This window comes from Lampetra fluviatilis, chromosome 9 (genome assembly GCF_964198595.1).
Source record: "Lampetra fluviatilis chromosome 9, kcLamFluv1.1, whole genome shotgun sequence".
Lineage (NCBI taxonomy): Eukaryota > Metazoa > Chordata > Hyperoartia > Petromyzontiformes > Petromyzontidae > Lampetra > Lampetra fluviatilis.
The window spans coordinates 4,244,775-4,451,292 of NC_136283.1; the positions used below are offsets into that span (position 1 = coordinate 4,244,775).

At 46.2% G+C, this 206,518-nt stretch overlaps 3 protein-coding genes across 5 annotated transcripts; 1 reads left to right on the top strand and 2 right to left on the bottom strand.

Annotated features, from left to right (window-relative positions):
* Positions 1–11,036: 11,036 nt before the first annotated feature.
* Positions 11,037–58,795, top strand: LOC144934139 (mitogen-activated protein kinase 8-like). The gene is made up of 13 exons (XM_078859610.1): positions 11,037–11,338; positions 37,401–37,571; positions 41,869–41,998; positions 43,350–43,408; positions 44,294–44,432; positions 45,082–45,247; positions 47,216–47,287; positions 48,906–49,088; positions 49,983–50,107; positions 51,168–51,231; positions 51,778–51,855; positions 53,941–54,112; positions 56,574–58,795. Exons 2-13 carry the CDS (start codon positions 37,450–37,452, stop codon positions 56,596–56,598), a joined length of 1,335 nt encoding a protein of 444 aa, XP_078715736.1. The 5' UTR covers positions 11,037–11,338; positions 37,401–37,449; the 3' UTR covers positions 56,599–58,795.
* A 49-nt stretch (positions 58,796–58,844) lies between these two features.
* Positions 58,845–133,990, bottom strand: LOC144934138 (rho GTPase-activating protein 24-like). Of its 2 annotated transcripts, XM_078859609.1 has the most exons (10): positions 133,517–133,990; positions 128,143–128,336; positions 125,798–125,885; positions 97,334–97,459; positions 75,345–75,558; positions 70,523–70,655; positions 65,034–65,107; positions 64,237–64,358; positions 62,804–63,734; positions 58,845–61,652 (listed from the first exon to the last, which is right to left on the bottom strand). In XM_078859609.1, the coding sequence occupies exons 1-10, from the start codon at positions 133,548–133,550 to the stop codon at positions 61,445–61,447; spliced, it is 2,124 nt and encodes a 707-aa protein (XP_078715735.1). In that variant the 5' UTR covers positions 133,551–133,990; the 3' UTR covers positions 58,845–61,444. The 2 variants fall into 2 exon arrangements, with proteins under 2 accessions (XP_078715735.1, XP_078715734.1); XM_078859608.1 differs by lacking the exons at positions 97,334–97,459; positions 125,798–125,885; positions 128,143–128,336; positions 133,517–133,990 and adding an exon at positions 87,891–88,301 and having other exon boundaries at positions 58,850–61,652.
* A 34,114-nt stretch (positions 133,991–168,104) lies between these two features.
* On the bottom strand, positions 168,105–194,955 carry LOC144934137 (uncharacterized). 2 transcript variants are annotated; one of them, XM_078859606.1, is made up of 11 exons: positions 194,885–194,908; positions 193,721–193,859; positions 189,223–189,358; positions 187,747–187,857; positions 186,467–186,599; positions 183,905–184,083; positions 182,456–182,529; positions 178,269–178,431; positions 177,274–177,356; positions 176,436–176,632; positions 168,105–169,579 (listed from the first exon to the last, which is right to left on the bottom strand). In XM_078859606.1, the coding sequence occupies exons 2-11, from the start codon at positions 193,836–193,838 to the stop codon at positions 168,998–169,000; spliced, it is 1,776 nt and encodes a 591-aa protein (XP_078715732.1). In that variant the 5' UTR covers positions 193,839–193,859; positions 194,885–194,908; the 3' UTR covers positions 168,105–168,997. The 2 variants fall into 2 exon arrangements, with proteins under 2 accessions (XP_078715732.1, XP_078715731.1); XM_078859605.1 differs by having other exon boundaries at positions 193,721–194,955.
* Between the last annotated feature and the right edge of the window lie 11,563 nt (positions 194,956–206,518).

Genomic DNA, 206,518 nt, shown 5'->3' on the forward strand with positions numbered 1-206,518 from the left:
GGCTCGCGAGAGGACGCGGCCGGTTGTTATGGGCGCACACGCGGTGGCCTGGGCCCTTTCGACACACAACAACACCACCACCACCACCACCTTATTTAAATTATATTTCTTTTTCTTCCTCCTCTTCCTCCTCCCCTCTTCGTCTACATCGTCCTTCTCTTTCGAAATCTTCGCTTTGATTTTTTAAAGTTATTTTTGTTGTTGTTGTCCTTTTAAACGTTCACTTTTCTTCCACCGTTCTCTTTCGCCATCGCTGACAATTGGCGACACATTCGTCTTCTGCGACACCAACCACCCCACCACCACCGATTCGCCGCTCTTCCACGTGCGTTCTTGCACTCTTCTTCTCGAAACGACGATGTTGTTTTAACCCCCCGCCCTCTTGATTTCTTTCACTCCTCTCCGTCTCTCTCTCTGCTCGCTTCTCAATTGACACGGCGGACAGGCAAAGGAGACAAGCCAGAACGCAACGCCCACAGCCAGCAAGCAACAGGTCCAAGCGACAGGCGGGCTTGCCCCCTTGGGGGGTGGAGTCAACGACGGTGGAGGTGTGGTCATTGGCGTGCGTGCGTGTGTGTCAAACAGCACTTGCCCTAACAGTCCGTGACAGGCTATACGGGGGAGCTTTGTCTTGTGTGTCAAACAGCACTTGCCCTAACAGTCCGTGACAGGCTATACGGGGGAGCTTTGTCTTTGTGTGTCAAACAGCACTTGCCCCAACAGTATGATAAGGCTATTCGGGGGAGCTTTGTCTTTGTGTGTCAAACAGCACTTGCCCGAACAGTCTGTGACAGGCTATACGGGGGGAGCTTTGTCTTTGTGTGTCAAACAGCACTTGCCCCAACAGTATGTTAAGGCTATTCGGGGGAGCTTTGTCTTTGTGTGTCAAACAGCACTTGCCCCAACAGTCTGTGACAGGCTATACGGTGGAGCTTTGTCTTTGTGTGTCAAACAGCACTTGCCCCAACAGTCTGTGACAGGCTATACGAGGGAGCTTTGTCTTTGGGTGTCAAACAGCACTTGCCCCAACAGTCTGTGACAGGCTATACGGGGGAGCTTTGTCTTTGTGTGTCAAACAGCACTTGCCCTGACAGTCTGTGACAGGCTATACGGGGGAGCTTTGTCTTTGTGTGTCAAACAGCACTTGACCCAACAGTCTGTGACAGGCTATAAGGGGGAGCTTTGTCTTTGTGTGTCAAACAGCATTTGCCCCAACGGTCTGTGACAGGCTATACGGGGGAGCTTTGTCTTAGCTTCTGTAGGGGGGAGCGGTGGCGTAGTGGTTAGCGCTACGCTTGCGCTACGAACCCGGCGTCCCGAGTTCGATTCCCACTCACGGCCACCAACACCGGTGGCGATTATCTGAACCCGGTCCTGGGCCTCCTCCCCTAGGTCGACTCAGCCTCAAATGAGTACCTGGCGCGGTGTGTCAAAACATCGCCGTTGGGGGGGGGATACAAAGGCGGTCGGGCGTGGTGCTTGGCCACCCACCCCTTCGTGTGCCGTGCCGGACTTCGAAAGGTGGTCGCTAAACAGCACTTGCCCCGACAGTCTGTTACAAGCTATACGGGGGATCTTTATCTTTTGTTGACATGTACAGCCCATGTGGTGGAGACATGCACAGACCGCCTGTCGATCCACATTGCTGGGTGGATGGAGTCCTCTTTCTCCCCCACGCCGTGATGCAGGCGGGGAGAGTCGTTTGACCATACTTCACCGCGCTGGTCACAGAGCGTTGGGAGGGCGGGGAGCACTTGGAGGCGCAATTGGGTTTTGTTTGGCTGCCCTCTGCTGGCCCCAAACGTGCTTCCTCCTCACAACAACCCCCACTCTTTGGTTCTTTCGGTAAAAGTCGCGTAGGTATAAAATAAATTAAATCACTTCAAATCTAGATTAAACTTTAACAACCCGTTAGGTGGTGGCCTCAACACAATCCAGGCTCAAGCTCCCTGATGGGATTTCTGACGTCTGACCCCCAATAGGGCCCAGACTGGGTCGATTTCTGTGTGGGTGAGAGATGCATTGAAGAATAATGTTCAATCTTGATTTGAAGCTTTCGTGACTGCAGGAATCCATACTCTTTGGTTCTTTCGGTAAAAGTCACGTAGGTAGAAAATAAAAAATAAATCACGACGTTTCGGGCGCAACACAAGTGTCCGTCATCAGGTGGGAAAGCACAGGTGCTTGTGTTGCGCCCGAAACGTCGTGATTTATTTTTATTTTATACCAACGTGACTTTACCGAAAGAACCAAAGAGTTAGAATAGGTTCGGTTCGGTACACGTGTGTACATGGACAGCCCTCGGTGAATCCCCACGCCAGGTGGATCTATGTGCGCGTTGGTGAAGGCGGGGTTGCTGCAAGCGTAGCGCCAACCACTACGCCACCGCTCCCCCCCCCCCATACAAAGACAAAGCTCCCCCGTATAGCCTGAAAAAGACTATTGGGGCAAGTGCTGTTAGCGAGCACCTTTTCAGGCCGGCACGGCACACGAGGTGGTGGGTGGCCAACATCACGCCCGGCCGCCTTTGTGTCCCTAGTGGCGATGTTTACACATTGCACCAAGTACTCATTTGAGGCTGAGTCGACCTAGGGGAGGCCCGGGACCGGATTTTTGCTGCACTCTTGCTGCCCAACACGTATCCCCCGGAGCCAAAAACAACCCGCAGTGCATGGCAGTCGCCAATAGAAACACTTTGTAGGTGAGCAGGCATCACACGATCGTTGTTTTTTTACTCGACCCCAACTAACCCCTGTGAAGAAACAATACAACTCACCACGTCTGCCCGATAACTTAAATATGCGTTAATGATTTTGAAAGGGCCATTACCAGAAACGTTAGCCTATCACAATATTTATGTTCTGTTCTAAGACAGTACATCCTTGAAAACAAGATGTTCTCTCTCAAGAGATTTTAAATGTAAAATAAAACTACATGTACGTGACAATGTGATTGTTTTTTTTTCATGTGTAAACCACTACCAACGATATCCCGTTATTCTCGCTGTCAAAAAAGTGTCTGTGCTCATGTTTAAATATATGTAGGAAGATGTCAAATTAAAAATACTTTTGATATTTTTTTTCGATTCAGCAATTCCCGAATTATAAAGTTGCGTGCCTCTAGCCCATGATCAGCGTTTGAGGATTGGCGTTGTTCATCTTAGCAAGGTAACCAAGTGAGAGCCCACTGAGATTGCACTTTTAAAAAACACTCAGACGAAACGCAGACACAGGCTGTACAAGATACAAACTAGACTATAACCAAATTATAAAAAAACAAGCGTTTTAATATAAAGATACACGATTGATAGCTTAGAGAATTACATAGCATATAGTCAATTAGAATTGGCAAACACACGTTCAAGTTAAATACTGTACTTACAGCGACGTGTATGGCTTTGACGAATATCAAGGACATATTTGACAAAATTACACGCACACGGAATAAAAGCACTACTTAATTAACACGTGATGTTTTTATATGATTTAATTCTGACAGTATAGAACTATTTTATTATCCTATTATGATTACCCTTGGTCCTTCTGCCCTTGTAATAGATTTTTTTCAAGGTCTGCCCTTCAAAAATATATTTTCTCTCGCCTGGGATAACCATGTGTTGCCGTATAAAGCAAATCTCACTAAAAGCAGCGGGTGGTGTAATTTAACATTGAAGGATAAGACGAATAATTATAAACCAGACATAGACAAAAGCCGCGTATATTCGTAATACATGTCGGAGATCACTGCGAAAAGTAGGAAGATAGCAAGTAATTTGACAGAGAAGTGAAACGCATTGTTTGAATATTGTACTTTAGTTTAAAGGTTTGCGTCTCGATGATTGCAAAACACACTTGCGTGGTACGCTGATGCCATGCCACGTCAGCGTTTTTCTGATAACAGATACAACCCCACACTAATCGTGTTTACTTTAACCAATTAGTTTATAAGTGTGCGATTACCCATGCCTTTGCTAATGCTTATTATATTTAGCCTGTTATATTTCAACAACAAACAGCATGTATTACTGTTCAATACAAAAAGTGTTTATTTAAACTTGAGAATAACAATCTCTAAATAAAATTTCGATTTAAAGCTTTCGTGACTGCAGGGATTCATCTTCTTGGTTTTTTATTATGTTTTATTTTTATTATTTCCCTTCTACGTGACTTTACCGAAAGAACCAAGAAGATGAATCTCTAAATTGTGAACACCAACTCACAGGAGTCTGCAATGCAATAGGAAATTATTGGCACTGCCCCTTAGGACGTTCTTGGTTTATAATATTAGACAAAGAGCATGTACGACTGGTTGTGAAACAAATGTGAACGGTCTTCTTGGTTCTTTCGGTAAAGTCACGTAGAATGGAAATAATAAAATAATGAAAATAAAACATAATAAAATAATTCTCACGACGTTTCGGCCACAACGCTGTCTCCTCGACAGACCTGTTCTCCACCTGAGGACGGCTACTTGCGTTGTGGCCGAAACGTCGTGAGAATTATTTTATTATGTTTTATTTTTATTATTTTATTATTTTCATTCTACGTGACTTTACCGAAAGAACCAAGAAGATGAATCCCTGCAGTCACGAAAGCTTTAAATCGAAAAATGTAAACGGTTTAATTTGTGCATACTGTAGTCTTGAGAAGTACTGCCTATATAATCCACGAAATGTATAACACTCCATCACAATACTGAGAGGGGAGAATGGTATGGCATGTGTTGCTATATTTAACTACACAGTGTATGGTTTATTTCGTCACCACGTTTTTCTCATCGCAACAAATATCAAGTCGCGGGGGGAAGAGCCAGAAGTGGTCAGTCAACGACACTGCCCCCCTAGGACAAAGATCCCCCGTGACATAGCCATAAGATTCTAGATTTGAAGCTTTCATGACTGCAAGGATTCATACTCTTAGGTTTTTTCGGTAAAGTCACGTAGGTAAAAAATAAAATTAAAATTAATTAAAGTAAAATAAATTTCGAGTTAAAGCTTTCGTGACTGCAGGGATTCATCTTCTTGGTTCTTTCGGTAAAGTCACGTAGAAGGAAAACAATAAAATAATTAAAATACAACATAATCTTTTTTTATTATGTAATAATTATATTATTTTATTATGTTTGATTTTTATTATTTTATTGTTTTCCTTCTACGTGACTTTACTGAAAGAACCAAGAAGAAGTAAAATAAAATTTTAATTTTATTTTTTACCTACGTGACTTTACCGAAAAACCTAAGAGTATATATAGCCATAACAGACTGTTGTGGCCAGAGCTGCAAGCGAGCACCTATGGAGAAGGCCGGCACGACACTCGGCACGGTGGTGTGGCCAGCACCACGCCCGGCCACAATTCGCCTCCAAAGCGGCGATGTTTTACACGCCGCACGATGTTGTTGTTGTTTGACTTGCATCCCACTGGGATTTTTGCCCAGCGTTGGTGTACAGTGTTTTTTTCGGCAATACTTTCTTGATCACTTGCATCCCACTGGGATTTTTGCCCAGCGTTGGTGTACAGTGTTTTTTTCGGCAATACTTTCTTGATCACTTGCATCCCACTGGGATTTTTGCCCAGCGTTGGTGTACGGTGTTTTTTTCTGCAAGACTTTCTTGATCACTTGCATCCCACTGGGATTTTTGCACAGCGTTGGTGTATGGTGTTTTTTTTCTGCAAGATTTTCTTCTTCACTTGCATCCCACTGGGATTTTTGAAACAGCGTTGGTGTGCGGTGTTTTTTTTCTGCAAGACTTTCTTGTTAACTTGCATCCCACTGGGATTTTTACACAGCGTTGGTGTACGGTGCTTTTTTTCTGCAAGACTTTCTAGTTCATGTTTTTGTTTTGTTTGTTGCGGTTGCACCCAATTCAAGAGCCGAATGGCTCACAGGACTATACCAAATACATGAAACTGAAATGTCCTCGTCTGACACGGAATCGACCTCGGGGAGAGGTCAAGCACCGGAGGTCAAGCACCGGTTCTGGATAACCGCCGTCACCGGAACTCGTCCGGCCGGGGTTCGGTAGGTTAACCGCCGCGCTACCGCTTCCCACGAACGCAGTAAAAACAAACAAACCAAAAACACCACAAATCGTGCGGACTGAAGGCGCGGGTTTAGTAGCGGAGGAAACAAAATGGTAACGCGCAAGGAGCGAGGTGGGTTGGGCGGACAGTGACGTCAATGGCGACGCGTTTCCGGTGGGGGAGGGTGAGGGCTTGCGTGGGCCCCCTATGAGCGCATCACTCCGAATACCAAAATCCCAACACAAAAACACACAGTTCAGTTCATGTATTAGGTATAAATAGCCCTGTGAGCCATTCGGCTCTTGAATCGGGTGCAACCGCAACAAACACAAACATGAACAAGAAACATCTTAAAGTGACTAGGCGCAACAGAAAAAATCCGGGAAAAAACAGCAAAGTCTTGCAGAAAAAGCACCGAATATCAATGCTGTGTGCAAAAATCTCAGTGGGATGCAAGTCAAACAATAACAACCATAAGACAATTTAGATTAAAGTTATCAGTCTAACTCTGTGCTACAACAAACAAACATGGCTAAACCAAAAGTTTTCAAAATCACCAAAATAAAGCTATAAAAACAATGTAACAGTGATCATAGGATCTGTGATTGAAATTTTACAATAAACGATATACATAACTATGATATTAAACAATAAAATACATTAAATTAAATCACGACGTTTCGATCGCAACACAAGCGATCGTCATCGGGTGGAACAGATACAGCAGGAGAACTACGTGACTTTACCGAAAGAACCAAAGAGTATGGATCCCTGCAGTCACGAAAACTTCAGATCTAGATGGCACACACACAATTTAAATGTAGGGCCCTCAAACACAAAAAAGGAAACACGACTGGGACGATGATGCGATCCCGCAATGTGACTCGCAGAATGGTTAAAACTACGACTTGCACGTGGGGGCATACTGACTTTAGAGGTGATTCATACATTTGGGATTTAAGTAGTAGGGTTAAATGAAACCCGATGTACGCTGGCGGAAGATAGGCTCGTGAAATCGTGGGGAATAATTTATTACAGGATATTTTATTACTTGCTATCTACGTGACTTTACCGAAAGAACCAAAGAATACGAATAGGATATTCGTGTTGGATTTTTCGGTTGAGATGATGATTTGAAATTCGAAATGAAAGAGACGGACTGAGACAGAGCATTACGAGATATGTCAATTTAAAAATAACACGTGAGGATGTAGACACAGTACACACACGGTCGTGACAGTACAAATGAGACCACACAGGCAGGCGGTACAACATTTACAGACGAAAGCCACATACACAGTATGTGCATCAAACATTCGCGTAAGAATCGGTATTTTTTTCGATTTAAAGCTTTCGTGACTGCAGGGATTCATCTTCTTGGTTCTTTCGATAAAGTCACGTAGAAGGGAAGTAATAAAATAATAAAAATAAAACATAATAAAATAATTCTCACGACGTTTCGGCCACAACGCAAGCAGCCGTCCTCAGGTTCACCCTCCTCATGTTCACCTGAGGACGGCTGCCTGCATTGTGGCCGAAACGTCGTGAGAATTTTTTATTATGTTTATTTTTATTATTTTATTACTTTCCTTCTACGTGACTTTACCGAAAGAACCAAGAAGACGGTATTTTTTTGTTTCACATGTGTTGTTCATCGAGTTCATTTGATCCCCTACAGCCACTAGAGGCCGCTATATTTACCACTATAATGTTTAATTCTTGAAACGTGCCAACAACCGAGGTTTTTTTTGTGGCGGTAATATGTATAGCCCTCTTGTCAATCCACGACAGGATCAGAAATGGTCTCGTGACACAATGAGGGTCGCAGAAGCTATATGACTATGCCTCACCACGCTGGGAGCATGGAAAGTGCAGTATAACAATTTATTTGCTGCGCTGACCTCTGCTGGCCACTGCGCATTGCCCTGACCTTTTGGAAAACCATGCAAGTTTGTAAAAGGATTGCTCAAGATGTGGAGAGACAAAACATGAGCATAAAGGACCTGTCAAATATTCAATCGGTTTTACCCTGACAGCTTACCCGTTTACAGGCGTTCCAACAATTACACTTTACCATTAAGCGACGCTACGGGCAATGGTCTTTTATCACAAGACTACCCGTAACGTATACTGTATTATAGTTTAATTTTAGGGCAATGCTACTGACACATGTGTTGAGTATTGTGTTGTTTTTGTTATGTGTGCTTATGCACAACTGCCAATGCAGTATAATTATTGAGGTAATTGCTGTCAATTCTCAAGACACATAAGAGTTATGTAACCCATGCATCATTTCCCTCCTCCCCTGACGTTGTCAATGGAACAGAAACTACTGTAAGTGCGTTGCCGTGGGGCATAATGGATTAGAAGCAAATATAAGCACAACTCGATTTTGCCTTCCACAAGATAGATTAAAATGTGTTAGCCAATCCGTTTATTAGCTTTCCAGAACCAGTGTTATCAAGCAGCATGTGTATACATCTGGTAGCCCAGCAGCATTTGTTTAACAATGTCTAAACCGGTCCAGTTTGTTTGCTTAAACAGATGGCAGTAAGATGGTGGAAGAAAACATTTTTTTTTACAATGTGGAGAAAGAAAAGAATTATGCTTATACTATACTGTATATTGTGATGGTTAGTAAAGGATTACCGTATCCGGAGTATAAGACGCTCCCGAAAGTGAAACGTACCCACAAAAACGTATCCACAGCGTCAATCGTTTTAAAACGTGGTCACACATCTATCAGAAAATGTTAACATGCAGGTTTCTTCTGGGTTAGATCGCGTAAATATATAAATGTGTCGTTAAACCCGCCACAGCCAACTAGTAAGGGTTGTCACGTAAACAGAACGTGCCAATTCTTCACTAGTACAGCACATCGGTGTGTTGGAGAGCCAAGCCACAACATTTACAATCTGAGTACGACGCTTCGCCAGTAATTACAACCAGCTTCATCAAGCGACAGCCAGATTTGTGGAGTCCTGTTTCGATCTAACCCCCAAAAAAACCTGTATTATGGATATTGGTCGCGAAAGTCTACGTGTTAAACAGAATATGCTATGAATCTTGATTTGAAGCTTTTCGTGACTGCAGGAATCCATACTCTTTGGTTCTTTCTGTAAAATCACGTAGGTATAAAATTAAAAAAAATTATTTCATTGTATACCTACGTAACTTTTTATTTTAAAAAATATTTTCGTATTTTATACCTACGTGACTTTACCGAAAAAACCAAAGAGTAAGAATATTCTCTTCTTGCGTGTGGTCTATAGTTTGGGTTTACATGGTCACAATCGCACCGTGGCTCTCCTTTAATTTGCAATTCCCTAGGGAGATGTTACCCATCGGCGTCTTGTTGACGTTTCTAATGCGGTCGACGGTTCCAACAAGCGACTTTTTCCGAGGAGGAATGTCAACTCCACGAGGTCTGCCACGTTACTAGAAGGACCTACGACACATTTTGATAAATACCACAAAGTTACCCCCACCCCACCCGGGTACGGCCTGTTGGGGCCAGTGCTGTAAGCGAGCACCTGCGAAGGCCGGTAAGGGGACATGGATGGGATGGGGTGGTGATCGCCATCACGGTGTTTTTTCTGGACGACTTTGCTGTTTTTTTTCCAGGATTTTTCTGTTGCGTGGAGTCACTTTAAGATGTCCCTTGTTCATGATTTTGTGTTGTTGCGGTTGCACCCGAGTCAAGAGCCACATGGCTCACAGGGTTAGACCTAACAACCCTCCGCGTAGGCCGTGTATTAATCCAAGACAAGAATCCCAGTCCCGGGCGAAACCGGGTAGGGAAGCTGGTACCCAATAAATGAAAATGAAATTCAAAAAAATCACGATCCCCAGCCGCCTTTGTCTCCATAGCTGCGATGTTTATACACCACAACCAGATTGGGTACTGCACAAGAATCCATTTGAAGCTGAGTCGACCCAGGTTCACACTGTAGCGCTTCGGATAACCGTGGCCGTGCCCGGGAATCGAACTTCTGGTCGCCGTGGAATTTCGCGCAGCGCGCATAAGGGGCCGTCCATAAATGACGTCACGTGCCAGGGTGGGGGGGGGGGTCAGACATTTGTGACGAGGGGGGTTTGAGAAATGTGACGTCACATCAAAATGCGCAACTTTAAATACATATAGACAACACGTCCTACTTAATTAAATAGACTTGTTAATGTTTTCTCCTACAACATCAGAGTGCAGCGCCACATTAAATACGCACTACAATGACAATAGTTTAAAGCGATTTGAAGCATGTTTTATTTGGGGGGGGGGCAGAGCTTTGTGACGTCATATTTTAGGGGGGGGGTCTGACTTTTTGTGACGCCGTGTAACGAGGGGGGGGGGGTCAAAAATCGTCCAAAATCGCGTGACGTCATTTATGGACGACCCCTAACCGCGACACTACCGCTCTCCACAGGAGGGGGGTGTGGAGGTTAGGGGCTGGGGGCGGAGCACCATACGGAACGTGCGTCTTATAATCCGGTATACTGGGGTGAGTGGGTGGGGGGAGAAGGGAGAGGGTGGCGGGGAGAAGGGAAGGGTGGGAGGGAAAAGGGAGAGGGGGGAGGGAAAGGGGGGGGATGGTGAGGGGGGAGCAAAAGGGGGGAGGGGCTGAGGGAGAGGGTGGGGGGGAAAGGGGGGAGGGAGAGGGGGGAGGGAAAGGGGGGGGATGGTGAGGGGGGAGCAAAAGGGGGGAGGGGCGGAGGGAGAGGGTGGGGGGGAAAGGGGGGAGGGAGAGGGGGGAGGGAAAGGGGGGGGGGTGAGGGGGGGAGTTAAAGGGGGGAGGGAAAAGGGGGAGAGAGAGCGGGGGGAGAGAAAGGGGGCAGGGAAAGGGGGGAGGGAAAGGGGTGGGATTAAAAAGGGGCGTGAACGAGGGTTGTAGGAGGGGCGGAGAGAGTGAGTGGGGGGGTGGTCAGCTCAACGTTGACGTCGCCCGCGCGTCACGATCCCGCGGCCCGCGCGTCATCTTCCCGTGGCGCGCGCCGCCCGCCCCCCCCCGCCGCGTCACGATCCCGCGGCCCGCGCGTCATCGTCCCGTGGCGCGCGCCGTGCTGCGTCGTGACGACACCGCCGAGCCCCGACACGACGACGACGACGCAGGAAGGTGGTGGCCGCAACCGAACAACGACTGACAACCACCCACCACCACCACCAGCAGCAACAACAACAGCAGCAGCAACAGCAGCAGCAGCAGCAAGCGAGTGATCGGTGGTAGCAGCAGCAGCAGGAGGCGACTGTAACGGAGCCGACGCGTTGACGCGCTCGCCGACAAGTCCGTAAGGAGAGCGGCGGAGGCGGGCAGCGAGAGAGGTTCGTGTGGTGGTGGTGGTGGTGGTCGTGGTGGGTGCTCGTGTGGTCATCGTTGGTTGTTGTGCGTCCGGGAAGAAGGCGGTGGGGGAGGGTGTTAGAGAGGAGGCGGCGAGCGAGCTGCCGTCGATGTCTGTAATCGCCTACGTGAAGCGGTGGTGGTGAAGGAGGAGACATCGTTTTATATTTAGTGTGTGTTTTGAGTACGTGCTTTCACCATTTACCGACTCCTATTGTGGCTACGGGCAGTTAAGAGGTAGAGAGAGTGGAAGGAGTTGGGTCGACGGCCGTGTTAAAAGATCCCCACCTGTGGGGGAGAGGTGGTGATTTGGTGATTCCTGCTGTGGCAAAGGTGGGAAATAAAGAACACAAATTGTCGGCGGCCGTAAGCTCATGATTTTTGTTTCTTCCAACATCACGGCATCCAAGGTCATCATCGTCAACATCCCCCATCATCACCGACATCCATCCATCATCATCCCCATCATCATCATCATCACCGTCCATCGCGTTGGTAATTGACAATGGAAAGCCCCATTGTTGGTATGCCACTTTGCGGCATCATCAGCCATAAGTCGTCGCTTTTGCCGAAGGCGTCCCCCTTGAGCCGTCGCCATCCCTCGCGATCCCACGATGTGATAACGCCAATAATCCACTCGTCTACCCACCACGAGTCCCGATTTCATCGTTCCATCTCCTCGGTTTGCTGAGATATCCTCGGAATGCCGTCCCCCATTCCCTTGGCTTTGCGGCATCGTCCACACGCATCCATCCCGTACGTGCCCGCGGCTTGATGTTCGTTCCGTTTCTAAGATATTATTGTGTTTGTGTTGTACGATATTACTGTAACGATATGTACTTGAGGTTGTGTGTGTGTGCTCTGTGTGTACGAGCGGTAACGCGTGTCTCTTCCTTATTTCTTAAAATAAAATAAAAAATATCTCGGGGTGTAAATCCTGCGCAGTGACGTCGGCAAGTAACAAAAATAAAAAATAATAACGATGATGTAAAAAAAATGCACAACAGCGGCGCTTCCCGTTTTTCCTTTGTGCCTGCATCCCCATTGATGTCATTTAATCCAGGTGAGAGTCATTGATAACACATTATTGTGCGACGAAGACCTGGCTAAGGGACATCCTAGGGAGATATCTCAAGGACAAGGAAGGGGGGGGGGCAGGGCGAACAGGATACTAAAGTGCTGCAGAATAATATTACATTTACAACCCCTTTGTCAATCCACTGCTGGATGAGGCCTACACCTCACCGTGACGGTCAACGGGGGTTGTTAAAAAATTTTCACCACATTGCCAGTGCAGGTTGGTTTGAAGGGGATTGCAATGGACCGCTTGACGCTGGTGGTGGGAATTGAACTTATATCTTTGGGATCATTGCGTCGTGTGCTAACCAAATACTATAGAATGGTACTTCCGATGTCTTTTACCCAGGAAAAAAACTCTACCGAGCGAGTCCCAGTACACATTATTTTCGTGGAGGACCTGCATTAGGATTGTTGGCCAGTTCCATAAATGAGTAGCAGTTGGTAAGAAACCCGGTGAAAACCCACCACGCTTACAAGGGCAATACTCAAAAGCGTCACACAGATTCAAGAATCAATTTCTTGACTGCTCTCTAAATAACATTGGCAATTATTTACTTACCAAAGCCTGACCAAGGCCCAAGCTTCGTATTTAGGGAGGCTCCTGCGTTCTGATGTTTTGACAATTTTCATTAACGAGTGGCTTGTCGGAGAAATGTTGGTTTTACCAGAGAAAAGCCATGCGTACAAGGGGGTGATACTTAAAGCTCCACATAGATTTTTGTAAAGCCTATAATACCCGATATTCCCAGGCATTCTTCCAAGTACTCCACTAACCAGGCTCAAGCCTTTTTAGCTTCCAACTTCTGATGAAATCTTGCACATTAAGGGTGATTCAGCTGTAATTCTACAGTGTTTACTTTGTTTGTGCCCAGCAGACAATGTACCTTACTAATTTAATTTACTTTTGTAATGTCCCACTATGATTTGATGTGGTATGCCCATATCCCTGGTGTCAATTTCATGAGTGATTAATGCACCAATAGATTCAGATTTTGTGGTATATATGTTATTGTGGGTGAATCAGTTTTATATAGTGCATTGTGTTGTGAACCTGGTGGCCTGAGTTCTATTCCCAGCCATGGCTGACATCAGAATCAGAATTTTTATCAGTGGTGAGTGATATCTAAAACGGTCCTCCCACCCTCCTTCACCTACCCATAATGACCAGCATGGTAAAGTGTGGAAAGATAACCCCGATGACCAACGTGGCATGAAGAGGCCTTACCCTAGGAGTGTGATTTGCAAAGTTGCTGTACTTTATAATTATTGTTACATATAAGTATAATGTACAGTACATAATCACCATGACCCCGCGTGCAAGGATAAGGCGATACAGTCTGCGATGAGCTGTTTAAATATGCTCTTAATGGTCTCATAAGCCCTTTAGAAGATGCCTTGGGAATTTGTGAAATTATTTATGGCTCAGGATTTTCATTTATGTGTAATATTCACAGGTAAAGGTAGCTTTTGTTTTTGTTGTGTTGAAATCAGGTGACTCAAGTGTTTTGCAAGAACAATGGGTACACACCATATTACTCGCAGTGTCACGGAAACCGTGTTTTTTTCCAGATGCCCACGCAATTCAGTTAGACCTATCCATTGTGAAATGTCTTACTTGCAGTAATAGTGCAAGATATAGTATAACTTTTACGCTGACTTCCTTAATTAAAGCACCTGTCCAGTGGCTGACTTGCTGTGTGAAAATTGATAACAGGGCAAATTCGTTAAATGAAGAGTTAATTTACTTGAGCGCAAAGCAGGCATCAATAAATAAATGGTGATTGGATGGAAAAAGGCAATTACGTTTAGGCACAATTTAACTATAATCTCAGTGGTCTGCATTTTCATAGCACTGTTTGCATTTTGGTAATGCAAAGGTCAGCTTTAGCCCCCGGTTTATAAGTGTCAATGTGACCTGGTGCCTAAACTCAGGCGAGATTCCAAGCTGATCAGTCATGCTTCTTGTTGAGTTGTACTTCAAGTGAATGACGCAAATGTCCCACTTCATTGATCGGCAGCCTTTTCCACCCACTCACATTGGCCAGCAAAGGTGTATACTACTCATTAAATGCAGTCCTGTGGGGGCACATTTATTTTTCAGGAACACCAAATATTGGCTTCAGATGTGAGGACACTCACTAAATGAGATAAAGGATGGCAATGGCAACATCGGAAAACAGGCTGCTGCTGTTATACTTATATGTTCCTTGGGATATTTGAAAGGTATAACCAGTTATTTTCAGTACATTAGTGACTCATTCTAGATTTGAAGCTTTCGTGACTGCAAGTATTCATATTCTTAGGTTTTTAATAACATTAGTGACTGCTTGACATTTCTGCAGTACACTGATGAGCAAAATAATTTGCGTACATTTTTTATGTTTTAGATTTGAATATTATTACTAATTACTATTTACATGAACGGGCCTGTTTTGTCAATCCAGTGCTGGATGGGTGCTTTCTCATAGCCTTGCAGGCCTTGAGGGATATTTGCCCATACAGTAATTACAAACGCTGGTCAGTGGGGGGTGGGGAGTTCTGAACAATAATTGATTTTCCTGCACGGATTTTTCCAATCTCTAGTACACCTGACTTTTGTGTATGATAACACCCAATCCAGTCATTATCCAGGCTGTGAGCTGCTTATCTTCTGATATATAATGAGATCTGGCGCATTCAGGCTGCTTTTCTGCTAGGCAGTTTCCATAAACATATAGCATTCAGAAAAAGTTGTGAATCAGAATTTAAATAAAATGTGGCAAATCTAAGTGCAAATGCACTTTAACTGCACAAACGTATGAATGTTAACAACACTCCATTCTGTAATTATAATATTAAGCGATTAAAATCTATATCATACATACATTGTACTTTAATTGTTACTTGAATGACACCTGGTATTTGATTTGGTACACATACCTGAATTAAAATTATATTATTAGGGCACGACAGGATGGCTTTGGCAAGCCAACATTCCAAAGCCTTGCTGCCCACAATGTGCTCAGTTTGAATGATCGCACGGGAGTTGGTTCCTTTTGCTGCAATGGCTAATGAAGGCAGCTGCGGACAGTGGTTTTGACAGTCCGGGCTCATTCTCCCTGGAACATTGGTCCATGGCACAAACTCTGCACCCAAACCGAAACGTGGACAGCTGATGTGACAACGCAAATTGACGTGCTGATCGACAAACACATCATTTTTCAGGAGCACATTCTATGGCTCATTCAATCATGCTGTTTCCTCCATTTGTGTACAGCATGTTGAAATGCAGCCACATTTAGATGCTTTAGAACATCCAAGTTGTGTTGAATTTTACGCATAGCTATAGAGATTTTTTGGTGGTAGTAATTCACAATGGTATTCCAGATTACTCGCTTAAGATATTATTGACGTCTTTGATTGAATTCCACAACAGTTATATTTAATTTAATTGAGTCGGTTATAAAAAAGTTCTTTAGGTAATCTGGTTTGGTCATTTGCTCATTCAAGTGAACTCTGCTTGTATACCGCTTGTGCGATGTGCCAGTTGTCCTGCATTTTGTTAGATTGTGTGTACGCGTGATGCCACAAACCTGGCGACCTGTGCAAGTGATATCTGAATTCATCCTAGGCCTACCCAAGGTCGACCTAGGCTGATGCGAGTAGCGGTGTGTGGCAATGGCGAGATGAAGGATTGGGCATGGTGTTGGCTACCTTGCCCCCTTGTGCTCTGTGATGGTGTTCATCGGCACATGCTTGGAGCACTTACCGCAACAGCTTATGTAGGTTACACAGAGGATCTTGGTACTAGGTCTCTCGTGTCTGTGCTGCTGGTGTGATAAGCGTTTACGTGTATGTCTGTCATGTTTGTGTGCGAGTCAGGCCTATATGGTTACCCCTAGGCCAAGAGGATTGGCTACCTAATTATAAAGTCTATTAATTTGTGGAAGTGAAAAATAGCAAAACAACAGGTAATGTACTTATTGTGTTCCAAAAGTACATGTTGTACAGTGCTTTATTGTCACTTAATATCATGAAATAAATGCCATGACTTAATGAACCAAAATGTATAATTGCTGAAATTTGTAGAATAAATCTCATCAATTTGGAGCATCATTTACATGTAATTATTTCATCACACCATGTGTGCTGTATAATGAATTAGAAGCGTTTCATATCAAACATAATTTGTTTTCAGTGAACCATATATTTGCAATATATGGAGATTTTTTTTTACTATCGGCACATCAGATACGACTACAGTACTGTATATTATTTTATAATATTACGTCCTCGTTTCAATGGACACCAATACAATCGTTAAGCCAGTATGTTCTCGTGTTTAACCAGCAAATTACTGCAAATATTTTTTTTCTTGATCACTGTATACTGTATCCAAATAATGTATTCATTGTAGCGTTATAACCAATAACCAACCATTGAGCTGAACTAGGGAAACATTTATAAATAGGTATTTTAGTGGCAAAGGGAAAACTATTGATTTTAGTGCACATTGATGTCATATGTAGGCGAAAATTGTGCCATGGAAATCCATGAAATCGGCTCTGAGCCAAAAAGCAAAAAAACGAACTTAAAGCGAGTGGACTTAAATTATTTCCATTTTCCTTTGATAATAGCATGGATCAGTCTGAAAGGTTCATCAGATGTGGTTTTGGCCCTCTTCGGGCCTCAATATTGAACTTTGACCTTAATGAAAGCCCCTTGCGTAGTACAATTGAATCTCCAGTGTCTCTTTGAGTAGAGCAGGCCAGAGGTCACCGAATTTTACTTTTATTTTTGGTAAGGTTGATTTATCATCGTGAAAGCATAGCTGAATGTCGAAAGCGCAGGTTTGAATTCTCCATTACTTAATTGTAAACATAACGAGCGTAGGTGATTGGTAATACGCAACCTCGTCAGATTCCACTGCATTTTGAAGCGTTCCGTTTTCATGGGTTTACAGTTCAATAATGCATGCCACGCATCACCTCCTAGAGCCACTAATAAAAATGCATTGCATGTAGTTGCACACTGAAGTCAACCGACTGCCGCACAGCCCATCTGACTCATAATGCATGTCAGCTGTGATCTGCGTCTGTGTATTTAATAAAGACCCTGCGATTGCTATGCCACATGCCATCCAATAAAAAATCCTGCCATTGTTAATTTGATGATAATTTTTACAGTGAACAAAATATATATATATTGTACTGCAAAACTGCACAATTATTTTGGATCAATATTTTTACAAAGGAAATGTAGTGGACTTGGGCAGGAGACACATCGCTCAAAGGAATGACGGCTCATGGTCAAGAATAATGATGGAGAGGCTGCCAAAGAATGGAATGTGCTCGAGAGGATGTCCAACGAGAAGATTGAGTGATGGAATCTGCTTATGTCCAAGTGCTAGGTGGATAATTACATTGCAGGATGGCCATCATACAGCAGTGGATTGATCATGCCTGATGATGATGAGCATTTGGAAAGCGATTGGTCTAAATTACTTGGTTCCCTGTGGTGTAGCAGTCGTTAAGGTTCATTCGTCATGTTCAATATTTTTAACCAATTACACCAAAAGTGCCCATTTTGTATGTAATTAAACGGAGTGCGGTTTAGTTATATCAGTGAACGGGGATGAGAAATAAAACAAATCAAATTAATAATTTTCAGACATTTTAATACTCCATCTCGCCACAGTTAAACGGTGAACGCTATCTGACTGAACCACTGTATAAAATGCATTTTGCTATTCTGCTTAATTGTTTTGTTGACTGCACAGTATTGGTATTGATGATATAAAATACTACTTGTCCAAAAGTGCCATTTAATGACTCACAGAATGAAATAAAAAATAATTTACCACGTAGATTCATTATAATAGGAGAAATATACAATCTTTACCGGCAGTGAATATATATCATGAACCCCCATGTTCTATTTTTAATAATTGCCGTTTTTTTAATACCTTTTTTTAGTATGCAACATTGTTTCAGTGCTATGCTGTACAAAGTTCAAAGGTTGGAGCGGTGCTACAATGCTTCGTGAACTGTGCTATGAACCCCAAAAAACTGGATTTAATTCCTAAATAGGGATAAAATTGGTCTCAGGCCCCTCTTCACCGACCTGTAATTACCTGCATAGGGAGAAAAAAATGGTCGTACATTTTTTATCGTGTTAACTTTCCTGGACCCATGTTTTGTATTGTTTGTTTAAAACTTTACACGTTTAACTTTTGGCTAAAGTAAATTCTGACGTAATCAAGACTTTTCATATTAACTAGGAGTTTCTCCTGATTGAGATGTGGTTTAGAGACCCAGGGTGTCTGGCCACTGTCCTTAAGGACAAACGGAAAATCTGAGTAAAGCAGATATCCAATAAACCACGTTGATATAGGGGGGGGGGACCATTTCGCAGATCCTGTAGTCCGCGGTGCACCATGGGAATTAAACCAAATAATCCATGAAATGTTTTGTCTCACGGATGCAGCGTGCTGCAGGGTTATCGGAGGAAAGAGCCATGCTGTTCCAGTAATCCACTAAAACTTTACGGATTACAGGAAAGTGCGGAATGAGACATGAGGCTAAATTAATCGGGGATACAGTCGTGGGTTCGTAGGTTACGTGTTGTTCAGACGCCCACGTGGAGCAAATCTGCCACAATATCAAAGTAAAAGAAAAGGGAAAATCTTCTTCTACTTAACAAATCAAGTCAGCACCGCTAGTCTGTGTAGGTGCAAAACAAATACAATTGTCAAATAAAACATCAAAAAATATTTGCCGCTGCGTTTCCCTGCAGCTCTGTGTTGGCCTTGTTCACTTGTATGGCTTGCCGTGCCAAAGCGTTTTTCAGTCTGCCATACATTACGGGAGCAGTCGCAAGCCACCAATAATCCGCAAATTACATGGATTTGCGAACTTTTGGATTGTGGATTTCCAGATTTTGGCTGTAATGCTCATAATGTTGAACTGGTTCACCTTATATAACTCTTGATTTACTTGTGTGATGCTTCACCTCGTGGCCTCCTGGGCACTATGCTCAGCTTGCAGGCCACCTGAGCATTATGCCTCGACTTGACATGAATGATATATCTTTCCATTTCAAGGTGCATTTCTCTTCTTTGAGTCACCGTCACCTCTTCAAAGTGAGCAGACAATTCCCCACGTAGAACTTTGTTCCCATTTATATCACTCCGGCGTGTTTTCGGTATGCACCGTGTTGTTCGGCATGATGTCCAATGTTTCCCTCCCTGTGCTAGGAGCTTATTCAGGAAGTGAAGCAAAACATAGAATATCATGCTTGAACAGCCTATGGTACAACCAGACATCAGACATCAAATAGCCATATAGCACAACCTCGAAAACCTACACATTTCTAGAAATATAATTAGGGTTAGCAGTTGGTAGATCACCAACGAGAAAATTATCTATCAATGTTCTTGTGGTGACGAGAATTTCATTGTGGCACACTTTACTTTGTTTTACTACGTGGAGTCGCGTTCACTTGCCTAATTTTCAATCACTTAATCCACTTGCTCTGACGCGTTGTCTTTATAACCTAAGTTTAACGGGCACAATATTTAACACATTATTTATTGCAGTACTAGTCACGAGAATGGTGAACTTTGGCCATATGTTCCTGAATAATAGTAAGTTGGACAGATGTTATGATTGAGCACTTTGGGTATGTGTATTTCGACTGTTAATCACACTTGCTAATTAAAGGGCGATGCTGACTATAGGCCACTCGATTTTATTCTCACATTTGATATTGCGGTTAGTCTTTAGAGAAGACAGATGCAACTCAAAAGGGAAAATAGTTTCATAAATGTTATGAACAGAAACTTAGCTTTTGTAAGTGTCCTTTAAATGCAGCTGTATATTTAGTATTCAATCTTGTGAGCATAATATAATTGTTTATCAGTGAACATTCTAACATAAAGCGAACATTTTAACATAAAGCGAAGCTTTACAATCCTGTGATTTCTAAAGCACACAAAATAAAATACAAAATACCATTCATCACAGTTCCTCAAGTGTCAGTGGATAATTACCATGCCCACTACCACTGAACGCACCAGCGTAGAGCTGGAATATTGGATTATTCAACTAATTGATTACTGAATCGATCAGCTTCATTACTTGATTATTCAAATAACATGAAAAGAGTTGGAATTCAGTCTTTCCCCTGTTTTCTTTACCGTGCTGATAGATGGGAGATTATGAGCAAGGCTTGAGGTTATTGCATCATCATCCTCGTCACGCTGTACGTGGCTTAGGGGGTTTCCCCTGCCGTTGGGAGAGTAGGCGATTACAATTGTTTTAGTTGATTAATCGACTAATCGTGATAGCTCTGCACCAGTGGCATGAATATCGTCAAAACGCTTTGGCCACTTGGAGGGGTTCCTCCACGGGTGGCAAAGGGCCCGTGGTTACTGGGCAATGAGGATGGGGATCCAGCATTGGTTGACCGCGACCTAAAACCAAGATTGTGTATCCCGATTGGACACATTCTAAGTATGCGGCTGTTACAATGTAACAGTGTTTGCGTGAAGAGGTGATTGGCGATGCGTCGCGACAGAACACGGGCAAGACCAGGACAGAGCCACACAGTAGGGGTGTAGAGTATGTTTATGGATATACGACGGCTTCCTTACACCACACACACACCCACGTATCTCTCTGGACGCCCCTGCTCTCTATGTGAGAATGCAGTGGGCCCCAGTCCTTTCCTGAGCACTCCTTCCAGGCCCTCGGCGCTATCACAAACCATGTTGCAGCACATGTGCAAGTCCTCTAAATGTTGCAGGTGGTGTTGCGTGTATTATGTTGCCCCCTCGAGCAATTACAGTCACAGGCTGTGTCGTGTGCATGTTGTTACCCTGCAAGCCCCAAACCAGTTGCAGACGGCAGCTTGGTGGGGCTTGGGCATTGCTGCTCGCTCACGCCCGCTCTTCTGTGCCGAGGTCCGTCTTCGGCATGGTGAACAAAATGAACGCAACATGGGGTGGGAATATATAAAAGCACCTAGCCTGAGATTTGAACCCCCAACCCAAGGGCATTAATTTCCTTGCCCCAGGCTAAAACCATTATGCCACCGACTCATGAGCTTTACCATGGTGCCCTGTGTTTGCGTTGTAAAAAAGGCGCCAAATATTTCCCTCTATAAATATTGAGCGCTTTCAAAGTTGTCAGTCGAAAATGTCGGGCGTGTTCATTTGCACTTGCTTCGGACACGCATGGCCCTTGAATGTGCCGCAGGTTGTGCACGCCCATCTGGCACGGTCCCCCTGGCTCGCGAAAAATTAAGCAAATATTTTTTCCGACCGCTGTTTACGTTTTTCAAATGTAATGGGTTATTGTTCTCGCCATGGCGTTGTCAGGCAGGTTCAGGGTATGATTGTTGTCACGTGGGATATTGGCATTGGTGGTGGTGTTATTATACTTGTGCTCAAGTGAGGCGTTGAGTATAGTGTGGGATGAGGGCACTCGGGGAGGGGGATTGGTACATTTCCAATTTTGTTTAACTTTATACTGGGGAATTGTTAGTTGTTGTTTAATGATGAAGTTGTAGTGCAGTGGCTCGTGCTATGAGCCTGGTCGACCTGAGCTTGGTTCCTGGTCAAGTCTTAACATCAGTTGACCACTTTGGGGAAGTACGGTCAAACAACCCCCAAAGGAGTGGGAAAACCTTCATCTATTGATGGATTATTATTCATCTCTATTATTTATGGTTTTTTCTGTATTGCTTAATTATTCTGACCCTGTATGATGTTGCTTTATCATTTGAACTTCATTGCTTTTGAGCACATATCTCCTATTTTGGCTCAAAGGACTCTCACATGATTATAAATAATGGATATTGATTGATGTAAAAAGAAACATGACTCGTGGAGAAATGCTTTTGAAATACCTACATTTGAAAGGCATCTCCATGTATAATTGTGTTAACTTCAGAAGTGTATTGCTTAAATTGTATTCACGTTAAACTTGATAATGTCAAATATGCCTGAATACAGATTTTTTTTTTAGTGGTCGTTTTAAGAAAAATAATTGCTCATAATATACTCTGAAGGACTATCTTTCCTACTATACATTCTAAGACTGAGGGATGGCGATGGCATGGGGGGAGGCCTTCATCCAGGAGTGGACAGACAATGGCTGATAATCATCACAATAATGATGAATATAAGAAAATACTGACACTTAATTATTTCAACAAAACACTTATCAGAATTAATAATTACTGCCATGTAATGTGACAGATATGTTCATGCACGGTGAACAAAAATGGAATACATGACTGTAAACAATTTAAAGCCAAGCTTCAATGATATGTAACTTTTCTTCATCAGCCTTTCAGGTGATGGGTTATACGAGAGTAAACATACAAGAGGCACAGATGCTTGTTTTCATGCTAGGCTTAGTGTTCTGTGGCAGTACATAAGCTGAATTGCAAAGGACATGTCTCTCAATGCAAGGTTAACTATAGCCCATGGCCTTCAACATAAATAATTAACTCTTTGAAAGAGTGTAGCTTCGCGAATGTGTAATAACCACACACGGGAAAGTGCTGCGAATTAAACTTGTTTTACTTATACAGCACCTGAGTGCTTTTGCGGTGTAATATTTAGCACTGTGGCCTAACAATCCAGAGGTCGCTGGTTCATTCTCCTGGCGTGGCAGTTGAAGCGACGGTGCAACTTTCTTAAATCCCTCACCCCAGCCTCTGTCCACCCAGTGGTATAATACATGGGTACATCACAGCCTATCATGCTGGGGTTAAAGTTGTCGGTATTAACCCATCTCTTCCAAGACGTCTAACCGGTGTGAAAAATTGGGCCGAGATATAATCTCGGGGGGGGGGGGAGGCTTTTGACCTCACGAGTAGAAGCACCTTCTGCCGGCTGTGGCTTGATCAATAAATCTCATGGCTGCAGCGTTACCTTACTCATTATAACTACCTTATGGGAATATATCCAGTGTTTTGCTACCTGTGAAGTGACCAATTAAATTCAGCTTGTATGTGTGTACAGTCCAATGGACCTGTCATCTACCAGGTGATGGCATAGCAGAATGTACAGTTTTGTACATGTACAGGCTTCTTCCAATACACTGGATGAGAGCCTCCCCACGCCGCAGGGGTTCGTCGGAGTTATTTGACCATACTTCACCGTGTTTGGTTAGTGCGGCTTGGATGGCAGCAGCAGTATTGTATTGTGCAATGATTTTTGTTTTCTCCTGCTTATCATGCAGCCTCCAAGGTGGTCAGGGAAGAAGCCGTTAAATCGGCAGTAATGTCCTCAGTTTACGGTCAAGACCACCGCCGTACAGTGCAGAGAAATTTGACACGTGCTGTAGATCATTGCTATCCGCATGTCGGTATTTTTAACATTTATTGTCTTGCCGGTGTCACTCCCGTGTAACAGCCGCACAATCGGTAACATACAGATGAAGCCTCTTCATGATTTAGAGCACGTGAGCACCGTTTAAGATTTAGACAGATCTACAGTGCTTGAAAGTTATGGGCTGTTGGATTTTTCAATAAAATGTTCCCCCATAAAATGGTAGCCCCACGGTAAATCATCACGCAGTGGGAGATCGCTCCTTCTTCTCTGCTGCCCGTGTCTGAAATGGCCTTCCTTACAGCCATGCTTTCTGTCAACTCCCAGCCTAAAATCAGGTTCTGCATGTCTTCTGCCCGTTGCTGTCTCTTCTCTAAGGAGAAAAAAATATATACATTGAGAAAATACCCTGGGGGGAGCAGTAATACATGTGGTAAATGCACTGTGCTATGAACCTGGAAATCTTGAGTACAATTCCTGGCCACTGTTAACATCAGCAAAGAGTGATATCTGAACCGGCCCTTTGGGCCTTCCTTTGACCAACCTATATTAACCAGCGTGGCAAAGTATGGACAAACAACCCCCATGACTGACGTGGCATGATAGGCCTTTTTATCCAGCTGTGGATTGCCCAAGGGCTGTAAAAAATTGCATATACTATATATACACACACACCTCGGTTTTGTCCTATGAATCATGTCCAACTATTCTGTACAGCATTGTGAGATGTACATTCACATGCTCTGTAATGTAACTGTTTTGTGTACTTACATTTTAACAGAACAAGGTTTTATTAAATTAATAAGGCACATCGAGATCAACTCTCAGTTATCCGGATTGTGGATTAATTATGGTTATGAAAACACTTTTACGCTGTTTTCATTCTTTCGTTTATTTGTACTTATTCCACAGATGGATGCCCTTTTTTTAGCCTGTTTGCCCGACTTTTTGAAAGGGAGAGATGCGTGCTGCGCGAGCAGAGCAGCAACGGAAACAAAAGACAACATCAACATTACAGAGAACGAGTACAGGGTTCTTATGGAATATTGCACAACTGACAAAAGGGCTATTTAACAGTCGCAAAACGAGGACGCACGCTTGGCAAAAACCAGTGCAAATATAACATGAGAGCAAGAGGTACAAGAGAGAAAGTAAGGTGTATGTGCGAGTAAGCTCTCTATATTTTAGTCTAACAGTGACATGAACACGCGCGAATTGAAATAGACCGTTGCAAACATTTGGGTACATGTGCGGGTAAGCTCTCTCTATTTCAGTCTTAACAATGGCATGAACAACACGCGAATTGAAGAAGACGGTGCAACCGATTTGGGTTGCAAGAGGTGCCAGAAATAAAATGAAGTTAGGTGCAGGTACAAGTAAGTGCTGTGTGTTTGGGCCGAATCGAGAAATAAAGAGAAGGGGGATCAAAGCTTGGAGATGAGCGACAGGATTGAGAGAAACGTTGAGACAGCAACAACGCGCAGACTTAAAATCGAACCGTTTTTAACAAATGCATTTTTGAGTAGGAATAAGGAGGCACTTTTTGAGTGGTGCTTTTGTCGGTAAATGGCGAATTTGTTAAAGGAGAGGACCATTTTAGAATGAAAACAGCCCAGTGGTGGTGACCCGTGATTCAATGCCCACTGGTGGGCAACCCAAAACAAGTCGCCTAAGTAAATCGATTGCTTTAAAAAGCAAACAAAACGGGCCACACATCTTCCGCCCATATTCCACGTAGGTAAACAATACCGTACATACTTTCTCAAGTTTTATTTACTTAAGTGTTGCATTTGTCCATGTTTTTGTTCTATCCGGACTACCCGTCGCAACCCATATCATTACCCCAGCTAATCAAGATTCGACTAAAACTTTGGCGGTTTTTCAAAACACTTTTACCTTTTTTAATCTTTAGGTTATAAGGTAGAGGTTGTCCAGTGAGCGAGAGTGAGAGAGCATTGCTTGAAAGTCACACGCACGTTTCCGTGGAGTTGGGGGGATGGTGTGGATTGTTTGTGAATTGGGTGTGTTGTGGTGGTAGTGGTGGGGGGGGGTTGGAAAAATCCGAGTTTGCTCAAGCGTTGGGGCAGCAGAGCGTGGGAAAAAAAACCCTTGTGTGTGCTGCAATGCAGCAAGGAGGAAAAACAGTGCACAATTGTTCCTTAACTTTTTTTTCTATTTACATACAGTAGGCCTCTGCTTGCAAGCACTTTCTCTCTGGATGCAGCAGCGTAGCCACACCGCTCCTCCCGAGCTTTCAGATTAAACTCAAACTATTAAAATAAACTTGAACAAGATAATTGTTTTTTTACCCTTCTATCTGGCAACAAAACTGACACCTTTGGCGCATTTTGGCGTCGTCTGGTCTAACCCATGTGAGACTAGGCTCTAAGGAAAGCTGTCTCGGGTGTGGACCAATCAACTTCAAGGACAGTGCACATTATCAGAGTTCTGTTTTTTTTTGCATTATGACCGCAGGTATTGTGGTCTATGTAAACATGACTCCTTGTAAAAAAGGTGTCAGTTTTGTTGCCATATAGAAGGGTAAAAAACCAATTATCATATTTTTTACTGGCAAATGAGGTTCCAATGGTGTAAACTTGAACAATTTTTATTTTATTTTACAAGGTAAGGTAAGGGCCCACTGAGCTATCTCGCTTTTTTCAGAAGCAACCCGGCTGTCACAAATGATAGCCGAACGAAGTGGCTTATCACGTGGAGATGTATATCAGCCAAATACTCTTAAACTCATGTTGATTCTTAATGTGGAGGGAAAACCCGTAGGACCCGGATAAAAAAATCCACGCGTCCACGGGGAGAGTATGCAAACTCTAAATATACAGGCCGGAATGGAACCCACGAGTTCCTGTATACTAGGCGAAGTAGTTAACATCTCACCACCATCGCGCCCCTTGAACACGGGTCAACTAAAGGTGTTAATGATGCATCACTTTATCATTAATATTGAGGATTCTAAGTCATGATTAATTCATGCGATCACGTGTGTGAGAATCGATGTGTTATATGTGTAGTGGTGATACGCGCTGGGGGTATATGTCGTGTGCCAGCGCGTATGTACGGGTGTGTGTGTGGTGACGCGCGCTGACGTGGAGGAGCAGGCGTCAGTGCGCGGGTGGGGGTAGTGCTGCTGATTGGCTGTGTGCCGGTGACGCGCCCAGAGGGAGTGATCGGGTAGCAGCGCGGTGTGATTGGTCGGAGAGTGGAAACACGCGCTGAGCGGAACCGGATCGTGGGGATAGCGCGTGGGGATTGGGTAACGGAGGAGCGGTGCCGACGTTGAGGTCCGCATCCGCTCCGTCTCCCGGGAAGAAGGGGTATATAAGGTGATGCACAGAGGAGCAAGGGGCAGAAGTGGAACCATCTAAGAATGAAGACGAAGGTGTAGAGATAGAGCCCGGAGAGGAGAGAAATGGAGAGTAGAGCTGAGTAATGTATAGTGTGTAGCCAGCGAGATAGAAAGGTCTACACGAGCTGAGTAATGTATAGTGTGTAGCCAGCGAGATAGAAAGGTCTACACGAGCTGAGTAATGTATAGTGTGTAGCCAGCGAGATAGAAAGGTCTACACGAGCTGAGTAATGTATAGTGTGTAGCCAGCGAGATAGAAAGGTCTACACGAGCTGAGTAATGTATAGTGTGTAGCCAGCGAGATAGAACGGTCTGCACGAGCCGAGTATGCATACGGTGTAGCCAGCGAGAGAGAACGGTCTGCACGAGCCGAGTATGCATACGGTGTAGCCAGCGAGAGAGAACGGTCTGCACGAGCCGAGTATGCATACGGTGTAGCCAGCGAGAGAGAACGGTCTGCACGAGCCGAGTATGCATACGGTGTAGCCAGCGAGAGAGAGGCAAAGTCTACACGAGGAAAGAGAGAAGAGTGTAGCAGAGGCGCAGAGTCTACACGAGGCGAGAGAAGAGTGTAGCCGAGGCGCGGAGTCTACACGAGGCACAGAGAGCCGGCAGCACAGAATCCTGAGTCAAGAGAAGTGCGGTGTGAAGAAGAGAGGCCACGCGTTGTATTGTTACAAGTCAAGATTTAATAAAAGAAGTGTGTTCCCGTCAAGGAGTTTCCTGCCGTCATTTTCCAATACTTCATCTGGCGTCAGAAGTGAAACGGGCTTCCAAGTATGGAGACGAGGAAGACCCGTAGGACCCACGGGATTGACCGCGAGGAAGACCTGGACGACTCGGAGCCGCTGGTGGCGGGGGGTGAGGAAGAGGACTTGCCCACGCTGCAGGGTCCGTCGACGGCGCCGGCCGAGCGACCGGGGACAGACGCCGGGCTTCGTGAGGCGCACTCCCGACTGGCGGAGCTGCTGCTCGCCGCCGCGTCCATCTTGGCGGAGATCAGCTCGTCGGGAGGAGCGGGGACGGTGGGGGACATTTTACAAGGTCGCCCCGCAGATTCCCGCCAAAACGAATGGGGGATTCCCGCCATTGCGCCTGGGCCTACTTTTGGCGGGAACGGCGAGCGCCACGTGGTGGTGGGTTCCCAAGCGCGCGCATCGACTTCATCAGCGCGCGAGGGGGTCCGCCATCTTACGTCTGCTGCTGGAGCCGCCATCTTAGACACCGACGGACAGGCGGAGAGGAACCACGAGGCGGATGACTTCATTTTTCAGCAGCGCCTGCCCACGTTGTCAGCCTTCAAGGCGGAAGGCGGAGACTGGGGCCAATTTCAGCGAAGGTTTTTGGCGCATCAAGAGATGTCAGCGTGGTCCGATGCTACGGCGCTGCGGGCATTGCCCGCCATGCTGGACGACGATGCGCTCGCGGCCTTCAGGGCTGCACGGAAGTCGGACCGCTCCACGCTGAAGGATGCGCTGGGTTTGTTGGCCAGGGTCTACGGGCCTCCCTCTACATGCCGCCATCAGTTGTACGCAAGACGGAAAGCGGCCACGGAGACCGCGCTGGCCTATCGCACGGCGTTGCTGGCTCTTGCTGATGCTGCGTTCCCTCGGATGAACGAGGAGGGCCAAGACGCGATGGTTTTGGAGCAGCTGCTCAAGTTGGCGCAGGACCTGGGGGTCCCTATCAACACAGCTGACGACATTGATATTTCTTCTTTGAGAGTCGCCACGAGTATTCAAGCGCACGAGGCCCTACAACGGAAGCAAGGCGTTGGTTGCAACGCTGCTGTCGTCGCAGCCCCGGGGTTGGTGGTCGCCGAACCCCAAGTCGTCAGCCCACGAGAGGAGGCGTTCGCCACGGGACGACCAGGGGACTGGAGGCCGGGGGCCCGGTCGCCTCTGCGATCGGGCCGAAAGTCGGAGCAACCAAGATCTACTCCGACCCTCGTCACGTGCTATAACTGCGGCCTCCGGGGCCACGTGGCGTCCGGGTGCCGCGCTCCGCGGCAGCGCGCCATGGGAGCTCGGCTGGACGACGACCGAGAGCCCAAGTCATCTCTACAATCCCCGGCAAGTCGCGGCACCTCACACGCTCGGCCTGTTTATTCGGCACACATGGGACGCCGCGTTGCGGCGGAGGAGGGCCGGTTAAGGTTCGGGGATTCGGTTCGGCGAGGGGGGTTCGGCCGGGACCAGGGAGACATTGAATGGGCGGAATTGGGGCATAGAATTGTGGCTGCTTCGGCGGGTTCGTCCGTTGTTACGGGATCTATTGATGGGGTTGAGATTAGGGTGTTAGTGGACACGGGGGCATCGGCAACTATTATATCGGACCTCATTTATAATATTCTTCCAGTCCAATGTCGTCCGCTGCTTCCAGTGGATGTGCCATTTTACGCCGCTAATGGGGGATCGTTGGGCATTATCGGTCAGGTTAGGGCGTCCATTTGCATTGGAGATATCAAATTATCGGGACCCGTTTTCGTTTCGTCTTCCTTGGCAGTTCCGTGTCTTTTGGGCACTGACTTTTTGGCTAAAATGCCCATTAAAATTCTTATCGATCAACGATGCATTGAACTGCCATCGGGTCGCCGGATTTCATTTTTGACGGGCCCTACTGACATTCGGACGGCGTGCGCTACGATACAAGCGGTGGCGACGCAGACAGTGCAAGTGCCCCCGGGTTCACAGATGTTGATTCCCCTCCGGTTGCGAAAACCATGGGTGAGGGAGGCTTCGGGACAGAGTATGCTTTTGGGTCCTTCTAACAAGGCTGTCGGGGGTCTTGATTTATCGGTGGCTCACACTTTGGTGCGGGCTGACAGGGATCCGTTTGTGATGGTTTTGAACGCGGGGTCGCGACCAGCTGTCATCCCGCAGGGCACCGTGCTGGCTCACGCGGCGCAGGTTCCTGGGGATGATGGGTTGGTTGCGCAGGTGGGCTCGAGCCCCGCGCGGAACGTTGAGCCAAGGGAAGACCTTGAGTGGGTCCATTCGTTATGTGCCGCCTCGGACGATTTGTCGGCGGCGCAGTTGGGTGCGCTGCGCGAGTTGCTCATTGAATTCTCTGATGTATTCAGTAAACATAAGTATGACATTGGGTGCACGGATTTGTTGCACCATCACATTGAAACTGGCGATGCGGCGCCGGTCAGGCTAAATCCCTTCCGACTGAGTCCCGTGGAGAAGGAACATGTTCAGTCGGCTGTTAACGATATGCTAGAAGCCGATATTATTTCACCCTCCTCTAGCCCGTGGGGAGCGCCTATTGTGCTGGTTAAGAAGCAGGACGGGTCCCTGCGATTCTGCGTTGATTTCCGTCGCCTGAATAAGATCTCTGTGGCTGACGCGTATCCGCTCCCCAGGATGGATGAGTCCCTCGATGCATTGTCTGGTGCGCGATATTTTTCGACTCTTGATTTGTTATCGGGGTTTTGGCAGTTGCCGCTCGACGAAGAGTCGAAACCTAAGACAGCATTTCGGACTCCAGGGGGGCTGTTCCAGTTTAACCGGTTACCCATGGGACTTCACTCCTCTCCAGCGACGTTTCAGCGACTTATGGAGCTGGTTTTGTCGGGCTTGCAGTGGGATACATGCTTGATTTATATGGACGATGTCATTGTTTTCAGTAAAACGTTTGAGGAACACCTCCGGCGATTGAGAGGGGTGTTCTTGCGAATGCGATCGGCTAAGTTGAAATTTAAACCGGCCAAATGTCACCTCCTTCGTAGGTCCGTTAGATACTTGGGTCACATTGTCGATTCTTCGGGGATCTCCACCGATCCCGCGAAGACGGATTGTGTCGGTTCGTGGCCGACACTGTCGTCCGTTTCCGACGTGCGTAGTTTCATCGGGTTTGCTTCTTATTATCGGCGGTTCGTTGAGCACTTCGCCACTATTGCAAAACCCTTGCACGCTCTAACGGCGAAGGGAGTGAAGTTCAAATGGGGACCGGAGGAGGAGGCCGCGTTTCGCTCCCTCCGGGACGCCTTGGTGGGTGCCCCACCCTTGTGTTATCCCGATTTTGCCAGTCCCTTTTTGCTGGACACGGATGCTAGCAACACGGGCATTGGGGGGGTGCTATCCCAAGTCGTTGGGGGTGTCGAAAGAGTTGTCGCCTACGGTAGTAGGGTGTTGTCTCCGGCGGAGCAGCGCTACTGTGTCACCCGTCGCGAGCTGCTTGCCATTGTTTTTTTTGTGCAGCAGTTTAGGCCATATCTGTATGGTCGTCACTTTACAGTCCGAACGGACCACGCGGCGCTACAGTATTCATTGAGGGTCGCCCAGCCCTCGGGCCAGTTGTCGCGTTGGTTGGAAGTCCTCCAGGACTATCAGTTTACGACTACGTACCGTAAGGGGTTGCGACACACGAATGCCGATTGCTTGTCGCGGTTGTTGCCTTGTGATGAATGCGCGTGTTTGTCGGGATCGGCGCGCTGTAAACCGACGCTTGCGGGGGAGATGGGGGCACTGGCTGCGACAGCGGGCGCACCGAGTGGGGATGATTCCACTGCCTCTCAGGGTCGGGACTCGCTGCTCTCGCTGTCGCTCAGCGAATGGGGCCGCCTCCAGATGGCGGACAGCTCGCTGCTAGCATTGCGCCGCAAGGTTGGGGGTCCCGAGGGGGACCAGGAGCGTACCGGCTCCTATGTACTTGAGCGGGGCGTGTTATTGAAATGGGACAGTTTGTCCCGGCGGAACGCACTCGTGGTGCCTTCCGCTGTGAGGGGGAGGGTTGTCTTGGCGGCACACGAACGCCTCTTGCACTTGGGAGTTAACAAGACGCTTGCCCTGCTTCAGCGTGACTATTACTGGCCGGGAATGGGAAGTGATGTGGTGCATATTCTGAAGGGGTGCGTTGAGTGCGCCAGGCGTAAACCACCGGCCGTGGCAGCTAATCCACCGCTGCAATCTATTCAGGTCTCGCGTACCAACGAGCTCGTTGCACTCGATATTTTGGGGCCCTTCCCAGTCACGCCGAGAGGGAATAAATATTTGTTAGTGGGGGTCGAATACTTTACCCGATGGCCTATGGCGTGGCCTCTCGCTAACCAGTCGGCAGCGGCTGTGACGGATGCCTTCGTCCAGGGCTATGTCCTGGACAAGGGGGCTCCCGAACGCCTGCTGACCGACCAAGGTAAAAATTTTTCGAGTAAATTGTTGCAAGAGGTGTGCGATCTGTTGGGTACCAAGAAGGTGCGTACCTCCCCGTACCACCCGCAGACTGACGGGATGGTGGAGAGACTCCACAAAACCTTGACTTCCATGCTGTGCCAGCAGGTGTGCGAGGCACATGTAGATTGGGACCTGCAGGTCCCGGGAGTCCTTGCCGCGTATAGAATGGCCCCCCATGCAGCTACGGGGTTTTCTCCATTCTATTTGATGTACGGTCGGGAAGCTGACCCGCCAATAGAAACGCAACTTGGCCTGTCCGCTCCACGAACTAATTCTAATTTGGCAGAACATATTAAGTTTAATATTCATAAGCTGACAGAGGCGAGGGAGGCCGCACGGCTTAATTCGCGGGCTCGCCAAATTGCCAATGAACGGTTGCGGGCACGGAAGGTGTCCATGCATGAATGGAAACCAGGTGACAGGGCCTGGCTGCATTGCCCTCAGGCACCCTTGGCTACGTCGCCTAAATTGTTGAGACCGTGGAGGGGACCCGTGGAGGTCGTGCGCGTTGCACGGCCCCAGTGCGTTCAGATAAAGTGGGGAAAGCGCCGGTGGTACGTTCACCCCTCCCGACTGAAACCGTTCTCGCCTCCATATGGCCTCCCCTTGTGTCGTGATGGCCGGGCGTGTGACGTGACCGGCGACCCAGAGGGGGAAATGTCTCTGCCTGATCCACACGTATTGTCGCCTGATCTGCTCCCAGGTGTCTCGGAACTGACAGCTGCCGATCACCGGCGGCCGGATCTCCGCGGCGGGGCCGGCCCTTTCAGGCCCGTTCCGCGCCGTCTGGAGCGGCCGGAACCGCCGGACGGTCGTCAGTGTCCCGCCCCATACGATGGACCAGCCAGACGGACTCGCGCCAGGTCGTGCTACTTTGCATGACCTGCCTCGTGAGGAGTCGGGGCAGTTGGAGCGCCTCGTCACTGCGTGTAGTCGCAGGGACGTGGGGCGCGTTCGTTTCGAATTTGCTCGTATCGTGTTATTGTTGACTTTTCGCGTTCATTGTCAATCTGTACATAGTTATTCTTGTTGTTGTTGTTGTTGTGTTATGTTACGGGGCACACTCGGGGGGTTATGGGGTTTTTTTTGTTGGTTGTCGTTTTATCGTCGTGGTTGGTTGTTGTTAGCAGCCGGGCCGGCTGCGAGCTATGTGGGAGGGGGTGATGTAGTGGTGATACGCGCTGGGGGTATATGTCGTGTGCCAGCGCGTATGTACGGGTGTGTGTGTGGTGACGCGCGCTGACGGGGAGGAGCAGGCGTCAGTGCGCGGGTGGGGGTAGTGCTGCTGATTGGCTGTGTGCCGGTGACGCGCCCAGAGGGAGTGATCGGGTAGCAGCGCGGTGTGATTGGTCGGAGAGTGGAAACACGCGCTGAGCGGAACCGGATCGTGGGGATAGCGCGTGGGGATTGGGTAACGGAGGAGCGGTGCCGACGTTGAGGTCCGCATCCGCTCCGTCTCCCGGGAAGAAGGGGTATATAAGGTGATGCACAGAGGAGCAAGGGGCAGAAGTGGAACCATCTAAGAATGAAGACGAAGGTGTAGAGATAGAGCCCGGAGAGGAGAGAAATGGAGAGTAGAGCTGAGTAATGTATAGTGTGTAGCCAGCGAGATAGAAAGGTCTACACGAGCTGAGTAATGTATAGTGTGTAGCCAGCGAGATAGAAAGGTCTACACGAGCTGAGTAATGTATAGTGTGTAGCCAGCGAGATAGAAAGGTCTACACGAGCTGAGTAATGTATAGTGTGTAGCCAGCGAGATAGAAAGGTCTACACGAGCTGAGTAATGTATAGTGTGTAGCCAGCGAGATAGAACGGTCTGCACGAGCCGAGTATGCATACGGTGTAGCCAGCGAGAGAGAACGGTCTGCACGAGCCGAGTATGCATACGGTGTAGCCAGCGAGAGAGAACGGTCTGCACGAGCCGAGTATGCATACGGTGTAGCCAGCGAGAGAGAACGGTCTGCACGAGCCGAGTATGCATACGGTGTAGCCAGCGAGAGAGAGGCAAAGTCTACACGAGGAAAGAGAGAAGAGTGTAGCAGAGGCGCAGAGTCTACACGAGGCGAGAGAAGAGTGTAGCCGAGGCGCGGAGTCTACACGAGGCACAGAGAGCCGGCAGCACAGAATCCTGAGTCAAGAGAAGTGCGGTGTGAAGAAGAGAGGCCACGCGTTGTATTGTTACAAGTCAAGATTTAATAAAAGAAGTGTGTTCCCGTCAAGGAGTTTCCTGCCGTCATTTTCCAATACTTCATATGTAATAGGTTCAGTTTATCCCTGGAGACAGTCGATTATTTACCACGGTGTAAAAAAAAGATAACTTTCATTCTTGAATCAAACCGTGACCCTCAATTTTGAAGATTAATTAGTAAATCGCCATGGGGTGGGGAGTAACTTATTCTACATCTACAGGATATACCACATTTATATTTTGCAGTATCATTTGTTGGAAATCGATTGAACATCATTTGTATGAAATACATTGCTTGTTATGTTTTTATTATTGAACGATTCCAATTTTGAATGCTTCTATTAATTTCCATGTTTTGATATACAGTACTTTTGTAAATACTATGCTTGCAAATACCAAATGTGTAAATCGTGAGATTCGTGTTTTCCAACAGTGCTTTATAAGATTAAATACCGTTGAGGTCATGATGAGTTCACTGTCATTCACCAAGTTTGCACTCACGTTAACTCTAAGATCTTTAGCCCCACATCTTCCACATTCCTTTCATGGATTGAGGCATAGCTTTTCAACTCCAGCCATCTTGATCCCTCAGTCTGGCCATTCAAATCCAACTTGTCGTTACACACTACTGTATGCACCTGATGATTACTAAACAATAGCTGTGTGTGTGCGTGAGATAGAGCATTGATTAAAATTCAAATAGATATCTTCATGTAATGTGGGAGATGTATGTATACGCACACATACAATGGCTTTATCTTAATTTAAATTACCACTCTTTGTCACGTGGGGCTGTTTAGTAATTATCAAGTGAATGGAGTGCATAACAACTTGATTTGTATATGAATGGGGAGAAGATTGGTAAACATCAAAATGCCTATTTGGGTGGATCGGGAGGACTGAAATTATGGAACGCCTGGATAAATAGAAGCGTGGAATACGCAATTATTTCTGCAGCTTCTTACATCAGTTGTGATATTCAAATCCACAAGCTGACCAAATGAAATCATTTTGTTTCCTATATTGTGTGTCTGTGTGTATCTGTACGGATTTTGTACAATGACATAAAAGCTAAATTTGGAAAGATGGCAAATTAAAGATTCTGTGTGGGCATGACTGACATGGATTTTAAAACATTTGACATGTTTCTCGCTGTTAGGTTTAATGCGTAGAGGCAATTGTGAAAGCCAGCAACTTTGATGAAAATATACTCTCTGCCAAACAGAGTTCCTGCTTAAATGCACTGTTTACAACCCTGTGTCTGTTGTGGAAATTCCCATTCCTATGGTGGAGGCAAGTCTAACCATAGGGCACTCACTATTGACTACCCCCTTAGAAAGTGGTACGTATTTGATCAACCCCGGCAAGGATGATTCCAAGCCGCTTGCTCTTCCACTGAACTCCAGGATATGCATCTTGCCTATAAATTGTTTCCTACGTTAACATTGTGGCATTTTTACCTACAGTATTTTATTTTAGACTTTAATGGAATGCACAACAGAGTGGCCGTACGGTATTTTGTTCAAAGCGATAGAGGAGAGTTTATTTTCGGCGAGGTCATGTATCATCATTATTATTACTATGCTTGATTACTCAGGAAAGCCTCACCGAGTCTCAAGACTCTTTTTCGGGAGGGTCCTGCCCAGTTTCTCGCAGTTTGGGGGGGGTGTTGCTATCTGTGATCCAAATTGAGTCATTTGCAAATAACATTTTCCAGAGATGTTTGTACCAGTTATGGTTTATAACTTCAGCTGTGGAAGGAAATGGGAGAACCCGGAGAACGCCATGCAGAAAAGAGAGAGAGCAAACAAAATGCCACACAGAAAGGTATCCTGGTCAGGAATCGAACCCAAGGACCTTTTTTTTACGTGAGGCACAAGTGTCACCACTGCCACCACCCTGCCGTCTATTAATGTAACAACTAGTGGAGATTGTTAGCCACTTACCAATCATCATTAAACCGTGCTTTTGCATCATACCAGATGGATGTTTTCCATATTAAACAACCAGAACAGATATTATTGAGATGCCCTTTCTGGAGTGTTTACATTGGAAATATAACACGTGTATATTCATTTAATTTTTTGCATATGTTGGTAAGTGTAAACCTCTAGCTGAAATGATTGAATTATTGTCCAATTATGTGGGTTGTAATATTGATGCCAATTTTAATCATTGTAATTTTGCCTTGCATTTATAACAGTCATTAAAGACATTGCTGCTAAATGTATAATCAAATTGATAAAAAGACAACTGAAAAATAGAAGCATAGTTTCCATTCCTAATTCATAATTGAAATTCCGAATTTGTATAATGTGTTGTACATGTCTTGTCCTTATGTTAGTCCCCCATGCTGCAAGGGATATTTGACCATACTTCATCACCCTGGTCCATTTGGGTTGGTTATGGAGGGCAAAGTAGATGTGTTAGCATAGTACAGTACAACAATGTATTTTTCGGCACTTCCCTTTTGCTGCCTACCACATAGCCCTGGATGCAGAAGCATGTGTTTTAAAAGGCAGCTGAAATCATTTACCAAAAATTCACCACTCAAGTTGGTCAGTAATTCAGTGCTTAACATATAATGTACTTTGGCAGGGCCTGTTTTAGTGAGGAAATATTAGGTTCCTTTTTGAGGGTCATTGACTCAAAACCTACTGAAATAACTCGGACCTAAGCACAGCCCGCAAATTAGTCTTTTTTCCCCCATTAAACTAAAATAGGAGTCATTTGTGCACTTAAAGTACCATGGGTTTCGTGAACATTTCAAATGATTTGTTTTTGATTATCTCAATTGATACCACTCAATTTCATTGTGGTGCCCAAGTAGGGGCCTGAATCTGAACCCCCCCAGTCTCCCATCACAAAGTTTCCCTCCACACTTACCATTGAACCCTTTCCTCCCTCTGCGCCACAGATAGCCGCTGTGGAAACCGTGTGGACGTCCACGGACCCAATCTGCCATCATGAGTAAATGCAAGTTGGAGACGCAGTTCTACAGCGTGGAGGTTGGAGATTCCACCTTCACTGTCCTCAAGCGCTACCAGAACCTCAAACCCATCGGCTCGGGCGCTCAGGGCATCGTCTGGTGAGTAGTCGTTTGCCATAAACGGCCTGCTCGCCCGCGGCGCAGTTTATAACTGCGATATGAATCCACATTGTATTGTTAATGTCCTGTTGTGTCGCACAGATAAGATCCTCTTACCCGAGGAGATATGGGATGCCCTTCAAGCGAAACCTGTCGCCCATGCAAATGACTCCCTTTGTCCGTGCAAGGAAAGCCCTGGTTAACGGTGGATGTTCGGATGAACTTTGCATTACTTATTCTTGGTTCTTTCGGTAAAGTCACGTAGAAGGGACATAATAAAATAAAATAAATAAAAAACAATATAGCAATTGTTTTATATATTTTTATTTTATTATTTCCCTTCTACGTGACTTTACCGAAAGAACCAAGAATATGAATCCCTGCAGTCACGAAAGCTTTAAATCAAAATGTTGCATTACTTCTGGATGACTCTTGTTATAACTGTATTTGAAAGTGGATAATACAATGAGTTAGGTAGCGGTAGCATGACCACGATGATCATCAGCATCATGTGGCTGCCACTGATATCAACATTACTGATCAGCATCAGCAACATGGTACGAGGTCTTCATCTTTTCCACGGTTAAATGTGGATTAATGCGAATATTAGGATGAAGGGGTGGGTGAATTTACCGCTCGACTCCCCCTCTCATCTGCATTTTACCACCGATAATAGGAGTGTGTGGGGATCGATCCGGGAGTGCGGACGATAAGAATATTGATGAGGCACTTTTACTGCAGGTGGTGATTATACAACAGTGTGAGCCCGACTCTTGCGTGCTAACTTAAAACAGATGGTCTCTGGAAATGTGACCCCTTAAACGTAATTGTTTCGGTTAAAGCGCCGCATTGGATTTCCCACTCGTTATAACTAATGGTATTTGATTGGTGTTATAGTGGTGAAGTAATTATAGTGGTAATGACTGGTGATATTTACTGTAACATTAATATCGCGGAGGCAACATTGAGGTTTATAATAATAGTTACTCTGATTAAACTTGCTCGATTATGATGAGTGCAGTAGTGGTTATGGTTGAAAATTACTACATTCATTTCACGTTTGGTAATATACATTTCCATAGCTTGGGGTCCTGGCTATGTAGTGATCAAGCAATTTCAATTCCAGGCAATTACACAACAAATAAAAAAATAATACCACAGACAGTTTAGTAATACACTGCAAGTGGAATTTTACACTTTGGATTTTTAAACTGTACAAATTATGAACGGGGATAATTTATTTAAAGCGGTTTATGCAAGCATCCACAATTCCTCATGGGCAGTTCTATGATTTTGAAGGAATCTTTCAGAAACTTTAATCATTCTCGAGCAGTGATATTTTACTTGGCCATTGTAGTTCAGCTATTTAGGACTGTAATTCAGGGATCTTACCACCTTGATAGAAATACCACAGTGTCAGATGTTGTCAGATGAACTACCCTTTCCATCTTTGCCAGGGTGGTGATGGTACATCGGGCTTGATGTATGGGTCAAACCATGAATAATAATAATAACCTCTATTTTATAAAGCGCCTTGTCATATTGAAGTATCTCAAAGCGCTGTACATGAAACAATTAAGCTACACTCAAAAACCATTAACCTTTTCCTTACATAAGCCATATTTGCTAAAACTGTACATAATTAACCAATAGGTTAATTGTGAAATTTGTATTCTTGGGCTTGCCAAATTTGTCCAACCACCCTATTCCGAAAATATTTGTTTGAAAATTTGACGGCGATTTTGCTGTGTTTTTTGACAGCAACGACTGCAATGGAATGACGCGGGTGTTGTTCAAAGTCGCTTTGTAAATTAAAGCGATGCCCGGTGTGCCCCCCCCCCCCCCCAGTATACTTTTTAATGGGTCGTTAGGTTCCTTTGTTTCGCTGCCTGTAGGGGAGGTCTCGGGGAAATGCCCTTTACTGCAAAAAAAAACCTCCCAAAGATATGACCTACAGAATTTGACGGTGACATGGGAAGCTAGGAATTTCATGAAATGCTCAACTATTTTGACAAGTGACATAAGCGTATTGCTTATGTTTTATTTTTACTCAGCGTTAATTTATAGTATCTGCTTAAAAGTACAATTTTGTCTTACTGTGCAGTATTATTAAAAAAATCTTTTATTTAAGATTTGGGCCCATTTTGTGTGGAAATGTTTTGCCAAGAAAGCAGATGCTGTACACAAAGCACTTTTGCTCATATTTCAATTGACAATGCGCTGTCGTTTCTCTCTCTCAGCCGAGCGTGTAATATGAAATGCTGAATGTATTGATTATCTACTATTAACAAAGCAGCTGTGATGTTTCCGTTTTATAGAGGCCGAGTGCACGACCGTTCAGCCCCGTTCTCATGTCTATTACATTGTACCGTGTTGCAAGGGCAAACTACAAGGGCACTCTTGTTTTTACACAACATCTCAGTGCCACGCAGTTCAGGGAAGGCTAAATACAAACCAGGCCTAAGAATTGGCAATGCGTGTCCTTTCAGTTAACAGGGGGGGGGGGGGGGGAGGAGACGATAAAACATGATTAGGAAGAACCCTGGGAAAGCAAGCTACAGGGGGAATTAATTTACTAATTACAGCAACCGTTTCCTGTAAATTGACTTATATTTTACAGCTCTTTGTCAAATCACTGCTGCGTATGCCTCTCCCTGCACCATTGTAGGCATGGGGAGGGTTGTTTTACAGCAGACTCCTCGATGGCGGTCAGTGTGGTGTTGGTGAAGGCTGGAGTGGGGCAGCCAGGACCGGTTCGGTTATTCACTTGCTGCAGAAATGTTTCTGTGGTCAGGAATTAGGCTAAGGTTGATGGGTTTATAGCGCAGTGCACCAAACGCTGCACGACCACTGCACTCTATAGGACGGGGGTGATTTAAATTATTAAAATCCTGTTTGCGTTCAATTACGGTAGTAGAGATACCTGCGTGTACATCTCTTTGTCTGCACGTGCTATGACTGGATTCCATTTAAACACAAAAATCTGCACGTGTACTGTATTTTGCATTCACTAATGTGTTATCCTCAAAATACAAGCAACAAATTGTGCGTATGAGAATAAATAATTGTCAATTTATGTAAATGATATGCGAATGTGACATTCACCCGAACGCAATAAGCGAGGGACCGTACAAACTAATCGGAATAAACGAGAAACAATGCAAGCGACGCAGGAAACGGGGAGAAAAATAATAATCAACATCTTTTTTATTGAATCACGATCCTAAATTGTGATTTATTATCCCTTTGGCCGGTGAATTAATTGTTACATGTTTGATATCCACTGCAGGGTGTCTATGCCAGCACATTTTATAATGAGCAAGTGGACCTTTCTAAGAGCGTGCTTGCAAATGAGATTTCTCAAATAAATGTTCTCATCTGAGACTTCTCACATCAGAGGAGACTTCTCAGATCAGAATATTTATTTATGCTGAAGAAATCCCATGAGCTATAAAGCTATTTCACAATGGATGGCTACAACTTACGCTTGCCGGTTTGCTCTCACCGTTCTGTTGACGACAAAAAAAAACAAAGTATATTGACAACCAGTTAATGGATTACGATGGCCAGCACTGTTGGAGGAATCCTGCTTCTTCGTCAGCACAGCTTGGCTGCATTGATTGGTCAGGCCAAGTCAGCGAATTGCACATTACGTCTTTGTTTTTTCACTCTTCCATGGTTGAAAAAAAAACTACAAATCACGGGGCAGTGCTCAGAGGGCAAATTGCATTTTTAAAGATCAGGATCTAATCGGGATTTAGCCTTGCCCATAGACCCTGTGTTACAAGTACAAGAGTGTTTTTACGTAGAAAAAAAGCGTTGTTGGCTGCTGCGTTCACTGTATTGTTGGTGACAGCTTCTAGATGATAGGCTTTTGGCAATGGAGGTAATTTTCCACAGCTTGCTTGGCCGTTAGTAGAAATCTGTCATTGTCACATAGGTTAAGGTTAGAAGGTGTAGTCTCGTGGTGGAATGGCCTTCGATGACAAATAATGTCAATTTGTTCTGTGACCGAAAGTTGTCTTGATTAATAATGAGTTTAGAAAGTTGAGTTACTTTTAAAATGTAATTTGCACACATTAAAATACGTGAGTTTTCAAAAAAGATGTGTTTTTTTTACAATTCCCTGCGGTACTCTCATACCTGCCACCGTTTGAATAAACAAATAACAACGTGTGCTTTTGAGTGCCGCTCGAGCAGGCTTGTGTTGTGCATCCACGTACCCCATCACGTTTGTTTTCTAACATTGCTCCGCTGCCTCCTCCCCCGTGCCCCCAATCCCCCGCGCTCACCCCAGTGCGGCGTATGACATCATGCAGAATCGGAACGTCGCCATAAAGAAGCTGAGCCGCCCTTTCCAAAACCAGACGCATGCCAAGCGCGCCTACCGGGAGCTGGTGCTCATGAAATGTGTCAATCACAAAAACGTGCGTATGACACCACACGCCCGGCCGCTGTTGCTCATGGAGAGTTCCAGCGAAAGGGTGGGCAGGTGGCAGAGGTGTGGACTCGAGTCATGTGACTTGGACTCGAGTCAGACTCGAGTCATGAATTTGATGACTTGCGACTCGACTTGGACTTGCATAACAATGACTTTGTCCCACCTCTGGCAGGTGGGGAACAGGACCCTGCGGGGTGGGCTGGTAGGAACGAATAACCAAAGAATATAAACATAATGTATTATTACACTTGTTAAGCCAGGAAAGCCCCACTGAGTCAAAAGGTTTTTGTAGGGGGCGATGTTGATACACGGACGGACGGACGGACGATATAATCTATTGGTGGTCTGGTCCACTTCGTTCCTACCAGTATAAAATTCCGCCCTGCAGGGTTCTGCCAGCTACGCGGGGAGGGTGGGAGCGTCCACTGGGCCTGACACGACACCGCAGGGTTCTGGGGGGGGCGGGGGAGGTGGGGTGGGTACCAGAGTCGGGGGCTTGGCCAAGCAGGGAGGGGGGGTAACAGCTGTGCTCTTTGGCTGCCTACTCGCATTTTAACCATCGTCATTAGAGCTGTAGTAGTCATTAAAAAAAAATAGACATGTTGATTTCATTAGTGGGACTAATTCTCATTACGTTTACTGTAGAGACCAAAAACATAAACACTCAATTATGATCCGCCAAATACGATTGCATTTTCTTTTACTGTATTAAAATACGTGCAATTCTGTTTTTTCTGGTTAATAATATGAGGTACTGGCAATATCCAACCAAACTCAGTTTTGCATTGTAGACAGATTACGTGAGATTATCCATCGTTTAAACTCCCGGTGTAAAATAATACGTTACATGTTGCAGTGCAATTTTCTTGCTGTGGTTTTCACATCTGATGATGATTGCTTGTGTTGCAATCGAAACGTCGTGATAATTTTATTGATTTATTTTTATTATTTTATTATTTCCCTTCTACATGACTTTACCGAAAGAACCAAGAATATGTTGCAGTGTGTTACAGATGTTTGACTGCACCTTGATGCTAGCAATATAAACCCCATTTTAAAACAGCAGATGCATCAAGATAAACGCAATTCCATTATTGCTTTGACTTCAAAACATGAAGCCATATGTATATAAGCCATTAACTTTTAGAATCCTGCCCATCCAAGTGTTTCTCGGTTTACACACACCACTGTCTGTGTGATAGGCTAACTGCTGTTGCGGCATTATTTGAGCTTGGGATAGCAGAGGAAAACTATGTCCCTAAGCGGTACATCGTTTTGTTGAATTGCGATCACGACTGCACCCTTGTAAATTGCCTTGCGTGCGTTATCTCTTGCAGATCATCTGCCTTTTTAATGTATTCACGCCACAAAAATCACTGGAGGAGTTTCAAGACGTGTAAGTTATTCGCATGAATGCCTTGTTAAAAAACACATCCCATCACATTTATCACAGCAGCACAGATTATTGTAGAAAGTACATCTGGCTTGTGTTTTATATAATCCAGTACAATTGTGCAAGTACATTGCTATTTATTTTTGTATATACACGACTTGTATTGAAAACCTGATAAGAACCCGTGATTAATCATACTGCACGTGAACATGATTGAAGCAAGCATTGGCACTTGGTTGCACTCGGCATGCGAGCACCGCACAGACGCAACGGTGCACTTTGATCTATTTTAAAATAGCAAATCATGTTTAGCTCAACAAACCACCTCAATGACAACGTGAACTTATTGCATTATCAGAAAATTAACCACCACCCACCTACTTTGGCGACTATGAACGAGTCGGTGTTTTCCAGAGTGTTCACATATAAGCAAGGTTCTTTGTAAACCTCACGCAAGCTTTGCCAAATTAGTGGTGTACACGGAAACACACGCGCCTTGTGCCTGCAGTCTGGAACACCTGTGCTGGCTTATGGGACGTGGATTCTGGATTGATGTCTGGTGTGTGTGTGTGCTCGCACGCGTGTGCGGGGCGTGTGTTGCAGAGGAGCGACGCTCACAATAACGAGCGGAGCGCCGAGCGGCTTAAACACAAAGTTTGGCATAGTAGGGGGCAGAAATGGTGTATCGGCCACATTCATCTCGGTCGGGCAACCCATGGCACCTTGGTCTGTCCCGTGACCTCCTTCCAGCAGGCGTGCAACACTTCACGTGGCCTTAAAGTGCACCTAGCATGGCACAAGCGCGGTGGTGACGTCACCGACACTTAGTGGCAAATGGCAGTTGTTTTGTTGTTGTGGCATGTGTTGTGACTCCGGACTTGTCTGCAGGTACCTCGTGATGGAACTGATGGACGCGAACCTCTGCCAGGTGATTCAGATGGAGCTGGATCACGAGAGGATGTCCTATCTCATCTACCAAATGTTGTGTGGAATCAAGCATCTACATTCAGCTGGCATCATCCACCGTGTAAGCGGAGAGTTTGAGGAGTAGATCCATTGAGCTGAGTTGGCACGTAGTGGGCAGATATTTGAAATTATTCCAGTAATTGTCTCGGGTATGGAAAGAAAATAATGCATCACGATGATGACGATTGTTTATTGCATTTCTAACTTTTCTATTTATATAAATCTGAACGATATCCAATTGTGTGTGCTTTGTTAACGCCATCTTGTGTATCTCTGTTCATGAGCAAGCCTTTATGAGTTTTAAAGAATAAAAATAAATTCCAGCCATTCTCACTCCACTAATGGATTGATGGCCGCCTCACGCCACGTCTATCATGGGGGATTTTTATGGCCGTAACTTCATGCTGGTCAGCACACGGCTTCGATCAAGTGGAGGCCCAGGACCAGCTGAGATCTCACACGCCGGTGATAGCCATTCCTGGGAATCAGATTTGTGTAACCAGGCTCAAAGCGCACCACTGTGGCATCGCTGCAGCCATGACAAGCATGCGGGAATGATATTTCTGAATGGGACGTTTAAAACGGATTGTTGCCATTTTGCACTGAATGTGGCCGATTGGCCTCACCCCATGGGTTTTTCACTCGTTGGATTACCAGCAAAATCCACTCGCGTCAAAGGGGGTTTTTTTTGTGTTTACGTTTCTTCTCAGGACTTAAAGCCGAGTAACATTGTGGTGAAGTCCGACTGCACTCTGAAGATCCTGGACTTTGGGCTCGCCCGCACGGCTGGCAACAGCTTCATGATGACCCCCTATGTTGTGACACGTTACTACAGAGCCCCCGAAGTCATTCTGGGCATGGGCTACACGGAGAACGGTAACTTGGCGACCTGAGGCTCGCGCGTGCATTCACTCGCTCGGCATGTTACAGGCGTGGCACTGTGTGACACGTGTTATATATATTTATATATAAACACGCATGCATCGCACGCAATTAACATTGGGCGTGCATTTGCAAAAGCACATTGGTTGCCACAGTCATCGTCGTCAGTCACACTTTGTGCCATTTTTGCACTTGGCATGTGTTAAGGCGTTTCACTGGAGTAGGCTTTCTCAAACTCAAGTCCTTGTGACCCACCACTATGCGCCATTCCATGTTTACCAATCTCCTCCATTCCTTTACAAGCCAAGTCGCGTTATGCCCTCCATTTGTGGCTTCGATCCTGACCTTGACGCCTGCTGTATATTTGGAGTTTGCATGTCTCTCCCCATGGTCGCGTGGATTTTTCTCCAGGTCCTCCGGTTTTTTCCTCCACGTTTTCGAAAAATGCGTTTAGAGAATGTGGCTGCTATAAATGTCCACACGATAAGCCACTTTGTTGAGCTCTCATTGTGGCCAGGTCACTTCCGAAAAAGAGCTATAGAGCTCAATGGGCCTTTACCTGGTGAAATAAAATTTGTTGAGTTTTAAATAGCCCCATGTGACAAAAAGAGTGTTAATTAAATTTCAAAGTGTTCTTGTGTGCGTGTGTGAATGTGTGTATGTCCCACATGCCGTATAAAGTCGTTCCATGCTGCATGCACCTTATTATTGCCAAACAATAGCCCCCACGTGAAGTAGAGAACACTTATTAATCTGAGCGCTCTACGTCACCTAGGACACGCGCACACACGCACAAGAATTCTGTCTACATTTGAATGAGCTGTCTGCATGTCAACTGCGGCAAACACGTACGCACACACTCAGGTGCTCTCTAAGTTACATGGAATGCGTTTTGCAATGATCAGGTGTTGCGCAGCTTGTAATCACTTGCGCTGTATTGAAACCGAGGTTTGTTGGTTAAATTTGAAAAGATGATGTGCCGTGGTGGATCGTGAGGACTAGAGTTTTATAAACCCTGCACTCAACTTGGTACGAGGTGAGCATCTGGCAGGGTCAATACATGCAAACCTGTGCATCTTTCATAAGTAATGTTTCCTTGTTTTAACAGTTACAAAAATAAGCACTCTTAAGTAATTTTTTATAATTCGGAAACTTAGCCCACGATGCCGACAGATGACTCATTTCGGTAACACCCCACAGAGCCGATTGTGTATTTACCAAACGTATCCCAAACAGCCACCATAACCCAGCAACTACGCAAGCAAACCAGAAGTAAACTGCCATGCACATTGACACGTGGGTGCACTTGAGGTTTAAACGTCTCCCACCCATCACACATCGCAACCTGGCTGTGTTGTCTAATAATACTGCTGCTCTTGCTTCAACACCATACGCGTGTTGCTTATTTATAACGAGTCTATTACATGCTCTCTGGTTTGCTGTCTGCCCTGCGCAATCATGCTGGGTAGTGGATATCTGGTCTGTGGGCTGTGTGCTTGGGGAAATGATTCGTCATCGCATCCTCTTCCCAGGCAAAGACTGTATCCTTGCTAGAAGCCTAGGTGGTTGGGAAATTGACACATTGAGCTTTTAGAGCACACGTAAAAACAGCCTAGGGACCACGAGTAAAATGCTGAGCTCATTTTTAAAGTTGACTCAATCGCATCCCTGTTTTTTTATCTCCACCATCATCGGATGTGTGTACACATTGTCACCGAGCTGTAACGGCAATGATAAATAATATATATGGTGAAGATAAACATGAGTGTCATCAGAGTCTGCAGATTAATCTTGTCACAGGGTTGTGCCATTTTTTTATTTAAATTATGTCATCCTATATCATTTGTGCCCATTTGTTTGTGGCTGTTTTATGTTTGCGTTTTTTTTATTTACCCGTACAGTTACGCCAACCGCATGCTGGTAAACTGTTCCCACCAATTCCTCTCCCATGTCCTGTTGCAGTTGATATCTGGTCAGTAGGGTGCATCATGGGAGAAATGATCAGAGGTGCCGTCCTATTCCCTGGCACTGACCGTATCCTTGCACACGCTGCGCCCAGTATGCCGACGAGAAAATTGGTCCTCGCTAACAACATCAAGGGGCTCTGCTTCTCTTGAGAGTTCGTTTTTGATCTTCACCCGACATTCAAAACATAAACAGCCGTTGTGAATCGCTCGTTTTAATGTGAGCCACACACATTCAAATGTGTTATCATTGAATCTTTGCTCTTCACAGGGAAACAAACACTTACACTGATTGTAACAAGGTGGCAGGGTAAAAGGCAGCAGTTCCAGCTCGTATTTGTTCAATTTAACAAATTGTGAGCAAAATGTTTGGCGTATTGTTATGTACGCTACGGAATAAAATTTGCTCCTATTGGTGACTTACAGTAAAGTAATTTTGTTTGAAGTGCAGCATTTAAATGTTTCATTTTTTAATAGTTACAGAAATAAACCCTTAAATCAATTTGCTCATTTGTCAATCACACATTTAAGTGCTCAACATTATTGGCACAATCATAGCTGTAAAAGTCTCTGTTCTACTACAGTTTAGACAATGTTGAATTTTTGTTTTCACTTATTTCATGGCTTATTTCTTTTTACTGCTGACTTTTAAAAAGAAAAGCATTTTTATTTTACATTTTTATTTGCACGCGTTTGTGTTTTTATGCACGTGTGCGTGCACATTTGCATATTAGTTTCGTAACCAAGCACACTGCTTGTTTTAAACCATTATTTTGAATAACAAGGAGCATTGCCGGTGCCAGAGTTTGAGGAAGACAGATTAAAAAAGGTACAATTTGTTGTATGCTGCATACCACCGCTGCTAAATTGTTAGCAGAGGGCCCTTTTTTTACGGGGCTGTGCTGCACTGCAGCCTGAGTTTTTTCCCTTCCGCTTGACTCGGCAATTCTAACCACACTTGCAGCCCAATGACAGTGGATTTCTATTGCTCGCAACCTCTGCGGTGGCATGACCGGAGATTAATATTGTGGTTGGGGCACTTGTTGAGGCCAGGCCTAACATTTTAGGAATGGACATTATTACATTTCCAGGGATAACATCTGCCCCTATATCTGACATGCCTCCGCGCACCGCTACCTTTCCTTCCCTAACCATGACCTCCCACTTCCTTTGCTCTCGTTGATATCGTTTATTTGTTACATTTTACGTTATCACGATTTTGCTTACATATGCTTTGGCTGTTCATTTTGTTTTTAAAGTGCGTTTGTGTTTTTTTTACTTTCTGTTTATATACGTTATATATTTGGTATATTTTTCGCCTGGGCCAATTGAGATTTAATTTGGCACAGTTTAGGCTAAATAGAGTGCGTGCACTGTCAGCGATTAATGCACTACGATGCCAAAGCTCTGTGCTTGGTTAAAGTTGAACATACGCCGAACAATAACGTGATCAATGGCCAAAGCAGTGTCGGCAGCGCGGCGCGTTTTTCTTTAAAGCTCCCCGCCGCCCGACAAGAGTACGTGCACACGGTGATTAACGCAGTACGATGCCAAAGCTCCTCCGCGGGGTCAAAGTTTAACGTTGGGCTACACGGTAATGGCACGGTAGAGCTGCACCGGCGAGATAATAATACGGTTCCATCAAGCACACGCTGCGTTTTCCTAAGCTCGCCGCCGCCGCCACCCAGACATCGACCAGTGGAACAAAATCATCGAGCAGCTGGGCACGCCCATGGCGGAGTTCATGAAGAAGCTGCAGCCCACCGTGCGCAACTACGTGGAAAACCGGCCCAAGTACGCCGGCTACAGCTTCGAGAAGCTTTTCCCCGACGTGCTCTTCCCGGCAGACTCCGAGAACAATCGTCTCAAAGGTGACCCGCGGCGCAACGCTCTAGCTCTCCGATGCGTTTTTGGGGGTTGCTCCAGCACGTGTTTGTTTGGCGCCGTGTCCCCGACATTTTGCTTTGCGTACCCGGGAGCTTCTCCAGGAACGATGCGATTGTTTCCAGAAAGGTTTTCTTCGGTTCCTGAAAAAGTTCCAGCACGTGGAGCGGAACGTCTGGCGTCGCGCGGGACAGCCCGTAAACTCGCCAGAGAGCCATGCAGCACAACGGCGGGAAACCCCTACACAGCAGTCGCACAGCAGCAACATTAACTCCCATCGTGACACGGAGTCTTATGGAGAATGAAACCACAAATTGTTCTATACAGAGGAGGCAATAAAAGGAGTCTTACATATGAATAATAATAACGTTTACCATTGTTCATCCACAAAAACCTAACTTGAGTCTGAAGACTCTTTTTCAGGATGGTCCTGCATGGGGATGTTTGTCCCGATCATTGCTAGCGTGTGATCGGAAATGTGGTTTCGGAAACCCAGAGCAGCATGCAAGGGGACAGAACTCAAAAGCTGCACTCAAATGCCATGGATCCATTATCTGTGCTGCCACCTGCTGATTTCCTTGCAGGCCCAGTGGGTTTGAGGAGTCTCGCAGCACACGTTGAAACCTGTTGTGCGATTCCCCAAATCATCGGAAGCGATGAGTTACCGATACGTGCCACCGTGCCTTTGATATTCACACAAGCCACCGATGCCTACAACCAAACCAACCTGAATGTGCCTGATCTCATCAGATCATGCAAGCTTCAGGAGCGCTGATCAAGATATGGTTTTCATTTGCCTTTTGCAGAGTTTTTGGGAAATTGTTGCCAAAAAATAAAAAATATATCAATTACACTGTCACTAACACAGCGCTGTGTTGCAGCAAGCCAAGCCAGGGATCTACTGTCCAAGATGCTTGTGATCGACCCAGCCAAGCGGATAAATGTCGATCAGGCACTGGCACACCCCTACATCAACATCTGGTATGACCCCAGCGAGGTAGAAGCGGTGAGTCGATGTTTCCTTCAGCCTCCATTCAATCGGAGGTCACTCATTCTCATCTGCTGCCCCCCCCCCTCACCATAGGAGATCCACTCCCCCTGGCATTACGCACTGCTACAACCCTCTTCGCTAAGTGCTAATTCTTCTCCACCAACATATTTTCTCTCTCGACCCTGAACCGGGCCAGGTGGCTCGGTGGCAGAGCGAGCGGCGGGCAATCGACAGGATCTGCGAGTTCAAATCCTGTTTGGGGTTTGACTCAACCCCCCGTCGTTCCTTCTGGGATCAAAACTTGAGTGGCACTTTTGCGCGGGACGTCAACAACGGTCATATACCATGGGTCGATATTCCGCCGCCGTGGAGATGTGAAGCGTCCACCGCTGGCTCAGGGCTGTAAACGGGAGATGAACACCGCCCCCGATGCTCAAGGCTCATGTGAGCAGGAGATCACTTTGACTTGACCCTGAAACCCCCGAGTCCATCTTCATTGTCTCGCAAATTCTATTCTCCAGCCGGCCTAAATTACACGTTGCATTTTCATTTTGTTTCTGTGCATTTATATATGATGTGTTTTTCCCCTTTTTTCTGGCAACAAAACAGGCATTAAGATGTTAAAACACCAAACTGAAACCTTTTACAAGGCATCATGTCTGCATTAACCACAATGCTTGTGGTCAGAATGCAAACAAAAAACATTCTCTGATAATATATGCATTGTCCTTGAAACTGATTGGTCCACACCAGAGACGGCTTTCTTTTGAGCCTCGTCTCAAACAGTGTTAGACCTATTATCATATTTTGGTACTGACAAAGGAGGTCCCATGATGCATTTATGTATTTAACAACCTCGGTAATCATATATGAATTTGTGAACATTGTATTTCACACCGCGCGACAGTAAATTGTTCAGGCTGTGGCCGCGTGTAATGGGGTTTACGCTGCCATTGAGGACGTTCGTGGGCTGAGGAAATGTAATTCGTTTTGTTTGCTCAAATGTCAGCCAGTCATTCTCTTGAAGTATAGTTAACCATTGCTTGTGTTTTTCTTCCGTCACTTTCTCGTTCAGCCTCCACCAAAGATTTATGACAAGCAGCTGGATGAGAGAGAGCATAGCATAGATGAATGGAAAGGTAAGATGCACTGCATGAAATGATAACCATTTGTGCTGCCTGCATGTGATTGGTATAAACCATTCTCACGTTGATTTTGCAGTCATCCTGATAAAATGCTTCATTTTCTTTCAACAATACCATATTACGATAAGGGTACATTCTTGATGCTCCAAATTGCAACAGCAATTTCAAGTAATCACTGTGATTATATCATAAGTTTCCAGGCCTTTGTGAAACCACAGCAGTCTCCGCATGCCATGTTGTGCCTTTGGTTTTTAGTTCACCACACTGCTTAGTATTGGCTGGAGAAGAGGAGTATCAGTTCAGATACCGTTCGCCACTGATGTTAGCCGTGACCGGTAATCGAACTCATGTTGCCGGGTTCACGGCACACTTGAGCAAACCGCTGTGCCGCCACTCTCTGCTGATCTGCAATATGGGGGTGTAAAACTCTGATGTTGACGGACGAATCAAAAAAGGGTCAGCAGAACACTCTGCCTTCCGGTTCTTTTCCTCGAAATAGTAAATGCCTCATTTGTAATGCCACCCATTCCTTCATTTCAGAGCTAATCTACAAAGAAGTGCTGGACTGGGAGGAGAGGAATCGGAATGGAGTGGTGAAGGGACAGCCCTCCCCCTCGGGTCAGTCACAAGAAGCTGTCACAAGAAGAATTCTTTAAGCAAGCATAACGCCGAGCATCGTTCGTTTTTATTTTAACCCGGCATCATTTCATACATCCTGTAGCCGTTTTCACGTTGGATTTTGGACCAAACAAAGCGAAGCACGTGATTGTAAACATTTAAGGTGACATAATTCAAAATACCCACCGGCTTCAGCTTATATGATATCAATATCATAGTCTCGTTTTTTTATGTTTTCCTTACACAAAGTAAGATGCTGCGTGTACCTTCTTTTTGCACCAATGCATTTGTGTAAAGAAGTTAGTGTCATGTTTATTTTATGGTGCCGATTCCACAAAACTGTTGGTGCGACAGTCGCAAGCGCATAAATTGGCTGGCGTACGGACACGCAGAACTGCAAGTGGCTCAATCCGTCACTTTTTTAATAGGAGAAACAAACAAAAAAAACCCTACGTCTTTTAAGGTTCAAGGCCACATCCGAAAGCCAATAACAAGGAAATATCGTGCGTTTACAGCAGCCTGAAGCATCAGCAATTTGATCTGCGTCAACGTGTGAGACAAGACGCCACGGCCCGATTTTAAACCCGTGGGGTACGTCACTGCTACTTGCTCAAGTAATTTGTGACGTCGTCGTCCTTAAGGTTGTGTTTGTCATCAGCCTATGAGTTATTGCAACCACTTATGGCAGTGTTGCCACACTCGTGAATATAAATGCTGACCTTGTTTCTTTCTGCAGGGTGGGGGGGATGTTGGCTACATTGTAGTTAACAATTAACACATTTGGGGGGGGGGGGGAATATACTTTTTTATTTTCGGCCACCAATCAAGAGCTTCGGTGGTCAGTAAAATAGTTGAGTACACGTCTCAACTGAACAGTGCTTCATTGATTTCACCGCCTTAGATTCCTGATCAGGTCATCGTTACCCTGTGTAAATCGTTCGAATCCACGCAAGAGCCCTTGCTCTTACATGTTTAGTCTCAGTTATCTGCCAAAAAAAAAACAAGTGTCAATAAAAACACGTTCTCCAGTTTAGTTTTATATTTGAAGTTTGTTAGATGTGTTTTTTCTTTTATTCTGGAGGCGCAAGGTCTTACATCACTCGTTGGAAGGATTATCTTTTATTTATTTATAACCTGTATATTATTTTAACGCGCCAAGAAAACTGTATTGCATTTTGACAACCTGGAACACCCTGACCAATCAAATTGTCAACTTTGAATGCTAGATGGTGGCCTGTTGAGATGCAATATGTCTTTCGCAAGCAAGACCTGGGAGCAGCCGACAAAGTGTAAATCTATTTGATGCAAATGAGCCATAAGAAACACTGGAAGAGCGAATGATGCAGTAAAGACTGTTAATTGCAAATACACAGTAAATAAGGTTGCCGGTGGAGGGTTCAGCTCCAATGTGGAAATTTCGTTTTTTTTTTATTGGAGGCTGGAGAGCCTAAAGTTCAGAGCACCAGCCACCCGAGACATGTTGGTGAGAGTGGACAATTCAACTTCTGCAGGCATGCTGCAATTTCTGGGGAGAATGACCAAAGCGAGCCACATCATTTAAAGTGCACATTACACGCACTTCTGGACAAGGGTCTCCCCCCACACCGTGCAGGCTATATTTGCCCATGCTTTCACCACGCTGGTCAGTGCAGGTTGGTGAAGGTGGGGAACGTAGACGAGGGGTAGCGTACAAGTGCAAACTGTAAAGTGGACTTTATATATTGACATTGTTCGCAAGAGTAGTAAGGCCTCATGGTTTTTATGTGCCAACATTATTGTCCCAATACATAAAAATTGCCCATAATTAGTTACACAAAACATATTCACCACTATACATAACCAAGGCCGTCCTTTACTTAATTAGTTCATTGGGTAAAGCATACAACAATGCTTTCTACTGGCATCAATTTGTAAAAAAAACCAGGGCTTTTGTGTGAGGCTTGTGCTATACGAATGGCACAACCATCAAAATGTACTAAATTATCGCAATTTAATTATTACTGCCAATCTCAACGGCCTCACCCGGCCGAACAAGGGACGTTGATCTGTACCAAATGGCGGGCGTTCTCTGCACTGCCGTGGCAGTCGGCACAGTGAGCGCGGCGGCGGCGGCGGCAGCGCCCAGCGACGCGCCAAGCCTTCCGCCGTCGTCCTGCTCGCCCATCAACGACGTGTCGTCCATGTCGACGGACCAGACGCTCGCCTCCGACACGGACAGCAGCCTGGAGACGTCCGCAGGGCCCCTCGGCTGCTGCAGGTGACTAGCCGACTGCCTGCGCCACCCTTGCCACCCGTGCCCTTAGCAGTGCACGCGCTGTGCAGTGGGTGCCACCAAACCAAAATCTCGCCCCTCCCCCCCCATTCCCCCGCAAAGGCCAGTCACGGTGCGACGGCGCTCAGGGTAGCCTGCTTAGAAATCACTGGAAGCGCCGACAAGATAGTTACGCCTTAAAGTCAACGTCGATAGCAAACTAGGGTCATCTCGGTTGCATGACGTTTACACGGTGGCGTGTAGGCCACTGCATGCTGTAGGTAGTTGTGACTGATCTAAATATTTTTCGCTCGAGATTCGCCAAGTTTCCGAGTGGCCCCTCATGAAGGCTCGCCCCAGGCTAAAGACGTAGCTGTGCTGAAGCTGGATGGGACAGAGGATATCGTCGGGTCTAAACTGCTGCAAGGCAATGCTCGTCATAAACAGTGATTTGGATGTGTAAAAAGAACGGCGTGCTTAAATTGTACGCCTTCACTCGGGTAAAAAAAATGTTGCACAACAACGGGGGCAGGTGTTTTTCCGAAATAGATAAAATTGCTTCCAGTGATTTCAATTGGCCCTTGCCGTAATGTACAAACACATTAAATACAAACTGCTTTAATCATTTTCCTTATGGTTACCTGGTCACTTAAGCCCTTTGCATCAGGCTTTCTGCTCATTTAGCTTCTACCCATGCAAGCCGAGCAACTCCTATTTATTTGTGTTCAAATATGTTTGGCCTGAAATATGTGCCAAAATAAGTAATTTTAGACGCACAAAAAATCCCACAAAGTGATCTCATATCGATATGTAAAGCGCAACAGCGCTTGCTATTTGCAGATGGTGGCTTGGTTTAATTAAGTCTGGGCTGGCTAGGAACGTTCACTATAAAATAAGTTTAGTTAATTCTCTTAACTAAATCAAGTGGTGGTGGCTGTGAGCGATACGAATGGTGCTCGAGCCTCTCCAGGATTTACAATGATGCATTTATGAATGGCCTTTTTGTAATTCGATGGGCTCGGCATTTTTGACGGTGTTGCTATTTAATCCGTGCGTTTTCATTACGACGCGACGTTGCCGGCAGTGACGTTACGGCCGCTGCATGATGCTCGTTTGCAATGGGTTTTTTTTAAAGACCCATCGCTGTCGACGTTACCAGGGCTGCATGCGACTATATACCAATGAGACGCGAGCTGTCGGGGCAGAGCGGCAAACTGTGCGAAACCTCAAGATGCTGCCGTTTGTCTTTTGTGTGTGCGCGTGTGCGCGTGTCTTTATTTGTCTCTTTGTTTTTAGCGATGATTAAGGGTTCGGTGAGCAAGTTAATTTATGAGCGCTGGTCAGGTTGCGATGTATTTATTTATCTATTGCTTACTTTGTTTTGTACTCGACGAAAAGTGCATTTGACGATGGCGTTCAAGTGTTAGTTGAATGTGGGGGGACGGGTTTGTCGGTGGGTGGATGGATTTGGCATGTGCGAAGATGGTTGAGGCGAAAGTGAATCGGCAAAGCGTGGGGAGTTTGGTTAAGTGGAAACAAGGCTTGGTAGGTGAAAATACTTCGGGATATCGGAATGGCGTACGAAAGAGACCAATTATATTTTGAGATTTGAGAATACTTTAAGGTGAATATTAATAGATTAAAAAAGTAATTACTTTCAGCAGAGCTGACTATCGAGTGATTTTATTTTAAGATGTAAACTGCATTAGGGTTATATACTTCAAATGTAAAAAAAAAACTAACACATTGATACCACATTATGGCTCACAGTATACAACAGCCTATAAAATAGCACCCAGAATGCTCATGCATGTTTAAATTATATTGTTACTACTGTTGTCATGTAATAAACTAAAGCTTAATCAAAAAACATTAAATCATGTTTTCTTTTTTAAAAGCCATTGTCTTTAAATGTTACGTTGAAGTACTTTGTTATAGTTTACAAAGCTTGTATTCATTTATTGCCTTTAAAATAACCCCTTTATACTGCGTTTATTAATCACTCCCACATCAGCACCTGGCTCAATAGAAACCTGTGTTGGCACCATTTCAATTCAGAACGAGTTGAGTAATTTGGTTAAAAAAATATATATATAATCTAAAATATAATACACTATACAAAGCAAACAACATCTGTAGCTCGGCGAAATAAAATGGCGTTTTTTTTACGGAACGAATGTCGTCATCAAGTAAATATTGTATTTGGCCTACGAATTAATATTTTAACTTCCCCAATGAGGAAAAAAAACCCATTACCCTACTCTTCAATTTCTGCCACACCGTTTCTATTGACCGTGACCCACTTGTCTTGTGCACCGCAAACAAATGCGTTCATTGTGCTGGCGCTTGAGCCGCGGCAGTGCATGCGGATTGGCGGCGGCTTTTGCAACCGAGCCGCGTCGTCGACGACTAACCGCCCGGCGTGCCGCACCGTTTTTCACCTCGCTCTCCTCTGCTTGTGTTGTAGGTGTTCCATTACCAATGGGAAGTGAGAGGGGCAGTGGGAAGATGTTGCATACTGTGTTGCCGTGACTCGCCGGCCCGTTGTGAGCAGGTCGGCATGTCTCGGTTTGAAACCGCCGCACCTGTGCACACCTTCGCTGCTCTCGTGGCGTGTCCCCCCCCACGTTCCGTCCTGTCACGGCCGGCCACTTTGCAAGACACCGTTGCGCCACGACAAAAAACCCGCAGCTGCCCAAGTAGAATTGCGCAGGATTCGCTTGTGTCGTTAAACCAGAACGAACTTTCTTTTTTTTTACCTTTCAATTTTTGTTTTATATATTCGCCTGTATAATACGTTGTAAATCAAATTTGGATTCTGCCTAGGAATATAGTTGATCGTGTATTGTGGCCTCATTAAATACATTGGTTTATATTTTACCGCCCATTTAACTGTGGCCAACAATCAAAATGTTTGTGGCCACGCGTAGCAGACATGTAATCCACTTGTCTGGTTTAAAAATGTATAATTTAAATCTACATTTTGGTACAACCGTAGTTTGCAGAGGGATGGGGAATAAAACATTTTTTAAATACATGTTATACTTCCAATATTGAAAACGGCGTTAAATGCAACACATATGCCAATGATTTACTGCATGTAAATTGTCCAATGTAACATTGCGATGCTTAACAATTATTTCGCCGTGCGACTTTGCAGAGTATGCTTTGAGTGTTGCGTTTTGATTACGAGCAAAATAGCGCGAAATAAGCTGCATGAACGCCCTATTACAAGAATAATAGAATAATTAGCTACGACATATTCTTAAACTGTAGTGACACAACAGGTCAGTTGTGTTCAGACAGAACACTTTACATTCTCATGGGCCTTGGCCATATAAAACACAATCCTTTGACATACATGCTCTGTAAGACACAAACTGGGTTTTTGGAATTTTCTGTTCAGACAAATGTATACCAGTTAACTCTATAAACATTGAGGGTGTTATTATTCCAAGACGCCTTGACAGAGTGGAAGTCACTGATTTTGCCACGGCAGTACTTTTTTTTTTAAACCAAAATTTCAATGAGCAATGGCCCAGGACCATGGGGTACTGCAATACTTACCACGTATCCTATCTTTCTCATTGCTATACAAGTCCAGATGTTTGGTCCAATCCCATAATGAAAACCCACAGAAACGCATCTTATTCATGCCATCTAATATTTACCTGGGAAGGACTCGCTGAGCCTCAAGACTCTTTGCCGAACCTTCCCTACATTGAGATTTTTTTGGGCAGTTCCAATAATTGGCGTTTGGCTAAACCCACCGCCCATGAGACGGATGCCACTCGGGCATTAACATCTCCGGGACACATCGAGCAAACCCTGGAGTTCACCCGTCCTCGTGATAAGCAGGTGTTAGCCTGCTTAGCTTTCCATGGTCTGATGAAATTGGGCGCATTTAGGGTGAATAACTTGCATTTTTATTTCTTCTAACAAAATCGGGCTTTTTTCTCGCCTTTATTGCAAATGAGGCACTATAAATCTATTCCTGTAAAAGCCTTTACATAAAATGTACTTCAGTGCACACTACCTTTTTCACGTCATTCATTGGTAGCAGTAAATATTGTGCTTCCATTTTACTCTGTTTTGTATATTTTTTAAACATTATTTATTGTCTGTTGGGTTATCATTTGCCGCGTATTGCTTAGACATTGTCTTGACAAACGTTGGTTCATTGCTGCTGCTTTGTTTGACAGTCGCATTACATTTTTTTTCAAGTTGTCTTCATTCTGGCAAAGGGTTTATCTTGGTATAATTCACATGCACCGATATCATTTGGCGCTTCGCTCTGTGTTTTTGGAAATAGCAAATAGGAGAATATATGTGGCTGGATGAGAATCTACAAAAATGGAGTTTTAATATCCTCGCAACTAATTTAATCTACCATCGTGTAGCAAAGCACTTTGCATTATCACCTTAAAAAAGCTTGCCTGTACCAAAATAATGATTTCACATTTAAGAATCCACTACTCCACACGGCTGTGGCTTCCAAACCCATTTTTTTAGATCACGATCTGTAATCCAGCCCCCATATACTAACTTCTGCTGCTATATTTGGCTGTGATGTAACACAAAATAGAAGTTTGTAACTAATCATGCATTAACTGATAGTAAATGTACTGTACAACTCAGTGCTGTCTCAGACAAGAGAATGCTAAATAAAAAAAATACTAAAAAAAACAATGCTTTATAACCTTGCATGTTTATTTGCTTCAATTAAATTTATTACAGCCTGCTTGGAACGATATAAAAGTAACAGTCGTACCGAATGCTACACAGTCATCTGCATTCATGATAAATACATTTTGGTAAAGGAAATACTGTTAATGGATAACATGGCAGTGTGAATATTTGACGATTTATGCAGTTAAGTGAACAGTTTGCCGACAAAAGCGATACCTTGTGGCTAAACGTTTAGATGCAAGCAGGACACACTTCGTTATCGCACAGAATCCAGCCACCGTTGTTAACTTAGAGACGCAACCCACACCCTTGTCTGTACACGTTCCCATTGACGCATTGCCAAAATTTGCGATATTTACATACCTGTCAACCCCTTATTATAGACCAATTCAGACCTTATTGGTCACCCCGCGCTCCTATAAATCTCAAGATTCATCCGACAAAGTCCCGTCACAAGGGAAAAACAAACAGACAAAAAAGTTATTTTTGCCAGTATCTAAATGGCTGTACGCCGTATGGACATGAACTCAATTTCCCTGTACAGGAATAGGGGTAAACCGTATGGGTTGACAGGTATGCATTTACGACTTGCATACGAAATAACCCCTGACGAACACTGAAACTTAAACAACGTGTGATCGACTTCCCACTCGTGGGAAATTAACCGTACGTTTGTAACAAATTTAATTTACAAGCACAGACACAATCATAAGTACATTAGTTGGAAATAAACGAAAATATTGTGTTGCGTACAACGCAGCTAAAATCTTAAAGCACTTTTATTACAGTATCGCATTGCAGCGGCCTTTGAACTGAAGGCGTAGACACATACCATGTGCAATGGAGCGATAAATACGAAAGGCAACGCAAGTTGATTTTTAAAGCTTATAAATTACAATGCATTGTTTTTATCACCAAGCTCTGAGGGTGCGGTGTCGGACCTGCATGAAGTCGCCCGCTACCATCGGACGAGATTGTGCACTCTGTAATCAAATTCCTTTTCAACACCAACGTACCTGGAAATTTACTTTTAGGCTTCAAGGCTTCAAGATGTACGTGACTCGGAACTAAATATTGTCCAGCGCATGAAAAGGTTACACCACGAGACGTACATTCTTAAGTAAAATGGAACCCTTAATGTCCGTAAGGCCCCACGGTAATATGCATCTTGACTTTGCACACATCGTCGCGTCAATCTATGCAGACGGAGATAGTTTATTCTCTCTGGGCTCGGCGACTCGGGTGGTCACCAAATAAGATCGTTCAATGCCCCACGAGGGCTCGTGATCTCATTGTGGACGCGGTTTTGGTCTTGAGGAAGTTTACGATTTATGAGTTTGAGCAGAATCGTCATTGTAGAGGTAAACATACACTCGCTTGCAAAGCTTTTCGTGGTTCTGCCCTGCACAGCTTACATAATTCCTTAACCACCTCTGGGAGTTCCGGCCTTAATGATTAATTTACAACAAAAGTTAGGAGAGAAAAAAACTACGTACTGTACTCTACTTTCCCTCATTTGATTATTCATTGTGTTAGGTCTCTGTCAAATAAAAGACAAGTAAATTGCTGTGACAAATACTGTTGTTAGCCTCGCACCTTTATCTGTATTCTGGGGAGACTGAAATTAGAATCACTATCACTCTGGTCAGACACTCCTAGTTCGATATATCAATAGTTTGTATTTCATATACATACTAGTAAAATACAATACATAATTAAATGTATTTGACCTCGTTATAAAACATATAGGGGTCCCACATCCTAGATTTGGTAGTTTCTTATATTAAATCAAGGGGTCACTGGTTTATATAGATGCCGTATACATTTACTTTTTAAAAGTTAGTTTCCCATATTCCTAAAGGAGCTTATGGAAATATATTTACTGGATCGGTGGTGGAAATCACACTATCCTGTGTGGGGGCCAGTTCATTCATAAAACAATGTTGCTTTGTCGCTGAATACAATTCATCAGGCACTGCCCTTTTTCCTGGACCCTGGGAGGAATGATCTGCTGGGTCATCTCTTGACTGGAATTTGAAGTTGGGTATCTTCTGATCCGGAGCCTGTTGCTCTATCGAGCTACGCTGGGCTGGTCCCGTGCAATTTGTATGCAAGCACAGACGTGTTTATGATATATGTATGTGTCTGCATGCATACCTGTAAATACTAGGCATGTAACGATGCATGGATTCACCGATTACAATTATGGTTTTGGTACATGCATTGAATCGTGGCGACCTAAGAGTCAATATTCAATTTGTTGTATGCAATTGGGTCTCGGCACTACATTCACAACAATATTATAACATCGATTCTTGAATCGAATCGTGAGGGTAGGCGAGTCATTACATGCCTAATAAATACGTGAACACAAGAAATCTGACATGCGACGCCCTGATCGTCGCTACAACCGCAATAACCACCCTCCAATGGAGGGCACAAACCTTTAAAAATAAACTCATCACATGAAATACTTTGCACGTTCCAGTTAGGTTATCAGCATTTACAGGGATCAACAACAATAAAACGACAACGTGTAGGGTGGGGGAAAAAAAGGTGCAACGAGCAAAACTTTTTCTGTTATCACAATAAAACAACCACGCGCAAGACACAACTCCCGTGACGGGGGGGGGGGTGGAGGGGACGCGGTCATTGCTGCGGCTGCAAGCTTCCAAACGTGGTGAAGAAGCCCTCCATCTCGCGCTGCAGCGCCGCGTTGCGCTGCTCGGCGTCCGCCTGGGCCCTCTCGGCGTTCCTCATGCGGATCTCCAGCATGGTCGTCTTCTTCCTCTCCTGCTCCAGCTCGTCGCTCAGCGCCGTCACCCGGCCCTGCAGCTCCTGCTTGCACGTCTCCAGGCTGGTTGTGGGAGGCGTGGAGGTGGCAGAAAAAGATTAAATGGAACGTTCCTCAATCAAAGCCAGCTCCCGGTTTTATTCGTTCCGACAAAAGTGTTGCCTGCCTGCCTGCCCGCCCGCCCGCTACCCTGAATGTATCTTAAGTGCACGAGCAGATCGCCATGCATGCGTCAGATCTCGTTATAAAAGCTCGGAAGCGGAGCAGGCTTGATCCTGCTCAACGTTTTGTATGGGAGTACTTCGTGGCAATTCCAAGTGTCGGGGAGGCTATCAAGGCAGTGGATTCTTGGATCTAACTGTGCATTGCTTTGAGTTGTTAGCCGCGCCTCGTGTGTGGGTATCTCTGGGTGCTCCGGTTTCCACCCACGTGGCACAGTCACGAACAGAATGAGCCAAACATCCGATGTAGCTGTGGACCCTCCTTAAAAATTATTATTGAGACTTGGTGTGACTTTCCTAAGTAAATAAGGAGCATTATTATCGTTAGTATATTAATAGATTACCCAGGAAAGTCGTAAGGTTCATGAGCATTTGGTCATTCCCCTTTTGAATTGAGTGTGGGAGGAAGCCAGAGGTACGTAAGAACAATAAACCCACACTCATGGGAGTAAGGCACTCGAGCGCTGCACAGATGGCAGAAATCTAATTGTTGTACTGCCTCAAACACCACATTTCCCTGGAATTGCTCTTCTCGTTCAGGCACCATTCGCATGAATCCACCAACCATGCCTTGCGCAGTTTTCCCAAAGCTTACCATCTTAGTGGCACGTGCAAATGCTGTACTGTTTTGGGAGGGTGATGTATATGACGACGGATGTGTACAGTACGTAGATAAATGACACCAACAACAAAAAGCACCAATAGACTAAAATGGAAATATAAATAACTCGGAGGTATTTAAATGAGGTCAATCATGAACGTTTAGATTTTGCCATCGCATTCCAAACGATTCCTTTTAGATGCGTGCAATCGTTATCGTGGCCGCTTTGAGAACTGCAGCGCGATTCGGAAGACAGAGTCCAACACACCAAGAGCAAAGACGATGAAACCTCAGCCTGCAGCGCGCGTTTGACAATGCCGCTTTCGTAAGCTCACAAGGAGCCGCAAGACAGACGGGAGAGCATTTAGACGCCCTCGCGTAACCACACTCACCTCCGTATCTTGCCCTCGTAATCGAGCTTCTGCTTGGACAACTCCATCTGCATCTTCGCCATCAAGTTGCTCAGCACTTGCGTGTTGATCGAACTGGCCGAGTCCGTCGGCGAGAGCATAGGATCCCAGTCGCTGCCGCTGGACTTGAGCCGGTCCCTCTGCGCTGCCGCGCTTTGACCCCTCGCGTCGTCCAGCCAAAACCTGGCGGCGGCGGCGTCGTCACTCGTGCCGGGCGGCTCGTCGCCACAGGACGACGCGTGGTTGCGCGTGCGTGGGGGCTTTGAGACGGAGCTGCACCACATGGCCCCCTCGCACGCGCCCGGCGATCCGTCCGCGTTGCCTGGAGGTGCCACGTTGTCATAGGTCGACTGGCGGTTGGCGGCCATGCCGGCGCCGGGACTGTCCCTGTTTGGCCTCCGCTGGACGGGGGAGTGAGATTCGTCTCTGGGGTCGTCGGCCGAGCCGGCCCACCCGCTCGGCGTCCTGTCGTCGCGGCCCTGCTCGCTCGCTCCCTCGTCGCCGTTGGCGATGGCCGCGTTTTGTGACGGCCTCATCTGCTTCCCCACCGAAATCCTCATCGACGAGTACTTCCTGGCCTTGAACGGTTTGTCCCTGAACAGCTCGGAGGCTATGCCGCCCTGAGCCAAACTCTGCAACACGTCCTGTGACAATGACCCGCTTTGGAAGCCCAGTCCGTTCTTTTCGTAGCAACCCGGCTGCTCCGCGCACAGGCTCAGGGGCGATGACAAAGCGCCCCCGTCGGTCTGGGCAGGGGAGCTCGACTCGTCCCACGACACTCCGCTCTCCCTCCGCCGGAAGCCGGTCCCATTTGTTCTGCTCAGAGACGACTTGGAAGCCTCCGGGCCGCGTGCGAAGAGCACGACATGCTGCTCGATCAAGGTGGACATCAGGTGTTGCACCGTCGTCGCTCCTGCAAATCGGAAATACGTGTTTAGACCGGAGGAATCCGATGAGCTGTGAAGCTAGATTTTAAGCTTTCGTGACTGCAAGGACTCATACTCTAATGTCTTTTCGGTAAAGTCACGTAGGTTAAAAAATAAAATTAAAATTAATAAAAGTAATAATATAAATAAAATAATAAATCACGACGTTTCGGAGGCAACACAAGTCTCCGTCATCAGGTGGGACCGTCACAGCCAGATTTCTATCCACCAAGATTTACTGATACAGTAAATTTAGCTGCGACGGTCCCACCTGATGACGGAGACTTGTGTTTATTATTTTATTAATATTATTACTTTTATTAATTTTCTTTTTTACCTACGTGACTTTACCGGAAAAAAACCTGAGAGTGTAGCTCATGAAGCGCTTCTACACATGTCCAGTAGCGATCGATTCAAATGCAGACGAGGCCGCGATGTCAACCGTTGCCGATCCATCGTCGTGGATCGACCCGGTAAAGCCGCCCGCACCTTCCATGATGGTTGCTGGGTCCTCCACTTTAGGCCTCAGGATGTTTGGTCCGAAGACGGTGGCCAGATTCTGTATACTCATCTTGTTGATGCTGGCGTGCGACTGCACCTCGTACAGGAAGCTGGTGGCAAAGATGTCATATGTCGGTACACTGGTTAGAACACCAGCCTGTCTTCTTGAACTGTGGTGTATTTGCGAGCACTCTGTTTTGAGCTAAAAGGGATTTAGCTTGTTTTTTGACAGAAAGAGCACCAATGCATTTCGACCACCCGTAGTGTTGTTCAAGGCAAATTTTGAACTGTACGAATTAGAGGTGCTGCAAACCTGTTTCCATCTTATTTCGGCATCTTTAATATTCACAAAAGTTATTCCCTCAGAAGCTGTGGCAACATGAACAAATGCACAATGACTCTGATGAAAGCCAAAGAACTTGAGAAAAACGGCTCCTCAACAAGAACCATTTTGGTTCGTGTGGTGTTAGTGGTGCTTGCCACTGGCCCTGTTTGTACCGAGTCATTGCTTAAATTACTACAAAAATAGATCGATATATAAACCATTCTCTATCCACCAATGGATGAAGGCCCCCCCTTGCCCCCCCCATGTAATATCAGTAATTTGGGTTTTTTGGCCATCCTTTTTAAAAAAAAATTTATGGACCTCAATTGCCACTCGGTAATTTCTCCAAAAGAGGCCCTTAACATCTCCACGTCTCTCTGGCCACAGAATTATCCACCTCAATGGGCTGCCTTGTTAAATTAATGACGGCGAATTACATTTTAGTGGGGAAGAGACTTACCTGCAAATGTACTTGAGGAGGTTGAAGTTTGCGAGTGGTAGGCTGTTCGCAAGTTGTGTCAGTTCCTTTACTCCCTGCCACCGGACAGAAACACACCACACACACGCGCGCAAGACTTTTAAAAAGCACAATCAATTAATGAGACTTTAATATCTAAATACGTTAACGTGTATTAAAATGCTATAAATAAATAAAAATCGGTGGGCGGGTGGCTAAGAGGCCAAAGTAATGAGCTGACAGCGCTGAGCTTCTGCGTTCTAATCCGAGAAGCTGGCCATGATTAAGCCAGGGGCTCTGGAGTGCTTTGAGTTGATCGTCTCGGCCCACTCTCCAATGTTTCACTGCCACGTGATGAATAGTTCTACACAGCACGGGTGTGTAGAAAATGCTGCCCCCTCCCCTAGGGTGGATTCTAGTAGGTAACTTGCAGGAAACTAAGTAGTAGTTCTGTGATGTCTTCTTCCATGAGCCATTCTGTATTACCTAGACCCCGGGGGTGATAGCTGATCTGTGAGTGTTCTAAATGGGTTCTTTGTCTAATGACACAGTACGGATAGCATAATTGGAATTAGTTCATTCAGAGCTCAGCGTTTATCACTTAAGACATTTTCAAAATGCTTCCCGTTCCATAATTCTAATACGTTTCTCTTTCAGCTCTGCTCCGACACCATTAATTAGCAGTTACATTTTAATAAATACTAAATCGGGGAAACGCATTTACCGTAGTGTGACAGCTTCTCTGCAATAACAATTATTAGCAGCAAAGAGGTGTTTTGTTTTAGAGAAAATAAATCTGTTGACAAAGTGTAATTACACTCGATGTCAGCGTGTAACAATGTGTTTGCCGATGCTCAAGGGTGAAAGAGATTACCCATTTTTATCGGAGGAAAAATGTATCGTATTTTTACAGATACTCTCAGCAGAATTCACAGTGCAAACATGCATTCTGGCTTTGTGTGTGCAATCGAACGATGCTAGGCGGCAACTCTTCGCTTTTCATCAACAGCAGATTTTGATCGTCAATTACAATTCCCACTCGTTATCAATATAGCGGCTTGTCATAAAGCATACTAATAAAGTCCTGCATTCGTCAAGGAAAATCCTCACTGCTTTAAGATATTTCGGTCAATACCTTTGAAGTGTCTTCACGTGGCAGGACACCAGAATAACCCAAGGGAAAAAAAAACCCCCACGCAGACAAGGGGATAGCAATCAAAGCTCTGCACAGACGGATTGAAGAATCCATTGCCGTACTGGTCACTTGGCAGCCCAAGCCTCTAAACAACCTGGTATTCAAACTTGATTTGGACCTGGTATTCCCAATCAGACCTCGCGTTCAATATCGGCTCGTTGTTGTCACTTTCTCACCCGCCCCTACTGAACATATGTGGGGGAAAAAAGGAGCGTCAGTGCTCATCGCATCCTGCCGGTCTAAAAGATTAGATTTCAATAACCCGAGGTGCTTCAACCCTGCCCAGTGTCCGACATCTGACAAGATGCTATCGTAGGCGGCGTGTCGCTCTTCCCCTTCTTCAAGTGTCAAGTTTCATTGATTAGGTGTAGCCCTGTGAGCCATTCGGCTCTTGAATCGGGTGCAACCGCAACAAACAAAAAAACCAAAACATGAACAAGAAAACATCTTAAAGTGACTATGTGCAAACAGAAAATCCAAGAAAAGACAGCAAAATATTGCAGAAAAAGCACCGTACACCAACACTGTGCAAAAATCCCAGTGGGATGCAAGTCAAACAACAACAACCACAAGACAACTTAGATTAAGGCCACCAGTCTAACTCTGTACTACAACAAACAAACATGGCCAAACCGAAAAACTTTTCAAAAATCACCAAAATAAAGCAATAGAAGCAATGAAACAGTGCAGGTCATAGGAACTGTGACCGAATTTTCACAATAAACGACGTAAACAACATGTACCACCAAACTCTGCAGCCATAGCTGGCTGCATGAGTCACTCCACAACAGCAGGAGCATCGGTCGGAGTGTCAACATTTTTCAATGCACCTTTAAGATCAGCGCACTAAATCAAAAACACAGGTCATACTTCTTCCGTACGACCGGTGCAGATGCGGCTCAACGACTGCAATTTCACAACTCCGGTGGACGGGAGGGAGGCGGGGGGGGGACCGACCACCAGAAAAATCGGCGTCATTCGCTCGCGATGCGTTGTCCGTGAGAGCAAACGACCGCCAGGGGGAGGAATCGCCCCACGTCCAGAGTTGAGAGAGCGGATCGGCGGCCCTCCTCCGTCGGCCGAAATCCGGAGGAATCTTTCCCCCCCCCCCCCCAATTTCTGGATGCGGCGCCTCCGCTCTTGGCAGCCGAAGAGAACGACGTCGCAAAATAAATAAATATCCTCATCGCCGAGGAGCCGAGTGTGGAAGCGCCGGGCTCATTGTGACCTCTCTCTCTCTCGCACGGCAACTGTGGCTCGCGCTGAGCGTGGTCAAGACGCGCGTTCTACCGTCCCACAAATGGGAAGGGGTCACGAACTCCTGCTGGGTGGTGGTGGTGGTGGTGGAAGTCCGAACCATCGAAAAACACATCCTGGCCGTGTTGCTGCCATCCACACAGCGTCACGCAGCCTCATTGTATTGGTTGAAACAACTTCGCGTTGAACCGATAACGCGTTTCAAAACGATTGCTTTTCCACCCCGCCGTACGAGAAAGAGGAAAACGGCATGCGGAATGTAGTGCGCTAACCACTGCGCCACCGCTCTCCTCCCCCTCCCCCACATACGTGAAGGAATCTCTGGAGCACCCCAACTATCAACGCTCTTCACTCGTGGAGCCTAACACAAACTCCTCCCGCGGGTCAATATTTAACCATGGTCTGTTTAAACATGGCATTTAGTGCTTGGGAGTGATAACACCGATTAGACATTCTGCGAGCAGAATGTCCACTATTTACGGTTTCTCGTTTTACGGCTTCTTCATTGATATACATTGCTGCCGACTACTGTGTTGTTCAGGATAGAGGTGGCAATTTAAAAGGGGAACTCGCGTTAGAACGATGGGAAAAATAAGCAACAAAATGCAGCCAATGAAAACGTAGCTCTGAGGTTGCTGAAAACTTGTTCATTTTGTCTTTTTCACCATCTTCAACCCATAATGGTAGGTTTTTACCCTTTTAACTGGTACAAAACTGACACCTTTATTCAAGGCATCATGTTTGCAATGACCACAACACAAGTAGTCAATAAAGCAAACAAAAAGAAGCAACTCTGATAAGGATAATAATATGCACTGTCCTTGAAGTTGATTGGCCCACACCCGAGACGGCTTTCTTTAGAGCCTAGTCCCCATTGGTGTAGGGCCAGATGACACCAGAAGGCGTACAACTACTTGTGTTGTGGTCATTGCAAACATGATGCCTTGAATAAAGGTGTCAGTTTTGTACCAGTTAAAAGGGTAAAAACCTACCATTATATTTTGCCACTGGTAAAAGAGATCTCATAGCGTAAATGTTCACCCCGAACTCTCAATACTCTGATATTGCACTGTTTTTGAGTTGTACGCCTTCTGGTGTCATCTGGCCCTACACCAATGGGGACTAGGCTCTAAAGAAAGCCGTCTCGGGTGTGGGCCAATCAACTTCAAGGACAGTGCATATTATTATCCTTATCAGAGTTGCTTCTTTTTGTTTGCTTTATTGACTACTTGTGTTGTGGTCATTGCAAACATGATGCCTTGAATAAAGGTGTCAGCTTTGTACCAGTTAAAAGGGTAAAAACCTACCATTATATTTTGCCACTGGTAAAAGAGATCTCATAGCATTTTCAACCCGGTTGTTGTATCGGCATCACGGCACGTGAGCAATGAGAATGGCCCACGGAATGTGACAACACAGAACTGCTTCTGTGACCGCTTCACGTGACCTCATTTGTCGCCACTAGAACATGAAATCCACATTCCCACCCATCCTGCCCCAGATAAATGTTTGTCATGTAGCAGTCAAACCAATTATTTTTTAAATCTTTGTTTCTTTCGGTACAGTCACGTAGAAAGAAAATAAATTAAATTATAGAGTACGACGTTTCGATTGCAACACAAGCAGCCGTCATCAGGTACAACTAAATTTGAGAGAGAGACAAAACACAGACGCGGAGACACATAGACAGACACACAAGCAGAGAGAGACACAACACAGAGACACCCAGAGAGAGAGACACAACATAGACACGCAGACAGACACACAAGCAGAGAGAGACAACACAAAGACACAGTGTGTCTATGTTGTGTGTCTCTCTGTGTGTGTCTATGTTGTGTGTCTCTCTGTGTCTCTGTGTTGTCTCTCTCTGCTTGTGTGACTGCGTGTCTATGTTGTGTGTCTCTCTCTTTGTGTCTCTGTGTTGTCTCTCTCTGCTTGTTTGTCTGTCTGTGTGTCTATGTTGTGTGTCTCTCTCTGTGTGTCTCTGTGTTGTCTCTCTCTGCTTGTGTGTCTGTCTGTGCGTCTATGTTGTGTGTCTCTCTCTATGTGTCTCTGTGTTGTCTCTCTCTGCTTGTGTGTATGTCTGTGTGTCTCCGTGTCTGTGTTCTATCTCTCTCTCAAATATAGTTCTACCTGATGATGGTTGCTTGTGTTGCAATCGAAACGTCGTGTTCTATTATTTAATACATTTTCTTTCTATGTGACTTTACCAAAAGAAGCTAAGAGTAATTCCTGCAGTCACGAACGCTTCAATTCAAGTTTAAATTATTTTGTAATTCTGAGAGCGGAAATGTTGCCAAATTAAGTGGAAACCAACATCGATTTTGACTTTGTATGTAGTCATTGATGACCGCATTGAGGACTCCAAGTTTAACTATGGCGGCTATCAGGATAAAAACTAAAATTCAGGATCTCAGCAATGTTGTTGTAAATTAATATTGATTCCTCAGAATATTTGTTTCCACAAGAACCAACATGCAACCACATTGGGTCAGGGACCACATTGGGTCAGGACAAAGTTGGAACCAAAAAGATAGTGTGTAAAAATGTATACTCTACTAAAACGAAAATCGAGCCACTGTTTCACAAAAAGGGCGAGAAAGTGATCTTACATATCAGGTTTTAGTCGATATACGTGGACACAGACTCGCATGCAAAGATTGCATTGCTATTAAAACCAAGCAGGAACCAATCTTCGAAAGGAGAAGCAACACATCCAACTATTGCCGACTACCTAGTGGGGAACAAATATTCGTTCATGGCACAACAAATATTCGGGGAGGGGAATATTTATTCGCCAGTTTGACGGCTTTATTTCTTAAAACAAATGTGAGTGCTCTGGGACGGTCCTAGCCCTCTCATATGATAACCCCCCCCCCGCCCCCCACCTTCTTAGACCTCCCCTCGCGTGTTCATTTTAATAAAAGTTCAGCCGCACGTCGGAAAATGAGAGTGAAGAAAGAGAATCTACGAGCAGGAGAAAGAAAAAATGTAGGACGTCGGTGCTCGCTTGTTTGCGCTCGACAGTGGTGCCACTAACCTCGCTCTGGTTCTTGGCCAGGAGAGAAGCACAAGAGAGGAACTCGCTGTACAGGGAGAACGGCACCACGGGCTCGGGCAGCTCCCGCAGGTAGAGCTTCACGAGGGAGGCCACCGTGTGGACGTCCGTGTCCCTGCGGAGCCGCACGCCCGGTAAAAAAATGACAGCGCTCGCGACACACGATCACGACATGCTCGCGACACGCTCGCGACACGCACACACACACGTGTGACGACGCTTGCGGCACGCGCGCGACACACACATGCGCTCGGGAGACACAACACGCGCGACACACACACACACACGTGTGACAACGCTCGCGACACGCTTGCGACACACGTGTGACAACGCTTGCGGCACGCGCGCGACACACACACGCGTGACACACACACACGCGCTCGGGAGACACAACAAACACCGCGGGCACGTGGGCGCTCGGCTTTGGCCCTGCGACGGGGAAGGGGGCCTTCGGATTCAGAACGGAAAAATAAACCCAAATTTATTGTTATTGTCGTGTACTGCGGTCACGTGGGGGTTGTCTGATGACGTGGTGGGAAGGCCTTCGGCTAGCAGTGCATTGAGAAGGTCTCAACGTTATTTGCTGAACTGTGGGGCAATGCTGTGGGGAAGGGCTTTGTAGCTGAAAGAGCCAACATTGTGTACGCGGAAATGCTTTTTGTATTGAGGCAAAACTTTGCTCAGTGTCTCCACACGTAAATAAAATGTGTTTTGGTCCATCGGACTATTCGCTTTCCAGAACCAATATCACCAAACAGCATTTGTTTAACCAAGCAAACTCTCGACCGGTTTCAATCTTCTGGGTCTCATCAGCAGAGCCAGCCTTGTGAAACAAATGCTGCCTGGTTGGTTACCAGATGCCCTCAGCTCAACAACCATTATTATAAACTTCTCCCCTTCACCAGCCCGCAATGACCAGTATGGTGAAGTACGGTCAAACAACCCTGACGACTGGCATGGGCAGTGAATTGACAAGGCCTGTGAATAAATTATTACTATTTACAACGATTCTAGATTTGAAGCTACCGTGACTGCAAGTATTCATATTCTTAGGTTTTTTCGGTAAAGTCACGTAGGTAAAAAATCAAAATTAACTTTTATTAATTTTGATTTTTTACCTACGTGACTTTACCGAAAAAACCTAAGAATATTTACGAGTGCGACGTGGCTTTGACAGATCACGTGAGCTGACATCGCAATACTTTGGCCGGGTCACGATGCCTCATCCCAGCGGTGTCTTCATTGCCCCATCCGCCCGCCAGACGGTGGTGGTGGTGGGGGGGGGGGGCTTCCCTGCTCTCTCCTTTGGCCCGTTTCATTGCATCCGGAGAGAAGCGCGATCCATGGCCAAGTGAAAGTGCAATGGGAAAACTTTTTTTCATAAATGAGATTTTTTATGCAATCGTCCGAGAACTGGGCGGAGAAACGACTCCCCATATTCACAAGCAACCCCCTCCGGTTTAATCCCGAGTGGTAGACAAAAGCTTAAACCCAGAGAATGGCAGTGCCGATTCAGCGCTCTTTAATACGTGTCAAAGCCACCCACCTCTTGACAGCGCAACAGCGCACGTGTGGCTGCAGGCGGCTCTCTCGCGCCTCAACAGCAAAAAAACGAACGCTTGTTTATTTCACTGCGTAATTTGCCCTGAAATAGGCAGAAGGAAATTCGTTGCTCCCCGCGACTGAAACCGTTCGTTTTGTATGTGGGTACGTACGTTGGAACTTCTTTCGCGCCGTACGTAGCCGACCTTGCCAAATCGGAGGTGCGGTTTTTAGTGCCAAGTCAGCTCCTCGCCAACGAGGCCGCCCCGCCCCCCCCCGTCACAATTCTCGTTTTATTGTTTTTCCCCATTATAGCCGCAGCATGGGCTTTTCTTTTTGTCGTCCTCACGATTCCTTTCATTGCTTTTTGTGTGAACGAAACTCTGCCGCACCGCCCACACTTTCTTCACACATGCATTGCCCGAGGGCTAACTTTGCTTGGCCCTGGCCATCAGCAACCGATCGCTCGTCCGCACGCGTTTCTTGCGCGCATCCGACGCCTTGGGTACAAAGGTCGATACAAATATAACGGCGTCTGTTTAAGTCCTATCCCTGGTAAAAAAAAATTAAAAAAACACCTCGATGTTTTGGCCGGCTGGCATTCTTCAGGAAATACTGAGGGTTTACAATATTTACAAAAAAAAAACACGGGGCCATATCACTGCAGCACTCCGCATACAAATGGGCACTAAAAAAAGCAGACAATGCACACAGCTTTACAATGCGTATAAAATAATACGGTGCCGTTGATTGCTTTTCAGGACAAAATGAAAGACCTTGAAGAAAGGACGTGGTCTTGCATGCCTCTCAAATCCATCATCCTTTGAACCACTCACTCGCACATCACTCTTATTCGCCGATTCGAGCAAAACCCGTGCCGTCCATTGCTTTCGAGCGCTTTAGCCACGCCGATAATAGATCCGTCAAACGTGTTGCATGTTCTCGCCGGTATTATGGGGACTGAAGGGAGTTGTGTTCTGTCGAAATTAAAAGACGTTATTATATATATTAAATAAGAAATGCAGCGTGCTGCGGTTGAGCATCGGCTGGCGTCGCGACTCTCGTCGGAGCGAGTGGCACGCGCCGAGAGCCGGTGCAGTTCACGGTCGAACGTTCCGCGTCGTTGTCACCATCAGCGCTCTCGCGCAAGCCAACGAGCGCGCGCGATCTCTAAAGGCCGCGAATATCGTTCCCGCTGGCGATGAATGAAGAAAGATGGTGAAGATGTTGAAGAAGAAGGAGAGAAAAAACGACGCATGCGCGGATACTGACGTTGAAACGAAAGACAGTGGTCGAGGATGATGATGACGACAACGACGACGACGATGATTACGATTTTACGACGTTATTAAAGAGTCGACAGTTACACGCCGATGTTTGTTATTGACAATGATCGTGATGATGATGATGATGATTATTATAGTACTACAGTGCGTCGTGTTATTTTTCAAAGATGTCTTTGGGTTATTTTTGGGTTGAAGTAAAGGTATGTTCCAGCGTACTCAAATAAAGTCTATTGTACATTTCCGCGCGCCTGCCCTCTGGATTGTTTTAATTGTTTTTACTTGGCGAGGGCAAATTCCAGCAGGGATGTTCTCTGCAAGGGGCAAGCAAAAAGAAAGGCGATTGACTGCAGTTATTTCCTGTGTTGCTACAAGGTCGTAAGCGTGCCAAGCCACACGGGGATTAGTAGGAGCCCTGAACGCGTTCAGCAGCGTCCACAGCGAGCGGTGTACCTACCACACGGGTGCTGCTGGGATTAAACGAAAACATTTGCGTTTTCTTGGGTCTACTGGAGGTTCCTTTTATCACGGTTGCTGAGCACAGGCCCAAATCAAAAGCAAATTACAAGGGCATTCGGCGTCCTTGCCATTCCCAAAGTGCAAGGCTGTCTGCCATGTACTCCAATACGCTCATACGATCTGCCTTGTTACATTTATACTGCTGGGTGGATGGAGGCCCGGGGGGGGGTGGGGAATTTAAGAAACGTTCCCATTTTTTCATCTGCCACGCCAGGAGGTGAACATCTGGATTGTAAGTCCAGCGTCCTATCCGTTAGGCCACGGCAGTATTTCTTATGCCTGTAACAGCCGCGAACTGAAGACTGCTGCTTGCAGCACAGATGTTTTAACATGCAAGTATCTACTGCAGCTTGTTTATGAGAAGGAAATCAATCGCTCCACCCACCACTGCGGAGGCTGGGTCTGGCATCAATTCAGGCATGCGGTGTGCGACATCCCCACGCGGTGTGGTCAAGCGACTTAAACCTGAGCGGCCAGGATCCCCCGCTAAATTGCTGCTCCTGGACACGTTGTCGAGGGAGCTGTGATGAGGCACTGGAGTTAGGAACTCTGGACCAGAGGTAAGAATTTGGCAACAAAAAAAGTCTCTTGACAGTTATGGGAGATTAAATGCATCTGCTGAGACCTTGAAGAATGTTAAGATCATGCAATCTTTTGGGAGTTTTTTAGTCCTAGAGGATTTGTTTTGATGTAAAATTTTCCCAAAAAATATTATTTTTTTTAAACAGTTTTGGGTTGATCTTATGCTTCTTGCTCTGTTCAGCATGTCGGTTTGCTACGGTCTCCGTGAAAAATAACGGGACTACAAAGATCGATGCCCAACTTAGTCAGGCAGTATCTGGGTTGAGTCTGGATATCGCTTGGATGGGCGACCACCACACCAGAACAGGCGTTGTAGACTTCCACAGCGCTGCATTGTCAGTGGTCAGCAATGCAGCGATATACGCCGTGATACTGCACTCAGCTCCCAAAATCTGTGCTCCCTGCCTTCGTCAACCCTCACTGTCCAGCATGGAGAAGTTAATCGGGCGCCGTGGTGGTGGCTTGTTGGAAGTGGACACGGGGCTTCATTTGGGGCACTGTGGTATTATCTCCCTCGCCTGGGATGCAGCAGGAGGTCGTGGGTTCCACTCCGACCCTGACGCCTGCTGTATATTCGGAGTTTGCGTGTCTCTTTCCTCGTGGTGGCGTGGATTTTTCTCCGGGTCCTCCGGTCTTTCCCCTCCATGTTTAGAATCAACATCACTCGTTTAGAGTATTTGGCTGCTATAAATGTCCACGTGATAAGCCACTTCGTTGAGCTATCATTTGTGAAAAAAGCTATATTATAGCTCAGCAGGCCTTCACTGGTAAAATTAAAAATAGTTTTTTTCTGGTCAGACAACTCCCAAGACCTGCACGGGGCATGGGAAGATCCTCACCGCAGCAGCGGTTTGACAAAAAAATGTGTAAACACGAACCCGTCAAAGATGGGGCGTTCGCCGCAGTCGAAGGCCTCTTGCAGCTCGCGCACCAGGTTCGTCTGGCCCGGCAGACGGAAGAGGCCCTCCTCGGCCAGGCCCTGGCAGCGGATGAAGTTGACGCACTGAGTGACGAGCAGCGGGGCTGGTGCCGTCACCCCGTCCGACCCCGTCTCGCTCCGCACCGTCTCCTCCAGCCGCTGGCCAAACACTCCTGTGGGCAAACGAGCAGGCGAGTGGGTAGGGCGAGTGAATAAATGAGCGAGTGGGTGAGTGAGCGAGTTATTGAGTGTAGGGATGAGAAGGTAAGATGGTGAATGTGTGAGTGAGTGAGTGAGTGGATGAGCGAGTGTGTGAATGAGTGAGTTATTGAGTGGGTGGATGAGAAGGTGAGTTGTGAGTGGGCATGTGAGTGGATGAGCGAATGAGTGTGTGAGTGAGTAAGCGGATAAGTGGGTGAGCGAGAGGGTAAGTGGGTGAGTAGGTGAAAGGGTGGGTGACTGAGTGAATGAATCCGTCAGCATGAGTGAGTGCACAGCTCCGAGACTTATAACACAGTTCACTTTGGATTATTACAGTCCTGTTTCTAAATCCAACCACATCTCAAGATGCTATGCAGACGTGCGGCAGGTGGGCATCCTGGGAAAAGGAAATTTAATTAAGAAAGATATAGTAACAGTCGGTCAACGGCGGTGAAAAGAGTAAGGTCTTGAGCCTGGACTTGAACAGGGGCAGGGAGTCAATATCACACACGGCCGGGGGAAGCGAGTTCCAGACGATCGGGCAGCACAGGTGAAGTAGCAACCTCCCCCTCCGAGCCAAGGTTGACTGGAGGCTTTGATATGAATCCTCAGTTGCCCGAGCGGAGAGTGCACGGAGGGCCGGGGAGTAAAATGAGAGGGGAAGAGGTAGGTGGACACCGGAGAACCCGGTTTAATGACGGGTGGCTGAAACCCGGATTCTAACTAGGATCTCAACGGTGGCAGCTCAGTGCTCTGACCCATGACCAACCCCTGGGCCACCTCTCCCGTTAATCCATCTTAATTGATCCCTGCAACCGGGCGGCGTTCTCCGGTATGGGCAGCCCAGGGAGGCAGCCGCGGGCTCTCAGGGGTGGGCAGAGCCCACGGCCCGCAGCGTCCGGGGACGAGTGCCGTGGCCGAAAGCGCCACGGTCCCTTCGAGGAGGGCCTTAGCTGAGTCCCGTCCGCTCGCCTGCGGCCGTCACAAGGTCCAACCGGGCGTTTGTCGGGGGCATATTCCACGCCCACGTTGTGGCGGTCTCGGCAAAATCAAGCAGTTATGGAGTAAATACATAAACGAATGGGCAAATAAATATATGAATAAATAGATTATGGTCGGCATGTAGATTCGATATAGTTTCCGTGAACATAAAACCCATGAATACTTTCCCAAACCGCCATACCACAAGTAGATGACAAGTTAATGCAATGCAATGTAGGTGTATATTATGCATCCCGTGATAGTCCCAATAAAAACATCTAGGAAATCCAAAACACTCCACTCGCTCTCAATCCAATCGCGAGTGAATGTCTAGATCACACTTCACAGCGGCGTTCTTCATCGCAAGGCCCACGGGGCCACTAGCGGCCCTCTGGTGGCCTTGAGTGCGGCACCCGACAACACTGGTCAACACACTTTTTCTGGCACAAGGTATTCCAACGGTTTTATATCACTGGTCAACACACTTTTTCTGGCACAAGGTATTCCAACGGTTTTATATCACTGGTCAACACACTTTTTCTGGCACAAGGTATTCCAACGGTTTTATATCACTGGTCAACACACTTTTTCTGGCACAAGGTATTCCAACGGTTTTATATCACTGGTCAACACACTTTTTCTGGCACAAGGTATTCCAACGGTTTTATAACACTGGTCAACACACTTTTTCTGGCACAAGGTATTCCAACGGTTTTATATCACTGGTCAACACACTTTTTCTGGCACAAGGTATTCCAACGGTTTTATATCACTGGTCAACACACTTTTTCTGGCATAAGGTATTCCAACGGTTTTATAACACTGATCAACACACTTTTTCTGGCATAAGGTATTCCAACGGTTTTATAACACTGGTCAACACACTTTTTCTGGCACAAGGTATTCCAACGGTTTTATAACACTGGTCAACACACTTTTTCTGGCATAAGGTATTCCAACGGTTTTATATCACTGGTCAACACACTTTTTCTGGCACAAGGTATTCCAACGGTTTTATAACACTGGTCAACACACTTTTTCTGGCACAAGGTATTCCAACGGTTTTATAACACTGGTCAACACACTTTTTCTGGCACAAGGTATTCCAACGGTTTTATAACACTGGTCAACACACTTTTTCTGGCATAAGGTATTCCAACGGTTTTATAACACTGGTCAACACACTTTTTCTGGCATAAGGTATTCCAACGGTTTTATAACACTGGTCAACACACTTTTTCTGGCACAAGGTATTCCAACGGTTTTATAACACTGGTCAACACACTTTTTCTGGCATAAGGTATTCCAACGGTTTTATAACACTGGTCAACACACTTTTTCTGGCATAAGGTATTCCAACGGTTTTATAACACTGGTCAACACACTTTTTCTGGCACAAGGTATTCCAACGGTTTTATAACACTGGTCAACACACTTTTTCTGGCACAAGGTATTCCAACGGTTTTATAACACTGGTCAACACACTTTTTCTGGCACAAGGTATTCCAACGGTTTTATAACACTGGTCAACACACTTTTTCTGGCATAAGGTATTCCAACGCTTTTAATGTAATTTTGGGGTGCCGATTCCAAATCTGGCATCAGTTTTTGTCTATCACATCAGGTTTTTGAGATATCACATATTGCATTTTCAATAAAAACTGCCGAAGAAAAATATTTAATAAATGTGGATATCTACATAAAATTATATTATAAAACACACTATCATAAAAATACAGCACCATATTTTAACACTAAAGCAGTCACTGACTCGCAACAACTTGCAATCATAAGTGACAGAGTTAATTTCGGGTAAAATCAATGAAAATGGTGTATGCCGATAGCATAAGAATGAGATGTGATAGAGCAAATCTGAGATCAGATTTGGAATCAGCACCCTGAAATTAGTCTAAAACAGCTGCAAAAGTCCAGGCCAGAATTTTTTTTGTTGACCAGTGCAATATACAAATGGTGAAAACACCCCCATCATCGTCGTCATCGTGCTGTTGTCAAACCCCCAATGGTTTCAAATGTGTGGCGGCCCTCAAATTGATGATGTCTTATCGGTGACAGTGCCCCCCCCCCCACCCCCTCAGTGACGAACACTGCTTTCACAGTCTTCAAGCTCCTCCACACGACCGCCCCCTGCCCGATCTCTCCCCTCTCCCATCCACGGTTCCAATCATGTGCCATTGCAGGTCATTTGTACTTATTTTTGTTTACGAGGCACATTGGTAAGTTGCCTTTTTTTTCAATGAAATTTTTGTTTAGAAAAATCACTCAATCCCGTTGCCCTCGCTCGCATCTGTATCGCATCGCTCTGATCTCGGCACGCCGTCAATAATGTCCCTACGTACATGCACGGTACATACTCTGCAGTGGTTTCCAGTTGTGTCCCTCTTCACAATAATGTCCTTTCATGTCGTGAAATTCTCGCAAGCGACGTTTGCTTTGCTCGTATTTATCTTTAGTCCCCTCTCTACAGCATTCTTTGTTAAATTCTTCAAATAATTTCCCTGCCTCTAGCTCGTTTGCATTATTAAATTGGTCGGTGTAATGACTCAATCATGAGTGCATCTGACATTGTTATTACTTTCCCCATTAATATTCATGCAAACCCTAAAAGCCACACACAATACAACGCTAAGGGCAAATTATGGCGCTATTTCCTTCGCACACAAAAGATACCAATAAATCAATGCCCCACGGTATAATACACTTACAGGTAATAGAACAAGTACACTTTGACGTGCCGCCAAAGGCCCATGAACCAGAATGAATCCCACCTTACATCCAGCTGTTAACGCCGCAAAATTCATGACATTAAGCACAACTGACGCTAAGAGGACTGAAATCAGTGCGGTTCAATGCTTCGCCATTCATCCTATAACCTAAGGGAGATACAACATCAAGCGGTGCGTAGCGTTCTGGCTAACAGATTATAAAAAAAAAAGAACACATTCAACAACGGTATTAGCCTGGCTGTGGTGGCTACGCACGCGGATGTCTGTAATCCAGCGCTGTGTGGAGGCAACGAGGGTAGGTGGATCACCGCACACGTGTTACGAAACTCCGTTCCTGTGTCCATCAAGGAGCCATAAACCTGGCTCACCAAGGAGAATGTGGACCCCACCTGTTACATCTGTACGGGGATAGAGCGTTGCCCCCTCGCACGCGCAGGCTTTCTCCGGGTGATCCGGTTTCCTCCCACGTGTGAACGCTCATGAATTGGCCGATAACACCTCAATATGTATAGGACTGCAGAGCTTGCGAGCGGGCGAAATTCGGCACTGGATAACCGCCTCGCTGCCTTTCCCGATCGTCTGCGGGTTTTTCCTCGCACCTCTGAGCCGTTCTCTCTTTCTGGGAGTGAGCGAATACTGTGCAGGAGCTTTACAAGTTGAAACTGTTACCTCGGCCTTGGTAATTCTAAACGCACGCCCCTCCCCCCACCGGACCTGACGTTATCACACGGAGATTTCTGAAACTACTCTACTGCTAACGGAACAAGGCAGCTCAGTGAACACTGTACAGGATGGGCAGCCACGGTTATTCCCTTAATGGTATTTTCAGGCAGCGTACAACTGGCACACAAAGTGACATACCGTAGAAGGTGCAGATAATCGGGGCAACATTCGGCACATGGCAGTGGGATGCCACGGTGGCGAGATGTTAACTACCTCGCCTGGTATACAGGACGTCGTGGGTTCAATCCCGACCCCAGTGCATGTATATTTGGAGTTTGCATGTCCTCTCTCCCTGTGGTCGTGTGGATTTTTCTCCGGGACCACCGGTTTTTCCCTCCACATTTATAATCAACATCACGCGTTTAGAGTATTCGGCTGCTAGACATTTCCACATGATAAGCCGCTTTGCTGAGTTATCATTTGCGGCCAGGTCGCTAGATGGCTGACTGGGCCTTACCTGGTAAAATAAAGTTTGGTTTTAGTTTGGATGTTATGTATTTTTCATAGTTTTTTTCCTGCTAAAAATACATAACTGAGGCTCCACAATAGTATTATAGGTGGGGTCAATCAAAACTTTGCCAACTCAAAAAGAGTGCTTGCTATAAATGAGGCTGTATATATGGTTTATTTATATACGTATGTGACATAATTTTTGACACTTTTGATTGTTTTTTTAAGCGCTATTCATTGTTTATCCTGTTTGCAATAGGTTCTGGCCTGGGTTTCGTATAAATAAGATATTGGTTTTGCTCTGGTTAGATTTGCACATTCCCTCCAGCCTGCAATGCCCTGTAACTGCCATCACGGTATTGGCCTGTGGTCTTCGAGTCTCTATGTAACTCTATGGATCCCTATGTATTGTTTGTTGCTGTAACGTTCTGACCCGCCCCTACTGGACATGTGTGTAAAAAGAGCTCATCGGATACCCCCAGTGTAAATAAAGTCTTGAGTCTGAGCATGAAAAATATTTCACGGAGTGTTATTTATTTTCGTGTTAAATTTAGCAATAGGAGCGGCACGAATGAAAATACGTATTATTCACTAAACTCAAAAACAAAGCAGCTAACCTTGCAGCCAGGGAGGGCTCAGCAAGGGTTCACAGCAGTTGAAGAATGCTCCTTCCTGTACTCCATGAACTCCGCATGTCCACAAGGATGTAAACCCACTCAGCGGACCCAGTGGCAATTGCAAGGGAGAAAAAACAAAACCTTATGACGGAACATGGCTCGCATTTGCACTTTATTCAGAAGCACTCGAGCCCGAAGACACGTCTGAAATTTATTGTGGGCCAAATGTGCGATCGCAATTGCACCCAGTAGCAGGGCTATCGGGTGTGCGGGCAGTGTCACTGCACTGGGATTCACAGGATTGGACACGGGCCTTCATTTGGGGCACTGTGGTGCCAAGATGTTAACTACCTCGCCTGGTATGCAGGAGGTCGTGGGTTCGATCCCGATCCCGACCCTGACACCTGTTGTATGTTTGGAGTTTGCATGTCCTCTCCCCGTGGTCGCGTGGATTTTCTCCCGGTCCTCCGAGTTTTCCCCTCCACATTTAGAATGAACACGTTTTTTGGTATTTGGCTACTGCTATACATTTTCACTTACGTCACTTTGTTTAGCTATCATTTGTGGCCAGGTTGCTTCTGAAAAAGAGCTCAGTGGGCCTTACCTGGTAAAATAAAAATTGTTAGTTTTCTTTTCATTTCATTCCTTACACCAGGACCCATGCCAACCACACTAAGCAACTCACTGCACCACTGCGGCTAACAGGGTTCATAAAATACGATGCTAAGTTTTTTCCCCAACGTATATTTAGGACCTAAACGCAATTGCATCTCAAGGCGACTGCTCGCGCACGAGATGTACATTTCTCCCTTGCAAAGGTCACGCAGTGAAACTGCAGAAAAATGGAGATTGTTTGGGGATCTCTTGTGCGCGCTCACGCACGCACGCAACGCAACCACGTACGCACGCAACCACGCAAGGCAACCACGCAAGGCAACCACGTGCGCGTGCGTGTGAGACCTCTCAGCTGTTTGCGGATGTGGCACCGACCCACGCCTGGCCCTCGTGAACAGCGTGGGGGATTCAGCATGAGAGCTCGGGCTCGAAGCCAAACGAATAAATCACGCTAATGAGACAAATTAGCAAGATCTTTATTCAATCTCCGACGAGCTGCTGCTGGCTGATGGTTCTGCTGGATCGTGTGAGAGTGCACACAAATATTCTGGCCACCCCCAATAATCTGATCACAATTGCATCGAAGGGGAGGTACAATTTCAAGTGATGTAGGGGCAAGTGCTGTTAGCGAGCACCTACGAAGGCCGGCACGGCACACGAGGGGGTGGGTGGCCAGCACCACGCCCGGCCGCCTTTGTCTCCCCAGTGCTGATGTTTACACACCACCCCAGGTACTCATTTAATGCCGAGTTGATCTAGAGGAGGCCGAGGACCGATTCAGATATTTTTCACCGATGTTTGCCTTGAATGGGAATCTTACTCAGGTGTCCGGGTTCGTAGCGCACTTGGCACACAAAGACAAGGATCCCCTGTACAGCCTTAACAGACTGTTGGGGCAAGTGCTTTTAGCAAGTAGCACTTATGAAGGCCAGAACAGCACGCAGAAGGGTGGGTGGCCAACACCACGCTCGCCCGCCTTTGTCTCCCCAGTGGCGATTTTTTTATACATCGCGCAAGGTACTCATTTGAGACCGAGTCGACCGAGGGGAAGCCCAGGGCCGGTTCAGCTAATCCCCACCGGTGTTGACCGTGAGCGGGGAAACGAACCCGGGTCACCGGGTTCGTAGCGCTAACCACTCCTCACGAATCTACACGCGGCCTCTGACAAGGTGAAGCGACCAGGTGAATGCGGACGAGATGCTGGGGGACCCGAGCCACGAGGGACCCTCCAGAGAGGTGTGGTGGTGGTGGGGGTGGTGGTAGTGGTGGTGGTAGTGGTGGGGGTGGTGGGGGTGGTGGTGGTAATGGTGGTGGTAGTGGTGGGGGTGGTAGTGGTGGTGGTGGTAGTGGTGTGGGTGGTAGTGGTGGTGGTGGTAGTGGTGGTGGTAGTGGTGGGGGTGGTGGTGGTAGTGGTAGTGGTGGTGGGGGTGGTGGTGGTAGTGGTGGTGGTAGTGGTGGTGGTGGTGGTGGTGGGGGTGGTGGTAGTGGTGGTGGTGGTGGTGGTAGTGGTAGTGGTGGTGGTAGTGGTGGTGGTGGTAGTGGTTGTGGGGGTGGTGGTGGTAGTGGTGGTGGTGGTAGTGGTGGTGGTGGGGGTGGTGGTGGTAATGGTGGTGGTGGTAGTGGTGGTGGTAGTGGTGGGGGTGGTAGTGGTGGTGATGGTAGTGGTGTGGGTGGTAGTGGTGGTGGTGGTAGTGGTGGTGGTAATGGTGGGGGTGGTGGTGGTAGTGGTGGTGGTAGTGGTGGGGGTGGTGGTAGTGGTGGGGGTGGTCGTGGGGGTGGTAGTGGTGGTGGTGGGGGTGGTAGTGGTGGTGGTGGTAGTGGTGGTAGTGGTGGTAGTGGTGGTGGTAGTGGTGGTGGTGGGGGTGGTGGGTTACAAAGGGTTCATTGAGCAGGCATTCATTGAGCAGGCGAGCAGTCTTGCCGTGTGTCCAGTCGCAGAGCTTTATCTGGCTTACGAGTGGTACTTAGCTTCGTGCTCGGAGGGGAAGGGGGTGGGGGCTCAGCTGCCGAAGCGAAAGTGGTCACGCTTTTAACTTTTGTCGCTCAATAACTGGCACTATTTTGTTTTATGTGGCGGATTTATCGTTAAGCCGTACTCCTGCGTCAGCGAATTCAGAGTTTCTCATTCGCGTGCAGTACAGAAAGTCGCTCGTTTGGTGATCCAGTAACCCAGGGCAAAGCCGCCAGGATAATGTACGTCTCATAACATTGGTGAGTTTCATATTGCGTCGTTCTTGCAAAGTGCATCTCGCATTCGCTCAGGAAACGTAGACAAGCTGGAAGACAGCCAGGCCACGAACTGGCGCCAACAATTGTCCAAGCTCTGCGGCGCTCTATGTATTAAGATGTTTTCAAGCAATTAACGAGTGTTCATGCGTATGAAAGGTAAACCTCAATCATTTGCTACGATCCGTGCGTGTGACGGCAATGATTTTTACTTCAACTTGTGAAAATACGCCGAGGCATTTAACCACTTGAAAATGCTCGCAGACTCTATAAATAAGTAGAACACAACTTGAAACTAGCCGAGTCAAGCATTTCCTTTCGGGCCGCTGAAGCCGCAGATAATTTCTCCACACGCTCATGGCGGAGGCACTTAAAGAATGCTGAGAGAGGGCTGAGAGCAAGTCATGGGTCCTCTCTCGTGCGCTTCACAAGAGCTGTCCAAACACGGCAGGGAAAATATCCGCCCGGCTTTCAACAAATGCCAGTTCCACAGATATGAAATAGGCGGAGGGCGTTCATTATTTTCTTATCAAAACAAAGGGCCTGGCACAAACCATGCAACAACAACAAAAAACCCGCTCATCCCAAATGTCAACACACTCCTGTCTCTCCCCACCCACCACGTCCATCTCCCCCCTCCCTCCCCCCGAAAAAAAATCCCTATGCAAACATTTGCAACAAAAAAAATGCTGTTGTCCTAAGAGTACAGCCTCCAAAGCACCGTGCAAACATTTGTGGAGTGCAATGTCTAGAATTCGCCAAGAACGAGACCAAAACAGCCCGGTCCCGAGGCGCGCAGAAGGTGCTGCGAGCCGTGACGAAAACAGACGACGCAACGAGTCGGGCAGCCGCAAGAAGGCACAGATCACGGGACGCCTGGGGAAATCGTCTCATTGTTCACAACTTACCACCCGGGGAGCCTCGGCGTTTATCTTTTGCAGTCTAAAGCAAACGGACACACACACTCTTAGGTTTTTTCGGTAAAATCACGTAGGTAAAAAATAAAATTAAAATTAATAAAAGTAATAATATAAATAAAATAATAAATTAATAATAAAAATCACGACGTTTCGGAGGCAACACAAGTCTCCGTCATCAGGTGGGACCGTCACAGCTAAATTTGCTGTATCAAGTGAGGCAGAGATTCCGAGATACAAGTTCTTAAATACAAGTTAAGGGGGAGGAGGAGGAGGGGGGGAGCTTATCAGAATGTGGTAGCCAATGAATGGAACGTATTGCATGAGTATGAATCCTTGCAGTCACGAAAGCTTCAAATCTAGAACAAACGGACACTCCCGATGGATGGACCGCATTTCGGCTTATTTTGCGTGCACATCACAGTCAGTGCCGAGCATGAGTCACTGTGTCAGCTATTATTCGCTATCATCATCATCATCATCAGCAGCCGTGGTGAATCCACTGCTGGTTGAAGGCTTCCCCCCCAAGGTCGCTGCCATTTCTCCTGAGACGCAATGCGGCCATTGTTACTCTTTGTTAATGTACCCCTGTCCACGAGTCTTACTCGAAACACACGAGTGCAAAAATGACTGCAGTGGTATGTTCATGCATGTCAGAGTAACGTTTAGCATTAAGGTAATTTAGTTAGTACTCTTAGGTTTTTTCGGTAAAGTCACGTAGGTAAAAAAAAAAAAGATAAAAATCAAGAATAAAAAATAATAGAAAAAATAATAGAAATAAAATAATAAATCACGACGTTTCGGAGGCAACACGAGCTTCCGTCTTCAGGTGGAACCGTCACAGCAGAATTGCTGTATCAAGTACAGCAGTCACGAAAGCTTCAAATCAAGAAGTAATTTAGTTCATTCAGATTCTATGGAACGTTACATAAAATACAAATGTCTCTCTAATTGTTTATGCTCCGATTTATATTTGCCTTTTTTTCTATCCTCTATTTCGATTGTTTTGCTTTATCATTTTGGTGACATGAGGTCACTCTTGCAAATAAGGCCCCATCCTGGTCTCGTGAGTTCACGGCTGGTGAAACAAACACATTTAACTTGAATCTTGATTGAAAGCTTTCGTGACTGCAGGAATCCATACTCTTTGGTTCTTTCGGTAAAGTCACGTGGGTAGAAAATAAAATAGATCACGACGTTTCGGGCGCAACACAAGCGTCCATCATCAGCTGTGTTGCGCCCGAAACGTCGTGATTTATTTTATTTACTACCTACGTGACTTTGCCGAAAGAACCAAATTTAACTTGACTTGCGTACACTCCTGGTACAACAAACAAACCCTAACCTGACTTGCGTACACTCCTGGTGAAGCATTAAGTGCGGGGTACGATCCCCTGACTGTTTGATTCTCTGCACGGCTCTAGGTAATTGCTCTCAGGTCACAATGTAGACCACAATGTTGTTGCTGTTGTTGTACGTGCAAAGCATTCACGTGGGAAATGAAAGCATTCGCCAATAGCCGTCAGTAATCCTTTTGTGACAGTGGAATACTATATAATACTACGACACCGCACGAATGTTTTGTGAAAGGACAAAGGATCTCTCCATTTAGCCTTACCGACTCAGAGGCAATACATATCCACGCACACACGAGATGCAAACGTGCACGAACCCACGCATGCAGACATGTACATGAAGCCACGTGTACATGTGGGCATACATTTGAAGCAAAGACGCAAACAGAGAGACAGAGTTTAGAGACACATGCCTATGCGTTAGGGGGGTGGTGGTGCGGTTGTCAGGGTTACACTCACACACACACTCACACACACTCACACACTCACACACTCAGACACACTCTCACACACACACTCACACACACTCACTCACACAGACACTCACACACACACTCACACACACACATACACACTCTCACACACACTCACACACTCACACAGACACTCACACACACACTCACACACTCACTCACACACACTCACACACACACTCACACACACTCACACACACTCACAAACACTCTCCCACACACACCCTCACACACTCACACTCTCACACACTCACTCTTACAGGCATATAAAGCCACGCACACAATGCACAGTAACACTGCAGGCTAAAAAGACGAAGATCCCCCGCCGCGTAGCCCTGCACGGGCTGCTGGGGCAAGTGCCGTGAGCGAGCACCTGTGAACACCAGCACGACCCCGGCCGCCTTTGTCTCCCCACTGCCTCCCCCTGTTAGGCCAAGTGCTATTGGCGAGCACCTATGAAGGCCGGCACGGCACACGAGGGGGCGGGGTGGCCAGCAAACACGCCCGGCCGCCTTTGTCTCCCCCAGCGGCGATGTTTACGCATTGTATCAGTTACTCATTTGAGGCTGAGTCGACCTAGGGGGAGGAGAACCCAGTACCGGGTTCAAATAACCGCCACCGTTGTCGGTGGCCGTGAGATGGGGGAATCGAACTCGGGTCGCCGGGTTCGTAGCGCAAGCGTAGCGCTAACCACTACGCCACCGCTCCCCGCACGCATTGACACGAGGCCAGAGGTCGCAAACGGGTTTTGATTCCTTACCCGTACCCGGCCGCACCAGGGTCGCAAATGGGTACCCGTACCCGAACCCGGCCGGGTACGGGTACCCGTTCCCTACCCGTACCCGTACCCTACCCGAAATGAGTGACAAACGGTTACTCACCAGTGACTCACGGCCTACCCGTACCCGTACACGGCCGCACCAGGGTCGCAAACGGCTACCCGTACCCGACCGGGTACGGGTAGCCGGGTATCGGGTAGGGTACGGGTATCGGGTACCCGGTTGCGACCTCTGCACGAGGCCGAGCTGCCCCGAGGCGTTCTCGAGACGCGCGGCGTGCTTAGCAGAGCGAGCAAACAGAAGACTCGAGACACCGGCTGGGGTGCGCGCACGTGCGCACGTGCGCGCGCGTGCGCACGTGCGCGTGCGTGCGTGCGCGTGCGTTGTCGTCGTTGTTGTTGTTGCGACGCCGATATACAAATACCTTTCTTCAAGGAGAGGCATCTCTTGAGGCGGCGGTAGGCGGCCTTTGGGCAGAGAGCCTGGTAAGCCAGCACACCGGCCGAGCAGAGGAGCAGACCCCCGGCTTCAGGCATCGAGACTCGTCGAACAACGCAGCGCAGCGGCGAACCCAGCGCCCTCCACCCTCGAAGCGAGCGACGGAGATTCCCAGGCGAAGCGAGGAGCCTCCAGCCACCCCGGCGGCACACGAGCGCAGCACCGCCGCAGCCGTTCTGCAATGCCTCTCTCCAGCTCACAGCTTCTCTCTCTCTCTCGCTCGGACTCCTCTGCCTGCCACTTGGAAAACGCTGCAACTGCTGTTGACGCTTTGCAGCGCAGAGACGGCAATGCTTGCACTCAACGCGCTCCGCTGATGATCGTTGTTGGGTTGTTGTTTTTTTTACCGCTGCTGCTACTACTGCACGTGTTGTGCTGCGATAGAGGATGTGGGGGGTGGGGGAGTTCTTTACCTAAGCCGCAGACTTCTCAAAGCGACCTGTCATTCTTCTCATCTGTAATTGCGTGCACGGTATCAGCGTATTGACGCGTGCGCGTGAACCAAACCCAAAAACGCGCGTCTCAAAATTCGCGCGCACGATCCGGAGGGAGGGGGCCGCTGGAGACAAGGAGCCGGCAACCCACCCACCCACCAGGCAACCCACTCACCCACCCACCAGGCAACCCACTCACCCACCCACCAGGCAACCCACCCACCCACCAGGCAACCCACCCACCCACCAGGCAACCCACCCACCCACCCGGCAACCCACCCACCCACCCAGCCGGCAACCCACCCACCCAGCCACCCACCCACCCAGCCACCCGGCAACCCACCCACCCGGCAACCCACCCACCCAGCCACCCGGCAACCTACCCACCCACCCGGCAACTCACTCACCCACCCACCCGGCAACCCACCCACCCAGCCACCCGGCAACCCACCCACCCAGCCACCCGGCAACCCACGCGCCCGCCTGCTCGGCCGCCCGGCTGCTTCGGTAGACGTCGTCAGCTGAGCGAGCACCCGAGCAGCTGCTGCTGCTGCTGGCCCCCAAAAACGGAGCGCGACGTTGCGAATTCCCCCCCAAACCGCGCCGGCAGCTCTCTCCGCTGTAAAAAAATGTTTTGGGAAAAAAACAGCTCAACGTCTGAAGCAGCTAGGGGTGGGGCGGGGAAGGTGGAAAGACGACAAAAAAATCCATCCCGGAACGACGGCGGCCAGGCTTGCCAGCGGCTGCGAAACCCCCCAAGCCGACCCGGCCCAGCAGAGGATTGCACCGGCAACTGATTAATCCGACACTGTGTGAACCCCTCCCCCTCCTCCTCCTCCTTACAACACACACACACGCGCGCTACGCTTGCACATCACCTGAGCATCCCCCCCCCCTCCCCCACTTTGCGGGAGGAATGGGGTGGGAGGTTGGAAAATATATAAATAGAATTCCAGCTGATCCAGGCAGCTCGACTCACGGACGCGAAAGGAGCTGTGGGTGGTGCCAGTGCAGGCAGGCAGACAGGAGTGAAGATTCCAAGAACACAGGATGAGATGTTACTATCCTTTGTGCAAGCACTTCCAAGAGTTCATGAACAGTGAGCCTGGTGAAATTTGGGGAGCGCATCGTCAGTAGTGAACCTTTGGTTCCTAGGGTGTTTCGGCCTTTCATACTATACACCCTCCCCAAAGGCGGCCAGCGACAGGGTGATCAATCCTACGCTTGCGTCCCATTCCCACGAGTGAAGGAATCTGTAATCGAAGCGACCGTACGGATCACAAGCTCCCGCTAAACGTTACCCCCTAATTCCCGTTACCCCCTATTCCCGTTAGCCCCTTGCCTTTCAATTTTTTTTTCACCAGGGTTACCTTCGGTTAACAAATTCTGGCTTACATCCAAATAGATAAGACCGGCAATAATTAAGCGTGACATTTAAGATGTATTTTCTTGGTTCTTTCGGTAAAGTCACGTAGAATGGAAATAATTAAATGATTAGATTTTCACATAATAAAATAATTCCCACGACGTTTCGGCCACAACGCAAGCAGCCGTCCTCAGGTGGAGAGCAGGTCTGTCGAGTAGACAGAGTCAGTGGCCGAAACGTCGTGAGAATTATTTTATGATGTTTTATTTTTATTATTTTATTATTTCCATTCTACGTGACTTTACCGAAAGAACCAAGAATATGACTCCCTGCAGTCACGAAAGCTTTAAATCGAAATTTAAGATGTATTGTTGTCGCTATCTTGTGTCTTTAAAGCAAACCGGGGGAAAAAAATCATAGCTCATGTTTGCGATTGTTAGTTCGTGTGTACGGTTACCCATATTAATACACCCGTGCACAAAGACAAAATATCATTATGTCAAATGAAGACAAAAAGGAATTTTTGAGAGTGCCCATGAACACAAATATTGACCTACATAATCACGAGGCAAGATCCCACGGGAGCCCTATACCTCTCACGTTTGGTGAAGATTGATATGTTTGTAGTTTCTGTGTGATGAGCATGCACTGACGTGTACATATATACCGTACGTACGGTGCCACACAATATACGCACACAGTACGTGCGTGTGTATATATTTTAATCTATGATTTTACAATAGACTTCTTTGTGCATCTCTTCACACGATGACAATAGCTGTGACTCAGTCCATGGGCTCGATCTAAGATTGTATTGAAAGAACCATTGTGCAAAACCAGTCCCGAACGCAGTTAATAATGCATGCCCCATTTCTAAGAAATAGATAACGATAAAAGCTTATCCTTATTTTTAATCCACAAGAGCTGGAGTAAGTAAGTAAAAACAAATATATGCTGACAAAAAAATGGTTTACAAACAATATTAGTCCTGGGCCTAGGGCAGCCATTGTCCATTTATCAAACAGCACTGATGCTAAAAGGTTCGCAGATCCAACCATTAAATGTAGAACGGCCACTTTCCCATTTTATGAAACAGCAATTACAACACTGGCCCGTGGCCAGTGGGGCCTACGCACCACGTGGACGTCTCCGAGTAATCTAATTCACTCTGGAAATATTTACCAGCAGTCACACAAATCCCTGCCAACTCTAATGGGGGGCGAAACCTAATCAAATCGCGCCCCCCTCCCCCCCACTCTAACATTGGTCATGATTAAATGGCAGAGCATCCACTCTGTCCGTTTTTATTAATTCCCAGTAAACAATTCTGTTGGGAAGAAATACATGCTTTGGAGAGAAAAAAATCCCAATACGATATATATTAATATTGAATCCATGGGGGACTTTCACAAGTAAATTAATTAATGTTTAAACTGTGATTTAGTTAGTTTCGGTACGATATTTTCAAAAGAGCGGTATTTGCGATATGTTTTTTGGAGGAAGAACTATTACATGTCTGGGTTTTTCATCACGAACTCAATGTATGCATTCCTCTAATCACGTGTATTAGAAAAATGGCAAAGTCTCCGGTTACATTATTTTGTTTTAATACTCAACAGATGTGGGTCTCTTGTTGCAAATATAGACTTTTTAAAATCGTGTGTGTGCGTGTGTTCCCGGAGGCAGGCAGGCAGTCTTTAAAAAATTGCCATTTTATTGTGCACACAATTTAGGTCCTCCCCCCACCACCCCGCTTACTTAAGCCGCCAATACAAAGAAAGTCTGATTACTGGAATTTAAAAGAGACCAAAGATTCGGAGTTTGCTGAGACTTTTCACACAAACAGAATTGCATATAGAGAGGGGCGCATTTAGCAGAACGGGATTAGGTTTACACTTCGAACACAGCCTCCCCAGTCTTACGCTCTGAGCAGGACGTAGTAAATGACATCGAGTTCCAGATGTCCAAATGTAATCATCAGGGACTTTACAGTGTCACGCAGTGACAATGAAGGTCATGCACGAACCCACCCACCCAACCGCGGATGTTAAGTTGGTCAACATAAACAAAAATGGGAAAAAGTCCATATCTCTCCTTGACATTGTTGTAGATTATTCTAGTACATCAGCCTGCAGAGAAACAGACATTCGTGTCTGTTTTTGTCATCCACAATGTCATGCAACAGGACTATGAGATGTGTGGACGATAAGGTTATGCTAATGTAACCTCTGAACAGACATGCATACGCATGTGAAAATGCAACCACAAGGGCGACCTTCCATTTAGCCGTACAGTCAGAAAAATAGATGTTTAGTGAGCACCTATTAAGACACCAAATACAAAAAAAACTGTGCAGTCGGCACGAAGTGCACAGAACGAGAGTGAGGAGGCCCTCGTTCAGCAGCAGATTGAAAAAGGGTCTGTAACATTTTTGTTGCAATCATTATTATTATTTTTATCTTATTGCCACTGATGTGCACAACCAATAATTGAACTCAAGTTCCTAGGTCCTGTCATTGGTCCCCTCGGGCAACAATTTTATGTAAGTATTTACTTATTTGTGATGTGCAGTGCCTTGAAACCCTTGTACTAAGTTGCTTAATACATCCAAATTATGACTATTGCTTCTGTGAGATATTAAAACATGATTTGTAGAAGGTATATGACCGTGTTAACTGTGGTCGTTTGGGCACCTGGTAAGGATGCCCCCCGATAGACGCCCCCTGAACTCTACCGGGCAGCAGCACGTCCCACTGGGCGAAGACCAGAGGTCGCAATCGGGTACCCGTACCCTACCCGATACCCGGCTACCCGTACCCGGCTGGGTACGGGTACCCGTTTGCGACCCTGGTGCGGCCGGGTACGGGTACGGGTAGGGCGTGAGTCACTGGTGAGTCACCGTTTGTCACTCATTTCCCAACGTCTTGTCTCTTCTCACAATTCAAGTTCCTAGAATCAACCCACCCGCGCCTGCAACATGGCTTCATCCCAGAGGTCACAATCGGGTACCCATACCCTACCCGATACCTGGCCGGGTACGGGTAGCCGGGTATCGGGTAGGGTATGGGTACGGGTACCCGATTGCGACCCTGGTGCGGCCGGGTACGGGTACGGGTAAAAAATCAAAACCCGTTTGCGACCTCTGGCGAAGACCTCGGGGCCGGCCCAGCACACGCTGGCAGGAGGACTATGTCGCTCGGCTGGCCTGGGAACGCCTGGGAATTCCCCAGGAAGAGTTCGAGTCTGTCGCCAGGGAAAGGGAGGGAGGTCTGGACCGCCCGACTCAGCACGCTGCCGCCACGACCCTCACCAGGACAAGCGGATTGAGAAACGAACGAACGAACGAACAAATGGTGGTCCATCTTCTTGGTTCTTTCGGTAAAGTCACATGGAAGGGAAATAATAAAATAATAAAAATAATACATTCTTAAATAATTCTCACGACGTTTCGGCCACAACGCAAGCAGCCGTCCTCGGGTGAAGAACAGGTCTTTCGGAAAGACAGCGTCTGAATGAAACACCACCAGGCTTGGCAGCGTATATTTAAGCTGGGTTGGAGGGGGAAGAGCGCCTTGACAAAATAATTTGCATATCAAGAGGAAAAAATGGTAGTTCACTTTACTCCAGTGACCCGGGTGCTGCTGCGGGGTCCACTTTCTGCCCCGCCTCCTTCCCCCCCCCCCCCAATTATCTCCCCCCCCCCTACAGCCGAGCCCTACTACACACTACACTATACACTACACTATACACTACACTATACACTACACTACACACTACACTATACACTACACTATACAATACTATACACTACACTATACACTACACTATACACTACACTATACACTACACTATACACTACACTACACACTACACTATACACTACACTACTACACACTACACTATACACTACACTATACACTACACTATACACTACACTACACTATACACTACACTATACACTACACTATACACTACACTATACACTACACTACTACACTATACACTACACTATACACTACACTATACACTACACTATACACTACACTATACACTACACTATATAACCTCGTGCCACGGCAGATCTCTCGCCTACTTCAGCAGTTTTGTCTTGCTGTGGTTGACCCACCTGATGACGATTGCCTGTGTTGCGATCGAAACGTCGTGATCTATTATTTTTCTACCGACGTGACTTTACCGAAAGAACCAAAGAGTATGAATGTTCAATGTATATCGCACCAGATGTTGGATTTGCCAGCTATTGCCAGCAACTACAGGCATGGCAAAATAGATGACGGTGCAAAGCCTGCAAGTACTTACTGGCAAAAGGGCCCCGACTGGAAGGAACTCTACATAGTCCCCTCCAGAGGGTTTCTGGCCTCCTCTTCCATGCTGGTCACACGTCCTTGGCAGAGGTGTGAGGACCCACACTTTACACGACCGCACGTGACCTGGCAATCAACGAATAGCGGCCCTTGTTTGAAACGAGATTCAATTGCGTTCGGAAGCTTTTTAAATCCTTTATATTAAGTTCACTTGCTTGCGCGCTTACGACCGTGCAAATCTTTCGGTCGTTTTTTAACCCACTTCCCGTGATCCAATCAAGCTGACATTTTGCACACAGACTCGTTGTGCGTGACAATTTATTTTCGTGAAAATTTTTTCCAAAAATTTTACACTTTTTAGGATTTTTTTTTCATGTTTAATTTCAAATACCAATGTGATAAAAATGAAACTCTTACTCAAGAAAAACAGAAATGAATAATAAAATAAACTAATGCATTTGCATGCGGATTATAACATTCCAATTAGTCAAATAGTGTGTTCAAGAAGTCACACACAATAAGACATTACAACTGGGAGTCATAAAATATCTAATTTCAAGTCCATCTTAAGACGCTGTACAAAAACTAAGACGTGCACATCGCAGGGAACGAATAAAGCAGAGCGATATTCGTCGTTAAACACCAACATCGGCATGCATTTTATATTTGTTATAAATGCGTACACAGTAGCACAGCGAATACTGCCTAACAGCATATAATCAGGTCCTAGGATCTGCACTCAATCTGTAAATGCATACGCTGCACTGTCACAAAAAAAATCATGAAATATAAATCATGAAATTAAAATGACGTCAAAATGTGATTGCTGCGCAGATTAATCTAATTAAAATCAGGCGTGCATGCGGCAGCCGATAATGCAGCCGTATCTGCCTGTTGTCTTCTGTTGCTTCAGAGTGCTTCGTCCAGACATTTAGGGACACAGCGAGGCAGGGGAGTGAAGGAGGAGGATGAGGCAGTAACTTAATTTGAGGGTGGAGGGGGGGTAGGCTTGCTGAAACAGATCCAGAAGCTGCCTGCCTTCCCAGCCCACTCGCAACCATTATCCATGGCAACAAATGGTCAGTGGTACACGGTTTGTTTGTTACCCCCCCCCCCCCCCATGTTTGAGATGATGTTTGCCTTCAGTTTGCTGTGACTTCTTTCGCTTGTGAACACAGGGCCAGTGGCAGCCGAGGGCTTTTCGTCGTCATTCGGTGGATCTGCGAGTTCACGCGACAAGCGGCGGCGTGTGCACACGCGATGGGTCCACGTGCAGGCCTCGCTGTGCACGCCACACACGAAGCACCAAGCCGGCAATACAAGCGAGAGCCGCTCTCGATCGCCACGAACCACACACGCACACAGTCCGGTCATCCACGCAGCAGCAACAGCAGCAACAGCAGTGGATGTTGGCTAACCATCGAATTCCAGATGGTCACTGGCATGCTGCGCTTTCAGATGCGCTTCTGCGGCCGTCCCGGACTCTCTTCATTCCGATCTTTGGAAGCCACCGGAGCTTTGCACTTTTCGTATGGTTGGATACGTACGGTGCAAATGAAGTTCAACGTACATGCATACATCATCAGTCGCCCCACACTGGCGGATGAACGCGACTAATAGCCTCAACAAACCAAAACCACGTCTCTGTTCACGCTGCTACGTCTGCCCACCGGCAGTGCACGCCAGCGGATATCATTAAACATTTACGTAGCTTAATGCGTATTAACAAAAAAAAGTAACGACAATAATGCAGCATGTGCAAAACAGATTAGGATTAGCAACAATAATGATATTGCCAACTGTTTACCCGAGAGAGCCCTCTCTGAGTTTCAAGACTGAGTCTTTGCAGGATTTCTGCATTTGGGTGTTTGGCAAAGGCCCATCCATAAATGTTTGGCATGTGAGAGGTGACCGGTGCAATCACAGCAAGCCCACACACACACAGCAGTTACACTCTTCTACTCTGAGTGATAAACGACCAAAATTTAGACTCACTGCTTCCTGCATTTCTCATTCTCCCCCGACCCCCCCCCCCTCCCATGGCTTCCCTTGCAATAGCAACACATCACCTTGATGGGCGCTCACCTGGGTTGCATAAAGGACGTCGGCATTCCCAGACGGGTGAATAAAACTGGTGCTCAAAACGAACGCATGGGCGGATGCTTGCTGAGGAACAGAGGACGTGCTTGCACGAGGGCAGACAGGTGAGCGGAGCATGTACGCGAGTGGGCACGTGGTGGAGGCAGGCTTTGACTGTGCATGTGCGTGCGAGTCGGTCAACCCACGGCACCTGAGTGCGTCTGTCCCGTCAGCTCCTGTCAGCGGAGCCTTCCGACACTTCACGTCGCCTCTAAATGCACCTAGCCTGGCACAAGCGAAGTGGAGACGTTAACCGCCACTTAGCGGCGATTGGAGGGCCGCGATAGTTTGGCGCTATGAACCGGAGTTCGTTTCGCTTCAGCGGCTAACGCATATTGGCGATCACCTGAACCGATCCTGGGCCTTCCTTAGGTTTATTCAGCCTGAAGTTATTACCTGCTGCGTGCGTAAACGTCTTCACTGGAAAGGCAAAGGCGGCCGGCCGTAGCGCTCACCGCACCACCCCTCTGCGCACCGTGCCGACCTTGACAGGTGCTTCCAAACAGCAATTGGCCCAACAATTTGCATGGCTGTAAGGCTGTAAGGGGAGTGGGGGGAAGGTGAATCTTTGTCTTGTGTGTGTTGGTGCATACAACAAATTATCCTTATGGCGGTACCCCGGGGTACCAAATAATACAAAATGGCCGAGGCAATTAAATATTTTATTTCTGGGACACTTTTTTTCTCCAGGGGTGTTACTTAACTCCACGATTGGGGTACCAATCAATCCAAAATCGGTGCCACTCCGCGATGTCGAAACGCAGCGAGGACGATTGCGCCGAAACCCTGAACGCTCGCGGTACGCACCGTAGTGGTGCATCGTGCACAGCTCGTCGAGAAGAGTCGATTGCCGCATCGCCGACCATCAACAGACTAAAAACGACTGCATCACGGACATTGTGCGAGAGCCGGGGTACTGCGGTACCCCGGGGCACCGCCATAAAGTTCATATAACGACGCAAGGCCCGATCCACAAACACGAATGAGACATCACAACGATGCACGACTCCGCGGTTATCCGGCTCGAACACCCGAATGCCAAATCGTCGCCGTTAGCTCTGCATCCACGTCATCAGCTGCGCAGAAGCAACACTAAGAAGGTGCGTACCTTTGCTGAGAGATGGGCTGGCTGTCGCCCGGCGAATCGCCTTCACCCACTCCTCCATGTCACCCTGGCTGCTTGCCATGAGCAGATACGACTCGTGGTTTGACGACATCCGATCGCGGTCGGCACCTGCGGCAAGGGACGACAGCGGCGGCCCGTTTGGCTTCAGAGGCGGGAGAGGCTTCAGAGCGCCGCGCATTTCACCCATCGTCGTGACCGGGTGTAAAAATGTGCGCACGACAATTGCCAAATAACGCGCGAGGCCAAGGTCGTGGCCACGGCGTTGGGATTTGTTTGAGCGTTACCAGAATGGTGATCTTTGTTTCGGCTGGAGGGATGCTATGAGCTGTTTCGGCTCTTTTTCACGGGTGTCCAGTATGGGCATGCTGGATCAACCCCTACCACTGTTTCCAAGACGATTACAAAAAGCCAGACCCCTTCTGTGGCTTCAAGAAAAACTTTTAATGAAAAAAAATGTGTATGTACATATTAATGCGGCGAACAAATTATTGGATGAGCTTAGTGTATCCCAATATTTAAAATAAAGCACTTAAAGAAATGATGTTAATACGAGCCCAAAAGTTGCCTCTCTTCCACGTTGCCCCCATGTCGCCATGAACTGTTTCCCAGGGTGGCCCATGTCAAACTGTGTGCAACTCTCTGAGCAAAGTGGCCAGAGCAGCCCAGCTGAAGTGGACCGCATGCTCCACTTGGACCCAAACGTTGTCCACAGAATGCCGCCGTGTCTGGCTATCTTGAAACAGCAGCGTGGAAACGTGGAGTCGATACGCCTCGTGCTAAATCTCAATGTAATCTGCTAGCAATTAACGAATGCTGCTTCACCATGAGTTTCAATCCATTCCCTCTCCGATGCCCCCTACTTACGGCATAGATGAAAAGATGAAGGTCATGGATAGACTTTCCAAATGGATGAAAAGCATCTAAATCAGTTAATAAGCATATCACAATCGAATCGTGATTTTTGCCTGGCATATATTAAAGCGGTCCATAGAAACATTTATCATACAAGATGAACAAGCATTGATGGAAGCTTTTTGATTATGGCTTTGATTATAAAAAAAAAAAATCTAACACGTTCTTTTTCATGAACAGGGATTTCAAAAATATAATTGGCTTTGTAAAAGTAAATACTGCATACATTTAATCATAACCTTAAGTCACGGGCATTAAAAAAGTATAAGAATAAATGAACAGACGATTTAAAGTTGTAATCCTATACCTTAACGAAGAGCAACACACAAACAGCCATGCTCAATTGAGCACGGGTAATGGTCATCTCCTGTTGAGGGGTGAGTGTTTCCACAGGACAACCATAATTTACGTCCCCACAAAGTGGCACGGATTTTATCGACCCCAGACGGATGATGAGCCGAGTCAAACACCTGACTGAGAAATGAACTTAGAATCTTTCCGATTGCAAGTCACGCACTCCATCCCCCATGCCACCCGTCTCAACTTAAACAATGAATGTTTAGGACAAAATCAAAACTACTGAGCTCATGTGGAAATAGGCTTCCTACTTCCCCAACTAGGCACGAACAGACGTATATTTGATGTAAAACAACACGTAAGGCACTGAAGTTTCAAAACATGAATAAAATATATGCAAAGTCGTACAATAAAACGATCTGTTTCATGGCTTTTCTACCTCGAGTAAATGCACAAATCTACAGCTCAAATAAGCAAACTACTTAAACATCTCTGCAGTGCAGCGAGGTCTCAGAGTACGTGGAGAGGGTTAGGTTCCGTGTACCCCGCGCAAGCAAGACATTCGCGTAAGTTGGAGGTTGCCTATACAAGTAAGCAGAGATGTGGACTCGAGTCATGTGACTTGGACTCGAGTCAGACTCGAGTCATGAATTTGATGACTTGCGACTCGACTTGGACTTGCATAACAATGACTTTGTCCCACCTCTGAGATGTGGACTCGAGTCATGTGACTTGGACTCGAGTCAGACTCGAGTCATGAATTTGATGACTTGCGACTCGACTTGGACTTGCATAACAATGACTTTGTCCCACCTCTGAGATGTGGACTCGAGTCATGTGACTTGGACTCGAGTCAGACTCGAGTCATGAATTTGATGACTTGCGACTCGACTTGGACTTGCATAACAATGACTTTGTCCCACCTCTGAGATGTGGACTCGAGTCATGTGACTTGGACTCGAGTCAGACTCGAGTCATGAATTTGATGACTTGCGACTCGACTTGGACTTGCATAACAATGACTTTGTCCCACCTCTGAGATGTGGACTCGAGTCATGTGACTTGGACTCGAGTCAGACTCGAGTCATGAATTTGATGACTTGCGACTCGACTTGGACTTGCATAACAATGACTTTGTCCCACCTCTGAGATGTGGACTCGAGTCATGTGACTTGGACTCGAGTCAGACTCGAGTCATGAATTTGATGACTTGCGACTCGACTTGGACTTGCATAACAATGACTTTGTCCCACCTCTGAGATGTGGACTCGAGTCATGTGACTTGGACTCGAGTCAGACTCGAGTCATGAATTTGATGACTTGCGACTCGACTTGGACTTGCATAACAATGACTTTGTCCCACCTCTGAGATGTGGACTCGAGTCATGTGACTTGGACTCGAGTCAGACTCGAGTCATGAATTTGATGACTTGCGACTCGACTTGGACTTGCATAACAATGACTTTGTCCCACCTCTGAGATGTGGACTCGAGTCATGTGACTTGGACTCGAGTCAGACTCGAGTCATGAATTTGATGACTTGCGACTCGACTTGGACTTGCATAACAATGACTTTGTCCCACCTCTGAGATGTGGACTCGAGTCATGTGACTTGGACTCGAGTCAGACTCGAGTCATGAATTTGATGACTTGCGACTCGACTTGGACTTGCATAACAATGACTTTGTCCCACCTCTGAGATGTGGACTCGAGTCATGTGACTTGGACTCGAGTCAGACTCGAGTCATGAATTTGATGACTTGCGACTCGACATGGACTTGCATAACAATGACTTTGTCCCACCTCTGAGATGTGGACTCGAGTCATGTGACTTGGACTCGAGTCAGACTCGAGTCATGAATTTGATGACTCGCGACTCGACTTGGACTTGCATAACAATGACTTTGTCCCACCTCTGAGATGTGGACTCGAGTCATGTGACTTGGACTCGAGTCAGACTCGAGTCATGAATTTGATGACTTGCGACTCGACTTGGACTTGCATAACAATGACTTTGTCCCACCTCTGAGATGTGGACTCGAGTCATGTGACTTGGACTCGAGTCAGACTCGAGTCATGAATTTGATGACTTGCGACTCGACTTGGACTTGCATAACAATGACTTTGTCCCACCTCTGAGATGTGGACTCGAGTCATGTGACTTGGACTCGAGTCAGACTCGAGTCATGAATTTGATGACTTGCGACTCGACTTGGACTTGCATAACAATGACTTTGTCCCACCTCTGAGATGTGGACTCGAGTCATGTGACTTGGACTCGAGTCAGACTCGAGTCATGAATTTGATGACTTGCGACTCGACTTGGACTTGCATAACAATGACTTTGTCCCACCTCTGAGATGTGGACTCGAGTCATGTGACTTGGACTCGAGTCAGACTCGAGTCATGAATTTGATGACTTGCGACTCGACTTGGACTTGCATAACAATGACTTTGTCCCACCTCTGAGATGTGGACTCGAGTCATGTGACTTGGACTCGAGTCAGACTCGAGTCATGAATTTGATGACTTGCGACTCGACTTGGACTTGCATAACAATGACTTTGTCCCACCTCTGAGATGTGGACTCGAGTCATGTGACTTGGACTCGAGTCAGACTCGAGTCATGAATTTGATGACTTGCGACTCGACTTGGACTTGCATAACAATGACTTTGTCCCACCTCTGAGATGTGGACTCGAGTCATGTGACTTGGACTCGAGTCAGACTCGAGTCATGAATTTGATGACTTGCGACTCGACTTGGACTTGCATAACAATGACTTTGTCCCACCTCTGAGATGTGGACTCGAGTCATGTGACTTGGACTCGAGTCAGACTCGAGTCATGAATTTGATGACTTGCGACTCGACTTGGACTTGCATAACAATGACTTTGTCCCACCTCTGAGATGTGGACTCGAGTCATGTGACTTGGACTCGAGTCAGACTCGAGTCATGAATTTGATGACTTGCGACTCGACTTGGACTTGCATAACAATGACTTTGTCCCACCTCTGAGATGTGGACTCGAGTCATGTGACTTGGACTCGAGTCAGACTCGAGTCATGAATTTGATGACTTGCGACTCGACTTGGACTTGCATAACAATGACTTTGTCCCACCTATGAGATGTGGACTCGAGTCATGTGACTTGGACTCGAGTCAGACTCGAGTCATGAATTTGATGACTTGCGACTCGACTTGGACTTGCATAACAATGACTTTGTCCCACCTCTGAGATATGGACTCGAGTCATGTGACTTGGACTCGAGTCAGACTCGAGTCATGAATTTGATGACTTGCGACTCGACTTGGACTTGCATAACAATGACTTTGTCCCACCTATGAGATGTGGACTCGAGTCATGTGACTTGGACTCGAGTCAGACTCGAGTCATGAATTTGATGACTTGCGACTCGACTTGGACTTGCATAACAATGACTTTGTCCCACCTCTGAGATGTGGACTCGAGTCATGTGACTTGGACTCGAGTCAGACTCGAGTCATGAATTTGATGACTTGCGACTCGACTTGGACTTGCATAACAATGACTTTGTCCCACCTCTGAGATGTGGACTCGAGTCATGTGACTTGGACTCGAGTCAGACTCGAGTCATGAATTTGATGACTTGCGACTCGACTTGGACTTGCATAACAATGACTTTGTCCCACCTCTGAGATGTGGACTCGAGTCATGTGACTTGGACTCGAGTCAGACTCGAGTCATGAATTTGATGACTTGCGACTCGACTTGGACTTGCATAACAATGACTTTGTCCCACCTCTGAGATGTGGACTCGAGTCATGTGACTTGGACTCGAGTCAGACTCGAGTCATGAATTTGATGACTTGCGACTCGACTTGGACTTGCATAACAATGACTTTGTCCCACCTCTGAGATGTGGACTCGAGTCATGTGACTTGGACTCGAGTCAGACTCGAGTCATGAATTTGATGACTTGCGACTCGACTTGGACTTGCATAACAATGACTTTGTCCCACCTCTGAGATGTGGACTCGAGTCATGTGACTTGGACTCGAGTCAGACTCGAGTCATGAATTTGATGACTTGCGACTCGACTTGGACTTGCATAACAATGACTTTGTCCCACCTCTGAGATGTGGACTCGAGTCATGTGACTTGGACTCGAGTCAGACTCGAGTCATGAATTTGATGACTTGCGACTCGACTTGGACTTGCATAACAATGACTTTGTCCCACCTCTGAGATGTGGACTCGAGTCATGTGACTTGGACTCGAGTCAGACTCGAGTCATGAATTTGATGACTTGCGACTCGACTTGGACTTGCATAACAATGACTTTGTCCCACCTCTGAGATGTGGACTCGAGTCATGTGACTTGGACTCGAGTCAGACTCGAGTCATGAATTTGATGACTTGCGACTCGACTTGGACTTGCATAACAATGACTTTGTCCCACCTATGAGATGTGGACTCGAGTCATGTGACTTGGACTCGAGTCAGACTCGAGTCATGAATTTGATGACTTGCGACTCGACTTGGACTTGCATAACAATGACTTTGTCCCACCTCTGAGATATGGACTCGAGTCATGTGACTTGGACTCGAGTCAGACTCGAGTCATGAATTTGATGACTTGCGACTCGACTTGGACTTGCATAACAATGACTTTGTCCCACCTATGAGATGTGGACTCGAGTCATGTGACTTGGACTCGAGTCAGACTCGAGTCATGAATTTGATGACTTGCGACTCGACTTGGACTTGCATAACAATGACTTTGTCCCACCTCTGAGATGTGGACTCGAGTCATGTGACTTGGACTCGAGTCAGACTCGAGTCATGAATTTGATGACTTGCGACTCGACTTGGACTTGCATAACAATGACTTTGTCCCACCTCTGAGATGTGGACTCGAGTCATGTGACTTGGACTCGAGTCAGACTCGAGTCATGAATTTGATGACTTGCGACTCGACTTGGACTTGCATAACAATGACTTTGTCCCACCTCTGAGATGTGGACTCGAGTCATGTGACTTGGACTCGAGTCAGACTCGAGTCATGAATTTGATGACTTGCGACTCGACTTGGACTTGCATAACAATGACTTTGTCCCACCTCTGAGATGTGGACTCGAGTCATGTGACTTGGACTCGAGTCAGACTCGAGTCATGAATTTGATGACTTGCGACTCGACTTGGACTTGCATAACAATGACTTTGTCCCACCTATGAGATGTGGACTCGAGTCATGTGACTTGGACTCGAGTCAGACTCGAGTCATGAATTTGATGACTTGCGACTCGACTTGGACTTGCATAACAATGACTTTGTCCCACCTCTGAGATATGGACTCGAGTCATGTGACTTGGACTCGAGTCAGACTCGAGTCATGAATTTGATGACTTGCGACTCGACTTGGACTTGCATAACAATGACTTTGTCCCACCTCTGAGATGTGGACTCGAGTCATGTGACTTGGACTCGAGTCAGACTCGAGTCATGAATTTGATGACTTGCGACTCGACTTGGACTTGCATAACAATGACTTTGTCCCACCTCTGAGATGTGGACTCGAGTCATGTGACTTGGACTCGAGTCAGACTCGAGTCATGAATTTGATGACTTGCGACTCGACTTGGACTTGCATAACAATGACTTTGTCCCACCTCTGAGATGTGGACTCGAGTCATGTGACTTGGACTCGAGTCAGACTCGAGTCATGAATTTGATGACTTGCGACTCGACTTGGACTTGCATAACAATGACTTTGTCCCACCTATGAGATGTGGACTCGAGTCATGTGACTTGGACTCGAGTCAGACTCGAGTCATGAATTTGATGACTTGCGACTCGACTTGGACTTGCATAACAATGACTTTGTCCCACCTCTGAGATATGGACTCGAGTCATGTGACTTGGACTCGAGTCAGACTCGAGTCATGAATTTGATGACTTGCGACTCGACTTGGACTTGCATAACAATGACTTTGTCCCACCTCTGAGATGTGGACTCGAGTCATGTGACTTGGACTCGAGTCAGACTCGAGTCATGAATTTGATGACTTGCGACTCGACTTGGACTTGCATAACAATGACTTTGTCCCACCTCTGAGATGTGGACTCGAGTCATGTGACTTGGACTCGAGTCAGACTCGAGTCATGAATTTGATGACTTGCGACTCGACTTGGACTTGCATAACAATGACTTTGTCCCACCTATGAGATGTGGACTCGAGTCATGTGACTTGGACTCGAGTCAGACTCGAGTCATGAATTTGATGACTTGCGACTCGACTTGGACTTGCATAACAATGACTTTGTCCCACCTCTGAGATATGGACTCGAGTCATGTGACTTGGACTCGAGTCAGACTCGAGTCATGAATTTGATGACTTGCGACTCGACTTGGACTTGCATAACAATGACTTTGTCCCACCTCTGAGATGTGGACTCGAGTCATGTGACTTGGACTCGAGTCAGACTCGAGTCATGAATTTGATGACTTGCGACTCGACTTGGACTTGCATAACAATGACTTTGTCCCACCTCTGAGATGTGGACTCGAGTCATGTGACTTGGACTCGAGTCAGACTCGAGTCATGAATTTGATGACTTGCGACTCGACTTGGACTTGCATAACAATGACTTTGTCCCACCTCTGAGATGTGGACTCGAGTCATGTGACTTGGACTCGAGTCAGACTCGAGTCATGAATTTGATGACTTGCGACTCGACTTGGACTTGCATAACAATGACTTTGTCCCACCTATGAGATGTGGACTCGAGTCATGTGACTTGGACTCGAGTCAGACTCGAGTCATGAATTTGATGACTTGCGACTCGACTTGGACTTGCATAACAATGACTTTGTCCCACCTCTGAGATATGGACTCGAGTCATGTGACTTGGACTCGAGTCAGACTCGAGTCATGAATTTGATGACTTGCGACTCGACTTGGACTTGCATAACAATGACTTTGTCCCACCTATGAGATGTGGACTCGAGTCATGTGACTTGGACTCGAGTCAGACTCGAGTCATGAATTTGATGACTTGCGACTCGACTTGGACTTGCATAACAATGACTTTGTCCCACCTCTGAGATGTGGACTCGAGTCATGTGACTTGGACTCGAGTCAGACTCGAGTCATGAATTTGATGACTTGCGACTCGACTTGGACTTGCATAACAATGACTTTGTCCCACCTCTGAGATGTGGACTCGAGTCATGTGACTTGGACTCGAGTCAGACTCGAGTCATGAATTTGATGACTTGCGACTCGACTTGGACTTGCATAACAATGACTTTGTCCCACCTCTGAGATGTGGACTCGAGTCATGTGACTTGGACTCGAGTCAGACTCGAGTCATGAATTTGATGACTTGCGACTCGACTTGGACTTGCATAACAATGACTTTGTCCCACCTCTGAGATGTGGACTCGAGTCATGTGACTTGGACTCGAGTCAGACTCGAGTCATGAATTTGATGACTTGCGACTCGACTTGGACTTGCATAACAATGACTTTGTCCCACCTCTGAGATGTGGACTCGAGTCATGTGACTTGGACTCGAGTCAGACTCGAGTCATGAATTTGATGACTTGCGACTCGACTTGGACTTGCATAACAATGACTTTGTCCCACCTCTGAGATGTGGACTCGAGTCATGTGACTTGGACTCGAGTCAGACTCGAGTCATGAATTTGATGACTTGCGACTCGACTTGGACTTGCATAACAATGACTTTGTCCCACCTCTGAGATGTGGACTCGAGTCATGTGACTTGGACTCGAGTCAGACTCGAGTCATGAATTTGATGACTTGCGACTCGACTTGGACTTGCATAACAATGACTTTGTCCCACCTCTGAGATGTGGACTCGAGTCATGTGACTTGGACTCGAGTCAGACTCGAGTCATGAATTTGATGACTTGCGACTCGACTTGGACTTGCATAACAATGACTTTGTCCCACCTCTGAGATGTGGACTCGAGTCATGTGACTTGGACTCGAGTCAGACTCGAGTCATGAATTTGATGACTTGCGACTCGACTTGGACTTGCATAACAATGACTTTGTCCCACCTATGAGATGTGGACTCGAGTCATGTGACTTGGACTCGAGTCAGACTCGAGTCATGAATTTGATGACTTGCGACTCGACTTGGACTTGCATAACAATGACTTTGTCCCACCTCTGAGATATGGACTCGAGTCATGTGACTTGGACTCGAGTCAGACTCGAGTCATGAATTTGATGACTTGCGACTCGACTTGGACTTGCATAACAATGACTTTGTCCCACCTATGAGATGTGGACTCGAGTCATGTGACTTGGACTCGAGTCAGACTCGAGTCATGAATTTGATGACTTGCGACTCGACTTGGACTTGCATAACAATGACTTTGTCCCACCTCTGAGATGTGGACTCGAGTCATGTGACTTGGACTCGAGTCAGACTCGAGTCATGAATTTGATGACTTGCGACTCGACTTGGACTTGCATAACAATGACTTTGTCCCACCTCTGAGATGTGGACTCGAGTCATGTGACTTGGACTCGAGTCAGACTCGAGTCATGAATTTGATGACTTGCGACTCGACTTGGACTTGCATAACAATGACTTTGTCCCACCTCTGAGATGTGGACTCGAGTCATGTGACTTGGACTCGAGTCAGACTCGAGTCATGAATTTGATGACTTGCGACTCGACTTGGACTTGCATAACAATGACTTTGTCCCACCTCTGAGATGTGGACTCGAGTCATGTGACTTGGACTCGAGTCAGACTCGAGTCATGAATTTGATGACTTGCGACTCGACTTGGACTTGCATAACAATGACTTTGTCCCACCTCTGAGATGTGGACTCGAGTCATGTGACTTGGACTCGAGTCAGACTCGAGTCATGAATTTGATGACTTGCGACTCGACTTGGACTTGCATAACAATGACTTTGTCCCACCTCTGAGATGTGGACTCGAGTCATGTGACTTGGACTCGAGTCAGACTCGAGTCATGAATTTGATGACTTGCGACTCGACTTGGACTTGCATAACAATGACTTTGTCCCACCTCTGAGATGTGGACTCGAGTCATGTGACTTGGACTCGAGTCAGACTCGAGTCATGAATTTGATGACTTGCGACTCGACTTGGACTTGCATAACAATGACTTTGTCCCACCTCTGCAAGTAACCGACCCACAATTCGGGGTCCGTGTTGTATGAGCGAGTCCGCGTACTCTGAGCCCCGCCGTGTACTCGGAGACCTTAACGTATCAACAAACCGCTTCACATTCGATTTAGGAGTCCAACTGGCGATGTGAGTGGCTTTTGCATAAACTTTAACTTGGTCCTCTAGGCTTACAAAAAAAATAAATGCGGTCTCTTATCTGAGCAAATGTGGAATGCGGACTCCCAAAGGCGTTTGGCACTTTACTCACACATTTATGAAACACGGGGCAGAAATATCCAATCACCGAGCACGCTGAGCATTGTATTGCTATTCATAGCACTTTGACTTCACCGCTTTACGTGAAATAACTCGCGGCTGCTGGAAACCCGATGACGTTTGAGCCGAACAAATTTTTCTTCATCAGGAAGAAAACAAACTACGCAGACTTGATTTGAAGCTTTCGTGACTGCAGGAATTACTCTTTGGTTCTTTTGGTAAAGTCACGGAGAAAGAAAATAAATTAAATGATAGAATACGACGTTTCGATTGCAACACAAGCAGCCGTCATCAGGTGAACTAAATTTGAGAGAGAGACAAAACGCAGACACGGAGACATACAGACAGACACGCAAGCAGTGTCTATGTTGTGTTTCTCTCTGCTTGTGTGTCTGTGTTGTCTCTCTCTCTGTGTGTCTCTGTGTTGTCTCTCTCTGCTTGTGTGTCTGTCTGTGTGTCTCCGTGTCTGTGCTCTCTCTCAAATTTAGTTCTACCTGATGACAGTTGCTTGTGTTGCAATCGAAACGTCGTATTCTATAATTTAATTTATTTTCTTTCTACGTGGCTTTACCGAAATAACCAAAGAGTAAACTATACAGAGTGTCTACGTATTATTTAAGATATATATATAATTAGGTGGCAGTCTGAGCTAGGTCTATAAAACAATATATATATTTGTGAACACATGCGAACTTGGTAGTTAACGTGCGATTCTAATTCCGCTAAGCCTTCGCGAATTCACCGCCGTTGTAGGCGCTGCACGTTCCATCGATAATTCCGCGTGTTCCACCAGCGTCTCGGCTGTGGTTGTTCCGAAAGCTTCCGCCGGGTTCCGTTTTAGAGGTCAACGAAGCCTTTCCTTTGTCGCCGTACACTTTTATTTCTCACGTAAACCCAAAAATTCTGACAACACTCACGTTATAAAATGATGAACGCTACCTTGTATGGGCACCCAACATATTTACGTTCATCAAGATTCTGCCAAAAAAAAAAAATCCGCAAAATTGCGCTGTCAACATCGACGACAATGTGACAGCCCGTAGAGAGAAATGACATCCTTTAAAATCTTTCATCGTCAAACAAGTGGTGCAATTTTTTTGTTCTACCTCAAGATAAAATGTTCTTCACTCACGTCTGTTAAACCTTGCGTCAACTGGCACGCTTAGCATGCACGGACGCGTACATGCGGGTCGTGTGTGTGTCTCACGTGTAACCCTGCATTGAACGGAAAGAAAGATAATGCCTAATGTGGCAGCGTCCCACCGTTAAATCCAAACTAAAGTTTAAACTATTTTTTTTATCTTATCGAGCTCTTTTTCAGAAGCAACCTGGCTATCACAAATGGTAGCCCAACGAAGCGACCTATCAGGTGGAGATTTATAGCAGCCAATATTCTCTAAACGCGTGATGTTGATTTTAAATGTGGAGGGAAAAGTGGAGGATCTGGAGAAAAATCCACACGACCACGGAGAGAGAGACACATGCAGACTCCAAATATACAGCAGGCGTCAGGGTCGGGATCGAACGCACGACCTCCTGTATACCGGGCGAGGTAGTTAACATCTTGCCACCTTGATGATGATGAGAGAGAGAGAGAGACATGCAAGCTCCAAATATACAGCAGGTGTCAGGGTCGGGATCGAACGCACGACCTCCTGTATACCGGGCGAGGTAGTTAACATCTCGCCACCTTGATGATGATGATGAGAGAGAGAGACATGCAGACTCCAAATATACAGCAGGCGTCAGGGTCGGGATCGAACGCACGACCTCCTGTATATCAGGCGAGGTTGTTAACATCTCGCCACCTTGATGATAATGAGAGAGAGAAATGTAAACTCCAAATATACAGCAGGCATCAGGGTCGGGATCCTGTATACCGGGCGAGGTAGTTAACATCTCGCCACCTTGCTGATGATGAGAGAGAGAGACATGCCAGCTCCAAATATACAGCAGGCGTCAGGGTCGGGATCGAACGCACGACCTCCTGTATACCGGGCGAGGTAGTTAACATCTCCTAGCCACCACGGTACCCCACCCGGTGGCCACTTCTCTCGCGTTGCCCCCACGACGTTTTGGTTTCACTCGGCAACTCGTCGCGCGTCGTAGTCACAGCTCCGCCGAAGACACTGACGGTCAATACTTTTAAATAAGCTCGGGCTTTGCTACAGTGAATGATGGATGGTGAAGAGATGAAAGGTCACCTGGCAAGGGGTAGGGGTCAAACAGGAATTGATCAATAGTCCTTGAAAAAGCTTTTGCTGGAAACCTGATAGCTCCGGACTCAATCGGATGTGGCAATTGGTCCGTAACCCCGTGTAATATCAATTGAATGCGGTTTTTTTTTTAAATTGTGCTTAACCCCAGATGCATTAAAAGCCAGCTGATCAACCGGTTAATGCAGTAAGATTTTTATATACAGTACCATTTACAATGTGGGCCCTGAAAATGAATGACCACACCGCCCCCTCGATGATTCGTTGAATTCTTGGTAAAACTTCGATTCAAATCATTTATTCTCTCCTTGACATTGTGGTGCAGTGCAGTGCCTTCTCGTGGTTGCAGGGATCCTATTATTTCAAAACGTATGACGAACGAGGAAAAAAATAATCGTTTCTAACACCACCGATTCTTTGCATGTATTTTAAGAATTCAGAATAGATTCAATTGATGCCTCACTACATCCCTATATGGATATATAATTAAATATCATTCTAGTGACACATCACCCATTCCCAAATCCAACGGTTCACATCATTTACACTTACATCACTCTCCCTATAAACCTGTCTGGGTACAAGGAGACAATCCAAGCCCTTCTAACTCGGCTGTGCTGCCTTTCCCCAGTGACCTTATGGTTGAACTGCTTCAGACAATGCCTAATTAGTTCTCACCATTTACATCAGAACAAATGTTGGCCATATGCTGAGCCGAAGTGGAAAGTGGCACAATGGAGAGTACGAGAGGGGGAAAACTCGAACCCGAGAACTCGCCCCGAGGGGAGCGCGCTTCGCATTGCAGCCGTCAACTAATTAACTCGTCTCAATGTTCCAATCACTTTTATTTTCAGTTCACCAAAACTTAGCCATTAAAAAAAATGTACCAATCGCCCGGTGACGGCGCCGTCTGACAGATCGCGTCCGGGCGGCGAAACGCGGCTGAACGTGCGTCGTCGGCTTCGGTCTGGGAGCGATGTTTTACCAGGTTTAGTTCTTTCTTTCTTTTCTCACACTTTTGTTATGTAGGCTAGGCGTAGTCACAAACCGCACCTCTCCATAACAAAGGCTCAGTCTTTTGTTATGCAGTCTATTCTTAGTCTTAAGCCTCACCTTACCATATCAATAAAAAGTGTGCCGTACTTGGCCCTTCCCCTCTTCAACCATTATATATACGGAGTGGTAGCTCTTGTAATCTCTCATTTACGTGATACAGCTGTCGTGGCTGTGACGGTTCCACCTGAAGACGGAAGCTTGTGTTGCCTCCGAAACGTCGTGATTTTTATTTTATTTTACTTTTATTAATTTAAATTTTTTACCTACGTGACTTTACCGAAAACACCTAAGAATATGAATCCTTGCAGTCACGAAAGCTTCAAATCTAGAAGCGATGAGACTCTTTGCCGAGACATCGTGCGGCCCACGAGTCGCGAGACAGAGGCAATGCTTTCACGAAGCGAGTGGTTATTTTGCAAACCGAGGGAGGGGTAAGCGTTCGGAACTCCTCCTCCAGCCATTCCCGACAAACGAAAATCAAAACCGCAGTCACGTTGCGAACCCGGCGGCGGTGCCCCAGATGTGTCATCACTCGTGCATTTCAGTGGCCGCCACAACAGAGTGGCGCGCTGTTCCTTTTGAAAGTTAAGAGCATTCACTTCAAGGCATTCTTGCAGAGGGCCAAATCCCATATCAGGAAATCTGAAATTCTTAAGAGAATTTCTCTCCCCCACCCCCCGCTCCACACCAATCCCTTTATTCTTAAAAAATGAAGTGGGTCATTTGTTAGTCACTTAGTCTGTTTTCTGTCAACATCTATTCACAGCGATGCCTGATGCTTAGAGCATTCTTCCTTTTTTTATGCTGCTCTGTTTTACTTCAAAGTGATCACCTCCGCATACTCTTGTGACTAATGAATTATATGTGAACTCTAAGTACTTTGTGGTGGAGTGCTGGCGGAGTGCTTGAACTCGATGACTCGAGTTTGATTTCTTGGCCACGGCTAACATCGGCGTGATGAGTGGTGTCTGAACCGGTGTCAAGTTCCACTTGAACAATCGCACGACCCAGGATGGTGAAATACGGTCATACATCCGCCAAGACGGACACGGCAGGGGGAAGGCCTTCGTCCAGCAGTGGAGTAACAAAGGCCTGATGAATTTCGATTTAAAGCTTTCGTGACTGCAGGGATTCATCTTCTTGGTAATTTCGGTAAAGTCACGTAGAAGAGAAATAAATCAATAATAACATACAACATAATCAAATAATTCTCACGACGTTTCGGCCACAACGCAAGCAGCCGTCCTCAGGTGAAGAACAGGTCTGTCGGAAAGACAGCGTCTGAATTCAGACGCTGTCTTTCCAACAGTCTTTCCGACAGACCTGTTCTTCACCTGAGGACGGCTGCTTGCGTTGTGGCCGAAACGTCGTGAGAATTATTTTATTATGTTTTATTTTTATTATTTTATTATTTCCCTTCTACGTGACTTTACCGAAAGAACCAAGAAAGGCCTGATGATTAGGCCCTGGGTACTGTAAAACATTCTTGAAAGATCGAAACATTATTTTTAATTAGAGTTCTACTGTACTTTAATTGGCAAAGTGGCTACCACAACACTCCGATTGGCTCATCACTCCAGGAGGCAGCAAATTCCGCCCCGGGTTTTCCCAGCGTCGGACGACGCATGCGGGTGGATTAACCTTTGGCGGTGGACCTGCGGTGATAATGTACACGCCAGGGACGGGCACCCAGCTGACCAGCTCTGGAAAGATGGAATCGTAAACAAAGATAATGTCCTTTAGCCAAGGAAGGTTTCACTGGAGCTCAAGAAGACTCCCTTGCATTGGGACGTTTGGCTAATTCCATTTATGAGTGTTTGGGGGTGGGGGGGCTGATAGGAAATGTGAGTCCTTGGAAGAAATAAAATATGTAGGTAGTACCTACGTGACTTTACCGAAAGAACCAAAGACTATGGATTACTGCAGTCCCGAAAGCTTCAAATCATTGGGGGCAACAATTAAAGCTTCGCACGATTAGGTTGCATTCATTGCCAGACTGCCATCTGCTGGTCACCTCGCAGCCCCATCCTAGGTCGTCTAAATATCCTCGGTGGAGTCTCCTGTGCAATCACAAGCCAGGCGCAGCGCTGCATGCACCCGGTCTGGTGGAGCAAGCACCGACCACGAAGCCACAGCCACCGCACGTTTTATCAATTGCATCAGCAAGACCAGGGGGTTGGCAATCAAAATAACAAGATGAGCCCTTTTGTTTTCTAATTGGGTAGTAAAAAAAAACAACAACTCATGATTTCCAGAAGCCTTCCTTTGGCAATGGTTCTTCTAAGAAGAAAACGATGCCGGGTATTTAAAAATGGTTCCCGCACGGTTGTGACACGAGGGCTTGATTGCTTAAAAATAATGCAATTAATAAAAAAAATACTTACCCAAAGTTAGACCCCCGTAAATACACACACACAGGTCTTCGGGTCTGAGTTGCTAAATGTGTGTTCCCCAGGGTATGCATCGGCGTGTGTGGTAATGCATGGCTTAGATAGATTAGGCTCAAAAAAGCACATCCCTTCAGCTCTGGCATAAATCCCCTCTCCATTCTCCTCCGCTGAGAACGGATGAAAGTAAACATCGCTTCAGATGCCTTGCTGGGCTTACATACAGGAGGGGGAGAGATAAGATAGCTCAGCTTAAGCTGGTTATGCACCACATGACTTTACTGGGACGACCACTGACCTGAGGCCTGACCTGGCCTGACAAAACTGTCAGTCAGAGTTGACCAATCTTGCCCAACCGGTTAAAGATGATTCATGATTCTCTGCAACTTATATGATGCAACCTACTGTGCATCATATAGATACTTTGTGCGTATGGACAGTGCTACACTGCATGTAAATGATCATATTGATCTTGTATTGTAATGTTTTAAAGTTTTCAGGAGTTTTAAATTATATTTTATCTGGCAACAAAACTGACACCTTTTGCAAGGAATCATGTTTACATTAACCACAATACTTGCAAATGTACACATCCTTCCAAATATTATATGCTCTTATAATGCGTTGTCTTGAGCTGTGCGCCTTTTGGCGTCATCTAGTCAAACACCGTATGAGACTAGGCTCTAAAGAAAGCTGTCTCTAGTGTGGACAAATCAGTTTCAAGGACAATGCATAAATTATCAGAGTATTGTTTTTTGTTTGTATTTGACTGCAAGTATTGTGGTTAATGTAAGCATGATTCCTTGCAAAAGGTATCAGTTTTGTTGCCAGAAAAAAGGGGAAACACCCTATTAGTATATTTTGGTACTGGCAAAGGAGGTCCCATAACCTATTATTTGTCCTATCATTTTAATAATATATTTATATATATTCATTACGGTTAGAGAACAAATCTACATGGATATACATTTTTAGTAGACATTTCCTCTTTAAACCAAAAGTACACTTCCCTAAATTCTGCTGCACGAGTGTGCTAATTAAAGCATGCATATGTTAGCAAAATACTAATTATCACAGCGACCGGCCAGCCTTTTTATCGCACTCCGCCAGCAGTATATGCGAATGCTTCTCCTTTATGCTTTCATTGATTCCCATAATTCACATCCTATGCTAATGCTGATCAATTGTCGTTTTTTATGCGGTTACGCACATTATTTAATTAATATCATTCTTTAAATAAATAACCGTGCGTGCACTGCGAAAGTTGCCGAGTCTATTTTTATGAAATACGCCACCCTTGAAGATTAAAAAACAGATTTAAAACCCTCCCGGAGCCATGTCCGATAATAAAGCGACATCGATAATATCAAATTATGCAGCTTCTTAGGGCATGGGATGGTACCGGACACTGTGGCTCTCTCTCTCCTCTCCACAATGCTGACACCGGCTATCTTCATCAGACAGCAGTATTGATTAAAAAATGTTGAAGAAATAAATAAACAACCCCCTTTGCAGCTTTCGCGGCGAAATCTGAGTTCAAAGAAGATGTAGTGTGCGAGAAAGCTCCCGGGAGTGCACAGTTTCTATTGCGTGCCATAGGAAGTCATTCAATTTCCGCACGTTGTCCATTTAAAGGCCCCGCACATGGTCTAATGTCAACCAATTCTGGCGCACGCAAGGAATTGTCAGGCTTTTGTGACAGCCAATACAGTACAGTACTGTTACAGGCGCCATACATATAAAGTGTTCAAGTTAGGTGATGATGATGATGATGAAAAAAGATGGAAAATTGTGGAAATTCTCTACGATCATGTTGAAGATTTGTCAAGGATGATTCATTGCATTGCTGTGTATGAATCATGGAATCATCACAATCATGTTGTATGGAAGATTTATGAATGGTGATTTATGAATGATTATCATAATTGATGGATGATTAAATACTCCATTACAGATGATGATGATAATGTTGATTTGTGAATGATGATGATAATGATTATTTGGATGATGCTGATAACGATGTATGAATAATGATGATATAAATTACACTATATCACGCATGAACATGATCTGGATGCTCCCTTCAAAAATCTAACTCCAAGTGTACCAAGACACACATCGATGCGAATCGCCAGCTTTACGATGCAGAAGCATTGTATTGTTTTCCAGGCCCCTGTGATAACCAATACTATCACACAGCCTCTTAAGTGACGGGGCTATACTTGGGCTACATAAGCGGAGGGTAGGAAAATCCGCAAACGATCAATGCACCGGGAACTCGAGAGCACTCCACGCGTGCAGGACAGTAACACAATCACATCTCAGCGCTAACACCCGCACGGCGTCTTTCTTTGGCAACTCCCGTTGGCTGCCGCGTCAGACGCCGGGGGCCTTTGACGGACATCGCTCGGCGTGGCAACGTGAGCGAGCGGAGGCCGTCACGAAGGGCTGGTTGACTTTATCGAATAAACAGCGCGTCTGTGGATGGATGCGCTCGCAAACAACATCCTCGAAGAAGAAGACGACGTGGAGGAAGAGGACGAGGAGGAGGAGGCAGCGGGGAGCAAACGGTCGATTCATTAGCAAATTGAAAGCCATTTGTCCGTTTCCATTAATCCGCCAACCGCTGCTGCCACTTAATAAATGAAGCGGTAAATTGTGGCCACGCAGACGCGTGCTATCAGGCGCGGTATTCATAAGGGGGGGGAGGGGCGAAGGTGGGGGGCTCCGCAGTGAATCACGCAGCAGACCGCCCCCCCCCCAGGTCCTCCAAGCCGGCTCGTGCCCCGCTGATAGACGGCGTGGTTGCTCTGCTTGCTCGCCTTTCATCGCATTCTATACTGACCCCCCCCGCACGCCCGCCCCTTATGTAATTGGCATGGACGTCCGCGTGCCCCTCCTGGAATTAGATGGGTCGGTGGTGGTGGTGGTGGGGGGGGTACCCGGGAGCCCGTGCCCTGTGTTGTCGCCCAACGATCCCGGTGACCTCCGATGTACTCCGGCCTCTGTTGGAACTCAGCCGGGCTCAATGGGAATGGGCAGGGAATGGCCGATCGAGGTACGGGCTGCACAATAGCTTATGGCGAAGAGAAGTTCAAGCCCTTTTTCCCCGGTTTCAATGAGCGTACTGCAGCACCTGTTCCATTCTTAAAGCCCTGAAGCAAGCGGTGGAAATTCTACATTTCTATGGCAGGGGCGAGTCTCTCTCTCATTACACACTTACTATTGTATTCCCGCTAATTGGTACCCGTATAATTGACCGCAGAGGTGGAAAAGCAGTTGCTGGCTAGTAATGGAGGCAAATATGAGTGGATCAGTCGCCTCACATAAATTACGTCTGTGTCGGCTGTCGAATCGCTTAAATAAACAAAGGAGTACATAAAATCTCGAACCAAATCGGCATCTCAGCAAATTGTTGTTTTTGCAAAAGAACCACCCAAAGTTTATTGGAATACACCGACCATCAGGAGAGAAACCTTCAGAGACACTGCACAACTTTCCCACACATGCAAAGGCGTCTTGATTGAGCTGGGAGTACCCACAACTTTACCCCAGTACCCAATTATATATATATTTTAAACGCTTTTCGCAAAAAATCCAAAGCGATGTTTGTCCAAAGCTCCTTCGTTTTTTAAATGCCTGGCTGAATTGACATTTCATGGAGACCCAGTCGAATTTTTAGGATGACCGAGATTAATCCGCTCGCCTGTGTTGGCAGCTGACTGCCTGAAGATAGTCCCCGTCTGTGCGGAGAGGCCTCGAACAAGGCGTTTGCCAAGTAGCTGTCGTGCAGACGACACGACGTTTATGGCCGCAGCTTTAGGGATCGTTCTTGTAAATCCTCGTTTAATGCTTCCCCCTAAAATTGCCGCTCGTGCCAACAGAAGGGAAGAACACTTGATTGGAGAACCGTCGTCACTGCTGACTGTCACGCGTACTGTTTTGTATTTTTCCCCGGCGCAAACAGGATGCGTGAAAGGGCGATTTAAGAACACACAAAAAAGGTCATCAAAATGTCGGACTTCGTCAGCTTAATATGAAAGTGGCTGGTATGCTAAGATCTACTTAAAACAATTACATCTGATATTACGAAGATGATGATGATTTCGTAGGGCCAACGAAGAGCAACAGTTCGATCCAGCCCTAATTCATTGAGTAATTACATTTAATGATATTATGAGGAATGGTAATGCAGAGTAGTGAAGAAACACCAAGCTAGGTATCTTTCTACATTTCCCCTGCGTTTCGTGTCCGTCTCTCCTCTTCGCTGCTCATTATTCCTGCCTCTCTCATGCAGAATGTAACAGCTGACAAGAAGACAATGGCAGCCTTATGATACGACGGGGGGCGAGGGGGGACGAAGTTGTTTACTCAAAAAGGAGAGAGCCACAGAGATATCTTTGTCTGGCTGCGCATTTTTTTTTTGTTAAGATTCATATTTCTTCCCAAAACGAGAGCGTCCCAGCCAACGGCTGGAGCCAGGCCGACGCCTGCAACGGCAGTGCCAGACAGGACAAGGATGGTTGGAAAGGGGGCCGTGGGAGGCGCGCGCGGAAGTGGGGGGCGGGCAGGAGGAATTGTGATGACCGCATCTCAGCCGGAGGTTGACCACGATCGATCGGCCGAGCAGTACCATCGATGAATTGACTCGAGCCATACAACTTGTGGAGGAGATTCATCAGATGTGTCCGTGGATTCAGCCGGGCAAGAGCCCATTAGAAGACGTCTATGTTGAGAGGGACCTCAGGCATAGTGCAATTTTTTTGTATTCAATACCACTCGGATTTATTAAAGCTCCCATCCACTCGCACATGCATAGTTTGCCGGCTTAATTACCGATGCTATGTCTTGCACACAGCATTAACTCGTGTTAATGTCCGTTGCGCAATATTAATAAATCTCCTTTGGTTTCTGCTCATATGATAAGGGATGAAATAGTCCTGTATCATGTAAATTACTTTACGTAACATTCGATTACTCAAAAGTTAATCAATCCATGTGAACAAACGCTTACATAATGGCAATTCCTAAGCGGGAACAATTTAGGACGTAATTTGACGACAGAATAAATCGTGAAAATTATTAAGAAATAGTAGCCGAGTAACAATTAATTGATTCATCGATGAATATCGGTTATTAAGCTCATGTTACATGCATCAAATTGCACGTGTGTGACAATCAATGTATTTCAATTCATTTGTATTATATGCAATGGATTCACGTGACCCTTTCAGCCACTCGAGGCCGCTACATTCACCGCGATGTGAAGAAAAGGGTCTGGAATCGAATGGTTGATAGGGAAACTCATCACACCCCTAACAAATAGCATACCTACGTGGATCACATTCTGTAAAGGCGAATGGTCTTAATGCCCGTTAATACAAGAGTGGCCATGAAAAGAGTACTTCACAGAGCACTGTCGATATATTTCACGAAAGCATCTCCATTAAACTTTCAAAGCGACTCAAAGTCTCCGTGTGTGTTCTGACAAGATAGCACATTCAAATGTGGATTTGTGTAGCGTCTAAATGAAACTGCATCTCCAGACGCTGTGCAAAACAACGGCAAGAATGTTCATTGTGGGAAACAACAAGGAGGCTGCTTACACACTGTGAGTATACATATTTCTTGTTATGACATGACACACAAAAATTCCCAAAGACAAACATTCCGTTCAACGAGGAGCAAATTGCAGCTTACCGTCTTCAGACATGGGCCGACTGCACAATATTATACCTTGCACGGATAAATAATTCTCGTCCACCCTTTTACACGCCACCTGTTCAATCAACTTGACAGCAATTACCATAACAAAACCCCGTGGTACCCTACGCAGGACCTGCACAATAGCTACATCCACGACGGGTGGAGCCTGAGATGTATTGGGCACGATTTAAGCATTGATGCATTGTTTTCCCCCAAATCGCTCCCACAGACGCTGCGAACGAGCGGCGCCTGATGCCGTCCGTGTGTCACACGAGACCACAAAAGTCGCAAGTTCCACACGGTGGCACCAACTGAACAAATAGTGTCACCGATCATGACGGACGACGACGCTCGCCACACGGCACCGCTACGAACGCAGCCGGTCGCACGAACGATTCTACTGACAGCAGCGGCCGAGCATGAACACACGGCACTGTTGACTGTCTCCGAAGAGCAGCACCCCCGGCTGTGATAATAAATAAATAAGACTAATGTCTTCTTGGCTCTTTCGGTAAAGTCACGTAGAATGGAAATAATAAATAATTATTTTATTATGTTTTATTTTTATTTTACCTTGCACGTAATAATAAAATAAGTATTTTATTATTACGTGCAAAATAATTATTTTATGATGCTTTATTTTTATTATTTTATTATTTCCATTCTACATGACTTTACCGAAAGAACCAAGAAGATGAATCCCTGCAGTCACGAAAGCTTTAAATCGAAAAGAATAATGTCATTTATCTCTCCTCGTTGAGTCTCCCCGAGCCTAGACAGCCTCTCTTTTTCAGAAGGGCCCTTCGTGCGTGCGGTCAATTTCATATTTTTTTTTCATTTATAAAGAAGTGTTTTGAGAACTGAGAAGAAAGGGGAATGACACAGAGAATGATCAATTGTTCGCACACATAAGCTCGCGAACCCACTCTCCGTACTCTTGCAGAATCCACGGTGTTGAGTTTCACGAAATCTGCATAACCCACAGCGCTGAATGACTCCGTGGGCGTGTGCCGCCACCCATTGCGTGGCCCGGCAAAGATATTTCTAAAATGTGTGACTCACAAGTGACCAAATCAATGGGTCACACTTGAAGCACGAACGTTGAGTCGGCAATGTCCCGTGAGGATTTAACTCTCAAAACAACTCGGGGTGGGAGACACGGAAGGGGCCACGGCGAAAGGAGCCTGCGACGCATCACATCGCTTTCGCATCAATATTTATCAACAGGAGTGCCACCGTTAGCGATATGGATTAATATTGACCAATACCAACAACAAAAAAAATCACACGTATATTTGACCTTCAACGTCTCTACCGATAGCAAATCACAACCCTTTGTCAATTAACTGCTAGATGAGTGCTTCCCCGTGGGTTGTTTGGCCATACTTCACCACGCTGGTCAGCGTCGGTTGGTGCATGGGGGGGAGAGGCCCAAGACTTGGTTTCGAAATCACTCGGCACTCCAAGAACTGAACTCTGGATGCGCCAGGATCACAGCAGCGTCGCGTGAACTACTGCACCGCCACTCCACGCCTAATCATCTAACCTGTTCATTCAAACAAACAACGGAATATCATTACCGTTGCATAACAGGTGGAAATAATAACTGCACCAATACGTGGAACGTCAGCCCGCAAGGCAATCGCGCGACACAATCTTGCCCTGGCTTGGCATGCTCACCACTCGCTCCATCACTCGCTCACTCTACATAGCTTGGCATGCTCACCACTCGCTCCATCACTCGCTCACTCTACATAGCTTGGCATGCTCACCACTCGCTCCATCACTCGCTCACTCTACATAGCTTGGCATGCTCACCACTCGCTCCATCACTCGCTCACTCTACATAGCTTGGCATGCTCACCACTCGCTCCATCACTCGCTCACTCTACATAGCTTGGCATGCTCACCACTCGCTCCATCACTCGCTCACTCTACATAGCTTGGCATGCTCACCACTCGCTCCATCACTCGCTCACTCTACATAGCTTGGCATGCTCACCACTCGCTCCATCACTCGCTCACTCTACATAGCTTGGCATGCTCACCACTCGCTCCATCACTCGCTCACTCTACATAGCTTGGCATGCTCACCACTCGCTCCATCACTCGCTCACTCTACATAGCTTGGCATGCTCACCACTCGCTCCATCACTCGCTCACTCTACATAGCTTGGCATGCTCACCACTCGCTCACTCTACACGCATATCACAGAGCTTTGGCAAGGGGCCGCTCTTGACGCCCGGCAGGATTCTCGTCGTAATAACCGCACTGGCCTTGATTCGAGAAGCCACGTGGCCACCGGCTACTGAAACGTTCCTCTGCCACCGTTGAAAGAGAGAGGAGGGGGAGGGGAGAGAGGGGAAGCCGAGGCGCGCAGGGTACTCGCATTACCTGCCAGCTTCTTCGGCTCCACAAAATGTGCCTTGAAGCATCCAACGCCCATCTCGTCCATGGGAGAATCCGGGGTTTGATCTCAAAGCGGGCGGGCGAGCGGGCGGGCGGGCAGAGCATGAATCACAGCGCCGGCAATTTCTCCGAATTCTCTCGCGGTCGCTCCCCCGTCGCCCCGTTCGATGTCTAAGAAACTGCGCCTTGCTAACGGCAGACTCTCTTTCTCGTTTGAATCTGATCTTTTTTTCTCTCTCTCTCTCTCTGCTTGTTTGTGCTATTTCTTAGGGTTGGTTGTTTTTTTATTTGATGGTTTATCCCAAAGCAGCTTCACTCGTTGCGACCTACGTTGAACAAAAAAACAAAACCCTGCGCACCAAGCCGGGAAACGTTCGTGACGGTGGAGGCCGGATAAGGAGTCCCCGCGCTGTGAGACGTTTCTTGGGCCCTCTCCCGTCACCCAAATCGAAGGCAGAGACCGGGGGGGGGGGGAAGCTCTCACTTGGCTGCAACTTTTAAGGCTTCTTCATATTTGCACATGTGCAGGGACCCTCTCCTTCCCCGCGGTAGTGTGGGGCCTCCCAGATCAAACAGATCCTGGCGAGCATCTGGGTCAATTTGTTCTTCACCGGTCGACGACAACGACCCGCTCTCATTCACGGATACTGACGTGCAAAAAAATCCCCCCCACCCCACCCACCCAGGGAGGGAGAGGGAGAGAGAGGGGACAACTCTGTTCCAATTAAAAACCAAACATTTTCAAGGCGCTCAAAAATAGTTTTCTCCAACCCTGGCAACAATATCCACTTCCACGCTCCCACCACCAGCACCACTCCGGCATCACCACGCAAGAGGCTGCGTCGCACCTGAACCGGCGGTGCCCCCCAGCGTCTTGCAGTCTTCTTCACCCCCCCTCCCCACCCTTCTCTCTCTCTCCCAGTGCACCACCACCACCACCACGCACCATGCACCACTCTCCCACCCCCCGTGTCGGCGGACGCGCGGCGAGACAAACGGGGACCTGCAATCACTTTCTTCGTTACGGCGCACGAGGAGGAGGAGGGAGGGCTCGTTAATCAGAGTTCAATGCAATTGCGCGCGGATCAATCGCGCCCGTCGCTCAGGCACGGTCACGGACGGGAGCCCGGCTTGCCCCCCTCAACACTTGGGGCGCTTGGATTTGCTCGTCAGCACACACCGCCTCGTGCTGTGCCAGCAATGAAATTGCCACGTTCTGTGCACGTGATACAACCTTCATAATTGGCTGTGTCGGGTGGTGGCGGGTTTAACGACACATTTATATTTGCGCGATCTAACCGAAAAAAAACTATGTTATAAGCGTGTTTCTTGATCCCAGCTGTGCCAGACAGACGCAGCTTTGCGTCTGTTTGCTACACACGTGTGCGTGTGTGAGTGTAGTTATGCGGAGAGCGGTGGTGTAGCGGTTAGCGCGCTGCGCTATGAACCCGACGACCCGAGTTCGATTCTCGCTCATGGCCAACACCAGGGACGATCATCTGAACCAGTCATGGGCTTCCCCTAGGTCGACTCAGCCTCAACTGAGTACCTGGTGTGGTGCGTGAACATCACCACTGGGGATACAAAGAGGGCCGGGCGTGGTGCTGGCCACCCACCCCCTCGTGTGCCGTGTCGGCCTTCATAGGTGCTCGCTAACAGCACTTGTCTCAACCGCCTATGTAGGCTACACGGGGATATGTATTTGTATCTGTACATGAGTGGTGTGTGCATGCATGCACGTGTGTTCAGTGTGCATTTGTGTATGTGTGTGTGAGTATCTGTGTGTATATGACTGTGTGGGTTCAGTTTACGTGCGTGTGCGTGTGTGCATGTGTTTGTGTGCTCTCTGATGCGGCGACTCCAACGGCTGGTGGTCACAGCTGAGAGAACGGTGAACTGAAATCGCTTTGTTGATTTATTGTTTGTTTACTCCAGACAGGCCTCACTGAATCCCATGCCTCTCCTCCTTCAGGAGGATTCTGCGAAGGACGTTTCACCAACCTGTTCGAGGACACATTGTGTCTTCTGACTGAAATGTCCCGAAGAAAACACGCGAAGTAACGAGGGGGATAACCAAGTCACAGTCTGCACCAGCCGGTCACGAAACAAAAACTAAAACAACCGCGGAGGCAGAATATCTCCCTGCGTGTTGTGTGTCACACAGTTCCCTGAATGACAGACGTGTGACACACCGCTACGAGGTGTGTCGACAGATGCCTCGCGATTCGATGAAATCCCGAAATTCAGGATCGAGATTTGATCCAATAATTATTTTTTTTTTATAACAGAGCGGTGAATTTAGCGGCTTCTGTGGGCAAAAAGAGAGGTTCACATGAGCCCGTTAAGACTGGATGCAGAACTTTAAACAAATATCGAGACTCACAAGAGCAATTCGATGCACGTGACGTGTGCTTCAGGATCAATATTAGTCGGGGCATCAATGTAACATTAACACCTCCGATGTTCCACAGTGATAATCACTTAAGATTGATCAATCATTAATTATTTACAGATATTTGTAAATCCACTTCTGGACAAAATCCTCTGCATGCCTCATCAGTCTTTGGGGTTTGTTTGAGCATACTTCACCACACTGAACAGTTCGGTTTTGTTGACAAAGGAACGGTGGGGGGGTGGGGGGGGGGCAGATGAGACAGGAATGGATTCACGTGTGACTCGCCACTGATGTTATCCCGTGGCCGGGAGTCGATCTCGGGTTTGCCGGGTTCGTAGCGCAGCGTGAGAACCCACTGCTCAACGCATTCCCCTCGGTTCAGCCGTGAATTCTGTACAAACAAGGCTGAGGACCGAAATGTATAAATAACAGCTGCCATTATGCATGCATCAAAGGCCAAATGTGATTCTTTAAAAAAATAACAACCACTGTGTGCAATGGTAAACAGCTGTAAAATACAGCAGCAGGAAACGATCTATTCAAAATGTTAAGTCAAACACTGGAATACACAATGGAAGATTTTTTTCTTCTAAATGAGACTCTAAACATTAGCTTGGCCTAAAGAAGCAGTCTGCAGAACATTCCCTAATGCCGAGCACTGTACAGAATAAAATACGGAGACATTCATGAGTTTGAACATCTGTAGAGTTTCGTTTCCTCCCTCCCCTCCCCTCCCCTCAAATCAATTATTCTCATCATATCATTGAGAGCTAAGCGGGTTTGAGCCTGGTTATAACTTGAATGGGTGACCAGGAATGGCTTGCCGGGTGTTGTAGTTTTTTGTGCTGCGAGGTGTGAGCAACACATGGCAGTACAGAGTGGCACCGGATGCGATGGGTTTTATCCCAAGTGCCAAACATCCCAACGTTGCAGGACCCACCTGAAATATAGCCTTGAGACTCAATGGAGTTATTTTTTTTTCCTGGGCAAACAATGTGCATCGTTAAATTGCCGCGCATTGCACAAGGTCCGTGTCCTTAATAATCGTAATATACCTTGATAATGAACCCTGTTGTGAGGTAATACTGCCATTGGCAATGGTGTAAGCCACGAATAACATAAAAACCGTGACACATTCGTCAACAATCACTGCCTTCGAAGGGCAAATGTGTAACAGGTTATACGCATAATATATAACGGCCGATGTTCTGGGCATTGGCTCTTCTTTAAACGGCACTTATTTGAAGAAGCGCTGTTTGTGTATTTACGTGAATACATCTTTATGTTCTACACAGAAGGGCCATTGCTCAAAAACGGTACCTGTTGTATTTTTTTTTAAGGCAGTGCTATTGACGAACATTTTGTGTTTGTGTCATTAGTTTGTATCGTTGGTTTATGTTGTTTGTTTGTGTTGTTGGTATATGTTGTTGGTTTGTGTTGTTGGTTTGTGTTGTTGGTTTGTGTTGTTGGTTTGTGTTGTTGGTTTGTGTTGTTGGTTTGTGTTGTTGGTTTGTGTTGTTGGTTTGTGTTGTTGTATTATGAATGAACCGTTAGTCAGCCTGTGCAACTCCCCACCCCCCCGCCCCGCCTCTGATTGTGTGCGGATGTGAGGGAGCGTCGCTCTTGCCTGGAAGGATCTCAAACAGGTGCTTCCCCTGCTCTTCAGAACCGGTCACAAGGGGATTCACTCTGTTCCCAAGCAGTGGGATAGCTCCCTAGATGACCGAGACACACAAGAGAAAGACACATTTAACACAAGTTGCGCTCGACATCATTCCGGAGCGCAGTGTTGCAAACATAATAACTCTCAATTATAACACTTGTCAACAACAACAAAAACATTTTTTTCTGGCCTGGACTTTTGCAGCTGTTTTAAACTAATTTCAGGGTGCTGATTCCAAATCTGATCTCAGATTTGCTCTATCACATCATTTTTATGCTATCGGCATACCCCATTTCCATTGATTTTACCCGAAATTAACTCTGTCACTTATGATTGCAAGTTGTTGCGAGTCAGTGACTGCTTTAGTGTTAAAATATGGTGCTGTATTTTTAGGATAGTGTGTTTATAATAACATTTTATGTAGATATCCACATTTATTTAATATTCTTCTTCTGCAGTTTTTATTGAAAATGCAATATTTGATATCTCAAAAACCTGATGTGATAGACAAAAACTGATGCCAGATTTGGAATCGGCACCCCAAAATTACCTTAAACCCGTTGGAATACCTTATGCCAGAAAAAGTGTGTTGACCAGTGTTATAATAGTGACTTTTGTTTTTATCAAACTTCACCACCATGCTGGTCAGTGTGGATTCGAGGAGAGTTGGGGGGCTAGGACCAGTTCGGTTAGCGCTCGCCAATTGTGTTAATTGTGACCGAGAATCAAACTCAGGTTCATAAGTACATTGCACAAAACACAGCAGAACCCTCCCCCCACCCAAAGATTATTTGATCCTTCTGTACACCCACGAAGCTCTGCCTGAACACAGAATGTAATCTATTCAGCAATACCCCACAATGATATCAAAGTTTCATCTTCTTGGTTCTTTCGGTAAAGTCACGTAGAAGGGAAATAATAAAATAATAAAAATAAAACATAATAAAATAATTCTCACGACGTTTCGGCCACAACGCAAGCAGCCGTCCTCAGGTGAAGACCAGGTCTGTCGGGGAGACAGCGTCTTTTATTATGTTCATTTTTATTATTTTATTATTTCCCTTCTACGTGACTTTACCGAAAGAACCAAGAAGATGAATCCCTGCAGTCACGAAAGCTTTAAATCGAAATATCAAAGTTTCTCAACAAATGTTACAGAATATAGCAGGCCCTAGAATGAAAATCACCCAAAGAACGCTAACGAGGGTTCCGAGTGTAATAATCAACACGTTTCTTCACTGGAGCAGGGTTAGAAGAACTTGGAACTAAGAGAAAAGTGGAGGGAGTTTAATAAATAGTGTTGCCTCCAAGCTGTGTGTGTGTGCACCTAATTCGAACCCACTACACAAGTAAAGACGCGGGGAGAGAAATGCTGGGTCCCACAATTCGGTGGCCGAACGCGGTGCGGATGAGAGAAACGGCCGGCCAGGTAAATCAAGTCACCGAAAGCGGCAGTGGTATCGAGACGTTCCATTCACGCGAGCGACAACGACGGTAGCAGCGATAACGGAGTGATACGGAAGCAACCGAACGAAGAGCGAGAGAGAGAGAGGAGCTTGTTTACAATGAATCGGTGAGTGCCAGGACCATTAATCAACTGCTTGGCCAACATCGCGTGGCGCACACAGATGCGCTTCTGCGGCCGTCTGGAACGTCTCTTCCTGCCGACATTAGGAAGCCTCTGGAGCGATGCACTTTGAAGTCAACTAGATTGAAAACTCATTTATTTGGAACTGCTTTTCGTGTTTGGCTTGTTGTCCTTGCCCCGCGCCTCCGATCAGCGCGGTTGGCTACGTGCGTTGCGAAAGAAGTTAAAAGTACACACAGAGCATGTTTTGCCGCAAGCACGCGTGGTTAATGCAGACTTGATGCCTTGCAAAAGTTTCTATTTTGGTCTTTGAACATCTTAACATCTACTGTTTTTATTGCCAGAAAGGATCGAAACCTATTCTTATTTTTCGATTTAAAGCTTTCGTGACTGCAGGAATTCATCTTCTTGGTTCTTTCGGTAAAGTCACGTAGAAGGGAAATAATAAAATAATAAAACTAAAACATTATTATGTTTATTTTTATTATTTTATTATTATAGGGAAATAATAAAATAATAAAAAATAAACCATTTGTATGTTTTATTTTTATTATTTTATTATTTCCCTTCTACGTGACTTTGCCGAAAGAACCAAGAAGACTATTCTTATTTTTTCATCATCATTTTCATACTGACACAAAAGGTCCCCATGGATGTACACAAACCAGTGCATCGCCCGCGCCAGTTTTTTTCTCGACCGAGTATTTATTTGTGAGTTCACCTGCTCCTTGGCCTCCTCGTCGTTCTTGTAGTAGTAGAGCTGTCCCCGGCGCAGCACGAACCAGCGCGTGTGCCATGTCTTCACGAAGCCGCCCTGCTTCTTGAGCCATCCCGATCGCAGGGCGTCCCCGTCCTTCAGCCGGCCCTTAAACTTGATCAGCCCAGTCTGCTCCCCCATCAGGCTCAGAGACCTGACTGCACGCGCACACGCACGCACGCGCAAGAGAGAGACCCCACGAATGTCAGCAACGGAACGGAGCAGCAAGCGGCATTTGTCGACGCGATTTTGACCGACTAGCCCTGACGATCGGCACGTGAACGCCCGGCCCTCTTGAGGTCTCCCCCATGCTCTGTCGGGGTTCCACCACGGGAGCCCCATCAGGAACCCGAAGGAACACGTGGGCATCGTGCCGAACAACACGAGCCAGCAACAATCCAGAAACAGACAGCGGAGAGAGCTGTACGACACAACCGGGAAAAAACTTACAGTCGGGATAAATTCCTCCTATATTACTGATGCATCGTCTCGCCATAGACGAATGTTGTCACGACGGTTCTATAAGCACCCTCCCCCCCCCAACCACCACGCCAATGAATAAGAGAACACTTTTCCCAGGAATGGGATTTTTTGAGAAAGCGACGTCCACAACCGTCCGTGCAGAGATGAGCACGGCAGCGTGAGCCTGTAACATATAAATTGTTTTGACTGCAGCTGGTGTTGATGGATGGATGCACACAGCAGTGTTGTTCTTGTGAGCTAAACACATCATGGGGCCTCAAGGCAAGCTGCTCTGCGTGCCAAAGATTTTCGTCTCGAGCAAAGCATTTTTTTGTGAGTAGGTGACCTCTAGTGGCAAAGTCCTGCACGGACATGCTAATCAACGCATCGGGAAGAACACATCCGCACCTCCGATTCGCGCACGGTTGGCTACGTACTGTGCGAAAGAAGTTCAACATACACATACACACATACAAGAAGGCTTCCATCCTCACGTGGTGACTAAAAAAGGAGGGTGAAAAGTATAGAGTTCTGAAATCGCCATCGGCTGCATTTTCACGTTGTACAAGCGTCGTGTTCAGCATGATGTCCGACGTTTCGCTAGACGTCCTGTTCCTGAACGTGGAGTGAAACGTCGAACATGTCGCTGGACAACATGCGATACGAGTCGCTAACGCATCGGAGAGCTGTGCAAACAACGCAACCGCGGAAACCATCTTAAAAATAACACAATATTTATGGGAAATAATGTGAGTTTATAACATGTACTGAATATACTTAATTTGACAGCTGGGACAAAATGAGAATGTAAACCAGTGATTGGTTGCGTGTGTGTGTGGGTTAGCGCGCTGCGCTACGAACCCGGTGACCCAAGTATGATTCCCACTCACAGCCAACACCGGTGATGATTATCTGAACCGGTGCTGGGCCTCCCCTAGGTCGACTCCGCCTCAACTGAGTACCTGGTGTAGTGTCTCAATATCGCCACTAGGGAGACAAAGGCGGCCGAGCGTGGTGCTGGCCACCCACCCCCTCGCGTGCAAAGGTGCTCGCTAACAGCACTTGCCCCAACAGTCTGGTAAGCCTTTAAGGAGGATCTTTGTCTTTGTGGTTTAAAAACAACACAAATTTTTACTTTATGGGAATTCAACTACTACAGCGTTGCAAAAGTGAGTTAATGGAATAACGAATTTTCATCCTGCACACACACCAGCAAATTTAAAACGTAGATTTTGACTGGTTCAACGATAATCGTAAGTCATAGATCATCCTAACCAATGAGAAGTAGAGGACGTTTTAAATGCCTGTTTAGTCTTGCTTGACTCATGCATGGTTTATACATGAAATATGTCAAAAAATAATTACGCTGCTGCTCCGAATACCGTCGCCCCAGTCAACTGTCGCAATGAATACGAGTGCTCAGAATTTTCAACACAAACAAGAGATTATTTCAGAAACTATTTCCAGAATAAAAAAAACAAGTATTGGCAGTGCAGTGAAAATTTCAGGGACAAGATAATATTAATGTTGGACCGCTCTAAAATTCTAAACCAGATAGCATTAAAAAACTTTTATAAAATGTTCCACTTGAATTTGTTTATGACAATTCCCAAAATATACATTTTACATTACCCAGGAAAGCCTCATTGAGACCCAAGATGCTATGGAATGTTTGTCCAATTTTTTTCCCCCCAGCGCTGGCGGAAACATATAATAATACAACTACATTTCGATTTAAAGCTTTCGTGACTGCAGGGATTCATCTTCTTGGTTCTTTCGGTAAAGTCACGTAGCGCTTCCGACAGACCTGTTCTTCATCTGAGGCCGGCTGCTTGCGTTGTGGCCGAAACGTCGTGAGAATGATTTTATTATTTTATTATGTTTTATTATTTTATTATTTCCCTTCTACGTGACTTTACCGAAAGAACCAAGAAGATGAATACAACTACACTCAGAGGGCAGTACGCAAGATAGGTCAGACCAGGGTTAATTTCTGCCTGCGTCCGTCTAGATCAGCGACTCACAGACACATTTTTGTGGTGCTTGGAACACCACAGCCATTGCATCTATTGCAATGACTGTGTCTCACTACTCACGTGCCTCCTATTCCAGTCTATCAGTGACCCAGCAACAACAACAAAAACATTCAGTGAGCAATTTGCGGTTACGAGTCGAGTGCCTATTACTCCAGTCGACCAGTGACCGGGGAAAAAAGACATATTTCGTGAGACCAAATGTGTCTCTTAACAGACATATTTCATTTGGTTTCGAATTAAGGTTTATATTTGGACGAAAACAAGGATGCACTGCGGTGTATTGGTAGCTCACACGAGTGTGCGTTTTATGCACGGCAAGACAGTTAACACACGTGAAGTGAGGCACACGTGATGTGGCTCAAACGGCCGAAGACCCTCTGTGCATTCTACCGCGCGTTGTTCTCTTCACGCATTTACCATGAATACCGATGACGTCTCATCTCATTATACGTCATACCTCCAGTAACTTTGGAATTTACAGCCTCTTAGAATAGGACAGTGTCTTGTAATCGGAGCACGCCCGACTCGTTGTGAAAATACTACCCAACAATATTAGCCTTGTGAGCCGCGTCACATTTCTCTGGCGAGGCTCTGATGTCTCTTCCGTTTAAAGTTACAGGAAGGATTGCAGAAGAAACAGGCAGTCCTTTATGCGTGACGATGCTGCCCGCGACTGCTTAATGCAATATTAAATCCGCTTCACATTCCGTCAGCTGTCATTCCCGGTATCTTGTTAATTATTACCACCAGAAGATCAAAGTTCCATTTGGTAAAGCACATCAATGCCATTGCAATCACTGCAATAATCTATAGTGCAGATGCGGTTCAAACACTTGTTTTATTTTTAAATAAAGCCAATTAATAATGGGGGGGGGGGGGGGTTGGCACAGTTATTAGAGAACTTCTCTATGAATCTGATGATCTAAGTTTGACCCCCAACCACGAGTGAGATCGACATCGACCGGTGTTGTGCTGAGCTTTCACCAACCTACGGTGACCAGCGATGTGAAGTTTGGTCAAACAGCTCCCATGAACGACAGGGCATGCGGATGGCGAAGAGTTATCGATCATTGGCGTTCATAATAGGAATCGATTTCATGAAGCGGTCTTTTTGATTACCTTCCAATATGCGTTCAAAATTACGCACGTGTTGGTAATGTGAAAGGTTAATAGTCGTGCATTTGAAATGAATAATTATTAATGCGGTTACAGCCTCCACAAACAAGCAAACTAAGGTGACGCATTACACTCAATGGCCTTCTTGTTGCATTTAAAAGCAAAGTTATTTTGTTCTCGAGGCAAATTAACATTTCAGGATTCGTGAAAAGCGCACAACGATCCGTCGCCGTACATTGACGCGTTGCATTCATTTACCGGCTCTGACGAATTAACCAATTAATTAACAAACGTGTTGCCCTTCACAAGAACCACCGCTTGACAAGCCCGTGAACTCGTTTTTAATCACCTTGCAGCCTGTAGCAGAGCGAAACACGTTGAATCGCTGCAATCACACGAAGCGGTGTGATGATGATGTTGATGCTACTGCTGCTGCTGCTGCACACCAAATAAAGGTTAACCAAAAACATGAAGAACTCACAGGGTGTTCATACAGTCGTACCGCGGTTTTCCTTCCTCTGCCGAAACACGCGCAAATTTATACTTCGCATCGCCTGCAGACAATCCTCTCTCTATTGACTTAGCACTGGATGGTACAACAAAGACAAAGATCCCCCGTATAGCCTTAACAGACTGGAGGGGCAAGTGTTGTTAGCGAGCACCTATGAAGGCCGGAACGGTACACGAGGGGGTGGGTGGCCAGCACCACGCCCGGCCACCTTTGTCTCCCTCGTGGCGATGTTTACGATACACCGCACCAGGTACTCATTTGAGGCCGAGCCGACCTAGGGGAGGCCCAGGACCGGTAGAAGATAATCGTCACCGGTGTTGATGGCCGTGGGCGGGAATCGAACTCGGGTCGCCGGGTTCGTAGCGCAACGTAGCGCTAACCGCTACGCCACCGCTCCCCACTTGGATGGCACACATACACACATACACACACATACACACACATACACACATACATACACACATACACACACATACACACACATACACACATACACACATATACACACATACACACACATACATACACACATACACACACATACACACACATACACACATACACACACATGCACACACATACACACACATACACACATATACACACATACACACACACATACACACACACACGCACTATCTGTGGACCGCTGCCAATTGTGATGGAAATAGCGAGACACACACGCTACGGTACGCAATGTCCATCACACTTTGGGATACATCTTTTTTTGGGGGGGGGAGGGGAGGAAATCTCTCATTCTCGGTCACCCAGGAAAATACTACTGCGAAAGAAGCAGGTTAAGATGAAAACAAACAACCGATCCTCTTCTAAGCCACCCACAAAAACAACAACAACAACCGCCATTCGCCACTAAAGTGGCGGTGACATCCCCACGGTGCTTGTGCCAGGCTAGGTGCACGTCAATGCCACGTGAAGTGTCAAAACGCCCGCTGGCAGGAGGTCACGGGACAGAGCCAGCAGGCGCCGGTGGGTTGACCGCCCGAGATGACCGAGATGACCGGCCGAATGCACCACCTGTGCCCCCTGCTGTGCCACCCGCACACACTCCCTCGCTCACATCCAGTCGAACCCCCGTGGCAGGACAACAACAACCGCCAAAGCTTCACCCACCTCCCCTACCGTTGAGATATATCGTCAATAATTCTCACCAAATGCCAAGTCACTCGACTTCACACCGCACCGGGCTACTCACAGTACTGCAGCTTCTCCTGAAACATCCTTCTCATCGGATGCAGGGAGCCGAGCCCAAAGCCGACGGCGAGCGCTCCCTGACCGCATGGAGGAGCAAGCGGGTCGGTTCTGGACGTCAAATCTGTCTTTTGCGAAGCCAGAACGATTTGTAATTATAAAAATTAAAGCAGAAAGCACGAGTCACAAGGAGAGTCTTGGCCGATGACTACACACGCGTCGCACCACTGGGAAGAGCCATACGCACTGGCGACAGGGGGCCGGTGGCAAGAGGCTGGCTTTGGAAAGAAAGGAAGATGCGGCTTTTGTTGGATAGGGAAGAGAAGGAGGGTTGGGGGTGATCGTGGAGTCGTAATGTTGGTGAGGGGTGATGAGGTTGACTGGCGAGGGGAGGGGAGGTTTTGCCTGTGAAATACTCAATTCTCTAACGTGCGCCTGTGGCTTGCGGCTTCTCCGGCAGTTTTTATCAACATCCGTTCAGGCCCTGCAACTGCTGAGACAGTGAACTGTACGCTGCGTGTGTGTGCAGCTTGGCTGATAATTAATGCATCTGGGGTGGTGGGTGTTGTTTTTTCTTCTTGCAACTACATTTCTTAATTTTTTGGGCATGCTGCACGCATCCAGCTCTGTGTCCATATTGTACGCTTTGTCACGAAGCTTCACCAAGGACAAATAAACGAATCAACCTACGGTTTTTTGCTTGTGGAATGAAGCTATTATGTTAGTGTTGAAATTACCCCATTCGTTAAAAAAGAATGTTGGATCGTTATGATTATTATGTTTATCCTCAATTCATCAATACAATTTGTAATTCAGCAGATCTACAGATTATCCAACCTCAGACGAACATTCCAAAATCATCCCAATAGTTAAACTGGGCTGTCCTTTGGAAGGAAATGACCTCGTGATGGGAAATGCCTTATTCATTGAGTGGGTTAATGGCTGCGTACATACACGAGACAGAAGGCACAATCAACATCCCAGCTTGGATGTAAACGTGTTTTTGTGTTTGTGACGCACTCTGCTCACGTGCAAATGCAAGTTCATGATTATACGAAGCGATTGCCCAACATATGTTAAGGTTCCGACGTGACATCCTCCATTGTCTCACTGCCCAAATACATTGTCTGCTCAAGTAGCAGTTCACATTCTTGGGTTTTTTCGGTAAAGTCACGTAGGTAAAAAAAATAAAATTACTTGATACTGCAAGCGTGCTGTGACGGTTCCACCTGAAGACGGAAGCTTGTGTTGCCTCCGAAACGTCGGGATTTTTATTTTATTTTTATTTTATTTTATTTTTATTAATTTTAATTTTTTACCTACGTGACTTTACCGAAAAAACCCAAGAATATGAATCCTTGCAGTCACGAAAGCTTCAAATCTAGAATTAGCAGTTCACAGTTATTAAATTATTATGGAAAAGAAGAACACCCAAAATAAGGAAATGTGGGGAAAATCCACGGCCTTAAGGAACAACGTCCGCGTGTATGTCAGCGGAAATTGTAAGAGTGCATTACGCTGCCGCAATAACACAGAGACTGGACAAACATTTTCATCGCAACACGGGCTTGTGGACATGCGTGTAAAAGCCGACAGGATTAAGGTCAATCTGGGCCATAAGCCAGAACCCATCTTTTTTTGCGCCATCTGCCATCGGCGCTTCAATAATCCCACACGGCGCTTCGTGCGTAGTGGCCACCACATCTCAGAAGAGCGGTGAAAATTGAAGCTGCGTCTAATTTGGTGAGCACGGGAGAAGCTCACAAGGTGCGCTCCTGTTCGTCTTAGTTGCCTTGGCCCTTTTTTGGGGGACCCACTGAGGCGTGACCGTTTCCTTCACCGATCGCATCCAGTGTTTGACGGGTTTCGAAGCAGCGCACGCAAGACTGTGTACAGAAAAACACTCGGCCTTCGCGCTTTGTGCAAAAACCGACATGACCAAGGAACTTGGTTGCCGTCAAAATAAAAAGCTGACTCCATCCTTGAAAAGGAACTGTATGGGTCAATGGGCTTTACGCGAGTAATAAACGTCTAAACGTATTCTTCTGAATTTATTTAATGTACAGTATTGTCACATTTGTGCATGTTCTTAACTACTGCAAACGTATTAACATAACAATTAAATTCATAATATTTACGAGTTGCCAATTATCACGTACGAATTGGTATTCGTTTGAATGCATTGTTATTCACGAATAAGGTTAACATTATTAGGTTAAAATATTTGCAACACGAGTTCGGTGGTGTTACTATTGGCAAGTACCCAAACCACACCGCTGCAGGTGGCAAATGGCGAGACCACATTTCCCTGCCGAGTTGTGTCACGAGTCACGGAGCGGTGACGCGGCCTAGCGGTGGAAACTCGGCAGCGGCGGCACTGCCTTCACCGCTCCTTTACAGAGAGGCTCACGGTTCGGGCCCAGCGGCCGCCCCTATTAATACTGCGGGTGCGTTAAACGTAAAAAAACAATTAGCGTACTACCATCTGTTTCACGCGACGGCAGGCGTTAAAGCTGCAGTGACGCAATTCGGAAGAGCAGGCTATCGTGTGCACGCACCATTTGTCAAATTGAAGAGAAAAAACATGCGAAATAACTCAATTAGGAAACTGCATGGCAATGATCGGCATCATAATATTATGCACAAGTTAGGGCAAGAATTTCAAAGCTTACAAACACAACTGTACGAAGGGCCTCTCCAATTGTGTCCGTCCAAAACAAATGGTGGTCGATTGAACATTAGCAGAACATCATGTAACGCGACAGCACAATGAGTCTCATTATCGGCCCGTCTTCCGTGTTCGATTCTCAGCGATGGCTACAATCGGTGGCGAGCGATATCTGAAACGGTCCTGATTCTCCCCCCCACCCCGACCCCCACCTTCACCAACCCACACTGACCAGCGTGGTGGGGTATGGCGAAACAACCCCCACGACCGATGTGTTGTGGGGAGGCCTTCATCCAGCAGTGGAGCGAGAAAGGGACGTCGTTATTTTTTTGCGGTGCGAATGAACATTTGTTTTTCTCCGGCTTAGAGCACGAGTGGGTCAAGAGTCGCATTGCGCAGAATCTCACGGTCACGCTCAGAATGGGCAACAACGGCGTTCACTGCCCCATTCAGAATGCAGTCGTACCCCGGCGTACGTCGGGGATGCGTTCCTGAAAGCTGCGACAATGTATATCGAAACGACGTCAATCAAAGCGATTTGCAGGGCGGTCGTGGGTGGAGAGGCGACGGACGATGCTGCCAGCGACTTGAGTTGTGTGGGTATTTGGGACACGACGTGAAAGGAGGGGAGAGACGTAAATCTGGGTATCACAGTAACACAATTAAAACTTTGGAAGCAACATCGATGGAATAGAACCTTCATCGGGTGCGCTGCCATGGCCTAATGGTGAGCACACTGGACTTGCAGTCCCAGAGGTTGCCGGTTCGATTTGATCTCCCGGCACGGCATTTGAAACAATGTGCCAAGTTTCTTAAATCTCGCCGCCTGCCCACCAAGCAGTGAAAGTGGGTAAACCACGGTTAGTCGATCGGTCGGCAGGTTACGTGTGTGTGGTGGGGTAAAGTACAGTATGTGTACGCGCACGTCTTATGATAACGTCCGTGTAACCCGGCGGAAATGCCTTTCTCTGATGCCGAGCAGATTTGGTTCGTGACAAGACGGTCCTTCCGCCAGCAGGGGTTGTAAGCAAAGCAATTGCAAGGCTGCAACTTCCCCGAGTAGTTCACCGGCAACCACTGTCGCTCTCAGCGTGGCCATTATTCCCAGACACAGAATGCTTGATCGGACTTCGGGAAAGGGAGTTCCGTATTGGGGAGACGACTTTCAGACGAGGCAGGATATACCGGGTGGGAAGAACATGAGCAAATCCGTGCCATCTCATTCCATCAAATTCCACCGCCTGTCAATGAAGACAATGGTGCAGCCAAAGACCTACTTGCACTTACACAACCAAACGGACGCTAAGATCAGTGTCTGGCCACACACGACTTGCACACACACACACGCGCACTGGCTGAGCCCTGATGCCAAATGCGCCGTGAACGGGGGTGCTTTTTTCTACCATTGCGATAAAAGTGTGAGCGGGAGCACAAGGCTGCTGTTGGAATCCCCGACCAAAACATCTGCAACGAATCTGCCCCGTCTATATGGAGTGAGTCGCCGTGTGACCCAACAGCCGTACGCACTTACGTCAGCCTATCTATCTCATCCGTCATCACGTGTTCTCGCAAGATACAGTTGGCTCGTGCCTCTCTCTGTAAGATGTCAAACTTAATCTGTTCTGCCGGAAGCATTGTTGAGTGGGCTTCTGTGCTATAGGAGGGCAAAAATGGTGTGCATCGTGTGGCCAATGAAAGTACTGTAGCGCAGACCTAACATTGAGCTGATTTCAAAGTCATCTCTTGACGTGCTACAACAAAAAACGAAGCTGTAATACCGTATTTACCAAGTCGGGAAAAAATCATGAATGAATGCGCATGGATTATGTAACGCCTTTGTCATCGGAAGCATTTGATCAGCTCCATTTAAAAAAACGATCGGTAGCTATCATGGAAAAACGCGTATTTGCACAAACCTTTTCAGGATAGTTTGGGCCTCCAGATTTGGGAAAACCTTGGATTAGTTTGGCTATTAATTCTAGATTTGAAGCTTTCGTGACTGCAAGGAATCATCTTCTTAGGTTTTTTCGGTAAAGTCACGTAGAAAGTAAAATAAAATAAAAATCACGACGTTTCGGAGGCAACACAAGTCTCCGTCATCAGGTGGGACCGTCACAGCCAGATTAGTTGTATAATCTGGCTGTGACGGTCCCACCTGATGACGGAGACTTGTGTTGCCTCCGAAACGTCGTGATTTTTGTTTTTATTTTATTTTACTTTCTACGTGACTTTACCGAAAAAACCTAAGAAGATAGTTTGGCTATATTCAATAGGGTTAGCCCTTAAAAGCAACACAATTTTGTCCTACAAGTTAGTTCACACCGAATCATCCTCACAAGAGTTACACAGCCGCCTCCCCCGCCTCCCCCCCCGCTATTACAGACAGAGCTGATGGATGCATCATTTAACCTTAGTTGAAAAGCATGAAAATATACTCAAATGTTTCATGGACAATTCTCGAAAAGGTACTGGCCATGCGCCGTATGCCTACAATGACACCGTATTGGTCAGCTCAACAGGACTTCTATACTGTGGGACTTCTCGGCTCAATGCTATCCAAGTCATATCTGCTGCCCATGTACACCAAACTGTGGACCACACAGTAAACCACTATAATGTGCGCTCCTTCAACGGAGCAGGAATAGCAGCACGACACAAACTCTCTCCTGAAGCCCCTTGCGTGGCCAGCAGACCTTGAAATTGGTATTTAGCTCCTGAACATATTGCCACGCACAGGGAAAGATTAGAATCTGCTGCAACTGGATGTGCCTGAGATCTTCCCGTTCAGCTGACTTGCTTGGCTGAAGCAGTGGTTTTAAAATAATTAATCAAGGACCAGTTTTGTACTGATTAATCTGCGCAGGCTATGTAGGTGTGCGCAGCCATTTCGTTAATCCACTGCTGGATGTTGAGGATTTCTCCATACCCTATAGCGGGAGGGTTCATCATCACCTTTTTCCACAGACCAAACCCAGAAGTAGTTCTCAATAAGCCGAGGTCAATCAAGACCGTGCATTATACAGCTGTGCATAATACGGTTCAATAAAATACCGCTATCAGACCTCGGTGCGAATTAGTTTTTTTCCACCTGAACACACTGTGAAGGAAGCCACAATTCTCGGAATGTCCGGGTCAAACCCAGAGAGGCAATTCTATATGGATTTCTACTTGACCATATTTCACCAGGCTGATTAGTGCAGGTTGGTGAAAGTGGGCAGCATAGATGCAGGATGGAAGTACAGTACAACATTTTTCTGTACTAGCCTCTGCTGCCGACCACATAGCTCCGCAGATATTATCTCCTGTTATGCATGGTAGTTGCCCAACCAAGCACTATCCAGGCTCAAATCTGCTTAGCTTCTGAGATAGTGTATGATGAAATCGGGCTCATTCCAGGTACTGTGGTCATCAGGCCGTAGCCATATGAAACGTATCGACGATGTTAAGCTCAACATGAAGAGCACCAACTTGAGTCCAAAAACACCGATATATATATCATCATCATCACCACCACACTACAATGGAGCAAGTGTGAGTTTGTCTGTTGCTCTGTTTGTCTATCTGGAAGGTTTTTTTGTTCACTAACAGCCCGATTTTTTGAAGCGCGTAGCATTTCTGAAACAATATTCAGTTAAATATTGATGGCGTCTTTTTAAATGTCTGTAAAAATGTTGATTTCCATTTACGTCTGTGTAAAGGCCACCGTGGATTGATTTACGATATAGAAACTTCACTCATGGCCCATCTTCCAACGCGACTCTGAACACATTTGAACAATTTAATTGAAAGTCAGTGAGTTTTATGCTCAAAAAGTTAAGTCACTTAAGCGGAGGAAGAATAAAGACAGATTAAGAGCAAATAACTTTAAACAATTATTTTAAAAAAATGTTTCGTGTAAATTTCGATTTACAAATGTCTTGTTCACTCCTGTACCTCGGGGACTCTTTCCTAACATGTTTTAGCATTAAGAATGGGCAAAACGTTGTTTGTGAAATATAATTGAAACAAAAATCATTAATGGTATTCTCTATTAATTTCTTACTTTGAGTAGTTTAGATTTTACAAATTTTAAGATTCAATTGGAAGCCCCAAGCCCCCCCCCCCATCCCTCCACAGGACCCAGGAGATGTCTGGAAGTCTTCTCGTACTCCACTCTATAATGTTGTACAAATACTTCAGGACTGCAAGCTACCCGCAACACACGTAAATAATATGCAAGTGACAAATATACACTCGTGAACTATGAAGTCATCTTTGAGTGGGTGTACCATTATGACTTACACCTTCGCCACACAATGAAATCTAATCTGAACACATTTCTAAACTAAAATCCATTATACAGTAGGCCTTCTACAAGCTGCTACAGTAGACGTGGATAGCAATGTTTGTGGCTATACTGCACTGTATGTATATTTTCCTAAAAGGTTTCCATATGTTAAACAAAACACTTGATAACAGTTCCTTTCAATACATTCGCGTTAAGTGCGAACAGAAATGGCCCACATTTCACGTCTGTTTTTCACATGAATATTAGATAATACACATAAGCGTTTTTTTTTTAATGTGAAGTACATGGTACTTAACACGTTGACTAATGAACAAGTACATTGCAGTGTGCATAAAGCAATTTTCGCATCGCTTTGTGTGTTTAGTTTTGTTTTCCTTCCTCGGCACCTCCGATTAGCACGATTGGCTACGACCGGTGCGAAATAAGTTCAACTTACATATTCATAGGTATACTTACAAAATATAGTCAGAATTCGTGCAAGTGGTCATATACATCGGAATAAAGAAAAGGACGTACAATATTTTACGTTTAAAATGTGACTTGGCACAACATCAGAAATAATTTCAGAGAATAATAATAATGTATTTCCAAATAGTAGTTTATGTTGTTACAGGCCTGACTGGCAAGTGCACATAGGCGATAGTTCTTGGCCGTTCCAGGGCAATAAACAGTCGCACAGTCAGACTGGCTCAGTCTCACAAATATTAACTCAACATCTGTGCCGCAGCATATGCCGCCTGTTTTTCAGTCAACGGTGCCAAGTTAGCCGGGAGCCCTAATTCTTCCCTCCCTGCCGAAACCCATGATCACGAGTTGGAGAGGCAATAACGCATGAACCATATCTGCTCAGCATCAGAGAGAGAGAGAAAAAGTATTTTCTACTTTTAGATGTTTTAAAATAGTACCAAGAAGTAATGTAATTCAAAACTACCGTTTCGCGATTGTGAAAGCTAAAAAAACGCCAAATTGGAAAGTTCCACATTAGGAAGGCTGGGTTTTCATGACATTTAGACTTTATTTTATGACCGCCCAACTTCTCTTTTTCACCCACATTGAACTACCAGAGCGTATAAACCGATACAGCAAACGTGGCCCTTTCAGGCCAACTGGTCTCTTCAATGTTTCATCAACTGAACTCTTGATGCACATGACGCTGGGTTTTCCAGCGAAGAGACCAATTCGGCTCCAGTGAGATATGAGCGCTCGGGCACACGAGAATCAGGAAAGGGGCCACTTGGGCACCAATATCCAAAACACACAGCACGATCCGCACAACAAACAACTGCCTTACCTATTTTATTGGTGCCCATTTTCCCCAGGTCAAGCGACTGTAACCTTTGCTTGAGTGACATCTTTCAGCCGTCGACTCGCAAAAAAAAAAAGAAATTGTAAATGACGGAATGAATTAAACTGAGGTTTGAAAATATATATATATAAAATAGAAACAAAGCCAAGCATCCTCCGGACTCAAGCGGGCTCCATAATAGCAGCAGCAGCCGTTCCGCGAGAAAACAGTCACTGGCAGCTTCGAGAAAATGCGATGGAAGTTGTCAAGAACATCGCCCGTTACAGTACTGCGAGGCAGGTTGAAGGAAATGACGGCCTGGAGCCAATCGCATCCGTCATCAGGAGACCGCAATCTCACAAGCACGAAAAGTCAGATACAGGGCTGTGCGCGTATGTGTGCGTGTGCACAGTGAGCTTCAAGACAAAGACAAGGTTCCCCCGTATAGCCTTAACAGACTGCTGTGGCAAGTGCCGTCATCAGGCACCAGTGAGAGAGCGCGTGCTCTCTCTCTCTCTCTGTCTCACAGCTGATTCCCGCAGAATTAAACCCGCGTGCCCCTGATCCGGAGCCGCCAGTTGCCCATTACAAATCCTCCCAGGATTGCCAGGAAATGAGGGGAGGGGGGAGGATTCATCACCGCTGCTCCCCAATGACAGATGTCTAAACAAAAGCTAATGTATATCAATGCAGTCCTTGTGCACCTCGGAAATAACTTTGTCGTCAAGCTAAGATTATTGAAACACTTACTTGAACCGTCGTGCCGGGTACTTCGTGCGCTCATTATGAAGCAGAGTGCGGTCCGCCTGTGACATACACGACGATGCAGAGAGCACGCTGCCCAGCCACTGCTGTCCATCAAGCAACAACGACAAACCTAACCATCGCAACAAATTGTTGCACCGTCAACAGCAACATCGCGGGTGTGTTAAAAGTGCAATGAAACATTGCTCGGCTTCACGCGGTTTTTTTTTGTAATGGAAACACCCCTCCACCGCACCGCACAACTTCTGGAGCGAAGGGCAAGCCGTGGCATTTCTTCGTTTAAAATACTGTAACGCTTCACGGACCCCCGTAGCCATTATTACTACCCCACGATGGTTTCCCATGAGCCGGATGCTCAAACGTAAACTCTCCGTGGCTTTTGCGAGCTTTGCCATCATTTCAGTGCCCGCGTGTTCGAGCAGCGGTGCCCAACGCGTTGACAGAGAGAAGCCCACGGCAGAGCCCTGTGACCTTGCCACTCCCGGCGCAATTTGCAACGCGGCCACGCGGCTGCCGCACTGCCACGGCTCCAACCCCGCTCCGGCTCCAGCCAGGGAAGTCGTCGAAAGTCGAACGCAATGACTCACGGCAGCCGCCGCAGCAGCAGCAGCAGCGACGGGGAACGACGGGAGATTTCACGCGGGCACGCAGCTCGCCAACGCCCCCCCCCCCCATTCGATTCGCCCACACAGCTCAGATTCAAGCCGGATGCCACCCGTGTGGGTTTGCACCGAGAGAGAACGAAACCCCCAAAACAAATGCCAATGCCAAGGCCTCATTTCTTCACCTGTCCACCTTTCACACGCGTCCTTACCGTTTTTCATGCATCGCTTTGTTGTCTTTCCCCGCACCTCCGATTATCACGGTTGGCTACGTGCGGTGCGAAAGAAGTTCAACGTACAACCAACACACACAGACATCCGACAGCAAATGAAATGCGACGCAGCGCTGTGGCGGGTCGGATACACGCGCGATCCAGAGACTTGGGAAGTTACAGGTTGGTCGATGGCACAAACAGCAGCCATCATGCGCATGAAACGCCAACCCCAACAGCGGAATGAGTTGCCTGTCGGAGGCAGGACAGGAGCTAGGAGTTTGATCTATGCAAGTGGAGTTTATGTTTCGAATACGTACGTTTCCCTCTGTGCCTATGCTTATAAGCCACAATTCCCATTGCAGCGAATCCTTGCAACGTGGAGATTATTGACGGTTTGCGACTCCTCTAATATTCCGCGGCTGAGTGAACACGGTTTGCGGACAACGATCCGTAGAAGAGGGAGTTTATCATGCAGAGCTGCAGGGAAATTGCGAGCGTAAGTTTTTTTTGTTGAATTTACCATTTTTGTTTTGCATCGCCACAGACTGGCTCTGGTGAAACGATTTGTTTTCAACTTCAACGTACAGTATATGGCAGATTTGCATTATTTGGGTCTTGGAAAAACTCTGAACCTCATTGTCCGCGAAGTCGTTGTGGATTCAGTTAGCTGCTAGTCATGTGCCGCGCCTCCCCTGTAACCCGCGCATCTTTCGCAGATGAGTGGAATCGAGCTATAATCCACGTGTCGATGCGAAAACATGTTTTGTGGCTTATAGAACAACAAACCTCTGCGGGTCATTGAAGTTTGGGGGGTCAACCGCCAAATTAATGAATTTTCACACATACTGCTATTCTGTGCCTCATCCGTAATCACTCACTATCCCCATATCTCGCTCCACCAACATCGACCTGGCCCTCGGTCACCCTCTAACTCTTACCCTGCAATGATATCTCCATAGCCCGTTGTTTCATTTTTGTAACCGTAACAAGCACGAACCATCGTCACGCGAACTCCGGTCATCCTCGCAGCGGTGGCTTCTGGCTCGCCATCGAACAAAGACGGAAACCGGCATCGCACGCTTTCAGACGCGCATCTGCGGCCGTCTGGAACGCTCTTCCTTCCGATATTAGGAAGCCACTGGAGCTGTGCACTTTAAAAATCTAGATTGAAAACTCATTTCTTGAGAACTACTTTTTGCGTTTAGTTTGTTGTCCTTTCTCCACACCTCTGATTAGCACGGGTGGCTACGTACGGTGCGAAAGAAGTTCAACATACATACTTACTTAACCACGTGGCTTGTTTTTTTTTATCACCCACAACTCACAGTGCCCACATTACAAGGCAGGGGGGGGGGGGAAACTGTATTTCAGGAACCTTGATGCAACACTGTACCAGAATTTCGATTTATAGCTTTCGTGACTGCAGGGATTCATCTTCTTGGTTATTTCGGTAAAGTCACGTAGAAGGGAAGTAATAAAATAATAAAAACAAAACATAATAAAAGAAAATTAAATAATATATAAATAATATAATATAATATGTTTTGGTTTGATTATTTTATTACTTCCCTTCTACGTGACTTTACCGAAAGAACCAAGAAGACTGTACCAGAAAGCGCGTGCAAATATTTCTCCAAAAGGTGGCGCACAATTATTTTCGATGCAAGGACCGGCCACTTGAAGTACCAAGACAGAAGGCTGAAAGCACAACGCAGTTACATCGTGCTCGTCATCCGTCCTGTGTCCATCACCCCAACGTTTTACCCCTCCCCCCCTCCGATGTGCTACCGTGTAACTCAAACAGGTCTCTCTACATTACGCCAATGGCAAAGATCAAGAGATACACCGGTGATAACCATCACAGGGGGGCTTTGTATGCACTCTTGCCGAAACTATGTTTTATTTACCTTGGAAAGCTTTGCGAAATTGTCCAGAACTTATTCCAATGGAGGGGCCTACTTTGGTCAATTTTGAAAGTGTTTTTCTGCATTTTGGAGGAAGTTCGAGTATCCGGAGTAAACCCACCCACACGTGCACATGGAAGAACGTGAAAACTACCCACTGATTTTCGGTATAAATCTACTCTTTGATTGGCTTCTACTGACACCTCACGTACAAGTCAGCGGTGAAGTGAAGTGCTTACAGGCAACAAATATGAAGAGAATTTCTGCAACGATGATGACCTCATCAGCAAAAAAATAAAGTAACAGAAACTAAGACATCATCGGTTATGCGAAAAGATGCGCATTCGAAGTCTCCAAACATATCCTGTAGAAACTAATGGAAATTCAATTGTACAGTACTTGTGGAGGTCACCTGGGAACTGATGCGCTAGGGACAGCAATTTAGGGCCCACCAAGACTGTATCCATTAAAAATACATTTACATTAATGGCCTTTGTAGTCACCGTGGTTCTGAAAGTTCACAGGACATTAGCGCACACTGGGTGATCATTCTGATTCCTTCAAAAAAAGCAGCAGGTTTTTCGTTAAATGTTGTTTCATTCTTCACCGGGTTACACGAATTAAAGACATCCCTCGGTGAGACGAGAAAAGTAATGTCACCCATAATTCAATGGCCTTTCAGTTATTTTTTTTTAAACAGTTTTGCCTGGATGTGCAGTGGAGACGTATCCATGGTGCGCCCGCCCGCCCGCCCGCCCGCCCACCGTTAGACCCAGCTCAGGGATTAGAAGTCAGACGCGGGTGCCGAACGTGGGCCGCATCTGGGCGTGGGATCAGAGAAGAGCGGAAGTCATTGCCGCGATTTCACCGAATTCAACTCTCGGGGAGTCTTGACCGAACTCGCAACAGCTGTTGGTTCCGACAGAGTCTCTGCGAATTGCGGAGGTCAAGGGTTCAGCGAACTAAATCGCGATGGCATCGGCGCTAATTGTCCACCTTTCCTCAAATGTAGAAAACGAAAAACAAGACAACGTACAGTAAAAAGAAAAACACGTTTAGACATCATTTCTAAATTGTGTAATGCCACTCGTAGAATTTGGGAAACACATTTTAAATTATAAATGAAAGCCACAAAGATTTGAGGAACCTTTTTTCGCGTCGAAAAAGCTGCACCCAAAACGACAAATGTCACTCGACTGTGCAATTCCGCACAGATACAGTGCCATTGACCGGGAGGTGTTCACAAAGGTTATTCAGGCGAAATGTAATTTAAAGCTGAATTAATGTTCGGTCTGTATTTAGATATTATTTCAGTCTGGCTAATCTACCACAGGGCAGTGACCCATGCAGAATGTGGCCAAGTGAAACAGCGTGCCACCTTTCTATCCCTGTTATAAATAATTTCGTGAAAAAGTGCAGCTCCATGCCAATCCACTGCTGGACGAAGGCCTCCCCCTGCCTTGTCCATCGGTTATGGGGGGTTGTTTAACCATACTTCACCACACTGGTCAACGCAGGTTGGTGAAGGGGGGTGCCAGGGACCGGTTCAGATATCACTCACCACTGATGTCCCGACGATTCGCTCTACTCGCTGGGAGCTTCTTCAGGAGCCGATGTTAACCTTGGCCGGGAATCAAGTCGTAGTCTCTGTGCCGTCACTAACTGTGCTCATTAATTATATGTTAAATGACTGAAAAAAAATAAGAGATAAAAATAGCTTACAAAGTATAGAGTTTAAGCTTAAAACTATTTTAAATTTAAACCTCTCATCCCCCAACTTTAAATGTCACGAGCAATATGAACAATTGCAAACATTTCCAATTTTGCACGTGCTGTGTACAGCCCAAAGTATAGCGGCTAATCCTGCCTCCTTCACACTTCCATAAACGCATTTAACAAGCATCCTCTGATCCATAGTGGAGGGCAGATTCGAGTGCTGCTGGTGATCATTTGCTTTGGTGATTTAGTCCAGTTCTGGAGGATAATGCCTTTGCCCTGGTGCCATTCTTATGACCTGAAGGACATCACCACAGCGATGGGTAAAGGAATGTGACCGAGTCACTCATGAGAAGGCCCTAGTCAGGAAACAATAAACTGGCAAATGCCTATTTAAAATGGTAAAAGTTACAATCGGCACTGGAAAGAAAATAAAAAACCTTGCATCGGTGGAACAATTGCCAGGCCAATACAGGAACCATTCCACTGGGAGGAACCATTCGTGTATAAGTTGGACTCAACGCCAACATGTGAGCCACAGAGACAATAAGCATCTGATTGTCATTGTTCCAGATGAAGAGATACGTCCAACACAGGATGCGTGTAAGCCAAGCGCTACTTGTTCTTTTTTCTTCGCAAAAAATCGTGTTCTTCGTAAGGCCGATTGATGACAATGTGAAGCAAGGGCTAGAATTTTACATCGAGGCCGTTCATGCAGACAATTTGCACCACGAATAGAAGAGTGTACAGTATGTCAGCGATGCCGCATTCGTGTTTGCGAAGCCGGAAATGAGTCCACGTTATACCGTCCCATGGTCTGTTGCGAGTTACCGCGGTCGCACACCGCAGAGTGTATAAACGTCCACGAACGTTGCACAAAAATGAACATCATGATCCACTGTGGACACCCTAGCCAAAGCAAGCACCACACCGTCCAACGCAGCCAACCTTTGATCATTCACGGAGAGGCAGTGTGACGGGCACCCACTAATACATCGCCACTGCAGCCACCATGAGTGGCTTCCCTGCCTCATCCTGACTCCCAGAGGGGGGCTGGAGGGGGCTGAGCCCCCCCCCCACCACCACCACCACCTCTGCTGAAAGCTCAGCCCCCCTGCTAAATTACTAAATTGTGACAGTCAAGTAAACGAAACTATAATTTGACGTAGAGCTTTCGTGACTGCAGGAATTCATAGTCTGTGGGTTTTTCGTTAAAAGTCACGTAGATAGGTTCAAATTAATAATAAAATAAAATAAACTACGACGTTTCGATCACAACACAAGCGATCGTCATTAGGAGGACGACCGCTTGTGTTGTGATCGAAACGTAGATTTTATTTGATTTTTTATTAGAACCTATCTACGTGACTTTACGGAAAGACCCAAAGAATATAAACTATTGTTATCAGACCAGGTAAGGCCCACTGAGCTATATAGCTCTTAAATTTCGATTTAAAGCTTTCGTGACTGCAGGGATTCATCATCTTGGTTCTTTCGGTAAAGTCACGTAGAAGGGAAGTAATACAATAATAAAAATAAAACATAGTAAAATGCTGAAAGCTCAGCCACCCTGCTAAATTACTAAATTGTGACAGTCAAGTAAACAAAACTATAATTTGACTTAGAGCTGTTTTATTTTATTACTTCCCTCCTACGTGACTTTACCGAAAGAACCAACAAGATATATAGCTCTTATTTTTTTCAGATGCGACCTGGCCGCAAATGACAGCTCGACGCAATGGCTTATCGCGTAGACATCATTCATAGCAGCCGAATACTCTCAAACGCGCGTTTCTAAATAGGAACAGAGACATGTTGGCGATGGGTGGCCGCGCCACAGCCTTTCTTCACACAGACAGAGAGAGTTCGAGCAAGAAAGCGCGACGGACGAAAGCAGATACTATTAGTAACTCTTTCTGTTCAGCGCTTAACGCGTGTTTAAAAAATTGTTTAAAAAAATTTACCGTGTCGTGTGTCTCCCCCCTCTCCCGCTCCCGTCTCCACCCTGTTGACAAGGTCACGTTGACAACCCTGCTGCGTCCAAGAGACCGGTGCGGAAGAAATCCGCAAATTCCGTTAAGTTTGGTGACACCGTCGCGGCTTTACAGTTTGAGTCGCACGTTTTGGCGATCGTGTGTTTCAGAATGTGTGCGACGAGATTTTTTAAAAATAGCCCTTCCAAGCACGGACTCCCGTTGTGTGTCATGTGCGCCTGAATTCCAGGCATTTGCCCACGCATTAACAACGCGGTTACGTGGAACACAATATGCGAGTACTCGACAACAGAGCTTAAATAACATTCAGTTGTGATGGCTCGTCACTCGAGCCACTGGGTTTCGTCGCGAAAACACGATTCCAGTCATTTGTGCACGAACGATATGAGTGACGGTGGAGAAGTTGGTGCAGTTGTTCGCGTCCTGCGCTATGAAGCCGGTCAACCAAGTTCGATTCCCAGCCACGGCTAACACCAGTGGTGAGCGAAACCCGAACCGGTCCTGCCACTCACTAACCCTCAACACTTCCAACAACCCACACTCACCGCCATGTACTATGCTTGTCATTGCATCGCATTCTATCACAATCAACCGTAATGAACAACGCACACGAAGTCTGCTCACCACACCACAACAAAGACACAGGTCACCCGTATAGCCTCAACAGACTGTTGGCGCAAGTGCTGTTAGCGAGCACCTATGAAGGCCGGCACGGCACGCGAGGGGGTGGGTGGCCAGCAACCACGCCCGACCGCCTTTGTCTCCCCAGTGGCGATGTTTACACACCGCACCAGGTACCCATTTGAGGCTGAGTCGACCATGACCGGTTCAGATAATCGTCACCGACGTTGACCATGAGCGAGAATCGTTCACTGCATTACTATAATAGTAATGCAGTGAACGAGCTTCAACTCAAGATTACTCTAGTAGGCTGTACTGCGGTGTGCCCGTTACTATAGAAGGGGGTGTTCTACGGTGTGCCCGTTGAATTCGTACTCACGTCAATGCTGGGACATTCGTGTGCAGGCAGCCTCCAAACCTGAACGGCCAAGAGACGCGCCACAGCACATCCGTCCCTGACCTCTTCCCTCCCTGACCACTCCCCTCCCCATGCGCCAAACAGACGGAAAGTTCACACCGTCAAACAATACACCTACGCGTGGTGGGGCTGGTGTAAACACAACGCTGATGATGATGATGAAAATAATAATAAACGCCGCCGTGTATAGAGGGCACAGTAATTCCTCCTTTTTGAGATTGGCGAGAAATGCTGCGACTGCACTTGCTAATTTCCTGCTCTTTGCAAAACGTTTCCACTTGTGAGTGGAATACAGTGGAACGGGGCCCTCAACTCGAGCATACAATAGATGCCAGTGGCTGCTTGTGTGCAGCGAGTCAGTAACGCCATTCGATGGCAAGCTACCTGCACAATTGATGTGGTATGTGTTGCGCACACACACACACACTACCTTACGTATGGAGTAAGAACTTTAGGTATTGTTGGGTGGTTAGAACTCCGTGAACTGAGTTTGATTGCCAGCCATGGCTAACATCTGAAGCACTTCTGTACCTGCTCCCACCCCCGCCCCCTTGATTTTACCAATCCACAGTAACCAGCACGGTGAAATTTTCCATTTAAAGCTTTCGTGACTGCAGGGATTCATCTTCTTGGTTCTTTCGGTAAAGTCACGTAGAAGGGAAATAATAAAATTATAAAAATAAACATAATAAAATAAAATTCTCACGACGTTTCGGCCACGACGCAAGCAGCCGTCCTCAGGTGAAGAACAGGGCTGTCGAAAAGACAGCGTCCGAAGGATGGTGAAGTGTGGTGAAACAACCCCCCACGACTGAGGTCAGCGTGGGTTTGACCTCTTTGCAGCAGAGTGGGAAGGAGGGTGCCCGGGAGAGTTTCAAATATCACTCGCCGCTGATGTGAGCCGTGGCTGGGAATCTAAACTCAGGTTGCCGGAGTTCCCCGCTGTTTCTCACCCTCTTCCTTCCCACTCTCCCCCGCCGCCTCTTCGCCAAGCCGCCCACTGCCCCGTGCGGTGAAGTATGGTCAAACAATGCCCACGACCAATACGGGCTAGATCGACAAAGGGCTGTGAATTATAAAATCATTCATATCAAATATTTCCTGCTTACGTAAAAAAAGAGACTGTTTAACACGTCGGCTTTAATATTATTATTATTATCCATAATAACGGTTTAGTTGAGTTAGATCGCATAAATATAAATGCGTCACTGAACCCGCCGCCACCCAACACCGCCAATTAGTAAGATGTGTCACTTAAACAAAACGTGCCAAACAGTCACGACTTCAGCACACCGGTGTGTTGGAGAGTAAACCCACAACATTTACAATTCGAGTACGGCGTTCCGCGGGTGATTACAACCAGCTTCATCAGGCGATAGCCACGATTCTGGCTAAATCAGACTCCCAAACATAACTCCCGCCAATGGTGTTACTCTTGGACAAAATCACTCCCTACCAGTGGCGTTACTGTTAGATATATCACACATGTGGAGGGGAAGGTCTTAACGTTTGAACTAGGAACGAGCAGAGTAACATTTTTCTCGAGCCTGGGACAAAGGTAATGTCAAAATGTGGCATTGCTGCAAGCCGACATGTGGAAACCAATGGGCAGCTTACCCAAGTAAACAAAGCTGTCAAAGTTTGTCGCGTCTACTGTACGAGCTACTGTGGGCCCTTTGGCACCGTTTCACGGCCACAGCCGTTGCGTGCACGCCGAGGCAATACGAGGATGGGTAGTAAATAGGCGTAATAGTAACCACGCACGCGGAGAGCTCATCCTTGCACTAATTTTGGTCCGCGAGCTAAAAGCGGACCGGCGGACAAACGAAATATTTTCAATGCATCGGTGATGTGGTCATGTAATCGTGACAATGATGAGAACACACAGCACTTAAATTACTCAAAAGTAATCCGATGATGATGGGTGTTTTTCCTTCTCAGTAATACTATCTTGTTATCCAGCCAGCCGTCAATAGGGGTCTTGAGTGAGCGTTCGCAACGAAGCAACGAACACACAAAACTTTATTAATTTTCTCCAGATCAGGTCATTCCCTCTCAAAATTAAAACTTGCAGTTTGGAAAGGTCATTTGCTTTTGCTGATTTCTTTTCTTCCACATTGCTCCTTCTAGTTTCTGCTGTTGGTGTTCGAGTTAAAAGCAGGATGATGAACAACCCGACATTTTTCAATATATTTTTCTACTATAGTAGTACGATCTTGATCATGATGATGATGACGGAAACATATTTTGATACATTAATAATGAACGTCGTTTTATTACGATTTCAGAAATATTGTGATTCAGACAGCAAATAATAATTAATAGTTTCTCGTGAGTAATCCCGAAGAACCGATGAACCCAGGACAATGTCTTGTTCACTCTCAAATATCAAACTGCAAGTTTGGAAAGAGGAATTGTTTTTGCTGTTTTTTTGGCATATTGCATATCCTTGTACTTACTAGATTTGGTTCTCAAGTAAAAAATCATAATGAAAAATACATTTTTAAAAATCAGCAATCTTAAACCGACTTCAATTCGTACCCATGTGCTCTTGATCCTGACAACGCATCCCATATTCCATCACAGCTGTGTGTTTATGCTGATCAACGGTGGCCCGCTGATGAAAGTAGTTGTGATAATGCCCTAGCAGGTGGGCTGCGTGAAGGCTGTCATTTTCCACCCCTATGAGTGTGTCTCATCATCACCCAACCCCAGCAGCTCCTGGATTGAGTCCCCATCTCTCTCCACGCTCAACAAGACCCCTTCAACTGGTCCACAAAGACATTGCAAACTGCCAAATAGACCACTTGTATATGCTGTCAACTCCCCCTGCCCATGTTCAATATCAGGCTGAAGACCATTATTTGTTTTACCGCTGCCTATGATTGAGTGCCTCTCTCTAATCATCAGATAAGCGTGCTGCTTCTGTACAGCGTACACTCTTGAGATGCATGCACATTGAGATTTAATTAGATTTGTACCATACCGGTTGGCACTGCAGAAATTTGCACAATTTGAAACTGATGTTGTTGGTCAGTAAACCACACAACTGAAGAATTGACTATCAAATAAAGCCACCAGGTGTCTGTGCCAAAGATATTTTGATCTATCTCCCAAAAAACAGGGAAAAGCGTGGCCATTGAATAGCGAACGCATCACTTACGTTGGGCATAAAGTCGGTGACGTTTTCATATCATCACGTTGCAAGGGTTAAAATGAATCCTATTCGAGGTGTTTCTGAGTGCCCACTGACCTCGTGGACTAAAACAAAGTTTCAACAAATTTCAGGGGGAGTTCGTGAACGGGCTGCACAAAAAGTCGCTGTCGCGAGCGATGTTTCCTTAGCGAATTTCCAATGAAATATTTTTGATGTGTCGAGGACTTTTGTTGTTGTTGTCGTTGTTTTAAATCCACTTAAGCAATTTCATTACAGGGTCGTTAAACAAACAAACAAACGCGTGAAAATATTCTCGAAGGTGCCCTGATCGGACGAGGCGAAAGCACAACGCGCAGGGGAAAACCACAAAAAAACATATCGGTGGGGAGGGAGGAAAAAAAAACCCGTCCGAGTTTTCCTGCCGGCAAAGTCACATTCACGGGTTTAAAAAAAAACATTCACAACATTATCATTGACCAGCATCGGAACACTTTCCCCCTGTTTCCCACAAGCCAGTTTTGAACACCTCTTTGAAAGCACTGGGGTGTATCATAAACAAAGGCCTGGCTTTGTCACACACGGTTGTGAAAAACGCAACGTGAGTAATGGCATGCTAGCGGTGTTCTAGTATTAGCTCACAATATTTAGAATTCGGGTAGTGGAGCGTTAGTACAGTGGTTAGCGTGCTGCACTTTAAACCCGGTGGCCGAATATATATTCCATGGTGAACTTCTTTCGCACCATACGTCGCCAAACGTGCGAATCAAAAAGCAGTTCTAAATAAATTAGTTTTCAATCTAGATTCAAAAGTGCAAAGCTCCAGTGGCTTCCTAATATCGGACGGAAGAGCGTTCCAGACGGCCGCAGCGTGCGATGCAGTGACCGTCTTTGTTCGATGGCTAGCTGTGAGTAACTTCTGCAACCTGCAGTTCACCAATATGGCTAAGTACGGCCAAACAACCCCCGTGACCGATATGGCATGGGGAGGCCTTCATTCAGCAGCGGATTGACATTACAATATCGATAATTCAGCAATAATAGGCTTCCATGTTACCCATATGTAGAGCAACCTCTCATAGCCATGGCATGTTCACAATGGAATTTACAATGTACTGCCACACTCAGCCAGGGGTTTCAACTTTATTCACATAGCCAGTTATATTACTTCTGCACTATGCCACAATGCTGCTACATCACATGATGCCATAATATTGGGCACAGACGTGTGGCGAAAATAAATGGGAGCATAGAAGCATAGTACAACAATATATTTTGCTGCACTTTTCTCTGCTGACCACCATGTACTCTTATGGCCATCTATGACAAGAAATGTGTGCTTGGTGGTCACCCATTCAAGCACAACACAGGCTCAAATCCACGCTTTACTTCCAAGATCTAACGATACCAGGCACAGTCCAGGTGATTTGGTAATGGGAAATGTGTTTTTAAAAAGGGATGCAGTATTAGGATGGCAATGGACTTGTAGTGGTAACAGTAGGCTAGACCGGTACAATTTAATGACAATCCCATGCAAATTTGTATAATTATGTTCTGACCACATCTCAAGGTGCTGTATAGGAAAGATAATGCGCGCATTGAGAGGACTCGACTCAAACCATGGATTTTCCTGTGATATTTTGTTTTGCTGTTGTTTTTTTTTAAAGGGGAGAAACTGACCTGTCGAGTCACACGGGGCAGAGAGGGGGGAAATGGGTTTGCAATCCGGCAGGATGGTAATAAAGACATTTCACAGCGAGACGCAGTGATTCGGCGGAGGAGGAGAGGAGTGGTGGGTCGAGACAGGTCCACCAGGTGGGGCTGTTGTGAGTGACCTCTCAAAGGATGGTGTTTCTAAATCTTGACTTAAAGCTTTCGTGACTGCAGGAATTCATATTCTTTGGGTCTTTCGTTAAAGTCACGTAGATAGATTCAATGAAATAACAAAAAATAACAAAAACTACAACTTTTTTTCTCCTGATGATGATTGCTTATGGCGTGGCTACAATGCGAGTCTTGTCGCAATGGAACGAAGTGGAAATCTCTCACTCGGACGCCTTCACAGCCACCCCGAGACCGCCCCGAGGCACAAATCGGACTGTGGTGTTGCTGCAGCGGTTTCTAATACGAACAACTTAAAATGTTATCTTCATTAGACAATTCACGTTTGAAAAAAAATCATTATAATCTTTGAAATACAATAAAACAATTTATAGAAAAGTCTTTTTTAGGAGAAAAAATAATTTCTCGTCTCCAGCTGCTTGGTGGGACGGCGCCCCAACGGCCCTAGTGGACGAACCGCGCCTAGAGGAGAGGAATCAGAGGTCGCAACCGGGTATCCGATACCCGTACCCTACCCGATACCCGGCTACCCATACCCGACGGGTAGCCGTTTGCGACCCTGGTGCGGCCGGGTACGGGTACGGGTAGGCCGTGAGTCACTGGTGAGTAACTGTTTGTCACTCATTTCCCAACGTCTTGTCTCTTCTCACAATTCAAGTTCCTAGAATCAACCCACCCGCGCCTGCAACATGGCTTCATCCCAGAGGTCGCAATCAGGTACCCGATACCCGTACCCTACCCGTACCCGGCCGGGTACGGGCAGGGTACGGGTACGGCCGGGTACGGGTACCCGTTTGCGACCCTGGTGCGGCCAGGTACGGGTACGGCCGGGTACGGGTACCCGTTTGCGACCCTGGTGCGGCCAGGTACGGGTACGGCCGGGTACGGGTACCCGTTTGCGACCCTGGTGCGGCCGGGTACGGGTACAGCCGGGTACGGGTACCCGTTTGCGACCCTGGTGCGGCCGGGTACGGGTACGGCCGGGTACGGGTACCCGTTTGCGACCCTGGTGCGGCCTGGTACGGGTAAGGAATCAAAACCCGTTTGCGACCTCGGAGAGGAATGTCGCCAGCAGAGAGCTACATTTCAAACTACAGAGCAGCAATTCTAGATTTGAAGTTTTCGTGACTGCAAGGATTCATACTCTTTGGTTTTTTCCGTAAAGTCACGTAAAAAAAAAAGACAGAGACGGAGCGAGTTAATTCTAAATCATGATTAAAAAAAATTAATTTGGACGGGAAGCAAATTTCACAAGCCGGACAAATAATTGGTAAAATATTTGTCGCGAAAGCCTACGTATTAAACAAATCATTGCTCGATTGCGAACTCGGGAGGGGTAATATCAGGGAGGGATGCGACACAAATCCTTGGTCGTAGGAGGATGGAGCACGTGAACGTTGGGAGATTGAATTTAACGGGGAGCAGTTGGCAGAAGGTAGACCACGGAGGAATGCCATGACTGTGAGAGTTATTAGCACAAATTAGTAGGACAAAAATTCAATTATTAGCATTTATTTATCCACAAATGAATGATGTGTATTAAACGCAAAGATTACGACATTCATAAACTGTGATTTGTTTTTAGCGCAACGGTGGTACTAAGCATCCTATCTGTGGTACATGGTTGTCCAATAGGAATAAACATTTTCAAATTTGTGTTTTTTATCAGACAAGGCGTTCATGGGTCGACGGGAATAATATTAAAATAATGATATTAAAAGGATAATATTAAAAGGACAAGTTGTTCATTAACTCCAGATATGTTGAATGAGTTTCAACACTCACTTTCAGAGGGCCAATTATATTTTTGTATTTGCATTGAAGGGAAATCCATAGTGCCTGGAGATAATTCGCACGTGCTGGGGGACAACGATGAACGACACTCCGGACAGAACGTCTGAAACGTACTCTCTGCGCCACTTCTTACAAGCGCCGACTCATTGACCTGCAGGAGGATAGTGTCACATGCAGGCTCCATCTATGCATGAGCCTCCAACCCCACCTCCAAGTTTTTCTGGATTACGGCATGGACACCGCAACACCCATGTAGGGAGGGGGACTTCCCTTTCCTCGACCCATTTGCCCAGACAATGGCTTTAGGTCTGACAATGCTGTACCATCACATTCATTGTACAAATACAACTACAGCCCTTTTGTCAATCACCTATTGGGAGAGGGCCTCCTCACTCCACGAAGGCCCTGTAGGCTATTTGACCATACTTCACCCCACTGGTCAGTGCGAGTCGTTGAAGGCGATAGTCTAGATGTGGGAGCATCACAGGATTTTTCCGCACTGCTCTCTGCTGCCAATAGCATAGCCTCGCAGCAGCACATTGCATGTTTCATCCATGGTGATTGCCCATCCAGGCACTGTCCATGCTCAATTCTGCTTAGCTTCTGAGATCTGTTGAAATTAAGCACATTCGCAATGATTTGACCTTTGTTTGTCAACAATGTTAGTTGACAAAAAATTCAGAAAAGCAAAAATTCAAGCAATCGGTGCAAGCGGGTAACGGCTCCAAATTTGGCCACAGAAATTACGTTGTCATTGCAGGATTGTATGCACACTGTACAGTACTATAAAATACCGCATTGAAACAAATGATTGAACGCACCACACATGAACGTATGAGACATCCACGCATCACATTTGTAGTCCACATTTGCCAGGTTCTTTCCTGATAACCCGTGAGGATGTTGAGTCCAGCATTATTCCAAGTTCCTTAAATAGAGCAATTCATTATTTTTCAGAGTATGCACATTAATCATATTGACTCCACCTGAGGTGGGTACTTCGGAAACTCGAGCAGAGCTTATGTTGGCTCCACAAACTGGACGAAAAATCGTACCCTGTGTACTTGGCCTGACCCACAGTGTGTGGAATTAAAGCACCTGGTCACGTGATTCCTGTGTTTACAGCCAAGTGTGTGAGTTCATCTCTCCAGATCTTACATTAAAAAAAAATAGGGAATTGATACAAATACACTATTTAAAATTTTACGAACCTATTTACAGTTTCTTTGGTCAGTTCATGTCTGGATTGTGATCCCCTGTGCCCCATGTTGGTTATGGGAGTTGCTTGGCAGTAGGGTGTCGCGGTGGCGAGATGTTAACTCCCTCTCCTGGTATGCAGGAGGTCGTGGGTTCGATCCAGACCGTTGACGCCTGCTGTATATTTAGAGTTTGCATGTCTCTTTCCGTGGTCGCGTGGATTTTGCTCCAGGCCCTCCGGTTTTTCCCTCCACATTTAGAAACGTGCGTTTAGAGTATTTGCCTGTTATACATTTCCACACGATAAGCCACTTCGTTATTTGTGGCCAGGTCGCTTCTGAAAAAGAGCTACATAGCTCAATGGTCCTGACCTGGGTGAAATAAAAATAGTATATAACAAAAATTGGTTCACCACGCTGCTCAGTGCAGTTTGATGAATGGGGGGATGGGGGGGAGGGACCGTTTCAGATGTTGCTCGCCACAGATGTCAGCTGTGGCCAAAAAGCAAACTCAGGCCGCTGGGCTCATGGACCCAATAATGTTAACCACCGCGGCTCTGTTCCACCCTATAAACTTACGCTCTTTGTATAAACTGTCTTGTTTATGAAGACATTTATGAACCCATAAACACATACTTCAATAGGCGCTGGCGTGGCACTTGCTCCACAGGTTCACAGTTCGAAATGCAGAGGCCGCCTTGGTTATTACCGCAGATGTACGTACCGTAAAATATAATACGCGCCGTCCGCTTCACAGTGGACGTTAAAGAGCTTGGGGGCGTCACGTGTAAGAGTGGGCCGTCGTTCGTTGGCGTCATGGTCCAATTTTTCCGAATCCGAAATATTACCCGTAAATTGCTCAAATAGGAATGCACGTAGCAATTATCGCCCTCTACCGCAAAAAAAAATTGGCAGGACCATCTTGAAAAATAATTCGACTCAATGAGGCTTTCTTGCTTAAGCGTAATATCATTAATAATGCATTACAGTAATACCATCGTGATGAACGCAATGAATGACCACTAGCATTTTTGTTAAACGTTCAACACCTTAGTGTGTGCAAGCAGATGTCGAATGCTCGACGAATAACGCGCCACTTTGTCACGCAGCCCGTTCATACTGGGGAGCAACTTTCGTTTGGCATTTCACTTGCGGGGTAATCTATCTTCTGAGAGCTGCCCCAGATAAACCGTGGCACACGGCGTTCAACCTTGAAGCCCACATACTTATACTCGGCTGCCAACGGTAAACGCCCTGCAGATGCACCATGAGATAGGGGACAAGACCGCTCGCGGCTTGACGCACAGGCAAACCGAGAGGCTTCAAATGGGCCGCTTATTTTCAGCCGTAATTACACGCCAAAGCACGACCCGTGAACAAGCAAAGAACAATAGCTCTATAAATATTGTACCCGACTTATCCTCCCCGACGCTGGCATACGACCAAACATTGTAGAGTAAGCTAAAGTTGTACGGTTCTTCTTTCCTTACAGCAGATGACGGATGCAATTTTTTAGCCCGAGTTCCCCCCAAGACTGCTGAACGATTACTTAAAATTTTACACGAAGTGAAATATGTATTACCCTACTTTTAGCGCAAGGAGATATTTTTGTATTATTATTTTAAAACTGGACAAAATTTTTCGAGCGTTTGCATTTTGGGTTTGGGCCAACATCTGAATGAGTGTCTCTTCCACCAAATGGCAACGTAGTTGTAACTGCCTGTAACGAGGGGGCTCTTGTGTTCGTCCATCACATGGGTCCGCTGGCACAGGCTGCACACGTTAGTGTGCATCTAATGCGGCTACGTTTTTATTTCAATGGTCATAACGTACTAACACCAGAAGAGTAATTTAACTTCACCTGTCATGGTGTGGGCCATCCAACAAGTTCAGAGGACAGGCTCATAATAATGCCATCGGCTACTCTATAGGTACTGGCTTTTTGTCAATTCGCTGTCATTCAGCCAGGTGAGAGCCCAAGTCAGCATTATGCCATTACGCATCGCCATACATATGCATCAACATCAATACGGATCTTTAAAATACGCAAACCATCATTACATTCCAAACCATCGGCTCTTTATGAATCCGCATTAAATGAATACAAATCTCGTTTTTTGTCATTACGCTGTTACCCTGTACTCCACTTATCTCTTCAAAAGCACTGCGTTCATGGCACACACTATGTAAAAAAACATTTGTACGCCCTAAAAAAAATTCAACAGGAACACATCAATATACACTCTGGAGCCACATGCACGTGCTTGTTCATTATTCACAACAGTCCAAGTATGAAGGTAGTTTCCACCGGCAAAAACTGACAGTCGGCACGATGTCCCGTTGCGCGCTGCCGTGTCCACCCACCTCGTCCCCTGAACTCCCTCCTTGCGTCCCCGTGCCGGCGACGCGGGCGAGACGATTTACGGGTGCAGCTGGGAGCATTCCTGGAGCGCTCTCAACCTCGGTTGTAGCAGTAGCATGGGGATTGGCGAGCCAGCGAACGAACGACGGCACAGCAAAGCTCGCCTCACCACGACCACCACTCCCCGAACAACCACGAACCCGCACTTCCTCTGCAGCTCGATCTCCGCTTTCAGTCAAAGCGAGCGTGGGTCCAGCTGTGTGCAGCAAGCACTCGGTTGATGGTAGTGGTGGTGGGGGGGGGGTGTAAGCGAGCGAGTGAGCTAGCCACGGTAATTAAGTTCACTGAAGGCAGATGGAGCCGAGTTGGAATGAGAGCACGGGGAATGGAAGAGCGTGGGAAGAAGAGCAGGCGATCGAGCGAACGCCTATAGAAAATGAGTCACTTGTGAAACAGCCCTGCCAAGCCTAACTTTGTCCCGAAGTAAAACAAAACGCACGAATGACCGGAGCCAAAAACCTGTGTATGTGTGTGTGTCTCGTGGCGGCGGTGGCTCGAATTAGATCGTGAACGACCGGGCAAGTTGGCCAAAGCGGCGTGGCCAAACGCAGCCACAAAAAAAAAAATCCGTCGTTAAGCGAGGTGCATTCGAGCGACCGTCCCCGGTAGCCTTGAGACACTTTCACGAGCAGGGCTGATGACGGTCGAACGCGCGGAGGGTGCCGGGCAACCGATCCGCGGCTCCCCGCTGCTCGTTCGCCAGAGTTTGAGGTGAGCCTCGGCCGGCAGTCGCGATGTGGCCGTGGCAGTTGCAGTTGCACTTGGAGGAGGGAGGCAGGGAGGCTATACTCGGCGAGAACTGACATCTATCGGCTCTCTCCACCCCCCACCACCACCACCCCTCGTCGGCATTTTCCACTTGGTCTCACAATCCGCCAAAGCGGTGGGCGGTGTTGAGAATCCACTTGGCGCAACTTAAGCGAATGGTGAAAATACATTCATGAAAAGCGCACGCGCACGATTTGAATGTGTGAGAAAAAAATAAATCACGAGTTAAAATTAGAAAAAACCCACAGACGTTTGCTACGAGTCACACAATTGCAAGGTTAAAGCACTGCTCGGCGACTTGTATTTACTGTATTTTGTGTGGAGATATATTAGTAAAGTAAAAAATAAACATTCTTTACATTCCATGAGAAACGTACCTTTCTCAGGGTCCCTCAGCTTGTTGACTTAAAATGTTCAAAACGTTACGTTGCAATCGGATGGCCACGAAATGCCCCGGTGTAGAATGTTACTCTTGAGTCTAGCACATGAAGTAAATGTATAGTGGCAGTGGGGTCCCCCCCCCCACCTTAGCAAAAAAATGCTATCACGTGTCCAGACCTAAAACCAGTTCCTCATCGCAAACACAGATTGACTTGTGATGCCACTTCCTTTCCAAGAGAAGAGAGAGAGAGAGGAAAAAAAGAGAGGTCTGTTTATTATTCATCCAAAACGAAGTCTTTACACGTTACGGACGTAATGTTGAACATTTTCTGGTGTACGCATTTTTTCGTGAGCTTAGGCTGCTCGTGAAGTAACGTACCCGTTGAAAAACTGAACTAAATAAAAACATTTTAATTTTTACCCGGTGAGGCTCACTGAGCAATATAGCTCGTTTTCAGAAGCGACCTGGCCACAAATGATAGCTCAACGAAGTGGCTTATTGTGTGGAAATGTCTAGCAGGCAAATACTATAAAAGCACGTTTCTAAATGTGGGGGGGGGGGGGAAATCGGAGGGCCTGGAGCAAAATCCACGCGACCACGGAGAGACACGCAAACTCCAAATATACAGCAGGCATCAATGATCGGGATCGAACCCACGACCTCCTGCATACCAGGCGAGGGAGTTAACATCTCGCCACCGCGACACCCTACAGCCAAACAACTCCCATAACCACCAGGGAGCACAGGGGATCACAATCCAGCCATGAACTGACCAAAGAAAATGTAAATATGTTCATACAAATTAAGGGTTGCGATCGAACCTACGACCTCCTGTATACCAGGAAAGGCAGTTAACATCTCGTCACCGCAGCACCATATCGTGGCTACTACTTACAGTACACACTTAAACAAATTGCAAACGTTCAAAAAATATATCTTAAAATAATCAATTTGTCATCTCGTCATGGTTAGATATTGGCTTGTAAATTTGGAGAAGTCGTACAGAAATGGAACATTTTCCGAAAGGAAATTTAACCCGCCGAGGTGTAACAAATGCACCTTCCACGTGCTCAGTGGTGAACTTTACTGGCAGGGCATGTCACGAGGACACGTGCTTGCCATGTGTCCAGTTTTCCAGCCATCGCTCTCGGATGAGAAAAAATAAGCTCGTAAAGCCCCTTTGTTAATCCACTGCTGGATGAAAGTCCTCCCAGTGCCGCGTAAGTCATGGGGGGTGGAAGGTAGGGTTATGTGACCGTGCATACTTTCATACTTTCACCACGCCGGTCAGCGATGGCTGGCGAAGGGGTAGGAGGTGGGATCGGTGCGGATGTCACTCGCCACGAATGTTAAACCACGGGCGGGAAATCGAACTCAGTTAGGCGGGTTCAGTGCGCTCACGCACTGTACCAGAGTATTTATATATTTTTTTAAAAAAAAGTAAATGTGGAAATCTCAAAGTCAGTGGTAAACAAATTTACACGTAGATCGTGTAAAATTGCGTATGGATTTTTTGTTTGTTTAAGACTGAAAAGTATCATCTGAGTATCAACAAAGCAAGCAGAAGACCGATGATCGTCCATTTTCAACACGTGGCATCAGTGGCTTCCAAACCAGCAACTTTCAAGCCACCTTCAGTCTCCACCAAAATTAGCAATTTACTTTCAGACGAGCCAAGAAGGAAAATCATGACTACCGATAACGGGACGTTTCAGTTCGCCTAAAACAACGCGTTGCAAGGGAACGCCACACTTAATTCAATTTGAAACGCGTCCAAATGCCGAGTACTTCCAGACTGAAATACCTTTCTTCCAATAGCCAGCAGAAAAATGCATGTTGAAATCCAATAGTGGGGTGTTTAGCGAATGGCATGTTACATTACAGTCCGGTGGAATAAAATTCGTGGCGCGAGCACTGACATTTGCTTATGTAAGTGACCCCTCGTATAAATGCAGGCATTTACATCGACAAAGCTGGGCAAGCGTTGACAACATCTACACCCAGCGAGTCATTGCATCGACCGCGTGGATTCATTTCTGTTTTGCAACAAACTTGCCCTTGTTCAAACACTGTACCGTAGGCTTGGACATATTTACCGCATTCACGCGTTTCCTGAAAATACCGATGTAGGCCGCGTAACATGTGAACGTTGCACACAAACAACATTGGCGAGGGAGAAAACAAACCCAGTGGTTTTCAGGGCCTGTGGCGTCGTCACCCACACGTCCAAATCTCAGGGGAACCCATCATCCATTCACCTGCATTGCTTTTGCACACGAGGTATTATGTTTTAATTGCAAACATGTTTTAAAAAAAAATGTGCATCAATGTGAGAGTTGATAATTGTTTTTTACCCTTCTATCTGGCAACAAAACTGACACCTTATTACAAGGAGTCATGTTATAATGCAAACAAAAAACACAACTCTGATAATGTGCACTGTCCTTGAAGTTGATTGGTCCACACCCGAGACAGCTTTCCTTAGAGCCTAGTCTCACATGGGTTGGACCAAATGACGCCAAAAGGAGCACAACTCAAAGACAATGCACCATCAGAGTATGAGAGCTCGGGGTAAGCATTTACACAATGAATGTGAGAGTTCCCGATGGCAGATCCTATTATCGGACACATCTATCCGGGAACTTCATGCCTATCCGCGCGAGTATCAGGAAGTTGCAATTTTCCACCGCTTCCTAGTCAACTTCAATATTCACGAAAACAATGTAGATAATGGTAGAATGCTTCCACTTCTAGACGACTCCTCTTACACGTGAAAGGACACGACATAGCAGCACGAATTTCACGCTTACACGAGGACACGTCCGGGTGACTCTTATCCGAGGATGAATTACGAATAATAGGTCAAATGTGTCGCCACTGCTTGGTTACTCCGCGTATCCATCCATGATCATACGCGGACGACTGCATACATTGAGCGCTTCCAATAAGCCACGTCTGGGTGAATGACTCAGGGATAAACGTAGCTAATCGATTGATTTGGCACCACTTCCGGGGTCACTATTATCTGAACAAAAAGGGGAATGGGAAGAATCCATACAGGGATCATTTGAATTTTTTTTAAAGATCCCATTGGTGTTACAATGACACAAGGTGTGTGTTATATATATACAGATATATATACACTCGGTAATCTGTTCGCGGGTGAATGTTGGACGGTGCGTGTTGTCGCAAGAAACGAATGTAAAAACCACACTGGGATGAGATGCTGATTCCTTGCGCACTAATGTGTTTTTCTCCGTGTGCATAGCAACAAGTTTTGGTTATTCCCGGGACAGCAGGAACACCCCGAACATGCGCCAGATGTTGGCGTTCAAAAGTCATTTAAGGCTCGCAACACTTTGCACAAATTTTGGTGGAATGACGCCGACGGATAAATATTGTTTCACTCTCTCGGCAACTACTCCTAGCAACAAGTACACACTTTTTTTAAGAGCAGCACGTCAATTTTGACCTGAAAGGAAAATAAGTATTGATTTTACGTCTTTTTTTAAATGCTTAAAAAACATGCAAACGTGTTGCATGTATACCATTTTATTCAACTTAATTTACACATGATCTCTACTTGCACGTGACCAATCCAATGAACATATATTTTTAACCTGCTTGCAAAGTCCTGTCTTAACTAAATGTAAGAGGCCAGCCATTAATGACGTCACGCGATTTTTGATGATTTTGACCCCCCCCCCTCGTCACACAGCGTCACAAAAAGTCAGCCCCCCTCAAATATGACGTCACAAAGCTCTGCCCCCCCCCCTCCAAAAACAAATTTAAATTTTGAAAATAAAACATGCTTCAAATCGCTTTAAACTATTGTCATTGTAGTGCGTATTTAATGTAGCGCTGCACTCTGATGTTGCAGGAGTATAGTTATAATAATTCTATATTTATTTAAGTTGCGCAATTTGATGTGACGTCTCATTTCTCACCCCTCCCCTCGTCACACATCGTCACAAATGTCTGACCCCCCGCCCCCCCCCCCAGGTGCGTGACGTCATTTATGGACGGCCCCTAACCTAAAAATATGGTAAAATACATATGGCTACAATGCCAGATTGGTTACAATTTACAAGACAATTTGGGATTTCTATCACATCTAAATGTAGCTGCACCCTCCAGACATTGTGCAGTAATAGTGTGCTAAATTGATTATGTGGAGGCGGTCAATGCAAGAGAAGAACTAAAAATGAATGTTTTGAGCTTAGACTTGTTTGTAGAGAAGCGTGGGTTCGGCAGCGCGAATGGCTGGGAGCAGGGAACTCCACAGATTGCATAGAAAGCCTTGGTTGCCGCGGCAGGGAGTGCGTGGAGGAGAGACTTGAAGTGAAATGAGACGATACGTAGGCAGAAGGAAGTCTGTGAAGGCCTTCTCCAGTGAAGATCGTCACAAGGCTCTTCATATGAGTAACACCAGCAGGCAATGCTGGGGTTTTTTTGTGCCATCAAATGTCGCCATTTACGTTCTTTATTCAGACAGCGTAGCCACACAACAGCGAACAACCTAAGACCACAACACCACAGAGCTTCTCCCCGATTCTCCCATCGACTCATGTCTGCCATGAATGTTACCGCTTGTCTCAATAATTGTGGCCACCTTCTTGGTTCTTCCGGTAAAGTCAAGTAGAAGGGAAATAATAAAATAATAAAAATTAAACATAATAAAATAATTCTCACGACGTTTCGGCCACAACGCAAGCAGCCGGTGAAGAACAGGTCTGTCGGAAAGACAGCTGTTCCGACAGACCTGTTCTTGACCTGAGGACGGCTGCTTGCGTTGTGGCCGAAACGTCGTGAGAATTATTTTATTGTGTTTTATTTTTATAATTTTATTATTTCCCTTCTATGTGACTTTACCGAAAGAACCAAGAAGATGAATCCCTGCAGTCACGAAAGCTTTAAATCGAAAAAAAAAGATGATGATGTTGATGATGTAGATGATGATGTTGATGTTAATGATGTTGATGTTAATGATGATGATGTTGATAATGTTGATGATGATGTTGATGATGATGATGTGAATGACGCTGTCTTTCCGACTGACCTGTTCTTCACCTGAGGACGGCTGCTTGCGTTGTGGCCGAAACGTCGTGAGAATTATTTTATTATTATTATTTTATTTTTATAATTTTATTATTTCCCTTCTACGTGATTTTACCGAAAGAACCAAGAAGATGAATCCCTGCAGTCACGAAAGCTTTAAATGGAAATTGTATTATGTTTTATTTTTATTATTTTATTATGTTTTATTTGTATTATTTTATTATGTGTTATTTTTATTATTTTATTATTTCCCTTCTACGTGACTTTACCGAAAGAACCAAGAAGATGAATCCCTGCAGTCACGAAAGCTTTAAATCGAAATTATTTTATTGTTTTATTTTTATTATTTTATTATTTCCCTTCTACGTGACTTTACCGAAAGAACCAAGAAGATGAATCCCTGCAGTCACGAAAGCTTTAAATCGAAATTTTATGATGTTAATTTTTTATTATTTTATTATTTCCCTTCTACGTGACTTTACCGAAAGAACCAAGAAGATTAATCCCTGCAGTCACGAAAGAAGCTTTAAATCGAAATGTTATTATTTTATTATGTTTAATTTTTATTATTTTATTATTTCCCTTCTACGTGACTTTACCGAAAGAATCAAGAAGATGAATCCCTGCAGTCACGGAAGAAGCTTTAAATCGAAATGTTATTATTTTATTATGTTTTATTTTTATTATTTTAGTATTTCCCTTCTACGTGACTTTACCGAAAGAACCAAGAAGATGAATCCCTGCAGTCACGAAAGAAGCTTTAAATCGAAAAATTGTGGCCACGCCATGAGATGAAACCGTCTATTTGGAACTCTCCGAGCAGAAAACCGCTCGCGGCAGGAGACGTCCCAGAATTACGTTGACCCATTTTTACCCGACACACTCGGGGGTCCTCCTCCGTGTCCCCCTGGCACCGTGCTGCTAAACATTTCTGCTGCGTGGCAAAACCACGATTTGTAAATTCTCAGAGCTGGAATTTAGTCCCTAAATTAAGTCGGGAACAAGTTGATTGAATGAGGGTTTGTGTGTGGGCGTGTGTGTGTGTGTGCAGTCATTGGTGACTGGGTCAAGGCCCATAACCTTTCGATATCCGAAACTCCAGTTTTAAGGGGGCTCTAATGAAACCTGGATTCAAACCCAGAAATTCAGTGGTGCTGGCTTGGCGTTCTGTTCCCACGAGCCATTCGGCCACCTCTCAATGAGAACGACTTTCTAACATACGTGGAGTAATTCACAAAGTAGCCAGTTGCTCACTAAAACATCTACAAAGCTTGTGGCTTCATAGTGCGAGTTTGCATTTCCTGTACAGCAGAGGTCGCAAACGGGTTTTGATTCCTTACCCGTACCCTTGCCCGGCCGCACCAGGGTCGAAAACGGGTACCCATACCCGTACCCTACCCGATACCCGGCTACCCGTACCCGGCCGGGTATCGGGTAGGGTACGGGTACCCGATTGCGACCTCTGGGGATGAAACCATGTTGCAGGCGCGGGTGGGTTGATTCTAGGAACTTGAATTGTGAGAAGAGACAAGACATTGGGAAATGAGTGACAAACGGTGACTCACCAGTGACTCACGGCCTACCCGTACCCGTACCCGGCCGCACCAGGGTCGCAAATGGGTACCCGTACCCGGCCGGGTACGGGTAGGGTACGGGTATCAGGTACCCGGTTGCGACCTCTGCTGTACAATTACTTTCATCTGAACAAAAAACAACACGTAAATAATAAAAAAAAAGTACTTATTCCTGATACATTTAAACAAAATATTAAAAAAGACTTCAACTTTATAGCCAACGGAATTAGTTTTACATCTAGCTCGCGCCAATATCACACGGGAAAAACGGTCACAACAAAGAACGGCCGCACTTTATGAAAAGCAGCACGCGGGCATCGTTCTGCAACGTTAACGAGGCCGGTAAGCGAGTGGCAGGGCGAGGATGGAGCAACTGCGTGAATTTGGAAGCGTCTCAAGGCCCGGTCGCTATAATCCTCTCTTCTCAGTGTCACATTGACCTTCGAGACACAGCCCACCTTCCAACCTCACTCTCACCCAGTTTACCATTCTTCTTGAACAGAAGCACAACGAACGCTGCGCTGTCAAGCGATGGGCCAGTTAACGTGAGAAATGACCGCGGGAGCAATGGAATGGATGTCGCTCGAAAGCTTTCACAAAATTGCAGGCCAACGATTTGAAACGCGGGGAATGCTTGGAATGGGGGGGGGGGTTGGGGGACAAACTACAATCACGAGGGGTGGCAGATTCTCCCTTTAACCCACAAACGACACAAAAACAACCAAATTGCCAAGTCGTACTAAAAACACAAGACACCAAACGCCCTCATACGATGAAACGCCAACCTGGCTCCACAGGCACATCATTTGAAAGGCTCAGTCAGATCTGCTCTGCCACCAGCGCAGTTTTAAGCCCAACGCCGCCACCACCACCACCGACGCCGGCGGCGGCGGCAGCGGCGTGTTCACCCCAAACGAGGAAACGAAGGACATTGGCCAATCCCCGCAGCAGCCCGCCGCGGTGGCGACGGGCCCCCGCCGGGTGGCCCAGCACGGTCGTCACCCCGGCCGCCACGTACGACAGCTGCATCGCCAGCAGGCAGCACACCCACAGCAGGCAGCCGACGTTCACCAGCAGCAGCAGCGCCGGCCACGAGTCGCGGGTCATGGCCAACGCGGCTGCAGCGGCCCAGCGGCCATAGTCGGGCCGCAGCCCGGCGAGGTGGGGGCCGCCGACGCCGCCGCCGACGCCACCGGGGCTTGGCGGAACGACGCGGGCCATGTACGCGAAGACGGTGCACGAGAAGCAGAACTGGCACAGCGCGACGAGGACGAGCAGCAGCACGAAGGCGCGGTGGTTGCGTCGCGCGACGCACACCAGCAGGAAGAGGCAGTGGTGGTCCATGCCCTCCATGCAGGCATCGCACAGGCGGCAGTGCTTGGTCCAGGCGGGCTGCACCAGCTGAGGGTACAACAGAAACGCTGTCGTCGAGAACGGAGAATGTGTGTGGATGTGGTTTTTTTGGGGGGCGAGGGGGGGGGGGTTTGTAAATCGATTTTATTGGAACGTCTTGGTTTATACGAGCAACCTGCAAATCCTCTGAAGCTTAATAGCCATCCCCCCAGCCAGCCAAACATTTTAAAATAATAAAGTATGGTACACGTGGCGTAAGAATGTTAATAGAATCTGGGTTTGCAAGACGTCGTTACGTGGTGTTATTTACTAGGCATGTGTAACAATGTTCCCGCGGTGCGTAAATCAGGCACTGCGGGGCTACGTTGTGGGAATCAGGCGGCAGTGCAGCAAAATCCATTGTTGCGCTGTGCTACGGTGCCCCCGTCTGTGCTTTCCGCCTTCACCAACCTGCACCGGGCATCGTGGTTAGGTAAGGTGAAATAAATATTCTTAGGTTTTTTTTCGGTAAAATCACGTAGGTAAAAAAATTAAAATAAATTTTTTACCTACGTGACTTTACCAAAAAAACCTACGAATATGAATCCTTGCAGTCACGAAAGCTTCAAATCTAGAATGGTGAAATAACCCCCATCACCCGCATGGTGCGAAAGATGTTCAACACACATGGCGTGGAAAGGCCCTCATCCAGCAGTGCGCTGATAACAGGGCTGCACATGCAGATGTCAAAAATCCCCCACGCCCAACCCGCTTCCCCCACGTGATTCGATGAAGTATCATGATTCTAGGTGGCGACTTAAGTCGAGAATTCGATTCGTTTCCGTAGTGGTGAATGCAGTGTCTCCTCAGGGATCATGTGAACTATTCACGTACAACACGTATAATTTTTATGCACATATCTGCAGAATAAGAAGAAGACGATTTAGATCGACAAACGGATGCATCGTTTGATGGGCGGGTTTGCCTACGGGGGACGAGTTCGGGTGCAGCGAGGTGGACAGGCGGATGTAACGCGATGTGGGCGCCCGCTGTAAGGTGATGACAAATAAGACGTCGAGAGGAGGGCGGGTGGGGATGGGGGCGACGGAGGAAACGCTACAAGATGAACGAGTGATATGTTTCGATTCAAAGCTTTCGTGACTGCACGGATTCATCTTCTTGGTTCTTTTGGTAAAGTCACGTAGAAGGGAAATAATAAAAAATAAAACATAATAAAATAATTCTCACGACGTTTCGGCCACAACGCAAGCAGCCGTCCTCAGGTGAAGAACAGGTCTGTCGGGAAGACAGCGTCTGAATGAAACACCCCAGGCTTGGAACGTATATTTAAGCTGGGTTGGAGGGGGAAGAGCGCCTTGACAAAATAATTTGCATATCAAGAGGAAATTAGCATATTTATGGGAAATGCAGATATGGATTTTTTACACATCACACTGGGTGCTCAATTGAGGCTGAGTCGACCTAACGGAGGCCCAGGACTGGTTCAGAAAATCGTCACCGGTGTTCCCCGTGAGCCAGCCAGGGAATCGAACCCCGGTCTGGCCGGGTTCGAAGTGCGTCGCGAGCTCACCGCTCCTCCTCAGTAGACGCCACCTCGTGGCCAGAAGATGTATTGCACCACGGGACCCCACTCGCCCCACGGGGGCGTTTTTAACTTTAACGCAGCGGCAGCAGCAGCAGCAACAGCGGTTGCGCAACGAGGTCACCGTGTTGTGTTTTGTTCAACAGCTTTCGCCACGGCCTGTGAGGCAATTGTGGAAAAACGAGCGCTTTCCAAACATGTGGCCTTACCCACAGTGCCGGATTAAGCTAGCGCGGGGTCTGTAGCATATGTTATAAAGGGGCCCAAAATAAATAAAAAACACAAATATGAAAATAGATTTTTAACTTGCACAGTAAAGTAAGTGTATTTTTTTCATTTGGTATACAGCCAGATAGTACGACAAATCGCTAACCTTAAACACCCAGTCGTTCATAAAAGTTGAAGGCAGTATAGTACTATAGTAATAGAGCAAGTGCAGAATCACTGAACTGGAAATGATAGCTTGAAAGCATTTAGCGTGGGGCCCTTGAAAGTGCGGGGCCCGTAGCATATGCTACTTTTGTTACTAGGATAATCCGGCACTGCTTACCCAGCAAAAGACCAATGTATCTTGCATGATGGGGAAAATATGAGTCTCCAAAAACAGCATATGAATGCCCCTTTTTGTCTTTTTGTTTACCCGGTAGAGCCTCACTTAAGACTTGTCTAAAGAGCGTTTTTCAGGTGAATTCTGTCCAGCAATTTCCATGAATGGGTACTTGTTGACAAAAAAATCTGGAATATTGATAGATCACACAGCGTTGCATAATCACACCAATGTGTATAACGCATCCTTGCTGAGAGCGAGTTAAAAAAAATAACAACCGTGATAGCCAGGCAATATATTATCCTTATGGCGGTTCCCCGGGGTACCAAATAATACAAAATGGCAGAGGCAATTAAATATTTGATTTCTGGGACACTATTTTTCTCCAGGGGTGTTACTTAACTCCGCAACTGGGGTACCAATCAACCCGAAATCAGTGCCACACTCCGCGATGTCGAAACGCAGCAAGGACGATTGCGCCGAAACCCTGAACGCTCGTACGCACCGTGGTGGTGCATCGTGTACAGCTCGTCGAGATGAGTCGATTGCCGCATCGCCGACCATCAACAGACTAAAAATGACTGCATCACGGACATCACGGACATTATGGTTCCCCGGGGCACGGCCATAAGGTTCATATAACGGACGATTACAATGCGGGAGGTCCAATTTTTCTTTTTTAAATGGCAACGTACAGCAACTCTTAACATCTGCACACAAGACCAGTAATTGGCAACTTGGAAATAGCAGCGTCCTACACCAACGATCGCCAGACGAGTCCCTCAAACTCCCCACCAAGGACTCGAAGGCGGATTTGGAAAAAAAAATCCTACTCCCCTTTGCGTGCAGTAACTTGTGTATTATTAAATGCATCCGCCGAAGCTGACTGTTGGCGCCGCAGTGGCGAGATGCTAACCACCTCGCCTGGTATACAGGAGTTTGTGGGTTCGATCCCGATCCTGACGCCTGCCGTAGATTTGGAGTTTGCACGTTCTCCCTGTTGTTGCGTGGATTTTTCTGCGGGTTCTCTGGTTTTTCACTCCACATTTAGAATCAACGTGCGTATTTGGCTGCTATAAATGTCCACGTGATAAGACATTTTGTTGAGCTATCATTTGTGGCCAGGTCGCTTCTGAAAAAGAGCTACATAGCTCAGTGGGCCTTACTTGGTAAAAAAAAATAAGTTCATCGTCACTATGGGAACCTCATTTGCCAGTAAAAATATGATAATTGTTTTTTTTTACCCTTCTATCTGGCAACAAAACTGACACCTTTTTACAAGGAGTCATGTTTGCATAGACCGCAATACCTGCAGTCATAATGCAAACAAAAGACATAACTCTGATAATGTGCACTGTCCTTGAAGTTGATTGGTCCACACTCGAGACAGCTTTCCTTAGAGCCTAGTCTCACATGGGTTGGACCAGATGTGGTGTAGGACGCTGCTTTTGGCGTCATCTGGTCCAACCCATGTGAGACTAGGCTCTAAGGAAAGCTGTCTCGGGTGTGGACCAATCAACTTCAAGGACAGTGCACATTATCAGAGTTGTGTCTTTTGTTTGTATTATGACTGCAGGTATTGAGGTCTATGCAAACATGACTCCTTGTAAAAAGTTGTCAGTTTTGTTGCCAGATAGAAGGGTAAAAAAACAATTATCAAGTTCATCGTCGTTTCCCCAGATCTTCTATCTGCATCCTCCCCTTGCGAGGCACGTGGCGACTGGCCATGCACGACAATGAACTCGTTTTTGTATTGATGTTTTAGGCAGAGAGGGGGGACCGACACAATTAATTTATTTTTTGAAAACTGTAAATTAAAGAGAAAAAGCCAGCCCAGTGATCAAGTTCACATACTTTCGCTGGATAAATTATATGCAACCCGAGGCACGCTTCCAAATTCATTGCTTTATTATTCCTGCCCCCGGCAGTATTACCAGCACTCGATATCTCACATAGGCAGCTGCTGTCGCTTGTTTAACAACTATATGTTGCAGACGTCAGATAATCCAATTCGTCTTCTGGAGGCTGCCTCAGTGCAGGACAACATTACACATTTACCTTTGCTGACAACCAAATGTACAAGTACCTGATACAGCAATCGTTTGCGATCAATGCTTAAGGTCAATCGGAAGGCGATTGCTTCTTTTGGTATTGACGAGCATGAAGAGCAGCCCATATGTACACTGCAGAAGAAGAAACGCACGCTACAAACGGAGTTATACTGGTAGGAACCTCCTGGTTACACCAGCCCACAGGGGATTATTGTGTCCGTCGTGCAGGGAGGGGCTGGGTGGGGTGGGGAGGGGAGGGTGGGGAGGGGCTGGATGGGGAGGGTGGGGCTGGGTGAGGAGGGTGGGTGGGGAGGGGCTGGGTGGGGAAGGTGGGGAGGGGCTGGGTGGGGAGGGTGGGGAGGGGCTGGGTGGGGGGTGGGAGGGGTGGGGCTGGGTGGGGAGGGGCCGGTCACCCCGTGGTGCCCTTTTAAAACTCAACGTTTAACCTACTCACGCCGGCTTGTGCCCACCCTCACAGTCGACCATATTTGCGGAATACACCACGCCGCCGTTGACCCTGGCCATTGACTGAGCAACCCAACGTGTTCCTACCAGCTCCCTCCGCAGGAATGTGTTTTCCCGCTCAAATTAACGTCGAGGCGAGGCCCATCCCCTTGTTTACAGCCCTGAGCCAGTGGTCGGAATTCCGCACTCTGCTGTGCTGATGATCCCTAATAAAGGTGAAATGAGAACATGAGCTGTGGGGGCGTTACACAACAAAGGCTCATTCCTAACAGCGTGCTTCAGCCACACCGAATCTCACAAAAATAATATTCAGGGCCTACCTTGGCTCCTCCTACCCTCAACCAGTATATATACAAGTACTGTTTTCTTGGAATTTCTCTCACTTGATACAGCTATCGTGCTGTGACGGTTCCACCTGAAGACGGAAGCTTGTGTTGCCTCCGAAACGTCGTGATTTTTATTAAATTTTTATTTTACTTTTATTAATTTACATTATTTACCTACGTGACTTTACCTAAAAAAACCTAAGAAGATGTTTATGACCCTGGAAGGAAAAACGACTTGTTCTCGCAAGATCACTTACCGACGCAAACGTTTGCAATCGGCTCTGGAATCCCGTGAACTCTTGTGGGCCCTTATTGCTTCAGCATGTGGCATCAATTTGACTTCTGTCTTAGCGGCCCGTCTCCCCAAAAAAAATCCCTGATGTGCTGATGCTATCATTTCAGACGCAGAAAAGCACTTTTCGCCACGCACGCCGGCAAGAGGTGATGATTTCTCTTCGTGCCGATTCGACTCATGCCCAGCGGCGGTGTGTTGCACCGTCATGGTTTGGGGGACACAATTCGATTGAAGGATGCAATGATTTTAAAAATAGATATATATAGTGCGTCTCATTTGTGATAGTTCAAATTCAAATTAATTGTAACATTTGTATGCGCAGTAATTAGCAGCTATTGTAAACTATAAACTTTCGCACAAATTATTAGGTGTCTGTATCGTGAGTGAATAATCAATGTTAATCGACGCGTCTTTGCCACGGCTACGCGCCAAGTCAATAAGAGATTTTCTTTGAAGAATCACCATCCCATGTGGGCCTTATTCCCTGAGCATGTGGTGTCGATTTGACTTCGGTCTTTGCCGCCCATCTCCAATCATCCCTTATGGTGATGCTATCCTTTCAGGCGCAGCAAAGCAGATGAACAACAAACACAGGCAAGAAGATAATTCCTACCTCCAGTGATTTGATGAGCTATCACAATTCGGGCTCATGATTCAAGGGACGATGTTTTTGCCATCACGTTTGTATTGTTCATCATTTTATTTTATTTTACTATTTTATTTTACTATTTTTTAAAACTTTAGTCAACAGTTGATTCTTTCTATGCACTCTTCTCATTAGCATCGTGAGCTTAACATTCAAATTAAATGAGGTGGCCGGGTGGCTGAGAGGTGAGAGCGCTGAGCTGGCGTTGCTGAGACCCTGGGTTTGAATCCAGGCGTAGCCACCTGGGGTTTCGAAGGTAATGCTCTCTCCTGCTATACAGGAGGTCGTGGGGGTTTGATGCCCACCCTGATGCCTGCTGTATGTTTGGAGTTTGCGTGTCTCTCTCTCTCCCTCTGGTGGCGTGGAATTTTTTTTCTTCGGGTCCTCCGGTTTTTCCCTCCGCATTTAGAAACGTGCGCTAAGATGATTTGGCTGCTAGACATTTCCACGTGATAAGCCACTTCGTTGAGCTATCATTTGTGGCCAGGTCGCCTCTGAAAAAGAGCTAATAGCTTGGTGGGCTTTACCCGGTAAAATAAAAAGTTAGTTTTAGTTTAGTTACTGCACAATACGTGACTATATAAACCATCAAATCGCATTTGGTTCTGCACTTAATTTGTATACAATTCCAGCTCTGCGAATGAAAATGATTAGTTTGGCTCATATGCCGATTGTGGTTCTCATATGACAGGGCGGGTGGGATAAAGTGCTGCCCCGACATCAGTTGATGGGATCTCGAAGGTAGCTCTGTGCTTCTTGCTACCGTAGGCCGTTCTACAACAAGAAGACTTGGGCTGTTCTGCGACAGATCCAAATGGATTCTTCGCCTTATAACATCATGCTGACGGCACAAATGGGACAAAATCAGGCAATAAATAAAAAACAATAAACATACGATTTTAAATCTACAAAACGATGCATCGTCATGCGCCTACTTGCTATCCCAATAAATCCAAACCGACACGGCCTGGGCTCTCGATGGCCGCACTCGCCTCGCAGCTGATGCAGAAGCGCTCCGTGGGTTCGCCGGCGGCCAGAAGCTCGTGCACGGATGACAGGCCGGAGCCGGGCAGGCCACACTGCGGCCGCAGCCGGCCCGGGTCCCTCAGCAGCACAGAGCACATGGCCAGCCCGAGCAGCGTCGTAATCACCACGGAGCTCACCAGCAGCGCAGGGGCCGGCCACAGGACTGGCACGGGGTCAGTCAAGGAAGTTCGCAAGACGAGACTCGTACACCGTTCCCGCCAAAACATCGAAGCTAAAACAGCGCGAGGCCCTCACGGCACAGGTGGTTTTCCACTGGCTATTTTCCATGCCGAGCCATAATCTATGGTTTTGAAAGAAAAAAAACCCCAGATGAATTTGGCTTGGGGAAAAGGCCGGGCCAGGGGAGTGGGGCGATCGACTCGGTCATTGGGCGTGACGTGAGTGGCATGGCTTGGCTCCCGCAGTGGAAAAACAAACTGGCGCCTCACCACAACCCCGGCGTGGCTCAGTTCTACTTTCTTTTAGAAAACTAATTTCTTGAGAACTGTTGTTTGTGTTTAGTTTGTTGTCCTTCCCCCCTCCCCCCACCTCCAATTAGCATGGTTGGTTACGTATGGTACGAAAGAAGTTCAACATACATACATATGTGACCTAGCCAAATAGACAACATGACGATATGATAAGAGTGCTTCAAACCGTCAGTGCCATTATCGTATTTCCTGCATTCTGAGCCAACGCAAACACGATCTATTTCATCACTTTTTGAAGTTGATTATTAAGTGACGGGACACAAATTGCTCTATGTAATTATACTCGAACAGTGTCAATCGCAGCCAAGGATACTGGGCAGTAGTTTGTAGTAAAAGCAGAACAAGGAGTGGATGATCCCAGCGATGAAGATTCCAAAGTAGATGGGATTCTGCCACCTGTGAATTGAATGCACGCATGGCAACGATTAAGCAGCAGAGCCCAGTGGACAAACATCAACACAGCAACTTTAATAACATCCACGTGTTAAACACACACACGCACAACAATATCACCATATACATGTTCACGAGGCATGATATAATTATTCAATTAAAACGTATTTTTTAGACCAACGATGCATGTAACCCGGGGCTAACAATTATTTACGATTTCAGCAAATTCTATGCTTATAGTTACGCCTCGTAGTTAACATTAATGTCACAAAGATAGAGCTCCGTTGCTATAGCAGCAGCGCTCCAAATTTGAAGACGTTAATGTTAAGACCGGGAAACATTCGTCCACGGAGAGACTTCCAGGATTACTAAGATAAATCCCACTTGCTGGCAATTAAATTCAAAATGCAACACATTCATCAGCCGTTATTTGTGCCAATTTACCACTGCCAAAAGAGATTTTGTTCAGCAATACCAGCTCAACATTGCCACAAATGAACCACAAAACCTTATTGATCTCGTCAAGGAGCATAAACCATCATGCAAACTCCGGTCATCCTCGCAGCGGCTTTTGGCTATCCATGGAACAAAGACAGTAACCGCATCATGCGCATTCAGATGCGCTTCTGCAGCCCGTGTGGAATGCTCTTCCTCCCAATCTTAGAAAGCCGCTGGAACCATGCACTTTTCAATCTAGATTGAAAACTAACTTCTTTAGAACCGATTGTCGTGTTTAGATTATTGTCCTTCCCCCGGCACCTCCGGTTGGCTACGTACGGCGCGAAAGATGTTCAACATACAGCGCACACATTGGCACCTTAAGCTGAGAAATGCCAGGGCAGGTGAACAGCGCTCACTTGAGCGTGGGGGGACACTGCGTTGGCCCGCAGGCACAAGCAGGACACAGAACGGCACCTGCTGATGTGCCAGATGCGGTGAGTTTGGCCGAGGACGGTGCGAGTGAGCGCGATGAACAGCGCCATGATCAGGTATCCGCTGTAGGCGGGCACCAGGCTTGACAGGGCCAGCCCAGCCGCAGCCCCGACGCCCGGCAGCAACATCAGGCCGTAATAAATCCCTGGAAACGCACGGCAAGCAGACACCAATGAGATGTGACAGTGAGCTGGGGGGGAGACGTTTAGAAGCATTCTGTGGTTTGGATGCAATGATTCCTTGCAGCCTCCAGACGCGGTGCAACAATTTCCAGACAAAGTGAAATTTACTCGATCAAACGTACGAATTAGCAACAAAGAAATACTCAAATAAATTAAACGTTTAAATAAACTAATGAAATCAGTAACAGCAAATACATGTATTAAAAACAACGGCTCCTGAACTTGACGAATGCTAATTACAGATTTGTGTATATTTCGTACAAGTTGCGGTTGACTGCAATGCGTGTGTTTTGGTTGGGTAGGTTTGGTGGGTGAAGACAAGAAGATTAACCTGGCGTTTGGCACGCAGAAGGAACTGGAGTGGTCACACGACGCGTTTGGAAGCTCATACTTTTGTAACCTGGCTTGCGACTGGTGAGTTGAGCGAGAGGATTTGCAGTAATTAACGATTTGTCCCGTGCTAGCCGATTCAAGCAACGAACTTCAAATTGTTACAGCCGCCAATCAAGTACGGGCAAGCGAGTGTGTAGGATGCCCCGCCGTGGTGGCGATGGAGCGATGAGATTTGTTTATGTGCAGGAGTGAGAAGGATTGTGGCATCGCAGGATGGTGAGGGATGCCAATGGCATGGGCAGGCCCTCATCCCGGCAGTGGACAGACTGTGGCTGATTATGAGGATGATGATTTGCTCTCCAATCCACACATACTATCTAAGCCACCCCGCCCACCCACTCTCACCCTTCTCTTATTCACAAACATGTACATCTATACAATGCATCTCGACCAACACGGTTCAATTAATCTAACAGCTGCGGTTCGCTGTTCGCAACTGGGACGTTTGGTTGCAAAGTAGTTCATGTTGTGTGCAATGATAGGAATTTGATAGTACCCCTGTGATGAAGATGTAAAATGCCAAAGGCTGACATTTACAACAAAAAAGCCCAACGAGCGGAAATATATACAACGGGAATATTGTAACGGTGGAATGTATGCAAGTCTGCATTCATTTGCCAGCATATGGGTTCCGTTAAGACGTGCATTGTACAAGCAAATGAAAACAAACTGAACGGGCAGTTCATTACACCACTTGCGTAAACATTCACATGTCCTCCACTTAAACTGTTCCGGCAGTGACTCAGTAAACAGCGTACAGTGCATTTCCTGTCTAACTACCGTCTTGGCAACGCTGCAGAAGAGTGGTCAAAGGTGATAAAGTTATCTTTCCAATAAATTAATTGTTTTAAGTTTCTCCCAAAGAGGCACGTTTATTGCTTTGGAACAGTGTGGCAGTAAAATGTGAAACGTGAGCACAAATCATGATTTTTTTTCTTTTACAAGTGCAGGAATTCATATTCTTGAGTCTTTCGGTAAAGTCACGTAGAGAGGTTCAAAGAAAATACAAATAAAATATTTTTTTTAAAATAAAATTTTGTTCTTTTTTGTTATTTTCTTTGAACCTATCTACGTGACTTTACCAAAAGACCCAAGAACATGAATTCCTGCAGTCACGAAAGCTTTAAGTCAAGATTTAAGTGCAGGTTCCGTAGCCATGAAATAGAAGAGTCCATTGGACTCTAGTTGAATGAAAGCAGCGGCCACTACTTTGATCAGTCGCTCCCAGCTTCGTTGATGGCAGTGCGAGAGGTGCGGCGTCATCGCCAAGCCTTGCAAATATTTCAGCGTCTTTGTAAATGAGGGGGGCAAACGCAGGGTAGTGGTGGTGGTAACGGAGCACGCCTGCAATCTAGCACTGTGCAGGCAAGGGTTGTTGGATCACACGAATGTTGTTCAACCCCCTTTGGGTGGGAATCAACGTTGTACATCCCTGACCTTGCCAGGAAAATGCAAACGTGGACTCCACCTGTCATCTGTATGGGATAGAGTGTTGTTACCTCGCATGCGAGAATTTTTCCCAGTGTATTGATTTCCGACCACGTGTAAACATTCATTAATTAGTGTCGAGAACACCTTAATATAAAGAGGACTGCAGAACTTGGGGGGGGGGGGGGGATTTGGCATCAGCTCACTGCCTGGCTGCCGTTACGCTCCGAGTGCATCGCACACCTCTCTGTATTCCGATGCTGGTATACATTTAGAGTCCCTTTCTGGCAGTTCATACCTGGATGAGGACCTCAACACACTGTGTGAGTCATGGGGGTTATCTTGACCATACCTCACGACACTAATCAGTGCAAGGTTGGTGAAAACACGGCGTAAGGCTGATGGACAACAACGCAGGAGCACAACGGATTTGGCTGCACTGCCCTCTGCTGTCCACCACGGAACTCTGCGGCCCATAACAAACCATCTGAGCACTTATTCTTAGGTTTTTTTCGGTAAAGTCACGTAGGTAAAACATTTAAATTAATAAAAGTAAACTAAAAATAAAATAAAAATCACGACGTTTCGGAGGCAACACAAGCCTCCGTCTTCAGGTGGAACCGTCACAGCACGATAGCTGTATCAAGTGATTTTTATTTTCAAGTGATACAGCCATTGTGCTGTGACGGTTCCACCTGAAGACGGAGGCTTGTGTTGCCTCCGAAACGTCGTGATTTTTATTTAATTTTTATTTTACTTTAATTAATTTTAATTTTTTACCTACGTGGCTTTACCGAAAAAACCTAAGAATATGAATCCTTGCAGTCACTAAAGCTTCAAATCTAGAAATATCTGAGCACCTGCCAGTCTGAAACCTGACGAGATCGGGTGCATTGCAGGTGATTTGTTCACGGGCTGTGATGTTGGTACAAGCACCAGAGTTTCCAGTGCCGGAAAAACGTTCGAAATTGGAAAAAAATAAAACTGTCACTACGGCAACCAGATTCTTCACCATCTTGTAAATAATCTGCCTCCACTTTAATAGAGCAACCTTGCATAAAGGAGATTTAACACGCAATCATAAATATCGCCGTGAATAGCATGGCGTTTATGGCCTCCATACAACAGGTTGTAAAATACAGGCACAGTTCAATGGCAGGCGGAATTGCCAATTTATGCACACAAATAAAAAAAAGGTTACTTTTTTTTTACATTTTTAATATATCAAGGGGAACAAGGGAATGGTGTAATGGTTTGTCCACTGGACCGTCAAATCCGGAGGTTGCCAATTACCCGCACCTCCAATTAGCACGGATGGCTACGTACGGTGCAGAATATGTTCAACATGCGCACACATCTTCTTGGTTCTTTCGGTAAAGTCACGTAAAATGGAAATAATAAAAGAATAATAATAAAACATAATAAAATAAAAAAATATACTATTATATTATTTTATTCTAATAAAAATAAAACATAATAAAATTTAAAAATATACTATTATATTATTTTATCATGTTTTCTTTTTATTATTTTATTATTTCCATTCTACGTGCCTTTACCGAAAGAACCAAGAAGATGAATCCCTGCAGTCACGAAAGCTTTAAATCGAAATGCGCACACATATCTCCCCTGCACGGCATTCGAATCAATGAGCACATTCCTAAAATTCCCCGCTTCTGTCTACCCATAATTATACATGTGTTCATGTATAACTGCCGGTTGGACAAGATACTAGTCACGCACCATCAGCAAGCTCTGTGTGGTGGGGTAAAGTGTGGGTATTCTCACCTCTTGCAAGACATCTGGCTAATACTGAAAGAATAAGCCAACTACCATCCACAGTGGTTCTTTAGATATTCCTCTATAGTGGAAGCCTTCCACCAGTAGTGGCATGAGCAAGCAATTGCAGGACTGCAACTTTACCATTTACCAAAAGACAGTGGATTGTATAGCCAAACATAATCATTCATGGAGGCTGTACAAAATAAAAAAAAACATTGACTTCATTGTAAGCTAGTCTAAGCTAGTCTAAACTATTTCAAGGGAACCTTGTGTATGTGCTCTTGTCTGTATTGTTAACAGTTTAGTGATACAGTGTTTACTATGGTGGACTTTAATGGATTTGAAATGTACGTTTTGTGCAGTGGCATGTACAGGTTGACTGACCAAGAGGCTGAAGGGATTTTCCGTTGTACGATCTCCTCTCAAGATTTTCCAGAACCTCAGACAGGTGCTTGTGCCTTCAGATAAAAAAAAGACATTAGCAAGGTAGAACAAATAGTGCAAAAGAGAGGAGAAACACACAGATTAGGGCATTTGTGCAGGTTAATGACATCATTAAAACCGTGAAGAAAGTCAGCTGGCTTGGGCTGGATGCGTCGTTCGAGGGGACGATGGCCGATGGTCAAGCACAAAGACGGAGCGGCAGCCGAGGAACGGAACGCGTCCGAGAGGAAGTCCACAGAGAAGATGGAGCGGGCAAATGAGGTCACGTGCTGCCACTCGGTAAATTATTACATTTCAAGATCACGAGAGAGAAATACGCCGGTGACTTGGAGGGCCTTCATCCGGCAGTGGATTGATCCTGGTTGCCGCTGATAACATAACAAAACAAATACGGATGTCATAGCAATGAGTAGTTCGTTCACGTATGTGTACATGCAGCTACGTGCACACGAGTAAAGTGATGGCCCTTTAAACACCTTCAAAAATTCGCACAAAGCGTTCCACATCGCACGGCATGGCGAGTGTGCGCTCAAGCTGGCGAGGAGCGAGAAATAAGACGACGCATTTAATCACTGGATTCCCCGGATTTATGATTCCCCCCGCTTTATGAAAGATTCCCCGTTCGATTTTGATTAAATGTTCAGCTTCGAAAAAGGAGGTCATCGCCAGCCAAGGACAGGCTCTGATTAAAACCCAATGGGGCCCTAAACCGGAGAAATATCATGAGCCCCCCCCCCCCCCCACATATGGTGTATAAGGGCCACGTGACTCTCCCTTCTTGACAAACCCTCATGGACACATAGGCTCACTCTGGCTGCTGAATACTCGCGGACTTTCGTGATCAGGGCTCACGAAAGATCTCCCGTCTGACCGATGTGGGCACAAGGCCACAGAGAGCAATTTGAAGAGGTGTAAATGAAGCTTGAATATGTGCTTCTGTGCATCTCATGTGGAGCTGGCTTATGAACCACACAGGACAACTGGTGAAATGGGTAACCACAGCCCAAGCACAAATTGCTCCTTCACACCACCTGCATTCCAGCGAAACAAGCTGGAGCGTTATTCCATCCTACCCTGCGGTTATATTTGGGTATATAATGATTCGCCCCCCACATCCATTCGATGAATTGTCATGTTTCAGGGTCACGATTCGATTAACAAATATATTGTTTTTTTTTGCATTATTGAGGAGCATGCAGAATCTGTAATGGCTGCAGGAGCCACGTGAACTCATCACAACATACACAAATCGAAGATAAAATCGATCCTTGGATCTCGATTTGCCACAAGCATCGCGAGCATTAAAAAGTCTAATTAGATCCACGAGCTGACGCATCATTACGTGCCGAGGTCATAACGGCGCATCGATTGCCTTGCGAGCAGAATTACATGTAAGTGTTGCAGCTCCTCGCCAGCTCCACAGGAGTCAACCCGTCGCGATTCCTCAGCGCGAACAGCCCCATGCCTCCGGCCTGCAGAAGCGGCCAGCACAGGGCGCTATGGCCCTTCAGCGTCGCCAAGTGCAGGGCCGTGTTGCCGTCGGCGTCCCTCGTCCGGCAGTCGATGCGCTAGGCAGGCGGACAGGCGCAAGCACGGGCGGCAGTCGAGATCAACCATTCTCAGTGTTCTCCGTTCGTCGAGTGCTAGCATCGGCCCACGCAGCACGGATCTCCCTTGTAAGAATAGCCGGGCAACTGGCTAAACGGTAACATCCGTGTAACAAATTAAAATAAGCTCAAACTCAGCGGCAAGCGATATCAGAACCGGTCCTGCCCTCCCCTCCCTTTGGCAACTGCCTCCGACCAACGTGGTTCAGTGCTGTCAAAAAAACCCACGTGACCATCACGGCGTTGCGAAGAGCCGTCATTTATTTGCTTTTCAGTGCTGGAAAATGACGATACATTCAGCTCTTGATTATCCATGGGTGAATAATCCAGAATGTAGATTAACGGTGCTCACTCGTGCCTTTTTCGCACCCATCACATCCACTTCCATGCAAACTACTGACCATAAACTCCTAATTTAATCAATCAATACATTCATTAAACCCGAGTTTCCAGAGGAGCTAATCCTCACTCGTAGATGATAAAGCGCCCCACGAACGGCAAGTAAATTGATTACTTTAAGCAATAAATAAAAAACCTGGCGACACGTTATTTGTCTTCACACCCATTCTACGATAACCGATACAAATCATAACCAAATTTACGTAAGTTTTGCATTATCCACTCCTTTTTTTTAATCTGGGGGGGCGACAGCACCCGATTCCCAATATCCCGGATAATCAACAGCTAACTATATTCACCAATTATGGCACCAGCGGACTCTAATCAGCTGTACGCAACCTCCGATGTTGCGGTAGCACGAAAATAAATAATGCCCGAGCTGAGCGCTGCTGTCACGCTTTCCAACCTAGCGGCTTGTGCATTCCATCCAGCTGTGGTCCGCGGAGGCCAAAAGCCCTTTTTGCTGCTAACAATCAGATTGCGTTCGGTCCCTTGAAATATTATTTCACTGTACAATCGGCGTGTTTTTCCACGAAGCGTGGCTTTGGCCAGTGCTTTCCATCGGAATAATATTTGTGGCTCTATATTTACTCGTACTTGGCACAAACACAAAGCACAAGATTCAAATTTGAAATCTTAAGTAGATGCGGAACATGGCCCTAAACTAGATCCTGAGAACACGTGGAGCTGCTGACAAGAGGTTTTTGCGTGCAAGGCCGATCCTGGCAGCACATTTCCATGGCAAACTGCAATATGAAGAGCCGGTTTTCTAACCCCGTAGGGGGTTATTTTCCATAAATAAATCTTGTTTTTCTTTCATTTACTCATAATCAACGTGTCACCTCCAATTGTCCATCGACTATGCTGTGCATTCTGCCTCATTCCTCTCTCGTTGATTTATTTTCTGCACTTTATTTATTGTTTGGTATTTGTAATCTGTTTTCTGTAACCATTTATTTATTTTCATCCAGGTATCCCTTGAAAAAGACACTTGTATCCGAATTGGTTTCTCTACTGGTTTTCAAGACAATGTATCCATAACACTGTATCGATACATAGCGCACACACAAAAATATGCCCTGACACAAATGCTGTTTGTGAGCACCTATTAAGGGTGCAGATGGTGTGGCCAGAACCGTGCCTGGCCACCTTCGTCTCCTCAGTGCTGATCCATGCCACACCACACCAGATGCTCATTTAAGGGGAGACTTCAGGCTGGTTCAGATATAATTTGATGTTAGCCATGGCTGGAGACAATCGAGCTGTCGGGTTCATAGCACATCGCTCTTAACCACTAAACCTCCCCTATCTCCCCCAACATCAAACAACAAAGACACACACACACACACGTTTAACATGTGATCAAATTTCTCCTCCCAGAATTTCAGCCAAAGAGAGTAAATCATTTGGATGGCACTGGACAAACATGTTTTTGAAATGTGTATGGGGAGGCAACATCACTCCCAGACCGTAAACTAAATCTCATCACCTCCCGTGACGCGACGGTAAGGTCACCGCCACCTGTCCTGGCTTCCTTGCAAAGTCTTCTCTTTTTTTAATTGTCCTGGGAAACCCGTACATCTTCCCGGGACATCAGAAGTCCCGGTGCTTATCAGTTGCGGAATAATACGTCGCCCAAGACACCGCATTGACATGGAGTGCTCCCCCCCTCTTCTGGAACTGTGAGATATTATGTTCCTCAAATCTTGACTGAAAGCTTTCGTGACTGCAGGAATTCATACTCTTCGGGTCTTTCGGTAAAGCCACGTAGTGTGCTGTATTTTTTTTCACCTGATGACGATTGCTTGTGTTGAGATCGAAACGTCGTGATATGTTTTATTATTATTTTTCTATCTACGTGGCTTTACCAAAAGACCGTTACATATCCCGATTTTTACGCCTCAAGCCCACACCACGCTCACACGCTCCAAGAGCTCTCACTTACTTTCTTTGCCAAGAGGAAGCAAACAACATCCAAGTTTCCCATCCCAGCTGCGATGTGCAAAGGATTCTGGGAATATGTGTCGGTTGACAGGAAATGGAATTTGCCAGTTTCCTCAAGGTACTTCAAAGCCAACCTGTTGAGAGAGAAGTGTTTTTTTTTAGCACCAAGCACACAGTTAATAGGTAAAGATACAGGCAGACAATTTGCTTGCTCATGACACTGCTGGCAGAAGGGCCTCCAACTACAGTGCTAGAAAGCCCCTCTAGAGAGCTAGTCTTTAGGCATCAAGCACACGGTGAATAGTGATGTTTAATCCCTTGGGCCAGAAAGGATGTCTATTTCGGATCTCCCTTGAAATGCAGATATATGATCTCAACGGACGCTAATCTCGATATATTGCTAAGGACAGGTACAATGTGTAAACACGATTCCGTCTGCTTGTGTCTTAGCTGGTTATGAGTGCAGAATGTGCTGGCAATGACGAGGGCCGCCAATTTTAGTGGCCACACTGGTGCACTTAAAATATGCATGCTCTGCGAGAGTTACGAAATTAATTATTAACTTCACGGCAAAGTACGTACATGTACGGCCCTTTGTCAACCCACTGCTGGATAAGGGCTTCGCCATGCCATGTGAGTAGTCGGGGTTATTTGACCTGCTTCACCACGCTGCTCCACGCGGCTTAGTGAAGGGGCAGCATTGAAGCGCAATACAAATGTAGACCACACTCCATTTCCCGTCTACTGCCCACAAATGAGCGCAGCACCGCAGCCGCCCACGACAGCATGGCATGCATGGTGGTCAACCATCCGAGCACTCGTGTATCTGGGTGCAAAGCTGCTTAAGGTTCCAGCATCCGGTAAATTCCAGGTGATGTGCACATGAAATACAACTGTGAAAATGACAAACAAATGTAAAGATTTCGATTTAAAGCTTTCGTGACTGCAGGGATTCATCTTCTTGGTTCTTTCGGTAAAGTCACGTAGAAGGGAAGTAATAAAATAATAAAAATAAAACATAATAAAATAATTCTCACGACGTTTCGGCTACAACACAAGCAGCCGTCTTCACCTGCAAGCAGCCATCTTCAGGTGAAGACGGCTGCTTGCGTTGTAGCCGAAACGTCGTGAGAATTATTTTATTATGTTTTATTTTTATTATTTTATTACTTCCCTTCTACGTGAATTTACCGAAAAAAACAAACAAATGTAAAGATCCCGGGGCTATTAATTTCTCAGCATGCAACATCAAGCGGCCATGGATAGTGCCAGGTCTCTCACACGCTGCCTCCAACGGTGGCGTGGTGCAGGCCCGAGCGACCGTACTTGTCCAACAACGTGACGTCGGCGCCACTCTGCACAAGGCGGTGGATGATCGCGACGTTCCCCCTCCTGCGAAACAGCATCGCACGATGATAACAGAGGCAGCAGCAGCAGCATCCGATAGCTGTTTGTACCGCACCTGTCAGCGAGCCTCATGCATTTGTGTTCATCATCATCAACATCAGCCGAATAACGAAAGTGGCATCCAAGGTTTTACTGTATTGGCGAAATATGAGTGTGTCAAAGGGTGAACCAAAATCAAGCGGGTGCGATATATGATAAGAGCTATGTGTGGTGGTCAGGTGTCAACCTAACAACTCAGGATCCAATGTAAGGGTGTGATGGTGAGTGAGGTGTATTCGTTGAAACTTGATTGGCCACGATGACCTCTTGACCCGGGAATATAAGCGTACATGCAAATATAAGTAGGCGGAAAGAAGGATTAACTAATCTTAATCAAATGATTAAGCTATTAACAGGTTATCTTGGCTGTAGAACATAATCACTCGTGTTTACAGAGCTCAAGCAGTGCCATTAGCACTGCCGTACAAGGGAACGGAGGCAGTGCAGTGGTCAGTGCATCGCAAAATGAACTCCGTAACCCGAGTTAAGTTCCCTACCACGGCGAACATTTTCTAGGGAGTGATATCGAAACAGATACTCGGACTCCCCTTCACTACCCAGCACTGATCAGTGAATCAACCCCCGATGACCAACACGGCATAAAGAGGCCAACATGAAACCGTCAATTGATAAAAGGTTGAACATGATTACTATTATAGCAGACGCAACATATGACAGCCTAAAAGGGCCAACGTTTACATATATAAAAACATCATATTCTCCATGTTTTCATCCACACGGCAGAATTATAAACGTGGCGATGTATTTATTTAATGCCAATTAAATGTTTGTTTACAAACTACATTCAAAATGATGTTGTCCTTTTTGGGATATAAGATAACGTTTTCTGAGTTGATCAAAGTCCTGCAGTTTGTCCACTAATGAAAGCCATCAAATTGCTCCATTGGCAAACACATAGTAATATCGCCCCCTACTGGCGATGATTGCAGGACCCTCCTAAAATAGTCTTCAGACTCATCTTCTTGGTTCTTTCGGTAAAGTCACGTATAAGGGAAGTAATAAAATAATAAAAATAAAACACAATAAAATAATTCTCACGACGTTTCGGCTACAACGCAAGCAGCCGTCTTCAGGTGAAGGTTGTAGCCGAAACGTCGTGAGAATTATTTTATTGTGTTTTTTTTTTATTATTTTATTACTTCCCTTCTACGTGACTTTACCGAAAGAACCAAGAAGATGAATCCCTGCAGTCACGAAAGCTTTAAATCGAAGTCTTGAGACTCGGTGAGGCTTTCTTGGATAAATGTTAATGGAGGGGGGGGGACAACAACATAAGTTCGTTTTCCCCACCGGCAGGCAAAGTGGAAGGGCGTCTCTCCGGCGTCGTTGCATAAGTTGGGGTCGGCCTCGTGCTGCAGCAGTGCGGCCGCGATGTTTACGCTGCCACGGAAACACGCGTGGTGCAGAGCTCCCAGTCCGCTCCATCCTGACGATTCGTGGGAAAACAAAGGCAAAGATGCCCCGTATTGTCTCAACAGACTGTTGGGGCAAGCGCTGTTAGCGAGCACCTTTGAAGGCCGACACCAGAGGTCACAAACGGGTTTTGATTCCTTACCCGTACCCGGCCGCACCAGGGTCGCAAATGGGTACCCGTACCCAGCCCGGTATGGGTACCCGGGTACGGGTACCCGTTCCCTACCCGTACCCGTACCCTACCCGAATTGAGTGACAAACGGTGACTCACCAGTGACTCACGGCCTACCCGTACCCGTACCCGGCCGCACCAGGGTCGCAAACGGCTACCCGTACCCGGCCGGGTACGGGTAGCCGGGTATCGGGTAGGGTACGGGTATCGGGTACCCGGTTGCGACCTCTGGCCGACACGGCACACGAGAGGGTGGGTGGCCAGCACCGCGCCCGGCCGCTTTTGGCTCCCCAGTGGCGATGTTTACACACCGCACCAGGTACTCATTTTGAGGCTGAGTCGACCTAAGGGAGGCCCATGACCAGTTCAGATAATCGTCACTGGTGTTGCCATGAGTGGGAATCGTAGCGCAGTATGCTAACCGGTGCAAAAACAGGCACACACACACAAATCCCTGGTGAGGCTCAGAAAATGGGATTCCATTGAGAATAATGGAAAGCAAGTTAACTTATTCAACATGGAATTGCCCTCAATTTTATGCCCTCTTTTCACAAACCCACCGGTGCCAGCGTGCCCTGATTTGCATGGGCACAGCAGAGTTCAGTGCAGTAAAATCCACTGTTGTACTGCACTTGTATGCTTCCACGTCTGTGTCCTCCAGGGGAGGGCCCCTCCACCTTCCCCAACCTGCACTGGCGAGCGTGGTTTAGGTACGATCGAATAACCCCCATGGTCCACACGACACGACGAATGGGCCCGTACATTTGCACTGCTGGTCATGACATCCGACAGTTGCACTCAGCAATTGGAGCGCAGGTGAGTGTTGCTTCAGCAGCCAAGGTGTCAAAATACAAATGTGTTTTCACGTGTGGTATTGACGACGGAACAGTTTTACACAATACTGCACTCAAGTGCAAAGGATGTAGTCAACACAGTACAGTATATTCATGTTACATATACCACCTATTTACTTGTGAGTAGCCATTTAACAATCACGGAGCCGTTTTACCTAATTTTAAGGATCTCTCAACGAGCACATTAATAACGTGTTTGCCATTCATGTTTTATTGAGCATGCCTACTGCATGAATGTATTAAGCATAAAGCCATGCAAACAGATGAAATAAATTGTATTTAGAAGCAGCTGCAGGAGTAAAGGTGCTCATAACGATGTAAAGAACTAGACAATGTCCATGAAATGTCAACATTTAAATCTTACACATTTTTTTCACCCCCAAATTACCAGCGGGTTTTTTCCCCCTTTATTTTCCAAAAATAATATTCTCTGTCAACTCCAAAAGTGCATCAGATGCATGGGGAATTAATTGATATATTTATCAAGGATTGGCGTCGTTAAATATTTAATTGATCATTTTTTGTTTAAATCTCGGCCAACGGTCATACTTGGATCGTACACAACTCTTCACCAATGGTAAAGGTCTCTGGTTCCTGTCAGAGAGACTGGGCCCTTACTTGAATGTACAATGAGAATTACTCAAGCCGCTGTATATGACGGATAAAGTACACTTCTTACATTCCAAATTGCCTACGTTCAAATCACACGGAATGTACTCTATCTCAGAAGTTAAAGGGGGATGGGCATGGGCATCCTTTGGATGGGCCATCGCCATTCCTACACTTTTTCAAAGTGTGCAATTAACTGGAATCCAGAGCCACTTGTCTGACCGGTTGCAACTGGTTGCCATTAATCACGTCTTCTGAAAAGACCCCCACAATGAAGGGGGGTTCTGCATGCATCCATGCTTGGCCCTATCCTGTGCTCCCTGTTTGTGAACAATCTTGGTATCGCAAACTTACACTCTGTCATTAATATCTTTGCCGGTGGTGTCTGGGAAGTGCATGAACTATTCAATCCACAACTCCAGCTTAATGTGTTAAAGTTAGTCCTCAATGCTCAAAAAAGGAAAAAGTCTTGTTGTTCTCCAGCTCTCTCCAAACCTAGTTTGCCCTTCCTGCGAATCGTGTCCATGGACTCACATCCCATTGAACAGGTCAATAACTTTTAGTATCTAGGCATCATCTTGGACTCAAAACTGTCCTTAAAATCCAACACCAATCATATGCACAATAAGATCAAAGCCAAAATCGGTTTGCTCTACAGAAATAAACACAGTCGTATCGCACCTCGACTCCGTCATAATATTGCTAAAGCCACCAATTTCCCCATCTTTGACTATTGCCACATCTACCACCTTAGCCTTCAAAACCACTCTAATACGTCTCGTTCTGTGATACCACTCGTCCCTCTGCTTTGCCCTTGATGCCCTCCTGTAGTAGGGCCCATCATTGCGACCTCGATGTCGCCTCCAATTTGTCCCTTCCTTGACATCCAAATAAACCACCAGTTGCCCGTCTTCACCCGCATTTTAAACAAATCCACTAAATATCCAAAGGGTCCTCTCCTGTCTCCGCAACATTCCCCATCCGCGGCATCAGAAGCGCCTCCTTGTTCTTACTGAAAAAATACAAGCTGTTGCAACGAATTTCTGGCAACATGTCCTTCCACGTTGCAGGCCCATGTTGCTTGCTGGAATGTCCTTGTTGCCTCTCTCAGTTGGGACTCGGCTCCCTCCCCTCCATCCATCATTTCAAATAACTCCTAGCTCAAAATGCAGTTTTTGGCTCGCAACCTGCACCCAATTCGTTTGCTATTACTTTTACGAATTCCAGCGATGGTTGTTTTTATTCGCTTGATTGCGCCCGTTTCACCTTGCGCACACCTCCTTTCCAACCATTCATGACCTCATCCTTGTTTTTGGTGAAGTATTCGTTTATATTGTTAACAACAAAAAAACATTATTTAAGCACTACTTTTGCCTGCACCTCCGACGCGTTCTGTTCGGTTGTTGCCTATTCCTCCGTAAGCATCACTGTGCTGATGCACCACGGATCTCCCTTGCAAACTATAGCTGGGTAACTGGCTACACGGCAAATTATAAAACATGTGTGCCTGAAACAGGTGTCATTGGCTGCCATGTGGCTATGTCGTCGTGAGATGGCGATACTAGCAAAAATCCATTATTGTACTGTACGCTCTAAAACATCTATGCTGCTCGCCTACACCAACTCGCACTGCACAAGGTGAAGTCTGATCATTTACAACAACAAAAAATCGGAATCATAAGATGTATTTCTACTGGTGGAATCCGATGAGATATAAAGCTCTTTTTCACAATATGTCGGGGCAGGTAAGAACGTTACAACAACAAACAGTACAAAAGCCATGATATATATAATACGTTATGGAGAGGCACTCATCCAGCCGTGGGTCGGACGAAAAGTATGGTGCGGCGCATGTGCTGAAAGGGCACTTTAGTGGCTTCATGCACGCCTGGAATCCAGCACTTTGGCTCCGAGGGTTGATGGATGGCACACACGTGCGAATACACCCTCCCGCCCCCTTGTACGCCGAGACTGCCAGCTCCTACTGGATGGCTTGCTGGATTAGTTTCCATCTGTACGGGGATGAAACATTTTCCTCGCACGCACGCACGCGTGGGGTTTTTAAATCCTTTACATTAAGTTCACTTGCTTGCTTGCTTGCGCGCTTACGACCGTGCAAATCTTTCGGTCGTTTTTTAACCCACTTCCCGTGATCCAATCGAGCTGACATTTTGTACACAGACTCGTTGTGCGTGACAATTTATTTTCGTGAAAATTTTTTTTCCAAAATTTTACACTTTTAGGAAAAAATAAATTATATTTAATTACCAATTGCTTAATGGTGGCAGGCAATCATCTGACCCATAGGTGGCAGCCATCTCAAGCCAGAGGACGAGAGGACTCTAGCCGCCACGCATATAAAGGATTTATATTGAAAAACTTTGTTTTTACGGGTTAATTTTTTTTCTCCCTTTGGGCGCTTCCGTTTCCTCCCAAATGTGGTGATGGTGGTGATGGGAACTGCGAGCAAAATTAGAAATTCTACAACGTTCCGAGATTCAATTTGCACGAATAACACGATATATAAAAAGCATGCTTTTGTATTATATACAGCAACATTGCAGATAAGCCCCTATCGGATATCTGTGGGAGGGGAAAAAAAGCTTTACAGCTAATCGGATTCATCCAGTATAAACATTATTTCGATAAATAAAACACAGGACGGGTGTAGAATTTTCCCACCACGGCCACCAAATGGTGTGAGACGCAGAGATTGACCGGTCTCCGCTGTAATCCTCACCCCTGACGTTCACTTGCCCGGGATCTTGGAGCAAGAGGTCCAGGCACGCTTGCAGATCATCGCCTCGGATGGCCTCCTCCATGCCGGGCACCACCTTCTGCTGGGCCGCCACTCTCATCGCCGCCGCGGGGTTCGATTGCTCCACGGGATACAACATCGTTCGATTACCTCCCCGCCCGCTGCTTTTCTGCCTTATCCCTTTGATCAACCGCACCGGCTAAATGACTTTTGTTGTATCTTGATTTGAGTGTGTGTGAGTGTGTGAGACTCTAATCGACAAGCGCAAGCAACGCGTCAATTGCCTACGCGGCTGTCAAGGCGCGTTTTGACGAGTGGAGGAGGCACGGGATGAGTGGAGGAGGCACGAGGTCGTTTGCAGAGGTGGCGATGGCTGCACGGGCGTTTGGCCATCGTCAGCGGCGGGACGTCTCCACGGCACGCAACGGAACACCCCCCCCCCCTGGGTTTAGCCGATCGCACGCATGGCCACTGATGACGGGTGTGTGGTGTGTGTATGTGGTGTGTGTGTGTGGTGTGTGTAGTGTGGTGTGTTCCTCCTCCTTGTCACGGAATACAAAACATTGAGCTGTACCAGAGCACGCACGCACACAGCCGCCGATTACAATACAGATTTCCTGTTGAGTGGTGTGGTATGTACAGTATGCATATATCGATGCACCACTGCAGGTGTCCTTGTGCCCGTTTCTAGTACGTTAATCGTCACACGACGACTGGACCGTCATGCCATTGCCATACAAAGAGAGACACAGGGATGCGCACAGAGACTCATCGACTCACTCGCACGTAGACCTGCAGACTCGCACAGCGACCCACACAAACACACAGATTCACTCACACAGAGAGCCAGAGACTCGCACACGGAGACCCACGGACGCACACGGAGACTCAGACTCGCACAGAGACCCACACAAACACACAGACTCACTCACACAAACACACAGACTCACTCACACAAACACACAGACTCACTCACACAAACACACAGATTCACTCACACAGAGAGCCACAGACGCGCACAATGAGAGATCCACGGACGCGCACACGAGGACCCGCAGACTCGCACACGGAGACTCGCAGACTCGCACAGAGACCCACACAAACACAGACTCGCACACGGAGATCCACACAAACACACAGACTCACTCACACAGAGAGACCCACGGACGCGCACAGAGACCCTCCATAGACCGCATGCGGACAGCGCGCCCGGCTGGTGTGGCAGGGAGCGGGTCACCATGCAGCAGGAGCTCTTCCGCTTGCGTTATTGAAAACGGAAAGAGCGTCACCGGGTGCTATTGTTGTTTCAGTATTCTTTTGAATGGAAAACGTTAACCGAAGTTGTATTTTAGTTTGGACACGTACTGGTGGTATTAGCGAGAGAGGAGTGGGGGGGGGTGATGATGATGAACCACGTGCGTGCGTGCGTGTGCGTGCAATGTTCCCCATCCGTGCGGAGTTCGCGTGTTTACGGCTCGAGTTGGGTTGATGGAGTTCCCTTTTGCGGGCTCTTGAGACGGGGTTTTGCCACAGGAGGGGGGGGGTATCGGCAAACCCAAATAACAAGAAGTGCTGTTTTTTGCGAACTTGGTAAAAAAAAACCTCAATATTTCAAGATCCGCGATGCATGTCGTGGTCTATACGAGACGGCGGGCCCCTTAATAAATAACGCGTCGCGAAGCGGTCCTTAAAAGAGCCGCAGGTTGGTGACTCGTGCCAATGGTGAACTAGACTTACGTGGTGAATTGGACTACCATGGTGAACTGGACTTCATCTGGTCAAGCGGTTGGTCAAACAAAATAACAATAAGAGCCATTTTTTTTTACAAATTCGGCGAACAAAAAACAAAAAACGCCCTCAATATTTCAAGAGTCGTATCGCAGTTCTTTAAAGAGCCGCATGCGGCATCGGAGCAGCAGTTTGCCGACCCACTTTGTTCTACACGGACTCAAAACCCGATATATTAGTCACTCAGACCAGTGCCGCATTAAGCTAGTGCGGGGCTTGTAGCTTATGTTATAAAGGGGCCCTACATTTTTTTTTAACACGTAAATATTAAAACATAATGTTTTATACTTACACAGAAAAGTAATTGTATTTTTTCATTTGCTATACAGCCAGATAATACGACAAATCGCTAACCTTATGAACGACCGAGTCGTTCATAAAAGTTGAAGGTAGTATAGTACTATAGTAATAGAGCAAGTGCAGAATCACTGAACCGGAATTGATAGTTTGAAAGCATTTAACGTGGGGCCCTTGAAAGTGCGGGGCCCGTAGCATCTTCTACTGTTGCTACTACGATAATCCGGTACTGACTCAGCCTGGGCCTTATACAAACGGAGCCAGATAGAGTGCAGCTAACGTTGCCTACCTTATTACAGACCAATTCAGACATTATTGGTCACCCCGTGCCCCTTATACATCTCAACGTTCGTCTTACAAAGTCCCATCACAAGGGAGAAACACAGACACATAAGACAAAAAACTTTTTTTTGCTCATATCCAAACGGTTGTACGCCGTATGGACCTGAAAACTCAATTTCCCTGTTCAAGAACACGGGTAAACCCTATGGGTTCAGAGCTCTGCGTTCAACGGAATGTCACGAATCCATTAATTCGTGCCACCTGAACACAACTTGAAATTTCTCCCGACTGTCAAATCCGGACAGGTGGCAAACCACAGCTTACCCCCCCCGCCTCCCAGCACAAGAAAGACGGAGGTGCTGTTTCCATATTAAAAGAGTTAAAGGAGAAGCCCTGCAATTGCTTTGCTCAAGACACTGCTGGCAGAAGGGTCTCCACAAGAGGGAGCTTTAGAGTGGGGTTTTTGGCCTACTCTTCCACGCCAGGGAATGTAGACGTCTTGGGGGCCGTCCATAAATGACGTCACGCGATTTTGGACGATTTCTGACCCCCCCCCCCCTTCGTCACACGGCGTCACAAAAAGTTAGACCCCCCCTCAAATATGACGTCACAAAGCTCTGCCTCCCCCCCCCAAAAAAAAATAAAACACGCTTCAAATCGCTTTAAATTATTGTCATTGTAGTGCGTATTTCATGTGGCGCTGCACTCTGATGTTATAGGAAAAAACATTTATTAAAACGTCTATTTAATCAAGTAGAACGTGTTATCTACATTTATTGAAAGTTGCGCATTTTGATGTGACGTCACATTTCTCGAACCCCCCCCCCCCCTCGTCACACATCGTCACAAATGTCTGACCCCCCCCCCCCAGGTGCGTGACGTCATTTATGGACGGCCCCTTGTTAGATGCCAGTGCCCATGTGTCGCCCCACCGAACTTGGTCGACCTGCCGCTGATCGACTGTGGTGTTGTACCCGTTAATTTCAGTTTCATTTTCAGTTTCATTTATTTGGTATAGCCATGTGAGCCATTCGACTCTTGAATAGGGTGCAACCGCAACAAACAAAAAACATGAACAAGAAAACATCTTCAAGTGACTATGCGCAAACAGAAAAATCCAGGAAAAAAACTGCAAGATCTTCCAGAAAAAAGCACCGTACACCAACGCTGTGTGCAAAAATCCCAGTGGGATGCGAGTCAAACAACAGACAACTTAGATTAAGGCCATCAGTCTAACTCCGTACTACAACAAACATACATGGCTAAACCAAATAACTTTTCGAAATCACCAAAATAAAGCCATGAAAGCAATAATACTCCTGGGTGGACTCATGGGAGGATGTAATAAATGCGCTCTTGATTTCAACTGCCGCGCGGGTAGAACGAACCAACGTGGCTTGTGGATTGCAAAGTCGAATCCGGTGTGCTGACCGTGGCACGGCAGCTGCAGCATCTCGCGCGATTTGAGACGGCGCTGAACTGGAGCGTAAAACAAACATTGCTGGCACACCGCTGCGTGGCATATTCCATTTGTTTACGATTTACCAGGTAAATCTGTCACGTCACGTACGCGTGTGAGGGTTGTACCCGCGTGTTAAATCACTGCCATCATCATCATCATCCACTTGAAGGGACATACAGTGTTTGCAAATTAATTTAATTAGGCAAATATTTACAAAACAACCACAACGTCGGTTATTACCTGATCAATTCCTGTATGTATTCGCTATCATCATCATCATCATGAGCCATTATCTACACACAGCTGGATGTAGTTTTTTATTGCTCATGGCCAGGAGTTCTTACTCCAGCACAAAATAAGGTGAAGATCATTGCAGTACGAAATATGAAAAACACTGTAGTAGCATTTGTGCATGTACTGTATTATCAGGTACCCAGTAAACATGCAAACAACGTTGGCTCAATGTTGCAGTGTTACTGGGTAACCTTTGACATCAAAGTGTGATGGTTGGGCCCCTTGTATTTTAATCACCATCACGTGAACCCGTTTGCCTGCGACGTGTGTCGTATACGAATCCAAAGACATGTATTTTTACACACGACGAGATGCGAAGCATGCGTCGTGAACTCATGCATTGTAACATCCCTTTTGACCAGGCTCAAATCTTCTTAGTTTCAGTGATCCAGATGGAATCTATCTCATTTAGGGCGATTGTCTTTTCGGAAGAAAAAAAACTAAATTGTTATTGCAAATCATTTTTATGATGGAGAAGCATTGGTTTTATGTTTTCTCTATTCCTTTTTACACTTAGCACCCACTTTGCCACAAAATTGACCAGACACTCAATTGCGTTAATGTGCTCGTTTGTGTGATACCCTGTACACGATTCAGCGCTTGTCTCGTGCCTGAATGTGCAAGCACAATTGTCGCAGTCTGCAGAATAAAACAATTAAACAGTGGGAGCACAGTTGCATCGTTTCAATGAGTGCCTATTATAATGCGAATGACTCATTTAGACATGGCTAGGGAAATAGGGGGAGCCAGATTGTACACAAATGCACTTTTGTCATGATTAAGATGGATTTGACAAACGAGAAATCTGTATTTACAGCATGCTGGAGATACACGCCCAACTAAAAATGTGCATCGCTGTTTTACTGCCACACTCAATCTGCAAGCATCCTTGTCACGCGGAATAATTTGTATTATTCATGGAGCTACAGAGAAGACTGCCGTAGTGCCGTAGTTCAACAGAATGCATAACATGACGAAATTACAGTCACTGTATTTAGAGTAAATGTATGCTGAATGTGATTGGTAAATGTGTTGCTTGTCAGTGTCTGGTGATTAGTGAGTAGTGTCAGTTAATTTGTAGGTTTACGTTGAGTAGTGAGAATCCAGGTGGGTGCTGAGTGTCTGGTAAGGATCCGACACGTGTTAAGTGTCACATCACCTCGTCTGTATGTCGGGTTATGCCAGTGTTATTATAATTCTCGTTATTCATGGCCTGCAGCAAAAGCTGTAGCAAAATATATAGTAGGCTTACAGCGTGTGCGTTACACGTCAAATTCACATGAACTATACAGCATTTAGGGTCAATGCACAGGGTTATGCATCCAGGCAGATGTGACATACCAAATGCAGAAATGAAAAAATAGACACACACAGAAAAATTGTAATTCAAAGAGTGAGCCTATATTTTGAATCAATCCGTATGCATCAACGCGGCCCTGCACATGAGAACACTTGAGGCGGTATTCCATTCAATCTCAAAAAGCAATAGAAACACGAGCAATTCCCATGGGATAATGATGAGATTATGATGAGGGGGGGGGGGACATCTACGGTTCAAAGTCATGATATATAAGATGCCCATCAGAGAGTTTCCATTTAGAAGTATAATACACTGTTCCATCATCATTAGCCATGATCTAGCCACTGCTCATTGAAGGCCTCACCAAGCTACCATCCTCTCTCGCGTTCTGGAGATGTAAAAAGACATCTAGTTTCTGTCAACCAGATAATTTCATCGCTCCATCTCCACGGTGGGCGACCTTTCAAGGGGGGTTGACACCTTAGGCTGCCACTCTTTCATTAGTCTCAACAACCTAATGACGCGTCGTGCCGAAACCCAAATTAAATACCCACTTTCTGTATATGAGTAGCAAATGAGTGACATTTTAAATCTCAGCTTTTTTAATTTATGAGAGCTGCAACTGTACAATATAAGGTCATGCAAACATTGCGTTGGTATAAGCATGCGGTTATATTTTTTTAGAAGATGGTATATGAAAGCAGACAGCCTTGTTTGAATAATCAATCCCAACAGGGTTTCTTATTTTAGTTAAAAATAGAAACAAAACATACATGCAACTCGACAAACCAGTTTTAAAAGTGCACGTTTGACAAAAGGCGTTTACGTATGATGCGAGATTATAGAAGATTAAGATAATTTTAAATTTGGCGCAAATGTCAGTTAAAGCAGTTGCAGTGTTACACAAATGAATGCGGAAACCGGGTGGCTATATGTCAGTCAACACTTCTACTATCATCCAGCCACTTCATATAAAAAAAAACCCCAGATGAAGCATCTGGCTGCACTTGGCTCAGCATTTTAACACCCGGAGAGTTTGGACGCTTATTCTTGGTTCTTTCGGTAAAGTCACGTAGAAAGGAAATAATAAAATAATCTAAATATAAAACAATCTAAATATAAAACAATCTATATTATTTTATATCATTTAATTATTTCCCTTCTACGTGACTTTACCGAAAAAAACAAGAATATGAATGCATGCAGTCACGAAAGCTTTAAATCAAAATTTAGTATGGACGCTGCCAAGAAACTACTTATGGAAGAAAAGTACCTTCATTGAGTTTCGTCCGAAATGTTTTCGGACGCTTTTGATTCTGGGTACAGTCCTCTAGTCGATTGGCATGGCGACAGCTTGGGTAGATCTTATTTTAGCGGTGCATTGATCGTGGCTAAATATGATGCTGCAGAGCGTATATTCCATAAAATCACCACGCTTGCCTTTCTTCACAATTAGCATTTCCTTTGGCGCTGCCATCACTACGTGCCTCCAATATTGAGCAGTTACCCACAGCAGACACTACACTGGCGAGCACTTCACGACCGCGAGGTGACACGCTGACAACTCGTCGGCTAATTGTTACTCTGGCTACGCTCAACCTTAAATGACATTCATTTTACTCTTTGGTTCTTTCGGTAAAGTCACGTAGAAAATAACATAATAATAATAGAATGCGACGTTTCGGTTGCAACACAAGCAACCATCATCAGGTATGAATGAATGATAAAACACATACACGATAACAGCACAGGCAGACACATGCAGAGAGAGGGACACACACAGAAACAAACGTTGTCCTTCTGTTTGTCTTGGTGTGTGTCTCGCTCGGTGTGTCTTTGTGTGTCTCTCTCTGCATGTGTGTCTGCCTATGCTGTTCCCGTGTCTGTGTTTTATCATTCATTCTTACCTGATGATGGCTGCTTGTGTTGCAACCAAAATAACGTATTCTACTTATTATTTGATTTTATTTTCTACGTGACTTTACCGAAAAAACCAAAGAGTGATTTCTGCAGTCACGAAAGCTTCGAATATACAGGATGTTTAAAAAGATGGACCTGATTTGAAATCGCTATATCTCTGCAACCACGAACCGCTCTTGAATGAAACTCTTACCACTTGAAAGGGCGGGGCATAGAGAGGGCGGGGCAATCGAGAGGGCGGGGCATAGAGAGGGCGGGGCATAGAGAGGGCGGGGCATAGAGTTTCAAATGATTACCGCTCGATGCCTCTCCCAGCACACAAACAGCCCCAGTCATTCGCAAGACGCGCTGCCTCAACGTTGGATGGGTCGCACGGGACCCCAAGACTTGGCGCTACACTCTTGGCCCCCAAAATCACCCCCAGACATCACACCCTGCGACTTTTTCTTGTGGGGATACACGTCAAAGACCGTCGTGTTTTTGTGCCACCATGAGCAAATAATCTGGATGACCTGAAAAACAGAATCGCGGCAGCGGTGACTTCAATGGAAGAAGACACTTTGAGAGGCGTTTGGGACGACGTCACGCACCCTAGGTGCGTGACGTCATTTATGGACGGTCCCTAGGTTTGTGCTTTTGCGCTGGTGCGTGGGTCTGCTGACAGGCAGACCCATGCACCTTCACATCTCCTGGCGAGATGAGATTGATAAGCCGAGCATGGTACAAAGCCCCTTCCCAAGCACTACTCATCACACTTTTTTGGTAATCAAAGTAATGACTTTGATCATCAGTCATTCACTTCACTGTGTCCTGTAATGAAAATCACTCGGATCACTGTAATGATCCAGGGGTTAAACAGAGTACCGCACCTCTACACAAGTAGAACACATTCCTCCTGCGGAGGGAGCTGGTAGGAACGTTGGGTTGCTCGGTCAATGGTCAGGGTCAACGGCGGCGTGGTGTATTCCGCAAATATTCCCGACTGTGAGGGCGGGCACAAGCCGGCGTGAGTAGGTTAAACGTTGAGTTTTATAAGGGCACCACGGGGTGACCAGCCCCTCCCCACCCAGCCCCACCCCTCCAACCCCCCACCCAGCCCCACCCTCCCCACCCAGCCCCTCCCCACCCTCCCCACCCAGCCCCTCCCTGCACGACGGACGGACACAATAATCCCCTGTGGGCTGGTGTAACCAGGAGGTTCCTACCAGCAATATTGTAAACTGTGTGTAAATAATAACGAATGTCTCCCCACATTGCCTTAGTCATGGGGGTTCTTTCACTACATTTCACCACACAATTTGAGACATTAAAATATAATGCAATTGGAACGCTGCATATGAAGTTACTATTCGAATTTCGTGAAGGACAATCATGATCTATCACTTGGATTAGTAATACCTTTAATACCATTTCCTATTCATCATCGCCAAAGTAAAACAAATCTTAGCTTGGTCATTGCCTGTTGAAAGGAGCATTATATTATCACATACTCTATGGTTCTTTAACGAAACAACCACAGAGTATGGATTCCTGCAGTCACGAAAGCTTCAAATAAAGATGCAGTACAGTATATTATCACACTTAGGCTGTTCTTAAGTATCCCAATAGATGGCGCTACAGCACACAACTGTTGTACTTTCAAGATATAAAAAAACAACATTGTCGTTTATTTTCGTGGTTTGCTTCATAAACACAAACAACAATAAAACATTTTTTTTTATAAACGTTTCCACGTGTTTGACGGTTCTAAAAAGGGAAGAATAATCGTAACAACGATCCTATTTCTAAATTTCACGAGACAACCTTGACGCTGTCAAAAACAGACACGTACTGCACTCGAATTTCAAGAATTGTTTTTCATACAGTACAGTATAGGCAAATTTAGGTCTACAATCATTAAATCAAGGTGCATGATGCATAAGAAGAATGTGAACAATTTGTATGGGGTTTCCCCCCCCCCCACATCACCTAGGGTGAGTGAATGTGCTTGATTGAACATTGGGGTCTATTTTCTAAACCTGATTCGTCCCTGGAATCCAGTCAGTAGTTGTTGGTGGTGGTGGTTAGTAGTCCTGGAAAGGGTCCAAGTCTCAACACCTTGAGTGGACATAGCAATCGTCAACAATGTTTCTCACTCGTCCGTGAATGCAATATGACCACTAAAAAAATAGCATTTTACAACACTTATGTGGATTCGCCACTTGAAGAAGAAATCCCAATTGTCATGCCGATCATGGGGACTTCATGGCCAATCTTCACCAAACTCGTTGGTGCGGCTTTGTGGATGGTGGGTTCCTCCACGAACTGGTTCGGATCTCCATTGGAACCTCATTTGCCAGAAGAAAAAATATGATAATTGTTTTTTTACCCTTTTATCTGGCAACAAAACTGACACCTTTTTTACAAGGAGTCATGTTTGCATAGACAACAATACCTGCAGTCGTCATGCAAACAAAAAAACATAACCCTGATAATGATATGCACTGTCCTTGAAGTTGATTGGTCCACACCCGAGACAGCTTTCCTTAGAGCCTAGTCTCACATGTTGTTGGACCAGATGACGCCAAAAGGCGCACAACTAAAAAACAATGCACCATCAGAGTATGAGAGCTCGGGGTAAGCATTTACACCATTGGTTCGGATCTCACTCGCCACTGATCCTAGCCGTCTGGGACAACATATAATTCAAACAATAAGCATACATTCCTAACAGAGAAAATCTGCCAGAAATGTCCTTGCAGGTTGCAAATCTCATGGGATGTATATGGGCTCTATGAATATGGGTGCAGCAGGCCAGGAAACTCAGGGATGGTGGGAATTGTGTTGTCTAGCTCAAAGAGAGCAGTCGTAACATGTTGCACACCGTTTATGGCAAGTGGTAAAATTATTGAATTGTAAAGCGTTCGTGCAACTGTGCTTTACCCGTTAGTACGGAGCAATGTTTAACATTTAAGCGTCATAATTCACAGCGCTGCAGGCAATTAAGTTAAATTTCTGCTTACGCCTTAGAGGCTTAATTATTGTGGGCTTATAACTAATCTTAAGAAACACACAACAGGGCTTTTATTGAAACAATGCACATGCCATGTCTGGGAATGTTGAGCCTTTCTTACGAGCACAGTACCGTTGCTATCGGCCACTGCTTAATCTGTAAGCCAATTTCGCATCTCGTTAGCAAAAAAAAACAATCACCGAATGAAGCACAAAATTTTAAACACATTGTCATTGACAGTGGCCTGCAACAGAAAGATATGTGTACACACAATAGCGAGCCAACGCGGGCAGTGTCACTGACCCTTCCTCTAAAGGCAATGCCAGAAATTGTATTCTATAGCATAGTATATACGTTGAGTATATTTAATTTCTCTGTTGTGAAGCAGTGTTAATGATGAAGAAATTGTCCGAAACGTCGTTGATTATGTACGTAGTATATATATATTTTAAGGCAGTGTTGTTAACGAGTGATATTTTAATGTTAACGTTGAATGTATTACGTTCTTTTTTAAATGCGTTCTGCTGCAGCCCGTATTTTATACAAAATAACATTTTCATATTATACTACAGTAATTGAATGTCGAAATTAACCAACAAAAATAATGCAGTCTGAAAATGGCTCATTATCAGTGCCTCTGTTGCATATTTCAATGTGCGGAGATAGATGAAACATGCTTGACATTCCACAAAACCCCTGGCCAATGCTAAAGTCTTCGCAAAGACTTTGCAGTGCTCCAAAAACCGCAGCTTGGAATGGCCTTTTCAACACGCTCCAGCACCAACTCCCTTTCGCAAGTTCATTCATTAATCTCCTCTCGTTGGTGCAACCACCCATCCCTTACACGCAAACACAAAGAGTCCCCGTATAGTTTTAACAGACTGTTGGGGTAAGTGCTGTAAGCGAGCACATACGAAGGCCGGCACGACACACGAGGGGGTGGGTGGTCAGCACCACGCCCGACCGCCGTTGTCTTCCGAGTGCCGATATTTACACACCGCACCAGGTACTCATTTGAGGCTGAGTCGACCTAGGGGAGGCCCAGGAACGGTTCGGATCATCGTCACTGTTGTTGGCCGTAAGCGGGAATCGAACTTGGGTCGACGGATTCGTAGCGCAGTGCGGTAACCGCTAAACTACCACTCCCCCATCATGTTCATTCATCCATCCTTGAAAACGGCGTGAGCATGTGGGTGGTGATTAATAGGTCTACCGAGAAAGCCATTGAAGATACATTTTGTGGTTTAAAAGAATATGTGCCTCTGGCTCTCTTAATGATTAAATTAGTGAATGAACTATTTATTGACCTCTAGTGTTGCAAATGTATGTGCTCATTTACATAAGATGGCCTTTTTATAGTTTTTATGTGCAGAAATATCACTGCAAATTACCCACCTCTGGACGAAACAAGATGAGTCGGGTCTTTGCTTGAAACATTTTATTATTATTTCCTTGGTGGGGTCAGTGACATAACAATCATGTTTAATTCACACGAGGGGAATGTGTGTGTGTGTGCGTACTTCTGTATTCATATAAATGTAGATATCTGATGTAACCAACCCGCACTGACCAACATAAATTGTGGTCAAACAACTCACCACGACTGATATTTTGTGGCGATTCGTCTAGAAATGGATCGACAAAGGCCCGTGCATTATTATAATGATCACTTATTATACTTCTGTGCTGTACACGGTAATCACCATTTAATATGTATACTGTCATATTTCATTCTATACCTATGTATCAATCCAATGTCCTTGAAATAGGACAAAGTTTGATGACATCTGTCATCTTTTGGGCAAGTGGAAACTGGGGAAGGTAACGATCCTTCGCTGGCCCTTGAAATTGAATAAACATTTGGGAATGTAACTCAGCCTATGTATCTGCATAACTAACACAAAACTCAACAAATAAAAATATATAATGGGCGACGTTTCGGGAAATGGCCCTTATCTCTGTAGTGGATTTAAAAACAAATATAGCTCGTGTATGTTATTGCATTACGATATGTATTATGCAAAGCATAATATTGTGCAGCCTATGATGTATATATATACATGCGTTCTACATACAGTACAAGAACATACATGCCTTAATTTCTCACTGAATATCTTCAAGCGTCGCAGATAACACTGGAGTAAGTCCGTGACAAAAGTTGCGAGGGGCATACTGGATGTGGTATACCGGGCCAGGGCACATTGTCCAGATCGTTAACCCCGGACACCCCCGGCTGAAATTAATCCACGATGATGCATGGATGGTTGTAAACAGAGAGGGCTTAATTTCAACCGGAGCTGTCCGGGGCTGAGCTCCGAAAAAAACATGTGAATTTCTCTCACCCCCATTATTGGTGGTAACTATACATAGCCCATGCTATATGTGATGGTGAGTGCCCACGCGTGCGTGATCATGAGTGCCCACGCGTGTGATGGTGAGTGTCCA

Coding starts and splice junctions, on each gene's coding strand:
- LOC144934138 (XM_078859609.1), bottom strand. CDS start 133,550: ATGAGAAGGATGTTTCAGGAGAAGCTGCAGTACT. Junction 125,886..128,142: donor ACGAGGAGGCCAAGGAGCAG/GTGAACTCACAA, acceptor TCGGTCATCTAG/GGAGCTATCCCACTGCTTGG. Junction 63,735..64,236: donor CCCAGCAACCATCATGGAAG/GTGCGGGCGGCT, acceptor TCCGATTTGCAG/GAGCGACGACGGTGCAACAC.
- LOC144934137 (XM_078859605.1), bottom strand. CDS start 193,877: ATGTTGTATCCCGTGGAGCAATCGAACCCCGCGGCGGCGATGAGAGTG. Junction 178,432..182,455: donor AAAATCCCTTCAGCCTCTTG/GTCAGTCAACCT, acceptor GTGCGTTTCCAG/GGATTTATTACGGCCTGATG. Junction 169,580..176,435: donor GCTTCTGCATCAGCTGCGAG/GCGAGTGCGGCC, acceptor TTGTACCCTCAG/CTGGTGCAGCCCGCCTGGAC.
- LOC144934139 (XM_078859610.1), top strand. CDS start 37,450: ATGAGTAAATGCAAGTTGGAGACGCAGTTCTACAGCGTGGAGGTTGGA. Junction 45,248..47,215: donor CATGGGCTACACGGAGAACG/GTAACTTGGCGA, acceptor GTCCTGTTGCAG/TTGATATCTGGTCAGTAGGG. Junction 51,232..51,777: donor TAGCATAGATGAATGGAAAG/GTAAGATGCACT, acceptor CCTTCATTTCAG/AGCTAATCTACAAAGAAGTG.